A 274,984-nucleotide genomic window follows, 5' to 3' on the forward strand; every position below is an offset into this window, starting at 1 on the left:
CTTTCCAGGCTTTTCTGATAAGAATTCCATATCAATACACATAGAATATTTATGAAAGCATTTAAGAATAAAGCATTATTGCATAGCATGGTCTGCCTGGGTTTTAAGACTTTTGACTAACCTGGACTGGAGATCTGGTTATATCATTTGCTGGTTGTGACCCTGTGCCAGTGGTCCATTTATCTTGTTAAAAGTTAGATTCAGGCCAGACTGAAGTGGACGGCACTCAGGTCCAGCTTAGATGCTATGGTGAGGGTGTCATGTCAGACAAAAAGATAGAATTTAGTTGTGATAACATTTGAGGATGTGGAGGAGGATAAGTTACTTGGAGAATGGCAAGGGACCCGCTCACTACTCTATACATGAGTGAGCTCATGTACTGGACACCGAAGCACTCCAGCTCACCACATATGTCTCTGTGATAATGGACCTGGAAGGGAAGATGGACCCTTGGCTTACCTCCATGAAGAAACCCAAGGTCTGAAATATTCGGATCCTCATAGCTGGTAGCTGGTAGCTATGAGGACTGGGGTCGAGAACGTGCTCGTTCTTGGCTGAGCAGGAGCTGTCTTGACTTGGCTTGGGTAACTTTTCTATGCTTCCATTATACATATAAATAATAAAGGCCACCCTTTCAGCCCCTACTCTTCACCAGGTTAGATTCACCATCTGTAAAAGAGTCATGCAAATAAAACTTGCCCCATAGAGCTGTTGTGAGAACCAAACACAATAAAATAGGCAACAGCTCCTGGTCTAATGGCTAGAAACATGGTCTCACTGTAGCCCTTGCTAGCCTGACCTGAAACTTGCTATATAGACCAGCTGGCCTCAAACTCAGAGATCTTCCTGCCTTGGCCTCCAAGTGCTGGGACTATAGGCAGGTGCCACCAGCGCTGCAATTTTTTTTTGTCTGTTTTATGCTATTGTTTCATGAACTAGTCAATGCCTATACACATACAGATGCTTTCAAACTTTTTGGTCCTATTTTTAGAAATAACACAGAACGGCTTTTCATTCTTGTGTGTGAGATTTTGGGGGAGTAGAGGTCACAAATGCACTTGGGTGCATGAGGAATGTGTGAGAAAGTACCAGAAAAAAAAAAAAAAAAAAAAAAAAAAAAAAGCTGTGTGAGACCCTGGGTGAACGCCAGTCAATCAGGACATTTATCTGGAAACCACCCTGTAATTTGGAAATGGAACTGGATGCCAAGGTGGGAAAGGGTGGGGCAGCTTGGGGCTTTCGGTGTCCCTAACCACTTGAACTCTCTTCCCACTGTGCTAGGTCAACAATAAGGCCGGCACCCACCCCGCCTTCTCTGTACTATCTTCTCCATCTCCAAGAAACACGAACAAAATGGAAGGAAGGAAAAGACACAATGGGCAAAATGTTGAGGGCCGCTTGCCTTTTCGAGTCCCTGGCAGCAAGCAGGGTTTTCTGTGAGGGGCACAATCACGTGGACATTTAAAATATCACAAAATCCCAGGCTTTCACCAGAGCTTCATGGGATTCCAATGAGCCTAGTTCATCTGCCTGATTTGTGCAAGATGCAGTCCACAGAACAGATGGAAACAATCAAACGATGAGAGCCAGCGTGAATCTGGGTGTGAGGGTGGCAGCGAAGAAGAGTCTGCAAAAAGCTGAGCAGTGGGGCCCAAACTTGTGTTCTCTCTCATGTTGTCCAGACAGAAATCCAGTTTTGTGTTAGACAAGCTTCTCTAGAACCAAGAGACAGACAGAGAGGTGAGTAAACAGACAGACATACAGACAGACAGAACATATTCTCTTACATAATTGTGGAGGCGATAGAGTCCTATGATTTGCTGTCATAATCCTACAGGGTTTGAAGACCAGAGAGCCAGTGGCATGGGTCCTAACTTGATCTGAAGTCTTGACAATCGGGAACATTCGTCCTTCCTGACTTCCGGGAGGTAAATGGGGAGACGGATGGGCCCGCTCATCGGTCAGGTAGCGGGAATCCAGACTCTCTCCAGCTCCTTGTCTTAGTAAGACCCTCATTGGTGTCTGTACTGGCCTGGGGAGAGTAATCTGTTTTATGCCATCCACTGATCCAAAGGACAACATCTCCCAAAGCATCTACACCGACGCCTGGCAAGTGATGATTAGCCAGCTCTCTGGGCATCACAGCTGTCTTGGCAAGATGGAATATCTTCAAATGGAGATGCTTTTTAAAAAACTGGAGCCAGGAAGTACTAAAGTCAGAAGAGATAGACTCGTTGACCTTTTACCCATGAGATTTAATATGTGTGAAGCAGCGGGGCCAAAGATGCCAGGGTCCGTATCACTTAGTGATCAGCATAAACTCACCTCTGTCCATGACCAACCCAACTACAGAGGTCAAAAACTGTCAAAGAAGGGTGTGTGGAATGCAGACACCAACATCATTATTTATTGCCATGTACTGTCTGAATGTCTATATGAATCAGGCAGCCATGTTGAATGAATGGGATAACATGTGAAACCGCTTCGCTAACTTGACGACCTGATTAATAATAATTAAGCATGGGAAACAGTGATGAAATACAGAATCCAGGAGGTAAGACTTCTGCACATTGAAACTATTTTTTATAAAAGTGATAGTTTCCCATCACAACCCACTGAGAACCCCAAGTGTTTCTTGGTTTTTCATGTGTGTGGGTATGGCCTCCTAGATGAGAAGTTCTCTGTAGTTGAAAGACATCTAGGTATACAGGTATACCTTAAAAGGCAACATTACTCTATAATACTTTTTAAGATGTATAAGGTTTATTGTGTGCTATAGTGTGGATTGTCAGTGTCCCCCAAAGGCCCATGTCTTGGAAACTTGGTCCCTGCTGGGAGCCATTGGCTAGTGGTGGCATCTCTAGGAGTGGAGGCCGGATGGAAGCTACATTGCAGGAGGACGCCCTCTTTGAAAGTGATACTGGGACCCTGACTATACCCTGCCTTTCCATGAGGTGACTTTGCTCACACATACCTTACCATGTCTTTGCTCCAGACCACTAAACAACGATACTAACAGACCATAGACAGAAACCATAAGCCAAAATATATATTTCCTAATGTTAAGTTGATTCCCCTCATTTGACCCAATGACTGATGCTAGCACATCGTAGAAGAAATTCCATTAAGGCTTTTATAGTTAAGATGTAATTTAGAAGCTGAGTATGGTGGCACACACCTTTAATCCCGGCACTTGGGAGGCAGAGGCAGACAGATCGCTGTGAGTTCGAGGCCAGCCTGGTCTACAAAGTGAGTCCAGGCCAGTCAAGGCTACACAGATAAACCCTGTCTCAAAAAACCAACCAAACAACCAAACAACCAAAAAACAAAAAAAAAACAAAAACAAAACAAAACAAAAAAACCAACCAAACAAACAAACAAAAATGATGGAATTTAGATAGTCTGGTCCAGTAGTGTAAAGACCAGCTTCTACAGCTGTGAGTTGTGAACCTGGATGTCAGTGGTTCTCAACATATGGCCCATGACCCTCTTGGAATCACATATCCAATATTTTCATTATGATTCATAGCAGTAACAAGCTTAGACTTATGGAGTAGCAATGAAATAATTGCATGGTTGGGGGGCAGTCACACAACACGAGGAACTGAATTAAACAGTCATAGGGTTCGGAAGGTTGAGAACCTCTTGCTACATGTGATCACACAGCTGAGTGTGAGGATCACAAAATTTGGCAACAGTAAAAGGTTTCTGAACACAAGAGTGTAATAAGTCCAGGGTGGAGTGTTCATCCATGTGGCATTGTTTAATATCACTGTGACCTGGGTCCTGAACGCAATATATGTGCACTTTTGTGCTTTGTGCTGTGGTCAGACCACCCAGTGCCCACGAACCTCGCTTGAGACGTCTCAGCTTGGATTTGAGACTCTTAGTGTTGTAAACTGCAGTGTTGTTGCTGTACATCGAGTGCTTTCTGTTCTTGAAGAAGCATTGTGCTTTCATTATGGAAAACGGAGACTTCATTAGTTTCTTATTGTCATTTCTCAGCATGTATGATGTATCAACTGATGTTATGTTTGCATGACATTGTTTAAATTGTGGACTTCAGTGAATTTTGGTATGGGATTAGGACAGAAATGTCAATAGTTTCCGAAGTGGTCTTAAGTATGCAGCTTATGACAGATATGTGTGACAAGTGGTGTTCTCAGCATTGCAGTGGCAAAGTGACGATATAGATCAGTTCTGAAAATACTAAAGTTCTGTGCCACACAGTATCACACATTCAGGTCAAGACTTAATTTTTCGTGTGAAAATAAACAAGTACAGCCACTCATCAAAGTGAAAATTTGCTTTGATCTCTCATAAATGATAAAATTACACGTATATCAAGCAATTGTTTTGAACTATTTAATGTGACTTATAACTGGTACATATTTGATTTGTATGTTTATTTTATACACACATATACCAGAAGTTATGTACAAATTTCTCCATCAAAAGGTTCTTGGGTAAAAAAGCTTGAGAAGCCCTGTTAGGGAGTGTTCCTGGCTGCTCCATAACTTGGCAGCCCTGTGGCTTTGCCAAATGATTTCAACACTTAGCAGAGAGATATTTTCATTTATAACATATAAATCTTGTACCATAGTTCCTAGGACATAGTAAGGGTCTAATAAACAGGTGGATGTTTATTGCTATTTTTGTTGGTTTTATTACTAAAATTTGGTGTTCAGAAAGAAAGCGGGACTTGTCCAGGTCCACATAGAGGGGTACGCACTGGCTGAAACCCAGTTTTTCCACCTTACAAGTTAGTTATTTCTCAAGAGTCTTGTTGATCACTATTGAGCAGTCTGTACTCACAGACTTGGCAGCAAAAGGCCATTAAACAGTCTATCAGTTGTATCAGTCTTGACCCAGTTTCCACCTGCTTGAACGCCTCTCCCCCAATCTACCTCATTCTCTACTTCAGAGTGGCAGTTGTCTTAACTCCCACTCAGAGAAATATTGACGACTCCTACTTAGAGGAGACCATAAAATGAGGTCAAGACTTTGGAAGACTCATCACTTCTCTTTTCTGTACTTTCATTTTTGTGTAAGATGAAAAGGGTGCCTAGGGCCAATAACTAGCCGATCGCTGAGTGGAGACTGGCCAATGTGCTGCGTGGCAGGGCAAAAGACTGAGCTGTACCAGCTCCTGACTCATATCCATTTCATAGCTTACTGAAGATACTGAGAGAAATCGTCAACTATGAAGCTATAAAGACTCACTAAAAAACATCAGTCCATCAAACAGTTAATTCCTTCCCCCAAGATATTTTGCTAGTTATTTGAGAACTTTTTACAATGTATTTTGATCATATTTCCTCTCTCCTTCAACTCCTACTAGAGCCATTCTTCCTTCTCTACCCAACCAACTTTGTATCCTCTTTACTTTTAAATTATTTATTTATTTATCTTTACACCCACAGTCAATTTTTGCGGCCTAGATATTCTTGGGTATGTGGCTTTCCACTAGAGCACAGTTGACTTACCAGGGCTACACCACTCTTTGTTGTTGTTGCTTTTTTGAGGCGAGGTTTTTCTGTGTAGCCTTGGCTGTCTTGGGACTTGCTCTGTAGACCAGGCTAGCTTTGGGATTCAGAGATCCACCTGCCTCTGCCTCCTGAATGCATGCTTAGATTAAATGCTTATGGCACCCCCTCTCCACAGGGACTACACTGTTAAGGGCTCTCTTGCAGCTATTAATTGCTGGTGGCTCCTCAGCTAGGGCTGGCATTTCATGGCCACCTGCCCACTCCATTCTGGGACCAAATCTGGCTTGAACTCTCACAGGTTTTGTACATGCTATCACTGCCTCTGTGGGTTCATATGTGCACATGCCCTGATGTGTTTGGAAGATACTGTTTTCTTATATTCTTCTATGTCCTCTGCCTCTTATACTCATTGGATACCCTATTTCTCAGTTCTCCTTAGCCTTGCAAGGAGGAGTGTGACACAGTCGCTTGTTCTCTGTACCTTGATTGGGTGTGTCAATCATCATCTATTGCCAACAGAAGGTTCTCTGATGATGGTTGAGTTGACATGTGAAACAAGGAAGACAGATCCTAACTGTGCATATAAACCAACTCTTCCATAATCAATTACTTAACCAATTAAATGCCTGAAAATATAGAACTCCTAGAAGTGAAAAGCAGGGAAAGCTTCTGGATTTGGGATATGATAGTAGTTTCTGGAATAAAACAGAAAAGAAAACCCAAAGTTGACAAAAATGAATAAGTGAAATGATATCAAAATGCTTCTGAGCAGCAAAGAAAGTGACCAACTAAAGGAAAATGCACTCTACAAAACAGGGAGGCCATATTCATACGTGATGCATGTGCTAAGTACTAAGGAATGTATCTAGCTCCATAGGAAATAGCCAACAAATATGCTGATTTTTAAAAGGCCGAAAGAGGGGACAGGCATGCAAATGGTTGGTAGGTATATGAAGGATGATCAACCACAGTGAGAGACGGCCTTGCCCTTTGTACTATAATCATTACATTTTTTTGTTGTTGTTGTTTTTAGAAGATGAGTGCTTGAAAAGACACACAGAAAATGAACTTTTGTTTGTTGTTGTTGGGAAAGCAAATTGCCATAGCCACTAGAAACAAATATAAAGGTTCCTTAGAAAATTAAAATAGGACTGACACATGATTAGGGAATCACACTTCTGGGCACACATCCAAAGGCTTTGGAATCAGGATCTTGAGAAGACATCTGTACTCCCATAGTCATCACAACACTGTTCAGATAGCCATGCTAACGAAACACCCACTCGTCCAACAGTGGATGTGCTTACATGGCACATGTGTAAGAAGCATGTTAGTCTTTTTAGAAGGAGAAAACATGCAAGTAATATATAGGAAGAAACATGCAGGAGATAGATGATTATGGCATAAACTCGTTGAGTTGTCTGTATTAAAAACACTCCTTTTTTGCATGTCAATCAAAATGTAACAAGTGCACTATTCTTTTTTAAGCAAGGCAACTTAGAGTGAAGATTATAAGGAAGAGGGCAAGAAACACACACCGCTATTTTAGTTTTCAAGCTTAAGACACTTACTAACTCCTTTAAAGGAAAATTTAGTTTCTTATAGTCCATAATGTTAACCTATTTATTATATTATATCAAATTAATTATGTTATATAAGTAGAATAAATTGCTCATTTTATGCTTGTATTAAACAAAACAAAAATTAAAACTAAAAATAGCTAGACTTTAAATGGACTAAAAGCGTGAAGGGGCTGTTCTAGGTAGAAGTGACTCTCCTTACGCTGCCGTGGTGAGGCCTTTTGAAGTTCTACTTGACTATATTACCCTGAACCTCAGGTCTTCATCACAGAGTTTCCATTCTCATCACTGCAACTTCCTGGCATCGTTTGAGGCACTTTGCTTTTAAACTCAATAGATACACATACAGCAATCCCACAAGTTAGTCAAAGAGGTGACACAACCCCTGAAAGTGTTTAAGTGATGATCAAATTCAAAGAAAAAGTTGTGCTATCTTTCTCTGTCCAGGAATCTGTAGATCTCTGAGACTCACGGGGAAGTACCGAGGCAGTGGAAGAGCTCACCAAGTCTTCAGTTTTTCACTCGCTCCCCTCTGTGGCCACATCCGGTACCTTATCACCTACTGGACTTCCCCTTTGTCCACACTCTGGCCACTGTGGGTTGGGTGGGAAAAGGAGGGTGCACTTGAGCCAGGAGTTATGCCATCCGTTGGCTGATTAGTGGCTAGGAATTTTTAGATGTGAAAACAGGAGTTGGCTACATTTCCACCCTTTTGCTTCTCTCCCTGAATTAAGGAGGAAAGTTTGCAGTTGATAACACACATGGATACAGAAAGCTGATTCCAAATGGACAGCAGAGAGCTGTCTCTCACATGAAAAGTGCACTTATGGGCCATAGACACCACAAGCATCTTGAATCATTCTTTAGCTGCAGGTACCAATAAACCAGCTCCAGCCAATTTATGGTACAAAGAGAAGCCAGTGCTCCCTAGACTGGAGGAACTGACTTCTTCACCTGGAACAAGGCCTCCTTTCTCACTGTCCTATTCTCTGCTGTGTCTGCTTTGTACCCAGACAATATTGGGTGGGAACAGGGAAAACATACACACCATTCCAGCAGCCAACATCGACCTTTTTGTAAATCTACAAACCTATCCCTGTTATAACTTGATGCCTAGAGTCCAGTGCCGTGATGCACATGTCCCATCCTTATAGTGATGCATAATGTCACATCTTCTAAAAGCACATGAGCTGAAAATGAGGGAGGCACAGAGGAGCAACGGATGTTTGGTGACAACTGCATCACTGAATCTGGTGTGTCCCAGTTCCTTTGCAAATTGATTTCAACAGTCATTGTGAGAACCAAATGGATATAAAAACGTCTCTTAACCAACAAGTGCATATAAGACAAAGGGACACAGTTGAAAAGCCTCACTATTTTCCATTCTCAAGTCCAGAAGAGCAGAATCCAGCTGCACAGTCCATCTGTACCTTGCTGACTACAAAGCTAAGTCTCCTGGGATTACTTCCTCTTGCAGAGTTCGACAATCTCCCCATCACTTTATCTTGGACTGCATATATAGTTCCCAAATGCAAATATTTCTCATTTTAATGACTACTGAAGTTGTATGGAGTCATTAATTTTAGTAATACTGGAGATCCCCAATTACGTCCTCTCATTTCACATACATAGAAGGCAGGTGCAATTTGCTGGTTGTTTTTTTTTTTCTTTCTGGAATCTTGAATAAAAAAATTGCTATAATTCAAAAGAGGAGATACTAAGAAAGTAAACAGCATGTTGAAAGGTTTCTTGGTTTTGAAATATATGTCAAGCATCCAAAGAATGCTGCATTCTTTGGGTGTCTTCTTCCTGAGAGAACCAAGGTTGAGTTAAGATTTGTTGCTTGTGCCTTTAGATTGTTTAGATAGGCAGATCCCTCAGGAGAGATTCAGGGAAGGTCAGAGGTAACAGGAGGAGCAAGTTTGAAGTCTTGTAAAAATCTGTCCTGTGGCAACAATAACAGAAATCATAGGGGCTGCTTGGTGGGTTTCTTTCATGTGCAAACAATCTTTCTGAAAGAAGCTGAATGCTAAGGCATTCTTATGGAGATGTTCTGATAGGACTTTTGAGTTGTAAGTTTTAAAAAATACAGGTGAACGTCCTTGATTTTAGAACCTCATTGAATACAACTCCCAAACAGATCTGACATAGCTTTGTTGGCATTTTCCATACAGTCCATGCTGACATAAAAGTTATAGAAATTTTAATCAGTGTTTAGGGAAAGGTGACTTGAAAATGAATCTCTTGGAAATGAATCTATGAGCTCTGCAGGCTTTTTCTACACAGAGCACCTTTGTGTAATTGACCAGTGTGTCTGTTGCAAAGAGAGCAGCAGGAAGCATCCCTCCTGGGTGAGGCTGCACTTTGCTGAGGGCACATCTGGCTTGGGTGGGACCCTTCGGCAGGTACATACTCTCAGAGTGACCTGGAATGTTGGGTCACTTGAATTTGAGAGAACAGGAAAGACAAAAAAACTATATTTGTTGCATTTGTCAATGCTTTGGAGCCTTGTGATAGAGGTCTTTAGGAAGGGCTTAGTGGAAGAATTAACTAAAAAGATATTTTGAAATTTAACCGTATCGTCCTCAGTCTAAGAAATTCTTGTTAGAAATACCCGGGTTAAGGACTAGACATGCACATCTTGGAAACGCTTCTGGGAGCTGCTCACACTCAGTGCTGGCTTCATTGATGGGGTCTCTGGCTAGCCTATTGTGACCTCTGTTTCTTCCTCACTGAGGTCACTGGGTCTCTTAACATGTGGCCAGAAATAGCTTTAGTCTTGTTTTTACCTTGTAAATGTTCATTTAATAGTTACTTGTATTTTCTTCTGTCTTTTTAAATTTGAAGTATTTTTTTTATTAATTCTTAGAGAATAGTTTTTGAGGCACACCTGTTCCTTCTGTTGAACTGAGCCGTCTCTCTGCTTTTGAGTTCCTTTTGGACTTTGTTTTGCTGGGACAATATTGATAGCTTTGCTCCGTCTTAGTGAGCTTTTTATTGTGGTGATTAAACCCCATGACCAAAGGCAACCAGAGAGGAAAAAACTGCCTGTTTATCTTACCACTCTCAGGTCACACTCTATCCCTATGAGACGTTAGGACAGGAATCCAGGGCAGGAACCTGGAGGCAGGAACTGAGGTTGAAGCCTTGGAGGAGTGCTGCTTACTGCCTTGCTATACATGGCTTGCTAAGCCTACTTGTTTATGTCATCCAGTACCACCTGGTCAAGGATGGCACTGTCTACAGGGAACTGGGCCAAGTTACATCAATCACCCATCAGTTAAGAGTCTCTCTGCTCACATATGTCTAGGTTTGTGTCAAGGGGACAAAACCCAATCAGTACATACTCTGCTGTGCAAGTTCCTAAACACATTGTATCACACAATATCAGTCCTTGAACATCTTCTACTCTCTGAAATCCAGGGGTTACCTACTGGGGCCTTCAGATTAGATCCTTTCCACAGACCTAGTTATTTGACTTAGCTTGCATAGTATTTACAACTATTTTTTTCTAGCTCCCAGAAACTAAGATACATACCTCCTATGTCCCAATGGCCCTGTAAATATAATAATTAGTGTGCAATGCCCAGCAACTCAGTTAAATCAAGATCTACCACCTGCTCTCCAATCCCCTCATTGCTGCTGTGAGGCAGAGCTGGGTGGTGGCCTCTCCTTCAGGGGCTGTAGGCCCCCTGCTTTTTTACCCTGGTCCTGCTTCATCATTATCTCTCCTTCTTGCAGCCTGCTAGGTATCTGGAGTCAAAACTCAACTACTTAGTTTTGAGTTCTACACAGTATCTCATGTTTTACAGGTGCTTCATGAATATTTACAGAATGGCAGAATGAAAGGCTAAACCACTCCAGGCAGCACATGAATAAGCTTACCTCCCTGTCTAAGCTGCCAGATCTGAATTCATAAAAAGAACAAAGGATTCTATTAGATTTGTATTGCGGCTTCCCCCAGTCAGCAGTTATGAGCTAGCTCCTCATTTTCAGGAGATTCATCCAAATCTCTTTATTTGCCAGCTGCCAAGTAGCTAAGCAGTCCTCCTCGGGCTGAAGGAAACAGCACCAAACTTGGAGATCCCAGGGATCTTACCCAGCCTCCGCGTTTCTGCACAGTAGTTTGCTAGTCTCCAGAGTTGTCAAAGTTGGCTTCAAGTAACTCTCTAACGAAAAGCCCCTTGGGGCATAAGCTTTTGTCCAGGAATACCGCCCACCCTTCCCCACTGCCTTTTTTTTTTTTAAGATAAAAATGGAATTATTTTCAACACAAACTTTTAAAACATAGTCTTATCTCTTCCATGAGACTTCAAGTCTTTCAATTCAACTTTCACTGCCAACCATTCTGCGTCTTCAAGTATAAGATGTAAATCGCACAAGAATTATATTTCTCATACGTTAATTTTTTTTTTAATTTTGGGTCACTTGCTTTTAATCCAATGCTGTTTCCCTCTATGCCTACTATACTAATATTGTTTCCATTAAAACATATTTAGTAAAAAAATTAAATGTATGCTTATGAAAGGTAAGGAAATGATAGTTCTGAAGAAACGAAAGTGTGGAAGAAACACTGAGATTGTGATGAACAGGACAACTGTTGAAAGCACTGAGCCTTAAGGTGAGGTTTGAAAGTGGGGTAGGCTGCAGATGTAGCTCAGGAGGCAGCATGTTTGTCGAGCACACGGGAAGTTGTCGGTTTGATCCCGGCACTGTATACACCACCTGTGGTAGGCCATGTTTGTAATCCCGGCATTTTGGGGGTTGGAGGGAAGACACTCAGAAGTTCAAGGTTATCATCAGCTACACAGGGAGTTTGAGGCTAGCCTGGGCTCCATAAGACCATATTGCAGGGGGGAAAAAACCCATAAAAATTGGTAAGGTCTGGGGTCTTTCTTCTTTAATGGATGTTGCTGCATCTTTGGCATGAACTCTCACCATTTTCTTTTCTTTTCTGTTATTTTATTTTATTTTTTAAATCATGGTCATAAACTTGACTCTGAAATCCAACTAGACTTGGAAAGGAATAAGGAGAACACAGGACCCAACCACAGTGGAAGCACACAGAAGGACAAGTACGGTGTCTGAGATGGACATCCACTGTCCTGAGAGGACGATGGTGACCATGTTGCTTTCGTCGTTCCTGGAATCAAACAGCTCCTCGGCACCCATCACGTTCATGTCCTGTTTCACTCTCTAGGACCACATGCTTGCTGCCCGGCCACTCGGTCTTGGCCATGACGGTTTGTGTTTGGTTCAGCCTCTGCTGCTGACAAGGTCCTGGGATTTGGGTGCTCATGAACTTGCTGCTACCAGGTTTAGGGCATGTGAGGGCATGGCCACAGAATCTGGAAGGGACCTTCATGTTCTCTTTGTCACTCAGAACACAAGTGCTTACTGATTTCTTTGGAAATTTGTAGGTGAAGGGCTCAAGGGCTTGCCTCAACAACGATGGTAGGAACACGGAGGGTTAAGCAGACTGGCCGTGGCTTCTGGAGGCAGCAGAGGCATCTTCAAAGCCCAGTTGCTTAATTGCTTTCCTTTCCAATTTTTTTCCCATTACATTATCTCGATATAAGAGGAATGTGTTATAATTCAAATGTCCTGGGAGGTTTCCCAACCTCTCAGAGCAGCTTTATAAATGTGAGGCCTTATTCTTGGAGCGGGGAAAGTTGTTATTTTCCCCGGTGAGGGACAACTTTGGATCTCACTCCTGGCTCATCCCTTTCTTTCCCAATCTGTTTTGCATGGCTGGCCTCCATCTTAGCCTTCAGTGGCAGTGCTGCCTCCTCACAGAGGACCACTTGGACTACCTATGAAACATAAGTGCTGTCTCTAGAAACACAATGTCATGTAGCTCACTCGATAGCTTTCCTCGCTACTTACCACAAACTGGAATTTGAAACGCACTTCTATTATATGTCTCCTCCACCGTATTGAGTTCTGCTCATTACTGCACCTCAGGTGGTCAACAGCACACTCATACCCAGGTACTTAGCAAGTGGTTGATGAATGGATGAATGTTCTCATTGCTTTTGTCCATCATGAGTTCTGTCTCACTCTTCAATATTCATTTGGTTCACCACAGGCTTTGATCTTCTTCAAACCCACTTCATTTGCAGCTCTTTAATGCTTATACCACCCTTCCAACCCACCTACCCTAGATAGGAGAAAAAAGAGGTTAATGGGAACAGGAGGAGACGACCTTTTCAGACTCAGTTCCTTGGAACAATTCCACTGGTATAGTCAGCAGGATTCCAGCAGACCCATTAAACAGCAAACCAGCAATTCAGCAAATATGACTGCAACTGCAGCTGCTGGAACGGGGCAGCAGCCAAAACCTGGAGCAGCAGCTGGAACCTCGAAGTGTTCGCTGGAATGGTTCTCTCTTAAGAGAGTCTTGAAGGGGAGTGATGAACAGCCAAACAATAGGAAGTGATGCCAAGACCAAAAACCCAGGCTCTTGTTTTGGGCATATATATATATATATATATATATATATATATATATATATATATATATATATATATATATATATATATATCTCCTCTCGGAGTCCATACTAAAATGTTTATCAGTCGGCAAAGACCACGCCCCCACAAGAGAAGAAGTGGTTCTTCTTCTAGTGGGCAAACATCTCCTGTTCTCTCACAAGTCTTTTTCCAGTGAAAAAACACTGCACACCTTCACACACCTTCACATCCCACACTTGGAATTAAAACAAAAACATGTTTACATCCACTACCATTCACAAATTACTGTTAAAAGCCACCCCCCATGCTTTCTTTACCAACACAGTGCAGTCTTTCTCCCCACTGAGTCCAAAATCATTATCTATTTTCTATTCCTTTAGTTTAGAAGCAAAAATATGATGTTGTATTTGGATTAAAGGGCTATCTACCATGAAAGGTCTAAATATCTGACATCATTCTCCCCACTGTGTCCATCTAGTTCTTCTAGATGTTTTTCTCACATTAAGGAGAGATAGAAAAGACAATGTGAAAGGAGGTATCACACTCATATCTATGAGATATCTAAGTTAAACATCGATACAACTCATATATATATATATACACTTTTATTTACTCTTCTTTCATACAACACATCCCCACAACAGTTTCTCCTCTCTCCATTCCTGTGCCCAGTCATCTCCCACCTCCTCTCCCCCTCAGATCCACTGAACCTCCATTTCTCTTCAGAAAGGATATCAACTGAGCACATCATAAGATACAACAAGACTAGGCACAAATCCTCATATCAAGGTGGGACAAAGCAATCCGATATGAAGAAAAGGGTCCCAAGAGCAGGTAAAAGAGCCAGATACTTCCACTCCTACTGGTAGGAGTCCCACAAAACCACCAGGCTATACATATATACAGAGGACCTAGCGCAGACCCACGCAGGCTCCGTGGTTGCTGTCTCAGTTTCTGTGAGCCCCTATGAGGCCTGCTTAGATGATTCCACAGAATCCACAGGCTTTTTTCTGCTGTCCCCAGACCTCTCACCCCACAATCCTTCCTCCCCTTCTTCCGGGGGATTCCCTGAGCTCTGCCTAATAGTTGGCTGCTGCCAAAGGAAGACTGTCTGATGATGATGATTGGGCTAGGAATAGATCTATCAGTATAGCAGAATATCATTAAGAATCATTTTTATTAAGCCTTCATTTACCAGGAAACTGGGACAGAGGGGAAGGCATCCTATTGGGACTCTAAATGAGAGAAGCATGGGAGAATAGCAAAATAAAAGGATACAGAGGGTCCTAGAAATCTACAAGTTGAACAATATGATAGGCAGATTTGGGCCCAGGGGTCCCGCTCAAACTAAGGCACCAGCCAAGGACAATACAGGAGGTAAACTTTAAACCCTTTCCCAGATCTAGCCAATGGTCAGAATATTCTCCACAGTTGAGTGGAGAGTGTGATATGACTTTCTCACGTACTCTGGTGCCTCACATTTGACCATGTCCCCTGGAGGGGGAGACCTGGTGGCACTCAGAGGAAGGACAGCAGGTAGCCAAGAAGAGACTTGATACCCTATGAGAATATACAGGGGGAGGTAATCCCCCTCAGGAACAGTCATAGGGGAGGGGAATAACGGGAAAATGGGGGGCGGGGGGAGGAATGGGAGGATACAAGGGATGGGATAAACATTGAGATGTAACAAGAATAAATTAATTAAAAAAAAAAAAGAATCATTTCATTGACTTTTGTTTTTGGCTACCCCTCTTAGCCTAGGAGGCATCACATCCGTCTCAATCTTTTTTTCAAAATTAATTTATTCAGATAACATCTCAATTGTTATCGCCTTGCTTGTCTCCTGTTCCTCCCTCCCTCCTTCTTTCACCCTATTCCCCTCTCCTAGGTCTGTGACAGCCTATCAAGTCTCATCTTGGTAGCCTTCCTATTCTTTCTCTGAATGCTACCAGGCCTCCCCATCAAGGGGAAGTGATCAAATATCGGGCACCAGAGTTCATGGCAGAGTCAGTCCCCGCTCTCCACACATCTGTAGATAATGTCCTGTCCCTTGGCTAGATCTGAGTAGGGGTTCAATATTTACTGCATGTATTGAGATTACACTTCTCCATGCTTGCAGCAGCAGAGTAAAACAAACGTCGCCATCTAGTGGTCGAAACATAGAACTTCAAACATATATTGCACAATTGCTCCTGATGTAGCTGGGTAGTCATGTATTGATCAACATATTGATCCATTTCGTTGGTAAATCGCATTGTTTGGAGACCTTGGAGTGCAGTTTGATGTTGACATGTGTTTAGGTAACAGCCCCTCAGGAAGCCAAGTTTCCCAGAGCAACAGCTGACCACTGGCATCTCTGGGTCTTATGCAGTTGCTCTGTAGATCCCTCAGTGTCTACAAAAAATGTAAACGAGATGGAAATATTTAAGCAGAAGACCTCTCAACAACAAAAAATCTTCTACATAGACTTGTGAATTCTCTGGTACACTGATAACAGTGACCTGCATTTTTGCAACAATTAGTTTGAGCTGACAAAGAGCTGTTCCTTTGGACCAAGCTATCTTGACATCTCCCTTAGCCCTCTGTCTTATTCACACATTCATTTGAGTATATAAACATTTAGTAGCTTTTGGTTTTCTTTGTTTATTTTTAAGGAAGGAAATCTCTCTAAGCCCTTTTTCCACGAGGTCCTCTCTGCTCAGCAGTGACAATTATAACTGCACAATTATCAAGGGGATAATCTATGTCTTGATGACCATTAGATGAAAAGCAGTTTGCTTCTCTGGGTTTCTTTTTCTCTTAAAATAACCTCCTAGCTCCAATCCCCACATGCGATCGTTTTCCTCTCTTTGCTTGGTGAGTGAAAAATCTAATTTTGAGACGTTGAACAGTTCTCCCTTGATTTGTTCAGTAGGTACTTAATTAACGCTTTGTTGATGCTAAAATCTCCACTTCATGTCGGGGGTGTAGCTGGGGTGTTACATACATGTGTGGAACAAGTGGTGAACACTGTAAAAGGTCTGTGCTACTATGGACACATACGTGAGGGGCATAGGACTCAATACCGGGGTGGAAGTGGAGTCAGAAGAATGTCCCTGGAGAAAATAACTTCAAAGTTTAAGTCTTAGGACAGAAGTTAGCCAAAGGACAGGAGGAAGCATACAAATCCCAGACAAAATTAGGAGAATTTTTGGGGTGAACAGAGGCTCCACCAGTCCCTGAAGACTCTGTTGGGGAGCACAGGCAGGCAGATGGGGAGCAATTGCTGCTTATGTACAAGGCATCAGAGGTTCAGAATCATGTTTTCAAAGATGCGGTTGAGAGTGAGTCATGGAACTGGCTCCTTTGGTCACCGTCTGTTTGGTTCTTCGGGGTGCTGGGAAGGTGCCCTCAACACTCTCAAGGCCTGGCCCTGAGGCCATCACCACAGTTGCTGCTGCCTTGCCTAGTGGCCTCTCTTGTTTTGTCTTTCAAATTCCTGTTGCTCAGGGCTGGAGAGATGGCTCAGAGGTTAAGAGCACTGACTGTTCATTCTAGCGGCCCTGAGTGCAATTCCCAGCAACCACATGGTATCTCATAACCATCTATAGAGTGATCTAATGCTCTTTTCCGTCATGCAGGCAAGCACTGTAGACATAATAAGTAAATAAGTCTTAAAAAAAAACCAAATACCTGTTGCTCTTCTCCCACTGCCCTCAGTTCTGTGTTCTTTCTCCACAGTTCCCTCCTGGCTTGCCACACAGTTCTGGGATCTTCCAAGAGCTGTTGTGGATCTTCTGTTGTTTGGGAATGCACAGTAACAAGGTCATGAACTTCTCAACCCGCCCCATGGAACCTTTCTATCAAAAAGCGAGCTTCAAAGCCTAGTTGGATGTAGTCAATGCAAAGCAAAAAGTCAACAAACATTTCCCTTGAGTGCTGGCACCGGAAGGCCTTTCTCTCGCTCCCTTTGCTCAATTCCCTGCAGGTTAGCAGCCTGAACTTCTACCTCCCTTTCTCCACTGGCAGCTCTCACCGTGTCCCAGAGTGATCGTAGAAAGCTAGGGCGGGATCCTAGAGACCGAGAAGGAATTTAAACAGAAGCTCCAAGCCCAAGTCCCTCGAGAAGCTCTCTTCCTTTTCTGATGGGGGCTGTTTGCTTCCCCTTTGAAATGCGCTTGTGTTGGTGTTTGTGCCCCACCTGGATTCTGGTTTGAGTAGCAACAGTCACTGGCCATATGAACCAGGAAGCCATATTCTCTAGGCTCTGGGTTCGTTTTCTGTTATGCAAAACACAATAAGCTCTGGTTTGCCTTCTTCACTGGGTTATTTTGAAGGGGAGAAAATTACTCTATAGGTCAATCACTTCTGAAACATGTATTGATCGCCCAGCCACCTGTCAGCCTCTGAGGTATAAAAGCCCTTGCTCAATTGTCATGTGTTAAGCTCTCAGTATGACCAGCTCAGGCAGAGAAGCCCATCCACCTCTGGCTCGCCCGGGGTTCATTGTGTGCCTGTTCTACTCTTTACATATGTCTAGCCTTGTTCCTAATGGATAGTTTTCCTATTACTCTACCCCAAACCACAGGCAAAGAGGAGATAGTCCCAACATGTAAAGCAATGGGAAATACTCCCCCCCCCGCCCGCCCCAAAGCCCTAGGTCTCCTCACAGATTAGAAGTTTCCCTCCCACCATCCGTGGGCCCTTCAGTTCTCTTCTTGCCTCTCCTCTCCTGTTACACAAACTAGGAATGAAGAAGAGAAAACAAAAGGTGCTGACATAGGAGGCAGCTTTGGGAAGAAGCAAATGTGTGTGTGTGTGTGTGTGTGTGTGTGTGTGTGTGTGTGTGTGTGTGTGTGTGTGTGTCGGGGGCTGAAGAAGCCAGTGGAAAACAGCTGGGACTGTCACTTTAGAGCAGTTTAGGGAAGGCTTATTTAGAAGGAGAAGTCACAAAGGGGCCTGTGGCCACCCAGGAGCTGCAGCAGCAGCAGAAGCAGCAGCAACAAAGCAGCAGCAGCAGCAGCAGAAGCAGATGCAGCAGCAGCAGCAGCAGGAGCAGCAGCAGCAGCAGCAGCAGGAGCAGCAGGAGCAGCAGCAGCAACAGAAGCAGAAGCAGAAGCAGAAGCAGCAGCAGCAGGAGCAGCAGGAGCAGCAGCAGGAGCAGCAGCAGCAGCAGAAGCAGCAGTTTTGTTAGTGCCTGTAGGTCCGAATGGACAAAGGAAGGGACTACAACTCAGAGCAGGAGAAAACGTGTAGCTGTTTGGGTGGTAGAGGCTCTGCTGTGGGGGGGCTCCAGAGTCAGGGAGGAGGTGGGGACAGGAGGGGGGTTTGATCGCAGGCTTAGCCAGGCTAGGAGATGGAGAGGGCTGTGCAGACAGAGACGGAGGGAAGGGCATCTCAGAACTTTCAGGCCCGAGACACAGGTGGAGGATGCACCACTTTCAAACAAGGCAGGTGAGAAGAGCCTGAAGTTGGCCCAGGAGATCCAGGTTCAGTTTGGGGCCCTCTGTGTTAACGACTGCAGAGCACCATTTGGAACTGGCCAGGATTTAACCTGAGTTTCAGAAAAGATCTCAGCTAGAAGGCTAGAATCATAACATGCGAATAACAATCTTCCTGTATTGAAGATCAGGTGTGAAATCCCATGCTTAGCGGATAAAGAATGCAGTCATTAACATTTTCAAAGCTGTCTTCTTCCATCTTGGAGTGATGGCCACTCTTGAGGTCAATCAAACTGTTCTGCAAGCACAAGGTGGTTGCTGTCCACTAACATTTCATGTTGCAGCAGGGAAAACTGAAGACGAGAAAGAGAAAATAGAGAAGAATTATTTTCAAATTGCAACATGCCCAGTTTTAACTAGGCTGAATGAAGGAACTCTTTGGTTAAAGTCAAGGGGGGATTTTGAGTTGCAGACACAGTTTGATCAGAGGCTCAGAGAACATCATAGAGACCTGGCGTGCCAGTGCTGCTGTTTTCTACTCATTCTGTTTTTCCCATGTGCTTGCTGCCATCCCTAAGGCTGCCTCAGCCTCACTGTCATAAAATGGCAAACCTCATGTACCGCTCTCTTCCAAGCCAGCAAACAGGTAGCCTTTCTCTCTCAGAGGCCCTATTATGTGCCTCAGGCCTTCTCATTAGCTTGACCTAGATCTGATCCATTACTACGGTTGACAGATGGGTACTGACAAGTACATTGAGACAGAAGGAAACAACTGGTAAGACTAGCAGGAAGGGATGGTTCCAAACCCACAGTAGGATTTCCCAGGAGAGGTGAAATGTGTCCACATGTGAAAGTTAGGTTGCTATTGCCCAAGATAAAAGACCTGGCTTAATAACTTTAGGAAGAGGGGACTGGAAGCCACCCAGCATCAGAGCCAGAGCTCAGTGTCGGGTGCTCCGGTAACTTGCTGTCTCTTAAACTCTTATCACTACATCCTACTTTGTTCCCATAAATGTTTCAGAGTCTTAAGATGGTCAGAAGCCAGGAATGAGGCGAAAGGCAAAGCAGTGGTTAAAACCTCAGAGAGGCCTCAAATCACCCACGAGTGTGCTCTGGTCTACTGTCTCGGATTGGCCCAAGTTGGACTAGGCAGGAGTAAGTGAGAAGCAGATGTCACTCAGGGCAGCAGGGGGAAGTAACAAATAGAGAGATGCTAATGGCTCCTGTCACTTCCTGTCTCCCCCCTCCCTCCACCTACCTTGAGAGAAGTCAGTTCATAGGGGCAGGGGACATGTCAAACCTGTGTCCAAAGCTGAGCAGCCCCCAGGAGGCTCTCCGTGGCTTCAGCAAGTTCATTACTCACCGCTAGACTATCCCACGGGACTCTCAAGGTCCATCCCTGACACCCCAGCTAGAGTTTTGTTTGTGCTGGTTATTTTTAGAACCGTGTGAACCCTTGGGAATAATCAGGCCTAGTTCCCTAGTTTCATAAAAGGGCAAGGAGACCCCGTATTTCCAAAACGAGTTAAGACTACACACGTTCTATCAGAATTGATCCTTTGAATCAAAGCTTCTGCTATCTGGCCCAAGGATCCTTCTCTCGTCTCCACTTTCCTCCCTTACTGGCTTCTGCAAAATGCGGGGCTGGCCTCTTCCTTGCAAAATGACTCCTTGGGCATTGTGGGTGCTGGTGGGTTTTACCTTAGAAGCAGAGGCAATTCCCAAAAAGATTTATGAGTTGGTCTTTGCAAACTTAGAAACTTGGCTTAGAAATGCACGGAGCTGGAGACAGACAGCACAAACTAATGTGAAAATTAGTAACACAGGGTGCAAAGACCTATTGCTACCTTTCAGGGCCACACACTGAACTTCATTCATGTTGGTGCTTCCTTAGAAGAAGGTATTAGAGATCTTATACGATGCTGAGGGTTGAAGGAATTTGCCTGGAGTCAGTCTGGGATTGACCCATTCAGCTCTGTGGACGGCAATTTTGCTTTTCTCCAGATGTGGTTCCAACGGCATGTGATTTATGCAGGTTCACATGAGGCAATGTTGAGAGGGCTCCAGATGTGCACCGCTGTATTCATCTTGATGTTCCGAATTCTCCCTTCTTCTCTTATTTTACTGTTTAACAGTTTCACACATTTGTATAATGAGTAGAATTTCAGAGACTCCACAGTATGGGCAACTCCTTCACAGTATGGGTAATAATTTCACATCTTTTCAAACTAGCCCTGAAAAGTACAATGATGAATAGTAAAACTCAGGTTGCTAATCTGAAATTTTAGCCTTTTCGATATCATCATCAAATAGTATGTACCAATACCATGAGGGATTGAGAGGCTACAGAAAAAGATGAAGGACACTTTGGCATTCTTTAGCCTTTATGAAACCCATATTTTTCTTTTTTGTTTTTGTTTTGTTGTTTTGTTTTTTTACAGTGCACCACAAATTATGTCAGTATCCCTGTCATTAAGGCCTTAGCATTTAATTTCTCAAATTTTCCTACTTCAACAGAGTTTTTGTTTGTTTGTTTGTTTGTTTTAACACTCTGGCCATCTTGAGGCAGCTTTCCTCTCTAATCATGTTTCTTTCAGATGTGAAGTTAACTCATTAATAATGTTTAATTTATCAGGACTATATTAGTTTGTTTGGTCTGCCAGGGCAATACATTTTAGCACCCTGGGTAGCTTACACAACAGGAATGTATTTCCTCATGATTTTAGAAGGTGGAGGTGCCACAGTTCTTACTTGCTTCTGAAGCTCTCCCCTAGCTTTTACATCGTCACATATCTCAGGGAACCCAAATGTCCTTCATGTACACATGGCCATGTCTATGTCGTTCCTGCATGTACATAGCCTCTCTTCCCCTCATCCACTTGGCTTGTGTTGTATCTTACTGATCTGACCTCTTTTAACCCTAATTTCGTTTTTACAGTCTCTCTCTTCAAACACAGTCATATTCTTGGGGTTAAAATTTCGACAAATAAATTGGGACACAGGCAGAATTAATCTCCTAACAAGGACTTTTGTCCCCTCTGGTTTTGTGGTGGCCTTGATGCAGAAGCTAGTACTCACGTTCTGGAAGCCTATTCGTTCATTAACTAAATACATTCTTGCTGAGTGTTTACTAACTGCCAATTGCTGGGCTAGGTACTCAAGACATGCTGCCAAAGAATACAGAGAGATTTCTTTACACCACAGGCAATTATGTACTACTGGAAAAGATAGGGGTGTAAAAAGAAAAAATTAAGCACGCAAGACAATTACGGACTACGAAAAGTACAGGAACAAAAGTACACCGCGCTTCCGTAGTAAATTAAGTGGGTAATATTTTGAGTAGTGTTGTCAGGGAGGCTCTCTGAGGGGATCCTTAGCCTGGACTATGCAGAGAGAAAGATTCCTTAACACAGAGAGGTGGGGACAGGAAGTAGCGAGTGCAAAGACTCAAAAGTGGGAGCAAGCACGCCAAGTTGCTGGCCGCGACTGACTAAATAAATGGCCAAGTGGCTTTATGGAGAGTAGTAGAAAGGCAGCAACAAGTCCTGCAGACTCTAAGTGTGATAAGAAGCCTCTGGAGTGACACGACATGTTCTGTGGTGTCAAGGAAAGATTGACAGAGCAAGAGGGGAGGGAGGGCAGGGTTGGAGTCCCCGAGTGTCACTGTTTTCAGTTATTCATGCACTTTTCTCTGTAAGCAGAACTGGATAAGCAAAAGCTTAGCCTCGGGCTCCGGTAAACATGGATATGGCGCCCTCTGCTGTCCATGTTCTTTAAAACTCTCATTTGGTGGCCTAAAGGGAGAGTAGAGGTACATTCTCAGGGCTCCAACCCCCCCCCCCCCCCCCCCCCCCGTCCTCTCTCCATCTCTCCCTCCCCTTCCTCCTCTCTTTCTTTATATTTGCATCAATCATATTTTATTGTACAAAAATCTTGGATTTTTATGGTGATGTTTAAAATTTTTTGTGTGTATGTGGAGGTAGGAAAGCAACTTTCAAAAGTTCTCTCTCCCCACAGTGTATTCCAGGGACTGAACTCAGGTCACTTGGCTGGCAAAGCAAGTACTTTTACTAGTTGAGCCATCTCCCTGCCTCATTATGATGTTTTTATACATGTATATCACGTAATTTCATTATATTCACACTTCTGTATGATGGTTCCCTTCCATTTTCCTTTTGACTTTCATGTCACACACACACACACACACACACACACACACACACACACATTTAAAATCTGGATTCTGCACATTTGTCTTTTTGAATCTGGCTTAGTTCACTTAACATGATCTCCAGTCCTGTCCACTTTCCTACAAATAGCATATACCTTCTTCCTTATGGCTGAATAAAACTCTACTATACTATGTTTTCTTTGTCCATCAAACTGTTGATGGTCAGCTACATTGACTCCATATCTAGACTAATGTGGATAGCGTAGAACTCAATGCACATGGATGTGCAAGTGTGAATAGTGTAGAAGTGCACATGGTTTTGTAGATGTGAATAGTGTAGTGATGAACATGGGTGTGCAGGTGTGGATAGTGTAGGAATACACATGGGTGTGCAGGTGTGAATAGTGTAGTGATGAGCATGGGCATGCAGGTGTGGACAGTGTAGGAATACACATGGGTGTGCAGGTATTTCTATAGTATGCTTATTAAAATTTTCTGGTATGTAATGAGGAATGGGATGGCTGGATAGTGTGTTATTTCTATTTTTGTTTAAGGACTCCCTCAAGCAAATGAGTCCTCCCTTGAGGACTCATTTCCATGGTGCCTATACTAGTTTACATGCTGTCTTCCCACCCAATTCCTGATAGTAGGAAGTGCCAAAATCCTCCAGTCACATTTCCAAATACATACAAGTATTTTCCTTAAAGAGAGAAAGAGGCACAAGGGAGCTCTCACCCAGTTGGATGAGTATTTTCTGGAAAGCAGATTAAAAATGACGTAAACCAGACTTTTTATTTTTAAGAGTAATTCTTTTGGGAAAGATTATATACATGCCCCCCCTCGCAAAAAAAAAAAATGATATTCAGGAACAAAGAATGAGAAGAGAAAAAGAAGCCCCAACAACTGTTCTAGAACTTACTATTTAAGATGAAAAGTGTGAGTTAGCGTGTGATGAACACTGCCTCACAATCCTCTCTGTACATGTAAAATGCATTCCATGCAAATCTCTCTAGAGTGAAACGTCTTGGCCCCAACCCACACTTCTCTGCCCCTGCAGTGTGAAAGCACTCGGAGACAAGGTGAAAATGAACCAGCTCTGCATTCTAGTATTCAGGTGTGGGGAAGGGTGATGAACCAGGTTTGACCCACAACTTGGGATGTGCTGACCTAAGTAAGACTCAGATATGGGAGACTCAAGGTGGGATTTCTTCTCCACATTTTCTTCTACTATTTCCACTTGGTTAGGATTTCGGGAGTAGTTTTTAATATGGCCATTATGTCCACACAGGAGTCCCCTTAGCTGTGACATTTTAAAGGCACACAGTCTTCCACAGAATTGGTTTGCCTTCATGAGTTTGTTATCACTGCTCAGATTTTTTCCCCAAAATAGGATTGTCGAGTAGTTTTAAGTTGCCTGTTTTTTTTTTTTTTAAACAGTTCATTGGAATTATATTTCCCAAGCTCGCTCATATCAGGGAACATCCTTGCTGTTCCCCATGGCACCTCTGGATGACAGTGCGTTTACAGGCACACTGATTCTCCCAGCAGGCTTGCTGCCTTGTCTCTGGGCATTGCCAAGGCTCCTTGAAAACGCCGGAGTTCGCCCTCTAGTGGCTGGTTTGTGTGTTTCTGTACCCATGTCTAATGTTTTATCTTGATTCTTCCTATTATCTTTCTTCTTCTTCCTCGTCCTCCCCTCACCCTTTTACTGAAAACAGACTTCTCACATAATCTACACTGATCACAGTTTTCCCTCCCTCTCTTCCTCCCATCCAGATCCATCTCCTGTCTGCCTCTCGTTAGAAAAGAAACAGACTTCTAAGGGATAATAATAAAATAAAACAAATAAAATAAAATCTAACACATCAAAATAGGGCAAGATGGACAGAAGGAAAAAAGGTACAAAAAGACACAAGAAACAGACTTAGAGGCAGAGATCCACTCATTCTCACCCAGTAATCTCAAAAAAGCACTAAGCTGGAAGCCATAATATAAAGACAAAACACCTGTAGAGCAAAGATAGAAAAGAATTAAAAATAAAATAAAAGTTTAAAAATAAATAAATAACCCCCCCCCCCGACACAACATTATGAGACAAGGAACCTCTAAAGATGACGTTGAGTTTGTTTTTTGTTGACTGTCTACTGCTGGGCCTGGGGTAACCCTTAGGAATAGGTGTGGGACTCCCCTGGAGAATACTAAATTTTCATTTGCAAATGGCAATCAATTGAAGATTGCTTCTGGGATAGGGCTGGGGGCTTGTATCTACTTCTTTCTGCTCTAGGACACCCATCTGGTGCAGACCAAAAGCCTGGTCATTTCTCTGTAGTCTGAGCCTTATGAATGATGGATGGCTTTGCCAATTGTCTTATGGGTCTGAGGTCTTGGTCTTGGTCTTCCTCACCACTGCTGTGCCCCTGTCAAAATACACATTCAGTCAGGACTCCACTCACTCAAGGCTTCGTCCACTGCCCACAGTCATGATGCTTTATTACATAATACAAACCTAAGTGGGACATTTTTCTTGATCTTAGTCTTTCTAATAGGCGTAAGAAGTCTTAAAGAGTTTTGTTTTGCATTTACCTAAGTGCTGTGGATGTTGAACATTTTTAAAAAGACATTTCTTAGCCATTTTGCTTCTTCTTTTCATAACTCTTCTTTTCATAATTCATAGCTCATGTTTTATTTCTGGGAGGGTTGTTTCTTGGTTATCTGCTTACTTCTTATGATATTCTGGATATCAATCGGCCTATATACAGCTAATAAAGATTCTCTTGATTGTTTCTTTAGTTGTGAAGAATCATTTTATTATGAGTTTCCCCTTGTTAAATGTTGGCATTAGTTCCTGAGCAAACAAAGTCATACTCAGAGAACCCTTCCCCACACCTATACCTTACAGGTACCACAGTGTTTCTTCTAGATGTCTCACATTGAATGCTTTGACCCACTTACAGCTGATTTTGGGGCAAGGCAGGGAGATTAGGCACACATCTGATTTCATTCTTCTCTGCGTGGCCTTCACTTTCCCCAGCACTATGGGTTGAAGATGCTGTCTTTCCTCCAGCGTGTGTTTATGGTTTTCAGGTGCTCAGGTGCTGCAGTCAAGCTCATTTGAATCTTGATAGTTAGCTCATTAATGCTTTAACCAGGGAACATCTCGTTGGGGATCATTCTGTGACAGTTTTGCTGCTACTGTTGTTTTAAAGTGTAGCTTCTTTTGTGTCTGTGCACCCCCACCCGCACCTCCAGTACTGAGGATTGAGGCAAACACTTGACCACTGAGTCACGGTTGCATGGGTGTGCTTTTAAAACATCTGTGAACCCCATTTTTCTTTCTAGGGCTTTTTCTATGCTTTTGAGTTCCCTCTAGGCTTTCCTTACATTCTACTAAGAATACCAGGGGGTCTTCACACATTTTTTCACTACACCTTTTATCTTGGCTTTAGTTACTCTGTCTTTTCTTTTCTTTTTTCTGCCACTATCCCCAGCAATATTTCCGTGACACTTTCAATCTCACCTTTTATTCTTTTGCCATTTATCACTTGTTACATTTGAAATAATTTTGTGTCTTTTTTTCAATCTTTTCTCTTAAATTGACAGTCTCTTTTTTTCATGGTAGAGTTTTATAATTTTCTTAGAAGTCTTACTTAGATTAATAATTTTATGTGTATGAGTGAGTGTTTAGCCTGTATGTATGTATGTATGTATGTATGTATGTATGTATGTATGTATGTGTGCCACTGTATGTTTCCTATGGAGGTCAGAAGAGAATATTTAACCCCCTAGCATGGAATTGCAGATTGTTGTGAACCACTCTGCGGATGCTGGGAACTGAACCCAGGTCCTCTACATGAGCACGCAGTGCTTTTTTACCCACTGAGAGCCTCTCTCCAGGCCCCGATTCATAGTTTAATAAATTATTCTCTGTAATGAAGGTTTTATACAGAAACTGAGTTTTACATTTGGGATTACTTTGCCTCCTGAGAGACGTTCCCCATCTCCTTTCTTTTTCTAGCTTGGCAAATAACTCATGTTTGTAATAGTCAGTTGGCATATTTTTATGTAATTTTATTTCGTGTTGCTTTTGACTAACAAGGCATAGCCTTGCTCACAGCATCTCAGTAAGGGCCACACCCACCTCCTTCTGGAACTATGTTTTCTCTCCTTTATCAAGATGCTGAGTGGACAACTGAGGATGGCTTTTAATTGAATTTTTATCTTTAGCGTATTATTATTTTGAATTCTCTGTATTTGGTTGACACACTCTTCTGTTGAGATGTGGGGCAGGCCCAAGAGATAATTGGTCACACTAAAGTCTGTTTCTTTTCATAATTACCAAATCTGAAAGACTTTTCCTCTGTGGTTGCAGCTGATGATCTGCCTTCACAGGCAGCTATTTCATGAAGCACAGGAAGATGCTCCTGTGATCTTAATTTACTCTTCTGTACTTACACGGAGGTTAAGTATTAAAGCAAGAGTCTGGCACAGTTTTAGAAGGACTGAGTTATGAAAAAAGATAGGCCAGGTGATTAAAGAAGAAAAATCTCCTCCTTCCGCCCCCCCCCCCCCCCCGTTGCATTCTGAGGTTAGGCTCATGGGACAACAAGGGCCGCTTAACCATTGGAAACAATCAAAATGCGGGACCAATTGAGTTGAATAAAGGGCACTTCAGCTTTCAGGCCATTAGAGGGCAGAGCTTGCTGATTTTATAACAGTAGTCACTACTGTCAAAGGATTCTTATAGGATCGTGTATAAATGTGTGCAAAGTATGTGAAGGCTACAAACCCTAAGGGGAATGAGCTTGTGGAATCTGGCGGGCAGGGACTGCCCATTGGTAAGAGAGCCTTATGTTTCTTTCTTCTCTTGCCTTCTGTGTCTGCCCAGTTAAGAGGTAAATTTTGTCAATTTCCTTGCCACATTGTCAACATCTGGAAACCCAAACTCTCAGTTATCCATGCTGTGTTTTTCAGGTGGAGTACAGAAAAGTGCAATGACTTGACAGGAGTTTCTGCTGCCCTGCTTATTAATAATACAGATCCAGGGTGGAGCCTCCATGCTCCCATGCTCACACAGACCTGTCTGGGTCATGGAGTTCTCACTCCTCATATTGTGTTTTCATGACTGAGGCCACAGCAGACAGCAAGAAATAAGAGAAAACTTCTCTCTTTGGGCCACTGGCATTTTGAATAATTACTCTGGACAGAGTCTGTTTTCACCTCAAGATAACGAGTTGTTTTCAACAAAGATTCTAGAAAGCTGCTTTTGCTGGTAGCAGGGTGCCATTTGTCTCTCAAACGGGGTCTTAGTGATGGAGGCGCCATTGCTGGAGTGAGGATTCACCCTGTCACCCACCCACATCCTCTTTTCATTGTTTTTCAGTCTCTTTAGCAGCTGAAACTTTCCCCTCCCATCCTTAGCATGCTCCTAGCCTCAATGTTTTGCTGAGACATTTAATCATTGTCTGTCTATCTATCAATCAATCAATCAATCTGTCTATCTATCTATCTATCTATCTATCTATCTATCTATCTATCTATCTCTATGCATCATGTTTAATTATATGACTGCTCATCACTCTTCACAAAGTAGCTCTGGACCCATGAAAAAATAAACTTACCAAAGAATTCAGAACACAGTCTCCTCTGTCATTTTTAGCCACACAAACTGCAACGACTTAATAGGCCTAATAGGACTGGAACCTTAGAGAGAGGATATGTTTTTATTGGTTTTTTAGGTGGGTTTGGTTGGCCTGTTTCATAAAAATGACTATTTGCACTTAAGGGACACTTATCTTGTATTGCCATTATGTTGTCACAAGTTAGATTCCTCCCAACAAACATCATGCAAATTCAGGGGTATGAATGTGAGCTAAACTCATTGTGGTGGAAGTGGCCGATGCTCCCACACATCTTTTAACACTAGACAAACACTTGTGCAGAACTATGCTTTCTATAAGTTGAGCGCACTTGTGTGGATGTCAGTATAGTAGAAGGGTTATATTCTTTCTGTTTTTAATGATCAGAGAGTCTTGTATATGCTTATTCCTGTACCTCTAAGTGACATCTTTAGCCACAGAGGGCATATTCTCATCCCAATGAAGAAATTAATTAGGTCATGGGTAAGGGGATGCTATGCCTTTGCTTGCTCATTTCTTCAGGGCTGAAGATAGTAAGATCATGGGTTTCCAGTCATAAAGAAAAACATATAGAGATATATTGGGGGCATATGAAGCAGCATTACAATATAGCTGTGTATGAAGAAAGAAAAAAAAAACTCCTGGACTTATGGGCCCCACAAGCTGTGGTATCTAATATCTGTTTTAAATTTCCACCATCATTGTATTATTTATAGGAGTATACCATACATCACCGTCTAGCACGTGCAATGGGAAATGAGGATGAGACTGTGTCTTCCTGGCAGGGGCCATGCTAAGATACTAGCCACATTCATTGTTCTTGAAGAAAACCTTATGAGAAGATGGGCCCTGGGGTACATACTCCAGGGTCAAATGTGACCAATGAAAGTCAAAACAGATTAGTTACAGCATGGAACTATTCCCTGACAGGTCTCAGGAATGATAAGAAAGATGAGTCATTCCCCCCTCTCCCAACAGTCCATGGGCTGTATAGAACTGACAAAATCAATCACAGGGGCCCAGGCAGCGTACAAAGGCTATTAAATAGAGACACCTTTAAACGCCAAAGAAACTTGAGAATTAGGGCTGCATTCTGTTAGAGACTTCCTGATGGCTTGCCCGTGGATTTATATCACCTAAAATAAGCTCAATTGATGAAGGTTAAGGCCACCATCTTGAGAAGTCCACAGGGGAAAGCATTTCACTGTGTGAGTGATTCCTGTCTGTGTCCTGCCTGGAGGAAAAGAGAACAGGATCCACCATTAAGCAAACACATCTTTAGTCTTACGGGAAAGTTCAAGACTTTGCTCTCCATGACTAGGGTCATTAAACCAGACACATAATTTTCTGAGAAGAGAACCATCTAGGTAGCGCAAGGAACCACCTACTCAATCTCTTTATGACTTTAGAAATGTGATGGGGAAACTTGATTTTTAAAAAGATTGTTTTTTTTTTTTTAATTTTATATATCGGAGCATTTGCATGCATGTAGGTATGTGTGCCACAGATGTGCTTGGTGCCAGCAGAGATCAGAAGAAAGTGATAGGTCCCCTGGAATTGGAATTACAGATGGTTTGTGAGCCACCATGTTGATACTAGGAACCAACTTGGGCCCTCGGCAAGAGCAATAGCCGACAGAATAAAAAGGGGGTGTAATTTAAAAAAGAAAAGCAGGCAACTGAGTGCATGTCAGAGACAGCTCCTGCTCTCCTTACTGGAGGACCCACATGAAGCCTGAGCTGCCCATTGGCCACATATATGTAGAGGACCTAGGTCCAGTCTATGCATGGTCCTTAGTTGGTGCTTCAGTCTTCACAATCCCCTCTGGGCCCTGGTTGGTTGTCTCTGTTTGTCTTCTTGTGGAGCTCCTGTCACCTCCAAGTCCTTTCATCCTTCCCTCCACTTTTCCATAAGACTTCCTATGTATCTCTTAATGTTTGGCTGTGCGTCTCAGAATCTGGTTCAGACTGCTGTTGTTTGGAGCCTCTCAGGGGCCGACTCTGCCAGGCTCCTGTCCACAAACATAGCAAAGTATCGTTAACACTGTCAGGGGTTGGCTCTCTTCCATGGGGCGGGGTCTTGGGTTGGGCCAGGCATTGGTTGGACATTCCCTCAATCCCTGCTCTATCTGCTCCATTTTTATCCCTACACATCTTGTAAGAAGGGTAAATTTTGTGTCAAAGTTTTTGTGAGTGACTTGGTGTTCCCCTCTCTCCATTAGGAGTCTTGTTCAGTTAGAGGATGTCCTCTTCGATCTTCATGGCCCCTGCTACTAGGAGTCTCAGCTAGAATCCCCCTCATATCCTCTCAAAGGCCTACTCTGACTTAGGTCTCCAGCTTGTCAGATGCTCCTGCCTTCCCCCCTCTTTCTCTTTCTTGTAGGCCTTCTGTCCTCTCATCCCCGCTCTCCTCAGGTTTGACCTCCACCCTCATTTTCCTCTCCTACTTTGTTCTTTTTTTTTTTTTCAACTCCTACCTCTAGAATTGCTGAGAAGCACGTAGAGAAATGCTCAAGGTCCTTAATCATTAGGGAAATGCAAATCAAACGACTCTCAGATTCCACCTTACACCTGTCAGAATGGCTAAGATCAAAAAACTCAAGTGACAGCACATGCTAGTGAGGATGTGGAGAAAGGGGAACACTCCTCCATTGCTGATGGGAATGCAAACTTGTACAGCAAATATGGAAATCAGTCTGGTGCTTTTTCAGAAAAGCTCTACTTTAAGACTCAGCTACACCACTCCTGGGCATATACCTGTTCTAGAGAACCGGGTTTGGTCCTCGGCACCCATTTGTCCATAACTTTAATTCTAGAGGATCAGCCACCAGTCATGTTCTTCATACACAGATGTACATGGAGTCAAAACACCCACAAACATAAAACAAAAAAATTTTAAAAGCTAAACAATGTTTAAAAGCATTCTTGAAATTAACTGAAAATGAAAACACAATATACACAAACCTCTCAGATATAGTGGAAGGGATCCTAAGAAAGAAATGTATAGCTTTAAATGCCTACATTCAAAAAATCAGAAAGAGCCCAAATAAATAACTGAATGACTCACAACATGAGTTTGGAAAAAATAAGAACAAAACACATTTAAAAGCAATAGATTGAAAGAAATACTCAAAACTGAGAAGAAATTAATGAACTGGAAGCAAAAGGCAACCAAACAACAACAACAGTAAAAAACGAAACAACGAATCAATAAAACAGAGTTGCTTCTTTAAAAATGTAAACAAGATTAACAAACAGGCAACTAAGTAGAGCAAAGGGAGAAGATCTGTTGGCTTATTTGTTTTAACTATTTCATTGGCTTCTTATACCTCTATCTCCTTTCCAACCCATAACTTCCATCACACCAACACCAGGCAGGAGAGACAGAAGGTTAGTTGGGAGAGGGGACACTGAGATCTTTTGAATACTTTCTGTTGATTAGGGGCCTTGAGTTCCTTGGGGGCAAGTCTAATCTTCATCTTGTCAGGATGTCTCCAATTCCTTCTTATCCTCTCTTTTCTCATGACCACTTGACAAACCAGCAATGGCAGGAGGAGCAGCTGAGCCCACTCTTTTGGAGATCTGGTCTTTCCATACCCTCTCTAGAGTCCTCAGAATTAAGCTATCTGCAGCTGGCAGAATCACATCCTTGCCAGAGCACGTATGAGGCGAATAGTCTGTTGCTGTGGACCATCTGAAGTAGCCCCAGCCCCACTTCTGGGATTAAAGCAAAAACATGTTTACATAACATAACTGGTTTTTTTAAAGACAACAAAATTATCACTACAAAGACCTAAATTAATAAAATTAGAAATGAGCAGAGAGATATCACAGCAGATATAAGAAGAAACCCAGACTACATGGACAGGTATTAAACATCTATATTCCCCTAAGCCGGAAAGCTTGAAAGAAATGAGTGAATTTCAGGATACATATGACCCACCGAAGACCAACCAAGATGATCAGCTAATAAGATCTATAACAAACAGTGATAATGAAATGGCAATAAAAAATTCTCCCTACTGAAAAACAGATCTGTATAGATTCACGTCAGAATCTACCAGATGTTTAAAGAAGAACCAGCAATCAATGTTTCTCAATCAATTACAAAAAATAGAAACAGAAGAAGCACTTTCAAATTCTTTGTGTGATGCTAGTATTCCTTTACTGCCGAACTCAGATAGAAACACAATGAAAAAGAATTTCAGAATGGCATATTCCTGGTAAATATAGATGCAAACGTTCTTAGGAAAATATTTGAAAATCAAATATAATGAATTTGGCTTTATCCCAAAGACACAAGAATTGTCCAACATATACAAATCAATAAATGTAATCAGTTATATATGGGTTTAAAAACAAAAATCACATCATCATTTCAATAGATGCAGAAAAGGCCCGTGACCAAACCCAGCATCCCTTTGTGATTCAAGTCATGGAAAGGCTAGGGATGAAAGGAACATGCCTCACACAGTAAAAGATAGGGAAGGAAACCCCATAGTCAGTATCATGCTAAGTGGAGTAGAGTTTGAAGAAGTCACAGCATGACCAGGAACAAGACAGTCCACTCAGTGTAAAATGTGAAACTGGAAGGTGCTGGGGGAGAAAGTAGGGTGTGTGTTCCAGGACACACACATAGGCAAGGATCTTATAAATAGGGCTTTGGTTTCTCAGTCAATACTATAAACAATTGACAAATGGGACCTCCTGAAACCAAAAGCTTCTATATAACCCAAAGAAGTTGTCAATCAGTGAAGAGGCAGCCTTCAGAATGAGAGAAAATCTTGACCATTCGTTTATTCATCCGAGGATTAATGTCTAGAATATACAAGGAATTCAAAACACAAAGCATAAAAAAAACCAACACCATAGAAAATGAGCACCAAACCAGATCAGAAGAAATAATCATGGCCAATAAACACTTTAAAAAGTGTTCAACATCATTAGCCATTAAGGAAATGAAAATATAAGTACTTTGAAATTTCATCTCACCCTAGACAAAACAGCTGCCATCAAGAAAGCATGTGACAACAAATATTGACAAGGATGTAAAGAAATGTTGGTAAATGTTCAAACTTGTACAGAAGCCATGGAAATCAGTGTGGAGATTCCTCAAATAGAACTACCTGATGACCTCACCATAGACCCAAATGACTTTATAGCCGACCACTGAGATAGTTCATCCATCTTTATTGCTGCTCTGTTCATAAGCACGAATGTATATGAGTATGTATATATATACGGGTGTGCATATGTATTATATCTATATACATGATATATATGGGTATGCATATGTATTATATCTATATACATGTGACAATAATTATAGAAAAAGTAGTAATGAGTTTGAGGAGTTTGGGGCCACAGAAGGCTTTGGAGGAAGATAAGGAGATGCAATGATGCAAAAACAGTACTAACATGTGAAAAATTCAAAGCAAAAATGAAATTATGAAATGCATAGGTAAATTGCTGAAAATGGAAAAAATATATCGAGTAAAGTAACTGACTGAGGTATAGAAAAACAACGGCTGCATGTTCTTTCTCAGGTGTGGATCCTAACTTCAAATCTCTAATTTTGGAAATTCAACTTGAGAATTCTGGTAGGCATCTTAAATCTAAAAATAGGCTATGGGGATTGCCTTAAATAAGAGGCATGGTAATATGTAAGTAATATGAAGTAGAGGCGGGGCATAACAGTGACAGTGGGAATGGCCTAAGCAAGTGGGTTGTGGCATAGGGGAAGCCATGAGGCAGGAAAGAAGGTTAACCAAAATTAAGACAGTATGAAAAGAGCATATGCAACCTACAATAGTGTAACATAATTATGCTGAAAGGATATATGCTTCATGCTTGGGAAGAGCTTTTTGTGAAGCTATGGGCTTTTACACAAAGTCTACAGTGCAAGGTATGTGATACATCTTTTTTGAGTTATTGGTCACGAGAGTCCCACTGGAGGCCTCCCAAACAACACAGGTGTTTGTTTGCCTTTGCCTTTGGTTGTCCACTAGAACGAGATGATAAGAGCCTATTATTGAGACAGCACATACCATGGCTGCACAATGTGCTGGCCAGTGTTTTGTCAGCTTGGCACAAACCTAGATACACCTGGGAAGAGGGAATCTTACTTGCAAAAATGTTTCCACAAAGCTGTCCTGCAGCCAAGTTGGTGGGGCATTGCTTCAACTGATGACTGGCCCCCTCACTGCTGGCGATGCCACTCCTGGGAAGGTGGTCCTGGGTGGTACAAGAAAGCACACGGAGCCAGCCATGGAGACCAAGGCAGTAAGCAGCAGCACACAGCACATCCTATGGCTTCTGCCTCATATTCTGCCTTCAGGTTCCTGATTTGAGTTCCTGCATAGACACTCCTCGGTGATGGAGTGTGATCCGTGAATTGTAAGCTGAAATAAACTCTTTCCTCCTCAGGTTTCTTGCTACTTCCTATACAGATTGGTCCTAGGACCCTGGCTAGTGATGGCAAGGAAGTGAGGAAAGGGCAAAATCATAGACACGTGCACAGAGAAGCTGGGTGGGGTTCTTTAGCGCTAGCACCACAATCTGGAGCTCAGTGTTTATTAGGTACAGCACAGGCGGGCAGAGTTAGCAAGTCTCAGTAGGAGCCCTCTGCAGGCCAGCAGGCTCTGGCTGGAAACATCTGGGAGAAAGAAGGTGTACTTGCTGCTCTTTGTACAAGTGTCAGCCCTTCATGAACACTCATACTCGGATTCCCAAGAAAAGCTTTGCCATTCTTGTTGAGCTTGAGTCACATGATTAACAGCTTTGTCAATTATACTATGGTCCCAAGCCTTGGGTGTCCTAGAAAGGACATGCACATGTCAAAATGCACATTCACTCAGGATGTCACTCGCTCAAGGCTCCCTCCTTTCCCTGTAATTTCTTTTGGCTATGGTGTTTTATCACAGCATTAGAAACCACAACTAAGTCACATGATATATATGAAAAAAAGTAAAATTGGAACACAGCTATAAACCTCCTCCCTGCTAGGTTGTTTTCATAGTGTCAAAAAGTTCTATGCAGACTGCATGGAAGAAAAGCCATTAACGGTCTTAGCCAGCTGTGAACCCTATGAACTGCAGCAGCAGCCTGCCAAGCAAGATGCCCCACCTGTGTGTCAGGAGCCATAGGACCTTGCTTGACCTGCCCCAGTGGCTGAGAGGCCCTGCTGGCTGAAAGCCACAGCTGTCTGCATACTTGAGATAATTATTCTGCCTGGCTACCACAAAGATCCAGCCTGACCTTGAGAAAGAGAACATTCGGTGTATTGAGACTTCTGTATAATCGCCCCACTCCACACCTGCTGTCCTTGGGCCTGGCCCAGAAGATTTTGTAACTTTCCACTGCATTCCTTCCTACCCCCGCCCTTTCAGAAGCTTACTATAAATTTGGATACCCCCTTACAATAAATGGCCCTCGATAAGCAAAGTTTTCCCTGGGCCCGTGCCTTTCTTTCACCTATTCTTTATCCACAGGTCGCGACCCTCCTCGCCACTCCACGAATAACTGAACCCGTGGGTCGTGGACACCTGTGCAGCAGTGACATCACTGTTATGAACGTGAACAGCTGTTCTCTGATTAGATTTGAGGCCCACTCCACTGGAGATAATCCATATTTGATATTGTAAAACCACTCAAAAATCCATGTAGGAGAGGCTATAAATCCTAAGGAGGAACTTAATTTGTTTTTTAAGTTAAATTGACACAGCAGCAAATTACCCGATAAATATGAACACTTGTATTAATGGGTGATTATCACTCTCGCCTAAACTCAGAGAAGTTTCTCTTTCCAGTGAGCGGCAGTGAATACAGACTCATGGCTGCAAAGGGTCCTGAGAGTATATGACGGTTGAGTGTCCAGCCCTAAATAAGATGTTTACGCCATGTGCTTCTAGTCTCAGGAAATACTGTGGAAGAGAGAAGAGAAAGAATGTAAGAGTCAGAAAAAAGAGAGAAGGGCTGTGAAACGGCATTTACTGTATAATATGCCACCATAGCAATCACACAGTTTTAACAACTGCATATGATTGCCCTGGGCCTACACAAAAATGACTTTATTGTCAGCTAGCATGGATGGAGGAGGCTATACAGGGAACCCCACTTTACATTGCTTAACTATTTCCTATTGATAGACATGGAAAAGGGGAGTCATTAACTTCAGTTGTACACCCACTGTGGATCATATTAGACTGCAATGAATATCTCCAATCCAGTGCTCATATAGATGGTCCTCATTAAATTAATGGATCACAAAATAAAACTAGGAATTCTGGATCTGGGGAAAGGATGGAGAGAAAAGAGAGGGAGTTCATGTGGGTGGCTGGGTCATGAGAAATGATGGGGAATGATTAAACAGAACATATTACATACATATGAAAAACTGTAAACAGCCAAGCTCAATAAAAATAATTAATAAGAACCAAGAGAAAAATGTTGTGTGTTTAAAATAAAGTATGACAAATGGGTGAGAGATATAACTCACTATAGAACTTTTGCTAAAAGACAAACAGTAGTGTATTATCTATATTAATTGGTGAGGAGCTCACTCAAATTTTAAACTTGCTTTTTAAAGATTTATTTTAAAAAACATTTTGTGTGAGTAGATGTTTTATCTGCATGTACATCTGTACACAATGTACATATGCACCATTTGCACCTGTGGAGGCCAGGAGAAGGCAATGGATTCCCTTAAACTGGAATTACTGATAGTTGTGAGCCACCACATGGTAAGAAATTATATAAGATAGTATAATAAATCAAACAAGACAATAAAAGGTAAAAAATTAACATTTTATTCTTGCTAAATTAGAGAAAAGGTTTAAGGAACTGTCCATCTGACTCTTTTTCTGTTAATTTAAAGTCATCAAGTTCATGCCCTTCCAGGAACAGTTTAATTGGGATAAAGAAAATGGTTTCCACAATCAACCAAGGAAGTTTTCTCTTCTTAAAGCCTATGAAACTTAAAAGTCAACATTCGTGTTGGTGATATATATTAATACAGGAGTCTTTCAGCCTCTCAGCTAATAATAATCAATAATGATAACAACAACAATAATAATACTAAATAGTCATACAATATGAGTCATACATTAAATAGCCTGGAGAGCATACCTACAGTAAAATATCTTCATTGTATGGAGACGGAATTCATTTGAGATCTTGTGTTTTATCTGACAACCTTTCTGCAAGTACATGTGTTTCAGACCTTCCTTTCCGTGGATGCTCTCAAGAAAACCCACTTAATGGTCTCTGAAACTTTGCAGCCTCAGGCACAGTGGTACATGTGCTAGGCAAATGTCCCTCCTTGTACTGCAAGGCTCATAGGACTGGGAGTATTTCACACATGTTAACTCAGTTCCATCAGGGATCCTGACTCTAGACACTATAATGACCTGTTGCTGTTTGCTTCTTGAGCTTCCAACTACACCTAATAGCCAAAAAATGACTGGGGTAAATAGCTCCTTCAGCTGGCCAAGACCATGGCGGAGAAAAAAGCAGTCAATTCCTCTGAGGCTCAGTTTCCATGCATAGAAGGCATACGATAATTCTACCTGTGCTGGGTGAAAAAGAATACATCATTATTTAAAATTAAAATGAAATGACACAAACAAAAGAGAAAAAAGGATAAGCAAAAGGTGAATCAAAGTGGCTATCCAGGTGGGAATGGGCTACCTAGGATGATTATGGTATAATTTGTAGCATTGTTATGTGGTGCCCTGTGCAGAATGAAATGAGGCCATGAGTGTTCCATCTGTGCCATACTCTAAAGTATTTGTAAAATGTTGCTACCATTTTACACTTTGAAAACCCCAAAAGGGCTCTGTTCTTTGTAATGAGATCAGTTAGTTCATATCCTGAGAAATGGTAAAAGGAATCTGTTATAGCCCCCAATTGGACTTTATGTGGTGAAGGAAGGGAGGAAGACAGGGTTCCGGAGGCAAAGGGAAACAAGTTGCCATTGACTTCAGGATGAGTAAATACTAGACTGCTCACTGGGGTTACAACTTGGTGGTAAGATACTCCTGCTGAAGAAAGCACATACTTGAGTTAGAACATGGAGAAAAATCAAGCTGGAAGCTTCATCAATACTGGCTATCTTTCATTGTGCTGGGCAGTGCTGCCATGCTTTAAGAGGAGAAGAGTCATCGTCAGTCTCAGCAGAGCTGCAAACACTGAGGTTCAGTAAGGTGTGCTCTGGCAAGGCATGACTGCTGGTGCAACAAGTGGCGTGACTGTCCTGGGAGTAACTGACAACTTTCTGAATGAATTTCAGGCCCAGTTCACACGTTGAAATTCATACCTGGCGCCATTATAGGGGTCAAGAACCCATGGTTAGAAAGATCATAGGCCCCATGGAGAACTGCTACTAAAATTCTGCTAAATGGTCACAGTACTAAATTGTCTCCTAACAGTTAAGAGTTACATTCATAGATTAGTATTCCACTCAATCCTCATCAGAAAAACTTCTTTTAGCAGTAGATGATGACTAACAGAGACACACAATAGGTCAAAGTGCAGAGAATAAAAGACTATTAACGGAACATCCTGCCCTCCCCCCAAGACTCACAGATCATTCTGGAAGAGGTGGCAGAAAGATTGGAAAAGTGAAATAGTGGATGACCATAGGGAAGCAGTGTTTACTGGGCACCACCGGGCAGCTGCACACATGACTCGCAGGGATTGTGAAGATGTGCACAAGCTCAAGCCAGATCACAGGGCAGCATCGAGAGGGGGAGGGGTGGGCATGAGACCCCGCTCCTTGCTGAGGAGTTGTTGGAACTCGGTAGCTGCTGCTGGAAAAAGGTGGGTAGGGATTTGTGAGCAGCACTATCTATTCTTGACGCTTTTTAAATTGAAAAAAAAATTTTTTTTTTTTTAAAATGAGGACACAAAGCTGAGTGGGTAGGGAAGTGGGGATTGACTTGGGCAGAGTTGAAAAGGAGTGAATATGTTCAAAATGCACTGTTATGAAAATTTCAAAGATGTATTAAAAATGAGAAAGAAAAAAAAAAGCTTCTGGGTGACAGGTAAGAAGATTTCATCATGGGCCGGGCGTAGTGGAGCACGCCTTTAATCTCAGCGCTCGGGAGGCAGAGGCAGGCGGATCTTTGTGAGTTCGAGGCCAGCCTGGTTTACAGAGTGAGTCCAGGACAGTCAAGGCTACACAGAGAAACCCTGTCTTGAAAACAACAACAACAACAACAAAAACAAAAACAAAAACAAAGAAGATTTCACCAGAAGTGCGATGAGGCCCAGATCTCCTTTGCCACCCAGGTGGAGGCATCTGCAGTTTCAGATTTACATTTTTATCACTCATAGTCTTTGCTTTTAAAAAGCACCTTTTAGTAAGTATTATCAGGCTCTTGGTGTGTCTCTCTGCCACATTTTTATTTTTCTTGGGAAGAAAATGCAGTGAGCTCAGCTGTCCAACAGACAGCCTGAGGATTTGGCATCTAAGCAAGTGTTGAAAAGAAGTACAGGTCACATTTCTGATATTGGTGTGTGCTTCAGCAAAAAGTATTAGTCACAGATCCAATTTTCTAAGTGACATTTTGAGAGGTTTCTTAAATAGACTCATTAAATTAGACCTGGGTAGGAAGCCAGGGAGAGCTTCATCTTTCAGATGAAGGAATTTGGCGTTCAGGATGCAAGTCTGATTTTACTTGAGATCACTTTATTTTTGGTTTATATAAAAATTTGTTTTGAGTTGCTTGCTATTTTCATTATTCAATATAGGAAAGCACTTAAAAAAAAAAAAAAAACAACCCAGGTTATCTGGGCTGTATCTGTTACACCTGTTTACGTAGATATAGGAAAATAATCCACATAAAAAGATAAATGCACATGCTCTGACACCACCACAAAACAAATCCAGGAGAAAATCAGACAAAAATATTTTGTTTTTCCTCCTGTGCTCAGTGGGTATTCAGTCTTGTGAGAAGAATTAGAGAAATATCGTTGCACCAAGTTTTGCAATTTCCATTTCCACATTTCTAGAAACAACAGCTACAGAAAGCGACGAAGAACACTGTGCAAGATGTGCCAGGACACTCATCCAGCGAGGGACTTGGTCACTGAAGCAGAAGGAGGCGGGACGGCCGCACTGAGGAGGAGGCACGCGTGTACAGTTCTTTCCTCAGGGCTAAGTCAGACATTTTAAGAAAGTTACTGGACATAGGCACCACCTGAACATAGATTTAAGGAAGTCAAGAAAGAAATTTCACAGATGTTGACTAGCCCATCTGTTTGGATTGGGAAACTTCCGGTGGAGAAGAAGTGGAAACAGTAAGAGTAAAGAAGCTGTTTTCCTGCCCTTTACATCATGGCGTTAATTCTGCCTTGCTTGAAATCAGTTGGGCAAATTAAATGACACTGATGAAATCACCCCACACTGGCTTTAGAGACCAGAATTCTCACCTCGCCGAGTTCAATGGGTATGTTACTGATCACGTGGCATGTGGCATTGTTTCTTGACAAAAGAGATAATTCGGGCAGAAGGCGTCTAGAACCACGTAGGATTAAAATGAAAGGAATTCGGTATTTCTGAGCACCAAGCTGGAACACTTGGATAAACAAGCATCTTCTGCCTGAGCAAAAGTCTCCTTTAGTCTCTAAAAAGATTGATTAAAATTAAAGCCCTTCTCTATGGGCCACATTAGAGCCACTCTGAGCATTCTTAGCTAGAAGTTTTCAGTTCTCTAGCCCAGTTCTTTTTTTGTTCAGCTCCCACAAATCCGCTATTGCCTGGGTTACATTTGAATTTACTCAGTTATACATAACGACAATCTAATCAGCAGAGCATTCTTGAGATTGTTACATCTGCAGATGGCAACGTCATCTGCTTCTCTTCTGCCTTTCATTTGGGAGGGGTGACTTATTTTTAAAAAGAATTTTATTGTTTTTTTTTTTTTTTTTTTCCCGTCTCTCTTTCTCTGGTTTTGTTTTTCCCAGGCTGGCCTTGAACTCAGAGATCTGCCTGCCTTTGCCTCCCAAGTGCTGGGATTAAAGGCGTGCACCACCACCACCCAGTTTGTTTCATTTCTTAGTATAAAATCATATATATGTGATGCAGAAATAGGCAATACTATAAGCACAGATAAAAATAAAAACCTAAATCTCCTTTAATCCCATATAAAAGAAAGTTTAATTATAATAGTTTACTACACCACAATAAAATATGTAATTAAATATCCAGGCATGATATTTATAATCTTTAAATTTTTGTTAAATGTATGTTTTCTGGTTTAATTAACAAATGTTAGGGATTTTTTTGATATTTGAATTACTTAAACACTAAGATTGAGTTTCCTAGAACTGTTAGAAGCTACATCTATGAAATCTCACCAGTATGGATACTTAAACATGATGCGCTGCCCCTAAAAAAGGATAACATAAGTAAACATGCTAGTGTGGAAGGAGGCTGCTTATATAGCCTCAGTCTAGATATAGAATTTCAGGCCACTAAGGAATGCTGAGAACAAGAAAACAAGACTCCCCAGGAAAGAGCAAACAACGGATTATTCAGTACCAAATGATACGCCCTGAACACACACACACACACACACACACACACACACACACACACACACACACACACACACGTATTTACTTTTATATGTAAATTGTATATATTTTGTATATATAAATTGTATATATATATAAAATTAAAGAAAAATAGACTGTGAACTTTTTATTTAACTTTATTGATTCTTTGTAAATTTCACACCATGCACCCAAATTCCATTCATCTCCCTGTCCCCCTGTCCCCACCCTTGCAACCTGCCCCCAAAAGAAAAAAATATCTCATTGTGGAAGCTATAATGTGTCACAGTGTGTCCCACAATATGCTCTTTTGTCCATACTTCTTTGCTTGCAAATGGTCATTGCAGTGAGTCACTGATCTGGTTCAAGGCCTCTGGCTTTGGCTATACTATCAATACCAGATCCTCAGTAAGACTCCTCCTAGTTATCTCGTTGTCCTTTGTTATGGAGATCCTGCAGCCTTGGGTCTGCAGGACTGGTCCCTTCATGCACACCAGCAGTTTATCAATGGGGTAGATGTTGGGGTCGGCCAACTCAAAACCTGGGTCTGGACCTGGGTAAGAGCTGGTCATCCCACCAGCTCTCCTGCACCTATCCCACCAGGGCGAGCTCTTCAGCACTGTCCCAGCTCGCTGGCTAGCTCCTTCAGTGCTGCAGCAGGCAAGGGGCTGGGCCAGCTCTCCTGTTTTCACAAGCTTGGGGCAGGCTCATCTCCCTGCCATAGGTCATGAGCAGTGTAGACCATGAATTTGAAAGACAGCAAGGAGGGGGTGCATGGAAGGCCTTGGAGGGAGAAAAGGGAAGAGAGGAAATGATGTAATTATAATCTTAAAAAAATACTTAAAATATGTTTGCTTCATTAAACATCTTTACAGTTTATTTTATTATTTTAACTTTTAGATTAAAAATTTGTATGTGTGTGTTTATCTACCTGTGGCTGTGTGCATGTGAGTGCAGGTGACTGTGGGGGCCAGAGGGCACCAGTTCTTCTGGAATTGGAGTTACTGGCAGTCATGAGGCACCTGATTTGGGTTCTGGGAACTGAACCCAGAACCTCTGCAAGAGCAATATATACACTTAAACCCTGAACATCACTCCAGCCTCTTTGTAGTCTATTTGTCTTTTTTTTTTCTACTCATTCACGGTTATTCACACAAGATAAATTTGTAAATGAGTTTCTTAGTCTATGCACACAATTGGATCCTTTTGTAAGTACACAGACTGATCTTCAGGATGTTTTTACAGTGTGTGTTTCGAAGGGCATTGTAGGAAAATGCCTAATTTCTTCAGAGGATGTGTTCTTTTTCTGTGTGGGTTTTCATATTTTCAACATGTAAATTACTTTGGTTGATAAGCACCTAAGAACAATGATTTTCTAGCTGTCCCAATTAAGTTTGTTGGTCAAATGAGGTATAGCAGGAAATTATTTTTACATGTGGCGGTACCAACTTCAAAGTCTGCAGTAATTCAAAATCAGTTTACAGGACCAATGCCCCAATTTTGGCTTCAGTGGGGTTGAACAGGTACCATCCTTTAACCTTCATTTTTATCACCTGTAAAATGAGGCCACAACCACCATATGTGTAAGTGGTTATCTGCAGCATGTGGTGTTGGCATGACTAATTTCATTCTCACTTAGGTAGGCTTGACCGATAAATATCCAAATGTATAAAATCCTATCTGCCATTGCTAATCCTGGGATGTGAAGCCCAGGTTAAACCAGTCAGCACATAGCATTTGCAGCAGACTATTCTGTATGGGTGAAATTCCACTCATCCCAACTGGGCTCTCCTACAGGAGGATTTACTTCTTATCTTATTGGCAAGGGCAGGTAATCATTTTCTTGGCCCTTTAACCTGAGTGAAACTTGTGTCATTTTCAAGTGGAAGTTTCAGCACCAATATATACTATTTCCATTGCCCTCTACTGATGCTATAAAATCAATGTGGCCTAAAAAGCAGCTGTTCGTTCACTGTGCCTTGATACATATCAAGTCTTAGCTGGCAAGGTTAGTAAAGAGTAAACTGCTGTCACTTTGCAAGTCACTGTGAGTTTAAAGTCAACATCCCTTCACAGGAAAGAGGTTTTAGCCTAATTCCCTTTCACTATGAAGCCCAAGACATTTGACTTTTTGATAAAATGGGCATGCACACACAGACATACACATACACACCTGCATGCACACACATGCATATTCTCTCTCTGTCTGTCTGTCTCTCTCTGCCTCTGTCTCTGTCTCTCTCTCTCTCTTACACACACACACACACACACACACACACACACACACACACACACACACACACACACACCACACAGATAGTTTATTCAAATTCACGAAATCATGGCCTGGCAACACAGATTTAGTTTACCCCAAATTCCATGTTTGGATGTGGAAGCAGTTTCAAGAAGTTTTATATTTTCACAGAACAATGAAAGTCATCAATAAAGCAAGTATAAAATACCTTGGTAGGTACATCAGTGAGGCAGGTACAGTTACAGCAAAGCAATCCCTCCTTTAGGCCTCAAATGCTATCTGATGACATTCTTAGCTTTGGGGTTGGTGGAAGCGGGTGATCTGCTCTGCTAGTGGATTCCAAAAGAGTCTTATCTATTAGTCACAAGGTCTAGTTAGGTCAGATACAGAGATGGGAAAGGAACGGCTGTTTGAATGGCCAAACCTAGCCCTAAAAGAAGTATGAGCAGCCTCTGAACCTGTGATACCCCAACTCTTTCCATAATGCCATACTAATCAGTAAGCCCATTCCTGTAGACAGCGTCTAGCAACTCTTGTTGACTGACTAAAGAAGCCTTGATTCTCTTGGTGCTGCGATGCACTGTAGTGTCTCCATACACCCTGTGGACAGAGTTACACTTGGAAATTATCATGCAAATCTGCCTGAGGAAAGAACAAACATACCATCAAAAGAGCAGTAGAAGCAGTGCCCTAAAATGATGCCCAAAGTGGACACATCTTTAACCTCCTCAGATAAGTGAACTGAACAAAGCAAGTTCCCTTTAATTCACTTCAATTGAGTTCATTTTGGCCAGTTTAAATGTCTTCCACGGTATGATTTGGGCAGCGTGAGAACAGCACAAAAACATGAAAACATGAGATGATCATCGCTGGCAAGTGGATGCTCTCATAGGTGATGGAAAAGCCACATGGGTTGAACTCGGAAGAAGCCCGGTAGATAAGGGGTTCTGAGATGAAGGTGAAGTCGTGGGCACCTCTCCATTATGAGGGAGAGATGGAAGAAACTGCAGGGAGGATAAAATAACGAAGTCTCAGGTTTCATGAAGGCTGTGTTCCAGACATCTTCAAGCTTCCGCTGTCCTTGTAGCTCCACCAGTGCCTCTCGCTGCCTTGGCTGACCTTTCTGGCATTTCCTCATTTCAGCCCACTGTGCTGCTCTTTTACAGTCCCAACATGGAACCCAGGGGCCTCTTCCTGGACTCATGGGGGACTGGTAGGGGGCTTAATTAATTAGCATGTGTAAGATATTTCCAGCTCTTTAGTGGATTAAGAATAATTAGGAGGGCAGAGCCAAGCTCTTTTGAAAACCATTTCAATTCCCTTCCTGCTTCTTGCAGGAACTAGTTATACTGTTTCATCTTACTCTCATTAAGTAGACTCAGAAACTACCTAGGAACTCTTGACAAGGGGCAGGCATTTTATCCACAAATTTAGCAAATTGTTCTGATAAATAATTCTGCTTAATAATTACATTAGCATAAAGTATTTGCAAGTATAGTTGAAATCTATTGGATTTTTTTTTCTTTCTCTTGTAAGAACTCTTTCCTGTCAACTTAGGGATCAAAGACCTCCCAAGTCTCCCTCCTAGAGATATCCCTCTCTGAAATTGTACCTGGTCTGCCCCAATAGTCATAGACTTTACAGGTTATGTTCTTAATTTCACACACTGATTAAATAATTTTGTCCTGACTTTATTTATCTTTCATCACAGAAGATAAACGGAAATGACATTAAGGGCACACAGGATATACAGGCATTCTGAAGGTTGACTTTCCATAGTTATTATGGTTGTTCTAGGATGTCACGTAGGCCCTAGACACGGGTGTATCATCAATAACATGTGACTTTATCTTCAAGATGGAAGATAAACATTCTATCTTCTGGTTATCCAGCCTACATTCCTGGCAGAAAAAAGGCAGCATGAAGAGAAAAAGGAAAAGAAGTTTGCTGACTGAGTTAACTCAAATGCCTCATTGGAACTTAGGTACTTGGACACCTTTATTTTAAGGTAACTCTAGAAAATAGCATTAAATTGATGTCCTCATGAGAATTGACTCTCTCTTGTTTAAAGACAAAGGAACAATGGAGGAGTAGGCCAGAATCAGTGCTGTCACACCACGTTTTTGACAGTATATTCTAAGTAAAGATCTTTAAATGCTAATTATTCTGTTATATAACAACAGAACTTAATCTCATCAAGTTGTATTTTTATGTCTTTAAACTCTTTCTATATTTCCCCCTCTGCCCCACCCTCTCTAATCTCTGGTAGCCATTATTCTAGTCTATTCTTTTGAGGTCCATTTTGAGGAATATGTAAGGTGATGGAGAGCCTCAATTTTGACCTTGCTCAATGGAAACACCCACCATAATTCCACACTATGCTGTATGGATGCTACACTTATAGGTCAGTGGAGACACAAGCATTTTAAAGAGCATCTTCTCATTTTCAAAAGTAATGATCATTAATTCTTACATTGTGCACTAGGCTGTCAAGCACCTACCCTGCCCAGTGCTCACGGCCTGTTGGGTTTTGAGCAGCTCAGGAGAGCTCAGAGATCCTTCATTTGGGAGAATGTTAAGATCTTCATTTGCTGGAGATCCAAGATGGGGGTGCCTAACACACACCTTGTGTGATCAGCAGGACAGCAGTGACTAGTCAACAGCCCAAGGACCCCAATCTGAGAACCACAAAACATCAACCCTGGTAACCCACAGGTGAGAGAAATGCAAATTTTGTGGAGCACGGTTGTGTCAGGCCTCAGGCCACCAGGCAAAACCACAAAGTCCCTGGTCGCCACAGAAACAGGCTAGTACCACACACCTGGCTGGCCGGCAGCTCTTGAACTTCCTAGTGTACAGAACTAGCTTGAGTCTACAAAATCACCAGTGTCTGTGGGTTCTATCATTGAGCAGGTCCCACAGTTGGGATCACAAGCAGATCTGATCTCAGGCCTCTCAGAAAAAACACAGAAAGTTCTGAGGTCCAAGCAGGCACTGGGCATACACTCCAAACAGAGACATCACAATGGGAAGAGGTCTGCGTAAAAACCCAAGCAACAAGCCCCAGGACCATTTGATACCACCAGAAGTCTAAACTGGCAATCCCACCACCACCACAAGCCCTGGAGATACTATCTCAGCTGACACACAAGAGAAGCATTTCAAATCTGAGGTTATGAAAATGATAGAGGCCTTAAAAGAGTAAAATAAATCCCTCAAACTAGAACTGGCATACACAAAGAAAGAATTGAAGATCTTCATTTGCCATGTGGTACTTGGCAGTGATCATTAAAAACTGATGTAAAGGGAGGGGCCTCTGGAAGCCTTTAGTATGCTGACAGGCAGCAGGCACTCACGCTCCTAGATTCTTGCCTGTAGGTTCACTTGCAAGTACTCTGAAGCAAATAAGCTTGTCCAGGAGCCCTCTAATTGGATTTTTTCTTTACTCCAATATGTTCAGCAGCATTTCTGTGAATGTGAGTTGCCTCATATGTTAGTTGTAAATCATATTATATCCCAACATGAGAGCGGCAGGAGGCCATAATGACACTGTAAACATGGAGCAAAAACAATGGCAGTGACCCCAAGCACATCGTGCATCTATCTGGCCATTGGTATCTTCTCACTGTTCCTGCCTAATGCAGTTAAAGGCTGCCCAAGAGTGAGAGGTAATAGGAAAGAGGTGGACAGGAAAATCATGGACAATTTTGAGTTCAGTGCAAACAAAATGCCTAGTAGATAGCAGGTTGGCTTGCATTCAGTTAATGTTAGTTCTCTTTATACTCTTTGATTCTGGGGGTGAAGAGCTCAGGAATTGTCAAGGAGTTAAACTCACAAAGGTGACTTCATCTCAGCTATGTGTGTGTGTGTGTGTGTGTGTGTGTGTGTGTGTGTGTGTGTATGTGTGTGTATGCTGCTGCTATCCAGAAATAATTATAAAATTAGAATAAAAGTTGCTATATTTCTTTTCATATGAAGGCTTAAGAGAACTCCACTGTGCTGCCTCTTGGGGGACCAATATGTTAATACTTGTGGGGTATTTGTGCCTTACTCAGAGAATATTTCCACTAGCAAAATGCAGCTCCTTTCTCTCCTCCTCCACGCTCGGCCCTCTCCTGCCTTCATCAGCTGTTGTGTTCGGAGTGCAGGAACAGTTGACCTCACTGTTGGCATCAGCTTAGGAGTTGTGGTTACGTTTGAGGGGATGTCATTTTCCCAGGGAGCTATCCTTGTCTTTGTCTTCACTGATGCTGTCTTAGAGGGACCATCAGTATGCAAGGTTCAGAAGCAGTAACATACAGCACTTAAATCCCCTTTCTTCCTGGGGACATACACCATTATTTAAAAGCAGGTTTCAAAGACTCTACTACATGTATAAGTTCTCACATTGGAATGAACTGAAGATGAATGCACGTGTTTCGGCATCAGTCCATCATGGTGTGCTTGCACAGAACTAGTAGGGTATCTATATGGTACATGCCATAGTTAACACAGATGGCTAATATTTTTCTTTTTTCTTCTTTTTCCCTTTATTATTTTTTAAATTTTAATTTTCTTACTTTATTCAGATTACAACTCAATTGTTATCTCATCCCTTGTATCCTCCCATTTCCCCCTCCCTCCCACTTTCACCCTATTCCCCTCCCTTAGGTCTAAGACTGAGTGGGACCTCCTCCCCCACTATATGGTCATAGGCTATCAAGTCTCATCTTGGTAGCCTGCTTTTATCCTTCAGCTCACTCTCAAATTTTACAGAATTTCCCAGTTAGTGTAGCCTTCAAAGCCTTTTGTCAACTGGTCTTCAACCCCCGTCCCCCTTTTTTTGAACCATGTTGTGTAGTTGCTTGGTACCTTATAACTGAACTGTACCAAATGAACAAAGCCATATATAACACCTGGGTGGAGCTTAACCATAAGATCCATTAAGCTCAAAGCAAGGCTTCCTGGCAGGGAGAGTGTGAATACACTACGAGCTGTGGGTGTGCTCCCTAAGGAAAGCTGCGTACAACGTTCATTGCTGTTCCTTTTCCCGGAGAACATCAACTGGGCTTAATCCCCATTTCTACCAACTCCTTTAACTCATTTTTTCCTTGATCCTTTTGGGTTTCAGGAATGTCTTTTATAGTGTTCCAGACAAGTAAATGGCCCCATGCTGTAAATATCTAATGTCTGAAGTATACCTGTTTTCTGGCATCCCTTGCAGCCAGAGAAACTTGTAATATTGATTGAAACCCTTCGTTACCCATAAGGAGATCTATATCACCACTCACCTGGCTTTGGTCAACCATTATAAGTCAAAACTGTTTGGAAGCATAGAAAACGAGGGAGAGAAAGACATTTAACAGCTGTCTAAAGTGCATTCCTTGATTAATACGCTCAATAGAGTCCACTTGAGCTCTCATCGACTGACAGCGACATGGATATGTGCAGAATATACTACCAAATTATCCATTATATGCACTGTGCTATAATATGCATTATACTGCATGTGATAGGCAACTGATTTTAATAAAAATCTCTCAGAGACAACTTTATAACAAGGTACCATCTTTCCGTAGGATGAGGCCACAAATTAATCTTATTTAGCTCTTGCAGAATCCTGCAACTTAAATAAGGTGAATATACTACACTGTTAAAGGCTTATGGTGATGTGGTTGAGTTAGCATAATATGAGATGGGAAGTAATGGCTTTTGAGAAATATGTGAGGTGATGGCGAGGCCCAATTTTGACCTTGCTCAATAAGAACACCCACCATAATACTATACTACGCTCTATGGATGCTATGCTTACCTGTCAGTGAAGACACAAGTATTTTTAATATATGTTTTATTAATTTATTCATATTACATTTAAATTGTTATCCCATCCCTTGTATCCTCCCATTCCTCCCTCCCTCCATCCCATTTTCCCCTTACTCCCCTCCTCTATGACTGTGACTGAGGGGGACCTCCTCCCCCTGTATATGCTCATAGGGTTTCAAGTCTCTTCTTGGTAGCCTGCTATCCTTCTCTGGGTGCCACCAGGCCTCCCCATCCAGGGGTCGTGGTCAAATATGGCGCACCAGAGTTCATGTGAAAATCAGTCCCCACTCTCCACTCAACTGTGGAGGATGTCATGTCCATTGGCTAGATCTGGGTAGGGATTCGAAGTTTACTGCATGTATTGTCCTTGGCTGGTGCCATAGTTTGAGCAGGACCTCTGGGTGGGTGGATCTGGGCCCAGGGGGTCCAGCTCAAACTATGACACAAGTATTTTAAAGATCAGTTTCTTATCTTTAAAAACAGTGACTATTCACTCTTACATCGTGCACTAGGCTGTCCAGCACCTGCCCTGTCCAGTGCTAACAGCCTATTGGGTCTTGAACAGCTCAGGGGAGTGAAACGATCTTTCATCTGGCAAAATATTAAGCTCTTAATTTGCCATGTGGTACTTGGCAGTGATCATTAAAAATAGAGGGAGGGGCCTCTGGAACCTTTAGGGGTAGGTTGAGATATGGTGTGCTGAGATGTGGCACTCACGTTCCTAGATTCTTGCCTGTAGGTTCCCTTGGAAGTACGCTGAAGCAAAAAAGCTTGTCAAGGAGCCCTCTAATCATATTTCTGCCTACTCCAACATGTTCAGCAGCATTTCTGTGAGTGTGAAATGTGTCATATTACATCCCAACACGAACTACTGTGAAACCAGCCGCCAAATTCTTTTAGGGAGGGAGGTGAATACAGTAGATTTGATTTTGTTTTTAAGGCCTGTGAGTTTATATATATCCCACTACAAAAACCAGATCGTACTGGGAAACCAGCAGATATGAGAATGTTGGGCATTGTGTGGCACTGATTGCTACAGGTGTGGAAGGGCAGCTCCCTCTAAGTGGGCCACAGTGTTCCTTGAATATACATTTCTGACTCTCTTGTCTTTCCCGGTTCATTCTTTCATATTACCTGCCTGGGGCCTATGGCTGTTTGAGAATTAGCATGCCTGCATTCTGCCTCCTCACTCCTCTCCTTTCTGTTTCTCTTCTTCCTTCTCCCTATACATTGTCTTTTCCCTTTCTCAGTTTCTCAACTGGCTCATCCTCTTCATTCAATGGATACCATCCGCCCTATTTCCTGGGTCTCTGGTACTTTCCCTTCCTCATATTTCACCGTGTTGACACTAGGTTTCCTCTGTGATACACACCCTAGGCAGCCCTCTCTGAGTCCTTGTTACAGTGAACTCTCTCTGACCTCTGAAATGGTTCTTTACACAAGACCAGCTGGTCATTCCTCTTGAACCTGATCCCCACTTCATTTCTGCTGTGAACGAATCTGACTGACAGTCATTTCATCTTACGTCTCTATAACCTTCATCTTACGGCAATTATTGTCGCAGATACGTCTGTACATGTTACGAACTCGGTAAAATGTTTTCGTAGTTATTTGGTTATATAGCTTAATAATACCTTTTAGATAAGCTGGCAGAGGGTGGTGGCATGTGCACAGCCTCAGGTGTTGCCATGGTAACCTTCTCATTCATCATTTCTGCAGGTCTTCTTTCAGATCTTTTGAGTTCAATTTAGCATGTAGAGTTGTTTCCTGTTAGGATACAACTTAATACAATCTATTTCCTTGGTGCCCTTTTGTGAATGCACCATATTTCTCTACTGCATAGGGCCACAACACAGACTATCAATGTTGTGCAATGCGTCTGCCTCTTACATCAAGAAAAAGAGGCAAGGAGAAGAAGTATGGGTTTATATAGTCTCAGACAGATAATCAGCTTTGTTGGTACTCTGTTCTTTTGTTTTGATCACATTACTGTCAAGGATAACATACTCTGAGTCTTGAGAATTTTTACTGCTTATAAAATGGTCAGGAAATGAATTTTACTTGGTGTATATGAATCTGGAAATTTTTTTTTAATTTCACTTTAGCTTTTTAAATGTCACTTCTCTGGACATGGGATTTTTGATCGACAGTTCTTTTTTTTCCATTGAACACTGTATCATCCTATTGTCTTCTATGTTTTCTCTTAATAGAGAACTTACTTGAATTGTTATTTAAGTGATAAGTCATTTTCTCTCATCGCTGTGGGTTAATGGCGTGCACCACCAGTGCCAGGCCCACTTTTCTTCTTTAATCAAGATTTCATTTAGAAATCTTAGAAAAGTCTCCATGACCATTTAGAGAGCTTTGTTTTTAAGTCTGACTCTTATTTTAACCACACTTTTTGCCCACTTTTCTCCTCTAGTGTATGTTATATTTTCCTGTTCCTTTTCCCTGCCTTAAAAAGTGTTTCGAAATGGCCTTGTAGATAAATTTATTGTTTAGTCCTGGTTCGTGCTATCCTCTCTACCCGACTTGCTGTGAGTTTTCATTGCCTTTTTTCTAGCAATCTGATGGATTTTTAATGCAGCTCCCATCCTTGCCCACAGGGCCCAGTCCTCTTATGGAGCAGTTCCATGGACCTCTTCACCTCCTCACCTGTGAGGCTGCCACCTGCTGTTGTTAAGCCTTAAAAAAATAAGGGGAAGCTCTCAGATGCCATCAAATAATTTATTGCTTTTTTGCTATAATTTTTTTATGAACAAGCCTTTGAAATAAAATTATTGGATAGGATATATTTTCCTTGTATTGTATTCTTCTGACTGCTTGCATTATGTTAGCTGGCATCTAGTGTGAAATCAAATTACTTGATTGAATTTGCCTCTTTTGATAAAAATTCATACCTGTAAGAGGAAAGCTAACCATAGTGCTCCCCATTGTGTGTGTGTGTGTGTGTGTGTGTGTGTGTGTGTGTTCCTATCCATTAGGATAAAGGCCAGTTTCCCCCCTTTAATAGTAGTTTATGAAGTTTTCTATTTTTAATTTGGGAGAAAATGGATAATTAAGCTATAATTTGGAACTTGAAAGTTTGGAGGCTCTTGTGATTGGAACAGTTTCAGGATATCTTTGTGAGAGTGTTTATCACTGTTATGTAGCGAGGTCACTGATGTTTGTAAGTTGACTTGTAACATCCCATCATTTTGCTGAGCACGTTGGTTGTTTCTAGAAGTTCTCTGGTGTGACTTGTTGGACAAAGAAATATTTTTACATATAAAATATGATACCATCTTCAAATAAATATAAACTAATTTCCACTCCTACTTGATGTGGAAGCGACCTCCTTGAGGACTGGTTCTCATAGTGCTAGGTAAACCGCTAAGGAAGAAAAGCAACCAACAGTTGTATGTAGCTATAAAGCCCATGAGCCACAAAAATGACCACCATGGGGAGACAGTCACTGGGATGCAACCGTGGCACATGTATTAGGAGAAGCTAACAGATGTCCAGCTAGACTTAACATTGGCACAACACCAAGGAATCCATACCTGGTAATGGAAACCTAGTCATTTACATGACTGATGAGGTCCTGGGACCTAAAGGGGACATACTACCGCTACTTTTGTAAGCCAATAAAATTTCTAACTGCATTTTAAATGCTTATCCTTATACTCGCAGACTCCTCATCAGAGGAGATTCTTCTTCTTCTTTTTTTTTTTTTAGCAGATAGAAACCATTACAGAAATCCACAACTGGTTAAAATGAATAGAACACCTTACTGTGGAGTGCCCAGCATCAACTGACACAGCTACAACACAACTCCGATACCTAAGGCTCAGGGAACACCTCAGAAGAGGGAGCAGAAATAGCGTAAGAGCCAAAGGACCAGGATGTCTGCTACAAGCTTGTGTCTTCTAATTAGGAGAGGAAAGAACACTCATGAAATATCAACAATATGGTTATCTAAACAAAACATGAAAAAAAAACCCTCACATTTTGACTTTCCAATGTGGATGGAGAAAAATCTCATGAGGTCCTACCCTATATAAAGAACTACGGGCAGTTCATAGCTGCTTAGAGTCGGGGAATGGATGAACTCTCCAATAGGTTTTCTAATTCCTTGTGGTCATTCTTAAATATACATATACATGAGCAACACTAAATGGACTTGGTGGAATATAATTTTCTTAAAGAAGAAGTCATGAATTTTTTGAGAATAAGTGGAAAGGACACAAGAGGGATTGGAAGTGTAGAAATAATACAAATACAGCATTCATGTATGAAATTCTCAAGAAATTAAATTCAAAAACATACATTTTATTAAAGGAAAACACGAGTGTCAATGGAAATACTTCTCTAATAAGTAGTGTTGGTACAGATAGAGCTCACTGGTCTACCTCACATAAGTCATTAGGGTGGAAGGTGTGGAGTATGTATTAATAATACATAGAGCTAATTAAGTAGCAACTATGACAAGTATTGTATTATAGGAACATTAATCATTACTTCAATGAACCTTTATGACAACCATGAGAGGTACCATTAATTTTATACTCCCTTAGTTATAGTCTGTTATGCTACATTCCAAAGTGTTGAGAGTAATTTATCCCAAGCTGTTGAAAGAGAAAGTGGCAAAGCCAGCATTTAAATACAGGCTCTCAAACGTCAAAACCCACGACTTCATCTCAAAAGCTATTATAATGGAAAATCTAAGGCAATATAAAGGAACATACAGTCATATATTCCTTTGCGGCTTCATTTATTTCATCATTGTGCCAGCATAATAAAGTGTATTTACACAGACAGAACTTGAGCATGCAGTGGCCAACTAAGCAGCCTGGCTTCTTTTATTTATTTATGTATTTATTTTTTTATTTTTTATTATTAATTTATTCTTGTTACATCTCAGTGGTTATCCCATCCTTGTGTCCTCCCATTCTTTCCTCCCTCCCCTTTTCCCCTTATTCCTCTCCCCTATGACTGTTCCTGAGGGGGATTATCTCCCCCTGTATATGCTCATAGGGTATCAAGTCTCTTCTTGGTAACCTGCTGTCCTTCCTCTGAGTGACGCCAGGTCTCCCCCTCCAGGGGACATGGTCAAATGTGAGGCACCAGGGTACGTGAGAAAGTCATATCCCACTCTCCACTCAAATGTGGAGACTGTTCTGACCATTGCAGCCTGGCTTCTTGATGTAGCTAAGAGATGCCATAAACACAAGTTATGAGGCTTATGCCTCTGTACTGAGGCATGGCAATTTTCTTTTCCTTTTTAAAAAAAATATTTATTAATTTATTCATATTTCATCTAAATTGTTATCCCATCCCTTGTATTCTCCCATTCCCCCCTCTCTCCTGCTTTCCCCCTACTCCCCTCCCCTATGACTGTGACTAAGGGGGACCTCCTCCCCCTGTATATGCTCATAAGGTATCAAGTATCTTCTTGGTGACCTGTTATCCTTCCTCTGAGTGCCACCAGGCCTCCCCATCCAGGGGATGTGGTCAAATATGGGGCACCAGAGTTCGTATGAAAGTCAGACCCCACTCTTTACTCAACGGTGGAGAATGTCCTGTCCATCGGCTAGGTCTGGGTAGGGGTTCGAAGTTTACTGCCTATATTGTCCTTGGCTGGTGCCATAGTTTGAGCAGGACCCCAGGACCCAGATCTGCCTGTCATAATGTTCCTCTTCTAGGTTTCTAGGGCCCTCTGGATCCTTCTATTTCCCCATTCTCCCATGCTTCTTTCACCTAAAGTCCCAATAGAATGTCGTCCCCTCTGACTCACTTTCCTGGTAAGTGAAGACTTTCGTGAGACATGCCCCTTGGGCTAGTGTCTCGATATAAGTGAGTATATACCATTTGACTCTTTTTGCTTCTGGGTGAACTCACTCATGATAATTTCTAGTCCAATCCATTTGTCCATAAATCTCAGGAATTCCTTGTTTTCAATAGCTGAGTAGTATTCTGGCATGGTGATTTTCAACAGACTCTATACAAGGAGTATATTCTAATGACAAAATCATAGTTGTTTCTTATTGCTAGTCATCAAGTACACGATGTATATGTTACATTTTTATATGACCATCAGCTTAGTAGGTCTTTGCTAATCAATGGCATGTGCGCACACACACATAGGAAACATCAATTTTAAAAAAGAGGCCAAGGTTGGGGGGTGCGTGGGAGGGTTTGGAGGAAAGGAAAGGGGAACATGATTATAATCTCAAAAAATAGAAAAAAGAGAGAATATATAAATTGCAGGTCACTAGTACTGAAGTTAAAGAGGATACCAAAATATTATGTTTGACATATAGTGAAAAAATCAGATTATGTGTGCAGTGGTGGGACTCTTTTTAATGGGTCAAGTGAGAGAAGTGGAATATTTCATTATAGATAAATAAACAGCTTATTTAACTCAATTGTCTTTGTTTTCCCCCAATGGTCCTTGAAATAAAATATCTTAATTAATGATTTTGATTTTGTCGGAAATTGAAGACACTGAGTGTGTAGGTCACCTTCATAATTCATAAATTTACATCTTTTTCAAGAGATTAGGATGTTTTAAAAAATTGTGCCCTGAAATTTTTTTTAAATGTAAACACTAACTCTATTTTCTAGTGTCTCTGAGGTTTGGTAGAAAAACCCATTCTTTCATACTGTGAAATGTGCTCAGCCATCAATGCTGTAGGGGCCCCTGGAGAAGACCTGTTACTGCTGACTAGCCCTTCTGATGTATACAAACATGGCACCTCGTGCCAATAACCATACTTTCCTTGAGATGCCGATTTGACATTAATCTATATCAATTATTCAAAAGAGATTTTATCACTGTTTCACATTGCAGTACTGTATCAGACAATCTTTGCCTTAATAGCTTTTCAATGCCAAGACAAAATTATCCATGGCTAAGTGGAGGAATATATTTATGATGAGACCATAGCACACTTATTATATAGTGAGTGCTATAATAAAGCTATTGTATTTTGAACATCAGGAACAAGCCAGTGGCTGAAGGAACACTTGGCATCCATACATCTTGGACCTCTATTAACCTATAGAGAAGTCCTGCTTCCTAGTTCATCCTTCATCCCGTCTGAGGTCCTCAGCCAACTCAGAGATGCTGTGCTATAGCTCAGTGTCCACTATGGTCCAAGATAAGAAAATGCCTCCATCCGGTGTCTCCAAGTTTATTTTTATTTATTTGTTTGCTTAATTGCTGGGCATCCGAGGCCAGTTTGGAGCTTTCAAGAGCCTCAACATTTTCACTTGTGTAATGTGGATAATGATAATACATTCTCTGTGAATTTCTTCTGTGAAGATAAAAGTAAGTAAAGTCTGGGAAACATTTTATAAACTGTGAAGTGCTGTGAAAAAGAAAGTTATCATTTTAGCAGTGGTGTTTTGGCAGAGTCTAGATGCCAGCCGAAAACAGGCTGACTCAGAAGCAGGTTTGTAGGGGAGCTGGCAGCCTGCTGGGAAATTGCTAAGGAAACCAGTAGAAACATAACCGCCACTAAGCTCTATCCTTATCTGTCGACTGCAGAGGAGATGCCAAAAGCACAAACAGTGCAAGGACCGGTCATGGGTAATTTGCAAAAGACGCCAGCTTCTGTTTATGGTGGAAGAGAAAGTGGGAGCGGGCTCTAGGGAAGAAGGTGTCTCTCTCAGTTCAAAGAGGAAAGTGCTTCCCGAACATTTCTATTGAGTATGTGTGGGGCCATCTGGAAGGCAAAGGAGGGGGTTGGTTGACTTAAGTTTCCTTTTATGAAGGGAAGCCTTTGTCCCTGGCATCTTTAAGATGTTTGTAAGGAGATCAAGTTACTAGCAGAAGCCCTGGGAGTTCCTCCAGCTCAGCCAATGGATTCCACCATCAGCATCCTCACTGAGTGTAACAAATCGGAGTAGAAATAAATATGAGACTCTGATAACCGGACCTGTGGAAGTCCCCTGTGTCCCTTCATGTTTAGAAAAACTCATATCCACCAGTAGTTCCACCATAAGTCCTGGTTTCTGCGATGAATTGCTCTTACTTCTCGCTTTCCATGTGAGATAGAGACTAGCCAGCATCCATGGCAACCGCAACGCTCTGAGTGGGTCTCCTCATCACACGCCCTCACTCTATGGTATAGTTCTCCTTTGCATCAGAATGTCACCCTCAAGGCCTCTCTCTTCATGCCATATCTATTTGTGCTGTTATTAAAAAGCTATACACTTCAAGCTTGTTCTTGACCTCTCTCGTTCTCTTGCCTATCGTGTCAGTTAAAGTGTACTGTCTTCCTGTCACTCAACCTGTCTAGTCCACTTCATCTCACTGGGCATTTCTATTGGGTTTGTTATTAAATCTTACATGGATCAGTGGGTTAGGTATCACTTCTACTTTTTAATTACTTTAATTTTTTTAGTGAGACCCTCAGTAACAACAACAACACCACCACAACAACAGGAACAAAACCAAGATTTTTAAAAGAAGGGAAGAAGAAAGAGTTTTATTTTTAATAAATTTTTGGTTAGCCTACAAAATGAGTTTCGTGGTGATATTTTTATACACACCATCATACATGGTGGCTTTCATGCCTCTTCCAGAAGCTGCCAATGCCTATTTTTAAAAAATCATGCGTGCTGTTTCCTTGCTTGAGATCGTGGTCTTGGATACTTCTTTTTCTCTCCAAACCGTCTGAGTGAGTTCCACTTAAGGAAAGCATTTGGAATTGTATGATCAAATAAATAATTGTGGTGTCAAGTGGATCTTAGTACAGTGTGACCTTGAGCTAAGTTTTCAACATGACCAAGATTACCCACAGACACACATAAAAGGATGGCTGTAGGGAATGCAGAGAAAGCTGGGTATATAATCAAGATTGTTTTAAAGATATTTTCCTCAAAATTCTATTTGCCATTGGCATTATTTCAGGATTCTGAGTTACTTTTGGCTTGAGTAACTGTGGCTAGCAGATAAATGAGAGATGCACTAAAGAAAAAGGTTGAGATACCCAACAGGCTCCAGTGGGTAGCTCCAAGCCCATGGTTACATGGTAAATCCTGGGGTGTTAGTTAGGGTTACTATTGCTGTGATGAAACACCATGACCAAAGGAACTTAGGGAGGAAAGGACTTATTTGGCTTATGTTTCCACATTACAGTTCATTATAAAAGGAAGTATGGAGAGGAACTCAAAGAAGGCAGGAACCTAGAGGCAGGAGCTGATGCAGAATCCATGGAGGGGTGCTGCTTACTGCCTTGTCCTTCCCAGCTTTCTCAGTCTGCTTTCTCATAGAACACAGGACCACCAGCCTAGGGATGGCACCACCTGCAATGGGCTGGGTCCTCCCACAGCAATCACTAATTAAAAACAATGCCTTGCAGTCTTGCCTACAGCCAGGGAGTTAGGGTAAGGGTGGGGTAGGGTCAGGTGGTGATTATGGAGGCATTTTGTCAATTGGGACTCCTTTCTCTTTGATGGCTTTAGCTTGGTCAAGTAGACATAAAACTAGCCAGGAAGATAATACGGGTAGGATTAGGAGTTTCAGTAGTCAGAACGCACCATAAGTGTGCCTGAAATTGTCAAAGAACAAACCCAGTGAAGGATGTACAAATAAAAAGAAAATAGGCTAGGAAGTCTGTGCACTGCACTTGTAAGCAAGAGAATTGAGTTTGACACCATTACTGAGAGTAAGTGAATGGGTTTGGTCCATTAGATGCCATAAAAAGGAGGTTCACAATGAACTTTGGGAATGCTTATGTCAACCATACAGAGAAGGCTAAAGCATCCTACTAGATTTTGAGCAATAATCCTTCTTGGAATTCAGTTGGGGTTTTTGTTTTTATTTTGTTTTGTTTCATTTTACAGCTTGTCTCAGGGCTTTTTTAAAATGACATTTAAATTAGTATATTACATCCTGTTCTGAATTAAACATATTTTCCACAGAATATGTTCACATGCATAGTTATGGGGTCTTTATCTAGTGATCCACTACATCAGTGAAATCTGCGACCACTAAACTTCTCGGGTTATGCCAATCTCTCCGAATCCTGCCTTTCTTATTGGTGAGATGGGAATAAAGAAAGGAATTCATGTGAAGCGTTGTGTGGCGCAAACACGGTAACGAGCTCACATGTTTATAATAGTGGTGTCTTTAACAAAATAAGTAGCTGCTGTGATAATGACAACATGATGATCATGATGAGGAAAGGAGAAACAGGAGGAAGAAGAGATGAAGATGGAGATGATGGAATCTCCCCGCAGGATGCAGTCAGTGCTTTCTCAAGGTTGTACTGTAGGAAGGATGACAAATTCTTGGTGCAGATAAGGCTTTCCTGCCTTTCATCTTCTGGCCTTTTCCTCAGGAATACTTTGTCCCTGCACTGGGAGATACTGATGAAACCAACGTGAACTCTGTGGTAAATGTGATGCCAACTCCCACTTGTCTGGCTAATGGACATTTCCCCTTACATGGAAAGTAAACTCTACTTCCTACTGAAAAGGAAAAACAGGGTTTAAGCATGTGATACTTGAAAATTTTGAGATATATGAATTGTCTGCCTCATATAGTGGACCCCCCAAAAAATCTCACTCCATACACTTGAGTGTGCAAGAATGTCAGATTGTTGTCTTCATGAAACAAATTAAATATATGTGCTTCTGTCTTCGTAGGTGGACAGAAAATCCATGTTCATCAAGGACTATCTTTTCCCTTTCCCTGGAGTCATAAAGAAACCCTCTGGTTGTAATCTTCCATGCTAAACACTGTTAAATGCTCTGTCTACATTTATGTGGCTCCTTAACCGGTAAGCAAGGTGTCCTACACACTAAGTTTAAAGGGAGACCCCTTGCTGAGAGGAGGTGTTTTCCTCACATAGATCAAACTCAGGTCCTGACCCCCTACTTGGACATAGATGGCTCTGGAAATCAAAGCTGAGGTCCCTACTGTTTGTGGAAACCACAGATCCATGTCCTCTTGTCTATGTCGATAACTCTCATTTCTCTTAATGTCTCCCATTCCAGCACATAATATCCCAGGAACTCAGAATGTGGGAAATCAAGGTTTTTCAAGCTGCAAGAACACAAAGGCCAGGCTGACTTTAAAACTCCCTTCCCTTCCTCCACCGCCCCTCTCCCCTCTTGCTTTCTGCCTGTGTATGTGCATGTGTGTCAGATTTGTATGCACATACATGCATGCTAAAGCATATGTACACAGAAGTAAATAGAAGACAAACATAGACTTAAACAAACAGCTTACTATCTTCAGAAACGGTTTTGTTTACTCACTTCACAGACAGGGAGACTGAAGTTCTGAGGGGCAGCACCATTCTTAAACAACAGAGTCTAGAAAGTTTCAGTGATCAGCTGCTTGTTGGCACCAAAATCTCTTACCAGTTTCCCTAGGCACAGCCCAAGGCTCCAACATTCTTATAGCAAACAAAGAATGAACATTTACTTTCCTAGATTTTTGGCTTCTTCAAAATTCACAGGATAAATGACAGCTGCTGTGATTTTCTTCCTTCTTAGCTGAATCTGAATGTTTGCAATGGCAGAAAAGCATTAAACTCTAGGATAAAGGTGACATTAAATCCATGAAGGGCTGGCATGCTGTGAGTTTCAGAGCCCAGTTGGCCACGCTTTACTTATTTTACTGGCACGTAGTGCTATTCCAGTGAGTTGGCTTTAAAAAGCAGAATTTCACTCTGTAACATAGGCCAATTTATTGGAAGAGTCTGGGAGCGACTGGCCAAAAGCAAAGAAAATCAGAGCTTTAGAAAAGGCAGGTCTGGACCTTGAGGGCCCAAGATTGAATCGCCCAGCAGTGCTGGTCTTGTCCATTATGTTTCAGACAACAAGAGTTCATTTTCTCATGTTTGATGTCTAAGAGATCAAGCACTGGTAGGGTTGGGTTTTGGTTCGGTTTTTCTTCTTAGTTAAAGATGGCTACCTCCTCCCTGAGTCCTCAAGTGACTTGACATCTGTGTACATTCGCTTTGGGTGTCTTCCTCTAAGTACAGTTGTTCTTTTGCATTTGTTTTTCATTGTATAATGTCATTTGATCTTAATTGTCTCCTTAAAGGTCCACTCTCCAGAAAGAGAGTCCAGACCCAGGTGCGAAGGTAATGTTTGTTCAGGAGAAAACACTCTTTGAATTAATCTTCTCTTGGTTTTGTGGGTATTATTGTTCCCTTGTGATGGTGGACACCAGTGAGCTCTATAGCCTCCAAGATGTACATCTGACAGTGCTACTGTTACTGTGCTATGATGTTGGGGAAGGTAGGTAAATCAAGGTGGTTTTGTCCTGCAGTGTTTTTAACAATTGATGGCGTTAGCAGGATACAACTTCATCATAAATGTAAAGGCCTCTGCATAGTCACATGGGGGTTGGCTAAAGTTTCAAACATGTACTGGCAATCTAACCCTTAGCACGGATCTTTTCTGGCATCTTCTGGGGATCGACCTGCTTCACGTTTTTCCATTATTGGCCTCTATGCTTTAAACTCACGTCCTCATAGATCTCACATTGACTTGGACCATGGTGCCACTCCACCCCCCCCCCCCGCCATGGTGAGGCTGTCTTCCCCACTACCTAAAGACAGCTATATAGGTAAAATTGAAGAACATTATGAAAAGGGAGGAGCCTGCAGAGGAGATGGAGTTGCTGACAGCTAGGCAAAAGTACCATTTGTTTATTCGCCTCAATAACAATGTAGTTGGAACCCCACTGTACTTTAAGTGGGGTTCTTCTGTTTTCTTTGCAGGCAAAAGGACTTGTGATGGTCACACTTTCCCTTTGTCCCTTACCCGTCCTGGAGGTGGCCCTGCAAACATCTCTGAGGTGTAAAGCTTAAAAAACATCATGTCATAACATGCCATAAACAAACTGGAAGGGTTGGGGGTTCCAGACCCTTGCCCAAAGCTTCCCACCTTCCCTGCAAGCTTGGGCTGAGTGTGGCTCACAGCGCTGAGCCTAGAGTTCCAGCACTGGACAGCCCCTAATTTTGATGCATTGATCACTGGGCATTCAATTCTAAACAAGTTCAATCTGGGAACTACACTACATAGCTCACTGGGGGTATTTTTAGATGCTAATTACTTTTTCACAAATGTTTTAAAAGGGGGGGGGGGAAGCTCAACAATATCCAAACAGTCAAGAAGAAAAATTATACACACTGGGTAGTGGGTATCATGCATCATCTGAGATCAGACAGCATGAAAACCTGTTCTCTGTGACTGATCTGTGGGCTAATTGGAAGAGAAGGGAAAGCCGGGAGCCTTTCGCCTTAAGCTTGGCTCCACATCAGAGCCCACTGCAAATTCCTGTAATTGTTGGCTTCAAAGCTGTTTGATTTGGGCTGGACCCCAGCCTTGCCACTGCTCATCCACGTCACTGTGGTCGGCTTATTTAATATCTGCAAGCCTCAGTTTCCTCATCTGTAAAGCTGACAACCCAGTGTTCAACTTTGTAAGTTTATTTGGAGGATTAAATAAAATTCTGGTGGACAGTGTCCAGCATGGTCTGGAGTCTTCAGATGCTCTAAAAGGTTAGTGGTCAACTGGAGTGAAGTTTTGTCTGCACTTTGCCTTCTATGTGGCTGGAGGTTCTTTCTTCTCTATGGCATTACCCAATGGTAGGTAAGGTTTGGCTGTGACTTGTGTGAGGAAACCTGGCCTGGATAGACAAAGATCCTAGACAGTGGTGGAGCTTGAAACCTTGCTGCCATTCTAGCTTATAGAAAGCATCTCTACATGACCAGAGGCATACTGCTTTCCTCTCTCTACATCCTAACCTACCATAAGAAAAAGGAATTTTAAAAAAGGAAATGGAAATGATACACAAGCCCATCGCAGAGTTATCATCTCACAGTCTCAGCACTGAACACCTCTGCCTGGGAAAACATAACAAACACCAGGACCCAGATGCTCCCGCTTAATAGTCATCTTGGTTCATGAAGTTGACTTTTGGGTAATTTTTAAAACCTCAAGTTCAATCCCCTTAGATGCTGGCTGGATACAGCTGCAGATTATTAGACTCTGGCATGTGAACCATCAGAGAAATTTGTTCAAAGGAGGAGACTTTTCCCTGCTCGCAAAGACTTTTTGGGGGTAGTTTTTGTCAAGTGAACACCTTTCTGAGAACCATCCAATGCTAAATACTTCCCAGTTGTTCCAATGCATTCTCCCAGTTAGCATCTTCGGTAGCAGTAATCCTATTTTTAACAGAAATGAACAGAATTCTCTCTTAGTGCTCCAGCACAAAGCAGGGTGCTTAGTGTAAGGGTGGCATGTAAAGGAAGCAATTAAGGATGCATTCTTATTAGTGCTTGGCTGGGCAGTGAGATGGTTGTGTTTATTTTATTCATCAAAGTCTCTCCAGCAGCCTTGTAGGTCCAACATGGAGCCACTCGCTAGCTCACAGCACTGAAGCTTTAATTCCTTGTTTAATTATAAAAGACAGTGGAGAGGAATGAGGTGGGACTGCCAAGGAGGGAGAGACTCAGTCTGGTATATGGAGAGGAGGATGTTTATTCTAGATTTATCTGCCCCGGGAACGGTTCATGTCGTTACAGATGCGTGGATACTTTGGAAGTGCAGCCTGAGAAAAACTGGTGGAAGGGCTCTATTCTACGACAGTAACGTTGGCTGGTTTGTACAGGACTCAGTATAGCACTAGCTATAGCAATATAGCAATAACTACAAGCAAATGCAAAGGGTTTGGTAGGTTACAAGGAAAGAACATAGGATGTGGGGTTCACTGAAGAGGAAGGTTGCATTAGCATGAGGAAGATTCTGGATGTGCACCCGAGAAGAGCACTTGGCAGAGAGAGGGGAAGGAAAGAGGACAACAGAGAGCATCCACTTCTTTATCTGGTCACCTGAGGTCACTCTCAGTTTCAACACGACAGTCAGTCTCCCTTCTTTCTGGATCCTGACTTTATCCTAGAACAAAGTGGGATGATTTTATTTTTATCCTTAGGTAGAACTTTTCCTCCTCTAAAATTTCTGACATCATCTCCCATTGGGAGATGTGGAACCTGAGAACCAGCTTTTATTCTTCCTGATCTTACCTGGGTTCATAAAACTAAATCCCTTCCCCATGTACTAGAAAAATATGTGGAAGTTTGTCCATCCTTGCATCAAAAGTCAGACAATGGAAAATGACAGACCATATTAGCAGGTGATACTGACTTAAAACACAAAGGCAGACAGTGCTCTGGGGGTTGGTGTGAGGGCATGCAACTTGAAAGAACTTGATTGTTGATTTGTTTCGAGCACAGACTCAAAGAGTTGAAGGGATAAACTCTGATGATATTTAAAACCCTGCCAGGAGCTGTTACAGGCAAATGAGGAGAAACACTTCTATGTTCCAGGAACATGGAGGACCAAGGTGTTGAGACAGTGATGGGACAGGTACAGAAGAGCATGAGGGCAGATTTTACAGCCCTTGGGCCGAAACCCAAGTGAGGAGAGATTTTAAGCAGAGAACTGGCTCAAAGCATCCCAAAGTGTCTGTTTCAACGCGTTCCCAAGCATCCCGGGCTACACCATCACCATCTTTTGCTGGCCTGTTTCCGCACTTGGCATCCACATTGAGTTCATCCACAGTCTCGAAACACTGCCCACCATGAGCCCACACATTGGATTATTGCATTTCCCTTCTTGCACACATAAAGTGAATTCTCATCACATTTTGAGTAATAACAAAACTTTTCTGCATCAAATGCAAAGGTCCTGTTCAGCTTCCTGCAGACTGGTGAGCCTTCTTTCCTTATGATCCAGGGTCGCTGCTCACTCTCTATCTCTTATCCCAGATGCGTCTTCATGAGAGGAAACTCTTCAGAGCTGGCTCCCGATGGATGAGTCTTGAGGCTTTCGGTGGGTCACCTGCATGCTTTGTAGACTGTATTGTTTTTGTGCACTTTTCAACTTTTCTGTTTTTCCTTCTAGAGTATGTACACCAACATTCTGAAAAACTATACTGCATTTGCTGTTGGCACTTTATAAACAGTGATTGGGAGCGGAACATGTTTTTAGCTGAGGTAGGACAAAGGAGAACAGTTCGGAACAAAAGAAAGCAAGGATGGCAAAATAATGCTAAGGATGTTTGAAAGAGCCACAAGGAATTGTTTTATTTTAACCTAAAATTATGTATAATACAATAAGTGTGTGTGTGTGTGTGAGTATAACAAATATAGTTTAAATGAAATTAAGACACTTGAGCTTTCAATGCTATCCCCCCAAATAACTTGATTGCCTAATAAATTTTCAGCAACAGGAATGAGAACTCCCCTTGAGCTTCTGCTGCTGCTGTCACTTACCTCCTAGAAGTAGAAGGTAAGTCCCTATTGCTGAAGATCCCACACACACTGGACACAAGACTCAGAGGATTCAAGGAGGATCTGACCCGAAAGCCTGATGCCTAGCTTTTATAGTAGCAGAAGGTGCTATGCAAGTTGCCAAGGGAGGGAAGCAACCAGTAGTCCCGCCCAGCTGTGACACCTACGAACCACAACAATGACCAGCATAGCAAGACATCCCTAAAGGTGCAATAGTGGCACGCAATAGTTTGGTGGTAACCAACAGCTCTCTGGTTGGGCTTAACGCCCATTCCACTGGAGGGAAATCACACTTGGACCTGGAAAGCTGTTTAATCTCCTGGGGCTAGTGAGGTCATGAGTCTTAGAGGGCACCCTTCTACTGGCACTTGACTAAACCAGCATAACTCCAGCACAGCTGCCTAAGCAGGACCTGGACAATGGCAAGATCAATAGAGAGATTGATATGACAGGGGGAAATCTCATGGGCCTCATCCCTAGACAAGTAAGCTAAGGAGTGATGACGGGGTGCCCGGGAGTGGGAGTAATTAGTATCTTCAGGGATGAGATGCCCAAATGTTTATCCAATTCCAAGCAATCAGCCCTGAAACCATGTACATACAAGCAACACTAAAGGGAACCGGCAGGTTATATTCATATATTTATACACTTCTACATATGTAACTAATAATTAGAGAAAAAGAAGCCTGGATTGGACAGGGAATGGGATTATAGATGGAATGGGTAGGAGGGAGGAAAGGGAAGGGGAAATGATGCCATTATGTGTTACTCTAAAAGAAGTTTGTATTTTAAAAATCTAAGCAAAGAAACAAATAAAAAGTGGGAGAATGTCGTGGTTTATTCCTGGGGAGAGATTTTACAGTTACTTTCTCTCTGTCTCTGTCTCTCTGTCTCTCTGTCTCTCTGTCTCTCTGTCTCTCTCTCTCTCTCTCTCCACACACACACACACACATACACACACACGTCTGTGATCTATAAGTAAGCTGTGTAATTAACAAACGACTACGATTTCATACACTGTTTTAAAATCTTCCAGAAAGCAAGAAAGGACAGCAGGTATAATGTGAATGTTTGAAACGATGACTTTTTTTTTCTTTTTTTTTTTTACTTTGTGAGAATGATATTTTTAGTGTGCTCATCTCCTCTAATTGTTGCTGCATTTATTTCTGTTCCCATGGGAACGTAGAGAGGGATGGTTTCCCTGGTCCTCTGGGCTTCACCAGAGAAGGACCCTGAGGGTCTCTAAGAGCTGCTGTTGAGCTGCAGTGCAGCAGGGTTTCCACCCCACAGAGCTCGCGTTGGGGACTGGTACTCTGTCAGGTGTGTATGCTGCACCACGGAGAAGCAGGTACAAGAGAGACAGCTGTCACAGGGAGGAGATGGTCACATCAGTGGCATCATTTCTGTACGTCATGATAGATAGATTAAAGTGCGGTAAGAGAGTGGTAAGGCAAGCTTTCAGGGCAGCAATACAGCCGTACCTACAGTTTGTCTGCGGTTAGCTAGAGAAGAGCTAGATTATCTTCTGGTTCGAGCTTCTTGCTTAATTATCTTCCTGTTTGACTCTAAAAGCATGAAGAAAAGTTGAAACAAACGCGAGAGACAAATTAAGCTCCAGAAAAGAAGAAAAACAAGCCAGACAAAACATACATGAAGTTTCGCCGTTGTTTATGTCGAAGTGTGGAGGGATGCTAGCTGAGCTAATGAGAATAATGAAAGAAAGGAAAATGCCAATGCCTTTGTGACTCAGTTTCCCCAAGCAAGAGGGGGGCAGTGCCACACAGGCGCCTTCAGGGTATATTCATTCAGCCTCTCATCAAGATTCCTCAGGATGTTGTGCAGCGGGTGCATCGGATAATGAAAGAGGTGTGTCAATGGGCTCATTGGCACCTTTGACCAATAGTATCCTCATGGGGTCACAGTCTGACTGGCTGGCCTAGGAATGGCACTTTGACAAAAAGAACAAAGTGATATAATCTACAGCCACTTTGACATAGCCCTAATCCTTTCTAAGTTTGTGTCAACAATGGGAGAGGGAGATAGCTCCAGGAACATCCAAACTCTCTCTTTTTCTTTTTTCCCATATGGATGCCTCCATTTGCAGGTGTCTCCTTAATTTTTTCCCTCTGTAACCGTCTCCCCAAATTATCTCCATATCACTCTTACCTGCATCATTTCCTCTTGATCCTAAGGTATCAGAGCAAGATCCTCCTCCAGGTCACTTGAAAGCTAATTATGTATAAGCATGAGGACCCAACTTGCTACAGACACAATCCTAACATGTGAGAAGCAGAAAGAAATTGACCCCTTGGTGCAGTGGTAGTGGCTTATAGGTCTAAGGTTGCATTTATTTTTCAGCCCTGTAAGAAACAGTCTGCTGAGTAAGGCAGGAAGTCCAGAGTTAAATAGTTAAACTTTTGTCAGTGAGATTAAAACCCAGTTTCCTTCTATTGACTTCCCATCCCCAGATGCTCCTGTGCTCAGTGGGGTCACAGCACTACCTTAAATATTCTTTTTAGGAACCAAGAATGTATCTTCCCCTTCTATGTTTATGTTTATGTTTATAATAGAGCAACAACATTTTAAAATTGTCTTTCCTGTTGGTATTTTTACCGATTTCTTAACTACCCAAAGTAATTAAATGTGTAATATGGAGCAAAAAATGTATGGAAACATTGAGTAGTCTGCCAAGTTAAAGGCTTATATTTTGCAAAGCTAAGTCTATAGGGAGTGAGTTTATTTATTTATTAATATTCCATTTGCCTGCTGCTGTTAAAATAGATTACAGGATTCCTTTATTTGACTGTCTTGTGCTGGGAGAAGTTCATAAATTCATGTGTTTTAATATGTTCCTTTTTTCCATTTTTAAAATTTATTAAATATTTTTTATTTTTTATCTATACATTTATATTATCACACACACATATATATACAATAAACTACTTATAGCAAGAAGAACCACAAAACAATCAGAAATTATATAAATGTTACATTTTTAGTGTTTTGGCTATTTGTATTTGGCAGCCTTGAAGAAAACATCTTTCCTATCTTGGTGAGTCTAAAATGCTGAATGTAAGAATAAATCCTAATCAAGAGTCTTGCAGATAGGATGTACTCAGCTGCAGGATCTGGATGAGCTGACCCTCTGCTCCCACTTTCCATGTGAGCAGAGCTCACAGAAGTCAGGTTTCAGGACAAATAATGTTGCGGCCTGAGCCCAGGCATGGAAGAACGAGACTCAGAGCTCTTCATCTCTTCATTATACTTGTCAAAAGACAGAACCGATGGGTCAGAGTGCGCAGCCATTTTGCATCCATTCTCAGGGTCTAGGTTTTACAGGTGGAGAAGGAGCAGTTGCCACAGTGGTAGACAGCTTCAGCAAGTGGTAGTTAATGTTTCTACAGTCAGTCTCTCTCTCTCTCTCTCTCTCTCTCTCTCTCTCTCTCAATGTCCTACCAATTCCTGTTTAGTAATTTTGCTAGGTTCCCCCTTGCCTCCAGAGCACATCTGCTCAGAGTCCTCATGGCTTCATAAAGCCAAGAGAAGCTAAGTTCAGTCTCTCTTAGGCCCGTGTGGTTCCACTACTTTCTCTCTTTGTCTTTGTCTCTCTATATCTCTTGGTCTCTTTCTGTCCCTCTCTGTCTCTCTGCCTATATCAATCACTCTGTCTATTCCTGTCTCTATACTACTACTACCACCACCATGAGAATTTGTCTTTTTATCTTTATAATTCATTTCGAGCTTCATTTGGATTGAACTACTAACATAAATCTTTTGTACAATTCCTCCTTAGAACACACAATTCTTGTTGTAAATAAGACTACAGTAGTTATCAATCATTTGTAATTTAATTATGTATACTTATTAGTTTGTTTTAGGTCAACTTGACACAAGCTAAAGTTGTTTCGGAAGGGGAAACCTCAATTGAGAAAATGCCCCCACTAGATTGGCCCATGGGCAGCCCTGTGGGTATGGTTTTGATTAATGATTGGTGTAGGAGGGCCCACCTCACCTGAGCAGTGCCACTGGTCCTGGGTGCTATAGGAAAGCAAGCTCAGCAAACCATGAGGAGCAAGTCAGCAGCCCTCCTTCTTGGCCTCTGCCTCAGCTCCTGTCTCCAGGTTCCTGCCTAGCTTGAGTTCTTATCCTGAATTCCTTTAGTGATTGAGTGTGACCTGAGAATTGTAAGCAAAAATAAACATTTTACTCCCCAAGTTATGCTGGTCATGGTATTTTTATCGTGGCAATAGAAACCCTAAAAGTATATAACAACAATGTAGTTTCTCTAGTTTTCTCATAGGTCCTTACAGGAGAAAATGGCAGCAAGAACCATATTTTAGAGGTAAGTAACTTTCCTGGAACTCCTTTGAGGACATAACTCAATGCTGGCTTCTTAGGAAGAGTCCAGGCTTAATGGTGCCTATACATTCTCATTGTATCAACACTGCAAACTACTCTTTATCTCCATTTCTTTAAAAAAAAAAAAAAAAAAAGACTTACTGCTACAATTCTTAATGTATGTGTATGTATATGTCTGTATGTGGGTGTGTGCACATGGGTGTGAGGGCCTATGGAGGCCAGAAGAGGGCCCTTAGTTTCCCCCAGAGTCACAGGAGTCTGGGAGCTGCCCAGTGTGGGTATTGGGAACCCGAGTAAAGTCCTCGGAAGGAACAGTATAGACTCCTAACCACTGAGCCACCCCTCCAGCCATTCTGTTTATTCCCAGACATATCTTTAACCCTGGCTCCACTTTAGAGAGTATGGGGTTACTGTAGGATGTTTTTGTTGAAGAAAAGCCAAACACTTCAAATTGAACTGGTTAGTCTCGTGCTGTGCTTACGGTAAATGGTAGCCAGCAGCCACAGGTGGTCATGAGGGACAAGAAATAAAACCAGTCCAAATTACAACATGTGAATTTAGACATGATACTCTAATTTGAAGAGTTGATGCAAGGAAAAGGAATCCTACTCTGCCAAAATTATGCCATTCTCATTTTTATGGCGCTGAGGTGAAGCTAAGAAAACACACTGACACTGAGTTACAGACCAAGTCCATGGAATTTATGCCTTCCTCTCATGCTCTGGGAGAGACCCCACAGTTCTGCCATCCTGGGGATGAAGTATGTAAGAAGTTACCTGCAGTGTGTAGAGGATTGTGTCTCTGTCAACGTCAAATTGCTAAGGTAGCAACTTAGATGTTCTGGATAGCTTGCTTTCCTGAACACCATGAAATACACAAATACTTCCCAAGATATGGATGCTATGTATATGCCTCCCTGGTTCTCGTCTCTCCCTCTCTCTCTCCCTCTCTCTCTCATTCTCCCTCTCTTTCTCCCTTTTTCTCCATTCCTCTCCCCGTCCTCTCCCTTCTCTCTCTTTCTCTGAACTTTGAAATAAAACTAGACATAATTGAGTGGAAAAGTCATTTTCCTAGAACAAGGGACTTTAAAATTACAGCGAAATCTAATTTCCTAACTACAAAGTGAAGTGGGACTGTGGGAACTTCTGCGATGGAAGACAGAACCCAATCCTGCCGGAAGCTTCATTCCTGCCATGTCAACATATGCAGCGAATGATTCTTCTCAGGCCCCACAGATATTTACAGCGCAGTTGCACCTCAGACGTGATCTCAAATCTCAGTACAAGACAAAAATACATTTTGTGCAAATGTTACTGTGTCAGAAAATCTCTTCATAAAGGACAACATTGGAAATTATAATGCTACTGCAAAATACATCCAACTAAGGCCGAATCTTAACGTAGGTAAGTTCTTGTTTAGGTTAAGTTCCTGGTCGCCCATGATATCGCCATTGCACTGAGGGTATGTGATATGAAAAGGCCATCATCTGGGACTCTCCAATCACACTCAGCACTCTGAAGTACTCATAAAGTTTATGAAAAAATGGGCCAAGGAAGGGAGTGGAAATTCTTTACTCCCATTAGCTAACTCACAGGCATACACTAACTGAACAGAGTAGATAAAAGGATCGTTGCTATAATATAGATTGATTTTGATTCTATGTGTATTTTGAACAGATATAATTGAATTTATTCTAGTTATCTGAAAAATTCGTGTTGCCTCTCAATAATCTGTTTGAAAATTGGATCCTTAAGGAGGAGATAATGTTTGTCAGTGTAGTGTGATGTGTTTGTTTTTGATGGGCTTGAGCTCATGCACTGACTCTCCCGTTCTTAGAACACTAACTACGTATATTAACTGCATGTCGCTGACTGTTCCAGGTGCTTAGGAACCAGAAATAAACTAAGAGTCTATTCCTATTTTTTAAACACTTAAAAAGTTAAAATAAATATACAGGCAGGGAAACAATGGACAGACTGAAGAAGCATCCTACAGAATGTGGTGAAATCTCTGCCGGTTATTCATCCAATAGGAATTAACATGCAGAATACATGAAAACATTTAAAAGGGTAAATGCCAAAGAACAAACAATCTAATCAACAAATAAATGAATTGGCTGTGCTTTAAATGAACAAATACAGATGGCCAATAGAAACATGAAAAGGTATCCAACTTCTTTAGCTATGAGAAAAAATGCAATTTTTTCTACATTAAGAGTCCATCTAACCTAGGGAAAATGGCTGCCATAAACAACAACAACAAAAATAACAACAAAATATTTGGGGGGGGGTGCTTCATACACCATAGATAGGGATGTAAATTAGTGCATCTGCTGTGAACATCACCATGGAGGGCCTTTACAAACACGAAAGTAGAAATACAACATGACCCAGTTATACCACGTCTGGCTAGTCACTTGACAGATCTAAAGGAGCATGAACAGAGCCATCAACACGACTTACGTTTATCTCAATTCACAACAGCAACATCAGACCAGTCTAGTTACCTACCAACAGATGACCAGATCAAGAAAATGTGGTATATGAATGTGGCATGTGTGTGTGTGAGAGAGAGAGAGAAAGAGAGAGAGAGAGAAAGAGAGAATGTGCAGAAACCAGAGGATTCCTCAAGCATGACTCCTCAGGAGTACTGTCTTTTTCTTTTCTTTTCTTTTCTTTTCTTTTCTTTTCTTTTCTTTTCCTTTCCTTTCCTTTCCTTTCCTTTCTTTTCTTTTCTTTTCCTTTCCTTTCCTTTTCTTTTCTTTTCTTTTAAAGCGACAGAGTCTCTCACTGACCTGCCTGGTCAGTGGGCGCTAGCGATCTGTCTTTCTCTATCTCCCTAGTCCTGGGATTATAAGTGTATGTATCACCACACTTGGTTTTCTACATAGATTTTGAGGATCAAATCCAGGAGGAACTCATGTCAAGTGCTTCACAAACTGAGCTGTCTCTCTGGCTCTACAGTGAAGTGTTACTTAGCCGTCAATAAAAACACAATTAGTAGCGATTTTTAAGTAATCCAAAAAAAGTTTCACTATGGCCTTTTAAAACATTCTTAAATTTTTATCTTTTCCTCCCTCCCTCCCTTTCTCCCCATCTCCCTCTTCCTTTCCCTCCTTTTCCTCTTACTTTCCTCCCTCCAACCCAGTATTGGCCTTCCTCCCCTTTCCCACTTAAATTTCCTTTCCCCCCCCATTTTTCCTTCTTAGCATTTGCTTCCTACTATTCCCTCTCTAAATCTCCTTCTCTCTGCCCTCAGCAAGGAACCTATTTCTGCGCTGATTCTAGGAGATATAGATATAGATATAGATCTCACAGATAACAGAGAACATGCAACATTTGTTTTGTATGTGTATGTGTATATATATAAATACATAGTTTGAATGAAGTTGTACCTCCTGTGGTGATAAAGCCCTCCCCTGCCACCTGCCCCCAGAGACATAAACTATTTAACAAAAACCCAGTGCTAGGCTTGGGAAATCTTTCTTTGAGTTGTGTGTCAGGGGAATCCAATGAGCCTCTCAGAATAATACCCTGTTATCATTGCCTTTGGAAGCCTCCAAGAAGCTGATGGTAAGGGGGTATTGCTGAAGATCCCACACTTCAGACAGAGGACATAGAGGAGTGGAACTCAAACTGACCTCCCCGAGGCCCAACTCTCACATCTCAAGATGCCATGAAAGCTATCAAAAAGACATCAGTCAATTAGTAGTCCTAACTAGCAGCAAAGCCTAGGAATCAGAACAACAACCATCACAGCAAGATATTTCGAAGGGTGTAATGGCAGCATTTATATTTTAGGAATAATCAGCAGCTGTTTAATTGGATTAAGGCTTGGCTAATAGGAAAAAAAACCCTCATGCCTGGTATTGTAAAATTAGCCAGCCACCTATGGTTCGACTATCATTACTTTTCTAAACCAGCATAATTTTTAACCACATTCTAAATATTAATCCTTATACTCAAAGGTAAGTGTAACGCTCACCCTTTGTAGTGGTTTAAATGAGAAAGACCTTATAGGCTGATATATTTGAATGTGTGGTCCACACTTGGTGGTGCTCTTTGGGAAGGATTAGGAGGTGTGGCACTCTTGGAAGAGGTGTGGCACTGAGGGTGGGCTTTGAGGTTTTAAAAGCCCATGCCATTGCCAGCTAGCTTTCTTTCTCTGCCTCATGGTTGTTTTCCCCAACACATAAGCTCTCAGCTACTGCTCCAGTGCCATGCCTGCCTGTTACAATGCTCCTCACACTTATGGGTATGGATTTTTCCTCTGAACTGTAAGCAACTTCCCAATTAAATACTTTCCTTCATAAATTTCTGTGGTCACGGTGCTTTGTGACAGCAATGGCAAAGTAATTAAGACCCCTTATCAAAGAAGCTTCTTTCTGCAGCATTCAGAGACAATTACAGAAATCCACAACTGCTCAAAATGCAGAGAGCCACTGGCCATGGGATTTCAGGTTTCAATTGACAAAACACAGCTCCTGTACCTAAGATTAAGAGAGGATTGCAGAAGAGGTGGCAGAAAGATTGTAAGAGCGAGAAGACCAAAATGTCTTTTGTAAGATAATGCCTTCTGGACCCATGAAATCTCAAAATGATGGTTGTCTGGACAAGACTTGGAAAATGGCACCACAAGTTGACATGCTGGTGTGGATGAGGGTTATTTCAGATGACCTCATCCCCAGATGAAGAATTACTGAAAAGGAATGGCTGCTGAAAGAGGCATACGGTAACTAAGGAAAGTGCAACCCAGAAAGAATATACAAAAAGGGGGACTATTAAGGAATAAGAAGGGTACAGTAGCAGAGGTGGAAGAGGGGAAATATGGCCAATGAGGGAATAAAGATGATCGTATCCCCGTATATACAGATATTAAAATTAAATACTGAAACATGTTTTTCTTTTTTAAAAAAATCAATTAATTTATTTTTTTATACAATGTTCTGCCCACATGTATGCCAGAAGAGGGCAACAGATCTCATTGTAGATGGTTGTGAGCCACCATGTGGTTGCTGGGAATTGAACTCAGGGCCTTTGGAAGAGCAGACCATGCTCTTAACCCCTGAGCCACCTCTCCAGCCCATGTGTTTTTCTATAATTAATACACTCTAATAAAAAGAGAAAAATAATAAAGTAAAAAGGGCAATGCCAAGGAAATGTATTCTATTTAAGACAAATTCATAAATATTTACTCATAAATGAAAGAGTTAAAAGAAAAAATTTTCTTTGTTCTTATGTTTTTAGCTGTGCCAAAGAAAATATCTCCAAAGAAGTAAATTCCCACTTCAATTTAGGAAATAAAATGACCAACTGCCAGACTAACATAATGAGTATTGTTCCCAAAGCGATAAATGATTACCTTTCATGTGGTTTATTTATTGTTGTTATTAAAGACAAGGGAGAAAAAGAAGTGTGTTGGTTACATTTTTGTTGCTGTGATAAAATACCATGACCAAAGGCAATTTAAAGAAGAGTTATCTTGGCTTACAGTGCCAGAAACTACATGTCCATAATGGTGACAGAAATAGAGAGCTGGGAGATCACATATTGAGCTCACACAGGAATCAGAGAGTGTGAATTGGAAGCAGGGTGAGGCCATACACTTACAAAGCCTGTCCCAGGTGAAGTACTTTCTCCAGGAAAGTGCCCCAAACAATAGTCCACCAACAGGGATTAAGTATTCAAAGATAGGAGCCTGGGGGACATTCTCATTGCCACCACCACAGGAGGGTTGAAGAATGGCTGTAGAAGTCCTTGAGCTGATGGGCTTACACAGTAGGTAATAGTTGAAACAAGCTTTTGCCTTGAGGAGGCAAGGCAGCAGTCTCTGAATGCCTGAGGGGCTGGAGGGTAGAATGGAGTGTGGTTATTGCTATTTGTATTTTAAAGCATTTCTGTTGTAAAGTGCACAGAAAAACAAACAAACAAACAAACAAACCCACCAGCCAGACATCTCATCTACTAATGAGGTAGTGAGACTATTGCATTGGAATTGTGCTCTTGGCACTTTCACTGTGTATCTTTCCAAAGTTTTCAAATCAATGCTCTTAAAGGCTGTCTCATTTTTTAACACTACAAACTGAAGCTGAGTGAAGAGCCATTAGATCTTCCATTTATTTGCCACACAAATATTTACCTTTTACTTGAGTTTGCTTTGTTTTATTTCTCTCACGACCACGACTTTGCTTTTTGAAGCTAATTGGCTAATTCACCTTTTCTTTTTATATTCTATTCTTGTATTTATTATGTTTACTGGTGTCAACACGGGACATTTTATCAACTTTGTACCTCTTTCATCTTTTCTCTTGAAGGTATTTTATGACCGAGGCAGCCTTCTCCATAAAGAAGATACTGAAAGTTGTAAAATGCATACAAAGCCAGCTTTGTTATCAGTTGCTGTACAGAAAGCCATGCTACCCAAGCTTATACCACCTCGTGGCCTTAACATGTGTTTCCTAGTTTTTCCTGCTCCATTCTCCAGGGCCCCTCCTGGAACAGAGAATTGGAAGGAGCCAGAGGGCAACTGAAACACCTTAGGTGGTGATGCCCTGTACAGAGGTGAGTAACAATGCGCCCAGGGGAATCTGTTTAGAGGGGGTTTCTTTGCTTCTGTAGATTTCTTTCCAACCCACACCTACTATGCTGAGTCTTTTTTTTTTTTTTTTTTTTTTGGTTTGTTCTATTGAGACAAAGTTTCTCTGTGTAGCCTTGGCTGTCTTATATTTGTTTTGTAGACTAGGCTGGCCTCGAACTCACAGCAGTCTGCCTGCCTCTGCCTCCCAATGCTGGGATTAAAGGTGTGTGGCACCATGCCCTGCTCTATGCTGAGACTTAAGAGGATTGTGTGGCCAGCCTAGTTTGCTCTGGAATGCCACTGCAGGGCCATGGCTCTGAGCTTGACCATGGTTACATTCTCCATTCTGATTCTCCCTCACCACAGCTGACACCAATAGCTGTTACCAGTCTCCTAAATTATCAGTGTCCAGCTTTCTTTTCACAATTAAAATGTGTAATAGCCATTTAAAAATAAGGCATATTTTCTTCTAATTTGTGATGCAGAGGAAACTGATGCCAGTTTTTTCTGAAATAACTCATACATTTTTAATCTGCTACTGAAGGCATTTCTATTAAGTGCACGGTTAGGCATTCCACCTCTTGCTTTTAATAATGTTTTGTGAATATTTCCCCTGTATTATTTAAATCCTCTTTGAGAGGTATTTGGATATATGTATATATGCATGCTCATATACATAATGCTTTCCAGTGTGCCCATCCATAATTTACAATTGCACTTAGCTAGAACACTGTGCAGGATTTTCATTGGATACCACTTTCCCATTTGTGATAGCACTAGAGGTTCTGGAAAAAAAAAGCATTTCAACTTTTTTCTCCTTAGCTTAGGAATTCTTGATGAAAAGCACTGTCTTCATGCAGTCTTTGAGTATGTAAAGTCTCAGAGGAGTCCAAACCCCAAGATTTTCCTTTGTTCCTCACAGCTTCCATTTTCAAGAGGTGGCTGCAAGTGTGCTCATTCACTCTCTACAGTGGAAAGAAACAGGAGCAAAATGCATCCTGTAACATAGAGACACAATGGAGACTTTAAGGAATCTTCCTAGCTGTTCCACAGAGCACCTCTATCTCCATTTTATTGGTCAAAATTCAGCCAAGGGCTGGGATGCTGGGGATGGAGTCATCTATTGCTGAATAACAGTCAGATTTGGTTACTTGTGGGCAAAGATAAAGAATGAGTGACAATCAGAGATGCACTGCTTATACAAGGGCTAAAGGATTGTTTGTGGCATTACGTATGGTCTGATCCAACTAAAAACCATCAGGACTCTGACTCCACTTTTTAGAGATTCTGAGGGTTTTTTTCTTCATGGGCCATTTTTATCTCCAGTCTCAGCCTCTTCAAAACAGAAGGGATATCTGTAGCATTTCATGAAATAACATTTTGTACCTCACTGTCCAATAAGGGAGGGAGGCATTCTTTCTAACACCTCTCACAGAAAAGCAAGAATATTACTTCCCAGAATCCTTAGCTTGGGCTTGGTATGTCATTGGCTCAAACTAGATTAATCCCTTCCTGAGTCAAAGATTAGAGCCAACTAGGTAGAATATATTGATGGATTTGGGTTAAGTAAGGTCATATAGAAGACTGGCAATGGGTTAGTGTTCTGAAAACATGCATTGTCTAGATATGGGAGATATTATTATTGCATAGGAAATGGTGAAATTGCCTGGAGATCAGTATTCATTGTGGCTCTTGAAGGAATCATCTTTCTTTTTGTACATGATGAGCTTATGTAACTATTTCTTGATTTGTTATTGAGTGACCTCCAGTATATAGCCTCCCTCTTTAGTCACCTTGGCAACTCTAAGCAGCATGGATATTTGCTCTTCCATTATTAAAGGGCCTAACATCTCTTAGCTTTTATTCTGTGTGATGGGGACATTGCACTCCCTTCTTCCATTCACATTTTCCCCACCTCCACTCTCCATTTATTTGCCACTTATACTGTTGCTTTTATAACATTAAGAGTTATGCATTCTGTTCTTGGACACCAGGTAAGCCTTTTCAGATATCCATAAGTTGGATGGTAAAGTTTAAAATTGGGAAATGGCATTTAGAAGGCTATAATATCATAAGTGTTGTTCCCTGAAAGCACAGATATTTACCTTTCCCTTGCAGATAATCAAACACAAGCCTGTTTGTGCCCTAACATTCTAATACCTCCCTACTTAAACCTTCACCATGTGTTTGGAGTGTTCTTTAGGTTTCTCAAGGCCTTACACAGCTCTATATTTTCTTTCTCCTAGAGACTTTATTTCCACAGCTATCCAGGTGGAATGGGACCAGCTACTCCCGAGACCAGCGACATCCCTGGATACCTTACATTTAGAGATACATCTAGGGTTCAGGATGGACTTGAGCTACAGAGCAAATGTAGGGCTTGTGGGCATAGACATGGTAACAAAAGCAAACCTCCAGTGAAACAGACAGGACCAGGAGAGAGAGAGAGAGAGAGAGAGAGAGAGAGAGAGAGAGAGAGAGAGAGAGAGAGAGAGAGAGAGAGAGAGGGCCTTGATCAGGGATGCTCAAGTTTTCAGATTTCAGGATTGGACAAGCCTGAGGAGAGCAGAGGTGGCACCAAGCTTTGCACCATGAACAGGGGTTTCTTCTTTCACCATTCCCAGCAGATGGCACCCAGTTGGTACTTTAGTACCTACGGTGCTAGACAGTTCCAAACGCAAAGCTCACGTCTGGATCTTACTCTATCCCCTCTTTGTAATGTCCCAGCTTGTCCTCCTTCTTCTCAAATAGTGGAAGTCCAGCCCAACACTATTGTTTCCAATTGTTTGCATACTCTCCTAAGAGTCTCAAGCTGTGGGCTGCCCAATGTACTGAATGCAATAAACCATGAATGTTGTTTGGCATAGCTGTTATTTTTAAGATTTTTTAATACTGTGCTTTTTCTCAGAAAGACAGCCAGAATTCTAATCTTGGGTGTAGTCTGAACTCTGGTTCTTTCTACCCACATCATCTCAATATTCAGTTTCTTCATCCTTGTGTGTTTTCTCTTTTAACTTTGTTTTTTTGGGGGGAGGGAGTGTTTTTTAAAATTTATTTATTTTTATTTACTTATTTATCTTTCATCTATGTATCTATGTATCTATCTATCCATCTATTTGGCTTTTTGAGACAGTTTTAGCCTCGGATGTCCTGAACTCACTTTGTAGATCAGGCTGTCCTTGAACTCACAGAGATCTACCTGTCTCTGCCTCCCGAGTGCTGGGGTTACAGGTATGTGCCACCACGCTTGGCATGATCTTTTAACTTTGGATAACTCTATAGTAGTATCTCTCAGAGCTGTTAAGAGACACTTACGGTACATAAAGTGCTCAGTGTAGGAACCAACAAATAATATATGCCCAGTGAATGTTTGCCAAGCAGTCATAAAATGAGGGTGACACTAATGATGGGGTCCAGTTATCACCCATGTTTCCGTTATGAATCTTCACACTGTGTCTTGAAATTCTCACCCTGGTACTGTCCTTTCCAGTGAGCTATGAGTAATTTGAGAAGAGGGATCCTATCTTCTTAGGGTCATGTCACCTAAGACAAAACTCATGCCTCATCACGTTGCAAATAGGAAGATGCTGGGACTGGGATGACAGCTCATCAAGTATGAGTGCTGCCTGATGGCTTGAGTTCAGAACCTAACACTGATGTAAGAAGCAGAGCATGGCCATGTGTGGCCTTGCAAACCCAGTGTCACTGTGGGGGTGGAGGTTTGTTGGGGCTTGCTGGCCATCAGCCAAGGTCCAGGTTTAGCTAGAGGTCCTATCTCAATGGAATAGCGTAAAGAATGCTGAGCAGGACATGCCCCATTCTCCTCTGTCTCTGCACACACACACACACACACACACACACACACACACACACACGAGGGGGGTGAGGAGAGGAAAATGTAGAAAATGTATATTTACCAATCATCCAGCTTACTAGTCCAAATATGCCTGTTACACTCGCATCTCTGCTGAGACCATCTCCGCTGCCAGCAACACTGCTAGAAAATAAATACCTGCAACCCCTCCCTACTGGTGAGGTTGCTGGTGTCTGGGTCAAGGATCTGAAAAGCATGCTCCTACCCTGCATGCCAAAGACAGCACTGTGCCCAATTCGGAGCCCTATTTCATGACCTGGCCTTGGACAGTCCTGGCTAGTGCCTATGTCCATTGTAAGCACTGTTTTGAGCTTTGTTTCACTTTCTTTATACAGAGTATATCATCCCAGCAATTCTCCGGGCTCAAAGGCTGTTTTCTGAGTGCACACCTTTCTTTTCTTTCCTCTTCAGGTTCTTATTTCGTTTTTGTAGGACATAAACCCTGCATGGTTTTGAGTGGGACTAACCGCCCTGTGGGGAGGGGCCTAAGCTTCTCACCCAAAGCTGCACTGGTCCCATTAAACAATCTACTTAAGGTTTATCCCAAATACGCTTGCCCATGTTACAGTTCTGTTTGCTGTGCATTGAGTGTGCCATTATTATTTACACAATTTTGATTTTTGAATTTGTAGAAGCTAATGGAATTATATATTAAGACAATGAGGTTACCAGATATAAATGAAAAAAAAAATCCATCAATCTTCAGTTTGGTTAAGGGTTTTGTTCACTGCGTCATACTCATGATGCCTGTCTCCATGCTTTGGCTGTTAGTCCCAAATGAGTAAACAGTCATTTATTTGATTTTTATTGGTAATAAAACAGGAATCAGTTAACTGCCCCTTCAAACAAAAATAGTTAAGCCCAAACAACACCAGGAAGACTAGAGGACAAAGGACACAACAGAAGGGGCCAGGTGACTTTATCTTGCCTGTGATAACTGCTCAGCTACTCTTTATTGACTCAGTCCTCTTGTTCAGGGGACGCGGGCTTTTCGGCACCCACACGCGGCTGGGTTAACACAAAGTGCCGGCCGTACACATTATCTTGGTTTGATGAGGTCTTGTGCTTCCTTTGATTCTGCTTATTTCTTTTGGAATAGACTGGTTCTGGGAAGCTGTTTGCTGGCTGGAGACAGGCCATAGCTTTTGTCTACCTCTGTCTTCTTGTGTATGCCCCTCCCCCACCCCACACCCCCACTTGCAGACCCACAGCAGTGTGGCATCTGAACCACTTGTTATACTTGCAACCCTTCTGCGTCTGACTCTGCTTCTTCCCAAGCCTCAGCCTTTCATAAACATTCTAGAATAGGGCTTCTCAACCTTCCCAATGCTGTGACCCTTTAATATAGTTCCTCGTGCGATGGTGACCCCCCAACCGTAAAATTATTTCATTGCTACTTCATAACAGTAACTTTGCTACTGCTTTGAATTGTAATGTTATCTCGGTTAGGGTTTCTATGGTTGAGATAAAACGCCATGGCCAAAGGCAATCTGGGAAGGAAAAGGTTTATTTGGCTTACACTTCCATATTGCTGTTTATTATTGAAGGAAGTCTGGACAAGAACTCAAAACAGGCCCAAATCCTGGAGGCAGGAGCTGCTACAGAGGCCATGGAGAGGTGCTGCTTACTGGCTTGCTTCCCATGGCTTGCTCAGTCTCCTTTCTTATAAAACTCAGGACTGCCAGCCCAGGGATGGCACCACCCACCATGAGCTGGGCCCTCCCCCATTGACCACTAATTGAGGAAATGCCTTACAGTTACAACTTCTGGAGGCATTTTCTCAACAGTGGCACCTTCCTCTCTGATGGCTCTAGCTTTTGCCAAGTTGACACAAAACCACAAAAACAAATGTAAATATCAAAGATGTAGGGTATCTTATGTATGACCCTCCAAAGGGATCTGCTGTTCTAGAGGAAAAAGGGAAAGAGCATTGTGACATTGACACAGAGAAGATTGCTTGAAGTGCAGCACAATTTGAGTGGAACAAAGCAGCTGGGTATCTGGTCTACCTTGATCACTGGTAATCAAAGGTAAGACATCGATGTGACACTGCAAGAGACAAGCATTGTATAAATTATCCATCAGAACAACAAAATGCTTGATGGTTTAGGATGTGTGGCTGCCTCACAATTCTTTGGATTACAAATTTGATACAGCTTTTCCTGTGTTAATATCAAGGTTTCTGCAGGGCTGCGATTCTTTCTGGATTGGGAGTGGGGTTAGGGGTGGGAGTGGAGGGACTTAGGCCCGTCTTCAACTTCCAAAATCTGTCTGTCTTCTTTGATATATTCATCTTCCAAGCCAGTTACACATGGTCCTACAGTCCTGAGGGAAGGCAGTAGGCCAGTAGGAAGCCCAGTGAGACTCTTTGGTGAAAGTGTGGACTAATTTAAACATTTCAGACAAGTGTAGGGGCGGTGGTTCCTGTAAATCCAGCACTATAAAGGCTAAACAGGGAGACCTCAAGTTCTAGCCTGAACCCTGGCTCAAAACTAAGCAAACTGGACAAAACAGCTGGGGACTAGCCTAGGATGTGTGAGGCCTCAGGTTCAGTCTTCGACACCGAATACAAACCGTCCAGCTCAGTACTTGCTCACTTGACTTGGTTCCCGCACAACTGTAGGTTAATCATTTCTAAGACAGTCTTGGTAGATTTCTTTGCTCAGAGAAGTTAATCACTGCCCACAGCTCCTCTGTTGGGTAGGTTTCCAGGCAGCCTTGTTGGTGCTTGAAGATGAATTCTTCACCCCAAGGTCTCTTGGTCCCCTCCCTCTTTCAAGCAATAAAAGCTTGGCTTTCTCCTAACTGTCCTAGCTCATTTAACACATGCATTGTTTCATCCTTGTAACTGGATGCTTTGATCAGATGTGTTGACAGGAGATGGAATTTGCTCCGTCATAGGCCCTCACAGAGATTCCCTAAGTGGTACCCATGCCTGGACTTTTGGACTACTCTCAGTTTGCACTGAGTGTGAGAGCTTCCAGTGTGAGAGCACTGAGGCTGGCTTCAGTCTAGTCACACGGTCAAGGTCACAGGTGGTCAGAACTGGAAGAACCCGCTAAGTTAACCTCTGACAGGGAGGCAAGGAGTGAACAAACAAGAACTGGGCTGATCCCTTAGGGAGCCTCAGACAACAGACTGCACTAACTCTGGAGAATTTGTGATCCAGTTCTCAAAGCGCCTGGAATTCTCTTGCTCTGAGCCAGGCAGAGTCAGGCATGAGAAGAAGGAAGTAGATTTCACAGAGGAAGGATTGCCTCTGGCACGGGCACCTCAGAGTTTATTGTCTCTGAATAGAGGAAGTGGGTACTCAAGAGGTGAACAGATTTGCCCAAGGTCACCAAGGAGTCTGCAGTGAGGCCAGGGTTTGCTCCCTGTCCCCAGCGAATGGGTACGGTTCTGGTCAGTGAGAGAACATGCTGGCCAACCCAGAGGTGTGAGATCAGTGCACCCTCTGCGCCCACTCCCTTGGGTGCCCCTCTGCACAGGTGGTGCTCAGCGTGCCCTGTGGGGGCGGCAGCGAGCCGGACCGCAGGGGCTCCCAAGCTGGGGGCTGTGGAGCCCGCTGAGCCCAGCTTGGATAGGAGGAGAAAGATGCTCTGTGTGTCCAGGTGAGCCCAGGCTGGGGTCTCCAGCTGGAGCTGGTGCCAGGTGCCCGCCTTCTCGCCTTTTTCCCAGCGCGGGGGCTGGAGCCCGCATTAAGGGGGCGGCGGCAAGGGCGCAGGCAGTGGCGGGGAGCGCTGCTCAGTGCAGCAGCGGGCCAGCAGAAGCCCGGCTCTGCGCTAAAGGTGGCCGCAGCGATCTGCCAGGGCTCTGCTCTCCCTAGCCTTCCGCAGCCGCGTGGTGTTGGGAGTGCTCCAAGAGATCAGAACCCCAGGAGCCCACGTGCGCAGGTGGGGATACCGAGAGGGGGCGGGGCGGGCGGGATGCCCGGGTTGGAGGGGGGGGGGGCTTCAGGGTTCTGTACTTCCGACACCCACCAGCCTTTGTCGCAGGGATGGGCTCTGTGTTAGTGTGGGTGGGTGGACTGTCTGTCTGGGTAGGACCTGTCTGCAGCAGTGTGGGACCACTGAAGGTTGAACGGCTGCCCTGCACTTGTGTAGGTAAGTAGTTGTGAAACAACATGTGTGTTCACTGACTGTATGAGGTTGTGTGTGAAAAGGAGAGGGGGAGAGGAGAGGAGGAGTGGGAGAGGGAGGAGAGGAGAGGAGAAGAGAGGGAGGGAGGGAGGGAGGGAGGGGGCCAGTCTGTGTATCTATCCTTATTGGTGGCTAATTTGATGTATGTCTCGGTGGACTGTGGATGATCGTGAATGTGTGACTGAGTGTGCCCTCATTGTGTAATGTGTAACGAGACACTTCCGTCTTGTGTGTATAAACATCAGGCATGTGTGTAGTGAGTGGCATGAATGTGGATCTTCTGTGCTGCATGATATCTCAGTCAGTACTAGGGACCATCTTGCCATTGCCTTTCGTAGAATCCAATCTCAGTTTAAGATGCTTCTTGTGCAGGCTTGCACCTTGTGTGTGGCACACTGCTGGCAGCTTCTGAAAGAAGTGGCTGTTGATTCAGGCGAATGCTAATTGGTGAAGGTGAAGAAGTCATGGCAAGTTCTTGGCTTCTTAGAGTTCAATATTAGGAAAAAGAAATCTTGGCGATTTCCCATTGAACCCATGGGAGGAAAAGCCCAAAGTGTGTCTTAAGGAATAGATTTGACATGAAAGTGCATTTCAGTGAGGGGACACTGGTGCAAACTTGCTCTCTTGGCCTTCTTATTGCTGGGGTGGAATTCTTTGGGTCATGAAGCTGTTGGTGGCCCTGGCTCAGAGAGTTCAGCATCAGTGACCAAGGGAAGAGAGGTTGCTAGTTGTTGCTTGTGAGCACAGGTAGGGAAGGAAAACATTGATGACGGATGTGGAGCCTGAGAAATAAGGAAGGAGTCAGGGGAAGGACAAGACCCACAGAGTCCTGACAAGTAGTTTCCATCTAGGAAATATCTTCATATAGGGGAGGACATTCAGAAAATAACCAGATGTTCCAGCACTCCAGAGTCATTTTTAAATGTTGCACTTATTTTCTCTGTGCATCTTATTCTAATCTCCCTGTTGTGTTTGCATCATTTCCTCTTCTGGGGAATATCCTTGTTATATTTATTTTTATGTGCTAGAGTCACAGTTGGTATTTAAACTCTGGGACTAGAGTGAAGTTGCCAGGAGCACCAGGGAGCTTTTAATCCACCCAGGAGCAATTAGGGGTGCCAGAACCCCAGAACAATATTACCTCCAGTTTACCCTAAGTTTTCCAGGTTTCACTTCTAATGTGATTCCTCAGGCCAACAAACCCAATGTGTTTTCTCTGTCTTCTGGACTCACAGCCGTCAGTCACTCTTGCTGCTCACCTTCCTGCTTCCCCACAGTCACTGACTGAAGGGCAGCACCTGGAGCTGTCATAAGCAACATACCACCCCAGCCTGTACCCTGGTTTCCCCATGTTGCTGACGCATCATCCCCCAAGTCATCTATGACGTCACCCTTCAGTTATCTCCCTTCATCAGGAGCTGCCAAAGCTTAATCAATTGGCAGTTTGTCTGATTTCCTGGATCCAATTTTTTCCCTTTTCTTATTCTCACCACTGCCACCTTTAGTGACGCTCATAGTTAGGGAATTTCCAAAGTAGACTCAGAGTATGACTACGGGGGTGGGGGTGGGGTGGTGAGGGGCGGGGGGCGGGCAACAAACTCAAGGAAGGAGAGATCCTTGTGATCACCTGTGTCCAACTAAAAATCTCTGTCAGTTCTTAATGAGTGTCATAGGCTGTGACTTAGCTCAGGTCTCCACCTCCCTCAGTCTTAGTTTCTTCACTTGAAAAAGTAGAAACAAAAGATCTCAACTAGAGTCTTGACGCTACATCATTTCGAGGGATTCTCTTCCGCACTGAAAACACTGTGATGGCCACTGTTTTTTTTTTTTTTTTTTTTTTTAAGCAATAATAATTTTAACTAATGTCTCATGTGAACCTTTAAAAATTTAGTAACCTTTGAAAAAAATCTTGTTCGATTTTGGGGGAAAGGTGTAGGTAAAGAGGAGAACTGAGATGTACTGTTGACTTAAGTTTGATGTTGAGGGTTAACTTCAAACAACGTGTAATAACGTTTGAGGCGTTTTAAAGGTCACTCAGTTTTCATCTTCGTGAGGTGCCAGAGACTGCCTTATTAAGATAATGTCATGTTACATTATAATTCATGTTTTCTCAGGCCTCAACAGCACTGGCATTTGGGATAGATGATTCTTGTTGTCCTGTGCATTGCAGCATACTTAACAACATCCATCCCTAGCATCCATTAATTCCCCAACGTTACAACAACCAAAACTGCTCCCCAGCACTGCTCACTGTGCGGGGGTGGGGGACAGTCTTCTCACACTCCAGTTGAGAATCACCGCTATCACACCTTGTCACCTTGTAGCTTTATACAGCCACACGCCACAACCAAACACTTGCTGTGTTACTAACTGTCATCCCATCCTGTTTCATGTTAGCCACCCTCACATAACCTCCTTTATTCGTTCTGGGTTTTCTCTGCCTGCAAGTACTCAAGATGTGCTGAAGGCCAAGAAACATTAATAGTCTTAATAACTCACATTAACCCAGCCCTTGATATGTACCAGGCACAGTTCTAAATGCTTTTTGTGGATAGTCGCATTTAATCTTCATTAAGAATCCTAGGAGAGAGAGAGAGACAACTATTGCCTTCATTTTAGAAATACAGGACTCAAGCTTATAGAGGTAAAATAACATGTTCGGTTCCCTCAGCTATTGGGTGTTGGAGCTGGCGCTGGCTGGTGTGATAGCTTGCTGCAGCTCTGTGTTGGGACCTTCACACTGTACTGCCTTGCATGAATGAGATTCAGTGTTACAGGCTAGATAGGAGGAGCTAAAAGATTCCTTAGCCTAGTTGTAGGACCAAGTCTGCCCCTAAGAAGGACTCTAAAGACTCTAGGTTGTAAATTGTGTTCAATTGTCATATGTGATTCTTCATTAAAAAAAAAAATCCTTCTCTTATTCAGAATTAGCTCAAAGGTATGTGTAAGGTGAGAGAGTATTATCTAGGCAGGGTCATGGAAGAGACAGTGTGAAGCGAAATGGAAGGAGGTGACGGGACCAAATAGTGCACAAGGGTTTTTTGTTTCTATTAATTCTACCTCACTGTCAGTCTTTGTCATCAAAGTTAAGGTTCCTGCGTTTTCAACTCTCTCCTTAGTCTTTTGAGCCTGCTTTTTGAGCATCTTATTCTGCATGCTATTGACTTCCTCCTGTTGTAGCAGAGGTAAAATAAAATGTAAATGGCTCTTCAACAGGGTAGTTGATAGGCCTGGCCTGCAATAGTGTTAGAGTAAGGGTGACTCTGATAGCCTTGGGAATCCAAGGCTGACTAAGAAGGCTGCCTGCTGGACCCACAGACTCACAAGCTCTGGCTCTGTACATCTGTGGTTTGGTTGAGTGAGTGGCCTTCAGTCTTTCATGAGCAACAAAATAATCTACTGGGCTGGCTAGAGCCATGGCTTCTGATATGTTTCAGGGTTAGCGTAGGACAGTTTTCACTCTGAATGGAGCAACATGCTGTTGCTGCTTCGCTGGAAACCACAATTGGGGCTAAGCCTTAGATAACTTTTTAAAAGCCCTAACACACCCTTTTATTGAGAAGTGATATTTTAAAAATAACTAAGCATGGCATTAATGAGAAGGAATTGGTGGAGCAAAATGCAAAAACAATAAGTGCAATGAACCCACATCTCTCGTTAAGCAATTGCCTCAGATCTTTCCATGTCCTGGTCCACACCCACCTCTACCTCATTTGGGTGATAAAATACCCCAATATTCACAGGATAATCCAGCCCCAAAGTCCTTTACTACATTGCACGATGCCAAGTATATTGTGGGAAGCCTCTAAGCCTCTATTCTCAACCACCTAGCTTTTGTTTTTTTGTGCAGTTGCATTGTATTTCCTTTTCTTTCAGATCTACATTAGAATGATTGGAGAAAATCAGTGGAAATCAGCACATTTAGGTGTAACTGATGAAAATCTTAAATACGGATCAGAAAGTTTCTTTAAAAATTGAAACATAAACTCAGTCAAGCCCTCCACTCCTCCTGAGTCCCAACATCTGCTTTTGGTTTTGCATGATCACGTCCAAACTATGGACCCTTAAGAACTTCTTCAGAAATATCTTTTAAAAATGATTTATTTGCCAGGTATAGTGGCACACACCTTTAATCCTAGTAATGGGAAGGCAGAAGAAGGCGTGTATCTCTGTGAGTTTTAGACCAGCCTGGTCTACAGAGTGGGTTCCAGGACAGCGAGAGCTATATAAGTAAAAGTCTGTCTCAGCCGCCGCCGCCGCTGCCACCACCACCACCACCAACAATGATCTATTTACTTTAATTTTATTTGTATGAGTGCTTGCCTGCATGTATATATGTGCGCCCTGTGCATGCCTAATGTCTGACAGACCAAAAGAGGGTACTCGATTCCATGACACAGGAGTTACAGAAGGTTGTAAGCAATTATGTGGTTCCTGGAAACCAAACCTGGGTCCCCTGCAAGAACAGTAGACACTGTTTTTCCCCCTTTTAAAAAGTTAATTAATTAATTTATTTTTAATTAATTTATTCAGATTACAACTCAGTTGTTATCCCATCACTTGTATCCTCCCATTCTTCCCTCCCTCCCACTTTCACCCTATTCCCCTCCCCTAGTTCTATGACTGAGGGGGACCTCCTCCCCAACTTTATGGTCATAGGCTATCAAGTCTCATCTTGGTAGCCTGCTTATTCATTCTTTCAGTGCAACCAGGGCTCCCTACCAAGGGGAGGCCGTCAAATATGAGGCACCAGAGTTCATGTCAGAGTTAGTCCCTGCTCTCTACCCAACTGTGAAGAATGAGCAATAGACACTCTTAACTGCTGATCCATTTCTGCAGTCCCCAGAAAGGGCTTGCTATTTTGAAACTTGAATAAAATAATGTTTATTGGGTATTCATGATATTCTATCAAAGTTTAAGTAGGTTTTCGTATACCTGGACTTTTTGGATTTTTTTCCTATCAACTCTTGAGAGAAGTACTGTTTCTATGGTTTACAGATTTGGAAAGCAGAGCCTAGAGATTTTAAGAATTCCTGTACGCAGAGGCTAGTTGTCCTTTTTGGCTCTGCCTAATAAATGTTAACAATGGTTTACTTAAACAAAGATTGGAACCTATTGGAAGGACACTGGGGCTTTTTATAAGGACTTGAGGAACCAGGCTGCAGGGCAGAGGGGTGAAAGGTCACTCCCAGAGAGCTCAGCTCTAGGAGGTCAGGACCTGTCCTTCACTGCTCTCATTAATGTAACACCTTTACAGTCTGGGTCACTCAGAATTCTTCTGAAATGGCTCTTACTGGGTCACTTATCTGTGAACACAAGGTCAAGGCTAAGTGTAACTGTCAGGGACTCATGCTGATAGTGCTGGTAGATTTTTCCTGTGACAAATGATCTTTGGAAACATCAAATAAATGTTGCCTATTCTCAACCACCTAGTTTGGTGAAGATAGAATTTAAAGTCAGGGTTATCTCCATCCCTGTGCATTTTTTTTTGTTCCTAAAGTGATGGGGGAAGAAACATAAATGTGGCATAGAATAAACACACCTGTGTTTCCCCCACGAGACCCTACTGCCCATTCCCTAGACAGAGTCCTGGTCCTTTCATCTGTATGTACCTCCTGGATTTCTGGCACATCTTTGCCTTCTATTGTCGGTGCCATTTGGCCTGACCTCTCACTCTGTTAATGCATGTCACACCTCTGACAGAGATCCCAGAAGTGGGTCAGAGGTATCAGCTTGTCCCAGTCAATCCCCCCTAGGGAGTAAATAATTAAGGCTGGTATATACCTTGCACTGGCTGGGAATTTTGCTGACAACCCATCAGTCCATTCCTTAAGGATAAAAATGTTGCTATCTGCTCCCCCTCCCCAATTTTTATAATGAGGAATCTGAAATCAAGACCAGTGACATGGTTTACCCAGGGTCTGATTTGGAAGAGCCAATACAATTGGGATTGAACTTTGGTCACCTGCCTCTGCAGAAGCGCTTTCCTACTTGCCAAGTAGCTGTATCTCAAGTAGATGAACTCAAGGCCAGCACTGAGGTCAATGAGGTCACAAGCGTCAACAACTCCCACTGCTCTGATCCTATACACAACCCACCTCTCCAATAAGTAGTCTCCCTGACTCCTTTCACACAGCCCAGGTTAGTGCAGATGCTTTCACAGAACTAATCAATGCGTTTTTCCCAGCGTTTCAAATTTCCTATGAAAAAGACAGGCTGGGAAATTACTATTATAGATATTTCTTTACTGTGTTCCAAGAACTCGTGTGTGTGTGTGTGTGTGTGTGTGTGTGTGTGTGTGTGTGTGTGTGTTAATTTGAAATAGTACATCTGGAAGACAGATGGGCTGAATATCCTAAGGACACCTGACAGCTGGAGACTAGTGGCTTACATGAACAAAGCAAGGAAGTCAATCTGATGGATGCTAAGAACTCCTTGGTTGGGGTATGATTTAAACTATATTCTTTCACATACTTGTAGATGCCAAGGGGGCAGGGAGCTTTTGAAGATGTCTTCATGCACTAAATAAAACTAAGCTGGGAAAGTTGAACTTGGGACTCGCTAAGACAGGCATCCCTTTGTGGGATGGCTTAGCAGGTAAAGAGCTGGGCTTTAGAGCCGCTTTCCTGTGTCACCTTGAACAGCACCCATTTTGTTATGTCTCAGTTTATCTGTCTGTAAAATGAGGATAACTGTAGCTCTGCCCCATAGTGTCGTGTGAAGACAAAAATGGGATGAGGCATAAAAGCGTTTGGTCATAGGCCCACTTAGGATGGTTCTTTATTGAGTTAAATGGGCTTTCGTAAAATCTATTGGTAAAGTTTCATTTTTCCCATTTTTTGGGGGGGGCAGGGCAGATGTTTTTGGGAGGAGAGTGTAGAGATAAGCATTTTAGAGGTGACATTTTTATCAAGGAAATGTTGGGATTCTGCTCAAGCATTTTCAGGTAAGAATGTGTCAGTAGCTTCTGTTCACTGAGATTGCATTGGCAAAGCTAATTGGATAGGATGATTTGCATATTATATCTGAAATATAGAATTCTGCACAAGCTGTTTTCTAGCCCAAGAGTTTCAGAAGCAGAGGAAGAAGGAGATATGCTGCAGAGACCTTGTTCTTGGCATGCTCAACAAATCCTGGGACCTAGGACTCTTATTCATTGATGGAGGAGGTTCCCAGAAGGGGTCCTTACCTGGGCGGATGCTCTCTATCTGTGTAGCCATTCCAGAACTTCCCCCACGGTTCATTTGAACAGAACAACCACCAGGGTATTTGATAATTGGAGATTCCTAGCTTTCCTGGACCTGCAATTTTGGAAGAGGTTTTGAGATTCATCTACACTTGAGAACCACCAGCTTCAAAGCCTGAATTTAGGTCTAATGAAAACTTTGGCTTTGGTTGCTCCCAGTTTCAGGTATCTGAGATTAAAGGTGAAAGACTCATGAAGCGTTGTCATGCTCAGCTTCCTTGTGGGCAACAGGGATGGCTTCTGAACTCACATCTCAGAGTAGGAGACACACGTCATCAGGTGCATCACTTCCATTTTGAAGACTCACCACAGGAAATAATTCCTCAGTGACTGACTGCACCTTGTTAGGAAGTGGGCTAACATTACAGAATTCACTGGGAACCTAGTGTATAGATTTGCATTAATCATGAAAGGTTGATATTACACATGCTGCCACGCCATGGGTGACACCATCAGGGTAGGGAGAGTTAAGTAATTTGCCAAGGTCATCCTAGCAGTTGTGAGGACTAGAACAGATTTCAGGGCTGTAGGTTGAATTTTGGGTTGGCAAAGTCTCTGGGTCGTTTTCTGTGTGGCCTACAAGCTAAGAGCCATTTTACATTTCAAATTGTTAGGAATATATCAAGTGAAAATTTTATGAAATTCAGATTTCCATGTCAATTTGTTGGCACACAGCCATACAGTTTTATTTCTATAATGTCTGTGGCTGCTCTCACACAACCTGCATAGCTTGTTACTTAGGGGGATGCCTTTATACTCTGAAAAGCTCAAAACACCTAAGTAGCCCTTTATAGAAGGGCACAGTATGTTGCCCCTGCTGCTTTAAAAAAAACTACGCCCATGCACCCCAAATTCCAGTCATCTGAATTCCGTCCCTTTGTGAATCTTGCCAACACTCATACCATCTGGAACATTATCTGCACAGCATTTTCTGCTAGGTTAATTAATTTTCCTTAAATGAATTTATCTTTAAAAATATCAAAACTGTAAGTGTAAGTCAATAGCATTTTCAAGAAATAGAAGACACCATAAAAAGAGTGCACACACAGTGAGAGAAAACACAGCTAGACAGTAAGCAATGCCTACGGTTCTTCCTATATTCCTCCTGATGCCTTCTCTGTTTTCCCATAGGCTGCCTTGACTTTCAGTGACATACCTGCACTGTTTGTGGAGATCCCTCCTAGAGGTGCCTGGGAATCCCCATGATCCTCTGTGACCAGCCTTAAGCAACAAATTACGGGTGTGGGAGTACTGATGCCCCAGTTACCGCCCACCCTTTTAAGAAGCTCTGAGGCATATGATGTCCTTATCGCCCAAAGTTTGCCTGTAAGCTTTTGTTTCGGTGTCTGAGTAACGTCTTTCTCATGGGCTGCCTCTCTCTTTTCTTTTCTCTTCCTTTCATTTAATAATCATAATCCCTTCACAGATTACCTTCACTTGCCAGAAAAACTATGTGGACTCATCTTTACATTGAGATGTGCTCCCAGGTTCCCAACTAAGATAATGGTGTGAGTCTTGCTAAAGACTATAGGCAAGAGGCCTGTTCTTTTATTATTATTATTATTATTATTATTATTATTATTATTATTATTACTATTATTATTATTATTATTACCACAATTAGTGAATAGCAGGAAGATTACCCTTTAAATTATTTTTCAAGGCCATAATATAATTACATTATTTATCCCTACCCATTCTTCCCTCCAAACCATCCCACATACGCCTCCTTGCAAATTCATGGCCTCTTTTTTTATTATATACATATATATATCCTGAAACAGCAGGAAGATTTTCAAAGACAAATGAGCACACATCTGAGTCCTTCTCCTCAACATAAACAACAGTGTTTAAAATAGAAAATGAGGGACTCAGGAGATGGCTTTGTGGTTCAGAGAGTCTGCCGCTCTTATAGAGGATCCAAGTGTGATTGTCAGCACCACCTACACAGGTGGTTTACAACTCCAGCTCCCGGGGATCAAATACTTCTCTCTGGACTCTGAGATCACCTGTATTCCATATGCATACACACACACACACACACACACACACACACACACACACACACACGGGGAGGGGTAAGGGAGGGGCACAGGTGCATAATTATAAAATAAAAACTTGGTGAAATAGAAAATCAAAACAGAACACATTTTCCACTGTACTATGTTGGTACTCAATTAGTTCCCAGTGCTGGAGCCACCTGTTTCCTGTCGTCATATTCTTTCTCAAGTGGTAGGAGAACTATGTCTGGCCAGTGCGCCACCTTGGTTCTGAAAAGAGAGGCCCTGGAGCAGCAACATCAACAGTACCTATGAACTTGTTATACATACAGATTATAAACCCATTCGACCAGAAACATGAGGGGGCCATTTTGTTTTAACAAGCCTGCAGGTGGTTCTCATGCATGAAAGCTACAGCCCAACCATAAACAGCCTCGTGTTTTGTTCTGCTCTCATTGTGTGCTTGGATTTCATCAGAAATTCAAACTCATCTCCACCTTGCTTTCTGCCCTCAGACGTGACTCGTGGCTTTCTGGCCTCTTTTTGTAAGGTGGACTCTTGCCAAGGCACACAGGTTGATAACTGGAAAACTGGTGATTTGAATGATCTACCAAATAGCAAGTCTCAAACTTCTCTCCAGACCTCTATTCCCACCCCCACCCCATACCCCAATATGGGACTAATTCCTTCTCCAATTATGACATCATGGTGCACATTTAATAGATACTTGCCAATTGTGACCCTGGGTCTCCTTATAGACTCTGTTGTCAAAAGGAGCTGCTGATCAAGTGATCACAAAAATCTGTTTTAAGTTATTCTTAATCTCCTTTCCATGCTGAAATGCCAAGATGGATCCTTAATTGGTCCTGGCTTGTCTCTGGCAAGCCTTCTGTATTTCCAGTATTCCTTGAAGGTTGGGATCCCCACCTTGTAAGAAGTCTGTTTTCTACAAACATTCCTGTCTAGGAACAGACATGGCATTCTTGCTGCTTCTTCATCTTTCTTATAATCTGTTGTTTTCCCTGTGAGGTAGACAAAGTGAGCCTCTTCCATGGTCTTCACTGTTTAAAGCAGCAGTTTCTAGCCATGATGCTAAACTTGCCACTGAGCAACAGCTTATTTATCCAGGAAGAATATTTCCTTTAGTTACTTTTGAAAAAATATATTAAAGAGTGTTTTGTATTCACACGCACACACACACACACACACACACACACACACACACACACACACACACACATTCATGGGCCCCAGCATACTAACACCCCAAGTATGACTGAATTGGCTCCTATGTGGATTTCTACACAAGAAAATTAGATTGTTACTTAGGACAAATTATCCTAGACCACAGCTCAAGTGGCATTTTGGCTACCAATTCTGGTAGATCAAGCTTATGGAACATAGGTACTAACCCCCCGCCCCCATTTGTGTTATACAAATTTGTATCTGTGCACCAAAACATAAATGCTTAAATAAAAAAAATAGTATGGATTTGGGAAGATGGTTTTTACAGAGATAATCTTTTTCTAAAATGAATATATCAATTGGCAGAGGTTAGAAAGATTGTGAAAATAATATTCTACAAATTCCAAGTGGTTTCTGGGTAAATATCCAAGTAAATAGCTAAGGAGAAGAAGTTTTCTTGTTCAGTGAGAATTTGCACAACTGCATTTTCAGATGATTTAGTACCTTTTTAAAAAAGCCCATTTTTTACTTTAAGGGAGTTGGTGCTGGTGGAAATCACAGCAAACATGAAATTTATGACTGCTTTGAGGTTACCTGTTGTGTGATGCTGGTGAGGTTGTGTGTACTTTGGAGCTTATGGTTGGTGACAGGCTAGACCATGGAGGTGAGGAGGTCAACAGTACACACTTGAACAGTTAACTTTTATAAATACCTGCTGCTGTCATCATCATCATCGTTGTCGTAGTTGTTGTCGTCATCGTCATCATCATCATCATCATCATCATCATCATCATCATCATCATCATTTGGCTCTGCCTAGAAGATGGGTGAAATATGTTTGACACAGTATGTGCATTTCTTTTAATTTCTGTAATCTGTAATTCCTTGAAAAATTTCTCTGTGCTCATCCCACCCAATAATCTGCACCTTTCCATTCCACGTCTGGGCAACCTGAGCTCTTGATTGGTGAACAGACTTGCTTACGAGGAACAGTGAGTCGGCAGCAGGGCAGGGCTGAGAACACACAGCCCGTAACTCCTCTGTCTAATGCTCTCGCGAGCATGCCAGGCTTCTAGCCTTGACTTGGCTTTTTAAGATACATAATGTTTTACTTATTTCTGACACTTGTCCAAAACAAAGATATTGAGTATGACCTTTGATGTAGAAATGTAACCCATGTAGGCATATTCTAAAAAAAAATGTTGTCCCTCTGAGCATAGTTATGCATAAATATCTGCCCATGCAACCAAATCCAAGGAAAGCAAACAGGACACAGCAAAGCAAACTGAGGTTATGACTTAGCTCCAGGTGGGATGGTGTTGGCAACGTACCAAACTACATTGATCTTCCGTTCCAATAGGTGGGAACTATTACAGGTGAGTCCAGTGTGCATATTTCTTATAATAGAGATGCAACTACACACTTTCTGTTAACCTTTAACAATGGTTTTCTAGCAGTGTTTCAGACCTGTCTGAGGCACACTAACCTTGTGGATTTTCATACCTTTAGTCATTAAAATCTTAGAAGCCAGAAAACTGAGGGTTCAGTTCAGCAGTTTGGAGGGCTGTAAAGATGAATTCTTCTTCTTTCTCTTTTTACTCTGTAAGGAACAGTGTTGTGTGTGAAGATGTCTATCAAAGAAAATAAGCTCTGAAGAGTCTATGTTGTGTGCTCCTGTTGTTTTCTCCTATGATGTGTACAATTCCAGTGGCTGAGCTTGTTGTGGTCCTGAGAGGATACAGAGACACTCATCCCTCACATGATAGAAAGGGTTGTTTGGCTTTCTCTTCATATTTACCCCCAAAACTTACCAGGCTCTTTTTTTCTGCCTGACATAATCTCAAAGTGTTTCTTGAAGGCAGACTCATATGGAGAGCAGTGTTCCTTCTTTTTTAGACTAAGCAGCAGGATGCAACATAACTGTCATTAACACACCCATGACTTAGGGGCAGGGGGAGAACTGATATTGAATCTTGCTGTACCCTAGGCTCAGGGAACATGTGAGGAAACAGGGCAAGAAGGGTTCTAAGAGCTAGAAGAAACTGTAAGGTTGCTTATGTCTCCTAGAAATACCAGAGAAGCTACACCCACATGGTCTCACCAACATATGGCTACGTAAGATAAACCTTGAGCACCTGAATTCACAGCTATGCATTCTCAGGTTTGTCAAGTCTTTGCTATGTAACTTTGCAAGTTAATTAAACTCTGTGGCCCCTCAGGCTCCTCATCTGTGGGTTGGAGATAAAGATTCAGAGATGGAAGGAATAAAGAAACTGTCTGGCATTCATAGCAATTTAGTTAATGACAGCTAATTAAAATGAAATGGACTCGCCTATTAAAATTGCTTTATTTTATGTATACATAAATAAAAGTCTTTGCCTACATGTATGCCCATTGTATATGTGTGACTGTGCCTGTGGAAGCCAGAAGGAGGGCACTGGATCCCTAGGATTACTAGTAGTACAAACAATCATGGGCTGGCATGTGGGAGCCGGGGACAGAACCCAGGTCCTTTGCAAGAGCAGCTGTGTGCTTGACTGCTAAGCATCTCTTCACTCTGGCTTTGGCTACCTTTTGCTTACAGTATTTCCCAGTGAGAAATCTGCAGACTGCCAAAACTTAATTTCTTCATTGGCAAAATGAATTAATTACTTAATTTGACTGACAAATCTACAGAGAGACTGAGAAACCTGTAATGTGCTAGGCAGTTTTCTAGGCTTTTATGATATTAGAGTGGTTAAGATAATGGCTTATTAAAGCTTACATGGAAGTGACACAAATAAAACAGCCATTGACTAGGAGAAATGCATGCATCAGAAAGGAAACAATGCAACGTAGAAGACGGAAATCTTCAGAAAATGGAGTCTGAGATTTTAAACATTGAGAGAAGACTTTCTGGGGAAATGACATTTGAGGTGAGAGAACAGTTCTCATTGAATACTGGGAGAGAAAACCAAAGCATAGTTCTCGAGGCGGTCTGTGTGTGTGTGTGTGTGTGTGTGTGTGTGTGTGTCTGTCTGTCTGTCTGTCTGTCTGTGTGTCTGTGTCTCTGTGTGTGTGTCTGTGTGTGTGTGTATGTGTGTGTGTGTCTGTGTGTGTGTGTGTGTGTGTGTGTGTGTGTGTGTGTGTGTGTGGTCTACTTTTGATGTTCAAGAGAAATAGCAGGACTGTGAGCAAGGGGGCAATAAGGTGTGTTTGGGAAGAAGCTCAGGCCAGAGCATATGTGTATGGGCTTGTTACCTACGGTGAGCACTTTGGATTTCATTGTGAGTGTTAGTTACTGTTCTACTGCTGTGAGGAAACATCATAACCATGGCAACTTATATCAGAAAGGATTTTATTGGGACCTTGCTTCCAGTTTTAGCAGAGTAGTCCATGAACATCATGAGGTGAGGAGCAGGTGTCAGGCAGGCAGGCATTGCACTGGAGCAGTAGCTGAGAGCACACATCTGACTAATAAGTTGCAGGTAGAGGGAGATAGACTGGGCCTGGTGTGGGATTTTGAAAACTCAAACCCCTATCCCAGTAGCACACATGCTCTAACAAGGCCACAACTCCTAATAACCCTTCCCAAACAGTCCTGCTAACTGGGAACCAAGCACTCAACCATATGACTCAACAGGGACCCTTTAAACCACCACACACTTCAATCATGTATGCACGCAAGAAATGGCGTGACTTACATCTTAAAATCACTGCTATGCTGGAGAGGAGAGGAAGTGACAGTGGTTGCCAACCAGGAAGCCAAATCAAGAGCGTGGTGGTCTTCTGTGGATCGAGGTGGTGATTCGGGCCATGTCCTACTGGTTTTGGAGCAAGGTGGGATGGGTAAAGTGGGAATAATATGGTGTTTGCAAGTGGACAAAATGAAGAGCTTTGCTCTAGGGTATGAGGAAACGAATCCCTTTGTTGTGAGTAACTGGGTTTCATGGTGGGTTTGCCAACTGAGATGAAAAACTCTAAGGTGGAAAGTAGATTTTTTTTTTTGTTGTTGGTGGTGAGAAGTGATAAGTTCAATTAGAAATGCTTTTTCATTGTCCTGCATGAGATGTCAGGTGGGCAATATGAATCTGGGAGAAACTTGGGTTGGAGATCAACTTTGGGTACCTATTGCAAACTTACTATGGGTATAAACCACCTGACAGATACGGCCACTCCAGGAATGATTTTACAGAGAGAGGAGAGCCCTGATACTCAAAAGTCAGGGCTTTGTACTTGTGTATTTCAAATAAAATATTATTTGACTCTAAAATGGAAGATTGAAAGTGGTAGACAGAGCTATGTTGACTCAGGCTGTGCATGTATTTATGGGTCTGGGGTCCTAAGGTTCTGCAGGTTGAGCCTTCCCTTAACTTGACACAACCGTAGAAAGGTCTGGGTTTGTGTTGGAGTTCGAGGCGCTACTGAAAAGCACTGAAAACAGAAGTCTGTCCTTTGTTCCCCTCTCCTGTCGTGGTTGACCACATTCTTCCTGAATGTTAGCCAACTCATCTAAAGACTTAGGTTGAGTTTCTTCGTTCTCTTTGGTGGATAAACAAACATAGGGTGTTTTTTCCCCTTGGTAAGATTCAATTAGAAAAGCCACAGATGGAATTATAGGCTACCAGAGCTGGACGCTAACCTAGAGCTGTTCTCATACAACCCCTCCCATTCTCTGAGAAGTGATTGGTGATGCCTGAAAGGAAATGGAGCCTCTGCCTAGTGTGACCTGGAGAGGCAGCTGCACTCTGCCTCTGCAGTTTGTAACTGAACATGTGGTGGGATGGGTGTGATACAAACCTTAAAGTTTCTCTCACGTAGGAGGGCTAACAGGGCCAACTTGGTTACGTCAAGAAAGGAATGTAAGGGCTTCTGTGGGTCTTCACTAAAGGAACTATCTGTAATTAGAGACTCAACTTTCTCTCAATGGATGCTAGGATTTTTTAGCCTAGAATCCCCGGGTGAGTCTTAGAGTCCTGAATTCCTAGGTTCCAGATTCCTGGACTCTGGGCCCAGGGAGATGCTCAGCCACTAAAAGGCTTCCTGCACAAGCATGAGGACCTGGGTTCAGATCTCTGGCATCCATGGAAAGGCCAGTCTTGGTCTGTAAGCCCAGTGCTGGGAGCAGGGCAGAAGAAGCTGGATCCCAGATGTTTTCTTGCTAGTCAATCTAGCTGACTTGGTGCTTCTGGTTCAGTGATAGACAGACAGACAGACAGAGTTTGATTCCTGGGCTCCTTAGAAAGTGTATTTGTATGTTTGCACACATTTTCTGTTTCTGGGCATAGAATAAGTATTTGCTAGAGTTTCTCTCACACTACACTAAGTTTGTGTTGTTTGTAAAAAAAAAAAAAAAACCTGAAAAACCTCATAGGTAAAAAAAAACATTTTAGGCTGTTACTATTTTAATCCTAGGAGTATAGTTACCTATTTTCCCCAGCTAGTGTTCTAAGATAAACTACAGAAAGACACAAATAAGTGTATTAACATAGAATAAAGAAATGTACCCATATGTTTTCGTACCAGTAGATCTATGGACCAAAATTGTTCTGTGGAACTCAGCCAAATGTGCCTCATGCATCCAACCTCAGTGTGCTAATAGCTCTTTGATACAGTATTGGTTATTAAATAGTTCTACAAAATAAAAATTCCAATCAGTAGGAGGCAATACGTTCTTGGCATTTTCTTCCTGTAAGAAAGACCTTTATATATTCTGTGTTACCTTCCTGCCTAATGTCTCATTTTCCTCGCAGGATCCTGTGGGCACTGAAATCCAACATACTCATGCCAGTTTCCTGTAATGGACAAACTTGATGCTAATGTGAGGTATGCTACATTTCTGGATCTGTTGTACTGCTGGCTGTGGGAGTCTGTGATCGACAGCCTCTGCAAACGGGTTGTAGGGGAATTACAAAGCTAAAACGGTTTTTTTCTTAGCTATCACACATATAACTATGAGTGTGCTATACTGTTTGATTATTAGTGCCTTATTACTGTGATTACATGATAAACAGCCAGCTGCTAACGTTTCTAGCTGTATGGACCAATAGATCCCACTTAAAGATAGATGTTTGTTTCTGCAATAAGAAAAAGAATGCGTTTGAATGGAAGCGATGTGGATGAAGATTATCTACCTGTATCTGAACTTCAGATGTGACCCTAAGTGGCTTTGTTGGGAAGGCCCTAGTTTGCCCACTTCTGTTTCCAGCCAGGGTGTCCCATCGCGGTTCTGTGATCCCAGGAGGCAGTGCGCTGTGTGGAGCTATATTAATCTGAGTAGTTTTGTGCTTATTCCTGTAATTTTGTGTAGATCTCGGGCATGGGATGTTTTTCCTAGAGGCTTGTTCTGGTTTATTTGGCATTACCAAACAGTGCAAAGAGAGTTGTATTCAAGGAGGCTTAAGTGGTCTGCTTCTATAGTACTTGAGGCTGAGGATTATCTGCCGGTTGGTGACTGTAGTTGGAAGACGTCCTAAAGTCACATGCCTTATGAAACCACAGGAGACTTTTTCTTTCTTTCTTTCATATGAGACTGGTGAGTGAGTATATTCCAGGTCCAAATCACAGATCTGTGTTCCGGTTTGAGGTGGTGGAAACCGTGAGAGCTTGCTTGACAGGAGTTCTAGCCTGGTCTGACATGAGGGGCAGAGTTGCATTATCATCCCCCCAGAGGATCCCTGAAAGTGCAGAATGTGTCTCACAATACAGTGCAGAATCCCTGGCACTTGGTGGGTTTCAAATAAAGATCCGTTGATCATCTAGTTCAATATAAAAGACATTTCAAATAGGATCACGCTCTAGTGCACCTTGATACAAAAGGGGCTATCGAGCCATAAAATATCTTAGGCACTCAGAAGACATTGTGGATTTTGTTACTTATCCAATAGTAAATAACTTGGTGCAGACTCCACACAGATTCTTAAACCTGCCAGCATGCGCTTTACTTTCCTCTCAGAACTTGTGGGATTATTTGTACAGAGAAGGCAGTGGGACCCAGAGAGTCTCACCTTTCCTTTCCTTCACCAGAAAAGCCAAGTGAGCAATACTGATGGTGCAACATTACACAACAGTCTCTAAGTTGGATCAGACAGGGTCAGTTGGTTAAGGCGCACCACTGGGGGGTGATGATTCAGACATTGCAATCCCTCACTTGCCAGCTTTTAGACACTTATTTATAGCAGTGTTAGCTTTCGATGGTGAAATATGATTCTATTAAGTGAACATTAGCTGTTCTCCTGGGATACTGTGGAACAGTGGTGTGGGATTCAAGATGATATCACACCCCAGAATGTTGTCTGTGGACCGTTCTCTCAGTCCGTTTTCTAACCGGATCCTATCAACATATGCTCATCCCTACCTACTCCCCCTCTCTACCCACAATATTAGTAACAGGCAAATGTCATGGACTTTCTATTGATTTCCTGCTCAGTACAGCCTCTGAGTGTCCATAAAAAAGAAGGCATCTTGGTTCACATTTGCCAAATTGTGATGCATACAACATTAGTAATTCGCAACAAATTTAGGTAGCATACAGACAACTTTTAGTATCATAGAGAGTAATATTTTGTCACTTATCAATTGAAATAAATTTCCTTTTTATATAAATATATTAAACGTTGAAAGTGAGTTTATGTAAAGAAAAATGAACTCCAGAAATAATTATTAATGAACTAATACAATCAATCACAATGGTTCTGTACAAATGATGATGTTCTAGAATGTTCTAGGTGTAGCTCGATAGAGTAAATTTTACCATTTTGAGGAAAGAGATCAGAGGTTCTTCTTTCTAGTCTCTGTCTTCACATAAAATGTAAACAGATAATGAGGTGAGAACTGAAAGCCCTAGGCTCCTGGCTGAGGACAGGGATTCTTTTACTTGCTCTGTAGACAGAGGAAGATCAATGAGGAAAGAGTGAAAGTCAGAAGAGAACAAACATCAGGAGAGGAAATGGCTTGGCTTGGCTTGGATGGGAAGAGACTTAACAACGAATAATCTAGCAGCTGTAACAGACATTGAGATTAGGTGTGTGTGTGTGTGTGTGTGTAAGTTATAGAGCTAGCTGACATGACATTTTCTGTCTGGGTAAATATGAAAATATGGATTGGAAAAAAGAATGACTATTCAGAGCCGGGCGTGGTGGCGCACGCCTATAATCCCAGCACTCGGGGGGCAGAGGCAGGTGGATCGCTGTGAGTTCGAGGCCAGCCTGGTCTACAAAGTTCAGGACAGCCAAGATAACACAGTGAAACCCTGTCTCAAAATAAAAAACTAAAAAAAAAAAAAAAAATGACTATTCAATAATGGACACCCAAAAGGAATGGAGTAGTGTAAAGCAATACACATATTGGGGAAATTTTCAGAAGTAATTTTCACTTTTGTGGCCTGTAAGATGGAGGAACTCTAATCAACACTCCCAAAACATGAAGAGATAATTAAATCACTGATTGAATTTGTAACTAAATAAAATGTCTTACAGTTTGTCAAACCATATTGACAGTTTCAGTTTTTGTTCGTGCATCTTCACTGAACTGAATTTGCTTCTCTAGCTTGGTCCTTGATATTATCCACCTGTCAGAGTTCTTGGCTAGAAGCATCAGCAACTAATCCTGGAAATCATAATCAGAGGTAATTTGGGACCAGCTATCCTGGAACTTAAAAAGTTAAGACCAACATGTTAGAGGACCATGTTTAAAAAATGGACAAATAGGTCAGGAATGGTAGAAGATCCCCAATAGTGAGACGTGCAGTGGCCATGTTTTTGCACATATAAGAAGAATAAGGAAAGGAACACTAGATCTTGCTTCTAGAGATAGGAACTGCAATGCGAAAACTTTCTCTGGAAGGCTCTCCAACCCCAAGTGAGACGATGGGAGGGCAGCTCGAGGCATGATGAAACATCACAGCGAATCCAAGCCTGTCTGGAAAGTGAGCCCTGACAAGCTCTTCCTAGGATAACAGGGTCTCTCAAGTATCACAGGGAGCTGACAGCTTTTTCCAAACAATCTGACACCCGCTGAATTCTAGAGGTTTTGCCCCCTGTGTTTCCTTTGGGGGCTCTGGAGTAGGCAGCTGTATTCTTTTCCAGAGAGGGTTAGAGAAAAAGGAAACAGTTTTCTCTAATTTTGCAGCAGCTGACCTTCTTAAACCTCCTTATTGCTAAGGAGACTAAAGCACTGGTTCTCCCTTCTCTGTAAGACTGGAAATTCAGAAGCCACTCAGTGTGGCTGTAAAGTCTCCTTCCCTTCAGAGACAGCTGAGCTCCCTGTATAACTGAGAATGCTTCCACCGATATGTGGGTTTCCTTGCTTCAGGTGTGACTCCTGAAAGCAAGGTGGGTCTCAATTATTTTCTTCCTAAGGCTAATTACAAGAAAAAGGAGTTTACTTCCAATGACTTTTCCTGTGAATATTTAATTCCAGAAAGAACACAATTCAGGGCAGCATTGACTAGGTGAAGAAGTCCTTGGCATTGCCTTGAGATCATGACCCCATTCTTTGAGTAACAGCAGCCTTCCTTTGTATTTAGCTTTCTTGTATTGGGAGCTTCTTGCCACCCTGGGTTTATCTCTTTGCCTGTGGGGCTCTCTGAAGTTCTCTTTTTTGCTGCCCCTGAAGTCTCTGCAGCTTCTCCCTCTTCAATAAGGGCATCCTCATCTGGGATTCTGTTTCTTCTCTGCAAAATGGTTCTGTGTTCTCTTATTAATGTTTCTTATTAGGAAGTAACAAAGCACCTTACACAGTTAAGAATCGTAAATGGCAGCAGTCTCCTTTTTGCTACAATTCTGAAATACTGAGAGCCAAGTTCACAGGCAGTAAAAGCAAGGATGGGTAGGTGTTGAGGCTCTAATGTACATTTATTTTATCTCTCAACTTCTTTTAGTCTCTTTGGCTTACATTTGGTATTTTGATAAAGCATCTGCATCTTAATAAGCTGATTTAAAGAAGTGAGAGAAAGAAAAAGCCCAAAATTGAACACTGTAATAATAAAACACATAATCTCGATGTAAAAGCATGTCTTGTTGTATATAACATATCACATTAATAAAAAGCCATCACAAAGCTAAGCAGTTGAGTTTGGAGTCATTACTCAGTTGCCATTAGGTCCTGGTGTACTCTGCTACAATTCTTTACTTCAAGACATTGCATGAAATAACAATGTGACTACAAAAATGTAGTGAAATTATTCAAGCTTACAAATGAAAAAAGTGCAACAATTGTTTCAATAGAGAGGTTGGTTTTTGGCTTGATCATTGGTACTGATGATAATACATCTTACATTTGACAAAAATCTTGGGATGAAGTTAGAATTTTTAATGCTAACTATTTAAAAAAACTCAAAATAATTCACAGATATAAATTGCCCTCCCCGAAGACAGCAATATGGAATCAATTTAGAACTAGGGTTAGTTCGTGTCTGTAACCTGGCAATTGGCGTTGGGAACAGGTGCAGTCTTAAGGCTGGGTTTCAAAGGAGTTATTTTTATGATTCTTTTTAGATGTAAATGGAAATTATACTCAGCGTTAGAGCTCAAATGACAAAGCGGTGATTTTTCCATTAATTCTTTTGATTAGATCAGGGGCACAGTGAATTTGAGCTGAAATGCACTCTATATTGAATAACTTTGTGCCTTATAGCATCCTAAATGACCTTAAGTAAGACATTTCACAGGTTACCTGCAGGGCAGTTTACTGTCTGTAGACTTCAGCCAGCATGCTTTTTATATACAGGGGGCATTATATAGTTTCACGGTGCTGCTTCTACAGCGCCTCACCCAGCAGAGCACTGCAACATCTGCGGCTATGTGGTTTATGGAAATAACCCACACATGGGTTCATGTCTTGCTTTTCCCCTGACTGGATGCTTGACCTTGAGTGAGTTATTTAGTTTCTCAAGCCTTCGGTTTGGGCATTTGAAACTGGGGCTTTTTACAACTATTCTAAGCAGAGCCAGTAAAGTTCTAATATCTTGGGCATGGAATGCTCGCAATAAGTTGTGTGCATTTTGTTCAGAATCATCAGAGAAATCATGAAAAGTGGGACTGAAAAATTTCTTGACTGTCTAACTTCACTTCCTACCTAACTGAATGACCTTACTAATAATTTGCTGACTTAAAAAATATTTGCCTATGATTATATCTTCTGGTATGGAAACTAAGGCTTTGAAATAGGACTGAAGATCCTCAATACTGCAATTACTATTGATTTATTGGGGATGAATACACTGGGCTTTGATACACTATCAAACACCATTTCTACTTTACTGTGAGGCATACATGAACCTGAGCACATTCTTGTCCAGGAATTAGAGGACCTAGAATCAACTCCCATTTATTTTTGACTCCTAGTATTATAGTGTATTCTGTATGGCTATCTCTCATTTATATGTAACCAATATAATGGAAATAATTGTGTACATATATATTAATATATATATGTATATGTATATGTATATATATATATATATATATATATATATATATATTAAAATGGAGCTTTCTTTCAGGAACCTAGTCACAAGGCTCTCTGGAGAAGAGTAAGAGGATGTGTGTTAAAGTTATTTTTTTATAAAACTGTGTTCGTTTCTCTTGGCTTATTTTTTAACCTGGCCATCACACAAATAATTGAGACTCTCACTATTTTTTATATGGCTTTACAACACAATCTTGAGCAGTTCGAGTAACTTCTTAACCCTCTTGCTATTTTGTCTTACTCCCAGCAAACATCCCAGTGATACTTGCACTTTGTAGCTTTTCTCGGCTCCAGCTCCTTCCTCCTGATCTTCCTTGGACCTCTACCCGAGGCTAAATCCCCTCTTCTTCTCCTAACTCCCCCTTCCTTGGCTGACAGGAAGTCCAACCCCATTCTCTCCCCTGCTCATCGATTGGTTGTAAGCTGCATTATTGACACATCAGAGGGACAATTGAGGAGCAGAGTTTACACAACATTTAGACAGGAAATCAGAGTTTAAACTACATAATAACCTTATACCTACAATGTGAGCCAGGTACAAGGAAGTTTCACTGTCCCTATCAGTTTCATGGATCCTCTGCAGGTGCTGTCACCCAGTGCCATGGATCCTCTGCAGGTGCTGTCACCCAGTGCCATGGATCTTCTGCAGCTGCTGCTGCCCCATCAGCTCTTGTTTCTGAAACCATTTTTTTTTCCTGCAGTAAACTTCATCTGATACAGTAGAAAAATGGTTCTTTATTTTCTTTCACCATCTTATCTCCCACTTTTAACTTTTTATTTAGAAAACATAATCACAAGCCAACAGACAAGGAGGACTTAGCAAATACAGTTTTCAATAATCCAGCCTTCTGTGATTTAAATGAGGGCATGAAAGATCAGAAAAGGGCAGGGGTAGCTTTTCAGTGTGGGACCCGAGCTGCTTCAGGAATGTGAAGCTGCAGAGTCTAAGAAGGAGTGGGGTGATAGCAAAATTGTCATCTAAATCTCTTTGACTACAGAAAGTCTCTTGCCCATCTTACCTTGTGGCATGTTATAGGGAACTGATTTATTACCAACAGGTGGTACTTTTAAATATCTTGAATTTTGTCTGGCTTGCCAGCTGAATTCTTGTAGCCTTGAGTGCTTTGTATCCCATCAAGGCATACTTTAACTGCAGCTGCTAAATGGCCAATGGCCTTATATCTGTAAGGGTGCACCTTGACTCTGACAAAACAGAAAATTATGTTTTAAATTTCATATATGTATACTGTGTCTACATCCTTTCCTCCCTTCCCTTTTATTTCTCTAGCCCCTCACATGTCTCCTTATTCTATCTCAAAGTCATGATCTTTTTTTTTTACTTTAATTATCATTAGTACATATATATGAATAAATAAATACATCCTGCTGAGCCCACTTGCTATTGCTCAAATGTATATTTTTAAGGCTGGCCACTTTGTATCATGTAACCAAGTAGAAGACCAATTTTACCTCTCTCAGCAGTCATAAATTGCCTGTAGCTCTTCATATTAGAGTGGGACCTTGTGAGATTGACTTCGTCCATGTTGGTGTCATTATTCAGGTCTTGATTAGACAACCATATTGTTGAGAGTTCAGTGGTATAGCTTTCCTGTCATATATAAAAGACACAATCTCAGAGCAGACATCCTGCTCCTCTTCCTTTTAAAATCCTTTTACATTCTCTTCTGTAATGTATCCTGAACCTTTGTCATGGGTCATGCTGTAGAAGCAAAAACCCATATTACTTTAAATCACCACTCACAATCATCCTTCTGGTCTGACTTTCACTCAGCTGCAGAGCTGGGTCCTGGTCTCTTGATGTTTTATTATCTTTCCCTAGGTTCTTTTTAAAGAACCTGCTACTCTTGCCAGTCTTTAATTAAAATCTCCTATTCCAATATGTTTCTATGTACTTTCTTATGGCCTTCCATAATGGAAGAGCTTGAGGAGGTAGAAGCAATGCCTAATTTCCCCTAAAACTTTACAATATCTATATTATCCTCATCTTCCACCCAGTAAGACTCACCTCTGTAGTTACTGGAATTAAAGTATGGTCTGTACTGAAGGGTTATCTATATTACAGACAGGTTAGGTAATTTTCTCCTTCTTTGCAAGAATGATATGTTATGATATTCAAGAAATATATGGGTTAAAATACAGCAGTGTGTCTTACAAAATGCCGTTGCTCAATGCTATTATACCTTTCTACATAAGAGCTATAGGTGCATATTTGTTATAAGATAATAATATGTTGTGGAAGAATTATGGAAGGTAAATGATAACTCAGCTTGTCTGGTCATTGCATCCTGCCCATGTGCACCAAAGTGTCATATGGTATAGTTAAAATAAAGATTTACACACACACACACACACACACACACACACGAGCACATAAATGATCTTGAGAACTATTTGAATTATTAGAATCTTATTATAGCTTAGCTCCTTGCAGTTCCACAAAAATAGAGCAAAGACATAAAAAGGGTTTCAGAAAGAATGAGAAACTCTTCCTAATATTACAGTCATGCACACGCATGCACACACACACTCACAAAATAAGTGGCTTATCCAAGACCAAATTCTAAATTCTAAGTTTTTGCTTCTCAAACCACTGTTTATTTAAAATTATCTACAAATATTCAAAGACAAACTATTATCTCCTAATGTGTGTATAAATTTAGATTCAAATGTTACATAATCATAACTAAATCTGAAAAAGGGTCCCAGACAATAACACCAAAACATAAAATCATTTGTCCTTGGTGCTTTGAACATTTGATAAGAACAGCTTGCCATGGTTTAGTCATTCTGTGAAGCAGGTGACTTGTCTAAACTAACTCCTGAAAATACTGGAAGGTCTTTATTAATAGAGATTGCATTATTACACATGAAGCTCTTCAGTCTGAAGAGATCTTCATTCTCACCAAAGTCACATTCCTAAAAAGAGCAAAGTCAGTACTTTCACTCATCTTTGCTTGATGGTGAAAAAGTCTATGCTTGGATGTGTAAAGCCATTGTGATTACTTATTGACTCTCTCTCTCTCTCTCTCTCTCTCTCTGTCTGTCTCTCTCTCTCTCTCTCTCTCTCTCTCTGTGTGTGCAGGCCAGAGGACAGAGTACAGGAGTAATTTTTCTCCTTCCTCTCTCTCTCTCTCTCTCTCTCTCTCTCTCTCTCTCTCTCTCTCTCTCTCTCTCTCTCTCTCTGTGTGTGTGTGTGTGTGTGTGTGTGTGTGTGTGTGTGTGTGTGTGCAAGCCAGAGGACAGAGTACAGGAGTAATTTCTCTCCTTCCACCACACAGGTTCCAGGGACTGAACTCAACCTAATCTTTGGAGCTTCACATTTTGCCAAAATTATGCTGGGGAAGGTTTACCATTTGGCATTTTAGACCTGATTCCAAAAACCAAAGGCCTAGCAAATATGTTTGGCTTCTGGGTTTTACAAAGTGATTAAAAACTCTCTGGACGGGTGGGGACAGTTTTCCTGAGTAGCTTTGGTTCCCTCTTGCTTGAAAGAAACCATTTTGAACTGCTATGTTACCCAAGGCACTGCACAGTGTGTGGGTGGCCAGAGGGTCTGTGTTTTGCTGGCCAGGCCCATGGGCTTTTAACTTTAACACCTACATTTGGGAAATGGTAGTCAGAATTATCTCTATGCCTACAGATCTATATCATGACATATGTTTTCACCTTGATACTTAGTTTCATTGCCAGTTAACAAATAGGGTTTTGCTCAGTTTAAGGCATTTTTTTTTTTTTAAGTAAGAAATTAGAACAGGCTTCCTAATAAATACTGGTAAGTGATTACCACTTTGTCAGTCAGCTAGTGGTGTTTAAGCCATGTTCTATTTGCATTTCTAAAGAAGTGGAGAAAGAACCTTTTCCTTTCTCATCTGCCCACTCTCTTGCTCCTTAACTTATAATGGCTTTCTGCATTGCAGTTCTTGTGGAAACTTTTATACACAGTGCTCATCTCTGATTGCTTGGTGCTATCATACCACTGAGCATAATAGATACAGGTGCGTAGTTTATTGTGAGCACTGCAAGCTCTTTCTATGAAAAGTGAGACTGACATTTTCCAGTCTCTTTCTTCTCCTAAGTCCCACCCTTGATCGTTTGTATAATTACTTCCAGAAAGAAGGTGTGAAAAGATATAAAATCATAGTGATATTTCTATTGTACTTCTTTGTTTTTTTGTGTGTGTGTGCATGTGCACATACGTGTGTATGTGCATCCCATGGCCACAGGTGGAGGTCAGAGGACATCTTGGAGGAGTATGTCTTTCTTTCCAACATGTGGGTCCCAAGGATTTATCTCAGGTCATCAGGCATGGTGGCAAGTGCTCTTATGCACTAAACCATATTGCTAGCTGTGAGCAAGGGCACAATGAAACCACAGAGCTAGACTGTTCCATGGGAAGAAAGGAAAGGTTATTGAGGCTCAAACCTCCAAGACTACTCCCTACACTGCCCCCTTTGCCACCTTCACCCCTTGGGGAAGAGGTTAAGCATAGAGAAGAGCCAAGTGGAGGGGAAGAAAGCAGAGTTTCTGTCAGCGGAATGGTGTCTTTGAGCTAGCAAGGGCTGCTTGGGTTGACTGGAACTAGATGCCCTTGCCCAAGGTAGTTGCCCTTTGTGGCAGATTAAGAGAGGCTCCTGGTGAACAGAAACTACCTTAAGGGATCTGCTTTTCTAGTAAACAGAAATCTTTAGGCTTTTGGAGTAAACTGAGATGGAGAAACGTATGTCACATTTAGTTAAAAAAATCTAATAGAAAATTGTTTGCACTGATATGGGTCCCAGTAGTAAATGCTTCCATCAAGATTCAGATCATACAAGTTGTAGATCACGCATGCTGTATGAAGAATTGAGTGGAATAGAAATCAATTCCGAAAGGGGTTGATGGTCTTTCCAACTACTGGACCATGAGTGCAGGAGTACTGGAGGGCATCAAGACTGTCAATTTGTAGAACCATTTCCTTCCTGAAGATCTGGGGATCATTTCTGCTCTAACTTGAAATGACTATGGGTGTTCTGTCTAATTAAGGATGCATATAAAAGGTAAGATCCCAACCCTTCTGATAGCTGCTAACTCCTTATGAATGCTTACAGGAGCAGACGGCTTACAGCAAGTCAATAGGTAATATCAGAATTATGGAAATTCTTCATTTCCACTTTCTGTCCTTTGTGACTCATGAAGACTGTTGTGTTAAAGATGTACAAATATTTGGCAAAGAAATAGTTCAGTGAGTTACTGTGAGTTTTAGACAAATTACGATCACTAAGAGCTGCCAAAACATAATACTTAGTAGAGAGTATTAAGGGAATATTTTGGTGTTTTGCTCTGAGACTGAACTAAAATTTATCATTGCAGTATTGACAGAGAAATCTTACAAAACAATAAGGCCACCCTAGGAATCTTGAGAATCAGGAGAAAGTGGGGTTGATTTCTGTCTGTAACTTGAAACTTGTTGCTTTATTATTTTTTATTTCATATTTTTGTTTGTTTGCTGGTTTTTTAAAACAGGACTTAACACTGTAGCCCAGGCTGGCCTCCAAGAAGTAGCTGACCTTGGCTTCAGCCTCTTTGCTACAAAGCATGCTATGTTCTGAGCTGATACTGTAGATGGGTTATAATAGTTAGTTTGAGAATGAGGAATGGCAGTGAGTCCCCTTCACCTCAAAGATTTTATAGATAATTAGCCTGAAGCCACAGCAATTGCTTCTTATTCTAAGAACACAGGTGCAAGTAAAAGCAAAAAAAAAAAAAAAAAAAAAAAAAAAAAGAAAAAAGAAAAAAAAAAAGAAAAAAAAAGAAAAAAAGGAAAGATTAATCCATTTCAGAAAAAAAATCATTTTTTAAGAATCTCATTTTATGTTCGTGTTTTCAGGGCTGATGATTTGGTGTTGGATAACCAGTTGATGTGTTCTTTCCCGGGGAAGACTATTCCACCCACCCCTCACCTCAGCATCCCGTAGTTGCCTGTAGTTCTTTGTCTAGGGCTGAAGCCTTGTGAGCCCCTGTCACCTCCACATTAGCTTTTCCATTGGTGTCATCCTTGTTCGGGTCCTGCTTAGGCTGAAATACTGGTTAGACCTCTGCGGTGGAGCTTCGCGCATTTCTAGGGGGCACAATCTCACAGCAAACGTCCTATTCCTTTGGGCTCATACAATCCATCTATTCCCTCTTTTACAATGACCCCCAAGCTTTAGGAACACACACACACACACACACACACACACACACACACACACACCACCCCAATTGAAAAGGTGACAATGAGTTTAAAAGAGAACAAGAAGACGGGGGTATGTGAAAGGGTTTGGAGGGAGGTAAGAGAAGGAAAAATATGTAAGTATCTCCAAAAATGTTTTAAAGAAGAAGAGTTTTTATTTAATTGTTGCTGGGATGCTGATGCTGCTAAGTAAGACTGGGAAGTTAAAAAATTACTTAAACTATCTTATTTAGTTAAAAAAAAACAAAGCACTTGGTCATATTTTAAAAATTATTCTGTAATTCATATTTGATTAATTTTGACCTGCTTCTATGCAATTATGTCACCCTGATGAGATTTTACTCTGTGGGGGAAAATAATAACCTTTTTAGACAAGCTTAATTTAGCTGCATTTTCCCCTCCTAAAATTGCATAACCTTAACTTTGCTATTCGCTTTCTGCTCTTCCTATCTCTGCTGTAGCTATGCCTCGTCAGTCATCTCACTTCTGAAAACCATCTGACTGTGCTGAGTACATCCCTCTCTACCCCCAGTTTCTTTAGCAGTCTGATAACTGGCCATCTCTCCTTTAGGGCTAACCTTCTTCTCATTCTTAATGTGAGCTCATTTGTCACCAACTGACTTCCCAGAGCTCTGTGTAAGCTCTCACCACCAGTTGTAATTGTCAAAATTGTTTGTAATTTTTTGTTTGTTTGTTTGTTTTGTTTGTAATTATTTACTTAACATGCGCACTTCCTCTGGTGGACTTTATGTGCCCAGTAGTAAGCACACTGCCTGGCATCATGTGGCCACTAGTAAGCATACTGCCTACCATGTTAGGATGTTGGAGGACCTTAGCTAATATTGAACAGGCAACCCAAGCTGAGTTGCATCTCTGAGGCAGTGTCTCACTATCAAAAACCCCATGAGAGAAGTGTTTGTTCCCAAGGGCCACTAAAGACGACAGTGACTCCCACCACCATGCACACATACTGAATCTCAATTGCAGCCACAGATTATGAATCTGAAGATGTGGATGGATGAATTGAACACGAGGTCTCTGGCTGAAATTGAGATGCCTCTGCTATAGAATTATTTAGTGGCATGGGACTTCTGGTGACAAAGTCACTGTGTTCCTTGTTTCTAGCCCCTTGTGGAATTGATTCTTTTGCCTAGGCTGCCACCCTTAATTCTGCCACTACTGACAGGAACTGAGCACATGATAGATCGTGATCTGTGTTAATCTTTCACAAGTATTTTCTTCATGATTCCATATGACAACTTTATGAAGAGAGATGCTCTTATTTACATTTTATGGGGCCATACAAAATTACTAGGTCTGAATACGGAGCTCAGACCCTAAGCTACTATGATGCAACATACCACTATTGTATTTTTAGATACTTGGATTATTCCAACAAGCCCTGAAACCACTGTTACTTGTTTGCTTCAACGGTTGCTACTGCTGCTATAACCACTTATCTTATTGTGTCTTGTTCTCTCCTGTCATGAATGTGAGTTGTTAAGTCTCACTTTCTTCTTGGTATTGGTCTAAGTGAAACCCTCACAGACAGTATTTTGTTTTTTCTTGGCCTAGCAATGCAAATAGCCCAATTTGAGAAAGAATTCCTATGATATACAAACTTGACACGGTTAAAGGGAAGGCTTTTTATTGTAGATATGAGCGAGAACAGCCTGCGGCATCTGGAAGAGTCCAGAGCAGAGAGAGAAATGACACTCAACGTAGCCAGAAGTTTGGACCTGGCTGTCATAGAAGCAGAGCGGGAGGGGGAGGCACAGACAAGAGGAGAGAGGGGGTGGGGTGGGGGAAGGAGACAGTGAGAGGAAGTCAAAAGGCATGAGCATAGCCAAATTGGCAGGTTTAGAAGGAAAAGGAGTAGCTGGGGAAGAGAAATCTGTGAGTTAGGCACAGGTGAGAAGAGCTGGTGTGGAGTTTCAAGTGTATAAAAGGTACTTAGGACACTGAGGGAGCCTAGAGGCTAGCATCCACAGTGTTATGCTAATAAACAGCACAGTTTGTAACCGACGTAATAATGACTCGGAGACATGTTTACTTATGAATGATTAGGCCTTAAGGTAGGCTTGTTCCTAACTAGCTCCTAACTCAATTATCCTGGGTATACTAATCTAAATTCTGCCTCGTGGCTTGTTAGTTACCTCTCCTCAGGTTCATACTTAGAACTTCCACTGTGCCTGGCGGGTCAATCTCTGGAGCCTCTTTCCCAACCAAGCCTTGCTTCTGCAGGTGCAAACTCTTCACTCTTCTGGCCCCCTGGCTAGCAGGTTGTGCTGGCTGCTGGCTCCGCCCCCTTAGGTCAGTTCCTTTGGCAACTGCGGGCTTTTCCAGAGCAGACCCAAGCTGAGTTGCACTGCTCAGTCCTCTCCGAGCCTTGGGATGTTCCTGAGGCTTCTATAGAGGAGCTACCCTCTCTAGTAGGCTTTCCTGCTTCCATCCAGCAGCTGACTTTTGGGTCTAGAGGAGCCACCTTCGGAATTTGGCCTCTCGGGTTTCCTTGGCTTATCTGACCACCGGACTTCAACTGCTCCACCCACAGAGCAGTGTGCTAGGAAGCCATGTCTGTTCCCTTGGAGTGCTTGTTCCCTGCCTTTCCACTCAGGAATTTTTTTCTAATACTTAAAGCTTGGATTCTGTGTCAAACATGAAACACCAGGGGCTTTCTTTGAGAGCTGGCAGTCCCAAAGAAAATCCTATTGCAGATTCTAGCCATTGTCCCTTCTGCTTTTTGGTATTTGGGGAAATGCAATTTCCTTTGGACCCAACACATCTCAGATAGGAGAAATAGTGGCCTCTGTGACTCAAGACCTCCTGAGGAGACTAGCCCCTTAAATAACTTGTTTTTCTTTTATTCATTTGCAGAAATCCTCCCTCAGTTTTGATCAGAAGTCTTGTTAGGTCTCAAACACAGGACAAATGGCTAACTGGTGTGCCTATTATATTAAAGCTGACACTGGCCACCAGATTTTCCCAGCAGCCTTCAATCCCTACCTATTACAGAGTCCTCCTGGATGGCATAGGCCACTACCTACACTGAACTCTGCAGACCAGGAGCTGGGCTACCATTCCCCCAGCTGCTTTTCCTTATATAATTTAGCTATTTTGTCTACATGATCTTTTTTTGTCCTTTTTGGTCTCTTGACCAGTCTCTTGGCCTAGGCTGCCCCTCTTGGCCAGAGGCTCCTTTCTTCCTCTCCCTCACCCTCTCTTCTCACATGATTGTGGCTCAGTCTGGCCATGTGCAATCTGGACCCTCCCAATGTCTCTCAGTCTTCCAGCTGCTCTCTCTTTTGTCTTCTTTTGGCATCTTCTGAGATGCCCGCATTTAGCCAGGCATCTAGACCGCTAGTAGGAACACCCATAAAGAGACCAATCACCTCCATATATTGAAATTCCTATCCCAGGGTCCTTTAAAGTAGCTACCCTGATTAGACTTGAGAATCTCAGTTTGTTTTGTTTTTGTTTTATTAAATTGTTTTAGTGTGCCCAGATAATTGGCTGAATTTGGATTTAATGATCAACTAAATCCAGATTAATTGACATCTAGCGAAGCAAAGCAACAATAACAAGATTGTGTCAAGTTATACATTATCTTATTGGCCACACTTTATTTTGTAGACTAAGGTCTCTGATTCTTTACCCTTCTGCTCTTTTTTTTTTTTTTTTTTTTCTATGATGTTCTTAAGCAGCCTAGGTCTTGTTTGGGCATGGTGGTGAAATTCTTGGGAGGCAGAGGCAGTGAGATCTCTGTGAGTTTCAGGCCAGCCAGGGATGCACAGTAAGACCCTGTCTGAAAACAACAACCAAAAAGCCCCCTAAGTGGTGTTTGTCCTGGTGTTGTCCTTGTCTCCTCACACAGAGTGGACTCTGTGTTCCTGAACAAGTGTCAGTCACTGGATTTCCATAGGGGCTGGCTGGGTCTAAGACCAGCGCAAGGATTTCCAGGATGGCTCAACAGGGTAAACGTGCTCCTTGTGCAGTCCTGATGGCCTGACTTCAGTTCTTAGATCTCGTCCTCAAAGGAGGGAACAAATTTCCTGAAAATTGTTCTCTGTCCTCCACACAGGCATACACATTCCAACACTCTCTCACACATATGTCACCCACACACATAAATGCACATGATGATAATACTTTTTTTTAAAAAAGAGAAGCTCAAATGGCCAATTCTTATGTAACTAAAAGCCTTCCATACACAAAAAGCCAGAGTCCTCTCATTCCCAGAATGCTTGTGATATGGACAGCTGGTTTAAGAATGACTGATGCCTCTTGCTCTGTGGCCTTTTCCTACTCCCTGCTGTCTTCCTCTTCTCCTCTGGCATTGTGTTTCTGTCATTTTGTACCCCACTTGCCCGTTTCCCTATGGTTTGCTGTCTCTTGCTTTTCTTTGACCAACAGTCCTTCTTCTCTTTAAACTTATTTCTCTCCTAACCTCAACTTACTGGCAAACATGCTTTTTTTGCTTTGCAAACACATTTTTAGAGACAGTTGAATACTACAAGAATTATTTAACAATCTATAAATCTCTGACTGTGGCTTAAAAAGAAGCATAAACTAACAGTTTAGTGAGTAATAACCCCCCCCATGCTAATAATTTAATTTATGTCTTTGGTAGCTCAAAGTTTACAATGTTTGTATAAATCTACAATGTCCAGCAAAATAGGAAAGTGTCTCTTTGTTTTACTTATGTTTTGCTGTCTTTTACATGAAAAGTCACATGAAACTAAGATTAGAATACAGACAGTCTGATTTTTGGTCCAGTCTTCTCACTGTACATGTGTCACTAGATGAACAGAGGGTATCATTAGTGTCAGCGTGATGATGGAGATGTCGTGAGATGTGCACTCTAGTTAGAGAGACATCCTAGTTTGATGGTGTTTATTCTAGGTAGGGAATCTATGCAAAGCCTAATGCAGCTTGTTAAAAAGTCACTGGGATCTGAGGTTAATTTATTCCTTAGAAGAGCATTGGTTAGGGGGAAAGGCTACAGCATAACGAAGGTCTGTTATATATAATAGACAGTTAATATTAGCCAGGTCAGAAAATGATAATATTCACCACATCAAAGGGTAATTTGCAAGGTGAGAAGTTTATTTTTTTAAAGGACTTCTTCAGAATGTCAGACTTGTCTACAGTTCTTAGATTGGGAGGATTGATTCCTGAAGCCACTGGAGTTGGGAGAAATTGTTATAAGAGGAAGTAAGAAATCTAGCAAACATTTGGATCCTAGAAGTTGGAATTCAAATTGGCATCTAGGTCTTGGGATCTACATAGAACCTAAGAGCCTAGAGCTGGGATACAGTCCAGAGGAGCAGCAAGGATGCCCTGATGGTGAATGCTGCCAGCAACTCAGCATGAAGCAGTCAACTGACCTTTGAATTTCCTTATTATAGATGGACCAGGCCTCCAAGGCAAGTCCTAATAGTGATGACCATGCCTCATGGGCACGGGGACTGGGAATTTCATAGTGAACTCACATCATTAGGGGAGGATCCATAAGAAATTGCTCCCTGAGGCATAGGATGGGGTTTCTAATTATTTATGATTCTCACAAGAAATAGCTGAATTCCAAGTCAGCTAAGCAACTATGGGGAATTTATTAGCCCACTCCCCTGAAAATTTACACATACAGCTTGCTGGACCACAATCTAAAGCAAAGGTATTAGACCTCATTGTTCCTTTTTATTTTGCCGTCCTTTTAGGGACGGGCTGCCCATGTAGTAACACCTTGAAGTTCTCAGCTTGTATCTTAACCACCTTCTAATGCAGAGAAAACACAAGTCTTTCCAATAGTTGCCAAGCCCCCAAATTAAACCCATGGGAACAGATTGCACACACAGTCATCTCTAAACACATGTCGTTCATATGATGCTTCCATTGGGGTTCCCCAGGCTTAGGAAATGTGGCAGCTAGGCAAAACAATTGCCAATTGGAGATGGAACGGGAAGAATGGATTCAGCACCATTCAGGCCACATGTACTAGAAATGGGGCAAACGTATTTCTTCTAAGGAAAGTGGGATTATTTTACCCAATTAAGAGGGAACACAAACACAGGATATCACTGCATAGTCTAAAGCAGTGGTTCTCAACTTGTGGGTCATGACCTCTTTGGATACCAAAGGACCCTTTCATAGAGGTTGTCTAAGACCACTAGAAAACACAGATATTCACATAAAAATTCATAACAGTAGCAACATTACAGTTATGAAGTATCAACGAAACTAAACTTATGGTGGTGGTGGGGTCACCATAGCAAGAGGAACTATATTAAAGGATCGTAGCATTAGGAAAATTGAGAACCACTGGTCTAAAGTGTCCAACCCTGGGCTTTACACAACTACCTGAAACAGTCAATGTGCTTTTGAACTTCTCTAAAGCTCAATTCTGAAGGAAATCCTTTCTTCTCTTATGTAAGATCTGCATTGTAACATCCCAAGTAATTGATATGATGTTACCAGGGCTTGAGCTAAGAGTCTGAAGCAGCTGCTTGCGCTGCAAGCCGCTGCCTACAGGGGAGAGCTAGGGGGTACACTCCCATGGAACTGACAAGACTGGAGGAGTCAGGCTGTGCTTATCATCTCCAAAGAGAGATAAAAGATTGGGGTACAGTTGTGTTGCTCGTCAGCTGACAACAGAGGGCTTCGTTTCAAAGCAGACTTCCAGGCCTTTGCTCCCTGCCTCATTTCATTTGTATATGCTCAGCCTTGAGATCCTGACTGTGCATAGAAGTTTATGCTGCAATCACCTCCTCCCCTCAGTTGATTCTTTTGGGGAGAGGTGAGGGTTAGGAAATGGAAAGCCTCAAAGTTCAAATATTCTTTTGAATTTTGAAGAAATTATTAGCAAGTGCTAATGACTATTCCTGGTTTAAACAAATGGTTAGAATTGACAGCAGAAATGTAAGTTTCACTGTAGCAAGAGACTCTGCAAATTCTCGTCTATTTCTGGATATTATTCTGACACATACAGATATGGTTGTGTGTATATATCATAAGTGGGTATTCATGTGAAGAGGCGGTTAGTGACTACTTTTCTAAGTGACTGTATTTTCGTGAGTGGGTGTGGGTTGTGTGGACCTCACAGCTGTTGAATCTGGATGTAGTTTTGATTTTGTTAGTCCAAAGCCAGACTCAGCATAGATGAGAAAGATTGAGAGCTAGGTCCAGTTTTCCTGAATACTGTCACATCACTAAGCCTGGAGAGAGAGAGAGAGAGAGAGAGAGAGAGAGAGAGAGAGAGAGACAGACAGACAGAGAGAGAGAGAAGAGACAGAGAGAGACAGAGACAGAGAAAGAGAGACATAGAGAGACAAGAGACAGAGAGACAGAGACAGACAGACAAAGAGAGATAGAGAGAGACAGAGACAGAGAGACAGAGCGAGAAAGAGACAGGCAGAGAGAGGCAGATAGAGAGAGACAAAGAGAAAGAAACAGAGAGAGAGACAAGAGGCAGAGAGACAGACAGACAGACAGACAGAGACTAAGAGAGAGACAAGAGATAGAGAGACAGACAGAGACAAACAGACAGAGAGACAGACAGAGAGAGAGACAGATAGACAGAGAGACAGAGACAAACAGACAGAGAGACAGACAGAGAGAGAGACAGACAAAGAGAGAGACAGAGAGAGAAACAGATAGACAGAGAGAGACAGAGACAGAGAGAGAGAGAGAGAGAGAGCAAGAGAGAGAACAGGATTTTGTGGGGTAGCTCTGTTCACTAGAAATATAATCAGACCACATAGATGCAAACCAAAAATGGGCTTTTAAATGGGCTGGTAACTATGTTAAAAAGATAAGTAAAAGACAGTCAAAATTAATTTTAATGATTTATAACTTGTAACTCAATACATCCAGAATATTATTTATGCATGAGACATCACATACCAATATAATTGTCAAGGCTGTTAACAGTTTTTGTTACTTAGTTTTTAAAATTTAGTGTTTTTCGTTTCTGGCAAAGATGAACTCAGACTGGTCGCATTGAAATGTTCAATCACTACGTAGCTAGGGGGAAACCATACTGGGAAGCTCAGTTAGGAATCTAGTTCCCAGAGCCAGGAAACTGCCAAATAGACCACTATTCCCTTTCCAAAGCCCCATTTGGACTCCCATCACTGCAAATACTGCGGACCTTTGCATCTTCCTTTTTGGTCCTATTATATCTTCAGCATCTTTGATAAAATATGTATTTATTGTTATTGTGTGTATGTGTGAGTGGCAGTTTGTATGCCATGATAGCTGTGTGGAGGGCAGAAGGGTGTAATTGGGAGCCTGGGGATGGAATGCACATTGTCAGACACACTGCCAGCATTTTCACAGCCACTGAGCCATATCTCTCTCACTGGCCCTCACTACGCTTCCAAGTGTCTGAGACAGCCTCTACCAAATGAGCAATTCCTTGGTGAGTAACTTCAAACTATCTTGCCAGAATAGACAGTTTAAAAATCTGAAAATGTCCAATATTCCCCCCCACCACACACCCATCTATTCCTGCTGATGTATCCCTGAGCCTGACTTTGCCCCAAATGACCACCAGCCCACAATGACAGAGCCCCCTCCTGGCTTTTCTCCTTTTCCAGTACACTGGCATACTCAGCTTATTAAATTCATTTTATCTGTTGCCTCCCTTCCATACTGGCTATTTTTAGTAGATATTTTTTTTTTTAGCATGAAACACTCAAATGCTTTTTGTCTTTTGTATCTTTTTTAATGTTATCAGTTTATCAGTTATCTCATTGCAGACTAATTAGGCTACATTTTCCAACACCCCCCTTCCCTCTCCCTCACCCTTTCCCTCTTCCTCTCCTTCTCCCTCTCTCTCTCTCTGGACCTGATATGATTCATGTTTTTCGGTTTTCTTTTCGTGACTCTGTCAAGTAACAGCTCATTTCTTTCTTTGGCTCCCCCCCCCCTTTTTAAATCCTCCTACAACTTCCACAATCTTGGTTGGACCAGACAAACCATACAAAGAAGTGTGGAGAGTCCCTATGCCGCCGTAACTGTCTTATTTTGGTTTGTAGCTGGGGCCCTGTGAGGTCCTGCTGACTGCTCTCCTTGGGCCTAAGTGCAGACAACTATTCATAGCCCCATGCTATCTGTGTATAACATTTTAGTCTGTAGTGAAAGTCTGAAGTGAGGTTAGTGTCCTAGCTTTATGTTGCAATATTAACTTAATAGTTGCGAAGTGTTTCCGAGAAAACTGCTTTCTGAGCCAGGGGAGACATTTTCATGCAGTTAACAATGCCTAAATAATAGCAACTTGAATATTGTGCTTACTCAACATGACCCCTTAACCTGGAATTTTAAAGATTCTTTTCCATTCCTTGAGTGAAAATGTAGATGGTTAAAAAGCTCACGTTTGCTGTTGATATGGAGGGATACTCTTCAACTAAGCAGGAGGCTGCAGCTATGAGCATCCTAGAGGAAAATGAAGGCATACATAAAGGAATAATGGTATGTACAAGAGCAGTGGGGCATGAAGTAGTGCCTTGGACTAGCAGCAGCTCTGAGCTGTTACCATACTTAAGACCCCAGGCTCAAATCTCTTACACTGTGGATGGATGAATGGAGAGAGTTATTTTAAGAGTGGTCAGCAGGTCAGCCTGTGGATGTTCACAGGGTCTATGAACTTTAGAACAGGAACCCAGCTGTTGTCACCCTGTGTCCCATGGAAGAGAGATGGAGAAATGCTCTCATCTCTCTCTTGCTGATGCCTTTTGTTGATTGAACCGAGATATTGCCCAGAGGGAAAGAAATCTGATTGATAAGGTTCATCCACCAAGCCCAGATGGAGAAGAAAAGAGTAATAGAAAGACACGGAATTCACAGGCTAATGGGAGGGACAAGCTGCTTTGATCGTCCAATTGATTTGCTTTGGGAAATGATCCTTTACTTTGGGGCTCTTGTGTTTGGGGTGGGAAAAATTGTTCCTAGGCTGCAGTGTGAGCATATTCTCTGTCTGTCCCCATGTTAAGAACCTGGCTAGTCACACATGATTCAGTCATCTTTCCTTTTACCTCTTGTTTGTTAACTTTTCTGGGAGTATATGTTTCCTTTTTTTTTTTTTTCCTTTGTTTTGTTTAATTTTCTCCAGAACAAAGTATTCCTTTTATTACCTATAAATCTGACTCAATGACATACACTCTTTAAATCTGTTTTTATCATGAAACATTTTCTCTCTCCATCAATTACGACTGATAGTTTTGCTGGGTATAGTAGTCTGTTCTGGCATCAGAAGTCTTGCAGAACATACAGACCATCAGTTTAGGCCCTTCCGCTTTTAAAATCCCCATGGAAAACTCATCTGCTCTTCTGGTGGACTGGCTTTTATATCTGAGTTGAACCTTCTCTCTTGCCACTTTCAGTTTCCTTTCTTTGTTCTGTATACTTTGTATATTTTTTATGTGATGTGGGAGTTTATTTTCTGGTCCTGCTTATTTTATTTTCCATGTCTTTTGCACCTTGGATTTGGGAATTTTTCTTCTATGATATTGTTTAAAATATTGTCTGTACGGGCCATTTTTCTCTTTCTTCTATGGCTATTCTTTATAGTTTTTTTAAATAGTGTCCCAAAGTTCTATATGTTCTATTTCTGGTTTTTATTTTGTTTGTTTGCTATTTTTTTTTTTTAAGATTTAGCATTTTTTGACTGTCATTTATTTCCCCTACTTTGTCCTTTAATTTCTCTTGCCCTTGATCCAGTTGATCAGCAAGACTTTCCTCTAAGACTTTGTTTGAGTCCCCAGATTTGTTACTTTGTATATTACTTAAGTTTGGTTTTCCTCCGATATTCCATGTCTTTTCAAATTTTTGTTTTCACACATTGAATTGCTTTTTAGTTCCATCAAACTGTGTTTTCATAATCTTCATTCTGGGATTTATTCATAGCCACTTTGAGTCCCTTGAACATATTTATAATTGTTATTTTGAAATAATTATCTTGCACATCAGCTAAGTTCTTTTTCTTGGGAAATATTTTGATGGAAATGCTAATTTCTGGAGGAGATAGACTGTCTTGGTTGTTCTCACTGTTTATGGTTTTGCAATTAGACAGAAAATGAGTAGAGTTAGGTCATTGCTGGTATTTCTTGGTGTGGATATCTGGTCACACCTTTGTTGTGCGGGTGTGTGGATCTTTTCTGTTTCTCCAGCTTGTCATATTGTGAGCCAGCTGAATGGTGCTTCTTGCTGATGTGTGAATAGGTGTCAGAAGTGGTCTCAGCTTAGTTAAGGGGTAGGTGAAATTTCTGGCCAAGAGTAAAACATTTATAGGCTTCTACTGCTTATGTGCAGAAGTCTACGGAGGGCTCTCTGGTCCTACAGGTGGTCCTTGGATGGAAGAGGCTGGGACCACAGTGGCCATAGGTGATATTCCATGGAGGAAGGGCACAGGATGCTACATCATCCTCATGTGAAAACAGATAGGGTGAAAGCCAGGCCAGGGTCTCTTTTCTGAGCTCAGTGTCCAAGGACACAGTGTAAACTACAACAGCATGATCGACTGAGCGTATTGGGTCAAGAGTTCCTAACTGGAGTTCCAAGCCAGACTCCACATGGTCTTAGATCTGTGTGTTTTGCCATCTTTTAAAAGAAAACAGGAGGTTTTTCGGTGAGCTCACAGATCACTAATTGGCTACATTGACTGACTAGTGAATTATGGAGATCTTTCTGTCTCCTTCCCATACACTTGGGATACAAGTGAACAGCAACATGCTTGGATCCCAGGTACTTTATTAACTGATCCATCTCTATAGCCCTTTCTTGAGATTATGGAAGCCTTGATAAGCAGGTAGCCCTTTCATCACATTGGGGAGAATTTTCTCAAGAATTAAACCATCGAGGGGAACAGAACTTTTGTGAGGAGGAGGGAAGGAAGTCCGGTGCTAGTGAACTTATCCGACCCTATGGTTGCATGTGGTTATTCACTCCTAATGAAAATTTTAGCAACAAAGCCAGAAATTCACTTTTGTTTAAGTCACCTCGAGTTTGTGACATTTAAAACCAGAGTCTGCTTACAGTTGGCAAAGTAAAAAGCCAGACAAGTAATATTAGTACAAATGAGAAGGGAATGAGGACTTAGTTGAACTGGGAAACCATTAATGGCAGCCAGCTATGGTGAGATTCAGAGGAACACACAGTAAGGTTAGTACCTTTCCATGGATAACTTCATCCTTTGGAGTTTTATGGTAATAGGTGATTATGACAATGAGTACTGTTAAATGTATAAAGCAAGGCACAACTATACATACAGGTAATACAAGGAGACGATATGCTTGTGTACACACATACAATAATCAGGAATACTGTGCCCAGAAGTATGTATTTATACTGACTGTCACTGATACGTAAGACCATGGGTGTCTTTGGTCACACATCCATCTGTACTGCACTACTTTCTTTAGTGACAACGCATTCTTTTGCAATAAAAACAAAGCAATACAGACATAGTATAATCAGAAGTATTGTATTTTTCTTCCTAGTGACTGAAGTGAACAAGTACTGATCAGAATGAGAGACAGAAAATTCTCCTGGAATTAATCACCTGGGTGCATGGCACAGTAGAGGAATAGGGAAAAGCCTGTTTACTGGGTTCACAAAGGAGGCTATGAAGAACCCCAGGCTGAGGGAATACAGTCTGAACAGAGGAAACTGATGTCCTTCTTGCTTTGCTTCCTCTCTTGAGATGATTATTGTTATAACATATTGTATCAGCTTCTCATCAAGGAGAATTTTTAAAAATTGGAAAAAAAAAAAAAAAAAAAAAAAAAAACAACAAACCCTGAGTGCCAGAAAGGTTTTTAAAAAAGATTTTCCTTTTCTCAGGTAAATTCAGATATATATGTCTCCAAGAGTAACTCCCACCCCGCCCATGGTTAGGAAGACAGCTCTTGATGGCCGCTTGTATAATATAGCTGCCCAGAATCTATTCATTGTGTTTGTACATGGCCCTTGTTGCTTAGCAACCGGAATGGAATTGCTATGTGTGCTTCTCAATAGCTGTAAAGTCCTGCTCTTTATTTTCTATTAAAAAAAATAATAAACAGAAGAAAGAGGGGGGAACGACCATGAGAAACAAAGTGGGGGGAAAAAGATCCAACCGGCCTTCCACATGCAAAGGCACAGCATCTGTGTAAATTTAACTAGGGAAACAACTGTCAAAATTTTGGGGTTTTAAATTTTTCCTCAGTGAGGAATTGATTGACAAGTGGAAGCTCCCAGGTCAGCCTTTGACTGAGCCGTCTGGAAGAATGTTGTTTCTAGGAACTGAAGCATTTCTTTAGGAAGTGACGGTTTGTGTGCTCCTGAGGAAAGGAAGCGCTCTCGTTTTATCTTGGCTATTTCAGTTGTTTGAAGGATGTCTTATTAAGATTGGTACTAGATTCTATGGCTTCTTTTTTCATCCTCATGCAACTCACAATTTGCTTCTTTCTTTCTTTCTTTCTTTCTTTCTTTCTTTCTTTCTTTCTTTCTTTCTTTCTTTTGTTGTTGTTGTTTGAAATAGGATTTTTCTGTAGCCTTGGCTGTTCTGGAACTCACTCTGTAAACCAGGCTGGCCTTGAACCCAGAGATCCACTTGCATCTACCACCCAAGTGCTGGGATTAAAGGTGTGCGCCACCATCACCCAGCACAAGTCAAAATTGGTGTTTTCAGATTCTGTAACTTAATAGGATGGTGAATTCTGTCGGCTTCCTTTAAACCAGAATTTAATTGAGGAGTTCCTAAGAGGCATGCCTAAGTGAATTGCCATGTAGTCCAAAGTCACCCCCAAAATTCCTGAACCTCAAGGTATGTAGTCTGTGCAAATGAAAACAAAGATGCCCTTTTCTCATTAAGCCCACACTCCACTGTTTTAGTGTCAGAATCCCTCTTTCCTTTCTTGGAAAGCCATATGCAACAATGGCCAGTGCCTGGAGGATAAATATTTGAAAATTTCAATATGTGAATCTTTGATTTGCAAGCAGAATCCCCGTGTCTGCATCTAGTGATAACAGTAGGAACTGGGCTGGAGGAAGACACAATATATATCAGCTCAATTGTCGAACCTGAGACCTTTTAATGAACAGTGCACAAAATTGCCTACAGCATGACAGCGTCCTCTGTTGGAGTCAGTTGATTGAGTATATAATGCAACACTGTGATAAAGATCCCTGCCTGCTCACTCTAGCCTCTTACTGAATTTTTTAGACCAGGGGCGTGCTCTAATTTTATCATTCAATAAATCAGTCAATAAACGATTACTTGTTGCTATGCCATTTCTTCAACACAGAGCTAAAGCAATGCATGTTTGAGTTGAATCCTAAGTGATGCGAACGAGCTCCCTACATGACATATGATACCATGATGCAATGCACATTTTGATTAGCCATATTATACCGCTTTCTACATGTACTCCAGGTGTTCCTTCATTTTCCCATAAATCGCATTTTCTTGCTACTGAGAGTGGCCTTCCCTGTCTGTTCACATGACTATTATATCACCTTTACCAAGTCTAGGCTTGGTGTCACTTTCTAAGGGAAAGAGTGAATTAGCTGTCTGTACTATGACATATTTCTTAAATATTTTATCACTACCTCTCATTTTAGTACTTATGAGATTTTATGGTGAGTTTTCCCTGCGAAGCTTTATGACATTTAAAGACAAATCCTGTCACATTTTACCCAATTTCTTAATGTAGCATATGGTCAACAAATATTAATTCAATGGCCATGGATGTAAACCAGACTTTCATGATTGGTTCTAAAATACCCTTATAGACACAATTTGTTGAAGATGCTGTCTTTCCTACAGTGTATATTATAACCTCTTTATTAAAAATCAGGTCGTAGTAGGTGTATGGACTTATGCCTCAGTCCTCACTGCTCAGTGTGTCTGTTTGACATGAGTACCACGCCACTGTTATTATTCTAACCTTGTAGTACAACTTGAAATGGGGGATGGTGTCACTGCTAACAGTTATTTATTTAAAATTTAAAATTGTTTGGATATGCTAAGTCTTTTGTGTTTCCACATGCATTTAAATTTTTTTCAACTTCCGTGAAGAATTGAGAGATTCAACTGTTGAATCTGCAGATTGCAGTAAGATGATGGTTTTCACAATCTTAATTCTGCTAGTCCACAAGCATGGAAGTTCTCTCCAGCTGGTATCCTCTTCATTTTTTTTTTCCTTCAGTGTCTCAAAGTTTTCATTGTGTCAGTCTTTCACTTTTCTGGTTGGAGTTATTCCAAGATACATTTTTGAGGCCATTGAGAATTAGATTGGTTTCCCGATTTTTGGTACATTTGTCATTGGTGTATAGGAAAGCTATTGTTTGTCATGTACTGATTTTGTATCCTGTTACTTTGTGGAACACACTTACCATATCAGGATGTGGGAGTTTCTTGTGGGTTCTTTAAGACTCTTTTATATAGATCTCTGTGAGTTCAAGCCCAGCCTGGTCTTGAAAGCAAGTCCAGGACAGCCTCCACTTATATCTGCATACTAGCCCAAGGGGCATGTCCCACGAAAGCCTTCACTTACCAGGAAACTGGGACAGAGGGGAGGACATCCTATTGGGACTCTAAATGAGAGACACATGGGAGAATAGCAAAATAAAAGGATCCAGAGGGTCCTAGAAACCTACAAGTAGAACATTATGATAGGCAGATTTGGGCCCAGGGGTCCCACTCAAACTAAGGCACCAGCCAAGGACAATACAGGCGGTAAACTTTAAGCCCCTACCCAGATCTAGCCAATGGTCAGAACATTCTCCACAGTTGAGTGGAGAGTGTGATATGACTTTCTCACATACTCTGGTGCCTCACATTTGACCATATCCCCTGGAGAGGGAGACCTGGTGGCACTCAGAGGAAGGACAGCAGGTAGCCAAGAAGAGACTTGATACCCTATGAGCATATATAGGGGGAGGTAATCCCCCTCAGGAACAGTCATAGGGGAGGGGAATAAGGGGAAAATGGGAGGGATGGAAGAATGGGAGGATACAAGGGATGGGATAAACATTGAGATGTAACAAGAATAAATTAATAAAAAAATAAACAAAAAAAGCTGAGAGAGAGAGAGAGAGAGAGAGAGAGAGAGAGAGAGACTTTTATATAGAGAATCATAAATTATCTCTCCTGCACTTGTTCTATTGCTTTAGTTGAGACTTCAAACACTATATTAACATTTATTATCTTTTTTTAGGTGTGTTTCCAAGGCAGCCCTCAGGTGCACCATTAAGTTATAAAAGTAAAATCTCTGCAGGTTTTTGATGTAGGCACTTCGTGCTATAAACTTTCATCTTAGGGCTGCACTAACTGTATCGCACACATTTTGATATGTTGTGCTTTCATTTTCACTCAATTCTAGGAATTAAAGTTTTCCTTCTTGATTTGTCTTTGGATCCAATTTGATCCAGCTGTTCGTTGTGTTTTTTGTTGGATACGCTTCATGAGTTTGTGTACTTTCCATTATTTGTATTGCTGTTGCCATGCAGATTTATTCTTTTGTGGTGATAATACACAAGATGATATTTCAGTGTTCTTAAATTTGTTGAGACTTGCTTTGTACTCTCCTCTGTGATTAGCTTTGGAGAAGTTCCATGGGCTTATGAGAAGAAAGTGTACTCTTTAGTGTTTGGGGGAATGTTCTGTAGTTGTCTGATAGATGCATTAAAAAAAAAAAGATGTTGTGATGCCATTTAGCACAGGAGTTTCTCTATTTGTTTTTTAAATTAATTTATTTATTCACTTTGCACCCCAATCATAGTCCCCTCGCTTCTCTTCTCCCCCTGATCCTACCTTCACTCCCTCTGCCCCCATTCCTCCTCCCCTATTCCTCAAAAAGGGGGAGCCCCTCTCCAGCTGATCAAACTGCATCAGAACTGAGCACATCCACTTCCCCTGTGGCCTGGAGAGGCAGTCCTGCCTGAGGAGAGTGATCAAAAAGCAGGCAACTGAGTCCATATCAGAGACAGTCCCCTCCTCTCTCACTTGGGGACCCACGTGAAGCCTGAGCTGCCCATCTGCTACATGTGTGTCAGGGGCCTGGGTTCAGCCTATTCATGGTCCTTGGTTGGTGCTTTACTCTCCACAAGCCTCTCTGGGCCTTGGTTCGTTGGCTGTGTTGGTCTTGTGAAGATCCCTATCACCTCCATGTCCTTCTATCCATACCCCCACTTTCCCACAAGACTCCCTATGTTTTGCCCAAGGTTTGACTGTGAGTCTCAGCATCTGTTTGGATTGGCTGTTGAGTATCCCATCTTAGGGGACAGAGTATCATTAATAGTGTTAGAGGTTGGCTATCTCCCATGGAGTGGGTTTCAGGTTGGGCCAGGCACTGACTGGACATTCTTTCAATCTCTGTTCTATCTTTATCCCTGCACGTCTTGTATATAGGGTGAATTGGGTCCAAGTTTTTGTGGGTGGGTTGGTGTTCCCCTCCCTCCACTAGGAGTCCTTTCTAGTTAGACGGTGTCTTCTTCATTCTCCATGATCCCTGGTACTTGGTTTCTGTCTGCATGAGCTGTCTATTGGTAAGAATAGCGTAGTGAAGTCACCCACCATCACTCTGTAGGGTCATTTTATGATTTTAGATATAATATTTGTTTTATGAAGCTAGATGCCTTGCTTTCATTTGGAGGAGAAATGTTTAAAATTGTAACATCCTTTCAGTGAGAATTTCCTTTAGTGAATATGAAATGTCCTTCCCTATCTCGTCTGACTATTTTGGTTTGAAATCCCTGTTGTAGTGATGTCAGGCAGCTATGCCTGCTTGTTTCTTTGTTCCATTTGCTTGGAGTACCATTTTCCATCCTTTTCCCCTAAGATGGTATCGTCCTCTGATGGTAAAATATGTTTCTTGAGGGAGGCAGCAAGAAAAGACAGCTCAGTGTCTAAGAGCACTTGCTCCTCTTGCAGAGCACACAGTGCAACCTTAAGTATGTCAGGACTTGTGTGACCACACAGCCTTCCATTGGAACAGTGACTGGGTGGAGTAGATTAGCAGCTTTGAAATTTGGTTCTGTGTAGCTGCTGGTGGGAGGAGAATGGCTGTGTGCACTCTGAGCTGTAGTAACCTGTACCCCAAGTTAAATAAGGGGAGAATCACCGACCCCACATGTTGGAGTTCAGATTTTTTTTTGTTTAAAAAGCAGTTTCTTGGTAGGCAGAGGCAGGAACATAAAGAGTTTAATATTATCCTTGGCTACATAGTTATACTAGTTCAAGCCAATTAGTCTATGTGAAACCCTCTCTCAAAAAGCTGGAGACAAAACCAGCCACCTAGCCAACTAACCAACTAACCAAACATAAACAGATCTGAGGAGCTATTGAGTTACAGTTTGCTGGAAAACCCACATATTTTGACTGTATTACTTTCCACATTGAATTATTATTGCTATCATACTAGGTAAGTAGCTGCAAGCACACACACACACACCAACACACACACACACACACACACACACACACACACACACACACTGGGCAGGATTTTAAAATCTTAGACTTGTAGATACATGTTTTATCCCAATTTTTGTTCCTGTATTTTCTAAGCATATTACTTAAGATGCTAGTTCTTCCTTAAGAAGTGGCTCTACTTCACTGCACCTAAGGAGATGATCATGTGGTTTTTTATTTTCAGTTTGTTTATATGGGGGATTACATTGATAGATTTCTGTATATTAAACCATCCCTAGAGGAAGGATAGCAGGCTACCAAGAAGCGACTTGATGCCCTATGAGCATAGACAGGGGGAGGAGGTCCCCCTCAGTCACAGTCATAGTGGAGGGGAGTAAGGGAAAAATGGGAGGGAGGGAGGAATGGGAGGATACAAGGGATGGGATCACAATTGAGATGTAATATGAATAAATTAACAAAACATGTTTTTAAAAAGAGCAGTGGTTCTCAACCTGTGGTCATGACCTCTCTGGGGTCACATATCAGATATTCTGCATAACAGATATTTACACTATGATTCACAACAGTAGCAAAAGTACAGTTATGAAGTAGCACTGAAATAGCTTATGGGGAGGGGGTCCCAGTGCATGAGGAACTGTATTAAAGGGTTGCAGTGTTAGGAAGGACGAAAATCACTGGTCTTAAGCACAGTTCTAGATTTATCCATTTATGAGTCTTTATTGTTACATTTGTCACTGGCAGCATACTTAAGAGATAAAATGTATCTTCTATATTCTGTTCACTGTCTGCCTTTACTCCTTTGATACAGCACCTTTCCCTAAGCCTAGAGTTAGGCTAGCAGTCCGCCAGCCCCAGCAATCCTCCTGCAACGTTGTGCATGGATAACTGGCATAGCCTGCTATGCCTGGTGTTTTACATAGCTGCTGGGATTTGAACTCAGGTCCTGATGCTTGCACAGCAAGCACTCCTACTTTCTGACCCATCCCCAGCCCTATTATATTGTTAGATGAAATGTTTACAAGTGAAAGTAATTCCAGCACCACTTACAAGTAGAATACTATCCTGACTGGCACCTGGGATACTTGTCCTGCTAAACATAAGGAAGAGAGACAGTGTTGCCCCTGGAAATGATGTGATAATCCTCCATGCTAAGAAGTTTGCATAGGAACGATTCTGAAGTCAGATTACTGCTTTTTTTCTAACACACAAACTATCTGGGGTGACTTCCGTAGATTAAAAATTTAGAATATTTGAGAGATTGTTCATGGAAGCATTGTGTGTGTGTGTGTGTGTGTGTGTGTGTGTGTGTGTGTGTGTGTGTGTGTGTGTTGGGGGAGGTTAGAAAGAGATAAAAACCAAAAGCAGATTAGATTATCAGTGACTTGCATAGTATTTTTTACTTTGGGGCTTTACTTTGAAGCCCATAGGGTGCAGAATAGAGTTCTAAGGAGCAGAGTGATTGGACTGATGACATTACCATTTTAGAAACTCTTGGCTGCAGTATAGATAATGACTCATAGGGCAGCAATCTTTTGGCAGAGGCAAGATCAACAAAGTTTATTTCATGCATAAGATTTAAAAACTAAGATGGAAGCATGTAAGGTGGAGGAAGAGGATAAGAAGAAGAAAAAGAGGTCCAGAGATGCACATGGAAGCCCTCAAGCTTTTGAGTCAGCAAAGATGATGTGAGGTACTTGAAGTGATGCTACAACTTGGATAAAGCTCACTGGACCCAAAACAGAAAGATGGGTGGTTTTCAGAGTCATGACAAAAATTCCCATGTTGTAATATATATTTGAAGTTCAAATTTATATTATTATCATATTCTGGAAGCTTAGAACACAGCTAAGATTGTGATGTTGTGTGCAGCATATGTCCTGCTTAAAGAAAATTTAAAACATGTCCAAGGGAACATGTGCTGAGCAAGCTGTGAACATTTTTACATGCATGAATTCTCTTCTGAAAAAGACTCGTTTTATGTGTATGAGTGTTTTTTGCTTGAATGTATATGCATGGGTGCCTGGCACACGTGGAAATCAATTCCCTGGAATTGGAATCATAGACGGTATTGAGCCTCCATGTGTGTACTGGGAACCAAGCCCACATCCTCTACAAGACCAACAAGTGGTTTTAACTGGTGAACCATCTCTCCAGCATACAGAAATGAACTCTTAAAGACACAGAAGTGCAAAGATGAGCTCAGGTGGAAAGAACTGCTTTTAATGAGAGTCAACAGAATTTTTTAAGAATGTTGACTATTACATCAGTTGATGACTATTAAAAATACTCAAAACTAGAAAAATATAGGAGATAGGGAAATAGATGGATCCAGAGGGTCCTAGAAACCTACAAGAATAACACTATGATGGGCAGATCTGGGCCCAGGGGTTCTGCTTGATCTAAGGCACCAACCAAGGATAATTCGTGCAGTCATCATCAAACCCCTACCCAGATCTAGCCAAGGGACAGAAAATTCTCCACAGTTAAGTGGAGACTGGGACTGACTTTCATATGAACTCTGGTGCCCCATATTTGGCCATGTCCCTTTGATGGGGAGGCCCGATGGCACTTGGAGGAAGGATAGCAGACTACCAAGAAGAGACTTGATCCCCTAGCACCATATTCAGGGGGAGGAGGTCCCCCTCAGTCACAGTCATAGGGAAGAGGAATGGGGTGAAAGCGGGAGGGAGGGAGGAATGGGAGGATGCATGGGATGGGATAGCAAATGGGATGTATATGAATTATTTTATTTTTCAATAAAAATGTGAGGAAAATATTCAAAACTAATAAAGAATTAAAATAAGTAGAAATCACAAGATGATCATGTGTCACTGAACCTGTGACAAATAATAAAATCATGTAACAAAATAGAACTGTGGTATGTGTTACATATCTACATGTGTGCTCTGTATATTTGTATGTGCATGTGTGTATGCATTGTCCTTCATCTGGAGGCCAGAGAAGTATCTCAGATGTCTTCCTTTGTTATTCTCCACCTTGTTTTTTTGAAACAGGGCTTCTCACTGATCTCGATGCTCTGTTCAGCTAGGCTGACTGCCTTGTGAGCATATGGGATCTGCCCGTCTTTGCTGCTCGACTTTCCGGTTAGATTATAGGCACCACGGCTGTGCCTGGCTTTTATGTAAGGGCTTGGAATTTGAATTCAGGCTCACTTGCTCTCACAGCAAGCACATTATCCACTGAGCCACCTTCACACCCATACAAACTAGAACTTTGAAAGGAAATCATTTAGTCATTGAGATTAAAAATTCCCCAAGCAAGACTAAATGTTAGTGAGGTACAGCAGAGAGAATCAATTCGCTGGAAGACTAAAAAGAAGTTAGCAAAGTTGTAACAGAGAATTTTTTTGAAAGTCTAAAGTATGGAGAATATTCATTCCTTAAAAGTCTTATGCACACACATGCGTGCATGTGCATGCACACACACACACACACACACACACACACACACACACACACACACACATGTATGCATTGTCATCCCCACCTCCAAGAATGTTAAAAATATTAGTATACAAAAATGTAGTGGCTGAACCTTTTCCAGAACTGACAAGGGAGAAGATGAGTATTGCTGTGTAGAAATCTTGCTTCCTAAGTACACACATAGAGGCCAATCCATATTTAAGCACACGTGTGAAACTCTAGTATACCAGACATAACAGATAACATGCTCTGAGAGGGAAGAACCAGCTTATCTGCAGACCAACAAGAGAAACTGGAAGGGGCCGAACTGAGAAGATACAGTATCTCCATTGGGCTCTTGTACAAACCTGTTTAATATCAATGCTGAAAGAGACATTTTCAAACAACATGGGGCAGTCACATGGCAATTTCTTTCTAAAATGTTAAGGGTAGAATTTAAGAAGATGGGATTGAACCATCATTTAGGAATAGAATGGAAGAGGCAATATTAAAGAAGTTGATAAGCATATGAATAGTACTGAGCAAGTGTTTGTTCTAGTGTTCTGTAATGATCAAATCAAATAAAATTCATACTACTAATTTGAGAGAATAAAATACATGATGGAACTAAAGTTGGAGAAGTGGTAAATTTAGATTAGAGGAGTGTATTATTCAGGGTTCTGTAGAGGAACAGAGGAACAGGACTTATAAAATGAATCTATCTATATATTATATTTATGTGCATGATACATGTATACATATTCATTTATTAGAGCGGCTTATAGGCTGTGGTACAGCTAGTCCAACAATGGCTTTTTACGAATGGAAGGTCCAAGAATCCAGTACTTGTTCAGTCCTCTAGACTGGATGTCTCGGCTAGTCTTCAGCATACATTGGAATCCTGAAGAAGTAGGCTCTGATGCCTGTGAAGAGATGGACCTGCTAGTGAGAGTGAGGGGAAGCAGGCAAAGAGAGCAAGCTCCTTTCTTCCATTTCCTTTATATAGCCTGTCACCAGAAGGTGTGGCCCAGATTAAAGTTGGATCCACTCATCTCAAAAGATTTGGATTAAAAAAAAAAAAAAACTCTTACAGGTATGCCCAGTTGTTTGAGTTTCAGCTAATTCCAGAAGTAGTCAATTTGACAACCAAGAAAGGCCATCACAAGGAGTACTACAAGGTCATGCTATAATATTGATATAGGAAAAATATCTTTAGTGACATAAAATTCATAACCCAGGAATCAAAAATGACATTAAGGTGAGAGTTCAGAAGGTCAAGCATATAGAGTTAGAGAGTGGATGGTTTCCAGGGGCTGAGGAGTGTGAAGTAAGCAAGTACTGGCTACAGGAAGTAATGTTTCAGCTAGACCAGAGGTAAGCTGTGCTGGAGACCCAGCACAATAACTGTAGTTATTAGAAATTGTGTACCCTTGTGACTCATCACACACACAATGAGTAAGGTAGTCAATGTACTCATTAGGTCTAATAATGTCCTAGTACATATGCCAAAACACCATGTTATAGTCCACAAATATATGTCATTTATTTGCATTGTAATCTCATAAAAGGGTTAACATGACAAGATACACCAAAGGAAGGTACAAAACACTAGCCAAACTGGAGAAATTGTAAGCCTATAACCTCCAAGGAATTAACATTCCAACCAGAAAATGAGAAACACGATAATTCTTAAAGGAAGGAAAACTGACTGACCAATAGGCAAATTAAAAACCCCCTTCTATCAAAGAATGAATGGAAATGCCAACCCTTACACAATGAGGTAAATTTCATACCCATTATGCCATAAAAAATAGGTAAGTCAGAGCCACTAGGTGTTGGTAGAACATGAGGAAAAAGGTACTTACTTGGGAGAGAGTTAATTGGTCCAATTATTTTGAATAAGACTTTGGCAAACTTTTCAGTAAGTACTTTGCAAGTTTTTGATGTCTGTTTTAAAAAAAACAGTAGAATGTAGGAGTTTACATACCCAATAACTCAGCAATTATCCCTCTGGATTTTTACCCTGAAATAATCTCTTGAATGTTTGTATAAGAATGTCATTGTAGCTTGCTCATAATAGCGAGGCGGTGGAAATGGATTATCTGTCCCTGACAAGAGAATGGGTAAGTAGTCTGTGTCTTAGTCATGTAGTTGGGTAGTAGTTGATATTAACTGACTCAGTTCTATTTGCATACTACAGATTGCTCCACAGAATGGTGATGAGTAAAGCGGTAACTCTGCCAAGGATGCTATCAGTGTGGTGCAGCCATTTGCAAAAGGCATCATAGCAGACAGCGTATCTTGTTTATATGCATATGTGTATGCATCATAAAGGGGCCTACACATAACTGACTTGAGTGTACCAGAGGTTCCTAGGGAGACAAGGTGAGGAAGAGAAAAACCCTTAGCCACATAATAGTTCTCACCCATCCTTCAGCGTCTAAAAACTTCAAAGTTTGTCTTCAGTTCACATTTCTAGGGCCTATCAGTAGTTTTTGCCATGTCTGAAATGGTTCCTACTTAGAAATTATTTTTTTTTAATTTTTACAGAAGCATCTTACCAAAAATTTCTCATGCTGATAATGAAAAAAAAAAATCTGTTGGGTCTTGTATGACAGACAGGTGGATTGAGGCTTTGGCTGGGGGACTAGGTGATGCTTGGTAGCAGAGACAGGGTTAGCTCCGAATCTTCTGGTCTTGGTGTTTTTGGTCTCTTTCTGTTTTCCGTGCTACTTTCCTACATGGTTGAAATTACGTTAAAATTCCCAAAAAAAGTCCCACTAGAAAAGTTAAAGGGAGGAAGTACTGAAGATGGCCATCCCCTGCTGAGGCCAGCAAGACCAGGAGAGGAAACACGAGAGTGAGGGAACCATGTCAAATCAAAGAGCTGGGAGCCTTTAGGATGCAGCCTTGATGCTTGGTACAGGCTTGGAGGGCGAGTACGGGCCACTGGTCACCACTTCTGAACTAGATTTCCTGGGGCTTCAGGTGGGACAATACAGGACAAGACCCAAGAATGGCAACAAAAAAGAGGTGATGTGGCCTCAATTCCTCTTTGCCCCAAGTCATCAATTTTTTAAAGGCTTCCTTAAAGGAGCAGCATTGTCGCCTATAGCTTGGATCCCCCACTCAACCTACCTGAAAAGAATAAATAATGATTAGTTATATAAAGTGACAGGAAAGGCACAGGTACAAATTAGTGAAGGGAATAGAGGTGCAGATGTGTCATTATGCAGGAGGAACGTGCCTCCTACTTCTTGGGCTTCTGATGGAAGGAAATGTCTGAGGAAGATGGGCTCTGCCTGAATTTCCTTCAAACATCAGGACTTCAAAGAGCAATCCCTGGCTTGCACCAGTTCACTCTGGTATTAGATGCCTGAATATACATTCCAGTCCCACATGTGTGACTAGCTTACTCTGACCTTACATACCTCCCCTCTGTGTGTCAGTTTTTCCAGCCTCTAGTGAAGAGGATGGGCACAGACTATTTCAAGTTTCTTCCACTTCTGGTGTCCCACTGAAGTTAAGTATCCTTAAGGCTCTTATTCAACACTGCAGAATAATAACTTGCTTTGCTTACTCACTATCAGTTATAGTAATCTACTGGTGGTACTGGTAGTGCCTCAAGCCATCCTACTTCAAGCCCTAATACAAGGCTAAATCCAAGGGCCAAGGCAGTGACATTAGTTCTTGCAGCAGATAGATATGACACAATCGCCAGGAATGGGGTCACTGAAGAGTTGGACAGTGCATGCATTCCCCAGAGGTATAGGCATAAAAGTGTTTCAAGAATACTGGCCTGCCAGTAGACACCTTACATAAGACACCAAGATCTCACATGACTTTCTGCAGCCATCAGAGTAGGTTTTGGAGGGTAGGGTATAGCAGGGAATGTGGGGTGAAGAAAGGAGGGACATACATGAACTCACCTGCTATATCCACCAACATGCACATGGCTTTGTGGAGCTTCAGGCTGTGATGGAGCTCATTACCATCCCCATCACCAAGCATACGGGTGGGATTCAGTTGAGTCTCGGGTCAAGTCTGGGTCCCTTCACCACTTTCCTTTGATCCTTATGAAAGCCCTTTGGTATCTTGCTTCTGATATGTCTCCCACATTTTGTATTCTATGAAATTAAAATGGTTTCAGGATTCATTCATTTCACTGATTTAGTCACACACACACACACACACACACACACACTCCTGCCAAGCATAGTTCACAAACATTCATCAAATACTGTCTCGGGAGCCTAGAATTCTAGGACTAATAGAATTAAATAGCATTTAGTTGACAAATATCAGGTGCCAGCTCTGGCTCCAGCATTGCTGTGGCCTCTGGAATACAGGAATGAGCAAGGCAGGAAAAGTCTTGTTCCCCACTGAGAAGCAGCAACAAGTATGTGGGAATACAAATGATAATCTAGTAGCTTGTGTGAACTAAGAAGAAAGCGGGGGTGCAGAAAAATAAAGAGGGGGTGTGATCAGAACTGTCAAGCATAGAACTCTGTAGCCAGGATCAAGATTGCCAGGAAATTGTCAAGGTCACACTTTCGAGACAACGTCTGGGTGACAGAGGGTGGCAGGAAACGAAGTGAACATGGGGATAGGGCTTGGAGAGGGGCGTGCACTCTTACCCCTGGCACGATGAGAATTACAATTGTTGTGGGGAAGAAAAGGTCAGTTTTCTCTAAGACTGCATCCCAGGAATATTTCAGGCAGCATAACTGGCCTTGAAGGTTTTTTTCTGTTGTTTTTATTTTATTTTATTTTTATTAATTTATTTAGATTACATCTCAATTGTTATGCCATCACCGATCACTGTATCATGCTGTTTCTCCCTCCCTCCTGCTTTCACCCTATTCCCCTCTCCTAGGTCTATGACCGAGGGGGACCTCCTCCTCCACTATATGGTCATAGGCTATCAAGTCTCATCTTCATAGCCTGCTTATTCTTCTCTGAGTGCCGCCAGGCCTCCCCACCAAGGGGAAGTGGTCAAATATGGGGCACCAGAGTTCACGTCAGAGTCAATCCCTGGTCTCCACATAACTGTGGAGAATATCCTGTTCATTGGCTAGATCAGAGTAGGGGTTCAATATTTACTGCTTGCATTGTCCTTGGTTGGTGCAGTAGTTTGAGCAGATCCCCCTGGACCCAGATCTACCCGTGATGATGTTCTTCTTGTAGGTTTCTAGGACCCTCTGGATCCTTCTATTTTCCTATTCTCCTATATTTCTCTTATGTAGAGTCCAAATAGGATGTCCTCACATCTATTCCAATCTCCTGGTAAGTGAAGACTTTCATGGGACATGCCTTTGGGCTAGTGTCCAATTATAAGTGAGTATATGCCATGTGAGTCTTTCTGCTTCTGGGTTAACTCACTCAGTATAATCATTTCTAGTCCCATCCATTTGTCCACAAATTTTGGGATTTGCTTGTTTTTAATAAATGAGTAGTATTCAATAGTGTAAATGTACCACAGTTTCTTTATCCATTCTTCAACTGAGGGACATTTAGGCTGTTTCCAGGTTCTGGCTATTATGAATAAGGCTTCTATGAACATGGTTGAGCATATGTCCTTGTTGTATAGTGGAGCATTTTCTGGGTATATTCCACTGAGTGGAATATCTGGGTCTCAAAGAAGCCCTATTCTCAGTTTTCTGAGATAGCACCAGATAGATTTCCAAAGTGGCTGTACCAGTTTGCATTCCCACCAGCAATGAAGGAGTGTTCCTCTTTCTCCACATTGTCGCCAGCATGTGCTGTCACTTGAGTTTTTTATCTTAGCCATTCTGATGGGTATAAGATGGAATCTCAGAGTCGTTTTGATTTGCATTCTCAACTTCATATGGAAAAACAAAAAACCCAGAATAGCTAATACAATCCTATGCAATAAAAGATCCTCCAGAAGAATCTCCATACCTGATCTCAAGCTATACTATAGAGCAATAGTGATTAAAATAGCATGGTACCGGCACAGCAATAGGCTGATTGATCAGTGGAATTGAATCGAAGACCCAGAAATGAATCCACACACATATGGTCACTTGATGTTTGACAAAGAAGCCAAATCTGTTCAATGGTAAAAGGATAGCATCTTCAACAAATGGTGCTGGTCTAACTGGAGGTCTATGTGTAAAAAATGCAATTAGACCATACACAAAACTCAAGTCCAAGTGGAGTAAAGACCTCAACATAAAACCAGAGACACTAAATTACTTAGAAGAAAAAGTGTGGAAGAGCCTGGAACACATTGCCATAGGAGACAACTTCCTGAACAGAACACCAACAGCCCAGGCCTTAATGTCAACAATTAATAAATGGGACCTCATGAGGCTGAGAAGCTTCTGTAAGGCAGGAGGCACTGTCCAGAGAACAAAGCGACAGCCTACAGACTGGGAAAAGATCTTCACCAACCCTACATCTGACAAAGGTCTCATATCCAAAATATATAAAGAACTCAAGAAATTAAACACCACCAAACCAAATAACCCAATTGAGAAATGGGGCTCAGAACTAAACAGAGAATTTTCAACAGAGGAATATCAAATGGCTGAGAAACACTTGTTTTGTTTTGTTTTTAATGACACAAAGATGTGTGGGTAAGGAAGAGGGGCAGATCTGGGAATATGATCAAAACACATGGATGAAACATTATACTGACCAAACAGGTTATATTTAGAAATATATGCATATGTAAATATACAATATGTATTCAATAACAGCAACAAATGAGGTGGGGATTAGAAGGAGAGTGGGAAGGGGTATATGGGCAGGTTTGGAAGTGAGAGAAGGGAGAAATATGTAACTATATTATAATCTCAAGAGCATTTTTTTTTAAAAAGTAAGAAAAATGAATGAATGAATGAATGAAAACAAGCAAAGGACTAGAATAAATATTCCTCCAAAAATGAAAAAAAAGTATACAAATAGTCAATGGGCATAAGAAAATATGCTCCATACCTCTATTCAAAAGGAAATGAAATCAGAATCATCACTAGAAGGCTGTCTTGTTTCTTAAGACAACAAGCACTGGTGTGGAATCCAGGACGTGTGTGCTCTATTGATGAGAATGGAGAATGGCATAGCAGCTATGAAGAGGATGGAGGCTCCTAACTTTAGAGTAGGACTGTTGGGCTGGAGAGGTGGCTCAGTGGTTAAGAGCACTGTCTGCTCTTCCAAAGGTCCTGGGTTCAAGTCCCAGCACCGACATGGCAGCTCACAACTGTCTGTAACTCCAAGATCTGACACCCTCACACCAATGCACATAAATTAAACGTAAATAGAGTAGGACTGTTGTGGAGTCCAGCGAGCTTGCTTCAGGTGAACCTCGCAGAGAATTGAAGTCATGGGCTGTGGAGCCTTCACCTTCAGCACCCGGGAGGCAGAAGCAGGCAGACCTCTGAGTTTGATGACAGCCTGGTCTACAGAGTGAGTTCCAGAATAGTCAGAGCTACGCAGAAATGCTCCACCCCCCAACTCCCACCAGAAACACCAAGTAAACAAACAACAAAAGATTTAAAATCAGGAGCTTGGAAGGACTGTCTGCATTTGGAACGAAGCCAAGCATCTATCACTAGAGGAATGGGGGGGGACGTGGTATATACATACAATAGGATAGTATTCAATTACCTTTTCAAAACAAAAAGTTCTGCCATTACTCAACAATATAGATGAATCCAGATGAATTTGTTATATTGACTCCGTCTATCACTGGATAAGTCCTGCATGAGCCCTTTATATGTGACAGCTAAAATAGTCAACGGTACAGAAGTAAACAAACTAACTGTTGCGTGGTGGTGGAAGTGTTGTTCGGTGAGCGTGAATGAATATTCAAGGCAACTGATTTCTATGTTTCTGCTGTGCGTTATTGCTACCATCAGTTAACAATGATGATTAGTGTTGAGCTTGTTAATAAGAGACATCTTGCTAGAAGAGAAAACGGTAACTTTGGAGGTGATAAATTTATTACCAGGACATGTGGTGTGGGAATGTGAATATAAGCATGTGTCCAAACCCGTAAAACTGTGCATGTTAGTTATTTGCAAATTTTTGTGTGCTGAGATTTTTATCTCAATGAAACTAGAAAGCAAACGGTTTTGGGCAGTTAGGGAAGAGAATGGGATGAAATAATGGAAGCAGAGAGCAAGTCTGGAAGTACCAAGCAACATGTGTTGTTTATCTCACCCAGCATTTCTTGTGTAGACAAACACCATTTCCCAATATTACAGCTTTTTTCTCTTGCTGAAGGAAAACAAAACAAAACAACAAAACAACCAACCAATCAAACAAAGCAAAAATCAAAAACAAAACACACCCTAAATGCTTTGACCAAAAGCAACTAAAATCGGGCAAAGGGTTTATTTCTTCTTATAACTTCCAGGTCAGAATCTATCATTGAGGGGAAATGGTAGCAGAAACTATGAAGAAATGCAGCCCACTTGACTTGCTCACTAATTTACTGCATTGCATCTCTTATATAGTCTAAGTCTACCTGCCTAGGGATGGTGTCACCCACAGTGGGCCTTCCTACAACAAATGTCAATCAAGACTGTCTTGCACAGGCATGACTATGAACCAATTTAAATTCCCTTTTGTAATGTTTCTCCAGGTAGTATCGAGCTAATAAAAACTAAGCAGGATAGCCCCACCCTCACCCATAGCTCAGACTCATGAAGCCAAAGTATGCTCTTATGAATGCAAGAATTCAAAACTATCTACTTGGATTTCCTGGAATTCGTGCTTTATTTCCTACCTATTTAGTCAAACATTGACTTGGGTACTGCAGTGAAGGGAGTTTTAAAAATATACAATTAAGATCCCAAATCAATTGATTTTTATATAGCAAGATTATCCAGCCATGCCCATTTTAATCACACATGGATTTTTAGTCTGGGTCTAGAGGAAAGACACAGTTAAGTAAGAAATTAGAACTACAGGATTTGATGTGTGGCAAAACCTCTCAGACTAGGTTTTAAGATAGAATTTACCACATGGAAGTGGTTGTTTTATATATATATATATATATATATGAAATAGATGTGAAGGAGAGATAAACCTGTTTTTTGTTATGCTCCCAAGTGTGGGATGGGAAATGGTCTTGTAAGAGAACAGGTGATGTTAATCCACTAGAAGGCAAACCACCTCTTGAGGGAACTTGATTGCTGCCAGCTGAAAAGATCCCGTGAACAGACTCTGGGAGGAGATATGTAAATGAGCCTGGAACTGGAGGCAGGGCTTTGGAGACTTGGGATACTTTTGGCTGTTCATTGCTTCACTTCGAGACACTCCTAGAGAGAATCGCTAGAGGGAAGGCTTCGGGGCTCCGAGCTCCTGCTGAGGTTCCAGGTTCTGGTTATTCCAGGTTCCAGCAGAAGAAATCCTGCTGATTACACCAGGAGAATCATTCCTTGGAACTGATATCCTTACGGTTTTGTTATTGTATTCTTTAATCCTCTTCTCCTATTGTATAGGCTAGTTGGGTTATAAGTGATATATTCTCTGTTAATAAGTTCATAATAAAATATATTTGTTAAGAAAACAGCCTACATAGATGCCCAAAATTTGAGAGAGATCAGGGGGCAGGGACATGGGAGGGGCAGGTGAGAGAAAAGGGAAAGGAGAAGTGATATAATTCTATTATAATTTCAATAATATAAAAGTTCTATAAAATGTAAAAAAGAAAAAGGAACTTCATCTGTAATCTGGGTTCACTCCTGAGCGTAGAACCCACTCACCATGCCCAGCACACCACTAGACTAAACCATGTGAGTTCTCTTAGGCCATTAAATATCTGAAATGTATTACTTAAGTAGAAGACATGAATACATTTACCTTGTGCACCTACTTAGCTTGTCCTTGTAGTGTGAACTCAGTCCTAGGCAACTCCAAAAGCCTAAAAACAAACAAACAAACACAAACAGCCCCCCAAAACCCTCTCATACTAAAGAATTAAGAAAATGCCAATTTTTATGCTATGCAAAATAAATTCAAATTTAAAAATTAATTTTAAGCAAATGCAACAATTAGTGCTATTATGGCATTTTCATATGCCTTTATCTTTATACTTTATTCTTATTCATAATCCCTATTATCTCTTATTTCTAGTCTGCTTGATCCCTTCCTTCTTCTAAATAATACTTCTTCTGTTTTCATGTCTTAGATAGACTTGATGATAGACAGACAGATAGACAATATATAAATTTTCAAGTTATTAAATACAAGTAAAACATGGTCACCACAGATATGAATTTAGAGTTAATCCTGAGAACTCAGAGGAAAAGAAATTTCCTGCAGTTTACATATTCTATGTAAAATCAAACAAAAAATATTAAAAAGCAATGGAGATCTGGAAAGGGGAGAAGGTTAGCCATGTTCCCTAGGTTTAATTTAAAGAAATATGAGGACATACGAACACATAATGTATTTCTCTAGTTGTCACACTGACTTGGCAGTAACTGATAGCTGTGGGTGATATGAAAATCTTTTGTTGGGTAAGAAGAGAACATCAGTTGGCTATCCAGTACCAAATGCTCAGCCCTGAGAATGCACACAGGCAACTTACACTAAGAAGGTTTTTTATGAACACATATGTAGGTACAAAATATGTATGTGTGTGTATGTACATATGTATGTACATATATAACAACATTTAATGAAAAGAGAAACCATGAATTTGAAAGAGAGCAAAGAAGAACAGAAAAGTTTAGAGAAAGGAAAGGGAAAATAATGCAACCATATGTTATTTACCATGTCAGACATGAATTCTCTCCTATTGAGCAGGCTTTAAGTCCTGTTAGATACCTGTTGGTTACTCTCAGGGTGTAAGTGCTGCTCTTGCACCTTTCAAAATATCTTACCATTCTGGTCATTGTGGTTTCCATGCCTTACAGCTGGTGTGCTTTTTTTTTCTTGGCAGTTTGTATAGCTTCTTCTGGTACTGTGATATGTAGTATGCAGAGGAAAGTCTTCCAGATTGGTTCCATTCAATTTATCCTAACACTCTGTTCAAAAAGTCTGATGTCTTCAGCAGTAGGACCTTACCTTTGATTTCTAGTTGGCAACCAAGGTCCATGTCAACAGCCTACATTGGGGGTGGGTCTCTTGAACTTTCCCTGACCAACAACTTGAAAAAGCATTTTCCATGACTGACACCTGTTTGTATATTAGCACACATACACACCCACGCACACACACACACACACACACCATACACACACACACACACACACCATACACACACACCTAACAAACACACACCCAACAAACACACACACAACATACACACCCACCCAACAAACACACACACACAAACACACATATTCAACACACCCACACCCAACACACACACACACACACACATACACGTAATGGTAAGTAAACACAATACACTCCTCTATGGCCTTTTAAAACACCTTTAGGGTTATTTACACATCTTCATTTGCACTATGTTGTTCTCCCAGCTCCCAAAGTACCCAAGGCAACCCAAGGTAAGTCTCCCTCTCCCATGCTCTTTTCCCATTTCCGCATTCATGTAAGCGGTGTTCTACTGCCCCCTGTCTAGAGCATGGCCACTGTTAACTCACATCTAGAAGTTCAGAGCTTGGTTTTACAACTAAGAGAAAACAGGTAATGTTTGTCTTCTAGATCTGAGTTATATCATACGGTACAATAGTGTCCAGTTTTATCCATTAGCTGCAAATTTCATTTTTTCTTTACAGCTGAATTATATTCCCAGTGTATATGTACTGCTTTTTGTTGTTGTTGTTGTTTGTTTATTTCCAAGACAAGATTTCTCTGTGTAGCCTTGGCTGTCCTGGCCTCACTTTGTAGACCCGGCTGATGTCAAACTCACAGAGATCCGTTTGCCTCTGTCTCCCCGAGTGTTGGGATTAAAGGCGTGCGCCGCCATGCCCAGCTTGTACTGCATTTTCATCATCCATTTGTCAGTTGAATGACATTTAGGCTGCTTCCGCTTCCTAGCTATTCTTCCAAGAGCATGAATGAACACGCTGCATGCGTAAGCATCTGTGGAGTAGGGTGTTGAGTCCGTTGAGCATGTGCCAAGGACTGCTATATCTGGGCCATAGGGTAGATTTAATTTTGGGATACTGAAAATTTTCCATCCACACTGACTTCCAGTGTGGCTGCGTAAGTTTGCAATCTGCCAATAGTGACTGAGGGTTCCCCTTTCCCACCTCCTTCTCAGCTTGTTCTTAGCTATTCTGATGGGTATGGTAGAATCTCAAAGTGGTTTTGACTTGCATTTCCACAATTGCTAATGGCTTTATTTTAAATATTCTTTGAGAAATTTCTTAGCTATTCTTTTTGAGAACTTTCTGTTCAGATCCATAGCCTTAAAAAAAAAATTGAATCACTTTTTTTCTTGGCTCTTTATATTTTGAGTTCTTTTTTTTATATTCTTAACAAATTTTATATGTTCTTTTTATATTATATTGCTATTAATCCTCTATCAGATATATAGTAGACAAAGATTCTCTCCCACTCTATGGAATTTCTCTTCATTTTGCGAAATTCCACCTGTAAATTGTTGGCCTTAATTCCAACTGGGCAAATAAAGTCCTATTCAGAAAGTCCTCTCCTGAATCTGTATCTTGTACAGTTCTGCGTATGATTTCTTCTATTAGTTTCAGCTGTTCTGGTTTCTCATTGAGATCTTTGTACAAGGCAATAGACATGGATCTAATGCTGTTATCTCAGGTGGCAATCAAATTTTCCAAGAACCATTTGTTGAAGATGTGGCCTCTTTGGCATTTCTTGTCAAATATAAAATGGTTGTTGTTACATGATTTTGTGTTTTGGTCTTCTATTTTGTTCTATTGATCTACATGACTATTTTGTGCCAGTACTATCCTGTTTTTATTACCATAGCTCTGTAGTATAGTGTGAAATCTGTCTAGAATTATCCTTTTTGCTCAGGATTTCTTTGGCTATCCAGAGTCTTTTGTGGATCCATATGAAATTTAGTATTTCCCCAACTTCTGTGAAGAATATTGTGGGTATTTTAATTGAGATTACATTGAATCTATAAATTGGTTTAGGTAGTGTGGTCTTTTTCATAATAATGTTTCTGCCAGTCAGTGCACATAGGAAATCTTTCCATTCTCTGGTGTTTTGTGGCTGGTGAAATCAAAGACACTAAAGGAGAATCTATTCCTGTTGACTGCTTTAGCGGCAGTGGGGCCTGGGAGAACAGAGCCGATAGAGGAGGCAGACTAAAGTCTCACGAAATAGCCAACTTTATTTAAAGCATCAGAAAACTTATACTCTGAGGGTTAAAAGAAATCATATAAGGAAAGTGTCCAATCACAAGGGCAAGCCACACTTGAGAAGATAGTTGTATGTAGCAAATCACATGTGAAGAAAACATGTGTTTTCACAGAGGTATATAAACAAACAATAATAGCCAGTTGTAATGAATAATCTGAAGTAAGCTCACTCTCATCCACTATACCAGGAGGGGCACAAAAGTGTAATCCAAGACAAATTCTGTGTTTTTGAAGGTCATGAGACTCTTGTCTTTGTTTCTTGGAGTTTTTCACAAGCACTCAGAAATCTCCTCGCATGAATCCATCTTGAACCATGTTCCTGCATACTACCACCACTATTCTAAGCCAGTAAAATTCCCAGCTGCATTCTAAATACTCACTCTTTTCTTTTTATTTTAGTTAAAAAATTATTATAATGTATTCATATTACACCCCAATTGTTATCCCCTTGCTTGTTTCTTCTGATTGCCGTACTCCCTCCCCTCCCTCTTCCACCCCATTCCTCTTCCCTAGACCCTGACAAGTGGGGTCCTCCTCCTTCACCATATGACCACAGCCTATCAGGTCTCATCCACATAGCCTGCTTCCCCTTCCTCTGTGTGCCCATAGGGCCTCCCTACTAAAGGGAAGTAATCATATCGGGGGGCACCAGAATTCTTGTCAGAGGTAAATGCTTACTCTTATACCCATAGATAAGTATAGCTCTTGTTCAATTCCTCCCCATAAAAGTAACTTTTTTTTTCATCAGAAAGAGACCATCCCAGAATCCCACAACTGGTAACTATGAACTCTGACCACAGGGTACCCATCCCCAGTTGATAGAGCTACAACACAACCCCTACACTTAAAGATGAAGGGACATTGTGAAAAGAGAAATAAAAAGATTGAAATAACCAAAGTACCATGCCATCTTCTGTGAGAATTTGTCTTCTACACATGGAAAGCTGTGCCCATCAACTTACAACAATTTGATTGCCTAAACAAGACCTGAAAAATGTCAAATGACATTGCCAGGTGACACATCAATGTGGATGGGGAAATCTGACAATGCCACACCCTAAATAAAGATCTATAGGTAATTGGTGACTGTTGAAAAAAAGGAGTGTTACTCTTTTCCAGGGATGAGCCCCCTAAGAGGTTATCCAAGCCCATACTGTCAATGCTAAACACATACAGTTATGAAAAACACTAAATTAATTCAGCAGGTTTTGTTAATAAATTTGTATCTATGCATATGTAAGAATAGCAAAGAATAATAAGCCATGAACTTGAGAGAAATTAAAGGACACATGAGCAAAGTTGGAAGGAAGTAAGGCCAAATGACGTAAATAATGTATTTACATAGGAAACTCTCAGAAAATTATGTCTCTCTCTCTACGTGTGTAAAGAGTGCCTGGAATTTGAACAAACAGAACTTTAAGTATAGAAAATAGATAACAGGACACCAGTATAAATTCTACCATGTTTAGGGGACAACTGATTTCCATAGCCTAGGACAACTAGCTGAGGTAAGAAAGGAGTATCATGATTCTGCTGTCCAATGGCCATGTGTTGGACTCTATATAGGAATTCTAATATAGTGGCCTTCCTTCTGGGATTTAGACTGCAGTTGCAAGCTATAGCTGCAATTTTCCAGGGTTCTCTAAGTACTCACCACTTTGCATGCTTGCATGATCATCCTCAGATAATATTCAGATAGTCCCAAGAAGCAGACATTGTGGTGTTTGTTCTATTAAGAGAAGCCCTGAACTCTGAAAGCTTCAATAACTTGCTTAAGACAAATGCTGAGCATTGAACCCAGGGCAGTTCATCCCCAAAGGCCATGCTCTAGTCACTACACTCCTTTCTTCATGGGAGGAAATATATTATTCTTAAAGGCAGAGGTTTATATATGAAAAAAAATCCATTATATTAAGTGAAACTATGTGTATTATCACATAATGTAAGACACGCGCTTGAATCTCTCTCTCTCTCTCTCTCTGTCTGTGTGTGTGTGTGTGTGTGTGTGTGTGTGTGTGTGTGTGTGTGTACCTAATGACCAATAGCAATGCACACCTGTGGAAAAGCCTGGAATCAGGTGTTGGGTGGTGGTCAAGGCGTACTTTAGGTTTCTTTGAAATACATTATTTTCATAGATAATTTTAGTTGCATTGAAAATAGGTCACAGCTTCCAGTTTGGAAAAGAAGTTTTCTCCTTTCTATTTACATCCTCGCACTTTCCCAGGAGAGGTAACTGTACCCCACACATAGGGCCTATCTCATTTTTGTGCATTTTTAGTTCATTTGAGTACTCTACGTGTGCATTTTAGAATGTTATTCAATATTTTATGTAATCAAAATGCTACATATCCTCTTGGAAAAAAGTCTAACTATGTTCTGTTTTAGATTAGTAGTATATGTGTTTAATATCCAATATGGATATGCTTATCACTTACTTGTGAGGGTTTATTCTATGACGATGATTATTTAATATCTTATTAATGAACATGTGTATATTTTCCATGTTTTGCAATTACAGAAACACTTCCATGATCACATAACGTTATATTCATATGTGAATTTCCTCGTGTTTCTCTGCCCAGCAGTGGGAGTTGGCTGTGTTTGCCTTTACTTTATTTAGTGGTGACAAAATTCTCTCTAATGTCATGGTACACTGTCTAGCTGTTTGCAGAAACTCAATTGTCTCAGGTCTTTCAGGTTTTCTGGTCTTTCAGGTTTCAGGTCAATGCACAGTCATGCCAAGTTATTGCTAATCCTATTTAGTTAACAATAAGAACATGTTGATGTTTTACCTATGCAATTAAAAAGAAAGAAATGGAGGAGGAAGACAAGTGAGAAGAAGGGAGGAAGAAAAGAGAAGGAAATTCAACACAGGGGAAAAGGGGATGTAGATGAAGGGAGAGCTTTGTAAATCATCCGAAGATCGCTCATCTCTTCTAGAAAGTCAAACCAGTGCCAGGATTAGAACTGAAGAGACTTCAAGAGCTCTGAGCTGGAGGCCAAGAAAGATACAGATGGGAGGCAGTGATGTGGTCCACCCAGAAGTTCTTCTCTACTGGACCACTTTGATCACTTGGTCATTTATCTACAGATTGGCCAGGTCATTTCCCAGAATTCTTGATGGTTTATTGTTTTTTATTTATATTTATTGGTTTTTATAAAACTTCCTTCTCTTTTGATGTTTGAATCAATGCTTCTATAATTTCATTTCAGTATAAGAAACAAGAAAATTTGTTTTATAGCCCTTGACATTAGCCAAAAAAAAAAAAAAAGTTAATTTGGTGGAGGATAGGAATTTGACATAATGTGGAATAAAATTAGGAAAGAATTACTGGATATTACAGAAATCATGGTCCTTCAAAACCATCATCAGTCCCGGCAGGGAAAGTGGTGTTGTCATAAATTCAAATATGAAGGAGCAAGAAAATAATTCCAGAGCACACTCACCCACAGTGGCCTCTGTGTTATGCTAGCATGGATTCATTTAGATAAGGAGTAAATGAAATGAATCGTAAAGAATCTGAGTTTCTTTATCTGAAAACATCACCTACAACCTCTAAATCAGGTGACATAAGCAGGAATGCTAAAAAAAAAAATAAATAAATAAAAAATAAAAACCTTCATCTAACTGAAAGCTGAATCCAGATGTTAATTTTCAAAACTCATTCTCTTTCTGTCTCTGCCACTCTCTTCCTTGGTTGCTTGCTCTCCGTCTTTATGGCACGTGGAGCCTCTGCCAGCTGTCTTCAGAATGCCTTGCCCATCTGGCTGCTCATGGCCATGACTGAAGAGCAGTGTGTCCTTCTGAGCCTGCCATGTTTGTTTGCAGTAGGGAGATGCTATGTTGTCTGTAGCTGAATAGGGGGGCTGATGGGTTCTGGATTTATGATGGAATGTTTAGAAGCACAGAGTTTTCTATAGGACAGTTTCCTTCTTTATGCTTATCTGAAGTTACTGAGAATTGGGATTCTAAGCTATGACTGCCATCTCCTGACACAGTGATAGTGGAGAACACAGCCCCAGCAAGCTTTTCCCTACCTCATCCCAACTACTATTTCTTGGGTCAATGTTGTAATATAAGAAGAAAAGTTATTTGTTTGTTGGAGCCAAATTTTACCTTCCCCTATCTTACCTTATTGGACTCATTCACACTCTTGAGGGCTCCCTGATGGTGAGTCTTTGATATCAAGGATGAAGTTCCCATTTCCTCAGCTCTGGCCCCGGTGATGCATAAAATAATTCAAAGTTCATTCTGTCCAGTCTACTCGGAGTATGTCTAGATGACTCTCCTGCAAGATAATTTTCAGGCTATCCATCGGCTTCTAGGACTTTAATTTTCATACTATCTTTAAATACCATTGCTCATTAATGGATTGGCATGTCCTAAAGTGAGGAGGATGAGGGTCAAGGCAGCGACGATCTGAAGGGAAAGAGTCGCAGGAGTCAGTACAGCAAGGCGCTCTGCAGATGGGGAATGAGAGATGGAGGGTAGAACGTTTCAAATTAAAATAGCAGAGACTTATGGCCAGAGGTCCTAAGCTCCAGGGTGAACCCTGGAGGGAAGTGTCTTAGGACGTGTGCAGGACAAGCTCCTTGTAGGAATATATGTCCAGACCTCACAGTTCACAAAGAAGTTGTCAGAAAAACAAACCAAACCAAACAATAAAACAACTGAGAGGCATTTAAATTTGTTTGCATTTCACCTTATGTTATCTTCACAAAGTCATAAAACTAACAGCGAATATTATGTTAGGACATCATAGAAAGGACGAGCTCAGGCCCTTGAGTTAGGAGAAGCTGTGTTTATTTCCTGAATTTCTGCTTTCTGCTCTGTGCCTGTGGACACAGTAGCTCAGGACTCTGATCCTGCTTCTTCTCCTGTAAGTCAGGTATAGTGATAGTGCCTGTCTCTAGAGGCTGGTTGTGACGATAAATTAGTAGATGTATTTACATCACTCTTCCTGACACACAGTAGGACTCAACATGAGAATCACTTTCCTTATTTCCTCATTATCAGAGCACAATTAGGAGTGAGGGATTGAAAAGAACCCACTGGACCCCAGTAGGATGCTCCGACTAAGTTATACAACAGTGTATATTGCAGCTGAAAATTTATTGTCAAACTATGGCACAGGATCCTATCTCAGCAATATCTCGTACATGGAAGCGTTCCTACTCCATAAGCTATTCTGGGAAAGGGCAACAATAACACATTCAAGCATTCGAGGATTCCACAAATCAGTTTGCAAATAGCTATTTGGCAAATTAGTTATTCATGCGATAATGAAACCCAGCCTTTTATGGAAGATGTTTATCACAGCTGTCAAAAGTCTTAAAGACTGTGTGAGAATCTTGAAGCTAGAACAGATCATTCTAATTTTGTTGGTGGTGAAACAGTCTTTGCCTCTGTTTCAGTCTTTCCAACACTCCACCCTCACTGGGCTTCACTTGCAGCAAACAGCCAAGGCTGTAAAGCAATACACCCGATGTTCAAGAAGTAAAGCCTACCAAGACTTTGAAATTCCCTCTTTTTTATTTCAGTGCTTCTCCTCACTTCAGATCCACCACCAATTTCCTCTTTTGTCAAATAATATTTTAAATATCTCTTTATGATACTGAAGTGAAGTTAGGATGTACATGACTTGATTTGTTTATGCACAAATAAAAACTTCAGCATAGTTCACTAACTAGGATATTTAAAAAACTTAAGTCATTTATAATAAAATTACATATGGAATATAAACGCCCATGTTTGTCTAAAGTAGAACTAATAAAAGCCTGGCATATATACATGTAAGCATTAGGTGCCCATGGATGTGACAGCTTCCCACAGCCTAAAGCATGTGTGTGATGGATTAACAGCTCCAACCCTGCTCCTGTCTACAGGTGACAAATAACAAATATTTGCTTGAACAGAATGGAAGCATAGCCTTCCTCCAATCTGTTAGTATAAGTAAATTGCTGTGTAAAACTCTTCACATTTACATGTAGAAGGAGTTGAATTCTAAATTAATCATTTCATTTACATAAATGTCTGAGAATACATGTTAGCATCATGGAACGTGTAGGATGTTTTTCTGTATGAGCGATTCTCTGTCATATTGCATTATATTACCTGCCCTTCCTATAAAGGCCTGCTGTGTCCTCCAACTGTAACCATGATCAAGTGTCTCCATTAGTCATCAAAACAGCCCCTGCAGATGATAATACATCCACTAAAGACCATGTTTTAGATTGCTATAGTGACTTACACATAAGGAAAATCTTTTAAATTACTAAGGTCATACCTCAAAACCCAATTGGGTGGCTCAGTCACTCACTGCTCTGTTGTTTACCTCAATTTTCCACACAGTCATGTTTCCCTCAATGCCAATAGACTGAAGGCAATATAGGACTTCTAACTGAATTGATAAGACAATTGATAAGTCACAGCTTCTCTCTCAGATTTGCCTTTTTGATCTCACTCTGGCTTGGTGCAGCCCCTACTCTCTGCGCTCCAGCTGTGGTCGTCTCTCTTCTGCTGAACTAAGGTGTGAGGTTCTCACTGCTACACTAGCAGTCTTGTTCCTACTTCCTGGCTGCTTTCCAGTAACTCCTATCCTCCCTCCAACCTCACCTCAATGATCACTGCTTGAAGAAACATTTTCTGATCTCTTACAGGGCTAGCTCCCGCTAGGGCCAATGGTTCTATCATAGCATCTACTGTAGCTCTCAGTTTACACATATGCAGTTCTCTGAAGGAAGAACTGTATGTATTTTTCTCGTCTTAGTACCTGAGAGACCACATTTTCAAATGCTTTGTTGGATGCATGCACCAATGACCAAGTGGACAAGAAATGACTGAGTGAACAAGTGGACAAACATGCCTGTGACTAACCTGACATTCCTTGGCCAAACCTCTTTTTGAGTCAGTGAGTTTGTTTGTTTTCTGCTTCGAGCAGAGCCTACACTCAAGCTACCTGGAGAAATTAATGATTTAATATATGACCTATTTGGCAAGAACGACGTGTTAACCTTCTAGTTTTATGGGAGGAAAAAAATCACCAACAACTCATGAGTGTGCCAAAAATGCAAGAGTGGATGGTTTCATGAGAAAAAGAGTCTTTCCTTTATCTCCACTTGAACAAGTAGTGCATAAACATCATAAACATACAAATTCTTAAAGGTACAACTTCCTTAAGCTACACTAATTCTTCATGTTAAAACTCCCCTGTTGGGGCTGGAGACAAGGATGAAGCAATCCCATTAAGATCGGGAAAGAGATGTGTGCTCGTTGTTCTCACCCCTTTTCAACACAGTGTTTAAAGCAGTGGCTCAATCAGCAAGAAAAAAAAAAAAAAAAAAAAGAAAGAAAGAAAGAAAGAAAGAAACTAAAGGGATGCAAGTAGAAAAATAAGAAGTTAAATCACACCTATTTGTAGGCAATGCAATATTATACATAAGCAATATGAGAAAAAATTTCACCGTGAAACTTCTAGAATAGTTAATATTTCCTGCATTTCTTGTATATCAGCAAGAAACACACCTAGAAGAAGATTATGAAAGCATTCTAATTCACAATAACCTTCAAAGATATATAGGAATGAGCCTAACCAAGGAGATAAAAGACCTCTAAAATGTAACCTCAAATCTCTCTAGAAGGAGATACAGAAAGGCAACTAGAAAATGGAACCAACACCGAAACTGATAGAAGAAAACATAGGTAGTACCCTACAGGATATTGGCTTAAGAAAAGACTATCTTAAAAGGACCCCATTTCCCCAGGAATTCAAACCAATGGTTAAAGAGTGAAACATCCTAAAAATAAAAATCTTTTGCACAGTTAAGGAAACAATTGAATGAAGAGAAATCTCGGAGAATGGGGAAAATTTTTACAGCTGTACATCTGACAGAGGATAGAGCCAAAAAGAGAAAGAAAAAAAAAAAGAAAGAAAGAAAGAAAGAGAGAAAAAGAAAAAAAGATCACATTGAATGAGGTGACCGGGCTGAGGAGGCAAATGCCACATGTTCGCTCTCCTCTGTGGGCCCAAGTTTCTAGTCTTCAGATGTGACCATATAACCTGGTGTAGTCACGGGAACCAGCAAAGTCAAAGAAAACCATGGTGCAGAGAGGAAGGCAGAGGAGAATAGCATACAATTGGAAAGAATGAGCAGCTGAAACAACCAAAAGTCCTACCCAGCTATGCTGAGTCACAACAATGACCAGCATAGCATGTTAACCCTAAGGGGGCATCAGTGGCATTCACACCTTGGTGGTAACCAATAGCTCTCTAACTGTACTCAAGACCTGCTCAACAAAAGGGACATCATACTGGGTACTAGAAACATAGCCAAATACTTGGCGCTAGAAAATTCATGGATATTGCAGGAAAACCTCCAAATGCCACTTTACTAAGTCAGCATAACTTACATAATCCTAAATATTGACCCTTATGTACTCAGAAGAGTGTAGCTCTCACCCCTCCTCAAAGAAACTTCTCAACAGAGTCCATTATAGAAAACCACAATCAAACGGTAAAAGTGTGGTGCCTAGTCACACTTGATACATCTACAGCACAACTCTAGAATCCAATGAGCAAGGAACATTGAGGAAGAAGAGGCAGAAAGATCATAAGAGCCAGAGAACTAGGAAATCTGTTGTCACAGAAGCTGCACCCATGAGGTCTCATCATTTCAGTTACCTAAACAAGACCAACACCAACAGACATGCTAGCATGGGAGAAAGCGTATGGGGCCTCAGTCCTAGACAAAGAACCATAGGGAAGTAAAGAACACTGAAAGAGAGAGGTACAGTCTTCTGCAAGGTAGAGGCTTCCTCAATTTTTTATGCAATACAAAGTGGTCAGCCCTGAAATCATATACATGCACATAACATTATATGGACTGACTAGATTGTATTTATATATTTAGGTATATAAATATTTATCAACAATTAAAGAAAAAGTAGCCATAAATTTGAGAGGGGAGGGGGAGAGAGAGAGCAAGAAGGACACCTGAGAGGGATTAGAGGGACGAAAGGGGAGGGAGAAAGTTATGTAAATATATTATCATTTTAAAACATTAAAGGAGAGGAGGGTCTTATCCAAGGAGAGATTTGAACCTGAATCTGTTTATGCTTGGGTGAACTACCATTATTCTCTCCTCATCTTCCTCTACCCTGCTTCCTTCCCTGCCTTTTGTTGTGGCTTCATGTGTGGTAGTGTGTGTATACATGGGTGGGTACACACATGTAGACAGTGAGCTGATGCTCTCTTCGAATCCTTACACCACATCAAGGTATTGACTACCTCCTGTTTCTGTCATGCACTTTCTCAGTGTACGTCATCCCTCCAGCTCCATTCCCTCTCACCAACTTTCAGCACATTTTTTTCTAATCTACTCTATCACCATGTTTTTTATACAAGTTATATTTGGGAAGACTCCAATATATTCTTGTCAGTTCTTTGTCTAAATGCTATTTGTACTTGTCATTTCAACAGCCCCTAGTCAAATTACAACATTCTGCCTTAATGATCAATCATTGTCCAGGTTATTTTTTTGTTTTTTGGTTTTTTGTTTGTTTGTTTGTTTGTTTTGTTTTGTTTTTTTGCTGTATTGTGAGTTAAATAACCAGGTCAAGTGTCAATACCACTTGTTCATATCTGAAATGACTAATAAAATGAGAAAAAAGAAATAGAAGACTGAAACTAACAAAATTGGTGATGAAAGCAGGGAATGTTACAACAAATTTCAATGAAATCCAGAGATTCACTAGGTGGAACAAAAAATGTCTAAATACATTTTACTTACCCAAATTAAATATAACCAGTGCAAACAGATCGATAGCAGCCAATAAGATTAAAGCAGCAATAAAAAGTCTCTCCACAAGGAAAAGCCCAGGAGTGGGAGTATTTACTGCTGAGTTCTATCAAAATTTCAAGTCAACATTCACACTAATATTTCATAAACTATTCTACAAAATAGAAATGGAAAAAATACTACCAAACTCATTCTACAATGTCAGTATTACCCTAATACTGAAATCAAATTAAAACCCAGCTAAAACCCAAATCTATGGACTTGTTTGCCTGATGAACACAGATGCAAATTTTTTCAATAAAATATTTGTAAGCCAAATTCAAAGACATGTGAAAAAAATCCTATATACTCAACAGGTTGATTTCATCCCACTGATACAAGGCTAGTTGATAATATCCAAACCAATAGACCTATTACAATGTGTATAATAGACTTAAAGACAGAAATTACATGATCATCTGAATTGATACCGTAAGGCATTTGAAAAGTTTCGGTGCCTTCACCATAAAAGTCCTAAAGAAGCTACACATAGAAGGAACATACCTTAATATAATAAAAGTTATACATAATAGACCTATAGCTAACACTATACTAACTGGAGAAAACCTGAAAACATTTTCTCTATAGTCTGAAGAAAAACAAGGATCTCCATTTTCTTCACTCTTATTCAACATACTACTCAAATATTGAGCTACAAATAAAGAAATAAATTCAAATAGAAAGAAATCAAATTGTCATCACTTGCAAATTATGTGAACCTGTACTTAAACAATTATAAAGACTCCACCTGAAAACTCACAGTTTTGATAAACACTTTCATCAAAGTATAATACAAAATCAACACACAAAAATCAATATTCTAAATACTAGTAATGAATATATTGAGAAACAACCAATGACACTAATAAAGAGGTCTAACCAAGGTACAAGAAACTTCCGCAGTGAAATTGAACAAGTCTAGAAGACGAAAGATTTCTCAAGGTCATGGATTGGTAGAATTAATGTTGTAAAAATGTCAATATTACCAAAAAGTCTAGAAATGCAATATGATCCCCTTAAGATTGCAAGAAAAGGCAATCCTGAAACTCCAAATAGACACAGCAGCACTAGGCATGAACATGATCTCAAATTATACTGTAAGTCTGTAGTAACAAAAATAGCATTGCTCCTAAACAAAAGCAGATATGTAGGTCCAACAGGATAGAACAGAGGAGTCATAAACAAACAGACACAGCTTTTGCTACATAATTTTGACAAAGATGTTGCGGTGACTAATCTTCATGGTCAATTTAACTGAATTTAGAATCACCATAGGAGCACAAATCTGTATGTGTCTAGGAGAGTGTTCCCAGAAAGGTGAAGGCCCACCCTGAATGTGGGTGGCAGCATCCCATGGGCTGAGGTTCTGGGCTGAATAGAAAGAAAAAACTGCACTGGGTACCAGCAGTCATTTGTCTCTGATTCTTGACTGTGGGATACAATGTGACCAACTCCCTCATTTCCCTAGCAGTTTTTACTTTGTTTTTGTTCGACCTGACACATGTTTCATTACCTTTGGCTGTGATGTGGGGCACAGTATGAAATGACCAAATGTGGCTGTGCCATTTGTGGGTTAGACTAATAGTGGCTTACTGACTAATGACGATGGAGACTCACAGAGGAGGGCGTGTGCTGCCTGCAGTCAGGATGGAGAGGGTGGTTTCTTCTCTGGTCCTCCCTCATTTTCTGTCCCTTCACTGATGCAGTGCTCGGCACTTGGCCACAGACTCCTTTTCTAACAGCTGCATACTCTTTCTGGGTCTTAATTTTATCAGCAGCATCGTGTGTCTGCCTATGGCACTGGCTTGACAGTCCCGTCTCTGGTTTCTCAGCTAGTTACTTAAGAGGTTTTTTTTGTTTTTTTGTTTTTTGTTTTTTTTTTAAATGAATATGCACCAATACAACACTGACATTCTGCTGTGGAGAGAGAAAAAAAAACTTTTGATGGTGAAACAATAAAGATTTTAAATATCCATTTTAGCTCGGGGATGTTGTCACGACATTCCCATCATGTTAGATCGCCTCAAACTAATCCAAAACAAACTCTGTTCTAAAGTTATTTTTTGTGAAATATTTTGTCACAGCAACAAGAAAAAATTGTAAAGAACACGTTGGAGAAAAACCCCTTTTAAACAAATAGTGCTGTGAAACCTGGACATTTCCACGTGGAAGAATAAAAATAGGACTGTCTCTGCACTAAGATAATTCAAAACAAATTAGGAGAAGCTCTGAAACTTTGAAGATGCTAAAGGGAAACACTTCACAATCCAGGCAGAGGTAAGGACTTTGCGCAAAACGCTTCCGGAACAGCAGGAAATAGTCCACAGAACTGAGAGATAAAATCACAAGAGATTAAAAAGCTTCTGGACAGCAGAGAAACCTACAAGCAGCATAAAAACACAGCCTGTGAGAAATCAGAGCTTCATCAACTGTACATCTGACACAGGATCTGCATGTAAAACATGTAATGAACTACAAAAATGTTTTCTGAATTTCAGGAACATAGCTTATTTGTTTGCAAAAAGAAAATCACAGAGGAATATGTGAAATTTCAATGTTAATTTTCTTTTTCCTTGCTGTAATGAAAGATCAGTTTGTGCCTCAGTAGATGAAACACAGGCATCTTATTGTCAAAGGAACTAACCCCACTGAAGCCGCTATTTTCCAATGATATAATATTTTCCCTGTTCTGGGAAATTTTTTATTGTAAAAATAATGCATGACTCTTGTGATATAATTGTCAATATGCAATTTAGCACTACATGCAAATAGCCTTTGTAAATATGCCTAATTTGAATGAATGGTTTTAAAATTTTAACATCAAAATAATTTCCGGTCACTAAATGGGCTGGTGAACTGAATAGACATTCTTAAAAGGAGACTATAAATGGCAGAGGCATATTTTTAAAGTTCAACTTTCTTAGCCATCAAGGAAAATGTAAATTAGACCAGTCAGAATGTGACCATGAAGAAAACAAAAGCAGCAAGTACCACGAGGATGTGGAAAAGGGGAAGCTCTTATAGCCTGCAGGTGGGACTGTAAACTTGCATAGTCTCTGTGTAAATCAGTACGTAGGTTTCTCAAAACAACTGAAAGTGGAACCACCATGTTATCCAACTATACATAGGCATAGGCATCTGCCTGAAGGACTTCACATCCACCTACAGTGATTCTTCCACATCTGTATTTATTCCTGGATTACTCACAATAGCTAAGAAGTAGAGCCAGCCTAGGTGTCTGTCAGCAGATGGATAAAAACAATGTGGCATTATACACAGTGGACTATTATTGAATTGTAAAGAAAGATGAAATCACGACACTTGCTGGAGAATTCAAGAGTAAATTAACCAGACTCATGTTTTTCCTTATGTGTGGAACTTAGGTTTACATTTGTATAGAGAGTGATAGGCATGTGTGTGTGTATGTGTGGGGAGGTCATTAAAGGGGACCATGAGAGGAGGAGAAGAGATATTCAGAGCGAAGACAGAGAATGGGGCAGAAAGGGTCCTGGGATAATAGATTGTCAAAGCATAAGGGGCCTGTTGATGGGGAGGGGGTGGACAAACAAGAGAAGGGCAGCTGTGTGGAGGAAAGCAGGGGTCAGGGGATGGATGAGATCAAAACATGTATGAACACGTCCTTTGATTTATATGCTAATGTACAAAATTAATTAAAATACAACCAGAAATGATACACAATTATTAGGCACTCCTGAAGCATATAGGAAGAGAACAATATTGATGTCATGGATGGACTTCCCAGCCAATTAGATATTTGATCATGAACTGAAGGACACGTGACAGCTTGTCAAGTAAAGGTGAAAAAGGAGTGGTTAACAATGTATGAATCCTTCCTTAATAGCAGTTATGTATTTTTCTCTGGTGGAATTGGTTATTATTGAAGTGCTAAAAAATAAAACCAGAGAGGTAACCAAGTCAAACTTTGGAATTTAACCAAAATAATAACGTAAAGATATCACAGGATTTTTAGCTATTAAAAACAAGGAAATCTTGAACTTTCCAGGAAAAGGGAGAATTAGTTTTTTTTTTCTATAAAAATCCCCCCAGTTTTGGCTTCAGTAATATGACTTGTGAAAGTAAGAATCCACGAGACTTCCTGCTCTCCACCTAATGTTTAGCCGTGGGTCTTAGCATCTGTTTCAATCCGATCCTGGGTGGAGCCTCTCAGAAGATATTTATGCTAGGCCCTTGTCTGCAATCATAGTAAAGTATCATTAATATTGGCGGAGGCTGGCTTTCTCCCATGGGGTGGGTCTCAAGTTGGGCCAGTCATTGCTTGGTCATTCCCTCAATCTCTGTTCCATCTTTATCCCTGCGTATCTTGCAGGCAAGGTGAATTTGGGGTCAAAGGTTTTGTGGGTGGGTTGGTGTCCTCTCCCTCTACTGGAAGTCCTACCTGGCTATAGGAGGTGGCCACTTCAGTCTCCGTATCCACCACTGCTAGGAATCTCAACTAGGGTCACCCTCATATCCTCCCATGAGCCTACTCTGTTGCTAGTCTCCATATTGTCATAGAGATGCCCCCATAGGTTTCCCTTCTCTCACCAGCCCTCTCATCTCCCACTCCTCACTCTCCTCATACCTGATCCTTGCCCTCATTCTCCTTTTCTACCCATTTCCCTCTCCATCCACTTCTGATATCTATTTTATTCCCCCTTCTGAGTGAGATTCAATCATCCTCTCTTGGGCCCTCCTTGTTACGTCTTTGAGTTTGTGGATTGTAATATTGTTCTCCTGTACTTTATGACTAATATCTACTTACAAATGAGTGCATACTATGTGTGTCTTTCTGGGTCTGGGTTACCTCACTCAGGATGATATTTTCTAGTTCCATCCATTTGCCTGCAAATTTCATGATGTCCTTGTTTTTATTAGCTGTGTAATTGTACGACAGTTTCTTCATCCATTCTTCAGTTCAGGGATGTCTGGGTTGTTTCCAGTTTCTGGCTATTATGAATAAAGCTGCTTATGAACATAGTTGAGCAAGTGTCCTTGTGGTATGGTAGAACCTCCTTTGGGTATATTCTGAGGAGTGGTATAGTTGGGTCTTGAGGTAGAGCGATTCCCAATTTTCTATGAAAGCTCCAGATTGATTTCCAGAGTGGTGGTACAAGTTTGCATTCCCACCAGCAATGCCCTTAGGAGCCATCTTTCTGAGATCATCAGTTAGGTCATGGCTAGGGCTTTGGGGGTTTCCATGGAGTGATGAGGCATGTCAAGGGTGGTAGGTACAGAAGTGGTATGTCCTACTTTAAGTGTTTTGCAAAGCTTTCCAGCGTTAGGGATGACTGTACTGTGTGTGGAAAGCAGTGGAAACAGGGTCACTAGTTTGAGAAGGGGAGAGACCATGCAATCCTAAAGCTGGAAGCCATTGAACTGGAATCAGAACAGGAGCTCATACACGGCTAGAATAAGGTGGCATCTAGAAGACAGAGTCAAATGGATTTGCTAACATATATGAGCATTAGAGAAGGAGAGACTCATAAAGAATTATTCCAGATCATTGCCTGATCAACTGGAAAGGCAGATTTGCCATATGGTTGGGTGGAAAGCAGACTGAAGCAAGAAAAAGAAGAGTTAAATTGAGGCCACATTACATTTAAGCTGTCTGAGGGATGGCAGGCTGAATGGATAGAATGATGGGTGCTTACGGTCATCTACACAGAGACAAAAGAAAGACCTCTCTTGGGCGTTGATAACTGAAGAGATAGCCAAGTAGATAATAAAGAGGAAAGAACACTGTCATGCTCTGTCTGTGGCTCAGCCAATGGGAAGGTGTTGCTTTCCACTTACGGAGGGACCTCAGGTAAAATGAGTGGCTCAGCCTAAACAAGATCTCTTAAGTTGGCTCCCCTGACCTTACTGTTTCTACACCATATTCTTTGAAGTTTTTATTTATAGTTTAGTATTTTGAAATGTAGTCTTTCCTATGGAGCCTTGGCTGGCTCTGTGGCCTGAGCTGGCCTCAAATTTAATTGGTCTTCCTGTGTCAACCTTCCATCTTCTGAGATTATATCTGTGTACCACCACATATGGCATCAGGATTCTTTTTGTGATCAAATTTACCTCTAGTTCCTAAAGATCAAGGGTCATCAACCTTTTCTGCATAAAAGGCTATAGAGTAGGTAGTTTCAACTTAGGTGGTCATAAGGTTCCTGCAGCAGTCACTGGATTCTGTCTGTGTAGTATGAAAGTCACCATAAATGATATCATAAGTGTCACCATAAAAATCCATGAAGCCATGAACAATGATGTTTGTGTTCCAGTGAAAACTATTGTTTGGCTGTCCCTGAAGCAGAATAGCATTAAGCATGGGTTTGTTTTGTTCTGTTTTGCCTTCTTTTAAATAGACTGGAAGCAGGCCATCCATTAACAGACTATGGGAAAATCTTTCACTTGAGTGGTCCTTGAAGTAAATGATTGACCACAGTAGAGAGGCTGCACACAGTTCCCATCCCCCCCCCCCCACACACACACACTGACAGTCTTACAGTCAAGGAAATCCTTTAAAGAAAATCATCAGTGAAACACTGCAGAAATACTTAGCGCAAAGGAAGATATGTCAGTACTGTGTAGGCATTTCCCAAAACAGTTGTGGGTATAGAAATATTGACAAAATAAGTCAGAGATTCTATATGGAATCCACAAATAAATATCTGTAGCCACTCACTTTCTAATTTTTAAAAGCAATAGAGCCTCTTTTATGGTCTAATGTATGGACACTATCATTAAGCATTTTATTTCCCAAAAGATGGATGCGCAATAGTTCACCCTTTGCAGTAGATAGAATCTCCCCTCTGTAGTTAGTGCCCTGTCAAATCTGATTTGGTGTCGGCTTACAAAACTTACGAGTGGCTGGGAGAACAGTGCCTTTGATCCCAATATCCCTTGTGTTTCTTTTTTCTTTTGTAACTTTTAACTCGGAAACGCTCTGTACAGACAGAACCTCTTTGAGCTTTGAAGCTTTCTCATCCCTCATATTTATGATCTTTGGTTTCAAAAGCTCTCTTAGGAACTTCCAGGAGAATGCTGGCCTGTGTAGTCTCAGTTCAGAATTACCTAACTGTCGCCACACGAGTGCCAACTACCAATTTGTTTCAGAATCAGTGGGAATTATTTCAATTTCATGAAGAAATTCCATAGGATTTATTCCTTTTTATTGCCATTTTATATAGGTAGTGTGTTGTGTTTTTTGTTGCTGTTGCTGTTGTTTTTGTTTTTCTGGCTGTCAAGCATGTTAAGCCATCAGCATCAGCCTCTTCTTCTAAAGCTCTTAGACAAAGAGTTAAACTTCAGCATGCCTTTTCTTTGAGGGAAATTTACTCAGTTCCAAATTAGCATGCTTCAAAGTTAATGGAACAACACTGAACTTACAGTCGGGACACATGGGCTGAGATCCCAGCTCCACCATTAGACAAATGTAGACTCTTGTACCAGAACCGTGTGGCTGCATGGTGATATCAAATGGCATAACTGTGCAGATGAAGTAAGCCATCGTAAAAAAATACCTTCCCTTCCTGCCTTGTCCCCATATGGGATGCCACACAGTTATCTTTGTGAAGATCCACCTGCTTTAATGCAAAGTTCTCAGCTGAGGAGCAAATCACTTGGAGGAGATAAGATGCAGGTTCAAACTAGTGACATCCTTTCCAAGTGTTCAAGTCGTGATCCTCAGGGTTCATCCCACAAGCCAGTGGCATCAGTATCACCTGGGAACTGGGTAGAACTGACCTCTAGCTTTAGTGTATTCAACTGGAAACCATGAGTGGGCCCCAAAAATTCAAGTTTAAACAAGACCTCTGGGCGATTGCTGCTGAGTCAGAAGCAACACTGCCATGGTGCCTGCTGTTATGAAATGGTCCTACACACACAACGTCATTCATTCCTTCATTTAAAAAAATCTTGCGGTAAGTCAGTCTGTTGAAAAAAAATCACCTAAGAGACCTGAACTTTTACTGAAACGGCACAAAGCAACATAAGGCATAATAAATAACTTCCCTTCTAGAGAAACTTGCTAATCTGAAAATATAGAATTCCAAATGACTGTAACGTTGTCTAGAATGTGGCGATAAACCAAGACGTAATACTTGAGAGCACACAGAGACTGTCCATTCTGAGAGAGCTATAGCAGAAGGGCGTGCCTCCCTGCCTTGCATTTATCAAAGACTCAAAGATGAGCTTAGGAAGAGAACAGCCCTGAAATTAACAAAGCCTTCCAAAGTGTCCCTAGTGAGGACTGCTGGTGAGAAAAAACAGCAGATGTACTTACCTGAAGCAGGGTATCTTGGGTAATTGGGGAATCTAATTGTCTTTCTGTGGCTAATAGTGAGTTGTTAGTAAGTAGAAGGAGAAAAATAGGGAAGCATTATGGCTTAGATTCAACCCCCAGTCAGTAAGAGATCAAAAAGGGTCAAAACATTCTAATTACAAGGTTATTTTTAAAAAGAGAGCCCAGAGCCTAGAACAAACAAACAATCAAATAATCTAAAGGTTATTGAAGGAGGGGTGAAGATAAAAGCTTAAGTCTACATTACATTAAGCAGACTAATTTAAGTCACAATGTATTCACACTCTTACCAAATCTACATAAAAATATATTAAATGTAGTTATAGTAGCTGCGTGTTTGGGACTGGACAAGTTATCAGGAGTTCCTCTTTTTCTTCTCTCAGCAGCCATCAACTGACTGTACCTCTTCACTGAAGGGAGGGACCTTGTGAGATTTACCATTCATGCATGCTGGTGTCCTACTCAGGTTATCATGTGTTGAGATACCATGGTGCAGCTCGCTGTCATGTCTAGATGAGCAGTCTTGTGGCAGACACTCTGGTCTTCTGTCTATTACATTGCCAGCCCCACTCTCACAGTGTTCTCTCAGTTGTAAGTGCATTGGATTTGCTGTAAACCTATCAGTTGTGGCTGACCACTTCGCGGGCAGTTCTGTGTGTTCTGATCAGTCGTGGCTTTTTCAGTGCTCTGACTCTTGAAAAAACAAGCTGTTTTCATGAAAGGTGAGACCTACATTTGCTTGTGGATGCAAGGATAGAGATTAAGAATGCAACTGGAAATTTATTTTGAGTCTGGAAAAGCAGCGGTAAATCTCTCGTGGCTAGTTGTCTATGTACAATACCGTGCACAGTTTCTATTGAGGGGCCTTTGATCTAATCAGACAGCTGTTGGTTACCTCCAAGATATGTGCCAATATTGTATTTTTGGGAATATCTTTTCCCCATTCTGTAAGCTGCACAAAAACTTTCCAATTTCATTAGGTCACTTATCAACTGGTATTATTTTATTCAGAGCTGGAGTCCTGTTCAGGATGTCTATGGCTACATCTTGAACCGTCTGCCCCAGCTTGTCTTCTGACAGCTTTAGTGTTCTAGATTCTACGTCAGGGTCTTTGAAACACTTGGCAATTTTTGTAGAGTCAAGAGAAGAATCTAGTTTCATTCTTCTGGATATACACATCCAGTCGCCCCAACACTATTTGTTGAGGTGGCTATCTTTTTTTCCCAGGTACATTATTATACCTTTGCCAGAAATCAGTAGGCATATCTGCATGGGTTTATACCTAGGTTCTTTACTCTTTCTTACTTATCTACACATCTGTTTTGTGCTATTACCAGGCTATTTTTATTGCTATGAGTCTGTGATATAACTTAAAATCTTCTATAGTAATACATACAGTAGTATTTTTCCTTTTTTATTAATTTATTCCTATTACATCTCAATGGTTATCCCATCCCTTGTATCCTCCCATTCCTCCCTCTCTCCCATTTTCCCTTTACTCCCCTTCGCTATGACTGTGACTAAGGGGGACTTCCTCCCCCTTTATGTGCTCATAGAGTATCAAGTCTCTTCTTGGTAGCCTGCTGTCCTTCCTCTGAGTGCCACCAGGTCTCCCCATCCAGGGGTTGTGGTCAAATATGAGGCACCAGAGTATGTGTGAAAGTCATACCCCACTCTCCACTCAACTGTGGAGAATGTCCTGTCCATTGGCTAGATCTGGGTAGGGGTTTGAAGTTTATGGCCTGTATTGTCCTTGGCTGGTGGCATAGGTTGAGCGGGACCCCTGGGCCCAAATCTGCCTATCATAATGTTCTTCTTCTAAGGCTTCACTTACCAGGAAACTGGGACAGAGGGGAGGACATCCTATTGGGACTCTAGATGAGAGAAGCATGGGAGAATGGCAAAGTAGAAAGATCCAGAGGGTACAGTAGTATTTTTTTACTCCGGATTATTGTGGCTATTTCAAACATTTTGTGCTTGAATATGATATAAAATTTAAACCAAAGTATGTCCATTCAGCAACAATGATACATTGCATAACTATAATACACAGTAAAAAAAAAAAAAGAAAGAAAGAAAAAGGACAGTTTGTTAGTACTTTCAAACTCCTTGAGATGTTACTCTTTGAGATTCAGGGATAATAAAACCAGTAGTCCCAGAAATTCTCAAAATGTATTTTAAAGATACAAACTTTATACTATATTATTATTTGGTTAGCTAAAATTCTTGTTTAAATGACAAAATACACTGTTTAATTAATTATTCAGTGACTAAAAACTCATATAGATCTCAAAGTAAGGTAACATTCTTCAAAGAATCACATCATATGAATTTCAAGAAAATTTTCTATTTCTGTAAGAGATGGCACTGCAATTCTGATGGAGATTGCATTGAATGTGTAGATTGTCTTTGGTAGATTAGCCATTTTGACAATATTCTTCTAATCCATGAACATGGGAGATCTATACATTTCCTGGTGTCTTCTTGAATTTCTTTCTTCTGTGTTTTAAACTTTCAGTGCTTTGACTAGGATACCTATTTCCCCAGTATTAATCATATCAATCCTTGAGCACTTGAATAGAGAGAGTGAAGGTCAAATCTTGTTATAGGTCATATACATCTAGAAATTCATCCTTTTTTTAGATTTTTACAATTTAGTAGAATATAAGTCCTTAAAATATGTTCTAATGATCTTATAAATGTCATTAGTATCATATGATGCCTATTTTCATCTATGATTTTATTAATTTGGAGCTTTTCTGTCTATTAATCATCAGTATTTATTGACTTTTGTTACTTTTTATTTGTTTGTTTGTTTTGGTATGATTTATTGTCCTGGGAATATTTATTCCTGTGTCTTCTTGGAAGCAATTAGCCTTTTAATACTGAAGTTTCCTTTCTACAGCCTTACATGTAGTGAGTTAAAATTTGTTTCTTTCAAGTCCCTGCAATAATCATTAAGTTATTTATTTGAAGTTAAACAAATGAGAAATTGTTAAACATCAAAGACTACTAAATGTCAGGAAGTAATATACACCAGTCAGCCCTAATTCCAAATATTAATGGTCTTAGGTTCCCACTCGCAAAGCACATACTAGAAGATTTTATTTAAAAAGCAAGTTCTTTTTTTTTCTTTTTAATTTTTTATTATTACTTTATTCTTGTTACATCTCAATGGTTATCCCATCCCTGTGTCCTCCCATTCTTCCCGCCCTCCCCTTTTCCCCTTATTTCCCTCCCCTATGACTGTTCCTGAGGAGGATTACCTCCCCCTGTATATGCTCATAGGGTATCAAGTCTCTTCTTGGCAACCTGCTGTCCTTCCTCTGAGTGCCACCAGGTCTCCCCCTCCAGGGGACATGGTCAAATATGAGGCACCAGAGTACGTGAGAAAAGAAAAAGCAAGTTCTTGATAGTTGCTGCTCCAAGAAATGTATCTTACCATCAAAGACAGACTCTTTGTGTGGTTTATTTGTATGGATAGCCTCAGGTATATATTTAACTTTCTCTTTTGTCTAAAAGAGTCCTTTTCTGTAAAGTTGACTTTACAGAAGTTCCTTTAGCCAGTTTTTTTCAACCATTGGAAATGGTGACAGTTTTGTTGAGTAGAGTAGTTAACAGTTACTTGAGAAAACAATCTCAAAACTTACAATGAAATAGGGCAATAAATTCTACTATTTTTTTGCATAGGCCTGCCTTTATATGTGATTTGTTTCTCACTTAAAGCTTTCAGTATACTATCTTTGCTCTGTATATTTAGTATTTTGATTACAAACTGATAAAGTGTTTTACACATTTGTTGTTCTAAATATCTTGCCCTTGTGTGGGCATATCTTTCCATAGATTTTAAAATTTCACTGATGTGATTTTGTTGAAAATATTATCTGTGACTCTAGAATTAAATTTTATTGTCCCATAGATCTTGAATGTTCTAGCTATACCTTATTAATTTGTCTTTGTCATTCTTTGAATGTTCTAATTCTATTATCTTATCTATAAGCCCAGATATTATTTCTTCCATTTTGCTGGTGAAACTTTTCATAGAGCTCTGTATTTAGTTTATTGAATTTTTTTCATTTCTATAATTTCAGGTTTTGTCCCCAGTACTATTTTTTTTTTTTTATCAATTTCTGTACTGACTTTCTCATTTGATTTAGTTTTTATTTTCTTAGACAACTTGTGGAAGTCAATTCTCTTCCATAAAGATCCTGGGGGTCTGAGGTTGCCAGGTTTGGCAGGAAGTGCCTCTACCCACAGAGCCACTTTGCAACCCATCCTTATTCTTTCAGTTCTCAATGTTCAAGAAAGACTAAGTTTTAGTGGGTTAAGTTGTAATTTCCTCTTCTTGAATGGTCTTGGGACATCAGGATCAGTCTCCAGAAATTCCCTGGAAACAGAATACACTCTGAAAAAGTAATGACTATTAAAGCGTAGGTCCACTATGAGCATACAATGATAGATAACACTGTGAGCATACAATGATAGATAACACACAGTCAAAGGGACCCTGATAGTATGATATATATTTAGAGATTTCTTACTGTGGGCATGGGTGGACAGAAGAGCAGCAGAGTAAGATGTGGTTACTATTGGGTCGATGGAGGGAAAAGTAACTAGAAAGATGTGACAGTAGGGGCAATGGTTGGAGATGAGGCAGTCTTGGCTAAAAGTGGAATGAGAAAAAAGGTAAAGGAAAGCAATCAGATCATCTAAGAGAGTCCCAGTCTCTGTAGGCTGACAAATTGAAACCAAGAAAACCAGGCTAGCATATGTCATTTGGAAAAAGTTTTCAAATAGGAATAGAGGGAAAAGGCACAATGGGAGGATGGAGAGGAAGGTAGAAAAGGAGGAAGAGAGAGAGAGAGAGAGAGAAAGAGAGAGAGAGAGAGAGAGAGAGAGAGAGAGAGAGAGAGAGAGAGAGAGAGAGAGAGAGAGAGAGAGAGAGAGAGAGAGAGAGAGAGAGAGAGAGAGAGAATAATAGAGTTAGAATCAGCCTGCTAAAGTAACATAGGGTATTAAAAGCAGGGGTGATCACTGTGAAGGAGAGAGGTCTAGACAAAGTATAAAATCTGAATACATCCTAATTACTGATTGTAGCCACAACTATATCAGTATTCCTTCCCAGGATCTCAGATGGCTGTCACACCTCTGAACAGTCCTTTGTGAAGTCAGGTCACACAATACTGTTCCTGCCAGTGGATTATCCTTTCTGAACTGGGACACAGATGGTTACACTTTGGTGGGTCCTTCTGTGACCAGGTTGGGAATGCTGTAGTTAACTCTGGGTGGTCTTTTGCAAGGTTGTGATTGTGCCACAGCTACTGATCTCATCTGCTAGCTGTCCTTCATGGGTCAGGTCACAGATTCTGGTCACACACCTGGGTAGTCCTTCAGGAGTCCACTTGTAACTTTTTGATCCACCCAATGACTGTTCTTTCCAATATTGGGCATGGCAATTGGGATTCGTCTGCATTTCCCTTGTAGACTCTATCTCTGACCAGGTTTCCACCTCACAGAATGCTCTCGCTGGGTAATGATACAGTTTTCTCCCCTACTGTGTAGAGGTATTCTTGCCATCACACAGCATAGGGCCTTATGACACTTGCTTTGGGTTTCCTAACAGTTCAGTTTATCAGAGGGTCTGTGACTGTTAAGTTGCCAATTCAATATGAATTTTTAAAAACAGCATCTCACTGCTGCCCTAGTTGTGTCCTAAGACAAAAGTTTTGTGGTAGTCTCTCCTCTTTTTTTTGCTGTAGTTACATGCAAACTTGGTCCTCCTTCCTCGTCTATTCTCTTTAAAATATCTGTTACTGAGACTGTGGCACTTGTTTTCTGAGGCTCTCTCTTAAACATGGCTGTCTGGTGACCCCCTCTCACCTGAAGCGCTCTAGAACATGCCACTGGGGATTGCACGGACTCTGTTTGTTTTTTTTTTTTCCTGTTCTGTTATTGTTTCTCCTTTTACTTTGTTAGTGGACAAGAGTTTTGGCCATCACTTACCTGCTACCCAGCTTCTTTGAGTTCAGGACTGTGTTGTCCACCATCTTCTAATTTTATATTGTTTGGTTGACTGTTAACTGGTAAAAGAACAAAGTGCTGTTTTCTTTATTCTAATGTGAGTGCTCCAATATTGTGAGGTAGAGATGGGTGAAGAAAGAAGCTGTATAGGTTCTCTGGATTCACACTGCGTTTTCAAAAATGTTACCTCTGTATATGGAAATCCTAACATGTGGGATAGTAGGCCCTTCATTTGGCAAAGATCTTAGTTCAAAGATGAAGTTCTCTTACCAACATAATTATATTGTGATGGTCAATTTGTAAGTACATAAAGAATTACCGTTATCTTGCCTGAACCATTCTCAATTTTATCCCAGGGTTATTGCGCTCTACTTTTCTCTATTCTTTTTCACATATTCTATTTGTAAGTTTTTTTTCAAGGAACACAGACTAGCCTGGTTTCTAAGGTTTCAATGCATCAGCCTACAGACCTGGGACTCTCTTAGATGACCTGATCGCTGGTTTCCCCCACATCTTTTAATTTACTTTTACTCCAAACTGCCTTATATGTGACCATTGTCCCCACTTCCTACCTTTCTATTTACCTTTCTCTCCCGCATGCCAATATCAATCACATCTCACTTTGCTGTTTTCCTTTCCACAGTAACACAGGATGCTATTAAGAAGTTTTTCTTCTTATTTCTTCTATGATGCCACACTTCTCTGGTGCTCTGAGGACGATTTTGACTTTCTTTGTCAGTATCTTCAGCTGCTACCATCTCTACAGCATGTTTAAGCCAGGACTCTGACTCCTTTCTTGAATGCTTATATTTCCTCCCCAAGGCAAATATTATGTGTATTTCCTACCTAGATATCCTTCTCAGTTGTAGCTATAGGTACCTGTCTATTTAAGATATACACTCAAAGCTCTTAGAGGTTATTTCACACTTTATTTTTCCATCTAATAAAATTAATATCATGTATTTATGTATGCAAAATAGAAATATAGATTAGATTAGTTTTTACTTCTTACCATCCATACTATTATTCTTTCTGCAATTGAATATTAAATGACATATATTTGAATGCTACCCTTCTTTTTTAGCAAGCACTGTCTTCCTTGAATCTATCAATTTAAAAACTTTTTGTTATTGAAATTATAATATAATTACAGCAATTCTCCCCTTTCCTCCCTCGAAATCTTCCCATATACCCTTTCACACTCTCTTTGAAATTCATAGACTCTTCCTTCATTGATAGTTATTGTATACACACACACACACACACACACACACATATACACACATACACACAGACACCCACACTCATTATTCCTAAATATGATCTTCTCAGTTTGTATGATGTCACTTGTAAGTAAGGTTTTTGTTGGGCAGACCATTTGACACCAGACAACCAGTTGGTGCTCTCTTCTATGGGAAAGACCACCTCTCCTGCCTTCAAATGAGCCACTCACTTCTCTCATCTCAGCTCACGTTCTACTCCAAGCACTGTGCCCTTTGTGTGAGTCTTTGAGACCCACCTGGCAGCTTTATAGATTTGTTCTCACATTCATTTCCACATGACATTGTTCTGTTCCTCCATGTTGGTATCTTCCAGTAGGCTATTAGCCTCTCACTACAGAAGAGCGGCCCTCAGAGGCCACTCCTTATTTCTGGGTGAACTCATTTTAGGTGCTGTCCTCTCTGAGTGAGAATGCAAAAAGTATTTCCTATCAAAGGCATCTGCACCTAAGCTTTACTCCTCTGTTTCCTCTACATTGGAATCTTCTGTAAAGGTCACCTGCATATCATCTACCTGGGCTACCTAACATTTTCCTCTCATTTAATTGTTCTATACCATACCTTCATGTTTATGCCCTTTAGAGTTTTGTAAGTCAGGTTCAATTCAGAAGGCTGGGGAGATGACTCCTAGGGATCTAAATCCAGTCCCCAGCATCTGCATTGAAATGGCAGACATAGTGCAAAGCACCTGCAGTCCCAGCATGGGTGAAGCAGACACAGGAAGGTACCTGGGCTTTGTAGCACGCTAGTGTATCTGAACTGGTAAGCTCCAAGTTTAAGCAGAGAACTTGTTTCAAAACACAAGGTGGAGAAGTGATTGAGGAAGACATCTGAGGTTAGTCTCCAGCTTTTTGTGCACACACACACACACACACGCATCTTCATCCACAAAATGACAGAGAGTATGACTCAGAAACAGCATCCTTGTCCCTTTAAGCATTTAAAAGGCCAGAATCCTATGCTTCACCTGAGATTTTAAAATAACAGAATTTGTATTTAATAAGAATACTCTGTGATAACACACATGAGAGGACAACTTTGAAGTGCTGACCACACTGCATTTGTTCTTGACCATCCACTTCTGTCGTCTCTGTCTCCGCCATAGTGTCAATTCATTGAAGAGAAGGACTTTGTCCAAGTCCAGCACAGCACTTGGCATGCAGTGGCCACTCATGTCTATTTGATGGATACTGAGACATTTGATCTAGTTTCCTCAGGTGATCCATAAAGGAACTGAGGGTCAGAGGAAATAAGGGAATGTTTTAAAGTCACATAGCTTATTATTAATAAGGTCCATGTAAAAGCAAACACCATCTTTAGCATAATACATACCTTATGCTAGCATATGGACAGGCTTCTGTTATTTATAACAATTATCTGTATTAATGTTGTCCTTTGACATTTGGTTTTATTTAAACTAACCTATATAGACAGCCCAGGCATAGTCTTTGGGTTTTGCTTTTTGTTTTTTAACTAAGAACAAAGAAAATGTTAAATATGGCCAGGAAGTTTACAGAATTTGCTAATGGGTCAAAAGAGCACTTAAAAAGAAATGAAAGAGAACTTTCTCATAGGACTAGCTGTCAAAGAACCCATGTAGTGTAGATGGCTACTCTGTGGAGAAAACTGTCTAACTGCTCTTGTGGATATTCCTAGAGGGTGTCAGAGGCAACCCAAGGATCTATCAGATTTTGAGGAAGTGGCTCCTAATTTATTTTAATTATTGCTACTTGAATTTATACTTATTTCTGCCTAATTATAAAAATTCTCTCTATGGGTAAGCTGTGCCTATCACTCTGAGTTTAATGTTTTGCCTCTTCCAGCTCCTAATTGGCATGTCACAGATGAACCATGATATTGAGCCTCTGACCCACACTCTTTAAGTGTATATTATTTTGTGGATAGCCAGAAGTGCTCAGCACAGACACTCCAGACTTGTTTCAGCTAAGGAAAAGTGGCACTAATAGGGAATGTGAGCTATGTACAGAATGCACCTGCTAATGGTATATTCATATTGCCTGTTGTAGGTAAGAAAGCGGCCTAAAATTGCCCATCCCAACTGGCCAGTAACACAGAAGTCTTGTACAGTAGCATCCTGCTGTGTACTCATCCATATGTCCCTTTTTTAATTATAAAAACACAAGTAGACATATTAAATAATGACTTTAATCACACATTTCAGTGATAAGAAGTACATCCACAAGGGTGTGAAATTATTACCACCAGTACCATTTCAACATTCTTTCCAGAATCCCAAAGGATAGGTCTACACCTATTAAGTAATAATTCCTTACTCTCGTGCACTCCCAGGCCTGGGGAGTTATTAATCTACTTTTTTTCCTTGTGAATGTGTCTAGTCTGTGATTCTAATGTAAACAGGATCATGTATTTGTCCTTTCATTTCTGGTGCATTTCATGTAGTATAATATCTTCAGGGTATATAAAAATTGAAGCATGTGTCACCCCTTTATGCTTTTTATGGCAAAATAATATTATAAGACATACATATGCTTATATATCTATTGCATTCTGATTATTTGCTGTCTGTTCATGCCTCTAAGCCACCAGATCATGGCTGTAGGCTCTTATGAGTAGTGTTATTAAGAACATTGGTATAAAATAATCTGTTTTTATCTCTGACATCAATTCTCTGGGATGTATATTTAGAATTGAATTTCTGGTTTCATATGGTCATTCTGAGAACACACCAACCTTTCTATATTTCAACCAGAGATACACATAGATTCCAAGTTCCTTACATTCAAGATAACACTTAGTTTTGTTTATTGTGTTCTTCTTTGATTATAGTTATTCCGACAACTGTGAATTAGTCTGTCAGTAGAGCCAGGTGTTCTTAAATAGTTTTCATATAAAAAAAAAAATCAGAACAATTCTAGGAAACCATTGCAGTATGTTTCTAGAAAGGAGAAGGTTCTTTTTTTTTTTTTTTTAAAAAAAACAAATAAACCTCTCTTCTGTTCTTTTATTTTTTTTAAAGATTTATTTATTTATTATGTATACAGTGCTCTGTCTGCATGTACACCTGCAGGCCAGAAGAGGACATCAGAACACATCACAGATGGTTGTGAGCCACCATGTGGTTGCTGGGAATTGAACTCAAGACCTCTGGAAGAGCAGGCAGTGCTCTTAACCGCTGAGCCATCTCTCCAGCCCCGTTCTTATCTAATACTTAGCATTCTTTCCCAGTGAGACTAAGCCTTTGTTACAGATCAGAATGTCTTGGGAGCTTCAAACGTTCTGATATTCAAATGGCAGACAAGACCAATTACTTCAGTTTTCTGGATGTGGCAACACCACTAGCATCTTAAAGTGCGTGTGTGTGTGTGTGTGTGTGTGTGTGTGTGTGTGTGTGTGTGTGTGTGTACAAAAGCAGGTATAGATGTGTGTGTATGTATAAACAAACAAACAAAAATATGGAAAAACAACTCTGGCTTCCACATATGCCCACACAGGAGTGTACACCTCCACACACATGTGCATATATGCACATTGCTCTCCAAATACAAAGATGGCAGTCTTCTAACCCCTACAGACAGTCCTGATCTCCCTACTCTTTTTAGGGATACCATTACATATTTTCGTATGTAGCTGTTTACTCTTGTATCTATTTTTCTTAGCGATATACTAAGCCTGTCTTAGAGTTGAGTGAATAAATATCTTAATCTACTCATATTTCAACTGTAATATGTCTTTTGATAGTTAAAAATTAAATTCTTAAAAAAATCTTATCCCTGGATTTTCCCTCCTTTATGTAAAATCTCCTGTATATTTTCAAAGAATACTTTGAAATACAGTGAAGAATATACCTCCCTTTGTGGAGCATTCCACTCATCACTCAATCAGCAAACTAGCAAGTACTCATTATGCCCACATACCATACATACTATAGACTGAAACACATTGGAAAATACACTGAAAATATAACCAAAGACAGTCTGTGGGGGCGATTTACAAAATAATTTTAAAAGTTATTTCAAGAAGTCAACACAATGAAGATGAGAGATGTCTGTTGGCTACTGCGCATTACCTAAGAGTTGAACTTAAGCAGACAAGATGACAAGAAGCAGTCCAACACGGGAAACACGTCCTGTAATGAATGGACATCAGCTCTGGAGATGACACAGTGGATAAGAACACTCTTTGTTCTTCCAGAGGACCCCAGCTTGGTCTCCAGCATCCACAGGCCGGCTCACAATCATCTGTAACTTCAGTTCCAGGGGATCTGATTAACAATATGTGCAGCAGGCACACACACACACATACACACACACACACACACACACACACACACACACACATGCACACTCGCACAGAGAAAGCACTTATACACATAAACTTAGTAAGATTTAAAAAAAGTAAAAGAAGGAATGGCCATAAAATACAGAGTCCTGGAGGAGAAATAAGACTCACAGGGTCTCTGTATCTCTCAATTAGAACCTCAAAAGAGTACAAGAAAAAGCATCTACTGTTGCCTTCTTTGTTGGGCTTTGCACCAATACATATGGCTTCAGATAAAGGTAGTTTTTGGTGAACAAACCACTGAGTTTTTATTGATGAAATGTTTCCTATCCAGGGCTGTACTCCTGATGGATGGCGCGTAGATGTAGAAGCACGATTTAGATGGACAACCCTTTTTATCTGACCTCTAGCCCTAAGCACGTCAACCAATGTCAAGACTTCTCGGGAGAGTGGAGGGGCTCACACTCCCCAGCCTGCTAAGAATCATTGTTTCTTGTTCCTATTTGACACACTTTCTTCTGTGTTTGCCTAAAGGAAGAAGTTGTAAACAGGGTGAAGTGTAAAACTGAGACAACTCTGGGTGTTAGGGGTTCAATGACCTTTTTGATTTTTCAGTTCAGGAAGCACAGTAAAATGGGAGGTTCTCGGTTGTTAAGACCTCGTGTTCCGTGTGTTGTTAAGGGTAGAACTGTCCTTTCCCAAACCAAACACTAAAGTGTCCTAACAATTTGCTCCCCCAGTTTTCTGTGCTGAAATGCACAGCTCATGTGCAACAGTTTAAAACCCCTTTCTTGGGATGTTATGAGCATAACTGTTTCCCGAAGCTTCTGAATAACCTGTAAATATTGTGCTTTTATTGAGAGAGAGCACTCACTTCAAGTTAGTAAAATAAAATCCTGAGCTTACACCCACAAAAAAAAAAAAATTGTAGAGTCCAATCAGGGGGCAAGAATGACAACAGAAGTGTCAACGTGGCCTAACATGTCAGGGAAACAACCACCGTGCTGAGGTCAGAGCCTCTGGTCCTGTGGGCTTCACAGAACCTGAGCACATCTGTGAATTGTCACAAGAACCCCTTTGGAGTATGGCCTTCCTTCCCTACGCAGCCTACCTATAAACCACAGCTTTTGCTCAAGCTAGACTAGGATGCTGCAAACAGCAGCCCCTGTGTTCATACAGACCTTAGTTTCACACCCTCTCCTTCAAATGATAAATGAGGATGACGCATCTGACACCATCAATGACTAACACAGCTGAGGTGCTTGTGCACTTGCATTGTAGATGGGTCATATGAAGGAGAGAGAAACCTGTTTTTCTTATGATCCCAAGTGTGGGATGGGGAACGGTCTTGTGAGAGAACAGGTGATGTTAATCCACTAGAAGGCAAACCACCTCTCGGGAGCTTGATTGTTGCCAGCTGAAAAGATCCGTGAACAGACTCTGAGAGGAGATATATAAGTGAGCCAAAAACAAGAGAGGGGGCCTTTGGAGACTTTGGATAGTTTTGGCTGTTCATCACTCCACTTCCAGACGCTCCTAGAGAGAACCACTGGAAGGAGGGCTTTGGAGCTCCGGGCTCCTGCTGAGGTTCCAGGTTCTGGTTACTCCAGGTTCCAGTAGAAGAAATCCTGCTTAGTATGCCAGGAGAATCATTCCTTGGAACTGATATCCTTATGGTTTCATTATTGTATTCTTTAATCTTTTCCTATTGTTTAGGTTAGTCAGGTTATAAGTGAGGTACTCCCAGTTAATAAGTTTATAATAAAGTACATTTGTTAAGAAAATTGAGCCTACAGTTAGGTGCGCGGAACAGATGTCAACCAAGTAAATACCTGAGCACTAGACATGATGAGTCTCTGAAGGAAAGAAACAAAACAAATAAAACCCTGCAGTCAGGGCTAGTGATTCACTTTCCCAATCCTCCTCTCATATTTTCCAGCCGTCTGGGGAAGGCCATGTCGGCAAGTTTAGCTGCATGATACATGTTGCTGGTGCTGACTGATGGTGAAGTGACCTTCCTGAAGATTCAGGGGAGCAAATGAATGGCCTCTCCAGCCTCTCTGCTGCTCCTTCACATCTTTGTGTTTTGTGTTCCCATGACTTCCAGTTCCAACGAGGGATTCGGGTCCGTGGAGAAGGTCGTGCTGTTAACTTTCCTCTCAGTGGTTATCCTGATGGCTATCCTTGGCAACCTGCTGGTCATGGTGGCTGTGTGCAGGGACAGGCAGCTCAGGTGAGCAGCGCAAGGGGACCTCTTAGGAAACATGGCTGTCAGAGAGATCCTCCCGTGGCTCTGAGTAATTTCTATTTTAATTTATCATGATGATGGAAAACATTCATGGGGACAGATTTTTTTAAAAATAGAAAATGGATCCCATATAATCCTATAGCTGCAACATGAACATAACCATAAGAGCACCTTAGAGTGCTTCATCCTGTTTGGGAAAAAAAAAATATATATATATATATATATATATATACATATACATATATATATATATCCTCCTGCTATGAATGGTTCAGGGGATGAATGGGTGATATATATATATTCCTGGTGTCAATGGTTCAGGTAATGGATAACTAGTGATTGATTTAGGGAATAAACACTGGATCTACCACATTTTGTATCTCACAAGCCTCAATTGTAGCTACAATTACAATCATCTGAAATAGTTTTCAAAATGCTTCTGTATGGTATCAGTGTAACCTGTGCAATGTTGTGGAGATATTTATATTTTAAAAATATCCATTATTAAAAATCAAATTTTAATTGGCCAGCCTGTATCTGATATAGCAATATTCAGTGGAGGAGGTTGTTATCAACCCAAGGTTTTTGTCTAATTGGACTGAGTTGAACCCTGGCCACTGAAGTTTGCTAAAGTTCACCATGTTATTTCCAGTGCATGGCCTGGCCTAAGTAGCACTGACCATGAAAGAAAAAATGAGGCATAGGTAGCCATCTCTAAACAGGACATGCCCTGAACCAGAGAAGAGGCAGAGAAATCAAAAGGCAGAGTTGTACCTGGGGTCACAGGTACAGAAGAGGTCACCTAACAGCTGAAAATGGTTCATCTTGACACTGAGAGGGCAGCATCTTGAGAGGCCTCCCTGGGAGTGCCTAAGCTAGCACCAAAGACAAGCTGGGCAGTGGCTAGAAGAGTAGGTGGGCTGAGCGGTGGTGGCACATTCCTTTAATCTCAGCACTTGGGAGGCAGAGGCAGGAGGATGGCTGTGAGCTCAAGGCCAACCTGGTCTACAAAGCAAGTCCAGGACAGCCAAGGCTGCACAGAGAAACCTTGTATCAAAAAAAAAAAAAAAAAAAAAAAAAGATGGGAGGCAGTGAAGCTGTGTGAAACCTCAGAATGGTTTTCTGAACACAGGTGGCCTCTGGTCAGGCCTAAAGGGACAGAAGAGAGAGGGAAAGAGGACTTTGGGGAAGATGTGGGTTTGAGGAAATCAGAAGAGGCTAGATCACAGATCATCCCCTCGGCTGTGGTGCAGGAAGGGAAACTGAGTCTTGCGCATTGTTTAATGTGTGCCTCTCTTTCCTTTTCTACCTCCCTTCTTACCTTCCTTCCACTCCCCAACTCTCCCCTTGCTCTTTCTTCCCACCTTTTTCCCATGTCCTTCCCCTGCCACCTCGCTTATACCTTTTCACTCACAGGAAAATAAAAACCAATTATTTCATTGTGTCTCTTGCCTTTGCCGATCTGCTGGTTTCGGTGCTGGTGATGCCCTTTGGTGCCATTGAGCTGGTCCAAGACATCTGGATTTATGGGGAGATGTTCTGCCTGGTCCGGACCTCTCTGGATGTCCTTCTCACCACAGCATCGATTTTTCACCTATGCTGCATTTCACTGGACAGGTAAGAGCAGGGCGATGTGCAGAGTGGAGCACATTTGACACCAAGTGACCCAGCAGATATTACCCGGTGTCTTTCCTTCCTTCCTAAATCACCATCTGAAATTAGGTCCAGAGAGACAGATATTAGAAGATTAGTGATTCTCGCACTGAGGCAGTCCTTGTGGAGGGCTCCTTCTCAGCCAGGCACTCTCTCTCAGAGATATTGAAGACCCAGAGGTTGGCACCATCCAACAATTGCTTGCATAGAGTTTACTCTGCAGATAGGTCTCCTCAGCCAAGTTTATTTCCAATTTTATATCCATGGAAGGAACAAAAGGCCAAGGGAGCCAGGTGGCAAGAATTAGTGCATCTGCCCAGGAGGCTATGGGCCAGTTCACAATATCACTCTGTGTTTGGACATGACCTTCTCCTAAAATACACCAATGCAATACGGTCTAGCTAAGTCCATGCAATTGTGAGGATTTTTTTTTTCTAGAAAGTTATAAAGTTGATAATAAAACCTCCAATAACTGCTTTTTAAAAATTTTTTCAATTTAGCATTTCATCCCAATGTAAATTGTGTTTGTTTGTTTTCATACTTCAGGGTGCCTAATGGCTCCCAACTTTGCCATTTTTGTTTATCAGCCCTTTCCAGTCTCCAATTTCTGATCATTTTTATGGAATAACAGATGAAAGAAAATATTTTAAAAGCCAGATAACTCTGAGAGCATATGTAGCCTTGAGGCTAGAACCCAGAAGAAAATATGAGATGAAAATTCCATAAGCTCAAACTGTCAGGAATAGCATTAGCATAGCACTTCCTCTCCAACTGTCCACAGAGCTACTTCCCCTGACTTGGGAGAGACGTATTTCCTAAAGTGAGGACTTAGGGGAAATTGTCAGCTGAAGTTCAGGGATGTTATATACCTAAAATGTTTGCTTTTAAACAGTAAAATGATGGTTTCCTAGAAAATTGCTCATCTGGGGCAGGTCCTTAAGAACTGAAACCTACAGTGACAGCAACAGATTCACTTCCTGTCTCTGGAGGGCACCGATTAGAAAGGCAGGTGTGATAGCCTCCACTGTTTAAATCGCTCTTTCTTTTTCTGACAAGAACACAAAGTTGAATTGGCTAGGTGCTATGCACGTTTAATGAGGCTTCACTGCATAGCTATAAAGAGAGGTGCATAACTGAACTGTTGGCCAAAGGTAAGACCCATCATGCACTGCAGTTAGAGACGTGTGTGTCTTAGATTGCTTACAATTGGACGCAGGTATGTGAAAGACATTTTATAGACAGTGTATACTACATGAATTTTCATATCCCAGAAAATAAGATATGAGAAAGTGGAAAACAGAGAAATCCTAGAGGGTAGCCTGTATGTGATCAATGCTACAGTGATCTGTGAGCCTAGACATGGCAGTATAGAAATTTAGAAAAAAGCAAAGCTGGGGATAAAGGGAAGCTGGAAGCCAGTGAGATCTTGGCAAAAGCCAGGGGAAGAAAATGAGCCATGTATGGAATAGAAAAATGGGAGAAAATCCATCTTTTTGCTGTAGAGAGCAGACTCTGGCCAGCCCCAAGACAGATGCTAAAGGCCTTCCATGGGGGAGGGGCTGGCTGCTGATTTCCAGACTTAAGCTCATACTCCCTCATGAACATTTCCCCAGGCAGGCTCAGGATGTAGTGAAGCAGGTGAGAACTGGGCATTAACCTGCTGCCACTTGAGGTGCCAAGGTGGGTTGATATCCCTTGGGGACCCCCATCCTTCTCTGAGAGGAGGAGAGGAGAGAATGGGAGAGGTGCAGAATGAGGGTGGGACTGAGAGGAGAGAGAGGAGGGGGCTAGGATCAGGCTATAAAGTGATTAAATAAAAACAATTTTTAAAAGAATTTGGGCATTAAAAGCTACCTGTTTTGAAACTGGAGAGATTTAACTTTAAATTTCAGCCCTATCGGGTTTTGCCTCTGAGATTGGCAGTGAGTTAATAAGCCTTTCTGAGTTCCAATTTTCTTTGTCTCAAAAAAAATGGAGGACAAGGAACTGACTGATGTTGCAGGACTAAAGTCAGGAATTAATGAACTAACCCGCCTGCCAGGGATCATGGTCCTCTGTGACTCAGCACTGCGGTGAGTGGAGGACGCCAGCCAAGCAAATCCTCCTCTCTCTTACCAAGGCTTGACTCTCCTTAGAGACCAGCACATCCTATAACCGGTCTCACCTTGCTTTATCTGTCTGCTCTCACATACAAGCTCAAACAAATGGCCAGCTTTCTAAACAGCTGCTCTGAGCACTGCCACTTGGCTAGAACTTTGCAATAGCTGCTTCTTGCTTTTGAGATACGACCGCACTGATTGATGTAGAGGATTTTAAAATGTAGTTAAATTAACTTTTAGTTCAATTTCATTTATTTAGAGTTTCATACATAAGCACCCTCTCCTTGCTTCAATTCCTCCCATGTTCTGCTCCCCCCCCCCCCCCCCCCCCACACCAACCCTGTTGAGTCCATTCAGTGTTACTCATCTGCATATGTGTTGAAGGCTAGTGACTTGGCAACGGATAACCTATGGATCTCTCTACTATCACTGACTGCCTGCAGCTCTTCTGAGGGTGGAGCCTTGTGAGATTTCCCCATCTGCGTTGACATACCAGTTGGCGTTATCATCTGTAGGTCTTCTTAAGTCAACTATATTGCTGAGATTTCATAGATCTAGTACCTTCCTTGTCATATATTAAAAAACACGGTCTTGCAGCAGATATCCTGGCCTTCTGGGTCTTATAGTCTCTCCACCCCATCTTCTGAAATGTTCCCTGAGCCTTAAGTGCAGAGGTTGCATTTTAGATATGTAGATTGGGCCTGGATCCCCATTGTCCATTAGCTTTCTACATCTTCATCAGCTGTTGATTTCTTGTTTCCATCTTGTTTCCAACACCCCTCTCTTATGGGGTGTGTGTGAAAGCCACATTTATCTGTGGATAGAAGGGTGGGTATGTAGGGTGCAGTCAGACAATTTACAGGGTTTAGGAAAGTGGCAGCAGTAGGTTTTCTTTTAGAGCCCAGTGCTTTACCATGTATGGGTATTTGGGTAGCTTTATAATACCAGGCAAGAAATCTCTCTTATTGAGTAGGCTTTAAGTCCAATTACATGGCTGATGTTTACCTCCAAGATGTATCTGTCACTCTTGAACCCTTAGGAATATCTTGCCATGCTGGCCATTGTTGTGGGACCCAGGCTTTGCAGTTGAGTAGGAACACTGATTACTTTTCTCCGTAGGGAGATTGCATGTCACTTTCTGATACCCTGAGAGCCATTCCTCAAGGAGGAGGCTTCTGTATCACATCCACTTTGTTTCCTATGTGAAGTGTGTGTGTTTTCAGCAACAGGGTTTTATCTTCAAGTTCTGAGAGGAAACTGAGGGCAATGGGAACAGGCTGTACTGTTTGGGGAGTCTCTTAGACTACCCTGACCAGTGACACGAAGGGGAGTTTCTCATGCCTCGCACTTGGGGTTTGTTCGATAATGTATGGGTCTTGGGGAGGTTGTTACTCTAGGTGGTTTAACTTCATGTAAATAATATGTTTGTTACACATATTACATGTGGATTTTAAGTATACTTTGCTTACAGCTTTTACAAACAGTTCGGTGTTTCTTATCCTTCCCCCCTCCACAAATAAAGTTTTTCATTATTTTTTCTATTTCTCCCCTCATTCCACCTATTTCCTGCTATTCCTTCATATAAAATGTTTTTATTATATTGTTAAGAATTACATACAATGTATTTTGATTTTATTCACCCCAACTCCTCCCATCACTCCTCCTAGAATGTCGACTGGCTTGGTCTTGTGTGGATCCTGTGCAGGCAATCAAAGCTACTCTGAGTTCACCAAAACAGTGGTCCCGTCACATCCAGAAGACATTCCTTTTCTCTAGTTTTCTCTACTCTCTGGTTCTTACAGTCTTTCTGACCCTTCTTCTGCTATAGTCTCTGAGCCTTAGTGTGTGTGTGTGTGTGTGTGTGTGTGTGTGTGTGTGTGTGTGTGTGTGTGTAGTAATATAGATGCTTGTGACTGAGCATCCTGCTGACACTTACTCCCTGCACTTGGACCAATTGTGAGTTTGTGTGTTGATGACTGTACACTGCACAAAGACATTTTTCTGATGAGGTGTGAGAGTGGCAGCAATTGATGAGTAAAGAAGATTTTCTGGAATCTTTTTTTTTTTCATTTTTAAAAATTTATTATAATTTATTCACATTACATCCTGATTGTTATCCCCTCACTCATATCTTCCCATTCCCACCCTCCCTCCCTCTTCAGCCCTCTATAGGCCCTCTCTGTCCCTGGAAAGCCTCTTTGGCCTCTATGTGACTTTAAGATTTTAGCTCAGTATTTATCTTCTCTGTAACAGATCTCTAATCTCCTCAGATAGATTCTTGGTAGAACTCATTGCATTTTTGTTGTTGTTGTTGTTACAGGCAGTTCTGTAATTTCTCATACAAAGTCTTTTTTCTCCCTTGTAGGAGGAAGCTATGTATTATGAACAAGGATGAGAAAATGTTTGAACCCATAGAATTTGCATTTCATGATACTTTTGACAATTAAACAGTAGTCTCACATAAATATTTACTTAAGTATTTGGAAAATTTTCATTTTCTTTCTTTTTTAAAAAAATTTCAGAGACAGTGTTTCCTTGTGTAGCCTTGGCTGTCCAAGACTTACTTTGTAGACCAGGCTGGCCTCAAACTCACATAGATCCACTTGCCTCTGCATCCTGAGTGCTGAGATAAAAGGCATGTGCCACCACACCCGGCTCTCATTTTCTTTTTTATTGCTTTAAAATTTTTTAAAATTTATTTATTCAATTTACATCCTGTTTGCAGCCCCTCTGCTTTCCTCCCAGTCCTCTACCCTCTCACACACTTCTTGCCCCCATTCTCTTCAGATAATGGGGATGTCCCCCATGGGTACCAACCCACCCTGGCATATTAAGTCACTGCAGAACTAGGTGCATCCTCTCCCACTGATGCCTGACAAGGCAGTCCAGTTAGGGGAACAGGATCCAAAGCGGGCATCAGAGTCAGAGAGGGCCTCACTTTAGTTGTTGGGGGATCCACATAAAGACCAAATTGTGCATCCACTACATATGTGCATTGGACCAGTCCATGCACGCTCTTTTGTTGATGGTTCAGTCTCTGTGAGCTCTCATGAGTCCAGATTAGCTGACTCTGCAGGTATTTTTGTGGAGTTCTTGACCCTCTCTGGCTCCCTCAATCATTCCCTCAACTCTTCCATGTGACTCCCTGAGCTCTGTATAATGACTGGCTATAGGTCTCTGCATTTGTTTCCATCAGCAGCCAGGCGAAGCCTTTCAGAGGAGTTATGCTTGGATCGTGTCTATAAGGATAGCAGAGTAATATTAGTAGTGTCATAGATTGGTTCTCTCCCATGGGATGGGTCTCAGGTAGGGCCAGTCTTTGGTTGGCCATTTCCTCAATCTTCACTCCATCTTTGCCCCTGCACATCTTGTAGGCAGCACACATTTTAAGTTAAAGGTTTTGTGGATGGGTTGGGGCCTTATCCTTCCCCTGGAAGTCATACCTGAATACAGGAGGTGGCCACTCCAGGCTCCATATCCCCAGCTACTAGGAGTCTCAACTACGATGACCCCCATAGACTTTCTGGGGCCTCCCCTACCCCAGGTCTCTGGCAAATCTCAGAGGTGCTCCCTACCTCAGATTTCCATTCTCTCACCTGGCCCTCCACCCCCTCCTCCTAGTCCTCACTCCTGTTCCCCTCCCCTTCCCCTCTCCTATTCAGTTCCTTCCCTCCATCCAACTCCAATGCCTATTTTATTTTCCTTTCTGAGTGTGATTCAAGCAGCCTCCCTTTGGCCCTCATTGTTACTCAGCTTCTTGGGATGTGTGGATTGGAGCATGGTTAGCCTGTGCTTTATGGCTAACATCCACTTATAAATGAGTTAAAAACCCCTGCATGTCTTTTGGGCTTGGGTTACCTCAGTCAGGATGATTTTTTTTTTCTAGTTCCACCCATTTTCCTACAAATTTCAAGATGTTCTTGTTTTTAATAGTTGAGTAGTATTCAATTGTGTAAATTGTACACATTTTCTTTATCCATTCTTCATTGAGGGATATCTGGGTTATTTCCAGTTTTGGGCTATTACAAATAAGTCTACTATGAACATAGTTGAGCAAGTGTCCTTATGGTATGGTGGAACATCTTTTAGGTATATGCCCAGGAGTGATATAGCTGAGTCTTGAGGTAGAACTATTCCCAATTTTTTGAAAAACTGCCAGTTTGGTTTCCAAAGTGGTTGCATAAGATTGCACTCCTACCAGCAATGGAAGACTGTTCCCTTTTCTACACATGCTCCTCTGTTGAGATTTCTCTGTTTAACTCTGTCCCCTATTTTTAATGAGGTTATTTGGTTGTCTAATTTCTTGAGTTCTTTATATATGAACCCTCTGTCAGATGTAGGGTTGGTGAAGATCTTTTCCTAGTCTGTAGGCCATTTTGTTCTATTGACAGTGTCCTTTGCCTTACAGAAGCTTTTCAGTTTTGTGAGGTCCATTTATTAATTGTTGATCTTAGAATCTGAGCTGTTGGTGTTCTGTTCAGGAACACGTGCACGCATGCTTCTCTTTTGCTGCAAGAGAATTATTTATTTCTTGTGTTTTCTTGGGTGTAATTAACCTCCTTGCATTAGAGTTTTCCTTCTAGTATTTTTGTGGGGGTGGATTTGTGATAGATGTTGTTTTAATTTTGTTTTGTCATGGAATATCTTATTTCCTCCATCTATGATGATTGAAAGTTTTGCTGGATATAGTAGTCTGGGCTGACATCTGTGTTCTCTTAGGGTCTTTAAGGCATCTACCGAAGCCCTTCTAGCTTTTAGACTCTCTGTTGTGAAGTCAGGTGTAATTCTAAAAGGTCTGCATTTATATGTTACTTGGCCTTTTGCCCTTGCAGGTTTTAATATTCTTTCTTTGTTCTCTTTTAATTATTATGAGTGGGAGAATTTTTCTTTTCTTGTCCAATCTATTGGTGTTCTGTTTGCATCTTATACATTTATAGGCATCTCTTTCTTTAGGTCGGGGAATTTTTCTTCTATGATTTTATTGTAATATTTTCTGGTCCTTGGAGGCAGGAATCTTCTTTTTATTCTATTCCTGTTATTCTTAGGTCTTATCATTTCATTGTGTCCCAGATTTCTTGGATGTTCTGTATCAGGAACTTTTTAGATTTAACATTTTATTTAACCATTGTATCAATTTCTTCAATTGTATCTTTAACACCTGAGATTCTTTCCTTCATCTCTTGTATTTTGCTAGTGAGGCTTATGTTTATAATTCCTGTTCACTTCCCGAAGTTTTTTATATCCAGGATTCCCTCAGTTTGTGTTTTCTTTATTGTTCCTATTTCCATTTTCAGGTCTTGAACCATTTCATTTATTTCCTTCACCTGTTTGAATATACTTACGTGTATTTCTTTAAGGGATTTATTTGTTTCATCTTTGAAGGCCTCTATCGTTCTCATAGGAATAGATTTAAGGGCATTGTTGTGTGTTTCAGTTGTGTTAGGCTATCCACAACCAGTTGTAGTATGATAATTGGGTTCTGGTGATGCCATGCTGCCCCGGCTCTTGTTGATTGTATTTCTACATTGGTCTTTAGCCACTTGGTTGACCCTGGTGTTGTCTGCAGGACTCCTTGGAAAAACAAATAGAGCCTTGGCCTGGATACTGGAACTTGTGTCCCTGAAGTGCCTGAAGGCTTCCTCAGGGTGTTGGGTAGACCCATAGGCCTGAGGCTTGAACTCAAGGGATAACCTGCAGCTCTCTTCTGTCTCTAGGCAGGGAATTGGGCTGGGTATATAACCTGGATGATCCTAGGGTCCAGTCTGGCAGGTCTCCTCAGGAAAGTGAGTAGAGTCCTGGGCTAGAGGCTGGACATTCCTGGGGTTAGGCAGCCCTCCTCTAACCAAATTTTCATTTTCTTCCCCATAATGGACATCAGAAACTTGAACACCACAAGGAAGGTGGGACAAGACAGTTCTTGTCTTATTTTCTTTTCTTTACCTACTTTTCTATCTCAAGTGATATTCTCACTGGGTGGGAGGGTCCATCCTGAACATCACAGGCAATGCCTTGCCTCCAACAGCATGGTTTTATTCATCATCTAGCTTCCTTCTACTTTTCAGCATCCATCCTGGTCTCACATTTGAGCTGAGTTTCTTGCGGTAGCAGGTGGTATGATGTCCTTGTCATCTGGGTGAGTCCTGACAAGACACATTGCTGTCACACCTCAAGTTGTTGTTGTGAGTGTTTTGGGAAAAGATAGTGTTTTTCAAGGAGACTCACTCACTTTCATTCTTAATTCTTGACTAGATTATTGACTCCTAGATCCAGTAAAAATGCAGAACACCTTTGGTATTAAAAGCTACATTTCCACATCTACAGTTCTTATGCTTCTTGGTCCTTTGACAAATGAATCATAATACGGAAAAGTTTAAATAATTTCAAAACTATAATTAATATGTTTCAGATAGTATGAGTCATGAGAAGTCAAACACTATTATCTGAGGCTCTATGGTGAATGAAAAGCAACCAAATAGCTACTTAAAAGTACTGCTTTTGGCTGGGTGGGGTGGCACATGCTTTTAATCTCAGCACTTGGGAAGAAGAGGCAGGTGGATCACTGAGTTCAAGGCCAGCCTTGTTTACAGAGTGAGTTCCAAGACAGTCAGGGCTACACAGAGAAACCTTGCTTTGAAAAACAAAACAAAACAACAAACAAACAAACAAACAAAACAACCCCCAAAAACCCAAACAAACAAAACCAAACTGCTTTTGAAATGAAGCCATCAAAACTCCTGACAAATAATATATGCTGAGAGATGTAACTGTTATTTGAGAAAAAGCAAGTTTCAGAGTCACAATTCTGCTCATAAAATAAATGCATATATGTATATATCTGAACATATAATGTGAAAAAATATTGAAGGAGGGGGAGGAGAGAGACTGATTGAACAAGCATGAGTAGGTTTTCTTCGCAATGATCTTGTTTGACCCCACACTGGTTTGTAACCTTGTACTTGCTCTGTTCTGTCATTTCCTTTTCTTATCACATGGTTTTAAATGGCAATAATACATGAGCAGTGTAAAAATGCCATCAGTATGCAAGCATGGCATAAAGATGTCCCCCATAGCCTCCCTGTGAGGGCATCTGCCACTCTGAGGCAACTGCTGTGAGTACTAGCTACCTATAAACTTATGTCATGAGCAGTAAATGTATTTGATTTTGTAGCTATTTTGAGTTTATGCTTTGGTGGTTTTAAAAGAAGGCTTTATCTATACAGATGGAAATGAATGGACTGAATGGACTGTTCTTCCCAACTTGGTTATTGGATGACCCATTAGTAAGTGCCTTCTCTGCAATAAATAATGGAAACTAAAGTGATGGGCCACTTAGCTGAAAAATCTGGCAGTAGGCACAGATTTCTACAAAGATTGGGATGATTTCATCCTGTCTGCCTCTCTCTAACTTTACTCCCATCCTGGTATCCATCTGTGTTGTTCCTGTTCTCCATACCTTTCTCTCTCTTTACGCAACCCCTCCTGGTTCTTATTCTGTCTCTCAGCCTTGAGTTCTTGTTGAATTGATTCTCAAGCTGGTTTCTCCCTAGTAGTCAGAGAGGGCATTGGCAACGTAAGTCTGAAACATAAAGGTCCACAGGAAAAGAGCTCTACATGTTGGAATCACACATTCCCTAATACCTGCCCACCATGGTGTAGGGATGACATATTTTTGTCTGAGCAAAGGTGAGGCTTTATGACCACCATCTTTACTAAAAAGTGATAGCAAAGTTTGGCAACACCATTAGGGACTGGAGAACTGTACAGAGATCAGACTCCAACTCGTCTCTAGATGAAGGCTTAGAGGTGTCTTTTGGAGTATCCATATTGAGATGTGAGAGGTGTGACCCCATGTTTCCTCTATCTATTGTACCTTCACTTTTCCACTGGGTTCTTAAGCTACGCTTTTTAAGACTTAACTGTTATAACTCTGTGTCTTTGAACATGTTTGCAACTTATCCTGTATTCGGCCTTAAATATAATTACATCTAAAAGTCTTTTTCATTTTATTGAAGTCACCATTACCTGTAAGGATGACAATACTTTCCTTTTGCTCTGTGTTGTCAACTGTCTCCTGACGTCTAGAAACCTGATATACTCTATCTGCAAAATCCCTCTGCAGTCCTCATGCTCCAGGTTTTCTTTGAAATAAATTTCCTTGTAAAACATATTCTTCTGACTTCAGGGCTGCATATTTCATCTTGTGCAGGAGATAAGTTGTCTGTGCTGCTTAATGATCTCCCCGGAGCATATCTAAATTGGGAATGCATAAGCCAAATGTGTCAGTCATTGTGAACTTGTGTCACACAGTTCCATTTGTTTTCCCAATATAGCTGAGTGATTTTTACAGGGAAAGTGAAAGAGTGTTTCTTCCTTTCATATACTCTTTACAGTCAGGTCCAGGCCCTGCATCTCAGACACATTTTGTTGGATTTCATGAGAGAGTGTATAACTGTGGTTTTTATATTCATTTCATCAAATATTCATGGAGTGCCTACTAATTGCTGGGAGCTCTTCTGGACACTGGAACTGTGGTGCTGAATGACAGGAAAGGCTCTGAATCAAAGGGCTTTTAATGTAGTGCTGGAACATAGAAAATAGGAGATTATGGTAAAATACTGACAGTTGAAGAGCAATAAGAGCAAATCTCAAAAGCTGTTGGGCATGCTACCCCCCATAGCAGGGAAGGTCCTCAGGGAGTTAGACTGAAACTAAGCCCTGATACTTCCTTAACTGTGGGCTAAATGCATATTTTAGCCTTTAATTTTCCTTGTATGTCCTTAGCATTTGCATGGACCATTAAGATGAGCATGGCAGTTCATCTTAGTCTATTTTTCCAGTCCCCTAATTATGAATGCCAAAAGAGCCAGTCCTGTGTCATCAGCTTTGTCCTCTTGCTTCAAGAATATAGAGGGACTGTTCCATGCTTGGTTGAACATAGGGCAGTCTGAGATGTGCCTTGTTTTGTTTTTTGTTTTTTGTTTTTTTGGTTGGTTTTTTTTTTGTTATGATTTTGGTGTTAATTTTTTTTCTTCTGAAGAATTTGGCATAGGAAAAATGGGTCAGATTGTGGTCTGGGTATTAGACTGCTCAGATGCATCCCAGCTAGAACAAATAAAGATTTCATCATCTTGGGAAAAGCTACTTGAATTTTCTGGATTTCACCTAATCTATGGGATTATGCCACTGATAGTAGGTTCCTCTGGAAGTCTTGGGGAGTTGGGTGAAATGGACAGTAAGTGCATAATCAGGTACCTCACACCTAAATCATCTAAATCATTTTAACCTTACTATTTGCCTTGGGACTTTTCCAAATCTATTGGCTTCTGCAGGTGATTTTAACTCTTCATCCCAACAGCCATTTGTTGTTGAAGACTTAAGTGGTTTCCCAGCTCTATGTGGCTCCTCTCTTTCCTTTGAAGAACCTGTTTATCTGGTGGCTCATGTGTATCTTTTGGTTGTTGTTTTTCTCTCAGTTTAGCCCTGGGCTCCAAGGCCCTATCTCTACCTGTCTGTTCAGAACAATACCTTCAGCATCTTTCTGTTCCTCTCAAACCCAATAGGCTCAAGATGGAAATGTCCATCACACCTTAATAATTCTTTTCTACTTGGTACATCAAAGGATGCAAACTGTTCCCTTGCAGCTACAGACACTGGATACAAAAAAGAGGCCTGCTTCTTGCCACCCAACGTGTTTCGATTAGCGTGTGGCATATGCTGAAGCTAAGGTATTAGAGAAGAAAGTGGCAACACAACATAGTTAGAAGAACACCATGTGAAAATAGCAATGGAGTGCATCCCTGATCTTGGGAAAAGAACACATTCAGCAGTTGAGTGGAGAGTGGGGTCTGACTTTCACACGAACTCTGGTGCCCCATATTTGACCACGTCCCCTGGATGAGGAGGCCTGGCACCACTCAGAGGAAGGATAGCAGGCTACCAAGAAGAGACTTGATACCCTATGAGCATATAGAGGGGGAGGAGGTCCCCCTCAGTCACAGTCATACGAGAGGGGAGTAAGGGGAAAATGGAAGGGAGGGAGGAATGGGAGGATACAAAGGATGGGATAACAATTGAGATGTAATATGAATAAATTAATAAAATATATATATTTTAAAAAAGAACACATTCATAGGTCTGACTTAAAACATGGCTGGGCCATTGCATGGAGGAAGGGCTACTATCCAGCCAGCAACCCTAGACAGGATATATAAATGAATAAATAAATAAACAAGTGTAAATATATATATATATATATATATATATATATATATATATATATATGATAGATAGAAAGATAGATATAGGTGTAGATATAGATATAGATATAGATGATATCCCTATCTAACCTTTCGTGATTAGGTGTGAGTATGGAAAATTAACCCCAGAACTTATAAGCAACAATATATATTACATCTTACATGCAATAAACTCCATCATCCATAGCCATTTACCTATAGAGACCAGCTTGTTTAGTGTTTTGTGTCTTAGACTCAACTACCAAGTGAGATATTGAGTCAAGTGTTTTCATATGATTGGGTAGATACCTTAGTATATATGTGTATGTGCCGGGAATTTCCTATGTTTTCAGCATATTATCTCACAGTAAGTGGATATCGCTTCATATAAGCTCTCACAGCAAGTGGATGGTGTAGCAGCATTGTCCCACTTTACAAATAAGGAAACTGTCTTAGAAAGGGCTGGCACTAAGACTAGCCAGTCCCCAACTGTGAGGAGAACACATACCGCTGACTGATAAGATCTCTGCTAGTTGTGAAATTCCAGGATTCCTGGTTGTTCTGAGTCCTCTTCCCTTCCCTATGGTTAGAGCACAGGCAAAGAGAAGGTAGAACTTTCCTTACCAGCAAGAGTGGTGAAGGGATTGGTGTGGAGCTTAAAATATATTTCTGTCTTCCAAGAGTTGTCAAAGTAAAATGTGGCCCTAGAGACATTTAAAACCAATTACATCCCACGCTCGCATGTGGCTGTGCTTGGGGAAGCTGCGAATTGTCTACCAAAGGACACTTTGATGGAGTTTTATGAGCAAACTTGAACACTCATGGAAGAACTTACCTTTTAAACACCTTTGTTACACTCTAGTTAATCCTGGCCATTTGGAACCTACTTTGTTACTAGAATGTTTGTTAAGTCTCTTTGCAGAAGTATTTTTAGTTAAATAGAAAATATCCTGTGAGAGGCTGAAGAGCTGACCTTACCTGCAAGTCTACCCCTGAGATGAACCACAGTTCTGTTTGCTCAACAGCAGCCATCTAGCAGAAGAACCAGCAGCTCTTTTCTCCTTTTGTTGTGATTATCTCTGTTAGAGGAACATGCTGCATGCAGGCTTGATCTGGATGGTCATTGTCACGTTTTATGACCTCTTCTAGGTTAACGTCCCCCCCCCCAAAAAAAAACCCTCTTTTTAAAAGAGTATAGTATCTTACCAACTTTTTAAAGAATCGTATACAGCATATTTTGATAATAGTCACAGCATATCTCCCCAAACTCCTCCCAGAATGCCCCCTCTCCTTCTTTTCCTGCCCCCTTCCATGTGGTGTTTTTGTTTTTCTGAGATGAGACTATCTTGAAACAGTTGCCCAGATCCTCTGACTCTTCTGATCCTTCTGCTGCGTCTCCTACTCTGTCCCCTGGGCCTTAGACGCAGGAGTTGTGTTACAGTCGTGTCCGCTGGGGCTGCACCCATGCTCAGCTGTGCTCTACAGATTGAGCAGTTGTGGTTTCATGCTGGTCTCCATCTACTGTAAAAAGAAGGGGCAAAAACTACACTTACCTGTGGGCATAAGGATGAGTGTTTAGAATGCAGTTAGAAATCATACCACTTTGACAGAGTGGCAATAGTAGGTTCTTTTCTATGTTCTGTGGCCTCAATGACTTTTCTTTCTTCATCTTTGACATGGACACATTCGAGTATTCCCTCTTTTAGAAACTCATGAGGGGCTGGAAAGATAGCCCAGTCAGTAAAAGTACACTCTGTGCAAGCTCAAGGATATAAGTTCAAGCTTCAGAACCTAGGTAAGGAAGCGGGGCATGGTGGCACATGCCTGTAATCTCAGGGTTGGGGAAGAAGAGACAGGCAGACCCCTGGACACGCCAGCCAGTGAGCTGGGAACACTTGATCAGCTCCTTGCTGGTGAAAGAGGCTTTTACAAAATCACAGGTGAATGACAATCAAGGTTGACCTCTGGCTCCTCCACACACATATGCACACAGGCACACCTACACACACACACACACACACACACACACACACACTATGAGTGTTATATAATATTTGATAAGTCAAGCCTTTGGGAAGGAACCCAGTGGTAACTGTTATGATCACCTCAGCCAGTGTGCGCTATCTGCTCTCACAACACTTACCTATTGACTCATATTTTAGAAGAGGATCATAATAGGGTAGCTTTCTTTCTTTCTTTCTTTCTTTCTTTCTTTCTTTCTCTCTTTGAACTTTTCTAGATTCTTTGCCTGAAAAAAATATGATATAAGGAAAGATATTATATATATATATATATATATATATATATATATATATATATATATATATATATATATATATATATACACACACACACACACACACACACCTCTGGCTCCTCCACACACATATGCACACAGGCACACCTACATAGATGTGTACACACCACACACACACACATATGTGGGAATTTAATACTTATATATGTTTCTCTGTAGCCGCAACTTATACTAATCTAGAGCAATACCAGTCAAGGCACAGAACATTTGAACAAGCTGGAATAACATGCAGGAGCAAGTCTGGGAATTAGAGATAAGCCCATTGGTGGAAGTAGAAGAAATTTGATATTCTAGGCACAACATAAACACAAAAGAAGGTGATTTAGGAAAGGTTCATATCCCAGTAAAAAGAAGAGGAGGGTACTTTCACCAAGTTGGCGATAACTAAGAGTGAGCTGTTGGCAATTTTATATTCGTATCTTTGAAAAAAAACCATTAAACAGTCGCTGTCAGAAGCAACGTATGTGCATTCTACTTGTGACTCCTTAGCTTGAGCCCATCACTCAGCCGCATGCTAACATAGGGAAGCCAGGAAGTGCATGCACTCCTTAGGGGAAATAAGTAGCGCTGATGCACTAGTGAAAATGGGCACTCTAGTTCACTTCCCTGCAGGCTCCGATCCCGAAGACCCCCCGGGATGTACATGGACCTTCTCAGCTGCGTCTATTGCAGGAGACGAGATGAGAAAGGATAAGCCTGGATCACAATTTAAGGCACACAGAAGTATGACACCTTAGCACAGCCAGCAAGAGGAAGGGAACACATTCGAGACAGCTCAAACTGTAGTCACACAAGGTAAAGGTACCTGCATACACAGTGTCCTGGGGGGCTCGAGAAGTTTCTCGGTTCACAGAAAGTGGAAATGCATCTGAGGCGGAGGAGACCTTCATGCAGGCGAAGCTGCTTGAGACTTTGGGAGGTAAAGGGAAATATGGAGCCAACTCAAGTCAATGACCTTCAAATGCAATCTAAGCATATTTGTATGGTAACAGAAATGTTTCAGCTATATGTTAATTTTTGTTGTATAATCATCTTTGCTCTTTTCTTTGTTTTCCGCCCCTACTTCCTCCCTACTCTTTCTCTTCTTCTGCCACCTGCTTTCCCGTTTATTCCCAATTTTCTTTGTTTTCTTATTTTACCCTCTACTTTCTCCTCGTTTCTCCTTTTCTCAACACTTCCCCTTCTTCTCATCCCTTTTTGTTCCTCTTTCTTCCTCCTCTTCCCTCATCTATTACTATCTCCCCCCCCTCATTTCTCCCTGCCTGTGGCCCCACCCTTAATTGCCTCTCCAGGTATTATGCCATCTGCTGCCAACCTTTGGTTTACAGAAACAAGATGACCCCTCTACGTATCGCATTGATGTTGGGAGGCTGCTGGGTCATTCCCATGTTTATATCCTTTCTCCCTATAATGCAAGGCTGGAACAACATCGGCATAGTTGATGTGGTAAGTATCCACACACACACACACACACACACACACGCGCGCACACAAACGTGGGTTACTATTCACTCAGTTTTTCTAGGCATTCTAGAAAAATAAATAATAGTAAGCTGGGTACTTATCCGAATAGATATTACAGCAATGCTCTGAGCAACATGGTCAAATTTTAGTCAGGGTCCTCTGAGTTATCTTCCCAACTAGATCTGTTTTTAGAAGTTTATCTGTTTTTTGTTTGAGAATTTCATGTAGGAGCACAATGAGCTTACATCGTAGGGACCCCCAGGCCTCAAAGCTTGCATTTATTTATCAGTCTTAATTTCTTTTCAAGTGCTATTATAAAGTAATTGGACAGAAGTGACTTAAAGGAGAAATGGCTTATTTTAGCTCACATCAGGGCAGAGAAGTCAAGGCAGCAGGAACTTAAAGCAGCCAATCCTTTAATGTCCACAGTCAGAAGAGAACAATGAAATGTCTCGATTGTTCCGCTTCCTCCTCCTCCTCCTCCTCCTCTTCCTCCTCCTTCTCTTCCTCCTTCTCCTCATCTGCTTCTACAGAGGTACCTAGGTAAGGTGTATTCCTTACCTAGGAAATGGTCTTGCGCACAATTAAGATAGATCCCATACCAATGACTATACTCAAGATAATCCTCTCCAGATATACCCAGAGGACCTTCTTGCAAGAGATTTAAATTATGTCGAGTTGATGACTAACTCTAACCAACATAGTATCCAACTTTGCGTTGCTCAGTTTCAACAAGAATGCCAGTAAGTTGGCTTGTCCTGAATCCCCCATCCTCAGGAAAGGGTCAGGCACTTCATCTTTCACCTTTCCCAGGTTATGTCTGGCTGTCCTGCCTTGTCTTCAGCAAGAATCCTGCTAAGTTGGTTTAGGCAGAATCCCACTAGCTCCTCCCATTTACTCTTAATTATGTTCTGTTCACTGATCCTCATCAACCAACTCCTGGCCTTTAAATCCCTTCTCTTTTTCTTTGTTGTGTTTAGAATTGAATCTAACCTCCTTCTGCAAAATCACAACAGTTTCTCTTCTTGTGAAAGTAATGTGGAATAAAGGCTGCTTAGCAAGTATTTCAAATAAAATTTTAATATAACTGTGTTTCAGACAGGACTATAAGCACTTTATATGCAACTCCAAAAGAATACTTTTGGAAAGAATGCAGTTATGTTCATTTTAAAGATGAGCAGGTTAAGTTGTGTACCCCTTGACATACAGTTTTCCCATAGAACAGGGATTTGATATTTATAATCAGTTTCCAGAACTTGAGGCATATCATATGTCCCAGGAAGCTTTCATCCCATTTCATATTGAGAATCTATAAGGTTGCAGTGCCCAGGGAAAGACATACCAGGTGAATGGACTCTGCCGGGAATGAGGAGAGTCCTGGGTTCAGAAGTCAGAGAACTCAGCTATGAACCCAGTTCTGTTAATGTCCAAGTTCCTGAGGGATTGTATTAACAAGGGAAATTGGTACTGACTGGAAAAAGTGCATCTAATATGAATGTTAAGGGAACATGTGCCGCATATGCCGTGCACTGTCCAAACTCCAATGTTGGTTTTCCAGAGAAATAGAACCAATGGAATGTTCGTATGTACAAATCCGTCTATCTTTCATCTATCGATCAATCTATCTATCTATCTATCTATCTATCATTTACCTTGTTATGTATCTGTTTATCTATCTGCCTATATATTTAGAAAAAGAAAATGAGAAAGAGAAATGGAGACAGATACTACGGACATGTTATAACTGTGCCATGTAATTGTGCAAGCTGACAATTCTCAGCAAACTAGAGATTCAGATGAGGCAATATTTCAGTTTAAGTACAAAGCTAGGGAAAAAAACTGATGGCCCTTTGTTAAGTCAACACAGCAGTTCCCTCTTCCTTGGTTCTCTTGTTCTATTCAGGCCTTTCTCAGGTTGGAAGCAGTGCTAAATTGGAGGAGAAAACGGATTTATATAATCTGTCAGTTCAAAACTTAATCTCAACCCCAGATATTGTAATAATCAAAATTGGGTTTTACCAAATATCTGGATACCCCGTGGCTTGGTTACATTGACACACAACATTAATCATCTCACTGTCAATGTCATCTACTCTGGCACACTAAAATCATAATGACGATTAAAACTGATGGTCTGGATTCATTGTCAGGGCTACATATTTCTCAAGGAAGATGTCATGCAGTCATTTAAAGCCAGTCCTATGATCCTGCTTGATGTGGGGAAGGGAACAGAAAGAAAAGACTGAGAATGAGTTTGGCCCAAAAGGACCAGAAAGGAGAGAATTACTCTTCTTTTCAACCCACCTAAGGATTTTAGCTTCACATTCAAAGAAATACCATGGCCAGGATTTACATTTCACAATAGTTCTCGAACTTAAAAAAAAGTGCTAGAGGCAGGTGTGGAGAGGTAGGGACTCCATCCTTGAAGGAAATATAGACACTTTATTGAATCCCATAAAATTTCTTTCAGATTGCTAGACTTTTTTTTCATCTGGAGTGGAAATTAAATATCAGTTTCCAACAAATACTATTACCGACAATAGTAATAATAATGGTCAACACATGCTTCACACTTACTATATATCAAGACCCATGTTAATCAGCATTTCAGTGAACCTCATTAAGGGACATTCTTTGCTCAGTTGAAACACTTGTGCTTTTAAAGCTGGGCTTGGCAGAATTGCTCCATTTCATTCTTTTATTTCTTTGCTACCATTCACTAAACACTTTAGTCAATTACTAAATTCTTCATGATTTAATGTCATTTAATTCATTACAATACCACCATGCTTAACATCCATTTTATTTTTTTTTTAATTACTGACTTTAAAGTCTATAGGTTTAATAGTTGTCCTACTTCCTCATTTATCCATTCATGAAATGTAAACTGAGTGTCCATCTTGTTTCGTAGATTTCTAAGACACCATTATCAACATTTCAACTTTTGTGGCTCTTAAGATGGAGGAAGAGAAACCACACTATATTTCAAATGTTGATTTTTATTTCAAATAAAACTTCAAAACAAGTAAAAGATACCAAGTGATGACATGATGTTGCTACTTTGCATGTAAAATATTCCTCACTTGATAAGCTACGTGTGGATCATAGTCCTGAAGGATGAGATAGCACAAGCCATGTGCAAACAAATGCTCATGGAAAAGTTATTTTGAACCAAAGTTGCAGCTGATGCAAAAGCCCTCAGTTGGGAGCATGCTTTGTTGATTCTGAGAGTGTCAAGAGCAGAGAGGTTGGAGAGCTGGTTTGAGGCCATATTGTTTTGTTTGTTTGTTTGTTTGTTTACTTTGGTTAATATATGGCTTTTTACTTTTACTTTGAAATTGAAAGGTTCAGGGCAAGGAAGTGTCATGACCTCTTTGTGTTTCCAAAGGATCATTACAGCTAGTCTGCAGAAAATAATGATAGGGCTGCAGGAAATCAGGAAAGCATGGGGAAGAGACTGCTACAGTCCTGCTGAGTAATGACAGGAAGGTGACACAGGATGGCAGTGCCCTGAAGTGGTGAGAAGTTTGAGAGTTCAGAGGTTTGCTCTCGCAGTCTGTGTTTATTGGGTACTGGCATCACTGAAGAGAGCCTGAAATGGCCCAAATCCTTACAACTTTATGTCCAACCAGTGCTGTGGAAGCAGCACAGGATACACCAAAAATAATGAGATATCTAGAATGTTAGGGGATAAAATGGCTATATCTTATTTCAATTTAGGGTAGAGGAGATGGCCTAGTAAATAAAAATATGTGCAGCATCCAATCCAGGTGGTTCACAAATGCCTGTAACTCCATCTCCAGGGAATCCAACACCTCTGGCCTCCTTGGCAATCTGCTCACCTGCGAATGTACCCACATGTGGGTGCACGCACCCACACACACAATTTTCAAATATTAAATCTTTAAAAGGTGGGCTGTTAGCAGATTGAAATTCTAAATAGAGAGTTAGAGTAGGCTCTATTGAGAAGGTGACATTTAAATTAAGACTTTAAGGATATGGGGGAAAATACTTGTAGGTATCTTAGAGATGCACACAACAGGCAGAAAATAGCTGATGCAAAGGTCCAGAGGCAGGATGTGCTTGACATAGGGCATTACAGAATTAATGAGGAGGTAAGAACACAGGAGGAGCTTAAGAAGTAATGAAATAAAATAAAATAAAATAGGGAGATAATGTCTTGGTCTGTGGGACATTTACAGCATCAGATTTAACTGTGGGTGATATGGGTCTGTAGGGTCTAAGCGTGTTAGTAGTGTGATTTATAATATTATGGAAACAATCCTCTTTTTTCTGTTAAAAAACAAGCATTAAGGGAGTCTGCCAAAGTGATGTCATAGGTAAGAAGACACAATGGTGCTCTGGCTTTAGTGAGAGCAATGGATACTGTAGTTCATAACTTATAAATAGGATCTTCTGCATCAATAGAGAAATGTGAAAGGAAAATAATAATTAAATACAGCCAAGATTTTTAGTCATTGCAACGGGAAAAATGTAGCGAATGACTATTAATTTCACCTGGAATTCCAGACCGGAAATGCTATAGGTAGGATATTTGTGGGATACAGAAAGCACAATGTAAGTGTTAAGTATCCACTACATATTTTAATGCAGCAGTGAGAAGTCAGCTTAATATCAAACCGTGGTATTTATGTGTACTCTCTATCAGAAACGAACTGCAGGATAAGGCATTATCAGAGCTAGATGCTATCGAAACCCATACAAGTAGATGTAATCATCTGAGGAATCAAGCTATGTAAGAAGTGAAAAGTCAGTAATGGAGGATTGGAAAATACAACAAAGAAGGAAGCCAAAGAAGCCAAGTTGAAAACACATTATAAGTGAAGATAGAAAGCACCATTTCTGCTTATGGTAACACCTATCCTAACCATGACTATAGGATGAATAAAATGCACTATATTCAAAAACCAGTGTCAGGCATTGCCGTTCATGCCTATAGCCATAGCACTTGAGAAGCAGAGGCAGGACAATTTCTGGTTCAAGCCTACTTAAACTACCCAGTAATTATCCTCCTCAAGCCCAGTCCAGACTTAATCCTAGCATGAAGTGCAAGCTGGGCACACAACCCCACCCCTGTAGCTTTGGAGTGATTGGCCATTGTTAGCTGCTGGGAAAGGAGCCGTCAGATCCTCTTAGAATGTAACTCCTGGCAAGTTGACTGTGCTCCAGTGGAAGACCATACATCCAAGAATATTTTAGGCAGCACTAATTGGTCTTGATGCCTTTTTTTTTAATAGGAAAGGGAGTGGCCAGGGAAGGGGGTGGATGTGGGGAGAGTATGGGTGAGGCATATGATCAAAACATTGAGCTAGAAATGATCATAATGAGTGAGTTAACCCAGAAGCAGAAAGAATCAAATGGTATATACTCACTTATATCTGCATGCTAGCCCAAGGGGCATGTCCCACGAAAGCCTTCACTTACCAGGAAACTGGGACAGAGGGGAGGGCATCCTATTGGGACTCTAAATGAGAGACACATGGGAGAATAGCAAAATAAAAGGATCCAGAGGGTCCTAGAAATCTACAAGTAGAACAATATGATAGGCAGATTTGGGCCCAGGGGTCCCGCTCAAACTAAGGCACCAGCCAAGGACAATACAGGAGGTAAACTTTAAACCCCTTCCCAGATCTAGCCAATGGTCAGAACATTCTCCACAGTTGAGTGGAGAGTGTGATATAACTTTCTCACGTGCTATGGTGCCTCACATTTGACCATGTCCCCTGGAGGGGGAGACCTGGTGGCACTCAGAGGAAGGACAGCAGGTAGCCAAGAAGAGACTTGATACCCTATGAGAATATACAGGGGGAGGTAATCCCCCTCAGGAACAGTCATAGGGGAGGGGAATAATGGGAAAATGGGGGGGGGGGAATGGGAGGATACAAGGGATGGGATAAACATTGAGATGTAACAAGAATAAATTAATAAAAAAAAAGAATAAAAAGGAAAGGGAAACATTCTGCATATAATCAAACACTCTCAAATAACTGATAAAATGTAAAAGATATCAATACATTTTAATGAATATTAATTAAAGATGCTCTTACATAGGAAAATATTTTAGCAAAATGTTTATTCTAAATATTATTTAAGGAAAAAAATTTCAGTCTCATTCTCTACACTTAAAAAAAAAAATCCCAGATGAAAGAATCAGACAACAGGAAAAATACGGAACACTTGTGATGGTAAGCAGAAATACAAAAGTAAAATCAATGCCATGCCAAGCCCTGTGTCTTTCTCTCTACCTCAACTGCTTCTCCAGCATCATGCCTGTCATGGCTATCCATGCTCCCCACCATGACTTTAATAGACTAAGCCTCTGGAGCGTTAAGCAAGCTGCCAATTAAATTCTTTCTCTTGTAGGAGTTGTTGTGGTCAGGGTGTCTCTTCACAGTAATGGAATAGTGACAAAGACACCTAAGATGAATAAAAACAGTAAAAGAGTAGACTTATATCTCAATCAACCTGTGATTATGGTAAATATCAAATGACTAAATTCTGTAAGGAAAATTTGCTAAAAGATACCAAATCTAGATAAAGAGCAAAAATATGCTGTGTAAACAGAGGCCATTGTATAGAATATAGTAAATAGCTTAAAAATTCATAAAATGGAAAAATATTTACCTTCTGAGCACTAATTTTTGAGACAGGGTTTCTCTGTGTAGCCTTGGCTGTCCTGGACTTGTTTGTAAAGAGTGGCTTCAAACTCACAACAATCTACCTGCTTCTGCCTCCCTGAGTGCTTAGATTAAAGGCCACCATGCCTAGCTGAGTATTAATTTTTTAAAGCTTATATAACTTTATGATTACATATGATAAAAATTAAATTTAACACAGTAGTACTTCACAGTAGTAGACAAAAATAAAAATTAAATAGATACATTATAAAGATATAAGACAAAAATTAAATATGTATACAATTAATGAAGTTGCACGTATGTTGCGCTCTCTCTCTCTCTCTTTCTCTCTCTCTCTCTCTGTGTGTTTGTGTAGTTTTCCACATCAATATTCACATGTCTATACACACTGAATAACCCCCAAAGAGGGAGATTGGGTTAAACAGCTTCTTTCAGTCAATGGCTATTCCTAGGAAAGATCCACAGCAAAGAACTTCAAAGCAACATCTTCATAGTTAGAGAAAACTGCTTTCACTCTAAAGAGAATCTAATGTATCCCAATATCAAGGACAGATGAGATTCATTTATTCTAGGAATATAATGCAATCAATGCATTTTCTGCATTAATAAATGCAGAGAACCCACATGAACCTTTTATTGCTATATCAAAAAAAAAAAAAAAAAGGGTTGCCACACTCTGATATTCATTCATTATCTTTTTTTAAACTCTCATCACTTCAACACTAGAAGGAGTTCCCTCAGTTAGATGACAATGTCAAAAGCTTTTAACAAACAGCATATTATATGTTTGTTGTGTAAAATTGAGACTGAAGTAAGAATGTCCCTTGTTATTACTTCTTTTCCTCCTCTTCCTCCTCCTCTTCTTTTTTCTGAGACAGTGTCTCACTATGTATCATTGGCTGTCCTGGAACTCATTATGTAGACCAAGGTGGCCTTAAATTCAGAGATCCACCTGCCTCTGCCTCCTGAGTGCTGGAATTAAGGGCATGTGTCATTCACTTGGCTGGCTGTTAACTACTTTTTTAAATAGCAGAATAAAATGGCATCATAATTGAGAAGGATGAAATGAAACTCACTATTTGGAAATTGCATGAGCATTCATTAAGAAAGTTAAAAGTAATGCATAGATGAAATAATAGCTAATTTATTAAAGTTGCTAGACACCTTTACAGTATTAAACTAATCCTCACCGAGTTCACCATACAGGCAACAAAATTTTGGGGGGAAAGGTTTTTGTACAGTATCACAAACAATGGGGAAAAATACAGAGGTTGGAAAGATTGCTCAGTGGTTAGGAGCACTTGTTGCTCGCAAAGGATCCAGGTTTGATTTCCTGCACCCACATGGTGGTTCACAAGCATTTGTAAGTCCAGTTCTAGGGGATTCTGACTCCCCCTTCTGATGATCACAGGCACCAAGCACACATGTATTGCAAATACACACAAACAGGAAAAACCACATAAAAATAAATCCAGTAAATTGTCTTAAGTAAAACATAGTAATGAGTGTAAGAAGATACGAAAGTTGCATTGCTGAAGTAGACTATAAAACGTAGACAAAGGAAAAGAAACTGTGTTCACCAATTGGAGGACTTATAGCAACAATGCCGATTTCCCCAATCTAATTAAAAAACAAAACAAAACAAAAACAAAAACATTGAAGCTAGTTATGGAAGTTAATGTTATTTGTAAATATCATATGGAAATATTGAGATATAAGAATAGTCACGGCAGTTTTTAAGAGACCCACAATTCAATGACTTTTGTTAGCAGGCAATCCAAATCGAATGAAATTAAAGAAATTAAAATGACAGTATATAGATAGAAAAGTCTCGAAAGCAATATAGAAAACTGAAGCACAGAGCCATGTGCATACAGTTCTCTGATATAATCAGGTTATGTTGCAATGGAACTGGAAAAGGGCGGTGCTTTCAATACATGCTGCAGATCAATGGGCTGTCCGGACTGGGAAAAAAAAAAAAAAAGAATCTTTCTTTTACTCCACACTTGTGCTGCTTGTTTGTTAACCTGACAAAAAATATGCATACCTGAGAAGAGGAAATCATAGTTAGGAAAATGCCTCCATAAGATTGGCTTGGTTATAGGCAAGTCTGTGGGGTACTGCCTTGATTAATGCATGATGTTGGAAAGCCCAGATCCACCCCTGGGCTAGTGGGGGAGGAGGTCTCACTTGTTCACAGACCTAGGGGAGGGGAATAGGGTGAAAGCAGGAGGGAGAGAGAAATGGGAGGATACAAGTGATGGGATAGCAATTGAGTTGTAATCTGAATAAATTAAATAAATAAATAAATAAATATTTTTTAAAAGTTCAGCTGTAAATATAACTATGTACCACACTTTCCCCTCCAAAGGCTCAAGGATCACTGTATAAAGAGTGTTAGAGCCAGATGTTTTGGGCGACTCCGGGAGTTGAACATATGAATTCACAGTAGTCATAACAGCATGCACAAGATCTTGTAAACTCAGGCCAGATCAAATCCCAGCACTGAATGGAGAGTTTGGCACAAAGTCTCACTCCTAGCAGTCAAACTACTGGCAATTATTCACTTCTGGGAGAGGAAGGATCAATGTTCTCTAAGAGTGTAGCCCTGTTGAGTCTGCTATGCTCCTGTGGAAGACCACAGTCCAATTTATTTTGTAAACACAAACTGGCCTTGATGGAAAATAAAAGACACAAGCTTGAGTGTAAAAGGAAAAGGGATGATCTGGAAAGGCTAACACATTCACAGAGGCAGAATGGAGAGAGAGAGAGAGAGAGAGAGAGAGAGAGAGAGAGAGAGAGAGAGAGAGAGAGAGAGAGAGAGAGAGAGAAACAGAAAGACAGAGAGAGAGAGAGAGGGAGGAGTATCAAGGAAATGGGTAGCACTTTCAATAAACCTTAACCAAGACCACAATGAGGTATAAATATCTATAGACAATAACAAGTGCTGATGGGGATGAGGAGTAACTGGAGTGCTCCTAGCTGAGCAACAGAAATATTAATTGATACAGTCCATTGGGAACCATATTGACTGTATCAAAAAATATATGGTTATAACTGAGAAGGGCATGTGGGAGGCATTAGGCCACTAAATATTCTACTCTTTGATTTGTCTAATTACTACATATGTGTTTGTACTTTATAAAATTCATTCACCCTATACATTTAATTATTGGAGCATTGTGTTTTACTTCAACAAAATATGAATCTATAAAGAAGGCTTGAAGGCTCAGGAGCATCAATACATTAAATAGAGGATTTGAAGTAAGTTTTAGATTTATGGAGGTCTTTGGTAACTTTAATGATGGGAGTTTGAATGGAATGACTGGGAATAAGACCTAAATGGAGTGGATTAAGTAGGAAATAGGAGGCAGGAATGCACATCCCTTTATTCAGTGGTAGTACATTCCAAGACACCCCCCCCAGGGATTCCTGAAACCACTACATATAGACTAAGCATACACACAAGGTTTTCCCTATACATGCATACGGTAAAATCCAATTTGTAAGTTAGGCACTGAGAAAGATCAATAACAATAATTACAATAAAGTAGAACAATTACAACTATATGCTTCCACAAAATTGCACCAATCTTGTGCTTTGGGCCACTGTCACATAAAATAAGGGCCACCTGAATACAAGTTCCTCAACAGTCATTATGATGACTAAGAAGGCTGCTAGGTTGTGTGACATGTAGGCATGCTAGACTTCCTATGTGAGACAGAGGGTGGTGTAGAATTTCTGAATGCCACCCTGGTGACATACAATTTAAAACTTAGGGATTGCTTATTTATATAATGTTTGAACTGGCTGACCACAGGTAACTAAAACCTTGGTAGGTCAAACTATGGGCAAACAGGCACTTACTGTGTTATATCCTCTATGACTGTAAAATTGCTACCTTTTCTTTCTCTCAGGCTCTAAGCCTCTCTCCCTAATTTCTCTATATCAATACTTTGACTATTGTATTTTCTAAGTGGGAAAAATGTTCATCAGTACATTCAGTAAGCAAAGAAACAAGTCTGTAAAGAGCCCAAAAAATCCCCCAAAGATCTGAGTTTAGAATGATATAAAGTGAAATTTTCAAATATTAACAAACATTATTTTAAAGTGTGGCTAAAATGAAGAACTTGAGAGGTTTTAATGCAGCTGATCTATATGGAGATGAAAAATCTGCACATAACATAAACATCTGATAGTCTTGATCTAAGACATCTCGTTCACATGTTATGCACAGTTAGACAAAGATGAAAGAATTGGTGGACAGAATTAAGAATGGGTTCTGACTACATCTTCCTTTTCTTTCTGAGATCTCACAGAGATAAGATCCTAGAACTCGGGGACATTTTCTTTTTCTACCATGAAAGTCCTATGTGCTATAAATTTGTAAGAAAAATAAAAATGTAATAATAAAGCTTATTTTTTCTTTCTCTTTCCTCTTTTTTTCTTTCTCTTCTTTTCCCATTATCTCTTTTCCTACGCTTTCCTCACTTTTGCTATTTGTCCACTGTTTCCTCCTTGTTCACCTTCCCACCCCCATTTCTCTCTCCCTCCCATTCTCAGATAGAGAAAAGGAAATCCGACCACAACTCTAACTCTACATGCTGTGTCTTCATGGTCAACAAGCCCTACGCCATCACCTGCTCCGTGGTGGCCTTTTACATCCCATTTCTCCTCATGGTGCTGGCCTATTACCGTATCTACGTCACTGCTAAGGAGCATGCCAAGCAGATCCAGATGTTACAACGGGCAGGGGCGACCTCTGAAAGCAGGCCCCAGTCTGCTGACCAGCACAGCACACATCGCATGCGGACAGAGACCAAGGCAGCTAAGACCTTATGTGTCATCATGGGCTGCTTCTGTTTCTGCTGGGCCCCCTTCTTTGTCACCAATATTGTGGACCCTTTCATAGACTACACTGTCCCCGAGAAGGTGTGGACTGCTTTCCTCTGGCTTGGCTATATCAATTCAGGGTTGAACCCTTTTCTCTATGCCTTCTTGAATAAGTCTTTCAGACGTGCCTTCCTCATCATCCTCTGCTGTGATGATGAGCGCTACAAAAGACCCTCCATTCTGGGCCAGACTGTCCCCTGTTCAACCACAACCATTAATGGATCCACACATGTGCTAAGGTGAGTGCTTAGGAAGGGGATCAGTTTGGTTTTCTGGCATTGCTCAGAAGGACTTGTGGTCCAGGTTTGTTCTACGGGGTTATTCCTGAAAATGTTGACAGGGCTTTCAAAGGCCCAAGTCCATGCTGCCATGTAGCCATGGTATGAATTCATGGGCAAGGACTCAGGCTCTGTCAGGAGATTGACTTGCATTTATATCCATAGTTCTTTGACTTTGGTTAGTGATCAAGTTAGTGACCTTTGATTGCTAACATTTCTAAGCCTTCATTGCACTTTTTAAAAAACGGAGTTATAACCACTGTATGTAGATGCCAGGGCTTTTGCGCACATCAAATGAGCTAATGTGCGTGTGGCACTCATGGTGTAGAGAGAGCAAGTGCGGTCCACTACTGTTCACGGAGAGTATTTGAGGAAGCCGCTAGGCGCATGGCCTTTTAAAAAGCAGAAAAGACGTGATGGTCACTCTCCCAGTGCCCTAATAACCATCTTTGTAATCATTGCTTCATTTACTTTTCGTCAACTATAAAAGTGTCAGTAGCACCACTACCATTCTAGTTTGACTTTGTGGCAGTAAGAGGTAAAATGTTTGTAGAGCGTGACACATAGTGTGTTCATACTAGTAGTAACTGTATTAATATTAGTTAAGCTAGTAGCACTTGTGTATTGCCCGAAAGCCTAAGTGAGATGATAAAACTAAAATACGCTGAAAAATACATGAGCAACAGTAATGTTATGTAACAAATCATATAGTGGGGTGCGAGGGTCTACCGTCATGATGTGAGTAGGAGGGACACTGGTTTGGCGTTCAGGGTAGATGTCACAGGACAGCAATTTGTAAGACGTTGAGATAAGAGAGAGACTAGAGAAGCCGTTTCAGGTATGTCGAGTAGCATGGGAAGGGAAGAGGAAGACAACAAAAATGCAGCTGGGTGGTAAGGGGCTTGCCAAGGTCACTCAGGCTGGAGGAGGTGGGAGTGACACTGAAGTTTAGTGTCATGGTGCATCCTCCCACACACTCCAGGCTTAGGCGTGAGCTTGAATTTTCCTCAACTATGAAAAGTTACAGGTGCAGAACCTGCGTCCTGTGGCCAAGATTAAATCCCAGTAGTAGACTGTCCTCCATTCTGAGATCCATCCATCCGGCTTTTTGAAGACTCTTCCCTTCTCTGAGTTAAGCATTTCTCTTTTTCTGATGATGCCAGTATAAAGTTGTTCTAGCAGCTGAGACCTGGGGGGGGGGCCGTGGGGGGCTTTCATTTGTATGCCTGAGAGAAGAGGGGCAAACTTGAATTGCTGTGGCGTATAAACAATGGTTCTCAGGGCCTTCTCCGAAGCATGAATTCAGTCTACCGGCAGCAGTGTGGGCAGCCTTGCAGTGTTGAAGTAAGGACCTCAAAGGATGCTCTGACAGCCTGGCATTCTCTTTATTATTTTGGGATGGAGGGCCACTGGGGGGAAAAAATCCAACTACAGAATGTGTGCAGAACTTGTGTGTGGGTGCTAGGAGCTCCAGCGAGTTAAGTTAGTGGTTGCCTAAGCAGGCTGTCGGCAACTTAAAACAATGTATGCTTCCAGCAACACATTAGCTAAGTCGGTCGTTTCAGAAGCTGATGGTTTTCTAGTTCAGGTGCTGCCACGGAAAAGACTTGGACACTTCCGGCACAGCTGGAGAAGGTCCTTTCAGCTGATATTGTGCTGTTCCCTTGACCCCATCCTTCGGTCACCTGTGAATGGTCGTTAAGCAAAGAGGCAGGTTTAGAGGGCTGTGAACGTACCCTACCCTCTGCACAGTCGTCCTTACATTCCTCCCTCACGGAGTCAAGAGAGCAGGAAGTTGCTTAGAGTTGTTCTGTGGGGAAGAGAGTCATGAAAGTCAGAATAGCCTACGCAGAGAAGTCACATCTATTTCTAAACTGTGGCTAACGTAGGGCAAGCCTTGCAGGTGCAAGAATCTACCTGTTTGGCTCACTGCTCCATACCAGGAACCGGCTATCTAAGGCACATAGGAACTTAAACTACTGCCCTGGGTGAACAAAATTAGTTCTTCAGGCCAAGTGTTTCAATGGAATATTCAAAAATCAGCATTGCCTTAAAAATCTCTTAAAGGCGCGGAATGTCAGTGAACAGAGACAAATTCAACAAACATAACAGTAAAATGGCAAAATAGAAATCAGCTTTTATCAGCTACCTCATCTCCAGCTATCTTCCCCACCCCCCATTTCCTAAGGCTATATAAAGTCAAAACTCTCTCCATTATTTTATATGAATGGCACTATTGTTACATATGCACTTTTCTGTTTTCTTGATCTTGTGTTTTATTCTTTAACAATAATGTTTTTGGACACAATTCCACCGAAGAATGTGTAGACAGAACACATTTTTTTTGTAACCATCTTATTTATTTTCTACTCCTAGACCAGACTTTTGGTGTTTCCAGAATTGTGGAAAACTGCAGTTTTAATGTCCTTGAACACATTTCTTTGTGCATATGCTGACATTCAAATGGCACCAGAGCTGAAATGTCTTTTAACATGCACTTTAATAACATGCTGAACATAAAACGTACCTCCCACAACACTGTATGGATAATTATCATTCATATCTGTGGATGTGAAAAGATGATTTATCTCATTCACCAATACCAAATATTATCATTTTTTATTATTTTATTACTTAAAAAACACCCATTTAATTTGCATTTCCCAGATAATTTATCATGTTGAATCTTTTTAAAAATTAGTACTTTAAAAAATTGTACTACTTATTTTAAAATGTAGTTAATTTTCCTTCTAAGTATGCACATAGACACACAGAAATAGCACTGGGCACTGTACAAGCACCATTGTATTTAGAAACAATGAGGTCTGACTTTTAGTTTTGATTTTGTCTCTTAGGAACTAAGATTACTTTTAAGTCTTTACTCATGCAAAACAAGAGGAAAAAAATGAAGTTGCCATTGACTGGCATGGTATCTATTAGCTACAAATGATTATTTAAGTAAAATGTTAAATTAAATGTATTTTAAAATACAAAAGAATGCTATGTAATACTTTCATTAATTCTTTAATCATTTCATACTTACAAAACATGTATTTTGGCCATAATCTTCCCCATTCTTCTCCCACCTTTTTCATGAACCCTGTTAGTCCTCATATCCTTCCACTGTTGTGTCCTTATGTTTTTTTCTTAATAAGCCACTGCTCATATACTCAGGCATGCAGGGCCATCTACTGGAGTGTGTTAGCCTTCTGGGGATCACAGCCTTAAGTAAAACTGACTCTCCCTCCTCCTGGAATCCACCAACTGTTGATAGCTCCTTGGCTAGAGAGGGATGCTAGCGAGACTTCCCACCTCAAAGCTGAATGCTGACTATTGATCTTGGGTGAGCGATCACATTGACTCTAGAAGGTGTGGCTGCACTTTGATCCTCTGGTCCTTAGAACCTTTCTGTCCCCTCTCCACAAAGGAGCTTGAAGCACTGGAGAGGAGGTATGAGATAGATGTCCTATTTGTGACTGAGCCTGAAGTAAACACTCTTAAGGAGCATCCTAACCCAGAAATGAAAGGTTAAGGACAGTTGGCAGGAAACAGCCATGTTCTACCCCTTGAAGTGCTCAGAGTGGGTTCACTTACCGTGATGGGTCACCACATAGCTACTGTTTGGTATAATTTAATCACACATTTGCTAATAAAAGGGTAACTGAAACTTATGGTTTCCACAAATAGCAACTATGTTAAACAGAGCGTATTTGAATGTAGGGACAACCAGGTCACCCTTATCCTGGAAAAACTGTGGCCAAGCTTGACTAAGGATGCTTTTCCAAGGAAGCATTTCAGAGGAGAGCAACAGTCCAACTGTCACCATGAAATGGCCAGTTTGCTAAAGTAAATGCTGCCTTTAGGGCAGGTTCTCTCATGATGATTTAACTTAAGATGCTTGTGCCACTTAGTCACCTTTCTGTAAAAATAAAAATAAGCTATTTTTAATACAGTATTGTTGGGTTATGGTTTCCCCTCCCCTTACTCATCCCAGATCCTCCCCTACTCACCAGCCACCCAAATATATGCCCCCTCATACAAACAGGCATGTTAAAATAATACATAACATAAAATAAAAACAAACTGGAATACGATGAAGCAAACGACTGGGAGAGAAACAGGCAAAGAAAGAGCACAAGAAACACATATAGACACAGAGACACACACATTACCAGACACAGAAATCTCATAAAAACATAAACCATAATATGGTAGAAACCATAATATATGTATGCAAAAGACTTGTCAGGAAGAAAAGAAAATAAGAATAATGCCCATGCAAAGCATAGAGATGAGGAACCTCCAGAAATGGTACCGAGTTCGCTTTGTGCTGGCTCAGCATGGGATCTGTCCTTAGAAGTAGTTTGTATACCCAGTGAGGCTGCTGGAGAGAACTGGGTTTTCCTCTGTGGTTGCTTATCAACTGGGTTGCAACTGGGTTACAAATGGGGGCCTCTGTCTGCTTCCCCTCTCAGTGCTGGGACCCCATCTGGCTTAGACAAGTGCCCAGACTATGCAGGCTGACACAGTCTCCTTGTTGTCTTTTATCCCCTCTCATTATTAAAGTCTTTTCACCTCTTCTTCCAGACCTCCTTGAGCTCTGAGGAGAGAGATTTGATGGAGGCATCCCATTTAGGACCAAGTGTTTCAAGATTTCTCACTCTGATCACAGGAAGCTTCTCTGATGATGGCTGAGCAAGGCACTGATCTATGATTAAGCAGAATGTTGTTAGGAGTCTGCTGTGTACCGTTAGTACAGTGGTCCTCAACCTTCATAATGCTGTGACCCTTTAATATAGTCTCTCATGTTGTGCAGATCTCCAACTATAAAATTATTTTTGTTGCTACTCCATAAGTATAATTTTGCTACTATTACTAATCATAATGGGCCATATATGGGTCTGGATTACCTCATTCAAGATGATTTTTTTTTTCTAGATCCATCCATTTACTTGCAAATTGCACAATTTCATTTTTAACAGCTAAGTAATATTCCAGTGTGTAAATGTACCACATTTTCTTTATTCATTCTTCCACTGGTGTACATCTAGGCGGTTTCCAATTTCTGGCTATTATGCATTGAGCAGCAATCTCTATTGTAGGATATATAGTCCTTTAGTTTTTATTTATATAAATATTTATATCAGCCATAGCTCTCTGTGTTTGGTTGTTTTTGGTAACAAATTCTGTGTTTTTATTTTTATAATGTTTTATTTATTTTTTTTAAATTTTATATATGTATATATGTCTATATATAAATTTTTATTTACAATGTATTGTCTTAGTCTGCTGTATTCTCTCACTGTGAAGAGACATCATAAACATGGCAACTCTTACAAAGGAAAACACTTACTTGGGGCTGGCTTACAATTTCAAAGGTTTAGTATATTATCATCATGGTGGAAAGCATGGTGGCACACAGGCAGACGTGGTGCTGGAGAGGGAGCTGAGAGTTCTACATCTGAGTCAGCATGCAGCAGGAGGAGAAAGAGCTACTGGGTCTGATTTGGGCTTCTGAAAACCCAAGACCCTCCCCTATTCCCCTAGTGACATACCTTCTCCAACAAAGCCAGTCCTACTTCAACAAGGCCACCCCTCCTAAACTCTGTCAAGTAACACCACTCCCTAATGGCCAAAGCAGTCTAATTATGAGTCTACGAGGCCATTCCTATTCAAACTATCACACTCCAGTCCTTGGCCCCATTGGCTTGGAACCATAGCAGAATGCAGAAATACATTCAGTCCAACTTCAAAAGCCCCCAGAGTCTATCACAGTCTCAACACTGCTTAGACGTCCAAAGTCTCTTCTGAGACTCATAGTGGTGTATTGACTGTAATTCCCTGTGAAGTCACAATAAAAAGCAAATCACGTGCTTCCAACATACACTGGCACAGGATACACACACACACACACACACACACACACACACACACACACACATTACCATCCAAAAGGGAGTACAGGTTATATAATGGGGAAGTTCTGGACCAAAGTAAGCTCTAAAACTGATAGGGCAAACTCCGAATTCTGCAATCCATGCCTGATGTCACAGTGCTCTTCAGATTTCCACCTCTTTTCACCTTTATTGACTGCAACATGTATCTTGACCATATCCAACCCCTGCACCTGCCGCTAACTCCCCACAGGACCACCCCAACACGTCTCACTACCGACATCATGTCCTCCATTTAAAGCTTTTTAATTTTTAACCCAAGGAGATCAATTAGTGCTGCCCATAGGTGTGCAAGAGGCTGTTTCACAACTACTTCTGGCTCTTACATTTTTTTTTTAAAGTATGATCAGCAGTTTACTTGCACTTGAATTATCTCATAACCTAGTAAAACTGACTCCTGGGCCCTATGCAGCAAGTTAGGGCCAGAGAGTAAAATGATATTTCTACCAAGACAAATTTTCCACATCATAAACTGTAACAGCCACCAGCTCACATTTGCACTGATTAGGCTGCCCAGTGCCTGGCAGCATTGCTTGTATTTCAGGGCTTCTAGTTTTGACACATACTTTCAGTTTTGAGGTTCTGACAAAGTCTCCATGAGGATAAATATTAATTGTGCTTTAACTGACAAATTGTACTAGAAAACTATTTTTGAAATTTTGCCTTGGTATAGTCGTGCTTCAAGCCAGATGCCTTTGCACTTGAGAGATGTGATACAACCACATAGCTTTGGCTTGTGACCATAATGGCTAGGTGACAAGTGGTAGAGACAAGTCACACTGATTTGATCTATGGATCCTTGGCAGTTTGATTTTTGCCAATATAATGCATGTCTACCTGGGATAGATAGCTCTAACAGTAGACAGAGCTAGGCAACACAAACAGATTTGTCTCTGGTTTACAGTTAGATGAGCTGGTTGTCCCACCAGGTTTAGATCTCTTTCTTGCATTCCTAACCTCAGGTACTGAAACCTAGGATACTTACTCAGTTCTCAGTTCTTAGAAAGGCAAGAAAATCTTCCCAAAGAACTTGCTATCTAGCTTGGTTCTTGAATCTTATCCTTTATAATCTGGCCCCAACACTCCTGATAGATGGGTTTCCATTGTCTAAATATCTCCACAAATATAGTTTATATATGCACATATATATGCATATATGTGTATACATTATATATACAAATACACATACATTATATATAAATAGTGTGTGCATATATATACATATACATTCTATATACACATATATATTCTATATACACATAGTGTAAATATGAACCACATGTGACTATTAACATTTTAATATACAGAAAATGAAAGACAAAAAAAATTTCCCTGGTAGCACTGGCCCCATTCTCAGTACATATTATCCACATGAGTGGCTTCTGCACTGAACGATGCAAGTGTAGAATATTTCTAACAGTGGTGAAAGCTCTGTTAGAAAACATAGTTTTAGAGACAAACAAGGGTTTTCTCTGGAAGGAGATACAATATATTTTTCTCTTAGACTTAACAACTCATGTTATCAGCCAGAGCTCAATCTTAAATACACACACACACACACACACACACACACACACACACACACACACACACATCATAGCTATATGATATGTATATTAATCCTTTATATTTCTAAGTTTTAGATTTGTATACTAATGTTTGTAGAAAATCAGAAGAGGAAAACCTGAGACCAGGAAGAAAGTAAAAATGGAGAGGCAAAGAGAACAAGGACCTGATCCTTATCCCCATACAAAGCAGAAGAAATTAAAATTTCTCATAGTTCTTGCCCCCCTTCCCCCTTATAAACAATTCTCAGAACTTACACCATGTTTTCTGTATCTTACATTGTGTTTTCTGTTAGATCCCCGTCAGGCTGTCAATCCAAGAGAACAGGTAACTGTCTCTTTAACTTCCCAAGATTTCCCCAGAGTGTAGAAATATTTGCTGGGTAAATGAATATTCTATGGTATCAATGAATTGTGTGCTAGAGCAAATTTTTATACACTTGTGTGTGATTATTATTAAAATCATTAATTTTCACCATGAATCCATTTACCAACATTTGACCTCAACCTACCAGATTTCCTTGGGTCCCTTCTTAAAATAAAGCTTTTCTTACTTTAAATTGGAAGATTTTACCCATCCCCCCCCCTCCACCCCCAGATGAACAAATAATTTGGATTTGGTTTCTTTGGGATCCTGAGAGACTCCTTCTAATGTTGGAAAGCTGTTTGACATTTAAATGACATTTTTATAGCTTCTACCTTGAACTTTGGAGGTTACAATTGAAGTCAACATTTACTCATTGAATTGAGCCAAGGCAAATTTAATGTGTTAAATTGAGGATGGATGTGGATGCCCTTGATTTTCTCCCTTAATCTTCTTCAGGGTCAGCGTAATTTATAGCTCAATACAAAATAAATATATTGGGCTACTGGTTCAGAGGGCAGGAAAAACTGCCATTAAAGGTACTAAATTATAAAGCCTTTTCGTCCCATCTATCTCTGTTATCTGGTAGTTTATTGTTGTTGCTCATTGTGTACCTTTATATAGAATAAAATTTAATTACTATCATAGAATTTATATTTTTAAGAATTTCATGTATGTGTACTATATTTACATCATGTATATCTCTTTCTTCCCCTTCTCAAACTCTTCATATCTCCTCCAACAACTCTCTCTCAAATTCACACGCACACACACACACACATACACGCACACACACACGTATATGTAAATACCACTTTCTGAGTCTGTTTAGTATTGCTCATATGCACATGAGTTTACGGCTGGCCACTTGGGGTTGGCTAACCTATCAGGGGGCTTGTCCCTGAAGAAGACTGACTCGCCCTCTCTTAGCAGCCACAAATTACCTGTAGATGTTTATCTTAACAGGTCTTGTGAGATTTCCACCATCTATGTTAAAACATGAACTAGTATTGTCATTATGCAAATTGTGTTTAGCAACCATGTTGGTCATATTTCATGGGTTCAACTTTCCTGCCATACATAGAAGACACCATCTCACAGAAGGTTCCCTGATTCTCTGGCTCTTATAATCTTCTGTCCTTTTCTGAGCCTTAGGTGTAGGGTTATGTTGTAGATGTATCAGTTGGAGTTGGGCATCCAATCACTTATTTCCTTCATTTTGGCTAGTTTTGGCTTCCTGTGATGGTCTCTATCTGCTACAAAAAGTAGCTTTTTTTTTTTTTTTTTTTTTTTTTTTTTTGATGAGTGGTTATATCTCTACTTATCTGTAGATATAAAGATATATGTAGAATGCAGTTAGGAATTTTACTGGTTTGGGAAAGAGGCCATCAATCTCCTCTAAGGTCTATGACCACACCAACCCTGGATGTTGGCTAGGTTTACAGTACCAGGCATGAATTTCATCCTGTTAAGTATGCCACAGGTCCAGCTAGATGGCTGCTGTTTAACTTTAAGGTATTGTGTCCTGATTACAGCCTTGAGGCTATCTTACCATGCTAACCATTGTGTGTTCCATAGGCTTTCCAGCTCATGGGACTATTCATTTCTTCTCTTTCATGTCCCCTTCCATAGGACCTTCAGACACTGTGGGAGCTGGTCCTAAAGGAGGAAGCTTCCAAGTCAGTTCCATCTCAAGTCCTTCATGTTCTTTGTCTGAAGTGTATGGCCAATATCTTTGTTTGTAAGACCTTATCTTCTTGTTCTTGAAGGCAGCCAAGAGCAATGGTAGTAGCTTATATTTGCATGTCTTTTGGACTCTCTTGATCAACAACTTGAAAGGAAGTTTTCTATCCCTGGTACTAGGGTGTCTTGTTAGCTAATCTATGGCTTTCATGGGTATCATTGTTATCCTAAGTGGCCTAAATTCACTTAAACTATGTGTAATATATATACTTATATATTTATATATAATACATACATATATGTTTATATATAATACAAATGTATATATATATAAACATGAATGTATTAATTATTTTTCTACTGCTTTAATGAAGTACCACAACCAAGGCAACCTATAAAAGAAAGCAATGATTTCAGCCCATGATTTCAGAAGGTAGGATCTATGATTTCACAGTGAAGGTGTGGCAATGGGAACATCTGAGAGCTCATTCTTAAAACTACAGGCTGAAGGCAGAGGGCACACTGGGAACGAAATGAGTCTGAAGCCTCAAAGCCTGCTGTCCCTCCAGGCTTGCATGTCTTGGATCCCCAAGTTCAGGTCCTCAAATTTAGAATGCTTATCCAGTTCTTAGTTCCTAAGAAGTTGGGGAAAGTGTAAACAATTTCCAAAGCCTGCTCCCAGTGATAAGTCTCCTCCAAAAGGGCCACACATTCTAATCCTTCCCAAATAGTTCCGGAAACTGAGGACCACATAGTCAGACATTTGAGCCTTTGGGGGGCATTGTCATTCAAGGAACGATAGTAAAATGTTTCCCTATGGCTTTTTCAAATGTCTTAGAGATTATTTATTGTTCCTCCCTCCTGCATCCTTTGTATTACTCAGCTTTCCTTCCCATTAATGTCTGTCCTGATTTTCCCATTTATAGCCAGTGTCCTACCAATCCCCATCTCTAGAAATCCTTCTATGCCCCCACCCATAGTCCCTTTTTACTTTCATGGTTTCATTGATTACTCCAGATTATATTCTCACATCTAAAGAGTCAGAAGAGATGGCTCAGAGGTTAAGAGCACTGTCTGTTCTTCCAAAGGTTCTGAGTTCAATTCTCAGCAACTACATGGTGGCTCATAAGCATCTATAATGAGATCTGGTGACTGCTGGCACACATGCAAGCAGAATATTGTATAAATAATAAATAAACATTTTTTTTTTAAAAAGAGAAAAGATTCGGAACAAGGAACCACAAACGAGGGAGAATATGTAGTGTTTATTTTTGGGGATCTAGGTTACCTCACTCAATGTGTTTTCTAGTTTCACCTATCTACCTGAAAATTTTGTGATTTCATTTTTTCGCAGCTGAATGGTATTCCATTATGTGTACATACCACATTTTCACTATCTATTCATCAGCTGATTCATATGTAGGTTGTTTCCATTTCCTAGCTCTTGGGAATAGAGCAACAATGAACATGGCTGCCAGGTGTCTGTGGGGCAGGATGTCCAGTCTTTTGTGCATATGCCAAGGACTGGAGTGCTATAGCTGTACCATATGGAGGATCTACTTCTAGGTTTTTGGGAAGTCTCCACTTCTGATTTCCTAGTTGTTGAACCGGTTTGCAAAAACGCCAACAGTGAATGAGGGGTCCCCCTTTTCCCACATTGTCTCTATTATTTGCCCTCAGTTTGTTTGTTTGTTTGTTTTTATTCTTAGCCATTCTGTTTGCAGTAAGATTAAAATCTCAAAGAGGTTATAACTTGCATTTTCATGATTGATAAGGACGTTAAACATTTTTAAATTATTTATTTATTGTTTTTTTACTTTTTTGTTTTTGAAGTTATAATACTTATATCATTTCTCCCTTCTGAATTTTTTTTTTTTTTTTTTTTTTTTTTTTTTAGCCATTTTTACTTCTTTTGAAAACTCACAGTTCAGGTTCATAGCTATTTTTAATTTGTTGATTTGTTTCAGTAACTGTACTTTTTGCATATTCTTTGCATATTCTGGATACTAACCTTCTATCCAATGTAGACAGGCAAACACACTCTCCTGCCTTGTGGGATTTCTCTTCATTTGCTTGTTTGCTTCCTTTGCTTTCCAGAAGCATTTTATTTTCATGGGGTCTCACTTGTCAGTAGTTGGCTTCACTCTCTGAGTAGAGCCCAAATCGGAAAGTTCTTTCCTACATCTACATCATGTGAGGTGCTGCCTAGGTTTTCTCTCAGCAGTTTCAGGATTTCAGGTTTCATAGGGAGGTCTTTGATCCATATAGAGCAGACATAGTGCAAGGGGTCTAAATCTATGGGTCTAAATCTGCATGTGGCCATTCAGTCTTCCTGTGGCACATTTCCAGTGGGTGTTTTGGGCTGTCATTTTGTGCATTTGTGTTTGGACCTTCTATTTTGTCCATTGATCTACATGTCTATATTTGTGCCAGTACTGTGCTGTTGTCATTACTAGACCTCTGAAACACAGTTTGAAACCTGGTATGGTCTCCACCAGCATTGCTGTTTTTACACACTACTGCTTTGGCTATCTGGGCAATTTTTTGGCTACTTCTGTGAAAACTATTGTGGGGATTTTGATTCCGGTCACGTTGGAATTGTGCAAAGCTTTTGATAGGATGGTCATTTTCACCACATCAGTTAGTATTGATTCTTTCCATAAGCATGGAGGATCGTCCCATCTTTTAGTGTCTTCCTCAACCTCCTTCTTCAGAAATTTAAAACTTACACCATAAAAGCTTTCACTTCCTGCTAGCCTTCCTCTGAGTGCCACCAGGTTACCAAGAAGAGACTTGATACCCTATGAGCATATACAGGGGGAGGAGGTCCCCCTCAGTTACAGACATAGGGGAGGGGAGTAAGGGGAAAATGGGAGGGAGGGAGGAATGGGAGGATACAAGGGATGGGATAACCATTGAGATGTAATATGAATAAATTAATTAATAAAGAAATTAAAACTTCAAGGTTTTACTATTAAAAAAAAAAAGCTTTCACTTCCTCGGACAGGTTTATGCCTATCTGAGAATGTTTATTTTACTCCTTTTTGAGGCTGTTGTGATCTCTTGTGGCTACGATCTTTCTCAAAGTGTTTGTTGTTGGTGTATAAAACGGCAACTGGTTGTTTGCAAGTTGGTTTTGAATCATTACCACTTTGTTGAAAATGTTGATAACTTCTAAGACTTTGTCATGGAATTTTGGGAATCTTGTTTTTAAAACATTATGTAATATGCAAATTAGGCTAATTTGACTTCTTCGTTTCCTGTTTTTTCCCTCTTTAATTTTCTTCTCTTCTCTTGCTGCTCTAGCTAGTGTTTCAAGTGCTGTGTTGTAAAGGAGAGGGGACAGTGGAAACCCTCTCTTGTTCTTGATTTTAATGAGATAGCTTTGAGCTTTTCTTCATTTAGGATGATGTTGATTGTGTGTTTGTCATAGCTTTTATTAGGGTGAGGTGTGTTCTCTCCAGTCCTACTCTCTCTAGGACTTTTATTATGAAGGCATTTGGATTGTGTCAAAGGCTTTTCAGCATCTATTGAAATGATTATGTGATTTTTGTAAAACTTTGACCATTTCTTTTAGTTTTTAAAGAAATGGAATATAAGTTTTTAAAATATTCCCTTACAATATTCTGAATTTCTTTGGTGTTTGTTGTAAAGTTCTCTTACCATCCTGATTCTGTTTATTTGGGTCATCTCTTTGTTTTGCTTGACTGAGCCAAGACAACTGTTTCACTGTCTATTGCTGAAGGCAAGTACTTCTGAAGACATGCACACACTTTGTCAGAACTTAGGGCTTAGTAAAAGTACATATTCAGTGCATAGTATGTCCACCCTTTAGAAATTTGTTAATGAAGTGGATGAAGCTTATTTCCAAGGTAACCACTTTTAGGACAGTACACCGAGATAAATTCTATTCTCTTCATTTGTGACACATAACATGTTTCTGCCTCTGACTTGGTGGAAAGTGAGCTTTGAGACACTGCCCAAAACACCCCACCCAATACAACATGAGAGAGGCAGATGTAGGAATTTGGCAGACCATGGCTTCAGTTACATGAAATTTGCCTTTTAGTGTCAATATGACCTGGAACACATCACCAAACTTTGCTGAGTTTGTTTGCTCATCTGTAAGGTGGAAATATTAGACCCTTCTCAAAATGACTTAGTAACATTGCACATGTACAGGGCTAAGCCTAACCCCTCTTGTACATAAAGCATTCAATGACTGGGGGAGTGGCAACCATTATAATTGTATATACATGTCATTCACATCCTCATAAAACAGCCTTGTCTAATTCTTTGATAAGTGTCTCCAAAGAATTGAACCAGTAAACACTGCCAAACACTGCTCCTTAAATAGGGAATGTGAATTTTCCTTTGCTAAAATAAAAGTCAGAAGTTCACCAACACTACTTATAAGTAACTGCTTGGCCAGCATAAAATAAGACTTAGTTCCTACATACAGTATGCCCTGCGCTGAATAATTGGAACTATTATTTTGAACGTGTCTTCTGACTTTCCAACCACCACTGGCATTTCTTTGACCTGACACAAGGGATGCTAATCATATCAAACAGGCTGAGCACATTCTCTGTGTATTGGTTTTTTCTCATTTGCATTGCAAGTGCACTTATCCTCAGGGTACCCAGCCTTCTGAGATTGATGCCTAGAGTGGAGAAGGGAGGTACATGTCATTTGTGTGCAGGGCAAGCCCAAGACAATTATCATCTTGGGTATCTTGAAGATTCCAAAGTGAAGTACCCAAGATAAAAAATGGACATATAGTGTCCTGGCTTTGAATCCTGGCTATGCCTTAGAGATGCCTAGGAGCTTTAAATCACTACCAGAGAGTGGGTTTCACATGTGCAAGATGCTAGCATGACTGACCTGTGAGGGACCAAAAGCCAAAATTTTTAAGAGTTCTAACATGCAGTAGGGTAGAAAACCACTTGTGCACTAGAGAAATCAGGAGGCCATTTTATCTTTTATTGATCGACAGTCAGCCATTATCCTCCATCCACACCAGTAAAACAAGGAGGTGGACTTAGATAATACCCTAAGATCATGTCTAGATCCATTTCTTAGCTACTGAGATAACATGCATTTAAACCATCAGGTCTCAATGGGCAATATATATGCTGTTACAGCTGGGGGCTGCTATGGACAGTTCGTGGGCAGAGGCTAAGAATGATGCTAAACTTAGCACAGCATGCAGGGAAGCCCCCTTCAGAAAGAAGTGTGTAGGATGTAGAAGTGCTAGAGTATAGAAATGGAAAGTTCTTTAAACTAATCATCTGGGATTCACAACAGAGAACCCACTTGCCCTTGCCAGGAGACAGCTGGAGATTTTTTTGAATAGCTCTAGAGCTCCAGCACACCTGTCCTGTTGACATTTCTCAACCCGTGCTGTCTCAAAACAAGGGAAAAGGAGCCTTGTGGAAGGTGACTGATATTTCTGCTTGGGAAGAATCCTGAATGTCTGTGGTTAGGTGTTGGCAGGCACCTTGCAGATAAGCTTCCTACAAGGCAGGCTTTCTGCACTTGTTCCCTTACAGCATGTACTTGGCAAAGACACAGCCCTCTCAATTTAGTCAGAGCAGCTGTTCAGGAAGGGATTGCCTCCAAAGCACACCATGAAACCCACTGAAAAACTATATTCATGTGTAAATGTGTGTTTAGGCCACAGCAGAATGGTGTAGGTCTCTGGTCCATTGAACTGGTTGGTAGAAGCTTCATCTTATGCAGGCAATTGACAAACTAGAATGGGCTCAAAAGAAGGCAGATACCATGATTTTTCCCTATAGAACAATTCATTGTGTATGAGGAACAGTGGAAGGAAAAGAGGATTCTATGTCCAGAGCAAAAGATTCAGATCATAAGCTTTGTTTTTATATGTTTAAAGGGCTACTATGGGGAAAGGGGACATCTAGCTTCTTCATTATGGTTTGGGGCCTTTGCAACTTTGTGCTTTAGCACAGTGTGGGATGGGTGGCCTTGCTTAGAGACTCCTGTAAAGCAGAAGGAAACAGTGTCAGTTGAGGGTCAAGTCACTGGAACTGTCACTTTATCATTTGTCAGAGTTCCCGAGGCAGTGGAGGAGGTTGGATGAGTTGGTTTCAGACCACTTTATTCCTACAGGACAGTGAAAGGCAGGGGAGAGGAACCCACTTCAGCTGCTGTGCTTGGCTAAAGCTGAAGAAGACCTGGAGAAGTTTTCAGTGAGCAGAGATGTGGTGCAGGTGATACTGTCAGTTGTGGGGCGTGGTGGGGGTGGGGGTGGGGAGCTGTTCAGTTTCTCCTTAGTGGTCTTTCTTGCAGTATGAAGAAGTAGAACATTCAGGTTCATTCCTGAGTATTCAACAGCCATTCGACCATTGGATGCGTGAGATTGCCTTTGGGGAAAACCTTGGTCAAACCCACAGATCTGGAGACGTTTTTGGCATGGTCTTCATCATCATGGCCATCATCAGCTGGCTACCAGATAATATCTAATGTTTTATATGCAGAGCATTGAGCTAACTGCATTGTATGTGTTGTCACATTGAGTTCTTAATCATCTCTGCGCAGGCTGTACTAGCCCCAATTTACTGAAATATATTGAAGGAGATTAACTAATGCCTTTCTCAGAACTAAGCCGTCAGGGGACATTCAGCATCCAAAGTACGACAGCAAACAGGACAGAATCTCTTCTGTGATGCTTGGTGGTGGCTGTCTACCCCTCTTCCCAACATGCGAAATCTCAGTAGTATTCAAGGCCAGAAATCCTACAGTTAGCACAGCCCTCATTGTTGCAAAAGTTTGGCTAAATTTTACTTGCCTGTACCTTAGCATGATATAAGATGTGACTCTTATAGGTGGGACTGGTACTGGAATCCGAGCTTAGTAGTTTTCAGATTTGCTTTCCAGATTTAGAAACCATTTTGATCAAATTGAATTGTATTCAAAAGTACGGCAATGCAAAAGCAAAGCTGTTGATTAAAAGCGTTGTTAGTACAGGGGTATATGGGCATAACAATGGCCATTACTCCATCACACTAATGTCTACAATGGCTATCCCATAAGGGGGCTCATAAAGTCCTATAAAAAATGACCTACAATATACTGCTGAACCCACTGTATTACAGACAAGAACATCGGAACCTCAAAGAACATTCAGAGTCAATAGAGGAATGAAGATTAAACACTCCTGGTCAACTTCTCTCTGATTCATTGGTTCATCTATCTATTCGTTCATCACCTTGCTGTTGCATTTCTAGTCGAGTTCAGACAGTGCTCTAGTAGGTGGAGACCCAGCAAAGGTGCACACAGAAAAGATCCCTATCGGAGAGGACTGTAGATGACGATCATAATTTCTTACTTCCTCTTATGGCTCGAGCCCTGCTCCTGGATGCTACACACAGAGAACCACACACATCACTCAGCCCATCCTGGGAAGCCTCTGAATTCAGTCCAGTGTTGCCACAATTTTCCAAAAGGCTTGAACTCAAAGTTTGTCATACATTTTGGCAATTTTAGGAGACTTTTCCCTTGACAACACAGTAAATTATATGCTTTGTTGCTTCGCCGCCCTGCCCCGCCGCCTTTGGACCAGTGTATAACATAGCCTGGAAAGAGAGTCTGTTTCGCCCGTTAGCATCTAGGAGAACGGAAAGGTCACTCAGACACGTGGGACTGAAGCTGCAAATGCCGTCTGGATCAGGCTGTGATAGAATAAGCTCAAACTGTGTAGTGTGACTTGCGGTGAGCTGATGGTGAAAAGACCTGTCAGCCCTGCAAGGCCTGACCCAATCTTATTTTCTTGCTCATTTCCCCAACTGCAGCCATGTTCTTCTTCCTGTGGCATGTGTACAATATTGGTGAGGTTTCTCTAAATAAACAGTGGACTTTCCTGCCACTGGACCCCTTAGGCTACCTTGAATGTTGTCTCAATTTCCTACCAGGAACAGCATTAATCTTTCCTCTGGGCACAGTTCCAATAAAAGCTCTCTTAAACCACCCTGATCCCAGATACTGATCTCTGATCAATAATTAATTATTTTCCCCTGTGGGCTCTCTTCCTGTTGCTTCTCCTTGCTTGTGTAACCTCGGCACATCCCAGGATCTTACCGTGTTCTTTGTGTGCCTTTTACACCTTTAGTTCCCTCCACTGCTTCTCATGAGCAAGGTCTAGGGGTTTAGGGTATCTGTTGGGTGACAGTACGTATTTAATGATTCTGCCTTGCTGAGGATCTCCAGCTCTATCTTGGCCTGGTTAGTAGGCCTCATTCCTCTGCCAAAAAACAAAAACAAAAACAAACAAACAAACAAAAAACAAAGGCCACTGTGAAAGAAGTCTTTGATGATTGCATGAAGCATACGTGGATTATGTGAGGTATCAGTAATAAAGACAGCGAATGGGGGTTCTTTTTAGTATGAATCTCAATTTTAAATGCATTTAAAGATTCTCCTATTTGAAATGGTTCAGCAAAACAAAACAAACACAGGCATATCTGGACCTGCACAAAGACTCAGACTTCAAGTTCCTTTGCTATTTATCAATCATGAAGCCACAAACCAGAAAACAACCCGACATATGAGCATATGGGGACCATTTCATTCAAAGTATCACACTCTACTCCCCATAAGACCATGACCATATCATAAGCCAAAATGCATTTACACCAGCTTCAAAAGTCCCCATAGTCTTCCATAATCTCAAAACCATTTTAAAGTCCAAAGTCTCTTCTGAGATTTCTGGCAAACTTTTAAATGTAACCCCCTATAAAAAATCACCAAGCAAATTATATAATTTCCAACATTACCACTCCAAAAGAAGAAACAGGGGGTACAGTGAAAAACAAAGGCTGGAGCAAAGACCACAAACTACCAGGGACAGCATCGTATCCAGTGTCAAGGGGTTGAGATGATGCTATTCCTATGGTGTAGTTTCTGTAAGATATATTGCTCTCTTGTGCTGTTTCTATTTGCTGCTCTCCTTTAGTAGACATCCCATGGTGCTAGAACCGCTAACACATCAGAGTCTCCAGTGCAATCAAGGCTTCATTTTTACAGCTTCATGAAATGGTCTTTCAGGGCCTCTTACCCTCTCAGAGCTTTCATTCAGGGACTGCCCCTCCAAGCCAACATTGCATGGCTATAGTGGCTCTCTTTAATCACAGAGGAAGATTGAAAAACTTTTTGTTTGACTATCCTTCATGACACTAAAGCCAGACCCATGTGGGCATCTGCCAAGTTTGGCTGCCCACTTGATGAATCTGGGCAACAAGTAGAAAATCTCTTCAACCCTTTTCTTTCACAAGATGGAGTCTAGCTGAGTGGGGTCTTTCCCTGGGGGTACAATTCCCTTTAGCACACCTGAATCAGGTCTTCCTAATCTCCTTAGCTCTTTCAGCACAAGCCTTGGCTCCAGCATTAAATTTTCTGGTGTTTCTTTTCTCTTCGAGCTGTGTATTTTAAATTTCTTTTGGCCCACCTGCTCCTTTTCATTGCAGATCTATGTAAGAATGATTGCTAACAGCATGCCACTGAGTAAGTATTAGTATTGAAATCTCTTCCAAAATGTAAATTAGTCCATCATTTTTCAATTTAGCCTCAGCGAAATTCTCAGGGCAAAGACAAAACATCATAATCATGCTTCTACCCCAGTTGCTGTTAAAGTCCTTGGTCCCTTCTGAAACCTCTTGAGCTGAACCTCTGCAATCCATACAGCTCTTAGCGCTGTCTCCCAGGTTCCTATTAGAAATGGCTCATTAAAGCCTGATTATAATGTTCAACCTCTTTTCTAATCCAAAGTCCCAAAGTCTTCCGTAATCTTCCAAAACCTGCAACGGTCAGAACTGTCACAGCAATAACCAATGCCCTTGTACCAATTTCTGTTGTAGTTACTTTTCTTTTGCTGTGATAAAACACTATGACCAAGTTGGCTCATAGAAAGAAAGGGGTTTTTATGTAGGGGCGGGGGCTTACTCCTCCAGAGGGATAAGGTTCCCTCACCGTTGTGGCAGGGGGCCATGGCAACAGGCATTGGAGCAGCAGCTGAGAGCTCACATCTTGATCCCCAAAAAGGAAGTGGAGAGACCTAACTTGAAATGGCATGAGTCATTTTGAAATCTCGAAGCATGTCCCCAGGGCCATATTTCCTCCAACAAGTGTGTGCCTCCTAACCCTCTACAAACAGCCACCAGCTGGAGACCAAGTATTCAAACACGTGACCCTACGGAGAACATCTCAATCAGATCACAACACCACCCATCAATCCATACCTATATTATATTTCCCTCCTCCTAGTAAATGGAAATATGTATTCTGTACATTTCTTCCTTATAGATTTGTGCTGAAGGTTAACTATGAAAGAAGATGAAAATTTGCCATCAATTATGAAAGATTTTGCCAGGTTTATGAAGCAAAATCCTGCATTTTCAAACTTACCTGCTAGAAAAAATATTATTTTTAAATGATGCTTTGTGTCATGGATTTTGCAAAGCTCCAATGGTGTTTTTGATCAAGTCTGTGTTTGAGGAGAATCTTGCTGCATTTTGAACCCTACCCCACACTGTTCTGCTTAGAGACACTTAACAGCTTTGGAGACTGACTTCACAGCTCAGAAATTGAGGACTTTTCAATTCTCTGACACAAATGCAACAATTACCCTCCCCATGTTTCCAAAAAAGCCTCTTCCCTCCATGTGGAATATAAAGTATTGGATACTAACAATAGGATATTAAAAGCCAATTTTGAAGCAATTACCCACAGCTTTGCAGAACAGTCCCACACACAACTGCCACCCAATCAAAAGGCCTGTGTCTGTCACCCACCATCCCTGCTACTCTCAGAATCAGAATGTCAGCACTGCAAAGGATCTTATGGATTATTCTCCTCCTACTCACTTAACAATTGATGGGAAATGAGGCACAGAATTAAGGCTGCCACCGGGTACACACACTTGGCGGACAAACGCTGCGTTAGAACTCCCTGTGTTCTACTTATTGTTCTTATTTCTGCATCCTGGTACTGCTCCTACCCCTGACTTTGAGCTGACAGCAAAGTGGGTTTCTGGGACGGTAAAACCACATATATTCAGTGTTGTCTTCTATGCCAAATTCTGTCTTTTCTGGCATAGTATAATCTTTCATAAAGTTTTTATCTTGGGTAAAAGCCCTCAGGCAGAGGGTTTGTCCTGGTATGATAACATAAGTTGAGACTATTCCAACCCAATGACATCACCATATCACCTATTTCTTATTCTAAAGTCCCCTACTGCCTTCACTATTGCTGAGAGGAAATGGTTGTGTGTTTATTCCATGGAGTTAGAGGCTTGGCCATTAGGAAGGCTTGGCCAATGGCATAGAAGCAGTTCTTTCTTCCTTCTTTTCTTCCTCCTATTCACACATTTTTTTTTAAAATAGAATCTTTGTAGATACATCAACAGATGAGAAAAGTGAAAATGTAGGATAACGTGTAATTGTGTTAGGGCATATGCTGCGTTATCTAAAGAGTTAATGGCATTTGAAAATTATAGGTGGAAGAACATACAACCAAGAATGAATCTAAATCCGAAGAATGTTCAGTGAACCTGGTGAACTTAGACATAGTTTTATCTCACTGTGTAGAGAAGAAATAGTGCCTATTCTGCTATTATATGAGTAGACTCTAACTGAAAAGAAGAGAACATTATGGGGCGAATTGCTGTCTATAATTAACAAAAAGCCTTAACTGTCCCTGAGTAAAGTATACAAAAATCTCATGGCTTGAAAGTTGGCTGACAACATTTCCAGATGGATCTCTTGTCACACAGATGAAACAGTGGAAGCTCCAACATCAGTAACCAATGTCCCAGTTCTTCAAGAAGACTAATGCTGGACTTTAGAAATTGCAAACATGTGGCTTAAAGTAGACTTTACTACAATGTTAATACATTCCCCATACAAATGAGAAAAAGTAACTCATGCAAGATATGATCATCATCTCATAGGGCAGAATAATTGTTTGATGACATGTTTTAACATATAATCTCAAAGGATGAGCCCATGCTTAAGTGTGTTGAGGCTTATGTGTTTATAGCCCTTTGTTCTGCCCCTCTGAGTAATTTTTCCTTGCCTGAAAACCTAAAATGCAGATAACACTAACCTGAAATATCTAGGTAGTGACCACTACAGGTTATCTATGTTCTTAGAAAACACTTAGAAACACTTGAAAGGCAGAAAACACCTACCTTTAGTAAGTAGGTATTGAAATTCATTTGAAATGTTCACATTCTTATGGCATGAACTCAAGTGGCAACATCATTACCAAGCCCATAAGGTGAAGCTTAACTGAGACAAATGTTCTGTTTTGACTCAAATACATAATAACATATTATAATATAATACTATAATTGTAAGCTAAAGTAGCCTCATCATGAGGTCATGAATGGGCACCACCTTAGAGTGAAAGGAAGAAAGAAAGAAGTCCTAGCAAACAGGACCAGACGAGAAGCAGGCATTACTATACTAATGGCTGGCAAAATGGACTTTGGCAAAAATCAATCAGAAGACACCAATGATTCTAACTCTAATTAAGGCAATGACTAACCAAGAGGACATTACAATCTTGCACACATACACAGCAAACTCTGACACACTCGATTTTACCAAAAGCATACTGCTGGAAAGGTAAAAATTAACCCCAACACAACAATCATAAGTGATTTCTGTACCTTCATTTCTTCAAATCATCTGGACAAAAATTATCATAGAAACATAAGAACTAAATGACACAAAACATCAAATGTCTGTAATAGTTAGCTACAGGATAATCTACCCAAACAGCAAATAATATACATTCTATCCAATGGCCTGTGAATGTTTTTTTTAATAGATCACATAATTGAGACACAAATCTCAAAAAATACAGAAAAATTGGAGTAATACTACGTATTCAACATGATCACAATGCTATAAAGCTTGAAATCCAAATGAAAGGAATCTATGGAAACTACATGAACTTGTGGACATTAAATAATACCACTGAATGGTGAATGGGACAAAGAAAAAAACATTAATATGGAAACTTAAATTTTTCTAGGAATAAATGAAAGTGAAAACAAAACACAGAAAAACCACTGGGACACATGAAAAGCAGCCATATAAGGGCAATGCATAGCTCCAAATGACTTCATTATAAGACTTTATTAGTCAACAGCATACTAGCATTGGTAGGAATGAGGTCACTGTTAGTGTACCACATAAGTAAAGAACACAGTGTCATTGTTGTGTTTGAAGAGCTGGCCTCCTTTCAAGTGCTTTAGCATAAGAGAGATCACCAGAGCGTGCATTTTGTTCATAGGACAGTGGTCACTCATGATGGAATATGATCTGGAAGACGTAACATACCATAAGGATTGGCCTGGGGAAATGAAAACTTGAAATAGCCCACCAGGAGAGATTCGGATTTAGGGTGGGCATGGAATGTACAGTGTGGAAGAATTTTTAGGGGGGTAAACTTGGGCTGAGTATGAATGAACCATTTCTCTAGAGTTAAAGTTGTTCAGGAACAATTACTGCCTAGTTTTGTCAGGAGCCCTTAGCTTCGATGCGAAGCTGCAGCCCATCTGCGTGACTCACGGAGGTGCCTGCACTGGGCGTGCTCATTAACAGTCCCTTGACATCACTGCCATGCTTGAGCCTGTCTAATCTTCTCCTCCTCCAGGGATGCAGTGGAATGTGGTGGCCAGTGGGAGAGCCGGTGCCACCTCACAGCAACTTCTCCTTTGGTGGCTACTCAGCCCAGTGATACTTAGGCCCCTGGGACAATGACCTAGAAGACAGCTGTGGCGCAAAAAGAGGCCAGCCTTAAGCTGCTGCTCACATGTATGTGGCTGTGGTTGGCGCTCTGTTCTCCAAGGCTTTCCAAGAGCAGGCGGCAATGCGCACTGGACTTTTCGGCCAGGATTCCGGCAGGTGGTGATCAAGGGAGTCAGGGGAGAAAAGAGCTTCCTTGTTCATTTGTTTTCTTTCTCAACGTTTTCTCTTCCTAAAGTCCCTGCTCTTGCTTGATGGCCTCTGAAATCCAGTACCTAGTCCCCTTCCTGTTCCAGTCTGTCTTGCAAGCGTTCGCTGTGTTCTAGTTTCAGTTTCCAAATACACCTTTTTTGAAGTGTCATCTTACAGATACTGTCAAAACATGTGCCTGTCTTAATTGCAGCTCTTGCTTGGTCATATCTACCGCAGCCTGTGTTCAAACTCTGCAGCATCCTTTCTTTGCCCTCTTCTGCGCTGGGCACCTGTGCACTTCCTTCCCTTTGTCGGTGTAGGCATGTTTCTGCTTGGCCAGCCCTGTGTCGGTCCTGGAGCTCTGCTTTCTTTTTCCTGTGTTCAGTCCAGTGTCAATGTGCTCTTCAGGACAGGCTCTGTTCATTTGCCATTGGAGACACAGAAGAGAGATATGTCCATGGAAAATGGTCTCTGCAGAAACCCTGGAGGGAAGCCAAAGACAGCTTCCCCCAGTGCCAGGACCAGCTCTAGCTCATCTGAGTAAATACCTGAAATATTTACTTTCCTGTCAGCTAAGATAGAATACCCAAAGAGCCTTAGGCAGGGCTGGTGGCACTGTGAGTGTCTACTAAGAGACTCGGGGATCTTTTTGATGAGCCTGTGACAAAGTTCACCATGGTTCCAACTCCAAACCTCTGAATATGGCTTTGCTGTTTACAGTGGACAGAACTGATGGATGCTGACCCTGTAGGGCCTTGTTACCATTGCTGTCTTTTAGGTGGAGAAGTTCAGAGTTCAGAAATGATAGCAATGGGAAAACAATATCTCACTCCAAGTCAGAGGACCCAGATGCCAGCCCTGGCCCAGCTTCTAAAATGCTGTGAGACCATGAACGATGTCTTTCCATCTATGAAGCTCACTTTCTACGTTGCCAAATGAAGCTTGGAGTAGGGGAGTCTTTAAGATGTCTTTCCATTTCTAGGACAATAGAATGCTGCTATAGCCAGCCAACTGCTACCTCAAAAACTCATGGCCTGCCTACCTTTGGGTTTTGTTTCAGAGGAGCCACCCTCCTGATTTGGGCCTTCTAGACAGTTAACCTTGGAGTCTTTCACTCAAAGCAGAGGCCATGGTTTGTCCTAACTACCCCAGAGCAAAAGTCTCAGCTTGGGAAGTGCCACTTCTCAGAGCCAGGTGATGTTTCAGTTTTCACCTTGGCGGTGGTTCGACCCATCTCAGGATGATGTGCTGCACCCTTCTCTTGAGCCGCTTATGGTGGAGTGTCACTTGTTACTCCCGTCAGTGTTGACTTTCATTCTGGAATTGAACTTGGCAGGAAAGAGACTTTGGAATGAGGAAGAGAAGATTGCCAAAACGAACCGAATGCCAAAAAGAATTCTCTGTTATGTGAAGACTTATTTTTCTTGAGCACAAGTCATGCCTTAGCGAAAGGAAGTAGACGCTGAGAGAGAACTCCTAAATGCTGCTGAAAGAGAGAGGAAAAAAAAATGCTCCGTGCTAAGAAATACTGCATGCTTAGATGGCTCACCTTAAAACTGATCTAATGGAGCAGTTTGCCCCGGAGGTCTCTTTTTACCAACTTTGAAGATAGGGGAAGCGTTAACCTACACACTGATTCTGTAGCTGGTTCAGTCCTCTTTGATTCATAAGTCCTTGCTCCTCTGCCATCACTATGCTCACGATTCGTTTAGTGGCAAGCAATGTCTTGAGCTTGCTTATTTTCTAATACAAGTGATGAGATGCAACCGACCTGCCTCGGCTGGCCATCTGCCCACCTCTTCAATGAACATGGTAGTCAGAAAGTGATTCATGCACCGAATCAATGACTGACTGAGTGGATGGGATTGAACTTGGAGGAGTCGGGCCTCAGGATCTCTTCTGCTTACTCTAAAACAGTTGGTTTGGAGAGAAATGATATTTATGAACATTCTTTAAACCATAAAATGACAGCCTGTGTGTTTGTTATCAATGTGGGTATTTTGAATCACCATGGATGTGTTTGACTTCTCAAGAGCATTGCTTTCACTAAGAAACGGGATAACTTTAGAATGAACTTTCTGCATTGGAAACAAAATCCAAGGGCACCCTTTGAGAACCAGCATGTCCCAATGTACTCCTCCTCATTCAGTCGCTCCAGGTTGCCCAGCACACACATTTATATATCACTGTCCATTTAAAGGGACTTTTGTTCTCAAAGGGGTGAATAGAGAAAGAGCCTGTGGGTAAGTTTTGGTAAGAATGACTTTAATTTTACATGCAACTTCATGGTCTCATGAACTGAGTTCATATACCTGTTTCTCATAAAACCGTATCTGGAGAAAAGATTCCCTGCTTATAAAATTAATTCCCACCTTATAACTTATATATACATAATATATTATATATATATATATATATATATATTAAATTAAATTAAATGTGGACCACTCTGTGAATGACCAGCTGGCAAGAATGTTACATGAAGGCTCATTAAGTTACCGAAACAGGATAAACTTCAGCAGTTTCTGAGCTAATGATAGTCTTCGTAAACAGATGTTGACTATGGCTTATTCTCATTTTATCTAATACCTTAATTTTGTTTGCATTGTTCCAATTATAGTTACAAATGGGGTCACTTTTGCAGTTTATATTGCACTGAGGCCTCTAATGCAGTCAATACAGTGAGTACATGTGTGCCTGTTTTGAGATCACCCCTTGCAGTTTTAGAGGGTGGCAAGTTCTGATGATGCTGTTATCTTTGGTTTCATGTGCTTGTTGGTTATCTCTGTGGTTTATTGAAGGTGATATTTTTAAGGTACTAAGAGCCCTGGCTATTGCCTTGTTTCCATGGAAGGCATTCTTGGTTTTATGATGAATACTTTTTGATGTAGTTTCCAGGAATATGTTCTTGGAAAACACAGGGAGCTGCACAGGTTTTAAAAAATTAATTAATTATATTTATTGATAAAATATTGACATATTACACATGTTTATATGACTCCATCTGTACATGTTTAAATAAGCTAGCTATGCATTAAGGCAAATCTTATGTCCTAAAAGAAATAACTGAGTTTGGATTATGCAATAAAACGCCCAAGTTAACCCATGTGTGTCAGAACTGTGGAGCATCTCTGTAACCCTCAGATCCCAGTTATCCCCAAGAAGCCATTGTCAATTGGAACTGGAAATTTTCTCTCTTCAATATCAGTTCTCCTTAAGAGAAGCCTGGAAACCCAGGGTTCTTAAACAATGTGATTCTACCTGCCAGTCTGCCTGCTTGTCACCTTTATCAAGGGCTCAAGCACTGGAATAGATTCCCTCTAACATGGTGATCCTGTAGCCACAGTCTGGGAGTACAGCTCAGACACACGAAATGTATGAACCGTAAGGAGCCCTTTGCAGTACTGTGACCAGGACATATGCTCACATCCTGGACTGAAATTATTAAGCATGTGCCTCCTTGCTTAGGACACTTTTAAAATATAAGAAACCACCTTGGAGCCTGCCCAACTCCCTTCAGGACAGATTATGTCTTACTAGAATCTCAGCTCTATCTTTTTTGAGTGCATGGCAGTGGAAAGATTCCCACAAACTGGGACAGAGAAGCGACAAGTCCCAGTTCTTCAACCCTTGGGACCTCTACTTTCTGACATACAACATAGACAATGGGACAACAATCAGAATTTCAAGTCAGAATCCTTTCTTCATACAAAGAGTTTTCAGAGTTTCATTGCATAATAGAGCCGAGGAGTTTGCTGATTCTGAATTTTCCATATCTGTTCATTTCAGCTCACACTGGAAGAACACACTTCTTGGGAGCTAAAGCCTAAACAACTGGGCCTGATGGTCTGGAATGGTGCCTCTTTCTCCTTTATTCTTAGTTTTTATAAAATGGTGTCCATAGAACTGATGCAAGCTATTTTTTGAGGTGTCAGATGACCTAGATTCACATCTCCCCCTTGCTTATAAAACATCTCTCTGAAAACTCCATCATCTGGAACTTCATGGAATGAAAACTTAAGCCAGTACCAAATACAGAATATCTGCTACCTTCAGGAGAAGTTCTAGGCCCTAGAAATGTCACACAGGAGGAACTGACCTGGCTGTTCTAGTCCATTTTGTGACTTAGTCCTCCCAACACACTTCAGGGTTCAAAGAAAAAAAAAATTGAGCACTCTATGCACCAGCGTCTATCTCCAGAGGCTTGTCAGTAATGAGTGCCAACAGTCTCTCTGTACTTTCAAATAGAAAATAAACGAAAAGACACATGTATGTGAATTAGACAGGTTTACATATTGGTGAGTATTGCTGTGTGCTATAGAGAACAATATAGAACTATAAATATAGTCTACATATAGAAAAATGCTAATAGATCCTGTATATATCACCTATGTATCACCCTGCATGAAACATAAAACCAGACACACTAAATCTGTTCGAAGAAAAAGTGAGGAAGAGCCTTGAGCTCATCGGCACAGCAGACAACTTCCTGAACGGAACACCAACAGCTCATGTCTAAGATAAACAATTAATAAATGGGACCTCATGAAACTGAAAAGCTTCTGTAAGGCAAAGGACACTGTTAACAGAACAAAATGACAGCCTACATATTGGGAAAAGATCTTCACCAACTCTACATCTGACAAAGGGGCTAGTATCCAAAATATATAAAGAACTCAAGAAATTAAACACCAACAAACCAAATAATCCAATTAAAAATGGGGTACAGAGCTAAACAGAGACTTCTCAACAGAGGAATTATCAAATGGCTGAGAAACACTTAAAGAAATGCTCAACATCCTTAGTCATCAGGGAAATGCAAATCAAAATAACTGAGATTCCATCTTATGACCACCAGAATGGCTAAGATAAAAAACTCAAGTGACAACACGTGCTGGCGAGGGTGTGGAGAGAGAGGAGCACTCCTCCATTGCTGGTGGGAGAGCAGACCTATGCAATCACTTTGGAAATTAATCTGGTGCTTTCTCAGAAAATTGGGAACAGTGCTACCACAAGACCCAGCTATACCACCCCTAGGCATGTGTCTGAAAGAGGCTCCACTATTACACAAGGACATTTACTCACCTATGTTCATAGCAGCCTTAGTCATGACAGCCAGAATCTGGAAACAACCTAGATGTGTCTCAGTGGAAGAATGGATAAAGAAACTGTGCTATTAAAAACAAGGAAATCTTGAAAAATGCAGACAAATGGATGGAAGTAGAAAAGATCCTCCTGAGTGAGGTAACCCAGACCCAGAAAGACATGCATGGTATATACTCACTTATAAGTGGATATTAGCCCAAAATAGATCTCCTCCTCTGAATCAGACCTGAGTGCTGAGAGTTGTAGGGAAGAGTGGGGGAATGGGAGGTCCTGGAGGGAGCAGGAGTTCCACTGGGAGACCATCAAGGCCTAAGGATCTGGACACAGGGGGCTTGCACAAACTGATGCACCAGCTAAGAACCAAGACCCCTGTTAAGATGTACCTGATGGACAGCTGATTCTTCACAATGGGGGGATACGTCTGCTTAACCTCTGATATGCACTTTGGTGCCCACGAGATGCTCACTGTCCCTTAGCATGACCCCTTAGTGGGCACACAGAGGAAAGGGATACAGGCTATCCTGGTGAGACCTAATAGGCTGTGGCCAGACAGTGTCTTAGGAGGGCCACCCAATCAGAGGTCTAGGGGAGGGGAATAGGGCAGAACAGGGAGGGAGTGTGGGAATGGGAAGATAAGATCAAGGGGATAACAATCTATATGTAATGTGACTAAATTATAATAAATAAAATATACATTATAAATATATATACACACACACACACACACATACACACACACACACACACACACACACACACACACACACACACACACACATATATACACACACACACATACAAGGGATGATGTACTATTATTTCCTGGCTCATGGGGAGGGTTTAGAAGAAAGGAGAGTTCTGTGATCAGAGACAAGAAGGGGCAGGGGTGGGGTGAGGTGGTGTGACATGGAGTGGGGGGGATATTGTGTAGGACAAAGGGAACAGCAGATGGCTGCTGTGAGCACAACCAGGGTATCTGGAGTTTAGGGCGTGTAGAGCATTGCAGGAAGTAGGCTCAGAGAAATATGTAAAACCTGATGCTAATTCAGACACTTATACTGTGGCTCTTCCTTGACTTTAAGTTAGCTGCCTGTAAATAGGATCCTACTTAAGGAAAAAAAAGAAAAAACATAACCATCCAGAAAGAGGTTTTCTATTAAAACAATCCATGTTTTCAGAAATAAGGGAGATACAGCAAGTGTGTAATCAGTAGATACTCACGGCGTGTCCTTGCGTACGTAGTGGCTGACATTTTTCTTCCACAATTGGATTACCTTTTTCCTATCCTGGGACATTAGACTTTAACATCCAGTTCTGCACAGTCATCACCCCATCTGAACCCTGCAAGGACTCCAAGGGGCACACAAGCCTAGGTCTCCCTCCTACTGCTTTCCCAATACTAACATTTAGGGTCCACTTACATATTCCTCTTTATCCTGGCGAAGCAAACAAGATGGTCTGGCTTACCTAGGTTCCCTTTGACGTTCTGCAGCCAACCCAACTGCTCCAGCTACCTTTCCCTTGAGCACTTTGCCGGGCCCATCTCTCACCTGCTACACCTCAGATGTCACCTTCTACTTATAATTTTTTCCAGCATTCATGGAATATTTTTTTAGCCATTTCCATCCAATCTCGAACACTTTATTTATTCCTCCCCTGTGACATTTATATGCTGTCCAGTGTGGTTATTAATGATACCATTTCTGGGATTCCCTGGGAACTGTGTTTCTAGTGTCTAGAACAAGTGCTTGTGCACTGAAGCTGTTCAGCAACTAAGCTAAGTTGTCATGGTTAGAAGAATCCAGAGCTGTTTACTGTTGTGTCTGCGCAATGCCATCCTTTTCTGTTCCTCCAGGCCTAAACTTCAGTGTCACTCACTCTCACATTTAACATACCACCCACTGCAAAAGCTGCAGCCTTCTGATAAAAAGATTTTTACTTCGTTGACAATAAAATCAAGATATTTATCACATTTCCTGCAAGAGGCTAAGGGATTAGCATTTTAAAATACCATTATTTCTCTGGTCTACCACAGAATTCTTTCTTTTTCTTTCTTTTTTTCTTTCTTTCTTTCTTTCTTTCTTTCTCTTTTCATATCTGTTTATTGAAAAAGAACTTAATCTTGAACTTTTGTACTTTTAGGAAGCAGTAATGAACCAGACTGAACTTGTGTGAGTTATCTGACCTTTCAAAGGCCTAGAGGGCATTTGGCAGTGCTTTACCAACAGCAGCGTTTACTGAGACAACGTGAAATGAAGAAAGGGTAGGTTGTGATACAGGATACAGAATAAACACAGTGAATTACTCAGGCTAGGATGTAATTGAACATGTTCAAATGGTGTCAGTTTCTAAATGTAATATCCCAAAGATTGAGTGACATAAAATAATTTAATTTCAGTTCAGTCTTTCTTGGTGATTATGCCATTCTGTTCCAGCCTTAGTTCCCTGAATTGCACGATGAACACTGGTTTCTGGTCTTCTTGTCAACGGGGTCCAAATGGAGACCCATATGCCAGTGCTTAATGATCAAGTTCTTGGCCAGAACACAGGCCCTCCCCCTTCACCCACATTCTTTCTCCAAAGCCATATAGCAATCACTCCCCATCACCCTCAGGCATTTATTTGCCTGGATGCTGGGGGAACTGAGTCATCAGTTGCTGAGCCTTCATGAAAGGGAATTTGAGCCAGGCCTTCATAATGCCAAGTGAAATGCTCCTGGTTGGCTGTGCTAAGGCACCACATTTGGAACCTCCTGTCCCAAACCACCTGGAGAGTAAGTCACAGAGGTGTGAATCAATGTCAGTAGTCAGGAACTGTTGACCCTTACCAAGATCAACTATATCACCGCATGCCATTGGCTCAACGGGGAACCGCTGGCAACACTAAGCTGGTAAAACTCAAAGGTCCAACTCACCCTAGAGTTCAACTTTGTTTACGGCCTCCCTATTGGTAGAGAGCAATCTATTTACTCACTGATATGCTGGCATTTTATTGCTACTCGTGTAATGCTATAGAGGCTGTTTTCACTCTAGTAAAACGAATGACAGAAAAATATGGATTCTGATTTCATCTTGCACTCTGCTACTTACCAGCTGGGTACACCTTGGCAAACTATTTCCCTCCCTGCTCTTCCATTTCTCAAGGGACCCTACCAAATCTGCTCATGTACTAGAGTCACTGGATAGACATGTAGATAAGCTTTGGTCAGTGGGCTTTGATGACATCTGTGTTAACAGCAGGGGAAAGATACAGACACACACACACACACACACACACAACTAGAACAGAAAGTAGTAAGCAAAGTTTAATTCAAATGTTATTTTCTAAAGTATAAAGAAGTGGGCAACAAGTTCAAAATATGACTATTAAAATGACTACATTTCTAATGTTCTAGGTGGGAAGTCATTTCTGACTTTGGTGCTGTCCAATCTTTTTATATTTATTCTCCAAATTCTCTGGTTTCACATCCACTTCTCAGAGCTTACTGCCCATCACTTCTTCCTATGCCAATGTCCTGTACCACTACCTACCTCCTTTCTGCCTATATCTGCACATGCTGAGTAAACTGCTTTTTTGAACCACACATTCCCACAAAACAACAAAATAGAATAGTATCTCCTTCTAACATCTTCAATTTTCCACAATGTTAGCACAAAACGTCTAAGTGGTTCCCAATAGTTCATTGATAAGGTGTCTGTATCCACAGCATAGTACCCGGTTCCAACTAGCATAAATACAGCTGTACGGATTCCCACTTCCTTTCTCAGCTCTCTGGGCCTTCTGTGACTTGTGTCTGCTCTGTTGCAGCCTACTAGCCATCGCCGCTCCCACTGCTTTCCACTTAACGCCATGGCCTATTTTGAGGACTGCCTCTTCTGTGAGAGCTAGTCAGCAGTTCCATCCCTTTAATACATTTTTCATATGACTATTTCTCCGAGACATCAACCATGGTCTTCCTGGACACTCATACCCTGCATGCCATATTGAAGAAAATGTCTTAATTATCTAGCTGTTTCAATATGAACCAATCACTGCCAGTAACAGTGCAAGGTAAAAATGGCTGACTGAGGACAAGAGATAGTGGAAATGGAACATCGTTATTAAGCACTTCATGAACGTAAGGGATAACTGTGTTTATATCCATATAAACAAACTTTTATCTAACACATGCTATGTGCTGGGCATTAAATTAGATACTAAGGATACAAAATAATAGTATTCATTGTGGGAGTGTATGTGCTTGACTATGGAGCTAGATTTAAGATGGGGCAGACTCTTCATTCATGCATTCTGTGTGTACCTTCCCCAGGGAAGCCTCTAAGTGGGATTTGCAGCCCCTGGCAATTTTTCATCTAGATGAATATGCTTACTTAGCCAACCAGGCCAGCTGGGACGTGGTGACTGACTGTGAGACTCTACCTGGGTGTCCTGAGGGTTACAGAAGCATCACACTGACCAGGGCATCTGGGAATGCTAGAGGTTGCTATGACACCCTGCGACTCCCACCTCTGCCTCTCCTAGGCAGATATAAGCTACACAGGATCAATTTTACAACCAAGCTTACAGTTAAATTACAGTGAGCCCCCTTGAGGGTCTTATGAAAAATGTCACCTTTTTCTTTTAAAATTCTGTATATATGTACAAATGTTTTAATGTACTTCTAAGAATTTGATTGATAAAACGAAACCCCAAAGTAAACAGCAATTAACAAAATTCTGCCTTAGCCGGGAGCAGTGGTACACACCTGTAATACCAGCATGCAGGGAGACAGAGGCAGGTGGATCTCTGTGAGTTCAAAGCCAGCCTGGTCTGGCTACACAGAGAAACCCTGCCTAAAAAAAAAATTCCTGCCTTAATGTGAGATTTTATAACTTTCATTTGTGGTGAAATTGTAAAATCTTTCCTATTTCAGTGCCTCTAGTTTGTGACACTGATTTCAAAGCCACACTACACACCCCTGGTGCCACTTCTGTCAACAGAGCGATTCATTTCAGGAACAGTATTTCTTGAGTAAAATTTTCTTTTCCTCAAGACAGCTCTATGGAAACTATCCTATTATTTGCAACTAAGTACATACGATCTCAATTAGGGAACTCTTGTTACCTTAATTCATATCCAAACACTAAATCAATGGTGCACACTTTTGATCCCAGGATTCAGGAGGCAGAGCAGGCTGATCTTTGTGAGCTTGGTAAACATGGTGATTTCCAAGCCATCTAGAGGCTACTTAGTAAGACCCTCTCTCAAAGTTTTAAAATACAATCAATTATTTCACCCAACAGAAATACGTTATGACTCTGGAGTTGGGCATGGTATCTGTCATCAGGTCTGTTAACTCAGCCTTCTGTTCTGTTTCCAAGCCAATTCTGGGAATTAAAAGCATACTTGGAAAAAAAAAAAAAAAGCATACTTGGTTTGGATTGACTGGGGGCAGGAACAGCATTCTGCTTTCAGAGATGATCTCACACCTCAGCAGATACTGCATGGGTTGACACCTTTTCTGAAAGCAGGTAAACTGGACTAAAATCTCCATCTCAGCACTTACTAAATGACCTCAGGCAAGGTACTGGAAATATTTCCAGGAAAAAAAAAATATATATATATATATAAGTTGCTGAACTAAACAAGCAAGCCTATTTGAGCATAACCTTGAGATAAAAAAATGCTTATTATGAACCAGGCACCACAGTGCTGGCTTGTAATCCTAGCACTCAGGGAGGCAGAGGCAGGCAGATCTCTGTGAGTTCAAGGCCAGCCTGGTCTACAAAGTGAGTCCAGGACAGTCAACAATATACAGGAAAACCTTGCCCTGGAAAAAATATTTATTATGTTTACAAAAGGATACAAAACCAAAGAGCAATAATGACAGAATTAAACCAGATTTACTAAGAAATGGGAAAGGCTGCTAGATATGGAAGCATGGTCTTAACTGGCGAGGTTTGCTGATGATAGAGTCAGGTAAACTCTGTCCTAGGGTACAATGCCAGTGTATGAGTCCACGTGCCGTCCTCCAGTCATCTGGAGCAAAATATCTAGGTTAGTTATATACCCACTTTTCTTCATGCTAAGAGGCATGAAGGCTGATGCTGAAGCGTGGTGTATAGGAGGCATTTATGAAGTGGTGCCCTTTGTTGTCATACTTCTTGTTGTGTGGCTGGGTCTTGTTATATATCTTTAATAGTCTAGCACTCACTGTATGGCCCAGGCTGACCTCATTATCATGGCAGTCCTCATGTCTCAGTCTTCCAAGTGCCAAGATTATAGCATGTGCTACTATGCCCTGTTAGCCCTCCTCCTCCTTTTTCTTCTTCTCTTCCCCATCCAGCACCATCTTCATCATCATCACATCACCATCATCATCATCATCATCATCTCTTCAAAAGGAATTTGAATTAAATAAGATTGTGCATATCCTACATCTAACCCCTGGTATGGTGCCCTGGAATGACACCTACCCCCAAAATATCACATATTACTGTTTCTGTCGCCACCACCAATGTCACTATCACAGTTTTCAGAGCTTCCATACATATCATCGCATTGGAAGGGCACAGCAGCATAGTGACTGGTGTTATGATCTCACTTTAAGCAACGAGGCTCAATTGACAGAATACAGGCTCATAGCAGGACCTTTGCATTCTGTAGTAAGCCCCTTCTCATGCTGCGCTGCCTCTTCATCAACATATCTCATGATTGTTAGTTTTCCTCCAATGTTGTCCTTTGAGTCCCAGGAATTTGAAGAGGTAGACAAATATGAGCATTTCCTCCTTGGCAGGGCTCTACAGACAGGAAGTGAAAGTAATTGCATTCCAGTCATTTGGCATTGGGACTGCATTTGTAACTAGCTAACTGCTGATGGTTGAGCCTGATGGAAAAAGGCCTGACCACACAAACACAAGCTTTATATAGTGGCTCATTGTTTATGCTGCAGCGAGTAGTCCATTAACAGCAGCCAACAGCCTTCTAACAGTTCCTGCCCAGGATAGAACTGGCTTCAGAACATGCCAGATCCCAGTTCGCCACCAGGAACAAGCAGAGGTACCTGGAGCACTCAGTGAGGAGCTAGGGAGTATTTGGTAGCATAGCTGTTGTGTTCCATTCAGAACTGGTTTCTGACTTGGTTTGGACCAAAGGCAATGTCAGACTTCCTTTGAGTGAAGCACGTTCAGACTGGTGCTTAAACCAAATAATTAAGGACAAGTGATATAGCATCAGAGCGAGTTGATTATAAAAGTGGGAGACAATTTAAAGACAATAGGGTTTCCGAGAGAGCAAGATAATTGGAGCCAAATATTGAGACCAAAAAACAAACAAACAAACAAACAAACCAAAACAAAAAACACCAAAGTTTACTGAGATACTAACTGCCAGGCTATCTCTGAGCTTGTTTAAGTTGGGCAGGGGAGTGGTAGGAAAGTATTAAGGGAAAGGAACTGCTGTGAAAGGAACTGTTATGAGCAGAAATTTTTCCAGAGGGCCCTTGGTTGTTAAAATAACAGGATGCTACACCCAGGCTACTTTGGCTAATATAAGGGTCAGATTCCTCAGATGTGTGAAACATGCAGTTTCCATTTCCACAAAGGGGCAGGTTCCCACAAGGGTCCTCCACCTTGCTGTCTTAAATGGTTCCATCTTTGGCCAGGGACTTGGCCAGCCTAATATGCCAGCCTTTTACTGATGATAGAGAGCTTCAATGGTCTCTTTTTAACTACTTCCTGCTGGATAGGGGTGCCGAATCTGGGGATTAGACAGGCCAGTTCAAATCATAGAGTGGCCTCTGCTTCAGGAGAGCCTAAGGGCAGGTATGGGAAGAAGATAGACAAGTTAGGAGGAGTTAGTTAGAAGTATGGTGGAGGATTTGTTTACTTGGCTTTGAGTGCATCTGAGGAGTTGTGAGGCTAGAACGAGGAGGATCCAAGTAAGGGGTCCCAGAAGGAGAAGAAGGCATGGCGAGATGCTACTGAGCTATTCAGATATTCCACAGCACAGAAGGCCATGAGTTTCCATTGAGTTGTAAGCAGCTGGTTATGGTTTGGAGGGGTGTGTGTGTGTGTGTGTGTGTGTGTGTGTGTGTGTGTGTGTATGTGTGTGTGTGTGTGTATGTGTGTGTGTGTGTGTGTGTGTTTTGTCTATGTCAATCTGGTCTGATTTGTTGATTTATGTGATAACAGCATTCTTCACTGAGAAAGAGACAGGCTCCTACTCTTTCTGCTGTCAGGAGGGTAACTTAAGCCAGAAAGAGACTGATTCTGTAGCATTTAGAGGCCCCTAACTGAGCTCTTGGTTGCTGGTATTGGTCCCACCACTGAGAGCTGGTTATAGGGTGGAAGGAAGTGACAGCCACCTCCACCCCCACCACCATTGCTTCAGCCGCCACAGTGAATGCCAGGTGACACCTACCACTACGATGGGATGAACAGCCCTCTTTGGGCATGTTAAGGAGTGCAGGAGCAGGAGGGATAGTTCCCACTTGGTATAATAGGTTAGTCTGGGGAGGGCAGTTCCTGGGATGCATGAACCCTTTTGCTTGGGGTCTCACAGGAGAATAAGCTGGATCCAAAAGAGAAGACACTAGTTGGGAGACAATGAACAGCTAGAGGAAGTAAGGCTTTGATAGAAATGGGGACAGCATGCATTGTTATGGTGCCCACAGTCCATTCGTTTGTCCTGCGGGGAGGAGAGCGCAGGAATAGGGTGAGGGGAACACAAAGCAGGTGAGATGGAAAGAGCCACATTCAGGTCCGCAGGACCCAATGCCTAGTCTTTTAACAGTAAAAGACTAAGTGGTGGCTGGTGGTGTGTGATGTCCCTCTGGAGCTCCAGGTGGCAGAAGTTCTTGAGAAAGCAGTCCAGTGGAGTGAGAGGGACCATCCTGAATGGCTTGTTCCTGTATTAGAAGTAAGGGTAAATAAAGGGGGGGGGAGGCGGGGAGCCTGAACAGATTAGTAGAAGGAGGAAAAGAGTTTTTGAAAGTTCATATGGAGGGGGTAGGGGGGGTGATGGTGAGGAGGCCCACAAGAAAGAGGAGCGTGAAGAAATGAAGGAGAGTGATGAAGAATAGAGTAAGAGGAGAGGGCGTGGAGGGTAGAGAAGGTGGGGTAGAAAAAGGGTATCTCAGGAACTGGTGCTGACCTGACAGGCAGCCCTGATGGAGGCAGAGAGGCTATAAGGGCGGGGGCACTGCTTGTCATGCCAGCATGGGTTTTAGCTGGAGGTAAGGCTCTGAAAAACAGCCTATCACAGAAGGGACCCTCAGTGAGATCAAAAAAAGCAAGGAAACAGGCAGGAGAGTTCTAAATCAGTGGTGAGTGCAGAGGCTGGCAGTGGAGAGGAGGTCCATGGCACTCAGGGGCCCAAACAGCAGTTTGGTGACCACGAGAGATGAAGGGACAGTGCTCAGCGACAGCTAAACACACTCCTGCCAGGTCCCAGTACTAGATGTAAGGTTTTACAAGAGAGCCGGACCACAAGAGCCCACACTGAGGTCAAAGAACAAAGCTTTATTGAAGTATGAACTGCTGGGCTCTCTCTGAGAGAAGGAAGAAGAGCAGTCCCACCAAAGAAGCTTGGGTTTTTATAGGACGGTTTAAGTTGTGTAGGAAAGCATTAAAGGGGAAGAGAACTGCTGCAAAGAAATTTTTCACAAAGTAACCTCAGGCCATGAAGACTACATGGTGCTGTGCTCAGGTTTGCTGAGATGAGGTCAGATTCCTGAGAAGTGTAGAACGTGCAGTTTCCATTTCCCCAAGGGGCTGGTTCCCACATGGGTCACTCATCTTGGTATCTTGGGTGGCTCCATCTTGGCCAGGGACTTGGGCTTGGATAGCAGTTCATAAAAAGAGCCATATCTGTATATTACTTTGTAATCTTATGTAGTGTGGAAACAAGCTTTAGCTCAGAAAATTTCAAGATCATGGACTCAGATAGACTCTAATTTTAGGCAGTGTAAGCATTTTTGGTTTATGGTGATATGGTACAGGACTTGCAGGGTGACAAAATAGTTAATAGCCTAGATGTGTATGACCCAAAGATTTAGGGCACTAGACACTCATGGTCACCAAAGGTTGACTTAAGACAGTACCTCATTGTCTCATGCCAGTGAGAATAAAAGATGTAGACACTCACAGAAATTTACAAACAAGAACAAGCTTTATTAATGAGAAATACAAAACAGTGAGAAATTAGAGAAGAAAAAAAGGGGGAAAGAAAGTACTGAAAGTCAAACTTCCTTGTGCAAGTTTCTCTTTTTAAGATTTATTTACGTATTATTATGTATACAGTGCTCTACCTGCATGTACACCTGCAGGCCAAAAGAGGGTATCTGATCACATTATAGATGGTTGTGAGCCACCACGTGGTTACTGGGAATCGAACTCAGTATCTCTGCAAGAGCCATCAGTGAGCTTAACCTCTGAGCCATCTCTCCAGCCCCTCCCCACTTGTGAAAGTTTTTAATAGGACTACAATAAGAAACCAGACTAAGACTGGGGTCATCGCTCTCAATAGACTGGTTGACTCTCTGGAGTATCGTGTATTAGGGCTGAACTGGTGGAGAGCCCACACGGTCTGTGTCTCTTTGGGGGTAATCACACACTGTCCGTGTGCTTCCCACTCAGTGAGGGACAGTTGAAGCTCCGCTCTGCTCACCTCTGAGTTGTGTTTTGTTGATTACTGGCCTTGAGTTTCCATCCATTGTTGCAATCTCTGATGTTGAAGGAGTCTTCTTCGCTGTTAAATTGAATATGTTCTCTTTTTTTCTCATATTTACATGGCCAGCTTGGCTTTACCATGATAAAGTTGACTTTACCACAGCCACTGCGATGGAGCTGCAGCCTTCCTTGATTCCCTTACATTTAGCTCCTCGTCCATGAGGTGGACCAGGGTCATCTCATTAGGAGAAACTTCTTAGACACAGCCAACTCCTGCATCAATGAGGTGGTTGAAGCAATTATTAAAGTTACCCATATGAATCCTCAGAAGCCTACCTGGTGTACAGAGCAAAATAACTAAAATCTATTCTGTGGGCAGGGATTCACTGTGCTAGGCTAAGTAACCAGCACCTACTACTGAAAATGGGGATGAATTTTGCTGAGAAACGGCTCTGAGATTTGTACTTCAACATTTGCCCAGGAGACATGGAATTCTCAGTGTGAGAAAGAAGATGATGGTCTCTGTGTCAAGGAAGAAACCAATGCAGGGGGCTAAACCTAGTGGCCAAGTTGGTCTTCTCTTCTGAGGTACCAGCAAGCCAAGTTAAAGTATTAATGTTTGTGGGTAAGACCCTTTTGAGCTTTTGTGAGTGGCTCCAGAAAGTGTGCCCTTTAACATGCTGTGAGCTGATCCATCAGCTAGAATTCTAGGTCTCCATCTGGCCTCTTCCCTCTGCCTACTCTCTAAACCTTGGATTCATGGCATTGGGGTTTCCTAACACCTGCTGCCACACCCAGAACGTATCCATATCGCATTACCAGATAGTGTTCAAGCCAGGTGTTGCCATCCTGATTGTCTGGGATCTGCCACAGTTCTGCTCAAGATAACAGACTTATGTGTCTAGTGGTAGTTGATTAATTAGTATATTATTAGTATTATGATAACTGTAATAAACGTGTTTGGACATACAAAAGGTAATGCTGACCAGTTAACATGGGTGCCTATGATCATTTAATGTTTTCTATGTGGTGAGGGCAGGGATAGGTCTGGGATAGGTCTTCTACTCAAACCCTAAAACCCCAAACCTCCTGGGTTTGTGGTATAGATAAAATAAGAATTTGCATATGGAAGGGTTTAATGACACAATGCTTTATTATTTGTTTATTTATTATTTATTTATTTGGTTTTTCAAGACAGGGTTTCTCTGTGTAACAGCTGTCCTGGACTCACTCTGTAAACCAGGCTGACCTCAAATTCACAAAGATCCACTGGCCTCTGCATCCCCAGTGCTGGGATTAAATGCATGCACCACCACACCCAGCTTCAACATAATACTTTAAAATACAAATATAAGTGGCAATCTCTAGAGGTAAACTTCAGGTTCAACTTGATGTGGTCTTAACACGACCATCTATTCACCAAAAAATAAAAAAACCAGAGATAACAGGAAAACTACACTGTTAATTCAGGGAGATTTACATGGACTATAGATAAGCTGTGTCCAAAAATTGTATAATTTCTGAAAAACTGAGCTTTTGTTATAGCTGTATGTAAGTCTTATCTTAACATTTCCTTGGCATGTAATGATAAATATAGCCCATTTGTGTGTGTAGTAAAAAGGTATTTATGAACATTATATCATTTTCTGAGTTTTCTTTTCACAAAGGAACAGAATTTTCTCTGATACCTTCAGACACATTGCTCTCAAATGTTCAATCATATAACTGATTAATATTAGATCCAAAAAATATTATTTTTTATTTTTTTATTTAATTTTTTTATTAATTTATTCTTTTTACATCTCAATGGTTATCCCATCCCTTGTATCCTCCCATTCTTCCCTCCCTCCCATTTTCCCATTATTACCCTCCCCTATGACTGTTCCTGAGGGGGATTACCTCCCCCTGTATATATGTTCATAGGGTATCAAGTCTCTTCTTGATAACCTGCTGTCCTTCCTCTGAGTGCCACCAGGTCTCCCTCTCCAGGGGACATGGTTAAATGTGAGGCACCAGAGTATGTGAGAAAGTCATATCCCACTCTCCACTCAACTGTGGAGAATGTTCTGACCATTGGCTAGATCTGCATACTAGCCCAAGGGGCATGTCCCACGAAAGCCTTCACTTACCAGGAAACTGGGACAGAGGGGAGGACATCCTATCGGGACTCTAAATGAGAGAAGCATGGGAGAATAGCAAAATGAAAGGATCCAGAGGGTCCTAGAAACCTACAAGTAGAACATTATGATAGGCAGATTTGGGCCCAGGGGTCCCGCTCAAACTAAGGCACCAGTCAAGGACAATACAGGCGGTAAACTTTAAATCCAAAAAAATATTAGATGAGTTTCCAATGAAATGTGCAGATGTAGTGACCTTCATCCTGATAAGAGCACATCCTTGTAGAAACTCCAGCCCCATATTCTAAGGACCATGCAGAGTTTTGTGCATCTTCCCCAGGCAGTGACCTTCACCCCCACCATGACTGAAGTTTGGCTATCAGAGGATGGTGCTTGAAGTCCTGTGCACCACCCCTAGGTAGCAATCCTTATCTCACAACAGCCTACCCACCCTGCCTGAGGACTGCAGCTGTGGAGCCTTGCATACATCTCCAGGGTAATGATGTCCACTCCTGCTGCGGTGGAGCCATGTGGACCTTCCACAGATTTCTGTGCACCAGCAATAAGAGTCTGCTAACCCTACGGAAGGTTTGCTCCAGTCCCCGGAGCTGTACCAGCCATAGCTGACCTAAGACAACTTCTGATACTCCATCTGCACATTAACACTAAGTAGCCCTAAGTCTGAAAAGCAAGCACCATTCAGCTGCTCTAAACCTGACGGGCTGAGGTAACAGCAACGGAGATTCAAATATCCACTCAGTAACAATCAAAGTGGGATGGATATCAGTACCAAAGACACTACTAATGACAAGTCCAGATGCCTAGATTCCATCACAAGGACATAAGCATCATAATTAATTTTGACAATATGTCTTCTCCAAAAATTAGTACTCTCTTCAGAATGTTCCCTGAAAAAAGCAATTTAGATGACACAGAAGAAAATTGTGTCCTTTTATAAATATGCCTAAGGAATTGGAAGAGGATGTCAATAAATGCCTATGGAAGATCAGGAAGATACAAACAGTTGAACGGAATAAGGTAAACAACTCAAGATATGTAGACAAAACTTAATAAAACGCTAGAGTTTCTGGGAGAAAATACAACTGAAATAAAATTTGAAAAGAAAATTTCTAAGTCAAATAAAAAAAGTAACAGGATGGATCAAGTGAAAGAAAAAACATTAAGGCATGAAGACAAGGCAGAAAAATTGAATTATTTAGTCAAGGAAAATAATAAATCTAAAATAGAAATAACAGTAACAAAAGCACTATGAATAGAACATTCAAACCCTCTGGGACACTATGAGAGGGCCAAACCAATTAACCATAGCTACAGATGAAGAAGAAACACAGATCAAATACACAGAAAGTATTTTCAACAAAATCATAGAAGAAAATTCTCCAAATCTAAGGAAAGAGATGTCTACCAAAGTACCAGCAGCTTCCAGCACACACAAGATCAGCAAAGAAACTCCTCACGCTATATAATAGTCAAAACACTAACTGTGTAGGATAAATAAATGATATAGAAAACTGAAAAAAATATAGAAACCAAGTCAAATACAGAGTCAGGCCCATCAAAATAACAACTGAGTTTTCAAGTCAAGAGAGACTTTTTAAAGCAAGAAGAGGTTAGACTTACATTCTACAAGTTCTGAAAGACTAGATACCAGTATAGAAACTGATATCAAAACTATCAGTTATAAACAAAGGATAAAGAAAGACTTTGCACAATAAAGGCAGGCTAAAGGAATTCCTGAACACCAAGTCCAGCTCTAATACTTCAAACTGAATAAAGGGATAAGCATATCACCAAAAGCTGATAGTGAAAAAAAAAGTCAATGTTTGGTCAGTAAATAAGCAAAGGAAAACTAAGGGAAAAAAGAGACCAAAAATTAACAAAGCAGCAGGAATTAATGCATGTCTTGTTTTGTTTTGTTTTGTTTTCGAGACAGGGTTTCTCTGTGTAGTCTTGGCTGTCCTGGACTCACTTTGTAGACCAAGCTGGCCTCAAACTCACAGTGATCCACCTGTCTCTGCCTCCCAAGTGTTGGGATTAAAGGTGTGTACCGCCACCGCCTGGCTAAACAACCTTGAACAAGCATCAGTGTCTCAACTTCCTAGTCAAAAGACACAGGGTAGCAGACTGGATTACCAAACACAATCCATCATTCTGCTTCCTCCAAGAAGCAGCTCACCACTAAAGATGGAACTCACCTGACAGTAAATGGATGGGCAAAGGTATCCCAACCAATGGGAGCCAGTAAAAAAGCAGGAGTTTCTATTCTAATATATTATTAAATAGAATTTAAATAAAAAATAATAAGAAAAAATATTACTTCAAAAATCCATCAAGAGGACATTAAAATTCTAAACATGTGTGTAGCCAAGTTCATTAAGCAAACACTACTGATGCAAAGAAACAGATTAATCTAACACCAACCCATTAATTTCAGGTGAGTTCAATTATTCATCTTCACCAATGGATAATTCTCCAGACAGAGAAATACAACTAAATGATATCAGAGATCAAACAGACCTATGATATCTATAGAACATTCCATTGAAATACTAGACAGTACACAATCTTCTCAGAAGCTCATGTATTGAATCATTAATAATAATAATAATAATAATAATAATAATAATAATAATAATAATAATAACCTTACCAACAAAAACCAGCCAACCAACCAAACAAGCAAGCAAAAATCCATGAAGCAGATATATTTACTGCAGAATTCTACCAGACCTTTAAAAAAGGATTAAAGCCAATACTTTTCGAAGTCTTTCATAAATAAAGAGAGAAAATAATGGCTCCAAATTCCTTTTCTAAAGCCAGCATTACATTTAATATGATTTCTAAATCAGGTCATAACACAACAACAAAAAAGAAGATTATATTTAGCTCAAAAAATCATTTTCTCTTGGTGTTATGTTTCCAAATATCATTTGTAATAAATCTGTTTATTTCTTCTTGATACTTCTTGCACCATGTCAAACTCTATAGGCTTGAGCAGAGTTGTGTCAAGCCAGTTTTTAAGTCTAACATATTTGATGATGTTAAATATATTCTAAGCAAAGGAATGCTGCAAGTTTTTCTATAGCCAAAAGACAAATCATCTTATACACCAAGACTAAGCTGTATAATAGCACCTGGTCGGTCCCATTGGTTACATTCTGCTTCTGTAACATTATCATTTATATTTTGCTTTTAATTTGGAGACCATGATCAAGAGTGCTACTTCAGTAGAAACTTCAATTTACCCATTATGTACTTTAACTGTTCTTTGAAGTGTAGAGATTTGCTAGTGTTTCAGCAGAAGTAAGAGATACCTTTAATAATTAACAATGTACAATAAAATATGTGCAATAACAATGTCACAGTTGATTCTTAGGAAGAATATGGAACTTTTCATCTGCATAGTCCCATTCGTGAGAGTCACTTCATTTCTAGCAAGCCAATTGTCAGCCCCAGTTCAAAAATAGTGCAAACTCTCTGTTACCTCTTACCCATTAAAATATAAATAAATATATTGATGTTAAAAAAAAAAGAAAAAGAAAAAAAGAAAAAAAAAGATTATATACCAATCTCCATGATGAACATAGATTCAGAAATTCTCAACACACTACTTGTAAGCTGAATTCAAAACAACAACAAATGATTTGCCATGATCAATTCAGTTTCACTGCAGATGTGTAAGGATGGTTCAGTGTAATTAATAAATGTAATCCACCACATAAGCAGACTCAAGAACAGAAACCATATGGCTATCTCATTAGATGCAACAAAGGCTGTTGACAATCCAGCATGCCTTCATGATAAAAGCCCTGGAGAAATCGGAACTACAAGAAGCATCAATAAACAAAATAAAGCCATCAGCAATCCAACAGCAGAAAAACCGGAAACATTTCCACTAAAACAAGAAGTAAGGATGTCTACCCTTTCAACTATTGTTTGATATGGTGCTTTAAGTCTCTGCTATAGCAGTAAGACAAAGAAAAATAGAAGAGATATAAATAGGAAAGGAAGAAGTTAAAATATCCTTCTGTACAAGTGATTTTATTATATATATACAAAAAATTTAAAGACCCCACCAGAAAACTCTTGGGTCTGATAAGCACACTCAACAAAGCTTCAGGACACACAAATATAATTAACACACAAACGTCAGTAGCTTTCCTATATACTAACAAGAAGCAAAGAAAGAAAGAAGGGGGAACACAATCCCATTTACAGTAGTCTCAAAAAGACATAAATAAAATACATTGAAATAAATCTAAAAGACCTCTAATTCAGGAATAGTTTTTGGGACTCTGAAGAAGACACTAGAGGGTGGAAAGACTTCCCATGCTCATGTATTGGTAGGATTGATATTGTGAAAATGGCCATCCTACCAGAAAATAATCCACAGATTCAATACAATCCCCATCAAATTTATAGCATGGTTTTTCACAGATATAAAAAAAAATAAAATTTTATATGGAAAGACCCCAGATATCCAAAACTATGCTGATAAATAAAAACACTGCTGACAGTATCACCATCCTTGATTTCAAGTTATATTACAGAGATGTAGTAATCAAAACAGCATGATACTGCCATAAAAATTAGATACATTGATCAGTAAAACAGAAATGAAGGACTAGATATAAACCCAGGCTCCTACAGCCCTCTTATTTTTAACAAAGAGACACAAATACACACAGAAGAAAAGACAGCATCTTCACAGACGATGAAGAAAAATTGGATCACTACATACATATGAAACTAGATCCTTATCTCTCACCCCTAGAAAACTAGATTGTAAATAGACAAAGAACCTCAACAAAAAATCAGACAGTCTGGATCAGTTAAATTAGAAATTTGGAAATGTGCTTTAATTTATAGGCACAGAAAATGACTTTCTGAATAGGACTCTAACGGTACAGGAATTCAAACTGACAATTGATAAAAAGGGATCTCATAAAACCAAAAAGTTTCTGCATGGCAAAGGACACCATCAACCAAGTGAAGAGGCAGCTTATGGAACCAGAAAAAAAAAATTACCAGCTAGACAGAAGGGTAGTATGTAGAATATAAAAAAGAATAACAAAACAAAACAAATAAACAAAAAAAAAACCCTAAATACCAAGAAAAAAATTACCCAATTAAAAAGCAGGGCACAGAACTAATCAGAAAGTTCTCAAAAGAAGAAATACAGAAACGGTCAAGCAAGTTCTACCACATGAACCAGAACTTGGGCACGTTCCCAAAGGATTCTATGTCCTTAAACAGAGACACTCACTCAGCACTTCTTTATTCTAAAGGTTTTGGGTAAAGTTGCACTGTTTTTAGTGGGAAAGTATATTAGTTTAACATCCAATATTTTACATTTTAATTCTTTGGACTTGGCAAAGGGGATGTGTGTGTGTGTGTGTGTGTGTGTGTGTGTGTGTGTGTGTGTGTGTGTGTGTATGCTCACACACATATGCTTTTAATAAGTTCTACGTGGATTAGTAGTGTAATTGGATATTCAAAGGCTATCAAATGTACTTATCATGCATTTACGTATTTAAGATACAATGCCAACCATAGCAGAATTTTAATTCAGAACATGGCTATTCTGGCAAGAGATCACATCCAAAGACTTTCTAGGCTTGTGTGATCCAACTGGAATAAAACACACCTTTAGTCCCAGGAGATAGAGGCAAGTAGATCTCTGAGTTCTAGTAAGGCAGTTCAGTTAAGTGAGTTGAGAGGCAATGCAATGGAGTTAAGTTTGTGGCTGTTCAGTTCGTAGAAATTAGAGGCAGTTTTTATCAGAAGAGTTTTACAGAGACAGGTTGCAGAGAGAACAAGCTAGACACAGGTAAAGACAGAATGTGCCAGGGAATGAGAAGGATCCAGGTGATTAGAGGAGACTGCTAGAGTTAGTTTAAGGCCAAGCAGAGCAACTCAGGGAGAGACTGAGGGAAGCCAGATTGACTCAGTCAGCTTGGAGAGGAGTTTCAGCCAGAACAACTGAGTTGAACCAGCAAGTCATAGTTCAGAAAGAGCTAGAAAATGTGAGCTTATTCAAGTACGTCTAAGAGGCTGATAACATTCTAGGCCTAGACTAGACTGTAGAAGCTTCCAGGACTAGGTTAGCAGGTGAAGGCAGTTAGCCTCTAAGACAACAATTAAATCAGGCCAATAAAAGTTACTTTAACAGCCAAATTCCTAAGATGGTGCTCTCACCAGTACCGTAACAATGTTGCACAGTGACCAGGCTTCATTCCCTAATGTCTATTGGGAACAATTGGATGTTTACTCACGCTGTATCAAGCATCTACTGACCTTTCTGTTTTCTTTTTTTCTCTTTCTCTTCCAACTTCTTCCTCGCTCTTTTTCATCTGTGGCTGTTCAGGCTTAGTGTTCAGGAATTAGCCACATACTGACCACTTAAACACCAGACTCAGATTGATGGAAGTTTATTTGAATGCTGAACAAGAACTGAACAGTTAGGGCCACAGCCTGTAAATTCAGACTGTGACACTGGTAGCAAGAACTGACCAGTCAGGGCCAGGGTCTGAATTTGGGAGCCAGGCGGGAAGCAAGGAGCATTACATCATTTTGATTAGCTAACCACTTTTAATCCCAGCACTTGGGAGGCAGAAGCAGAAGGATCACTGTGAGTTCCAGGCCAGCCTGGTCAACAAAGGGAACCCAGGATAGCCAAGACAACAGAGAGAAACCCTGTCTCGAAAAACTAAAATAAATAAATAAATAAATAGATAGATAAATAAATAAATAAATATAAAATAATAGAAAAAGAAGACTTGATTTTATTCTGAGTACAATGTAACCAGTTGGCTAGACGAGGCATTTCATGCTAATTGACTGGGATCTAGGGTAGGGGAGCTCTTGGGGGCTTCCAGCTCTCTGAGAGTAAGGAACATAGCAGGATGTTACAGCCTTAATTCTAATGGAACATCATTTATCGTTAACCAAGCAGAATATGTGTTTATTCTCCATTGTTTTATTGTAAGTAGGAAGCATTGGACCTACCTGGTTTTAGGCACATAGGGCCAGAGAACTTGAACTTAATTTCACATTATAATCAACATGGAGACTTGAAGTCAACATGGTTTCTGATATGCTAAGAGCTGGTGTTAACAGAGGAGCCACAGTCATGCTTGGAACTACTGTAGCTTTCAACAGAGGGGCTATAGAATTTAAGCAGATCAAGCAGGTTACAACATTCATCTGTGTCAAGTTTCCCCCGCTCTTCTGCAATAGACCTGCTCCTGTCTAACTCTGAGCATGCTCTGTAAGGCTGTGTGAGTCAGTCTGCATCTGTCCATTCATTGCTTCATGTGAAACACAATCCTTCCATGTCTAGCCTCTGGCTGAGAGCTACAGGGGAAGCCTGCTAAGCCCAAGATGGCTTCTGCACCTTGGTGGCAAATAACCTGAAGGCCAAGGTTCATATGCTATGAATGGGTTATTTTCCATCTATTGACTTCTCAAATGGAGTTCTTGGTTTCCTCACCTTGCAAATCTTATGGGAAATACGCACCATGGTGGAGCTGAACTCTAATGTAACATGGTCCTTTGAAGCTTTCTTATCTAGATTACTCCTCATGGCCAATTAATTTTTTTTATCACCTTTCTGTAGTGGGGCCCTCCTTCATGGTCCTCAACAAATCACTGTGACTAAATCAAGGTAATGTTTTAAGATGTTTAAGTATACTTGGGCATTATGGGACATTTACAGGTATGTCACATATGCCGTCTGCTACTGTAGCTTCCTCCAACATCAGCATCCCTCACCAGAGTGGTCCATTGATGAGGAACGAGCTTGCACTGACACTCCCGTTTCCATCAAGGGCCTGTAGAACACATTTAGACGCATCTGTATTGGACATTCATCTCTCCTTACCTGAAGCCTGTGTTCAGCGGTAGTCTTTGTCTTCCTGGCTTTTCCCTATCCACTCCTGGGTCTAGAGTGCCCCACTGTTTCTATGGCAAGGCATTATCATGCCTATATGTTTGTTTGGTTTTTTTCTTCACTCTATATGCATAATGGGACTTCTTCCCAACCTTCTACCACAGCTGTTCTACATCTCCTGAGGCACAGTTTGGTCTGGGGAAGCTCAAAATCACCTCTGTGGGGCAAAATAATGCCCACTCAATGTCCACATCCTATTCCCCAGTACCTATGAATATGTTATATCATGTGGCAAAAGGTTGATTATGATTCGATTGCGCTCCGTGTTGTCCTGATACAGGCAGGATCCTCAGGGCTGTCTAGGTGGACTCACTGTACTAGCTTCCTTCTACCGAAGGAGCAAGAGGACCAAAGTCAGAGAGGGAGAGCATGATAGTAAAAGTAGAAGCTAACATGGTGATACCATATGCCTGGGACTGTGGGCAGCTTCTGGAGATGGAAACTGGCAACGAATGAACTAACCCCAAAGAGCCTTCTAGACAAAGGCAGATCTGCCAATATCTTCTTTTTAGCCCCCTAAGACCTATTTTGGACTGATGATCTCTAGAAGTGCAAGACTTGACATTTGTATTATTTCAAGCTTCTGTGTTTGGGGTAACTTGTTACAGCAACAACAGCAAGCTAATGCAATGTGCTCTTGTATCCCAGTCCAGCCTTACTCATTCCACAGACTAATTATCCTACAAAACATGAGATCCTCATCTCTGCTTTCACCCTGGTCTGGCTCCGGGTTGCTCTTAGACTGAAGATAATGGTCCTGAGCATCGTGGGCGTCTGTTGACAGCACACCTTTTGGTCAATGACTGTCCCTCTGCTCTGCCACATCACTGTGGGTTTTGCCATTTGCTGCTGTTTAGATAGGAATCCTCTTTCCCTTGGCCTGGTGACCCTTCCCTTCCTTTCACTTCTCATCTCCTACCGCTTTCTATACCACACTACCCCTACACACTAGCTGGGTTCATATGCTCTCAGCACCACCGGTTACTTTCTACTCCTAATGTTTCCCATATTTACAGATCTCCACTTTGGGTCTCACCGTATACTGTGAGCTCTATGAGGAAACGACTGTGTCACTTCTCCACCTCACATTCTCCCAGGCCTGGCACAGGGCCTGAGCCACAGTGGGTACACAGGGTGCAGTTTAAAATGAGTGGCTGGATTAATACATATCTAACACTTGGAAAATCTCATTCCAACTGGGTGTGACGGCACACCTTTAATCCCAGCACTCAGGGAGCCAGAGGCAGGAGTATTGCTGTGAGTTCGAAGCCAGCCTAGTCTACAAAGCAAATCCAGGACAGCCAAGGCTAACACAGTGAAACCTTGTCTCAAAATACAAAAACAAAACAAAACAAAACAAAAAACCCTAAAGATCTCATTCCTTCATAAACATTTTTTTGAAAAAAATCTCCCTCCTGATATCTTGGATTCCAAATAACAGGGGTCTGATCTGCTTGAGGATTTGAGCCATTTAAATAGAGCTGCCTCCTATTTGGCAAGTGTCTCCAGTGAGCGTAAGCAAGGGCTGTTGCCCAGGTGGAGGACTGAGGCACTATGCTATAAAGTCAGCATTTCCCAGTGGTGCCAGCCTAGGCTGGGAGAAGGGGCACCATGATGATGCTGTTAATTATTGCTCTACCCAGGCTGCTCCAAGTTTGGTACTAATTGCTCAGCGAGCAAATTGTAGATTCAGATAATCACCAAACCTAATGTGGCTCCTGTGAAGTCTGAATAAATTAATGCAAAGTAGACAGCTGCCTCTACAGTGCTAAGCAGCAGTGACTTTTCTTAGGTCATGGAAACTTGTAAGATAGCACCGCTCACTCACAGGGCTTGGCCGGTCAGCCGAGCAGCTAGAGCACACATCAGAGCTTAGGGGGCCTTCATCATGCTGAGGGATGGTGACCCGTGCCTGGGCGGGCTCCTTTCTCTGTATGCCATCTTGGTAGTTTCTTTCATCTGTATGATCAGTGGGCAAATGTGCATCGATTACTATGGGATGGGACTCTGCACTAGAGCAGAAATGAAGCATTGGGTTCAAGCCACTTTAAGCCCTGTCCTTAGACATCTTCTAACCAGAACATCTGAGGTAGATGTTACTTACTATTCAATATCTGGCCATCATAATGAAGAGTTTGATAGGAATGATGTCATTAAATGGTCATGACACTCCAGAAATTTAGGAATAATTCACCACAATAAGTGAGAGTCAGAGTCAAGGTTTGGACTCGAGCATTCTGCCTCAAGAATTCTTTACCCCTCAAGTATGAATTTCAGTCTTGGGGATGTCCCATTGTATGAGCTCCATTTTCCATACCAGTGAAGATTCTTCCACCCACTCAGTGTCCAGGATCATGGTAGATGTTAACTTCCACCTTCCCTCAAAGGTGCCAGGCACAGAGGGATGGCTTACTGGGTCAGGTCACACACCCAGTCGACGGCAGGCCTGAAGCTTTCTTTGCCCGAAGGATGAGATCCCTTTTCTCTCAACACTTGTTAAATGTGAGGACGCATGGGTGCATGGGTGCTCACGTGTGTGTCCATGGGCAGCTGGGGTTTGGGTCCTCTATTTAGAGTAACATGGAAGAAACTGGGCCACAGACTCTGTGACAGCTGCATGGTTCTACATGAAAATAGGACCCTTGAAGTCATGCAGGGTGAGTTTACTGAGCAACCATCCGGATTACTGTAAATGGGTGTTTATATTGTTTATTTCACATCCATGTGAAAACTCCTAAATTAAAAGCATGTAAATCGTGGCGACTTGGGTATACACAATCTATGGTGGGACCTCCGTAGGCTAAAATGAGTAGGAGAATTTGTTCCTTGTTGGCCAAGGAAGCTAGGCCTCCTCCCATTTCGCAGTGGTTGTAACCCACCAGAGTCCCTAAGATGGCTGTGCTAGTTTGTTTCCTATTGCTGCGATACACACCATGACCAAAAGCAACTCAGGGAGGAAAGGATTGGTTCAGGTTACAGATCCTGATCATACTCAGTCACTGAAGTATGCAAGCAACAGCAAAGGGAGGAGCCATGGAGGAATGCCTCTTACTGGCTTGTTCAGCCTTCCTTCTTATACAACCTAGGACCACCTGCCTGATGGCGACACCAACCACAGTGGGCCTGGCCTTCCCACATCAATCTTTATTCAAGCAAATGCCCCCACAGACTTGCCTACAGGCTGGTATGATGGAAACAACTGGCACTCCCTCTTTTCAGATGACCCTCCAAGTTGACACAAAAACTAACAACACAGAAGCCCAACTAGAAAACATGCCCTTCCCCACCTCTATAGAGGGTAGTGGTCTTCCAGCTGGCCTCTGAGTGGATAGTCATCTCTTGTTACAGCCTCTTGTCTGGTTAGCCTGACAGGTGAGTCATTAGCTTCTCGTATGGTTGTCCTTGACTTGTCAGCCTAGAGAGCGAGAGAATCCCAGGAAGTTAGTAGAGTGCACCTTTGAGTGCATCTGTAAAGGTTTGTGGAGAGAGGGTTCAGTAAGGGGAATGAACCCTCGTAAGTGCAAGGACCTTCCTGCAGGCTGGAAAAAGAAGGCTCTGTTTCCTGTCACCAGGTATGTGAGTCACTCTGCTTTGTCACACCCTCCTGCCAAGAGGGGCCAAACTTTCTGCAATCAGGAGCACCTGTCTGTATCTCCTCAGTTAGGGGTGGGGGCTCATGAACCCCTTCCTACTTCACCAACAGAACTTTTTACACGATAAGAATAGTGGTTTTCCTTCTCATCAGGCCATGCTTTTTATATGAGTTCCAGTCAGCGAGTGTGTTCTATTGCTATGGAGCTTGGCTGAGTTTGGGAATGTGCTTGGAGCTTAGCCTGGTGGCATTATACACACTGGGACATTGAGTCACTCAGGTCAGTGGCTCTGAGCCTCCATTATTTTCATCTGTGAAATAAATATGAGTAGCTAACACAGTTTTGAAAAATAATTATGTAAATGACATCATTTATGCCATGACAGAAAACAGTCCCAAGAACCTTCACCCATCAATAAACTGAGTGGTAGATGACTTCTTATTATCATTGTTGCTTTTTTCCTGCACAGGAATCTATGTCAGGAGCTCCTTACACCTCAGGTGGGCAAGCACAGCCTAGTTTCCAGTGCTACTTGGTTCTGAGCCACTAATCCATGCTAGTCCATTAAGCAAGGCTGCTCAGGAGCCAGGTCACCAGGCATGGGTCTGACCTGTGACTAGTCCAGGCCCTGTCGCTTACTTACCACGCATCTCAGGCTTCTCTTTCGGCATCTCTCAGCTTCACCTTTCTTCTTTGTATAGTTCTGGTCTTTTCCCTGCCTGGCATGGCTTGTCAAACTGCAGTGCTTCTGAAAGGAGCCTGGGGGCCAGAAGAGCAATCACCACCACACAGAAGTGTGCGCTCGCAAAAGCAGGTGTGGGATTCTGACATTGGAGCAAGAAAAAGCAAAGCAAGGAATTTCCTAGACCTTGAGGTCTTCTACGGGGTTCCCAATAAAGGAAATAAAGGAGAAAAATGCTTCAACAGTTTGGAGCTGTGCATATTCAATCATCAACGTTATATGCTCTTCACATTGTGGTCTATTGAGGGGAAATGTATTTGGAACTTAACATTGCATATCGAGTCCTGAAATGTGCCAGTCTTGGACTTTGCGCTTCCTTCTCTATGTGGTGATACTGTGAGGAATGGATCCCACCCTCAGCTGCACAGGAGAAAGATGACTCGTGAGGGGGAACAAGTCACCAAATATCGCATAGTCCGTGACTGGCCGAGCCTGATTGGATGCTGAGGATCCATGGGAAGGTCTTGGTCGCCATGCTGCCCAGCACAGCAGTCTAGATGGCGAGATACACAAACACAGGGCAGTAAGGGAAAAGCTACAAAGCATCCAGGGGAAATCTCGCAAAGTGGAAAAGGACATACTCCTGGGGGTAATGTCTCGGTATACAGAATCTGATTGCTTCTCATTGCCTGGGCTGCAGCCACCAGATGAATTGCTGCTGCAAAACGCTAAGTCATCTCGCTGCCCCACACCCTTCTGTCAACTGTTATGAACCATAGAGTGGCATTTCAGCAATTGATGAGTCATATATATGACACAGTACACCCACCGGTTATACTGAAGCTGGAAATTTCTCATTTCCTGCTGACCATGTACTTCCTGTGTGTTACAGTGTTCAGCGCGTTCTGCACAGGATTTTAGCCCAGACAATGACTGCATCATAGAACTTGGAGTGTGGTAGGGTACACTATCTAGTCTTATGTTTGCACAATGATTATGTCACCTAATGATACCTTTGTCAGGATGCATTCCTGGCATTAAGCAAAGAATGACTATGCTCTCAACAGAGCATCCAGCCAGAGGAAGCCTATTCCAAGGTCACTTGGACCATTGCTTTGCTCAAAATCCTCCCAGGCAGTAAAAAGCCAGAAGGTCTCATAGATATCTACAGGGTTTCTTCATCTCAATACTGGTCCTGGATATCTTGAAGATGTCAACTCCTTCCACTCCTCCTTTTCCTTCTGTTTTCTTGCCCTAACCCCTGCCCTAACCCTGCTGTCCTTCAAAATGGCAGCCAAGATCTAGTTTAGGAACATTTGCATAAGCCTGCACAGCAGCATGCACAGAGCACTGCAGGGCGCTGCAGCACACACTGAGTACACCATGCCTAGGTACTGACTGGGAGGAATGCTCAGCTGACTATCACCTGCCTTAGGACCGCCAATGCCATCTGTGTGGCCAACTCCTCTACTTGAAGTGTCTTTCTTCCAGTAGGTGCTAAAATTCCTTCCTAGTGAGAGACATAGCAATGTCTACACCTTCTCCTAAAGTCCCAATGATGCACAGAGGCACAATTCCACCGAAGTGCATTCTGGGGAACTAATGAATATATTGGAGTTTCTTATAGAGCATAGGTAATGGCTTGCTTGCAGGCATGTGAGCACTTCTCCCTCAACCAGACACACCTGGAGGTCTTTACAAAGCAGGGAGGAGGGCTTCCTATGGCCATGAAATGGAAAACACACACACACGCGCGCACATGCATGCATGCACGCACACATGTGTATGATATATATATGCATATATATATATATATATATATATATATATATATATATGCTCTACTTGCCCCCAGGTCCTCCATCTCATAGCGGTTAGCAAGACTAGTGGGCATTTCTCCTACCACAAAAGACAAATGAAGAAAAAGATGAGAAAAAAAAGAGAGAGAGAAAAGAGAGAGAGACGTGGACTGAAGCATGACCTGTGGCTGTAAACAGAAATGTGGGGAAGCACTTTAGCTGGCACATTACAACCTCTTAGGAATAGCTGCTTCTCCCAGGGTCTCAAGTTTTTGTCTTGGTTCCCAGTACCAGGAGTGAATTATGCCCCTTAACTCAGGCCTTAAGTCCAATCAGAGAGCTGGTTCTCACCACCACCAGTCCAGCCACGCCTGGACTTTCTGGCACATCTTGCCTGGCACTTCCATCACAGGGCATACAGCTGAGTAGGACTTTTGGCCTCCATCTTCCTGACCCCAGATTCTGTTAGTAGCAATTTCTGGTACTACAGGAGCTGCTTCCCAGGGCTGGAGTCACTTCAGGCCCAGGCCTAGCTTTATTTCTCTAAGTTTTGCAGCCAAAAACGGGGGGGGGGGGGGGGGCATGCAACAGCTTTAGTGATAGTCTTATCATTGACTTCAGGAAGTCACCAACAACTGTGGCCATAGCCTTTTTATAGCTTAAGGGCCCCCTAGAGCCTCTATGGTCAACAACGTCCTGGAGGTAACCTACTCCTAGGATGGGATCCCCAGCCTGATGGCTTTTAGGAGCATCTATTTTTACCCTTTGGACACTCTTTGTCACTCACAGGCACAGACTATCAGAAACCATCCCCAGTCATTTTGATAGGTACCACTTGTGCCTTACTCCACCGCACACTCCAACCCTACAATTTCACAGCAACATCTGAGCTTTGCACCCTCTGTGAACTTAGTCCCCATGCTGGCTTCTTCAGGTGCACTCTCACGGCTCTTAAATGAGTCTCCAAAAACTACAAAGCACTCACAAGTCAGTGTGATGGTATCTATTTGTAATGAAGAATTTCTGCAGAGGGTGGGCAGGACAGAGAGGCAAAGTCCTGTGCCACCATCTCATGGTGGGACTGGGTGAAGCACCTTACAAGTGACAGGTGATCACAGAAAGTCACAACTAAGGAGATACTGAAGTCAAACTTAAGCAAGATCCAACAGCATAAGAAGGCTTTATGCACTAGTACCCGTTGTTTTCTCTGCTGGTCCATGCTGGGCACTGTAGCATGGGCAGGAGGCACAAACATGATTAGCCTCACACCACCCTCAGCCATCCTCTCTGAGCCATCCTGCTCCATATTCTGAAGCTCTTTCTTTGAGCCTCCCCGCACCTCCCCAGCTTGGTGGGCCTGGCTCACACTGCTCCGGGCCAAAGGTGGATAAGGCCCTATTGTCCCTGGCAGTACCTGTTTCTCATTCTGGTTCCTTGTGTTAGAAAGGTTGTGTTTTGGTGCAGTGAATGTAGCTGCAGTTGTGGCCTCTCCACCCACTACCCCTGGCTCCCAGGGAAGCCCTAGCTGGGCAAACCATCTCCACCCCTGGCATGCTCTCTTTCAGGAGAAAAGGGTACCCTGCTTCATCTGGAATGACTGTTGGGCGTCCCTGGGAAAGGCTTGAGTTTCTGTGTCTGCACTGGTTATCAGGGGGCTTTTCTGACAATAGTTTTCCTTAGGACCTTGGTTCAAAAGAAGTCTCACATTTGTCTCCCAGTAACGCACACAGATTGCTCCCTCTGTTCCACCTTTCTCTAGTCAATGCTCTGCTGCTCTCCCACCTTACGGACACTCCTTCCATGCTGGTCTAAGTCACTTAGATCCTCCAAAGCCTTTCCTACTTCATAAAGATCTTGCCATATCAAAGGGCTCAGCAAAGCCGCTAAAACCCCAGCCAGTCTCAGGTCTTTGCTGAATCCAGTTTTTCCTTGTCTCTGGTGAACACATCGTCTAGGCCCAGTGAGCTCAGTCTTATGTGTTTCCTTCCCCCTCAGCTTCCGTAGGAGCCTGTCTCTCCTCTGTGGTCCTCCAGCCCCTGATGGCCATGGAGCATCCACTGCTGATGCTCAAGTATCTCCAATGGCTCCTATGAGCCGGTCCGTCAAGAACTGATTCCCTTTGTGCTACCTCAGGCTTGTGCCTCAAGGATGCATGTGTGGTTACATCCACCTCTGCTTCTCCAGCACTCATCCTCATCCCATTGGCCCCCCACATGCCCAGGCTGTGAGAGATTCTGCCATTGCTTACTTAAAGCTTTCCTCCAATTCCAGCAGTTTCAGCGCTGAGCGTTCTCTGATGGCCGTGGTCTTTTCCACTGAGTCCTTGTCAAGACCCTTGTCTACATGCTAAGTTGTGGATTTTTCCTCTCTCTGTATCAAAGCTCAGACTCACAGGGTACATTGTGCAATTCTGTTGCTTCTGGGTCCTTCTCTTTCTCATCTCTATCAGACTGTTCCCAGGGATCCAGGTTTTGGGGTCTCAGGAAAATTACTAGTTATATCTGGGCTCCTTTTTGTCCCGTAGCCATAAAAAATGGCAGGTCAACATTCCCATTTCTTCATCTGTTTTCTTCAACCAACCTGCTAAGTCAGGGGCCAGTGCTGAATCCCCAACCTTACATTCCTTGCTCAGTGCATTCCACCACCACCCACCTCACTTTATATCCACCATCTCCCTCTGGGACGCTGCCTCCGGGTTTGTAATGCCTGCTTTGACAGTGTTCAAAGCATCTCTTTACTCCCTGGGGAGACTCCGACCCATCAAGCAGGCTTACCACTCCATTCCACCTAGAAGAAGACTGCCTTCCTGGCATTTTCCCCCACTGACAGCTCCTGCCAAAGTGGCTGCACCTTAGTTACCTGTCTGACTACTCTCTCTACTCCACACCATGGGCACTACCCACCCCAAAAACCTTACAGGACAAACTATCATGTCAAAATTTCTTCTGTAATCACACACACACACACACACACACACACACACACACACACTTCACTTGGTCTATTTGTTTCAGTTCATATCAGGGATATCATTGTCCTCCCCAGACTTATTCTTCTGACTATGGCAAATGTTGCTAAAACTCCTTCCTGGGGGAGACATAAATGACCTCCCCCAAGACATAAAGAAGCTCTTCTAAGGTCTCCATGGCCAATCAATGCACAATGCCAACTAAAGTTCATTCTGGGGAACCAACAAGTTTATTAGACTTTTTACAGAGCAACTGGTCACACCCGAGAGTAGTGAGGGCTTTCCCATAGTTACATAGATGGAGCCCTAGACCCAGTCTTTCCTAAGCTCTACACACACACACACACACACACACACACACACTAGCTCCTCCTCGGCCACCTGCAGAGTTATCAGTTGATACAGAGACCACTGGATACTCAGGAAGGGGGTGGTGTGTGTAAATTGTCAACAATCACAGATAGGATGATTTTTTTTTTTCCAAAAAGGATACAGATGAATGCCCGAAGATTGGGCTTGCTTGGTTTGGAGGACAGTCACTCTACATCAGTTATATACCCCACACCTGCCCCCCAACCTTGATCCAGGTCACCCACCAGGTGTAGTCTGGAATTAGAAACCACAATATGTAGTCAAGCAACATTTTAACACAGGCAACAGGAAATTACTGAAAAGGGCTGACTCGGGCCCCGTTTGCAGCTGTTCACAGGTCTCTGCTGACAAGTGTTTGCCGTAGGAACCACTTTGGAAAAAGAAGTCTGGGTCCTTGCCCCAGCTTTGTCATCCACTCTCTGTGCATCTTAGGCCTCTTTTCTTTAGCACTCCAGTTTTCTACCTTTAACTGACACAATCTAGGTGAGTTCTTTGGCCCTCCATCTCTGAGAAGTTCCATCCCATTCCATTCCCACCTGTCTAGCCCCTTAAATACATGCAAGAAGGGGGCGTGGAGAGCAGGAGGGGTGCATGCTCCTGATGCATTTGAAGGATGCCTGTTGAACGCTAATGCCTTCTTTCTTTCCTCCCTAGGTATACAGTTTTGCACAGTAGGCATCACCAGGAACTGGAGAAGTTGCCCATACACAATGACCCGGAGTCCCTGGAATCCTGCTTTTGATTTGAAGACGTGGCTTGCCATTTAGCCATTCATTCCCATCCATGTCCGCATGTCCAGGATACCCTGGAATCACCCGACTCTGGGCATCACCGGTGAAGCATGGAGCATCTGGGGGGTGCGGGGCCAGGTCCCAGGGAAGGTGAACAGAAGATGGTGTTGAGTGGAACTTGAGCGCAGCAGGTCAAGGATTTCAGAGTTGTGTGGGGACTTCAGACATCATCAGGCCCAGCGCCCCACTCTCAGCCCAAGTGGCCCCTCCCATTGCATACTGATACGTGGTCTGTCTCTGCTTGCCCCTCTCCAGGCCTAGGAGCTCACCACCTCCTAAGGCAGCCCCTTCTGTGTGGGAATTCTCTAATTGGCACACAAGTCTGCTGCTGCTCCAGCTTCTGCTGGGGCAGTGTGGTTGATCCTTTCTGTCACTAGAACACCCCCCCAGTTCCTTCCTCACTCTGGTCATCTTCTGGACATGCTTTGAGGGGCTCCAGATGTCTGTTTGGAGGTACTATAGTACTGACAGGGAAGGCATCAGGATTTTTGGGTTACAGCCATGGCCATCTTTTTTCCTTTATATCTTTGTTTTTCTTTCTTTCTTGATTATAGCACACTACTTGAAGTAATAGTTCGCCCCTTGAGGATAGATTTTAAAAGATTCTGCTTAGATTTTGCCTTTGGATCTATTACCAAGAGTGTCCGTCCCCCCCCCCCCTCTCTGTGTGTGTGTGTGTGTGTGTGTAAAGTTTACATTTTTTCCCCTGGTATACCAGCGATTGGGTCATTTAGAATGAATCTCTATTCACTTCCCTTCTGTGACAGCAGACTCAGATCCTGTTTGCTATGAATGTTAACAAACAACAGTCTTATAACTCAAGAATTAAGGAGTGGGGCTAGGGGGACTAGAGAGATGGCTCACTTGTTGCTCTGGCAGAAGATCCAGGTTTGGTTCCCAGCACTCATATGGTGGCTCACAACCATCTGTTACCTTCAGTTCTAGAGGATCAGATAGTTCTTGACTGCCTCAGGCTCCTGCACACACATGGTGCACATACATACACTCAGGCACACACACACACACACACTCACACACACACAAATAAATAAAACAAGTTAAAATAAAAAACCGTTAAGGAAGGAAACTCATTCAATTCCATGGGCTGCCTCTTAGGGAGGATCAGGGTCCTGTGCTGAACAACCCATTGGTCTAGTCCTAGACCATTTTCTGCTTTGAGCAAAGCACAAACTCAACTTAATGTGTTGGGAACTGTCATTGGCCACTGCCTGTCTGGGAAGCTCCTGCTACTATTATTTTCAACACCGTATGCAGAGCGTCCTTTGTTGCCAACCCCAAGATGTTTTCTTTCCCATGCTGAAGCAGCCATGGCCTTCGTTGTCTTGGGAAAGTTCATGACAGAGAGAAGGACTTAAAACTCTGAAGATGGTTTTTCTTCTTTTCGGCGGACAAAGATGAGTTTGCTTTACTGCTGATGAAACAGAGGGAATAGGAAGATAAACATGGCCTGGCATCCTTGCCCTGTACACTGCAAGATCAGGATTTGTCAAGGGCTTCGACTACAAGTTTTCCTTGCCCTATTTTAACTCCTTCTTTCTTTCTCCCTCTTTTTTCTCCCTCTCTCTCACCCCTCTCCCTTCCTCCTCTTGTTTTACTTTTTTGAGTCAGGGTTTTCCAAAGGTCAGGCTGGCCTCAGGCTCATTGTAGCTGAGGCTGAACTGAACTTCATCCTCCTCCCAACATCTCTCAAGTTTTGGGGTCACAGGCTTGAGCCAACATACCAAGTCCTACTTGCTTTTCTACTTCCTGTGATAATAGGTCAGAATTGCTCTTTTTTGTCCTTGTTTAATCTTTTCCCCGTTGAAGATGGATACACCGAGAAGGGTTGGTCATCACCAAGAAAGGAATGACATGACCAACTATTTAGGTTTAACATTGAAAGTCTCATATCCCAAGACACTCCACAGCCCTTGGCAAATTAAAGATAGTCACCACCCTTATGGGAGCCTCCTATACTGAAAATCAGTAGACCACTTAGAGCCTAGTCTCTTTCTGTATTTCCATGAAAATTTGAAGGGTCTAGGGACTACATGACATGGCAATTACACAAATGCAAATTCTTAAGACAAGACTGGGTTTTTTCTGTTTGGAGAATGGCTAGCTTCAGAGAGCTGTGGTTCTCAGTCCTAAGGCAGCTGTGTCTGAGGTGTCCTGTGTTCCCTTGCCAACATTTTTCTGATTTAGCTCTTTACCGACGTTGGTCATTCTTCTTCTGCAAACAGTATATAAAATGCTATCCTTCTTTACTAAGCTTGCTCAGAGTAATACACAGCTTGTGCAGTGCCTCCCACCCCAGATCTCATATCTTCTCACTTGGTCACCCCACTTAGATCACTGTCACTGAAGAATAAGCTGATGGTCCGTGTCACCAGCCCACCCCATTAGCAGCTAGAAATAAAACCTACAATGTTTTTTTTTTTAAAGGATCTGAGATTTCACCTGCTACTCTCATTAACATTTCTACTTCCTTCTGTCAACTTGTTCTGACCTGAAGCAAATGACTATCTGGGAAATGGGGTAGGATAGGGACATTGGAGTTGGTGAGGGTGGAGACTCACTGAGGGGCCAGAGAGTGGAGACAACCCAATTACTTTTAATACTGTCTTCAAATGAGAACAAAATGTCTTCTTGGTGCTGTGCTAGTAGCTATTTCTCTTTGATAGTGTGGCTCTTAGGTGAGAGATAGATGGTGCTTTTCTTTTTCTCTATCACTTTGATTTGCGAAGGTCAAAATCTGCTCTAAAACACTGGACCTAGGAGGAAAACAAAGGCCAGTGCTCTTGTCTCATTTGGCCAAAACTTATACTCTTCCCACAGAGTCTTGAAAACTTGGGACTAGGTATTTGATGACAATGTAAACAGTGCAGGGACAGACTTGGAGATCTGGGCACCCTGTTGCACTGGTCCCAGGCAGAAATACTTCACTCTATTCTGTTCTGCAAAATGCAGATGGTCTCTGAGGCAGCTGGATCTGGGGGGATGTTCTAACATGGACCACCAAGGGCCACCGTTACAAGTTTTGTTAAATACATGCCTTGCCTGTGTTAACGTCATAATATCATCGTTTCACTTACAGAAATTTAGTTTATAGGGAAACATTTTATCAGACACAAAATAGAAAATCAGTTTAATGTACTATAAATAGAAAGCCGCCACATAGATAAACTAATAAAAATAATACCAAACTATTAAATTCTAACCAGATGTCAATACTCAGAGTGTGTCCCTGGCCTCTGCATATACCAGGAAGAAAAACTGTGACAACAGCCTCCTTACTTCCTCTCCGGGAGTTATAAGTATTGAGAGAGAGAGAGTTTAGAGAATGAATTCCAAACAACAGAGAGCTTAATATTTTTATTAGTACTATATTTAATTTGCATTAAGTGTTTCCTTCTCTGCCTCAGAACCAAATAGTGATAACAGCACAATAAGAGAAGCTGGTATCTATCATACTTCTTTCTGTTGGGCATTTGGTTAATGTTTTCCATAGATTGTCTCATAAAAACCTTTCCTACAAGTATCAAAATCACTCCCACTTTGAAACCCAGTAAACCTCAGTAGAGATACTACTATGTGATGACTGACCTGACAACTATGGGTGTAGAATGGGCATCCATGCCTCCCAGTTCTAAAGTTCCACCATCTTCTAAATATTCCCAGTGGCCTTCAATGGTAGGATGCGTTCACACTCCATTGAAGCATTGGACTATGCTAGGAGGGAACAGGGACAAGCTCTTTGCTAATGTTGCCTAAGTACCTTCCCTCTCATATCACCCTGGGACTCAGAGCTGTGCCTGTTCTAGCCTGAGCTCTGCCATTCACTTGCTCTATTGTTTTCTCCTCTGGGTGTTGTGTCCTAAATTAAATAATGGAAGTATTCTGGTTCATGGCACAGCAGCAGCAAAGCTCTGTGTGATGATCTTTCAGGCTCCCCAGTACTCAGAGCCTGAGGTCAGTGAACAGCCAGGAGCCAACTGAGGTAAATGGATGAACCCTGAATATTGCAGACCATCAAGGTGGCTCTACAGAAGCCAATTGGAATTCTCCACATTTCTTGGCTGAATTGAAACTCTATTTGGAGGCACCCCTACTTTTCCCAGTAAGTATCCGTTCTCCACTATAAGCTCTTTAAAATTTATCTGCCTATTCACAAGGTCTCGGAATCACACAACAGCTTGTAGGGAGAGAGCTTGCGGTTCGATTTTATAGACAAGACTGTCACAGCAAGTGAGTTGCTCAAGGACACGTGGCAGAAGCCAGATGAAAACACATTAGGTCCTCCTATCCTAGCACAGTGCTTTTCTTCTACATAAATCATGGTTCATATAAATGATGCATTTTTTTTTTTTGCAATCCATTCCCACTACAGAAAATCCCCATAACACAAACACAGTAAATACTCTCGACTCCAGCTCAGTTGCACTCCATTCCCAAGGTGGGGTGGGGGATGAGGAGGTTGTAGTTAATCACTTGGCATGTGATCCAGTCATGTGTGGTCTTGTTTTGTTGTGTACAAGTAAGTGATGCCATGTGTAAAATGTTACTAGCCTTTCAATAGTAAACCTCACACAGAGTTTCACATCAGCACGCGTGTGCTTCACGCTGTAAGCCTTGCAGAGTTGGGGAGCCTACAGCTGACTGCGTCCATCCACAAGATCAGCTGGACTGGCTTCCGAATCAAGTGGCAGACACAGCTGGCAAGAGCCGGCCTCAATGAATCTCACCTGGCTTCCTTCCTCTTTGAGGGACTGACACGTCTTTGGAGTCAGACTCTGCTTCCAAAAAGTCCCTCAACCCCTGCTTTTGACCAAGCTATCTAAACCGCTAAGCTGGATGTGCGTGTGTTAGTGTTCCAACAAGCTTACGAGGCATTGGGTAATCAACCCCTCAAAATGCCAGTGTCAAGTGTCACCTCCCCTCTGTGGCCTGACTAGTTCTTATAGATCACTGTCCTAGGATAT

The 274,984-nt window shown here is 41.3% G+C and overlaps 1 protein-coding gene across 1 annotated transcript; it reads left to right on the top strand.

Annotated features, from left to right (window-relative positions):
- Window positions 1–85,491: 85,491 nt before the first annotated feature.
- Htr4 (5-hydroxytryptamine receptor 4) lies at window positions 85,492–234,851 on the top strand. The gene is made up of 7 exons (XM_051163218.1): window positions 85,492–85,597; window positions 105,760–105,871; window positions 180,681–180,806; window positions 182,238–182,438; window positions 198,418–198,571; window positions 209,813–210,381; window positions 233,670–234,851. The coding sequence occupies exons 1-7, from the start codon at window positions 85,492–85,494 to the stop codon at window positions 233,758–233,760; spliced, it is 1,359 nt and encodes a 452-aa protein (XP_051019175.1). The 3' UTR covers window positions 233,761–234,851.
- The last annotated feature ends 40,133 nt before the right edge of the window (window positions 234,852–274,984 follow it).

Source organism: Acomys russatus, chromosome 20 (genome assembly GCF_903995435.1).
Source record: "Acomys russatus chromosome 20, mAcoRus1.1, whole genome shotgun sequence".
Classification (NCBI taxonomy): Eukaryota; Metazoa; Chordata; class Mammalia; order Rodentia; family Muridae; genus Acomys; species Acomys russatus.

Excerpts from the sequence above, each read along its gene's own strand:
- Htr4 (XM_051163218.1), top strand. The coding sequence starts at position 85,492 with ATGGGCTCTGTGTTAGTGTGGGTGGGTGGACTGTCTGTCTGGGTAGGA. Across the intron at positions 180,807-182,237 it reads TGCAGGGACAGGCAGCTCAG|GAAAATAAAAACCAATTATT; the intron begins GTGAGCAGCGCA and ends TTTCACTCACAG. Across the intron at positions 182,439-198,417 it reads TGCTGCATTTCACTGGACAG|GTATTATGCCATCTGCTGCC; the intron begins GTAAGAGCAGGG and ends TTGCCTCTCCAG.